This window comes from Helicoverpa zea, chromosome 31 (assembly GCF_022581195.2).
Source record: "Helicoverpa zea isolate HzStark_Cry1AcR chromosome 31, ilHelZeax1.1, whole genome shotgun sequence".
In the NCBI taxonomy this organism is placed as follows: domain Eukaryota; kingdom Metazoa; phylum Arthropoda; class Insecta; order Lepidoptera; family Noctuidae; genus Helicoverpa; species Helicoverpa zea.
In genome coordinates this window covers 852,375-1,073,472 of record NC_061482.1, presented here as the reverse complement: position 1 = coordinate 1,073,472, position 221,098 = coordinate 852,375, and the positions used below count along the sequence as shown (strand labels likewise).

The window sequence follows — 221,098 nt, the reverse complement described above, 5'->3', positions numbered from 1 at the left end:
AAAAAATCCATATCTTATTATAAAAAAAAGTATGACTCACAGTCAATAAATCTGATTATTAATGCCTAATAAACATATCAATAACGATCAATCGATTACTTGTTCTTTTATCGATTATGAATGAGCGAGGGCTTAGTTTATCTTGGTTAGATACTAGTATAGCTTATATCTGCTCACTCACGAAGAATGTATTAGCTGCCGTTATCCTCATATATAATAGATCGAGAGCCAGCGACCGCCAGAACTACGTTATTTTATAAAGGCCGAAACTTTGTGTGTACATCTACCTTACAGTAGGTATGAACGATAGACGGTGAGATGAACTTTCTACCAGGATTTAGTCCAGAACAAGGTTTGACCAGTTTTTTAGCAATTCTTCAAAATTCAAATTTAGAATACACTCTTACGCATGCTTGGCTAACCCTTTTGGTGCTAGCAACACACTAAAGTCATTAAAACCTTTTGAAACATGTATAAAGTCATTAAAACCAAGATTTCCCGCTTTTTTTGCAAAAGAGTATATATTTTCCAAAGCCATAGTCCGTCAAACTTCATAGTATTAGTAAGTAGTAGATGCACTGAAGATACTGGAAGCCGACCCCAACATAGTTGGGAAAAGACTCGGGACATGATGATGAGGTATTTGCATATTGATAAGTTAAGAAATCGATGACAGATCACAAGTTTTTTTATCTCACACAAGTAAAAGCTATCATTGAGGAAAATAGTAACTAATACATTCTTCATGAGTGAGTGGATATTATCAACAGTAGTATCTTATCGAGATAATTCATCCAAATGAGCAAATTCATTCATAATCGATAAAGTAGCGAGTTATCAGTCGATCGATCATTATTAGGCTGTTTATTAGACATTAATAATCAGATGATTAATATCAGGTGTTGGATTAGTCATACTACAATAATTATTGTTGCAATAATCATAGTTAAATAGAGAAATATGCTTGATAATTTCATAGATAAAATAGATCATAGACATATGGTATATGGTCATAGACCCCATATAAAATTGGGATAAGGTCAGGATGATCCAACTATTAAGATTCGATGTGCGAAATCTCAGAAATATAAGTTGCCTATTGTATTCAAGTCTCTATTTTTTTGTAACACTGTTTATAAAATAGGGTTGCCAACATAAAGTTATGAAACAATATGCAACAATATATTATTTACTTAAATATTATAAATTTTTGAAAAAAGCTAAAGCAAAGTGCATGATTTTCGTCGAAAGTTAAGTAATTTAGTGCTGTATAATCTATTTTCTTTAATATAGCCCATAAAATAAGATGTAAGTACAATATTGTATTGTTAAGTTTTTCCGAGTCCACTATAGTACGAGCTATATTGAAGGAAATTTTGTTTTTTAAGACTGAATCTGCTTAAGTTAGTTTATAGCGTAAGATTGGGAGATTCATGAAGTCTGTTGTGTGTTTGTATAAAAATAAGCCATCTCTGTAATATTACTCGAGCCTACACGACTGCACTACACTGCTTGTTTTAAATTTGTAAAACAGTAAACGTGATTTCATAAAATAAGCTTACTCGATTTTATTTACGTATATAGTGGAAAGGACAGCCTCATTCATTCTCAGATTCTTAGCAACAGCTTTTGACGTTTGAAACTATTATTTAAAAAAATATTCAAACCAATATTTATGAGCGAAAAATAATGGTATATTTGTGAAGTACAAATTACCACTTATTATTAGAACATTATTTTCAACCTTGCCAAAAATAAACGGATTTTTATAAAGACTTAACAGTAGAACCTTCCGAATTCCTGATTACAGAACTATGTCCTTTCCACTTGATATTTTTACACTTTTTCCATAAAATAAAGCTGACTTACACCATACTCAAGCTTAGCTAAGACGAAGCCATATAATAATGTTTCACTAGAACCAACTAGTGAGACTTAAACAACACAAGGTTAGTGACATCACTTTTAAATACACATACATTTCTGACTTACATACACCAGTCTAACCAAGAGGTATTGGGTTGCCCGGGTAACTGGGTTGAGGAGGTCAGATAGGGCAGTCGCTCCTTGTAAAGCACTGGTACTCGGTTAGACTGGAAGCCGACCCCAACACAGTTGGGAAAAGGCTCGGAGGATGATGATGACATTTCTGACTTACATTCTGTCGTCTGAACCGATCTTAAGTAATACAGTATATCTACCACCACAAAATAACAAGATCCATAACGAATAAAATAAATTAGTTCGCGAAAATATGGGCGTCATTAATTCAATTTTTATCTCGTTTACAATCCTGCGAAAGTTTATAGTTTGCCTAAGAAATTAATAAACTTGCGATCCTTATTATTTTCCGGTGACGTATCTAATGATAACTATGCCTGGTGCAAGTCAGCAAACCATCCCGTTTATTTTTAAATAAAAGCTTGCTATATACACACATAGACGTAACAACAATTGCAAAATATACAAACTTAACTAACATATTTAAAACTCATAAATAGATATTTAATCCAAACACTAATTTTGCCCAAAATATACAAAATAAATGTTATTTTTTTTACAATTAATTTTGAAATAAATAATCACCAAATATAGAAAATAATTTTTTATAATTTTTTTACAGTTAATTTTGAAATATTTAATTACCAAAAATACATGTTCATTATTTTTTTTTTGTAAATTAATAATTATATTGCAATCTCTTTACTTCAGATCATATTTCCATTGAAATACTACCTAATTAAAAATATAATGTGATAAGCTAGTCTGCCTTTTTGGTATATTAAGCGCCTTAATGTTAAAACTTAAGGATATAATATTATTGCTCGCTAAATATATTTAGTGCAGTCATTGAAGCGAAAAATACGGTCTAACCTCCGAATTTTTTTACTGTGAACCGATTTGCATGAAATTTTGGTATTAGGTTCATCTTACCCTTGACTTCAAAAGTGAATATGATTTGAACTCCGCCACCCCCCCTGGGGGCGGTTGACACCTCTTCTTTGGGGTGAATATTTTTTTTGCAAAATAATCTCGGATATCGATAGAAGACCTAATTTTAAGCTAAAGTTGTCTTTAAAGTTTAAAAAAAAATCCAATACTTTTCAAGTTATTGGCAATTGAAAATTCCCAATTTTTCACGTTTTTCATCGGTTTTTTGCAAATATCTCCAAAAGTATAGGTTTTATCGAAAATTTATAAAGAACAAAATTGTAGCAGGTAAAACAACGAACAATTTGTTTTTTTATAAAAGGTCCTAAGTGCAATACTAAGCTAGATATTAAAGATCAAAGCCGTTTTTTATTTTGTCTGAAATTTAATCGACGTAGTTTATGCCATCTATTATTTTAGTAAGTTGATCAATTTACCAGTTTTATTATTTTCCGGTGACATATATACACATTACAATAGTTGTGACTCTTTATTATACTGCCTACTTTCACATTGCTCCAAATATTGACACTCCGAAGTTTTCAGTTACCAAGTAGAAAAAAATATGACAAGTTTTTGGACCGTAACTCCTTCAATTTTCATGCTATCACAATTTATAAAAAACCACTGTAAAAGTAATTAAGAGAGCTACAACATCCATCATTGCAATATATAGTAAAGAACTTTTTTCTAAAACGGTGAAGGGTTAAAGTGCTTAAGAGAGGCTGTGATTGCGCTGCCACGCGCTCTTTAAACAATCATATCTCCGTCAATTTTTGTTCGACAGAAAAAACAAATAAACCAAATTGTTTGTCAGAAAAATACCTAATTTTTTTATCAGTACACTTTTATACGTATCTGTCGAAATTTTTGAGATATTATGAAAAACAAGTGGGTTTTTCTTTAATTTGAAATTTTGTTCTTTTCGTTAATCGTGACTTTTTTGAAAAATATCTGTCCTGAAGCAGCCAAACTGATACTATCTATCAAACTCTTCATAATAAAGTTAATCCTAGGCGGAATACGATTAATTTTAATTTTGGTGGAAATGGCACTTATGAAACCCATTGATTTAAAAGAAAAAATATAAGATGCTCCCCTTATTTGCAATACAGCTCACTTATTTTACGTGCAAAAGACTTTTAATAGTACTCATCTTAAAGCTTATTTCAAGCACTACAAAACCCATTTGTATTCGAATGCATAAAATGCATCTACTCGCCGCTACATGGCATTGACCACAACGATTAAATTTCAGACAAAATAAAAAACGGCTTTGATCTTTAATATCTAGCTTAATATTGCACTTAGGACCTTTTGTAAAAAAACAAATTGTTCGTTGTTTTACCTGCTACAATTTTGTTCTTTATAAATTTTCGATAAAACCTATATTTTTGGAGATATTTGCAAAAAACCGATGAAAAACGTGAAAAAATTGCGAATTTTCAATTGTCAATAACTTGAAAAGTATTGAATTTTTTTTTAAACTTTAAAGACAACTTTAGCTTAAAATTAGGTCTTCTATCGATATCCGAGGTTATTTTGCAAAAAAAATATTCACCCCAAAGAAGGGGTGTCAACCACCCCCAGGGGGGGGGTGGCGGAGTTCAAATCATATTCACTTTTGAAGTTAAGGGTAAGATGAACCTAATTCCAAAATTTCATGCAAATCGGTTCACAGTAAAAAAAATCGTAGCAATAATGCTTCAATGACTGCACTAATTAGCTAACTACATGCAAAACTCGTTGATGTTAATAATAAAAAAAAAATTGTGGCCTTTTTATACCCATTATTCAATATATATACATATATGTATTTACGTTACGTAAATACATATATGTATTTACGTTACGTAAATACATATATGTATATATCTCGTCGTCGTATATATCGTCTCCCTCTGTAACTAAATATAATACAATATTATGTAATTTAACAACAATTTTGTTGAGGAATATAAATAAAGTATTATGATATAAATCGAACTAAACCCTTGATTTAAATATTATGCTTTACCGTGAAAATTATAATATTGCAACGCGTTTATACAAATTGTAATGTTGTCAATACAATTATATGCATATTAACATTAACATAGAAATACAATAGGCCTAAGATCTTCCAGTATTATAAAGCGTAGTGTTTATAAGCCTACAGGCCTTATTTGTCTTCAAAATGCCTTTTGGTGGACTCATGTGGCCACCAAATGAATACGAGCATATTTTCCGAAATTTCCCAGGAAAGAAAATAAAGTGATATTCTACAAGCTACATTATTTGGGTGATATTTTTATTTATGTTAATATTTATTATGGTCTTTTTTTATTGTTTTGACGAGGTAGCGTGAAGTGATAAACTAATATATAACTAGGTTTATTTGAAAGTTTTTTTATGACGTTGAAATTTTTACCTGAAAATTACATTAGTATTTTCTACGACTTCTTAAACCATAGTAAAATACAAGTCTGTAACTTCCAAAATCAAATTAACCGGTTTTTGGTGCAGAGAGAGTATCATATCGATAGACTATGAAACAAAATTAATAATATGAGAATAATTAGGTTAAAGTTGTTGTAAACGTTGTATCTTATCTCGTTCAAATGCGAGTGCAATCTTTGTGGAATTTTATAAATCTCGTGTCTTTTCCCGTTGCTAACTGAATTCCTTCAATACAAATTTTTCAATTATTTTAACATTATCGTACTTATTTCATTTCCATGTTTTTGATTATGCTTATATTACATTACGCAATAAAAATTGTTGCGTGCACAATTAAGGTGAACACACATGAACGATAAAGGTTTTATATCGGGTGTGTCGTTCACAATCACATTAAATGAAATGCGTTAATATACTGGTTAATATATGTTGATTAACACAAAGAATCGTAAGAGCCTCACTGAATATCAATGTTAAACTTGAAAGGTCCAGTCTGATGAAGTCTACGCTCCGACCTACTCGGTCCCATATTCAAAACCCGGAACGCTTTCAACTCGAGCTCTCTAATCGCTTTGCTTGCCTCGAGAACTTAGTGTCAGTGGACGAGATCAACGACGGGCTAGTGGAAACTGTCCGCACGGTAGGGTCTAAGTTTTTTAGACCCTGCCGTAAAGATAGACCTCATAAACTGACCGACCAAACCTTAAACCTCATGGCTGAACGACGCTTGCTACAGTTGCAGTCTTCCCACGACGCGAAGTCATACAGGCAGCTCAATAGACGCATATCCAAGTCCTTGCGACACGATCTGCGTCTCTTTAATACGAACCGTGTTAAAGAGACCATACAGCGAAACCAAGGCTCCAAAGTGTTCGCAAAGGACAAGTCTATTGGGCAAAGCCAGATGACTAAGCTGAAACGGGAGGATGGCAGCATAGCGTCGACCAAGGCAGAGGTTTTAGGCGAGATCGAGAGGTTCTATGGACAGTTATACACTTCGGTCGCAAAGCCCGTTGACAGCTTGGCAGGAGATCCAAGAGCCAAGCTGTCCCGACATTATACCGAAGATATCCCAGACATCAGTCTGTACGAGATTAGGATGGCCCTGAAGCAGCTTAAGAACAACAAGGCGCCGGGTGAGGACGGAATCACCTCAGAGCTTCTGAGAGCGGGTGGAACACCGGTACTTAAAGTCCTCCAGAAGCTCTTTAACTCCGTCCTGTCCGAGGGCAAAACGCCTGAAGCATGGAGCAGGGGTGGGGTGGTGTTGTTCTTCAAAAAAGGTGACAACTGCCTATTGAAGAACTACAGACCCATCACACTTCTAAGCCATGTTTATAAGCTGTTTTCAAGGGTTATCACGAACCGTCTCGAACACAGGCTTGATGACTTCCAGCCTCCCGAACAAGCCGGTTTCCGAAGAGGCTTTAGTACCATAGACCACATCCATACGCTGCGGCAAGTTATACAGAAGACCGAGGAGTATAACTTGCCATTATGCTTAGCGTTTGTGGATTATGAGAAAGCCTTCGATTCGGTGGAAACATGGGCGGTACTTGAGTCACTCCAGCGATGCCATATTGACTATCGGTACATCGAGGTGTTGAAGTGTTTGTATAATAACGCCACCATGTCGGTCCGAGTACAGGAGCATAGCACGAAGCCGATTCCATTGAGAAGAGGCGTAAGACAGGGGGACGTTATCTCCCCGAAACTGTTTACCGCCGCAATGGAAGACGCCTTCAAGCTCCTGGAATGGCAAAGACTTGGCATCAACATCAACGGCGAATACATCACTCACCTTCGGTTTGCCGACGACATCGTAGTCATGGCAAAGTCGATGGAGGAACTCAGTATGATGCTCGAGGGCCTCGACCGAGTTTCACAACGGGTGGGCCTGAAAATGAACATGGACAAGACGAAAATTATGTCAAATGTCCATGTTCAGCCCACCCCAGTCTCTGTTGGAAGCTCGGTACTCGAAGTTGTTGACTCATATATCTACCTAGGACAAGTAGTCCAATTAGGTAGGTCCAACTTCGAGAAAGAGGTCAACCGCCGAATCCAACTCGGCTGGGCAGCGTTCGGGAAACTACGCAATGTCTTTTCGTCCGACATACCTCAGTGCCTCAAGACGAAAGTCTTCAACCAATGTGTGTTACCAGTGATGACTTACGGCACCGAAACGTGGTCTCTCACTATCGGCCTCATCTCAAAGCTCAAAGTCGCTCAACGAGCTATGGAGAGGGCTATTCTCGGAGTTTCTCTACGTGATCGAATCCGAAACGAGGAGATCTGTAGACGAACCAAAGTCACCGATATAGCCCACCGGATTAGCAAGTTGAAGGCAGGCCATATTGCTCGCAGAGCAGATGGCAGATGGGGCCGAAAAGTGCTGGAGTGGAGACCACGGACTAGCAAGCGCAGCGTAGGACGTCCACCAACGAGGTGGACAGACGACCTTATAAAGGTCGCCGGAAGACGCTGGATGCAGGTCGCTTCCAACAGGTATCTGTGGAGATCAAAGGGGGAGGCCTATGTTCAGCAGTGGACGTCCTATGGCTGAGATGATGATGATGATGATGATGAACACAAAGAAAAAAGAAAAATACGTCATTAGATACAACTGAAATTCTCCTTTGAAAACTGACAGCAGTATACATGATGTTGTAAATAATAAAAACTAAAAATGACTCCTGTGGTTAAACCACTGAATGGATTAGTTTATTTCTTTTACAATTCGCCATAGAATATTATAAAGTATATGCGATCGGATTTAATGTGATTGTAAACGACACGCCCTGTATGAGATGTGATTTAAGGGTCAGATTCAATTGTCCACTCTAAAGACAAGACGAAATGATAATACAAGGTCGGAAAAGATGTCATATTATATGACTAGCTTCTGCCCGCGACTTCGTACGCGGATCCTGTCCCTTATGCCAGCGACTACGGGGTCAGCAAAATCAAAGATCTGAACCGTCTGATATTGAATTTTAAGGGCCCGTTGACTTGAAAACAACGGAATACGGATAAACATTAGAAACGTTCCATATATTTAATTAAATTGGACTAAACAAAACGCTGAGAACTGAACCGCAATAGGCGTGATCATAGGGATAAAAGTAGTGATTCTAATAAGTCTGCATTTAAGTTATGTGGCAAAAATGTTACACGTATTATTACGTAAAAAAACATTAAATAGATGACAAAGTCGTGGTGACTTAGTGGAAGTCGTGGTGGTTTAGTGGGTAGAGAACCAATCTCTCAAGTATGAGCGTGCGTCTTTGATTCCAGGTCTGGCAAGTGCCTGCCAATGCAACTTTTCTAAGTTCGTATGTACTTTCTACGTATATTTTGGATACCAATAACCGTTATTTGGAGGGGATGTTAAACTGTAGGTTCCGGCTGTCATTGAACATTCTTGGCAGTCGTTATGGGTAGTCAGAAGCCAGTAAGTCTTACCAAGGTATGTTGGGTTGAGCGGGTAACCAGGTTGTGGAGGTCAGATAGGCAGTCGCTCCTTGTAAAACACTGGTACTCAGTTGCATCGTGACTGGAAGTCGACCATAACATAATTGGGACAAAGGCTCTTGAGATAATAACGACAATAATAATGAGATATAGGCACCGCAGGACATCTGAGGCTGATGACGGGGAGTAGCAACCCCGCGGGGCTATACTATATGCTGAGTTCTCCAGGGAGAGTATCCCCCATCTCCGGCCGGTCGGAGTGAACCATGACGGGGGTAGGTCTCACGCCTCTGGCTTGGCTTGGCCGTCCAGAGTGGAGTCGCTAGAGCAGGATTAGTAGCCCTGCTCGGAGGGTAGGTGCCTCATGGTAAGCACAGGGAGCGCGTAATCTGTGTTTAAAGTCCGCCGAGGTATCCTCACGCTTCAGGTTCCCGGGGGCCCAGTAAGTGAGGTGGCGAGTCTCCACCTGCCATTTTTACATGTACCATTGACATCCACTAACATCCCATCACAAATAGCCCAAGTAGTTTCCCTCAATAGTTAGCAATAGTTTAGCACAGAACCGGGGATTGTCTTTTTTTTAACGACGTCCACCGGTGAATGTCCTTGGGTTCATTTCTATAGTGTATAAAGGGATAATCGACGGTATTGTGTCACCATTTCATTAAAGTTGTCTCAAAAGGGCTTCAGCGTGTTGGCTTCGGCCCCACGTTTGCCTCCCAAAAATTCGGAACTCTGTAGTCCCGAGGTCTGGAAGAGACATACAAAATAATAATGAGATATAACGCAACAAAGTCGGAGAGTGAGGGCTCGTGACGCCACGTCTAAGTATGTAAAATTTGTACTAAGCAGTGACTTAACGAAGCGTTGTTGTATCTTCGTTATTATTTGTTTGTGAGAGAGAGAGAAAAGAAAAATACGTGTCCATTATTTTAGGATAGGATTCACCATACCTATTTCATAACATTCATTTCTATACATTTCAAGTGTAGTATTGCTCTTGAAGTTTCATATCAGGTGTTCCAGATCTTCGATGTTTATACATCAATAGAGAGTGCTTATCAGATTGAACCACTTTTGCTAAAACGTCATATCTTCATATGCTATAGTCTAGCTGGACTCCTGGAGTTCCACATCAGGTGTTTTACACCTTCAATTTGTATAAGTCAACAGAGAGTGCTTATCAGATTGAACAACTTTTGCTAAAACGTCATACCTCTATATGCTATAGTCTAGCTGGGCACCTGGAGTTCCACATCAGGTGTTTTAGATCTTCAATTTGTATAAGTCAATAGAAAGTGCTTATCAAATTGAACAACTTTTGCTAAAACGCCATACCTGTATATGGTACAGAGAAGCTGGGCTCTTGGGGTTCCACATCAGGTGTTCCAGATCTTCAAATTTATTATCTCAACTAAAAATGCTCATCACATGAAACAATTTTTGCCATGGCACCATTTTTATATCTCTTATAGTTTTGTTGGTCTGTTGGAGTTCTGCATCAGGTCTTCAAGTTTCGAAGATATATTATAGCCTATATGTTGACCAGGCTTAATACTGATACAACAAAGAAAAAATCATTGAAATCCGTTCAGTAGTTCCGAAGATTAGCGTGTACAAACAAACAGACATACAGACATACAGACATACAGACATACAGACAAACAGACAGAATTTTTTTTTTGGATTTGTGCTCCATTACTGTTTCTAAACCCCACCCAATTATTATTTTTTAAATATATTCAATGTACAGACACAGTTTTTTTACAGATTTATTATATGTATAGATGTCTCTTATTTTGTTTTATTATTCATAAATTTTGTTTGACCTTGAAGTAAACAGAATTATGCATTCTTTTTTAATATTGCACAGTTTTGTTCAACTGTATATAAATAAATAAATGTTTTCTTTAGGTTAACAACATAATTATTAATTAAGCATGTAAACTGATCATTTTAATCTATTATTAAGAGTTGTATATGTTAAGTATTTACACTTGAAGAGTAATTTCAGCATTTTTACTTTTTCAGTGCTTGTGTTGCATATATCAATTCTGTTTGAACTGAAACTATTATATGGAAAATATTTACGCTACATACAACTTTTTTTATCACAACGTGCCACAGTGATTACAATATGTAGACAGTTTGACTTTCACAAACTAATCTTGTTTTAATCAATCTTATTAAAGACCTTAGATAAAGGATTTACTTACAAATCCCAGAAGAAAATCTTTCGCTTGATCGCTTATTCTTAAATAATTTATTAATTCTATCTAACATCACACTGTATTTAAACACTATCCGTCTTACCACAAAAACTTTTAAACGTCAGTTTAAGCCTTGTCTAAAAAAATGTCAAATTACGACGTTGACATATGGTTCATTTTGCAGCCAAATTTTTTTTAGACAAGTGTAAAACACGTGTTAAAGTTTTTGTAGTAAGGCCATATATATTCAAGTTTCCTTTTGTTACATGTATTATATAAGTTTAGCTAATTTGTAACGAATTACTATTATAAACAATTACAATAGTTTGCCACTAATATTGCGTAGATTACATAATTGTAAGTTCTTATCATTTTAATGTATTTTCGTGTTCGTTTTGGTCGGAAATTATTTGCAGAAACCCAAACCTGTGATAAACTTATAACTGAGATAAGTCATTTTGTACGTGTTTGTAAATTTTAGTTTTTGCAACAATATTTAACATGCTTAAGCTACAACTGATCTACCGACTGTCTTATAGACATAATCCTATCGAATTAATTTTAATAGTCTTTGAAATAATCAGTTATTTCGAGATCGTTGTTTATTTTAGAATTACTACGTCAACAGTTACTTACATGTTTTTTGTTTGTTCTTGTGTAAAAAAAAAAATACAATTTGGACACTAAATGATAACACCAACACGGTCGAAAAATATATCATTTATCGCTTGTTTTATGCAGGTACTATCTTATATTGTTTTTTTCATAGCAAGGTTTTAATATTAAACTGAACTAAAACGACAAGTTGGCTTCACGTGTTGACCATTAAAAATAAAGTCAAGTTAAAGTCTAACTAAGACATGAATAAAAAAAACATTTCTATATTGTTACTTTGTTCACTAGATACGGTTAAACTTTTAGGGCAGTAACAACGCAACGCGGTTTCATTAAAGTACTAGCGAGGTATCCTCAATATTATGACGACGAGTGTGCAAATCACACATTACGACAGCCCACTCAAAGTTTCATATTTCCTACGATCCCTTATAATATAAGTCTTTGAACCGTTATCAGGAAAAACGCTAGCCATACCTAACCTAGAAGTTTCTTTAAGTAGATTGACGAAATAATCGTACTTAGGGGATGTTATATCGATTTGGTCGACATCAATTCTTAGCGAAGGTTTTTTGTAAGGTGCTGTTTTGGTGTGCCAGACTAAGACCTTGGAGCAGTTTGAAGCTAGGGGTTCAATGTCATTGAGGGTGAGGCCGAGGCTTACCAGGAACCTATCTTCTTCGTGGCCAGCGATGTACGGCATAGAAGCAGAGGGTTTTAGGTACTCTATGTTGATTGCGAAGCCTGCCATGTCAACTGGGTATGTACGGGAGCCGTGCCACGAGTCGAAGAATGCCACAACCTGGAATTTTGAAGAGAAGATCTATTATAACATAGAAAGTAGCACAATAGTACAATTAAATAGTGTTAAAAAGAGAATAGAATAATGAGTGATTGTTCTTCCATTACAATTATAGAGAAATAAAGGAGATTGCCACGGGGCAGGTCCCTTTTGTGGTATCGTGTGCCTGAATGGAATAATAACCTAAAAATATTGTTTATTTTTTTGTTTCCAAATTATTTTTTATACAATTTCTTTCACCCTGGGAATAAAGTTAAAATTAATTAATAGTTAAACATTACGTCGACATCCGTTTGATTGGTAAACAAAAAAAAGTTGCCAGATATCAAATAACTATTGAAAATTACGTATTTTAATCAATAGAGTAATCGATATCAAAACAAAACAGTTATTAAAAATAAAAAAATACAATTATTTTTAATTATTATTCTAACTATATTCATGATAAGTCTATATTGTTGAACAGATAAGATAAGATAGATAAGATAAGAGCGATTTTAAATTAAAATAAAAGCCTTACGTAATTTAAAAACTTAAATCGATTTATTAATGATTAAATATAATTGCTCTGGCAACATTTACTTGCGCATGTCACATCACTTTGACGTTCGTACTTCGTTCGTTGTGTGTTCGTGATTGCTTTGTATAATACGTTGAGTTTTGAATTCCGTATTTACTTAGTTATTATTTACGATACGTGCCTTTCTGCTACCACCGAGTTGAGCTAATAAGTTCCTCGCGTACTTACTTTATGTTTTGTGAGATAATTGACTCCTCTTTGTGAGATATTGACTCTAAGTGCTTGACTCTTGTTTGTGCTGTTCTTTGTGAGATAAAGTGCTATTCTTGGAGAACAATTTGACTCTTAGTGAAATCCTTGTGTGATATTGAACTCCCGAACTGTTTTTGTCAGAACTATGTCTACCCCAGCCAGAAGTCGGGCACACCGCCTGTCTTACCGACGCTGTATTAACTGTTCCCTTTTACTAGCGTCTAATTTACGCCGGTATACAGTTGAGGAGTTGAACGAGCAAATGACAGTTCTTCTACGAACTTGGACAACGCCTACACCTGTAAGTTATCGTGTGCATAAACAATAATAATTATTGTGGACAATATAAATATAGTGGTTAAATGCATTATGCAAACTCAAAATAACATTTGATTAGAGTAAACTTAGCACTGTAAACTTAGTTCTTTATGAGAGTTTATGTATTTACAAGTTTAAGCAGTTATAAATATAGAATAGTATAGAATATAATCTTTTCCAGGTAACGTCAGATGATATCCTATGTATTGAATGTTATTTGCTGTTGCAAGAAAGGATATTGTCAAATATAACTGGATCCCACGAGGATATATCACCTGCATATGGTCACTTAAATGTTTGTTATGGATGTGGTATCTCTGTTGCAAGTCGGAGAACCCACAGAGTTGAGTTAGACTGTCCACAACGTAGCATGATTTTAAGATGGACTTTAGCACATCTGGTGAGTATTATTTAATAACATTCTGTATCATCACGCCTATAATCCCCAATCACAAGCGTGACGACGATTAGGCAGAGGTGTACCTAACAGTACACAATACATTTTGTCAGTTATGTTCTAAGTAATAACGGTGAGACCATGCAATCAACCAGGCACAAACCCAGTATTCCAGGCTCTTCTGGTTACTACTCATGAAATCTTAATGGAAATACCCAGAAACCCAATCCTGGAACTGAACCTGAGATCTCATACCCTGCAATTGTGTTTAACATTTTCTAAATAATGTTTCAGAAAAAATGCTGCATAGTTTATTTCTAATTGATGCTATTTTTATTCATATGCTTGCACAATAACAATATAGGGTTTGGTACCTATTCTGATATTCACTAATACCAACTATTTCATTTTAGGTTCCACATTTACAAAAAGTGTGCATTCCTTGCTGGTTAGCAGCAACTCGGGAGACGAGACGTTTGGAGGTTCAAGATTCAAACAGACCTGCAAGGGTCATGGATGCAGCTCTATCTTCATTAGAAGACCCCGAGATACCTGAACCACCTCCAATGCCAGCTCCAACATCTCAACCACAACAAGCATTACGAGTTCAATCTAAGATTAACTCACAAAAGTATAAACGAGTTGCTGCAGCTTCTCGTCACTGTATGTTTGTAGGCTGTGATAATGATGAACGTCTTTTAGTACCTATGACTATAAAGGAACTGTTGTTATTGCAGTACAATATATATATACCTTTAAATGCTAGAATCTGTCATCACCATTTATATAGCAATCAGTGGGATGAACTGACTACCAACCTAAATGACTTTACTAGCTTTCAAGTTGATGATATATTTTCCATACTGGAAAGAGCTTCTCAAAGAAGTTTAGATTTTAATAATATTGCAGCAATGGATGCACATTTACGCCATTATTGGCTGGGACTTACAGAGATGCAGTTTAATGAAATATTAAATAGCCTTCCTACTTTACATAATAAGGTTAGAAATCCTAGCCTTGCATTAAGCACATTTCTTGTTAAACTTAGGACAGGGGACAGCAACCAAAGACTGGCAACTCTTTTTCAATTGCCACGATCTACATTAGAAAAAAAAATGAACATTGTTAGGGAATGTTTAAAAGAACATTTTGTACCAATGCATTTGGGAGTTAATCACACTAATATACAAAATGTGGCCTCACGTAACAGGACTATTCCTGAAGGTCTATTCGGAGACAGTAGCATGGCTCCAGATTCTAAACCTGCTATTGTCATATGTGATGGTACATATGTTTATGTACAGAGTAGTAGTAACTACAAATATCAGAAACAGACATAAAGTCTACACAAATATAATAATTTGGTTAAACCCTTTTTAATCACATGTTGTGATGGATATATTTTAGAGTGCATTGGACCATATGAAGCAACAAAAAATGACTCGACAATCATGAGTGATCTATTTCGTAATGAAAGTGGTCCAATGCGCTCATTTTTTAGACAGGGGGATGTCTTTATATTGGATAGGGGATTTAGAGACGTGATCCCTGAACTCCAAAGCTATAATTATAAAACATACATGCCTGAGTCATTATTGGAAGGTGAATTTCAATTGACCACTGACCAAGCAAACAAGTCTAGGTGTGTGACTATGTGTAGATGGGTAGTTGAAATTGTAAATGGTCGCATCAAAAGAGACTACAAACTGTTTCGACAAGAATATTTTAACAGAGCATCAACACACCTTATGGATGATTTTAAAATTGTTTGTGCCCTTTTGAATAAATTCCACCCAACAATTGAAGATAGACCTGACGCTGCAGAGTATGTGCAAATTGCTCAGGCGAGATTAAACAGTAGTAATTATTTGGGGGAATTTATTCGAAGGGATAACATCAATAGGAGACGTACGGTTTTCCAAAACATAGACAGCAATGCTCCCCATTTAGATCATTTTCCAAGATTAACTTTAGATGATTTAAGAAGATTTGCATTGGGATCTTACCAATTAAAACAGGCTAGATCCTATTATGGGGAGCACATAAGAAGTAATGGTACTTATAATGTTGAAGTAAGCAATGATGTCTTGGAAGAGGATTTGCCCTTAATATTGGGTCAAAATAATTATTTAATTAGGACTAGAATTAAGTCCCGCCATGTGAGCCATAAAACATATTACTCTTATTTGTTGATAAGTAGAGATGAAGATCGGGCAAATTCTTTAGAAAGTATCATTGCTTACTATTGTAACTGTCTAGTGGGTAACCGTACGGTAGGGTGTTGTGCTCATACTATGACAGTATTGTGGTATTTAAGCTGGGGCCGCTTCAACAATGTGAGTGCTCCAGCTCAATCTTTGGACGAAATATTTTATGAAGAATAAATAGTTTATTCATGTTTTGTTTTTTTTTTATTTCCCTTGATATTACTAAAATAATAATAACTATCAATAACGGTAATTATGAGTCTATACTAATATTATAAAGAGGAAAGATTTGATTAGGTAGGCTATAATTTATCCGGGTATGGAAAGGTGTTCCCGGGGACGCGGGTGTAACCGCGGGAAACACATAATAACAATTCCATTACTTTATGCATAAATAGAGACATAATTCCATGGTACTGCTATTTACAGTACATATTTCTATGCTCATAGTGATCTATAGTCCATGTCAATTTCTAATTATAACCTATATTCTTAAAACAGAAAAATAATGATATCTCTTGAACCAGGGTGAATAAATGAAAAAAGGTTTCTGATTATGAAAATGCAATGTTTTTCCTATTAGTTAAAATAAAAATCTTCAGGGCACAAACATTTTTCACTGGGACCCAACTTCCCTTACAAAACGGGCAATCTCCTTTATAAAGGACACTCGTGTAATTATATTAGGTATTACGTAATTCGCAAAGCAGATAACAATACGACAATTAGCAAAATAATTTAAAAATCGCACAGTTACTATACAGAAGCATTTATCAGTATTCAATAATGTATGAAATTCAAGTCATTCAGAATGATTCCTAAATATTTGTAAGGCTTGTGCTGAATGCTAATTGTAAGTAGATAAAAATTACCTAGAGGTAATTGAAAAGAAAAACCAGTATGTTATACAATAATTATATACTTTTGATAGACGTTTTACGCCACTTCTCAGAAATAACTTAGGATGGTGAGGGGCGGGCGTTTTGGGGATATCATGTAATTTTGACGTTTGAAAAGTGCTATTTTTCAGCCTACTTAAAATAAATGCTTTTTTAATTTGGCTACGTATATTTATAAACACTTCGTTTCTCATAGTTACCTAGTTTTTAATGACTAACTATTAATTGTTAATTACCTGCTATTGATATTAATATAAGCGCTTATACACCTGAAGCAGATTCTGAGACAAACAATAGATCAGCACTTATTTTCAGATAACAAAATTATTTCCAAAGTTGTGTAATAAAAAACATCTTCATACATATGTAAAAATTATTGCCACTTTTCGTTGTAATTTTATAACTCAAGGACGGTCTCATCCGTCCAAACCAAATATTTTGGCTTTGTTTAGACTATTGAGAAGTTGGTTTATGTGTAACTAGCTTTTGCCCGCAACTTCGTTCGCGTGGAATAGTGACTACCAGCGGATTTTTGATTTGACCAATAGATGGCGCTATATGTCCGGAATTTTTTTTTTTTTTTTGTAGTAAAAACTATCCTATGTCCTTTCTCAAGTTTCAAACTATGTCCGTACCAAATTTCACACAAATCGGTTCAGTAGTTTAGGCGTGAAGAAAAGACAGACAGACAGACAGACAGAGAGTTACTTTCGCATTTATAATATTAGTTTGGATTTGCACAAAATCGGTCGAACGGTTCTTTATTTACCAAATTTTTTGTAACAAAATGGTAGCCTTATACGAGCCAATAGTTTAATATGACATATCATACTTTATTATCCAAACTAAATACTTAATTATAGAGACTTATTATAATTATTCTTGTTTACTACCTTATATTATGTGTAATACATATTTTTACACAATAGATTACAACGCCATAAGACATTTGAATTTATAATTTTTCCTCAAGGGTCGACCAACCCACTTGACACACGCAACAATTATAGCAAGTCAAAAACAATGGAGTAGGTCAACTGAATTAAATAACAGCCATGGTGAATGAAAAAAATAATGAGTCCGTCTTTTAGATAAAATAATGGACACGTATTTTTCCTCACAAAAAAACAACGAAGATATAATGCTTACTCTTTTAAAGTACAAATTTTACATAAAAGTGACATTTGCGATGTCACCCACAGTCTTTATATAATGCTTTATTATAGTTCGGCCATTCAGAGAATGCGTTCCTGACACGTCGCGATTGAACTGACGACGTAACTTTGCAATGGCGTTGCAGTTACGATAAAAATATTTTTGCTGGTTGTTTACCGTTTTAACAATTGAGGAGCATTAAAACAACATTATTATATCAATAATCAATGAATGTTATAATTTTGTGCCAAACTGAGTGTCAAATAACTTGGTAAACAATATTTTTCTAAATCTATACTGCGCTATTACAAGGTTATGTCAGCGGTTTATATTTTGTAGTGCTGTGCTAAAAATAACAGGCAAGTATCGTAATCTGTTCTTATACAGTTATAATATAAAATAATACGTTTTGATTTTCTTTTTAAGAATTGGAAAATAATGGACTATAAGACTTAATTATAACTTTTATGAAATATAAAAATAAAACTATGACCAAACCGCATTTTTATACTTAGATTAAAAATGGTAACCCCAAATGGCGTTATGGGCCGCCATTTTGTGACGCTAAAACAGTCGTCCGTTGTCGTTTCGTGCGCATAGACCACGTTTTTCAAGTGTTTTCGATCTGTTTTTATTTGATTACCCGGCTTTTGTTAGACCGAGATATCAGGATTGATTCTGTTATTGATAATAATATAATTATACATGTAGGCGAAGATGATGATGAAGACACCACCTCCTCAAGCAAATCGGAGTCTGATTAATATTCTGTTCGCACATTCAATTCAATGTACTTGTAACAAAGAATAAATAAAACAATTTTATTATATGAATATTACCTTTTTTTGGTTTCCACTTAAATAACTAAAATATAAAACAAATGATTCCGCCAATTTAAAACGAAAATAATCTTAAAATAATGCGGCGGTTCATTTTGAAGGAACGGTAACGAACTCAGTGTTATGTTGTGCCCATCACTAGTCGTGACTAACTGATAGGTGTCAGGAACGCATTCTCTGAACGGCCGAAGTATAATATAAAAAACACGTATACAACATTTTTTGATAACCTAATGACGGACTAATCAGAATCATTATTTTTTAACTCTGTCCTTAAGCCTATTGAATTGAAGTAGCATAGCAGGGGAAGTAATGGCTCGCGGCGATATCTATTTCAGGAGTTTTAAATACAGATACAGATCTATTCTGTTTTAGAGGTCAGGTGCAGATCTATCTCCAAGAATTTATAAGTGGCAGTCGCTCTACAAGAAACGTTGATACTCAGCTGCATGCAGACTGCAAAGCTACATTAACATCGATTAAAAAGGCGAGGCAGATGAAATGATAATAATCATTACAGTGATTGAGCATAGCATGCAGGTATATCATAGGTGCTATATTTAAAGTAGGTAACAAGTTACAACGCGAAATGGGGACGCGTAGGGTCTGCAATCGCATCCCTCTTCTATATTCTATAAATATGACTCAGAAATGTAATATGAATAAAGTCGCAGGTTTTTGCAGCAAAGCTTAGTGAAATCTCCCATTAAATCTAAAGTACAACACAAAATCGCAGATAACTTGCAAAAAAGCTCCGTGAATTTGGACTGTAAAAAATGTTCGAAAATTCTAATACGCAGGCAAAAAACTAAATTGACAAAAATAAGAAAATTTTACCAACCTTTCCATCTTTAACAATAGGCGTAGAAACCCCATAGCTTCCAATCAGGCCGACAGGGAACATAGAAACCTTCTTCGTCTGCCGTATTTCATCAAAGAGTTTGAGGTCAATTGTATTATCATCATCACCGAAGTACAGAACTCCCTCGCGCACATTGTCTCTGAGCCAGCCCAAAGCTGCACGGCGGTTGGACACTCCTCGGGGAAAGTTCTTTTCTTTGTACGCAAAAGGCTTTGGGCTTGAAATGTGGGTGTATGGCAGACCTGAACGCCTAGAATGAGACGTTACATTTATGTTTTCATTATTTAAATAAATAAATAATAAAAGGCAGCAACTGTTTAAAATTCACAAAAACAACAGATACTAACTTGAGTATTTCCAAAACGATGTCAGAGCATATTGGCTGGTCGTCAGCCACGATCCAGTGAATCCTGGGCACATGCATCAAGGTGTGTGCCAATCTGGTGAGCTCCGGCACCTGAGCTGGTCGAGGGTACGTTGGCGTTACGAAGTATATCATCTTCAAGTCCGAAGTCTTGTTCAGGTGGTTCCTCTCATCTTTGAAGTTCTCGTAACATAGTTTGTTTTTTACTTTCAAGGGTATGCCTTGAGCTTCGCCGGAACTGTGCCAAAATAAAAAGACTGGGTTATTTTTTATTTAAATTATAGTTTGAAGCCTTATGTAATGTTATCGAAAATATTTTATGTACAATATTATGGCAGTGCCAACTATGACAAAAATCTAACTACGATTATGTAGACTTGACATGATGTAGCACAAACGCATTGGTAGTAGGTACGTAGATTATAACATGAATAGGTAGGAAAAAGCTATTTTACGCATCAAGTGATAAACATGAGTCATCGTCAGGTAGCAAACATAGTTTACAGGAAAGTTTTCCTCAATGCGATATTTTCGTATTATCCCCTGGGCCATAACATTACGATGAATACAGGCACGTATTACGTGAAAATTCTCTGCTAATGACGCAATATCTAAAGCGGTTAATAGAATTCCATGACAAGAGTCACAATATGCTAACAAGGGCTGGATAAAGGAAAAAATAAAACAAATTGAGTATCGTATCGACAAAGCTGCGCTTCACCGAGCAGGCTGATAAAACCTACAAAAAAGATAGGTGGAATTTTATTAAAACTCCTACTCTTACCTACTATAAAGTACAGCTAATTAATGAAGTTGCATAATTAACGACAGTTTTTAATATATTTTTTGTGAACCATTTATAGACAAAAGATGATTGACAAGATGGTCAGTAGTCACCCATCCGCGGACCGGAAGCGCCATGGTCCATCGACCCGTGTATTGGTTACTTAGCCAGGAGATACTCGATTTAAAAAAAATAGCTGTGAAACTTAATATTTTTCTCGTTATTGGCAACTGCATTTATGTGCAAAAGTGAGTGCATACGACCGCAAAATTATTATCTGGTACGTTCGTACTATCGAACTTTTGACATCGAATTTCCTGTAGTTTCGCTAGATGTGATCTACTTGGTGATGGTCTTTCATTGTTATCTTTCAATCGATTTTGTTGCAAGGTCGATGGAATCGGGCATGATGATTGCTATACCGATTTTGTAGTTTTTTAGGAGTGCAGACTAAACACTAGGCCGTCAGTTTTTTTTTTAATCTTTGATTCAATCCAAGTTAGTCGGTCTGATACCGGGCAAATACTTGATCGTTTATATGTGCATACTCCCATACATCTTCATACTTATCGAGCGCCCGGTCAAGCTGTGAGCCAACTAAAAAGACTGCAATGTGCTCGAACCATAACGCGTCTTTCTTACTTTTTTATTAGTTGCTTCGAAAATAAAACATTTATTATGATAATGCCCATGTTTTTTTTTTTCTTAATGGCCTTATAGCTTTTTCTCGCTATTAAAGCAGAGATCGGCATCGAATTGGACCAGCTCTCGTAGTTGTTCGGTATTTAGGGATCTATCAGACAGGGAGCGGTCAGTTTTGCGTTCGAGCTCTACTACTATTCTACTTGACCGACGCGGTCAGAATGCCTCCTGTATGAGTAGGTATATCTATGTAACGTAATATGACACAAAGAACGCAAAACTCACCGCTTGACCGCGTGACCGCTCCTTGTCTGATAGATCTCTTAGGGAAACACTCAATTTTTTAGCTAAATTGAAGGATGTATTTCAATAACATAGCAGCTTTTGAGAAAAATGGTGAAAAGAGATCAGAGAAGATAACTCACATACTATAAGAGTCAAAGGAAAAAACATTTTGTCACTAAGTCTACTTTTAAGTGTAAGATTCCAAAATATTTTGCACCAGAGTAATATGAGTCAGTAACAAATGATTCACTTTTTTCCCTAATCAAATTAACTTTGTTTAACAATTAATCAGAGCTTATCAGTAGTTAGTAGTTAAATCCTATAAAAATATAATTAAGGCCTACCAGGAAAAAAAACCAAATGCTGTATGTATGTACCATTTTATCTATGTGGTTTTGCACTTGCATTGTATAACTTTCTCAGGGAAAACTGTAAACAATTGTTTTTTTAAGAGTGTCTTGTATGGAGTATCTTGCAGGCTCTGGCTTGATGTTTCGAAAGAGCTGTGATAGGATTTTTTGAAGTAAAAAAAAAATAACTCTGACAAGACAAATAAATAATATTTTATGAGAGTAGTAAAATTTCCAATCCAGCGAAATATCACATCATCTGTCTAGCCTTTCTCTCAATTATGTATGGGTCGGCTTCGGTCTACCAGTAACAACCAGTGTTTCACATGGAGTGGTAGCCTATCTGACCTCCTCAACCCAGCTACCCGGGCAACCCAATAAGTAAGACTAGTTGTCAGACTTTCTGGTTTCTGATTACTCGTAACTGCCAAAAATGATGATAGATGATGATGATTCATATCTAAGAAAATAAGTACAGTACATTATTAAGAGGAAAATAAATTAGCAATAGTTAAGATTTGATTAGTCACTGCCACCTGTGACTAATCGGGCTAGACAACAATCATGTATTTTATAATAAGCTTATTAGATAATAATTGCTAACATAATATGCAATAGGGAAAATTTTATCTTATTTTGGCTATGGAATAACCACTTTTGAAGTAGGTACATGACAATATTGACAATGATGTTTCTTTTTTATGTCCATGATAAGATTAAAGTAGTGTAGTAATTAACAATTACAACTGTTTTAATGTGTTTGGAGTACATCAGACAAAACAGGGTAATAAACAGGAAGAGGCACAAAGACATGATAATAACTATAAGTTTGTTTGTATTTCTGTTTTCATTATGATTTATGTGAAATTACTTAACTCATGTAATCGTGTTCATCCTGTTGGCAATCCTAAATAAATAGATAATCAAATTCAACACTCCATGGAACTACAAAAACTATGAATAGATTGTAAAAAAATGCTTTTGCTTCCAATGGCTCACTGTGCTATGACTCACTATCTGCTCATTATCTAGACAAACTGAAACTATAATTAAAAATTAAACTGTTATATACTAAAATAAAAATAAATAGATAAGAAATAAGCTAAAACAAAAATAAGATTCATGTAATGAAAATTAACAATATTTCTGTTATATGTATAAACTGGATTTTTATCTATTTTAAACAAAAACACTTTTTTTCACTTTGCTTTTATTAGTTGTAAGATGAAAAATCAAAAGAAAATGTGTACCTAATAGAGTACCTATATCTATCTATTTAAAATGAAATACCTACATAAGTATTCTATATTGTATTCTGTACCGCATACAAAATCAATAAACTGGTCTCAAATAAGGAATTTAATATTCAATTTGATACAAAATTTTATAAGATCTCATCAAATACAAATATAAATATTCTTTACTGTGGTACATGGTGGTGTCGTGGTGGCCTAGTGGAGTTGTGGTGGCCTAGTGGAGTCGTGGTGGCCTAGTGGGTAAAGGACCAACCTCTCAAGTATGAGGGCGCGGGTTCGATCCCAGGTCAGGCAAGTACCAATGCAATTTTTCTAAGTTTGTATGTACTTTCTAAGTATATCTTAGACACCATGGACTGTGTTTCGGATGGCACGTTAAACTGTAGGTCCCGACTGTCACTGAACATCCTTGGCAGTCGTTACAGGTAGTCAGAAGCCAGTAAGTCTGACACCAGTCTAACCAAGGGGTATCGGGTTGCCCGGGTAACTGGGTTGAGGAGGTCAGATAGGCAGTCGCTTCTTGTAAAGCACTGGTACTCAGCTGAATCCGGTTAGACTGGAAGCCGACCCCAACATGATTGGGAAAGGGCTCGGAGGATGATGATTGTGGTACATAGGTAAACAATGTAAAATCAAGTACATTCATATTTCATATTCACCAGCATTATGCTCATTAAGCTTAATTTTTATATTTTTCCTCATAGGAATGAATCATTATTTATTTTTGTTACACCTGCAGTGGGAAATTGTATAGGTTTTAATAAAAAAAAAAAAATGAATTTAATGTTAGTCTGTTAGTTACAAGTTTCCATATTTGAGGGATGAATAAAATAAAGGTCTTCCAGTTTATAGCCTAACAATAGAAAATATTTACAAAAATGTTTGTACTGCAGTAAATGTTTAATGAGTTAAGTTAAAGGAGATGGACTTCTAATTTCACTTTGTTTCTTTTTAAGCATACATGGCACATAATTAAAATTTACGATATAATGATTAAAAAGTATATGGAAAATATAATTAATCCATAGCTCTAGTTTGTCCTGAACTTAAGTAATCTATGTGAGATTTGTATGTTATGTAAATTAATTATAGATAGTTCAACTCAGATTTGCGCGCGGCCCTATGTGTGCGTCGGCTTGTAAATATACAACTTTCATTCGTGTGACAGTGACGTCGTCCGAGCATGACGTGTTCTCATCGCTTTTGTTATGGGTACAGTCGTTTACGAAAATGTCTAGTTCTTCACGGAGAAAATGTTTTAAGGAGTCAGGTAGCGTTTCAAAAAAATGAAACAACATTCAAAGCTTTTTATTATTACATTTTACAGTTTATCATTATTTTCTCATACGGCTTTTCAAATTGACATTGACAGTATCTAAGAAATAAATGAAGTGAAATATCTAAGATGAATTAAATACTCCTTACATATTTTCTAGCTCGGGGTACGCGGACAATAAATAAATGTGTGGACTAAGAATGTAAAAGACCTATAATTTAGTATAATAATGGAAACAAAATGTGTGGGGAATTTTAAAAAATTATATTGCTTCGCATAATGTCGACCAAAATAAGACGGAAATAATGAAACTCATAAATGAACGTTTAAGTCAAATTGATGAAGGGATGTTGGGTAATACTTGTCGACATGTACAAAAGAAAAAAGAAGAATACTATAGCCATTTTGACATGGAGTCAGAATTTATAATTAACATTGGTGAAAGTAGCGAATCCGAAAATTCATCATTTGATTTTTCAAGTAGCGATACAGAATCATTATAAATAAATAAACTAAATTACGTAATAACTGTACTTTAAACAGCCGTATACAACCCCTAAATAACTGTATTTGTACCCGACTGTACCTCTTGTCACGCACACAAAGTCACTGTATATGTACAAGGGTTACCCACACATAGGGCCGCGCGCACGACTGAGTTGAACTTACTATAAATATGTGTAATTTAATATATATTTACTGATGCTATACAACAAATATTTATAATTAATGGGGATTTAAACGCGATAATATATATAAAAGAGCGATAACTTTACTAGTCCCGATTATTTATAGATAGGTATGCATACAAATAACGAAAGTTTAAAAAACCTTTACTATTCTTACAACAAACTTTAACTAAACAAAAAAACACTGCCTTGATAATAATGCGCTACTACGTAACATTAAATATCTAATTAATACGGCCTACAGTCCATGACATTAAGTTATTTGAAACTATTATAATAAATACTTACCTCACAATTTCCATGTTGGCCCAGAAGAAAACAAAAACTATTGCACTTAAAATTAACGCCATCGCAAATGTTTTTTTAAACAAATTAACAGATTTCATTATATATTTAAAAGTACCTGTTACAATAAAACAACTTTATTTTAAAATATTTTTCACACTAGCTAAGTTTTTAGAACATTATATGTTTATTTTTAAGCATGATTCCACTAACGTTTTAGACAAAACATGGAAATCCCACGCACGCTCTGCAAATAATAAATGTACTTAGCCATTTATTGTAATTTTAATTTCTGAATTTTCTGAGTCTGATTCTGTCATGACATCTATCAATTGAGGATGTCAATTGCCAACAACAAAAAGTAATTATCGACACATTTGGTTTTTGTAGCTGTGGAGATTATGAAATTATGTTTATTATTTTTGTTTAGGTGTATTTGAAAAGTGAAGGCCAAAATTATGTTCACTATCGATCGACATGAGAAAAGGAGTTATTTATCTAAAGTTCATTTCAGCTATCCAACTCTAAGGAGGACCCTAGACGGTCAATATAATTGCGCAACATTATACAATAAAACTGTTGGTTGCTAAAAATAATTCCACAGTTTTTAATAATACCCATTCAATATATCCCACAAACGTCAATTTTACAAAATATCGAATAAATTGACCGACTAGGAAGTGTCTCATACTAAAATGACCAAGGAGCTTGGGTATGGAGGTTAAGCTCAGAAACATTAACTCCTTTAAAAATGTGTTCTCAAATGTAAATGTGTTTTTTGTATATACGTGACAACACTCGACATTCATTACACTCTCATTTTTAACGCAATGGTTATTTATTGCACTTGTTTATTTAGAACTTGGTATCCAGTTCCAACCAGCATTATGGTATTCTTGGCCACAGTTCCTCTGAGCAACATGAAGTATCTCCAAAATAATTGATTAATTTTGTTCCTTACGTTGGCTGTTTTGATTCGTTGTCAACAACTTCAGTGTGGTGTTCCGATAGTGATTGCGCGTAGTGTTATTGTTTTGTGGAAAAAATTGTGAAACTTAACTAAATCCTATACGATCAGTGAAAATTTTCGGTTTAGTTTTTATCTCTCTTCATCTATATTTATTTTTTTCGGGGAATATGGCATTCTTGAGCGACGTAAGTACAATTTTATGCTACATCAACATCAGTGTATAGGGCGGTACAATCGTGTGGCAATTGACAGCATTTCTTGAATTACAGCATTTTTTATCAATAAAAATGATGATAATTCGTTGACAAACAACATAATAAAGCTATTTGGTGCATAGTACGGGTCCACATTTCGTTTTGAGGGAAGATTTTCGATGGTATCGGATATGCATCCTCCATATTTTACTGCTACGTGCATGGTACCAACTACATAATGATAGTAGCTATAGAGGCTTTTTTTGCTTGTGTGCCCAATATTTTGTACATTTTCTCTTGCATCGGTGAGGAAATAAACATGAATTGGACTTTTCACGTCACGATTACATTATAACTGGCGTATTTTTGTTTTAAAAAATATTTTTTAATTATCATCAATCTGAACTATTATCAGCGTCTATAAAACTACTTCTGAAATTGAAAATTTGTGGTGTATTTGTGTAACAAGGCCAATAACACGACACTTGTCAGAGCTTCAATGAGGTCGACGCCAAAGCACTGCAGCCTCCAGGGGCAATTGTTACAATTTTATTAGCACTAGCACTTAAATGACATAAATACTCCTATAAATCTATACTAATTAATTGATTAAATAACAAACTTATCTGGGCTAATCAATATCAAGGGAAATCTAAATTGGTTAAATTGTCAAAGACATAACATGCCATATTAGGACCTCTTTTGATTTGGGCCACAGCACTCTGACTGAATGGCTAATAATCATAGATGTCTAGGCACAAAAATTACACTTGTTCCTGGCTTGAATCCACACACACATACACATTCTTCAGGTTATGGTCACTAGATGGCGCCACTGGCAACACAAGATACATTTCAGCTGTGATGTCCTTTGTGATGGTGACAAAAGATACCATCTTCTTAATGCATTCATTTTTGACACATCTTATACAAGAATATAATAATTTTGCAATAGAGTCTAATAATAACAGGGAATATAGCACTCAAACTTTAGGGAATGTAATCAGTAGCAAAAGGGAATATTTTTTGTCAAAAAATCTCTAGTTTATATCAGAAAATATCTGAACTACAGTCATATTACAACAAATTCATAAACCCACATACAAAACACCTTAAACATTTGAATTGTAAGCTGCTATTGTTTCTTTTTTTGTGAGAAAATCAATTCTTATCTTGAAAATAACAAGGGAAGATCAGAACAATTCATAAGTAAATAATTTCTGTGTGAATTTCAATTGTAAGGAAATCTGGTGATATTCCATCAATTAAGTAATATAACTGGGTCTTATTTGCTCATAGGCATCAAAATCATAATATTTGAACATTCAGAATTATTACAGAACTATAATCAATTATTGATCTATCATATTCAGTTATAACTGACATAAGTACATACTATTGTAATCGGAAAAACTTGAGTACTAATATTAAGTACATGTAATAATTGTGTCAAGGCTGAATCTCGGCCATGGTGGCTTTTCTTGAGGAAATCTAGCTGCACGAAGACAGATTATAATGTACAAGCATTTATGCAGACACAGATTACAGCACTCTCTTATTCCCTGACTGTTGTACCCTGGGTCTTAGGGTTCATGAGAACAAACAAATGTTTTTTGTTTAACTAGTGTGACGTTTCATATGAGACTGTGAAGGCCTTTTTTAAATAAAAACATTTGATTTTGACACAAACCTCGTTAAACACTCACTCACATAGTATGTTTGGACTATGGAATAGCCATCCAACAGAACTTGAGAAAGATCAGCCGCAGGACAGACATTTAGGCCTCAGATCAGCTGCATGCTGGTCAGACTGAAAACCGGCCACAATATAGTTGGTAAAAAGGCTAGGCAGATCATGATGACCACCGGGGTATAGTTTACAAATCCCAGATTTGTGAAGGATTTTTGTAAACCTACACAGCTATTTCCACCTGACCCTAAAATTGAAACAGAGGTATAGCCGCTGTGATTTCAAACATTTACTAAACTTCAATATTTACCAGATTATCACTTTGTCGGCACTTTCATCTTATATGTATGTAAAAATATATGCCATTTTTCGTTGTATTTTATAAGCAAGAATGAGCTCACCTATCCAAACCAAATATTAGGCTTTGTTTGGACTGTTTGTAGATAGGTTATGTGAAGTTTGCAGAAAATTGGTCGAACAGTGCTTCAGTTATAAGTAGCAAATGCTTACTGGACCACAATTTTTCTAATGAATTTTTGAGTTATGAACTCGGAAAGCTGCAGATACATTAAATAAGGTTAATTACCCCCAATTATAGGATAAATTGTAGTAACTAAAAGCCAAAAGTTTGAGTGAACTGTATAATTATTCAGTTCTCAAAAGCAGATTTTTCATAACCATGTTTTAAATCTTTATAGTATAGTGAATTATGTAGAGACTTCACCCATCACTGTTAGAAAATTCACTTGAATATGTTATTCATAAAATAATTCAGTTGTAGTATACCGCTGGGAAGTTTGATCATTACTGGGACACAACGCTATAAACAACACACAAAAGGGCTTATCTAATAAGCTTAGTTTCAATTAAGCTTTTGAGTTTGCCTTAGCAAAAAAAATAGTAGCTTCTTTCATTAGCCGGGATAGTAAGTAGAGTATAATCTTCCTCAATAAATGGGCTTTCCAATACTGTAAGAATTAAAATGACCCCAATAGTTCCTGAGCTTAGTGTGTACAAGCAAACAAACTCTTCAGCTCTATAGTATTAGTATCATAGATGTGGCTCAAACAATAAAAAAAGATTTGTGGAAGTAATATTGCTTTATTCTGATAGTATCCACATGAAACATGAATTTTTATGCTCCAAACTTACAAAAGTTTAAATATGTTTTCTATATTACTCATTTATATGCTGCTTCTACTTCTTACGCACCTATCATAACTTAAAAGAGTGATCACTTAAGTAACTTGTACTTAGTTAAGCAAACTCTTTCCCAGATCAGAATGTGATTTATATATCAAAAGTAGGTTTAAATTTAATTCCCATATAATTGTCATTGTCTTCCTATTAAATAGGTAATATACAAATTCTTCCCAGCCATAACACTGAAGAAGTGGTGGGAGGTCCTGAAGTTTGTTAATATTGTCGTGAAAAAGTGCTATTTCATTTATGTGCTGTTAATTTTCACATTGATTTTATTATTATTATATAAACTAAACTTCCAGGATTGATATTTAATACTGCTAATATTTGTATCACTGTTCCCAAATAACTGAAATTAAGCATTAAAATTGAAAGTAATGACTGTTAGCTGAATTTCTGTGCAAAATGAACTATGTTTTGTCATCTCTATTCAGGTTGAATGTGTTTCCAATAGTTTTGTTAAGTAAAACATTTATTTTACTTTTAAATGAGAGAGAATACTTCAATGTGGTGATTTTGTGGATAAAGTTAACACTACATATAGCTTACCTACTCAATTCTTTCTCACAATTCTTCTATCTCAATTTACCATACTTCTGTCGTTTTTATTCATAGATAGTATATTCATTATATGTATGTGTACAAGAAACGACTTTCTATTTATAAAGATGTCATAAACAATCATGAATTAATAATTATACTATACCAGTATTTGGACATTTCTAAATATGTTATCATCAGTCTAAAGTTAGAAACGATTAATAGCGTGAGTATGGAAATACTTAATTAGATATTGACAATAGTATGAAAGCAATAATAGTATCCTTTTCCATTGGAAGCTACTTTTAGAAATTGCTACTAAGTTCAAGTTTATTTGTATCTCATAAAATATTTAAGGTTACTTTGGGCATGGAAAGTTCGATGTGGTGGCCTAGAGGGTAAAGAACCGAACCGTGATGTATCCAAGTCAAAAATCGTTTTCGTTCAAAGTAAATAATATTAATAAAACTTTTGTTAAATATACATATCCTGATTGGTGCAAATGAGATGGTCCTCTGAAGCCTAAATAGGAACCATTTTTTTCCTTTCTCTATACTAATATAATAAAGAGGAAAACTTTGTTTGTTTGTTTGGTTTGTAATGGATAAACTCAAAAACTACTGAAACGATTTTAAATATTCTTTTTGTTGTCTTCTACCATTAGAAACCGCGGGAAAACGGCTAGTATTTTATATTACCGGTAAACGATTCTAAAATGATCACATAAATGTACAAAATATTCTTTCGTAAACGTGTGACTAAAAAAGTTAAGCATTACTGTAAAGCTCAATAGATTAGGATTCGTATGGCGTCCGTGTCAATTGTGGTAGATAATACGATCGTAGAGAAATGGACCACGACATATGATAAATGAAACTGACGCCAGTGTCCGTCTATAGGTTAGATTACGCAAATCTAGTTTATCACGATGTGTCCTCGTAGATTTGAGAGCTTAGTTTGTCTCTAACTAGAATTGTCATTGGGGGTTAAGTTGGGGGATAAAGCGTTGGCCACATTTAATGACAGTAGGACTAAAGCGGTAATGTATTATATACCCGATTTCAGATCTTTTTGTATGAAATATTCAATTTACACTAAACCATTAAAAATCTCGCCGATCAGAGACTTCCCAACCACCATAGCTCTTGTTGTCTCTTGTTTCCGGGGAACCCGAGATTACGCTGGGCTGCGCCCGACAGTAAGGCCATATCGTTTTAGTCGTCATCCAAGGATCCCAGCGTTATGTTTAACAACCTTTAAAATAGGGCCATCACATCGGATAATAATTACTGAAATACAGCCTTGGCCAAAAGTATTGAGCACCCATGACATCTTTCAGTTTTATGCGGAGTATCAAATAGAAATAAAAGAAAACGTTTTTTAATTAATTATTTATTGAAAATTAATATTTTGTGGGTCCACCCTTTGCCTTAATTACAGCAAAAAATATTTTTGGTAAACAGCTAACAAGATTTTTACAGTCTTCAGCAGTAATCGCGTTCCATTCTAGGCGCAGGTAGCGTTTCAATTATTCTCTGTTGTTAATTGTGTGGCGCCTAACTCGACGCTTTAATAAACCCCATAAATGTACTATGGGGTTCAGATCTGGCGACTGGGCAGGCCAGTCAAGAAGCTCTATGCTATTTTCCCGAAACCATGTCTTAGTGCGGGCAGATTTGTGGCAAGGCGAGTTATCCTGCTGGAATTTAACACTATCCATGTTCGTGTCACCGAAAAGTTTCATGAATAAAGGTAGCAACGCAGTTTCTAGCACATTTATGTACTTAGAAGAGTCCATGCGGCCCTCACACACGAACAATTCGCCAACTCCAGAATCGGTCAAGCAACCCCAGACCATTATACTGCCGCCGCCGTGTTTTACGGTTGGGACCACACACTCTGGCTTAAATTCTTCACCTACCCCGCGACGCACAAAGGTCACACCAGGTGTACCAAAAATCTGCAATAAAGAGAAAAATATTGAGTTCCGGAAATAAAAAGAACTTCCTCTATGCGTTTAGAATTTAAACCATTTTATACTATTTTGTGAGGGCATTAAATTGACTTACTCACCTCAAAGTTTGATTCGTCTGACCACACAACATTTGACCAATCTTCAGCGGTGAAAGTTCGGTGTTGTAAGGCCCATTTGTACCTAGCTTTTTTGTTGCTCTCGGAGAGCCATAGCTTCTTCCTAGCTTTACAGCCTTTCAGACCAGCTTCCTGAAGCCTTCTACGAGTAGTTCAAGCTGAAATTGTTTTCTTCATTTGTTCTGAAAACTCAGCAGCGAGCTCTGAAGATGTTTTTTTCCTATTTTTTAATAACTCTCTCAGTAACTGACGATCCTGACGGTCTATGGTGATGCGTTTGCGCCCGGTTCTCGGTCTATTTTGATGTGATCTGGTAGCAGAGAATCGCTGAAAATCATATTGCACGGATCGGCGCGAAAATTTCAGAGTTTTGGAAATCTCTATTTGTAATTTCCCTTGCTAATGTAGAAGCTGCATCTGCACTCGTTTTTCTAAAGAAAGTTCGTTTCTTTTTGGCATATCGCAACTATAACACTTAAAACTTTGAAATGAAATACCAAAGGCGCACTAGGTCACTGGATGTTGTCACAATGAGCGATGGTAGCGAACTAAAAAGTAAATACAAAAATTGTAAAAGACACATTTTATTGCACCCAGGTGTTTTATTGCCAGCTGCGGCATAAGTAATTGTTTTAAAATCTTTGTAGATAGCCGACAAAATAATACTTCAACATTAGATTCGGGTTTCTCCCATAATTACCGTGATCGAGCGAAAGAACAATGTCAGACGTCCATAGTAACTTAGGCTCAATAAAAATATTTCATGTACAGTGAAAATTCTTACAGTTTTTTGTGTAGTTTAATGTCAGAAGCTTTTCTATGTTTTCCACTTTTGCATTGAACTTCTCAAAACCAAATTATTCAAACGAAAAACCTGAACTCGATAAACAAAATAATTACTTATTAACATGATATTTTTTTTTTGTAAAAGTTCTAGATAACAGTTAACTATTTTATAAGAAGTTAGTATTTTGTATGTAAATTGTTGTAGTAAAGAACTTTGTGTCCGTGAGAATTCAGTTTTAAAAGTTGATTGGGTGGGCCGAAACCTGACATTGTTCTTTGTAAGGTGCTCAATACTTTTGGCCAAGACTGTACGTCTTGTAGTTAGTTAAGGCGACGAATTGGTCAACAATAATTCCATAACCGGCACGCGCATCTAAGGCGCCAAAAGGGGTCGGAGCGTCTGAGCGGGGCGAGGATAACAATACGCGCGCTAGCTTATAACTAAAAGTCGTAAGCGACAAAATGGTTTTGTAATTTTATTATTTAGAAATGATAATTTGATAAAAATTCCTTCTACAATTTTAAAGAGTATGTATATACTCAACTACTAAAAAAGTTAAGAGGCTTAAATCGGTCCCGTTCGCCCATAATATGTGAATCTCTTTTTAAAAAGAGGTATGTTTGATATATTTTTCTCTGTTACAAAAGTTACCTAATCATGTTTCTACGTCTAACAAAATAAGGTTTATATCATGAACTTTCAGGTAACCAAGTTGTATTTTGATCCGTTTTGTATTTACTGAGAAAAATTGAGATCCTTGGCGCCAAAAATTCCAATTCGTCCTCTTAATTCACATTGCACCGGCCCGTAAAAAAAAACCGCCTTTAAAAGAGTTTCTAACCACCATGGCTCTCGTTGTCTTGTGTTCTCAGGGACTTGAGATTAAGCTTACCAAAGGCCGCTGCGCCCTACCGTCCGGCGATATTGTTTTCGTAGCGTTATGTTAACAACCCTTTAAAGTTTCTCGACAATAGGGCCATAGCCTCGGATAACAATTTTTGCAATCTATGGCTAGTAATTTCAGAGGTGGTTTCGAAACTACCTATAGATTCTAGGCATTCAGTGGTCTAGACTTACTCGTGGAATCAATTTATCAAAGTTCACGGCACATTATAAGATATTGAACGTGTCAGTCACCAGCAAGTGGCATCATCACGTGTCGTGCATCAGGCTGGAGTGCAGTATCATTCTATTATTGCACCCACTTGCAGTCCCCCTGCACTCGACGCCCTGCCTTGAGAGCCAGTTAGAGCAATCATGACACTCAAGGCGTTCACAGCATCAATCCAAGAAATTAAATAATATACTATGAGATGCAAATTATCCTAACACGAGTACTGTCTTCCTGCTCTTGTCATTTAACACTGGACACGTTTTCATAGTCGCAGACACGTGTAATGGTTTTCGGGGTGTTTTGATCGAAATTTAATATAAGGTCATTACGGGGACCCGCTGTAACAATGTTATCTCTAAGAAGCGTGGCAGACAAAATATAAATACGGGGTAACTTCACTATGTTAAGGTATTATTATCATGAAATCTTATACAAGACTAATGTCCCGTTTAAAATATCATAGTTCTGCGATATGACAGTAAAGTTCGTAACTGTCTGACGCGGGATTTGGAAAGAGGCTTCAGAACTTACTTCTGAAGTTTCAAGATGATGTCTGACTACTTCAACCTAGTTGTATTTCTCGGAATTGAAACATAACTTTGTAAATAAGTACCACTGCACAAGTCTGATGAGATGGGAAAATAAATTTTGCAGTTTTTAAATGACGTGTTTAATATATAAGCCTTAATTAGTTAAGTTATACCTGAATGATTTTCAGGATACAGTATAGATCCATTCGATATTGATCAGCGCAGTAGATAAAAAATGAAAAACTCCAATATTTTCCGTTCATTTGTTACTTGACACAGTTACCATTTACTATCTGGTTTCATGAAACTGGTTTAAATGTGTCAATAGACAACCTCGCTTGTCGGAAGCTGAAATGGTTTTAACTTTTAATTGGATAGATTTTGTAGGAACGATCTTCAGATTTATCATTCAACGATGAAAAACTTTTGAGAACACGGCGGCGGCGTTTGGGCTCAATAATTGGCTATTGGCCTACTAAAATATCGTTAACAATCTCGGCGATTTGGGACATTAGCTATTCAGTGGTTGACACAATTGACAAAATACTATTGGAAGGTCTTTTTCCTTTTTGGAAATCTTAAAGAGTATATTCCTTTTCATGCATGAGCAAAACTGACTTAGTGTGATCTGGATACGCACATATTTCAGCACTATGTGTAAGATTTTACAACTTATTTCTATTCGTACTTTTATACACTGTAGTAAAGATATTTGTGGAAATTTAGAAGTAATCTGTGTGTTGTCTGTGAGAGAGGAAGTCGAGTTTTTCCTATAAACATATTGAACAAGGTTAATGGTGCCATAGAACCGGTTGCAACATACTTGTCTTAACTTTGGTGCCATCCATAATGTGGTTTCAATCATCGGCTTGAGGTTGAGTGTGTGGCCTACATTACAGCTTAGGTACTTTGTATGTTGAGTAAAGTTGGTTCTGGCTGTTTCTCGTGTATTCACCTGTGTCCCTGGGAAGTAGTTCCCCTACCTGAAATGATAGAGCCTATAACACTCTCAAATAACGTGGTTTTCTATTGGAAAATCGGTTAACACGCCAACCTAACGCCCAATCAATCAATTTCCAACTATAAGATGTTCTGGACCCTGTTCGTACGTAAACACAGATGTCCGGTTGATACATTTATCTTTTTTAAAGGAATTTAATACCATTTGGGAACTCGCTCGGGGCAAATAAACTATCCGGTGCTGTCAATATGAAAGGCATAATTAGAGCGGAATAAAAATAGAACAAAAATGGCCGCTAGCACCATTCCTCACTAAAACAAAGGCTATGTTGTAGGACAAACAAAAATATTTCAATTTAAGTCGCATCTCGGCAGCTGTACGTCAATTTCGCAGGTCCCGAACTTGTTACTTTCTGTTTTGGAATTCTTTTGAGAGTGGGACGTTTTTGAGCAGGCATAGGCGTCCAACGTAAGTAGGTCGTTGAAATGCATGCATTTTCCTTGATATTGCACTCGCACGATTGATGGATACAATATAGGGACGCTCGCCATGCGACGACAAAGCTTCCACGTTCCAGATTGAGATTTTTAACATATTATTGTTTTACTAGCGTCCGCCGCCGTTTTGGCCCGCGTCCTGTAGACATACTTCGTGTACTCAGATCAAAATTCTATAATACCTTGCTCGTTTTTTTTGTTTGTTTAAATTCGCAGTAGATTCGCACGATAAACAAACTCTTCAGCTTTAAAATACTAGTAAGAAGTATACATTTGTTATTACATGCGTAATTCCGCATGTAGTGTCAAACTAGGAGTATTTCATTCATATAAGTTCTGCATACCCGTCCTACCGTGATCGCAAAGCAAAGTTCCGTCGGGTAACCCAGTTTTTGATAACCACGAACACAAATAAAATCAACTTAAAATCCCAACGAAATGTTAATTGATGAAAGCACATATGACCTAGTTATGTGATATCCGTTTTTATACTCTTCATCACCATACGCGGACCAGCATACACTGCAAGCTCTTGCTGAATACCAAATATGCAGTGAAACGAATTTTAACTGTTAACAAACAAGAGACATAATCAGGGTTTACATGGAAACATGCTCGCCCTACGATAATTTTGTTACGGACAGCCGAGTGCGACCACAATAGTGCAGTAATGCCGCCGAAATTAACGAAATAAAATTTTTTGGACGAACAGTTACATAAATGAATTACTTATGTATATTCCGTTTTGAGTGTGTAAAGAAATCTGTTAAAGCTGTTTTATGTCGGATATCTGAAAACGAACGTGTCTATTAAATTTTTATTGGTGCATTGGAATGATATAATGTATCGGTTGCCACCTAGTTATAGATTAAGAACTTAATAAATGTCGTTTCTATTTCAAACTGCATATTGTGTATCTAATTCTAAAAAAAACAACAAATAGAAAATTAAGTGTTAACTTGATCATAAATCTCGACGCTCTTGCTTTGGTTTTTCTAACAAATGTAGAAAGACATTCCTTGAAACAGGTTTTGAACCCGCGTTTTCGTACTCACCGCCGCGGAAGGGAAAATAAAAGCTTTAATTTGAACCGAATTTACGTCCGTCGCTTGCTGTCAGGAACTTACATCGACTGCACTCAGCCGACGCATACAGTAAAGCGCAAAACAGAGCTTTTTCACAGAGTCAATACTATCGGCATTAGCCCGATTAAACGTACATCCGTAGTAAATTAACTCAACTCGCTTGGTTTTGGGTCTATTTCGTGTAATCATGATATTTGACCATACCACTATCATCATGTACACGATCGTAACTTTGCTTGTACTGTAAATATTGAATTATAGCACTTTCGTGGGTTTTCGATCTTGATTTTTAAACGACTTTTAAAAACTGCGGGTCTGTAATTAAAACTATTTTGATTTAGACACTGTGTAAGAGTCTCCTGGTTGTAGTGGTGGAAAGTGTCTCTAGTAGAAGGATTCACGTTGAAGAAAAACCAGTTTACTATTTACAGTTTATAATTAGCATTTATTTTCTATTATAATATCGCTAACTAAAAAATGCGACCCCCGACCAGCCAAGTCCTGTCTTTTATTCCCTTCTTTTGTTTTTATTTTTTTTAAGAAACCCGCGTTTCGTCTGACGTCAGTTGTCAGTTCTCAAAACCTTTTACAATCGAAAGAGTTTTTAAACACTATTAAATTGTAAAACCTTACATTTGCAAGGATTTTTTTTTATGATATAGCTGCCGTCGGCTGCTAAATACGCGTATTTATATGTTTACGCGAAGTACCTAAACGGAAGTAACAGAATAAGCAAATGTTAGACAAGAATTAAGAAAATATATTCCTGTACTTTAATTTTTACAAAACATTGCGTCAATTGCCACATGATCAATTTATAGTAAGGTTTTTTAAGAGCTCTTGTACACGGCACGTTTTTTGTTAAAGGAACGGCGTATTTGCCGTGCCGTGACACCTTATTAACAGCACTTTTTTAAAGTGACCCATACGAAACTAAACGCCATGCCCATGCGGTGAATTTACCGTAGATTTTCACAGGAAAAACATGCCCTGTACAGAAGAGCTAAAGGTCTACCCAGTGCGTATCAACATCGTTACTCGACTTATCGTCTATCTGCTATACAAACGGCTCGTTTCGCCGTCGGCCGGCGTCGCGACGCGTCGTCCAAGCTGAGCCGATGCAAATGGTATTAGTAACACCCGTATTACGTAGAAAGAAGGCTTTTTTGACCGTATTAGCTGATTCCGCGTCGATATATGAGGGGACACCCTAAAACATAAGTTCATGGCATACTCTTAAAACACGGTAACACCTATCCGTATATCGTGTAATACGTTCCATAACCAGCTACTTAACAACTCCCCTTTGAACAAACCGTAGTGGTTAGGGTAACCGCATGCTTATAGTGGCCTGCCGCGAGCCGCCGGCACTATGCAAGCGAGCCACTCGTAAATGCCATATTATAATGTGTTTTTCGTGATGATAAGATACTTCCACCTCGCGGCCCGTGGATGGACTATAAGCTTGTAACTTTCAGTTGCTTACGGTGAACTTGGACCTTGCAGGCAAAGCATGGTTTCAAAGTCTGTAACGTGCCGTTACAATATAATACGACCTTTAGTGTTCTTTTACGATATCTACAATACTGTGGAAGTGTGGACATCGTTGCGGCGTGTGATGAAAGCACGATGATATTAATGATATTAATGTCAAAAAGCGCATTGCAATCAATCTTTAATTGATGACCATTTGTTTACGGTCTGCGTTCACCTATAATGAGCATAACAAGATAATTTTGTGCAGTCATCAAATTATTCGGACTATTAAACAGGTGTCCCATTGTCATTATTGATTGAGTTAACTGACTCTACCTGTACTACGACGTAGATTTGAAGTACGATGTAATTGCTGCTGATTGCAATATTTTAATGTTGATGGCAGAAGTTTCCTATAATATACAAGCCTGTAAGTGGAGTGTTGGTATCTGTGCTCTTAATCCCGACCCAGCCCAAAGCTTGGTAAACAAAGTATCATGTAGAATGGCTTCATCTAAAGAAGGCATCTAACCGAAATCAGTGCGGAACTGCATTGCCAAGTCCGAGCATGCCGCTGCGTCCCACTATCCCTGCGGTGCAGTTGTATGTTACGAGTTTCGCATCTACACCTCTCCATGAACGTCGAAGATGTTGTGGAGTGCATCGGATAGAAACCAGCTGGACTAGTAGTACTTGTCCCGACTCAGCACGTCGATATGTTCAAGGAACAGTCCTAGCCGAAGGGTGTCGTATTCCGGAGGTTCCGTGGGAGGCTACGTGACACTACAAACCGCAACAAGACCCGTCTCATTGTGTAAACTAATAGTGTATGTAGTTAATACAATTTTATAAAAAATAGAAAAGGAAATATGCACTAAGTGCAATGCTTGTAAAGTTCTCAACATCATAATAAAAATAGTTATAAGAGATTCATGCGACTGTATATAAACAATTTAACTACGTTTAAATAAACCAGTCTAGATATCGAAATACTAAAAATAACATTTTCTCAATCGAAATCTAATATATTGCGTCAAAAAACTCCTCCTGATCGCTGCCAATCAGAAGTGTACCCATTAGGTTGGCGGCATTGCCTCGTTGTAGTCCAATTTTTAGCCATTGGCTGAAATAAAGTCCAGCCTTTGGGACACTGGAAGCGTTACCCTGTCGCTTTGCTATAGCCTTGAAAAGAAGTGTGCACTTAGCCCCACGACCCTAAAGTTTCAACCCCAGATTTCGCAAAAATATAGTTGTCGATAAGGCTATTATATGTATTGTCGCCGCTTGAGGTTCTCTGCAGCAGGGGAACCAGTACAACACACAGTTCTAGGAAATTGGGATGGTGTTAGAGTTTCGAGGTACACTTACCCATCTTCCAGGGAAATAAATGACATACCGTCTGTTGCCATCTCTTGCCAAGTCACTGGGTTCTACTACAGCTGGTACGCCGACGGCAACGAGAGCGCGAAGGCTTATGACATTGAAATTCGCATGCAGTGGTGGCTGGAACTGTTGTGAAAGAATATATTCATAACTTCAAATCTCTTTTGTGCTAGGTTCGCAAACCATTCACATTTTCTTACGATGAGTTGAACCATATAATTGTATCGATATCCGAACCATTTTCAGTTGTTATTTCGCCGGTTTGACCATTGGGCGGCAAGTATACGGTTGGTTTTGTTTTCGTTATGGTTTAATGGTCGTTTACTGAGTCTTACAGCCTTACTTATAAACGTGAGTTAAATAATAAGTAATACTTAAGGGCTGTTTATGAAATATTCTTATTTATAAACGTTGCTTATGCAAGTCTTAAATAATGAACCCAAATATTTAATCACTACTTAAGGCTTTAAGAAGTATTTAGTTAAAATGATGCTTAGAAGATGATAAGATGATTTTTATAAGTAAGGCTGTTAGTGTTTAGAATAAAGCAGACTACGTCGTTTCAACACTGCTTTTGTTGATATTGTGTTTTTTGTAGTAGGAAACCTATATGCACTAACTGTGACGTACCTTTTTACCTGTGCTTTGCTCCCTCTGACCATGTTAAGGCTAGCTTTATTTCTCATCTATTGTGACTGAATCTAACTTTATATTTGTGTTTCACTAGCCAAACAGTTTATTTTTTTAAGCACCTCGAACTATCCCTGTTGCCGTCGTTGTTGATGGAGCATCAAACTGCTTAAAATTAACGGCATATGCTATTTGTGTAGTTTAAATATCATATTTGGTGGCCGTGTATGCTGATTGGAAAGTTTAAACACTTGAAAAATGCTTTATTAATGCTCGATCAAAGTTCATTACACGATTTTTCTAACAAGTCTAAGCACGGCTATGATACGATAGTCTATCATGGAATGCCCATGCCTATTTTCTAGCGTCATAACCAGATCAGTTCGACAGTTCTTGCCGATTCCGGTCGTAGGCTCGTAAGTCTGTGACGACTTTCACGTTAGAGGCTCCCGGTTTCGATTCCTTTCTGTAAAGAAAGGCAAGAAACAGTAGATTAGGTCCAGCTATATTTTTTTCAAATAATAAACCAGTCTATAAATACCGTCCAGGGCAAATTGAATCCTGTCAACATCTAATTTAATCGTCACCTACGACACTTCTCGGAATATTGTTATTATCATAATACAATCGCTTGGAATTAGGATAGTTCTTCTATATTTGGAGCTATATTCTGAATCGGATTAGTTTTAGTTCCAGATATCTTTAACAACAATAACAACCAGCTGTTTATATATAGACCCACTCTGTCTGCCCGGCGAAAGCTTTTTCTCTCACAAGGATTTATTGATTACAACGGTTGTTCTAGAATCATATATCGATGTTATGGACCATGTGATTAATTCGGGCATTATTAATAATGCCCGAGCATTATGAATAATGTCTAGCTTTATCGGGCCAAGTGATTAATAACTATCTTAACTTCATTATTTATCACATTGCACGGGCATTATTATATTGCTACATGACAGTTGGGCAATTTGATAATAAAGCAAAAAATTGAAGTTAGTGACGAAAACGTATCCCACGTAACGGTTGCCCGGGTAACTGGGTTGAGGAGGTCAGATAGGGCAGTCGCTCCTTGTAAAGCACTGGTACTCAGTTACATCCGGTTAGACTGGAAGCCGACCCCAACATAGTTTGGGAAAAAGGCTCGGAGGATGATGTGACGAAAACGTATCGCTGCAAAACCGACTCCACGTAGTCTTGTCTGTCCTACCCCTAGAGTGCAATTCACAACCGCGTAAGTGTGGAGGGGCGAGGCGGCCTGCGAGCTGAGGCGCAGGTAGTTTTAACGCTCGCCGACGCGGCTGAGGCTGGCCGGCTGAGCCGGCCAGCAAGCCGAAGCTGCGGCGGTGAGCGTGAAAACCATCTGCGACGATAAGCTCGCATTCGACCGCCGGAGCCCCGCAGCACCGGAGCCGTGACAGAAGCCATGCTTGCTGCATGTTGCTTGCTTACATTTTAAACGTACTGAGTTAAAAAATTAGAAGCTAAATAAATAAATTTTATGATGTCGTTTAATAGTATTTTAGAAGTTTACTGTTAGAACGCATGCTACAAATTTAGATGCTAAAAAATAACCATCATGCGGAGTTGTATTTAGAGCGGTTTACTTAGAAGATAACGAGTGGCTGAGATAGTATTATTTAGATGCTCGTTAATTGTGGCTGACTTAGTAATTAAGAAGGCAACATACATTATTCGGGGCGAATAATTATATTAAAAAGGAGCCTGTTTAATAAGCACCCTTTAAATATGACTTTCCTTAACTTTTAAATGCAAAAACTAGTGGATTTTTAAGGCAGAAGTCCTTCATAATTAATCCAAATCATGAGGCTGATTATTTAAGTGGTTTAATATTTAGTTTATTTTAAATTAAATGGCAATAACAAGAAAAAAATGAATATAAATATGTTATTACTTTGCTTGTATTACTTTGCCCAAAAGGTCACGGGCAATATGTATAGTGCCCGGTCAATTTGATTATTTGAATAATTATTATCAAATTGCGCTCTCATATTGGGCATTTTTCATAATGACCGGGCATTATGTATACTGCTCAATTTATCACTTGGTCCATAACATCGACATTTCTAAGTTCTAAATACGGGCTAAGTCGACTCCGTAAATTTTGACTCAGCGTATCTGAATTTCTATAGCGAATATGAGTTAACCCTAAGGCCTAAGTTAACATTAGCTTCAGTTTTCTTAAAACTACTGTTCACTATGAATTTTCACGTTCAAGTTTCAAAGTAAACAGCCGTTTTAAGAAAAACAGATGTTTGTACCGTCGGTCAACCTGGGCCTAGGAGTAATTGCATCACAAGATTATGTTCATCTTATTGTAATGTTCATTTGATTAGCCGCCCGTTTTTTACTATCCTTTATCAATATCCTTTTTCGTTAAAAATATTGAGCGATATCCAGTTCAGTGCGGTATTCTGTATTTGCGCCGTAAATGTAAAAACAATAGGTTTTAAATTACGGACGTCTTTATAGATACGCAAAAGTTTATATTATGCGGGATTATATCCTATTTTACATTCGGAAGGTCAGGCGACAGCTAGTTTTTCTATGGCATCTTGTTGTAGATATTTTTTTCTTTTACCAATCGTACAATATAAAAGAAATGTATTATAAGAGTCCAGGATGTGAGTGATTGCACTGATTGCATGATCCCGTCTATAAATATGCACAATTTTGACGTAGGTACAAATCCAATCTGTTATTGCTAAATTGCCTGTGGGGCGTCGGGAGTTTCGTGCAAACTAAAAGTTGGAATAGTCGTAACACGTGTTAGCGTTAATCAACAATGTTTTAAAATCGATCTATTTTATGTCATTTCGTTAAAAAATCGGAATACTTTTGCAAACATTTCGGCAGTCCGGCATGGTGACCATTGCAATAACGAGGTTGTCAATGCGGTCCTAGTAATTAGATTAATTGGCAACACGGCGTGAAGAGTTTATATCAAAAAGGACTCTTAACTTGGTCAGTACACAGTTGCGAATTTATTTAAATGAGATGTCTAAAAATATGCCAACCTTGTAACACATTTCGATTCCTGTAGATTCTTACCGCACCTGAAGTGGTACTTCGTTGTAAATTCTTAGTAATCTCTAACTTAACTTTACGTCTATGAATAGCCTACGTACGTTCGTAGGCTCGCGCTGCGTAGCGGGAAAAGTGTGTATGGCCCGCCGAGGAAATTAATAATGAGGATAGTGAAATTGAAATAATGGCCTAGCATTATCAACAGAGTTTAAGTTGATTCGATTTGTGCAAGTTCGATAAGCTAGTTTGTTTAATTACATGTGTAGCGCGTGCAATCTTGAACTGATTTATGTGTCTCAAACGTTTTCTTTGTCGATGAACCAATGCCATAATATCAAAGCACTATGTGACTATGCTTTAATTATGTGCTCTTGCTTATGGTATTGGTGCTAAAATAGCTAGCTAATATAATGTAACATTTCCATAATGTCTATTAAGAGATTTTGGAACAAAAACTTTTGTTTTGGGTACAGTTAGCTTTACGGATAGAAATGCGGAAAAGATCTAGACTGTAAGAATTATGACTGATCAGATTTAAATCTAACTTTGTCTTCACTGTCTGACTGGTGATGAGCTAATTTGCCTGCGTTGGACGATTGCATAATGAAGTGGTGTTGTTCCAGGTACACCTGAATGCCACGGGCCTGGGGCTCGGTCCCGCCGGCTGCAAGTCTTCGTGCCCGCTGTGAGATCATTCGTAAGGGTTGTTCGCGCATTGGCCACAGCGGGGAGAAGACGCCACGTGTGGGCCTGCGTACTCCCGGGGGCGGGCGCTTTGCGCCGCCCCACAACTGCATCTGTAAGTGCATTGCTTGTATACAACACGCGCACTCACACGCGCATGCCTGTTTCCATGACGATGTTGTTCGCCCAGCCACCCCTACCTGCCATTTGCGATCGCCATTATTCACGTCGCGACTGTGCTCCAAGCAGCACGTTCTCATCATGTTCCGCTTGGTGCGATCTGTGGCAGTGAACATTATACGATTCATACTGTTCCTTTTATTCGTTACTAATTTAAAAGTTTTAAAAAATTCGGGAGGTGTTAACATCGTAGCTACCGAATAATTTGCTTTTTTCTTTTCTTTATTTTAGTTTTTTTTTTAATTTAAGTTTTATTTTATTTTGTATTTGTGGTGAAAGTGATATAAAACGAACAAAATGTGCGGTTTGGATGTATCCAACAGACCTAACTTAGCAGATCTCTTCTCGAGGTTTGTGTTATAATAAGTTGGTGATGAATGCAGATGCGAGTTCTGCCTAAGCTAACAGAATGTGTAGTGCTGAATTTAGTTAGCACACTGCTCGACTTTTCAATGTGTACAAACATTGAGAAGCACGCGTTCAACGCTGCAGCGAGCTGTTCCATGCCGTCTTGTTTGTAAGCAGTAATGGATTAGAGTCAATTGCGAAATAGTCCTGAAATATTAAGGTTGTGAAATCGAGCTAGGAGTTTGTGTCGTCAATTAGTGCGTCTCTTGATAGCGGGGAAATAGGTCAAGTCTGTGGGCGCGGGACCCCGGGGGAGGTGGGTCTCACACCCCGCGCTGCTGCGTTCTGCCCTACATCATTTTAGTTTCTCGTATTTTTAAATCCTAGCTAGTGCAATTTAAGCATATTTATCACTGCGAAAGTTATAGGGCCTTGTTTAATACTCGTAAAGATTTTTTTGGGATGGTGCAGTTTTTTCTATTTACATAATAGGATAAGAAATCTTCGGAATACTAAATGTTTGACTTTTATATCTTTAAGTAAAGCCAATATCGTTGTAAAGTTTGTCAACAATTCATTTGCACTATCTCAATGAAATACTTACGTTAAAATATCCATCAAATCTGTAGGTTAATGTTTTTATTGTACACCTCTGTAACACATGCAGCAATTTTAAATATATTTTTTCCTGTAACATTATTATGCAAAGGGTTACACCAAATTTTTACTCAGTCAGCAATTTAAATTAGCCACTTGAAAAAGAAACTGTTTGAAACTATCGATAGTACTTCGTCTATCTACGGAAAAAACTTAAAGTTTGTAAATAACGTCAGTAAGTCAGTCCGGTATAACAGCTGTCTGTCAAACAGCTGACTCCCGCGTTTTTTCGCGCATAACACCGACAAGTCTCTGAAACCGTATTGTTTTTTTCCTGTTATTCCTACAGCTCTCTCCGTAGGAAATGTTAGAAGATTGGTCCTTCATGGAGCCTTGTAACACGATACCCCTTTGTAGGACTGGCTTTTAGACTTTCTAGGCTTCTTTCTGACTGTACGTAGGTACAACTATGTTTAATTGTAAATGGTGCCTGCCTTATAGAGCTGACCGATCTCTTCATCACAATGTTAAGAACCTACGAACTCCTCAGTTTTACAGAACACGTTTTAATGTATCAATCGCCCTTTTTTACTGTCCCATTGTAGGACACAATCCTTATACAGAGAACGAATTATCGAAAACCACAATGTTCTCTTGGAAAGTTTTGGAAAGACATTTTTGGGTCTTAAGAAAGTCCCTTATGATGTTTTCTTCCATCTAAAATATATATTTAGAAAGCATACCTTGAATTATACATTGGTACTTGCCCAGGTTAGAGCCTCTACAATCGTACTTGAGTAACTATCCAGTTACGTATAACTAGACCTGTGAGAATGGCTAATATACTAAAACTTGTAGGTATCATTCCCTTGAAATTATTTAAAAGCGAATAAACAACTACTTATTAGCGAATAAATTAAGGCTGCCCGCCCCAATCAGCCTTAATTTACTCAAAATTTCAATAGATCATTAAAGTATCGATTAATCGGATAATGTCTCTAAATGATAGTACAATGATACACAAAGCAAGTACTGCCATCAGAGTCCAGCCACTCTGGCTTTTGTTAAATCCATTACACTATATAAAGTTATTTTACACTGACACTACAGTGAATGCAACTGTAAATAAATTTCCATTTAGCTGAACTGTCGGGCTGAGCTTAAATACTGCGCAGAAATGAAGAGTGGGCGTTATTCTCTGTAACCTTTGCCATTTAAACAGTTATAATATCGAGTTCGCTCTCTCTATGACGCGAGTCATCGGTGGACCTTTGCAATACGATATACTAAAAATATTTTAAAAAGTAATGAAAGTTTAAAATCGCTGCAGTGTAGCTTGCGATAATATTAAGCGTTCTTGCGTTCCGATGTCACCAACTGTTGACTTTTGTACTGTATATTAAACAGTGTCAGCCTTACTTATAAATGTGAATTAAATAATAAGTAATACTTAAGGGCTGGTTAGGAAAAATTCTTACTTATAAACGTTGCTTAAGCATGTCTTACCTAATGAACCCAAATGTTTAATCACTACTTAAGTATTTAAGTAGTAATTAGTTAAAATGATGCTTAGAAGATGATTAGATGATTTTTATAAGTAAGGCTGTGTATTTTTTTAGATTTAATACCGAAGTAAACTCGGCTCGAGGATCATCTAAGCATGATGTAGAGCCCGATTTGGAACCTGACGTCTTTGCGCCAGAGCCGTTAAAGCCGTCAGAGCCGCCAAAGCCGTTAGAGCCCCCAAAGCCGCCAGGGCTGCCAAAGCCGTTGGTTATAACCGACGCTGATGAAGGCGCTCCCCAAGAACCGCTGACAAAGTAAGTGCTAGTCTTACACGGTCTAACAATGGTGGCAAATGTTCAACGGGTTCTTAAAAAAGTGAGCTGAAACTACCCTTCAACAGGATAAAGCATCTATTGATAAGAAGGTCGAAGCTCGTATATGATCATTATGACCGTGGAATGTTCACCACTACTTGTTAGACTCCATTTGCACGTAGGGTGCTTCGATACAATCCCTTATCTACCAAACAATAACTTGAATTCCTTACAAAGAAAAGCAACAAGTTACAAACACCCTACGTGACAAAATAATATAAATGTTTTACTGTTTGTTGTACTTTACTGGATTCCGAAGTCTTAAGTTTCATTCACCATTCATGCTTGAAGGAAAATATTCGTTCGTCGGCACGTGTTCTTTCATTCAGCTACAGGTGGCCGACTCGACACAATGTTTTTGTCGTCTTTTAAAATGTAATCGAACTTATAAGGACTTTTTTAACTACATAGTAGCAGTTTAGATGATAGGTACACATTTTACAGGTGCATCACACAATTGAAATAAACTTAAACTTAAAGTTTTTACTGCATTTTTTCTATGAGACATTTTAAAGTAGTTTGAGATTTTTGAGATTGATTTGAGAGAGGACTTAGGGATTTTCAGGGTAGGCACAAAATTATGAATCGCAATTAAAGACAATTTGGTTGCTATCCCATGTTTTTTATTTGTCAAACAATATAACTGTGTGTGTTAACAAGTTACAATAACATTTCTTTACAGCATTTAATTATTTTTCCAACACTATCGTATGGCGTGGTCATATCGGATGGTAAAGCCTGATTTTCGACTAAACAAGGAGCTTTGACAGCTCAAGTTTAGTTTATGGAGACTAAATAAACTCGTTCGATCACGCGTCTTAGAGGAGACATTTTCACCACATCTTCATTTTGCACGAGATAGGGTAAAAGTTTTTCTTTTTTTTCTTTTATTTTTACACGAGGTGGTTGTTTGTTTCCCCTTTTTGAATAGATTGTAAAGATTCATTGTTGAGCGAGTTCGCACGTTGCTTGCCGGCGGGTCAACGTGACGACTTGTAGAGTGCTTCCGTCACTCGTCAATTGCTCACGAATGCACGCGGGTACTACATACTACGCTTCAAATTATATACCTAGCAATAATATTGAAAAGAAAAGTTCTTCCTTAATCTATCAATTAACCGAATATCCAGCAAGCAACGATCGAACTCTTTCATAACAACATTTACTTTTATTTTAGTTTTTTAGTGAATCTACATTTTCTTTTCTCATGTCGGTACAAACTGAATGGTACAACTCATGTTGTTAACAAATTACCAGTCTTTAAGATAAAGAGGTGGACTACCCAGTTTACATCTAGCGTACGTTTTAAAAATTACTTACGAATTTACGAAGCTTATTTAAATCCTACCCTTAACTATGGGTTACGGTCTTAAATTCTACCGGCAAGAATGTAAGGTTAAGCATTGCAGTCAAGCATTACTAATTTTAAAAAAATCTGTTTGGGAAACTTTGTACTCTGATACTCAATACATTTTGTTCTATTGTAAAAGATCTTCCATCTTATTTCTTGAAAGTTCGCTAGTTACGTGTTGTTATTGAATAAAAGTGCAAAAAGCTAGTTACCGTTGTAGAATACTTTAAACTACCAAACAAATATAAAATAAAGTATTCGAATAAATATATTCACAGGAACAAAGCAATATTTCATTTTTCTGATGTAAAGTAAATAAAAGTACAGCGCAGCATAATAATATACATTTTTGATCGATCGTAGTCAATACATTTTGTACTTTGCTTTCTGTTAAAATGTCTAGATTATGAACTTTTAAACTTGTAACTCAAAGTTTTTGAAATCCATTTTTTTGCCAATTCCAGTTAAAATGAACCGTTTGTTATAATTATATCTATTATATTAAGGCATAAACTTCCTGAAAATATTATACGGGACTGCTTAGCAATTTAAGGAGTTAAATAATAGGGATCAAACTACAATTTACTATAATGCGTAATAATTACCACTATTACTTTTAATGAAACTGTATACAAATGACTGAAGAAAGTAATAATTACATGAAACTTTCGTAGCATGTTGTTTGCTACGCCGTAGCGCGTAACGTGAGACTACGCGCGTCGGCTCACTTGATCTGAGTGTTCAAACTTTTAAGTGTTCAACTATGGCATGCAATTTTTACTACTTTAGTAATTCATTATTATTAGGTTTCTTTAGCAATTAATTACTTTTGACCTTTAAGGCGTCGTCCTAATTGGCAGCGATCGCACGATGACGCGATGCGTTTTTCATCTCACGATCTCACTATCTCACTTGCGAGGTTCAAATAGGACACACTGATGAAATCTGTATGTTTGAACTCATCGAACGACGAGAACGCATCGTGTCATCGTACAATCGCTGTCAATTAGGACGACGTCTTAGATGAAAAACGCATCGCGCCATCGCGCGACCGCTGCCAATTAGGACGACGCCTAATGAGACTAGTGTATGAATTCTGCAAAGGATAGTTACAAGCTTTTATTGAACTTTCAATGTAATTTTCAATCACAAATACATGTTATAAGTTCGGCCATTCAGAGAATGCGTTCCTGACACGTCGCGATTGAACTGACGACGTAACTTTGCAATGGCGTTGCAGTTACGATAAAAATATTTTTGCTGGTTGTTTACCGTTTTAACAATTGAGGAGCATTAAAACAACATTATTATATCAATAATCAATGAATGTAGTTACGTCGTCAGTTCAATCGCGACGTGTCAGGAACGCATTCTCTGAATGGCCGAACTATATGATTTTGCTGTTTGCAGTGTATCATAATACACACAAGGTCGGTTACTCCACAAAAAAGCTTAAGACTCACTTCTACCTTACACTCATTATTATCTCGGTTTGATCTAAATGTTTGACTGAAAAATTAAATAAAAACGATACATCACAATGAATTTGTACTTTAGCTACCCAGTTGATATAATGGCTGATATTCATGTATATTATTACGTTATGTATATTAAATATACATCTTGGACACTAATGACTGATTAAATGAGAAGGAAAACATCCCGAGGAACCAGGATTTTAAAGTCTAAAATCACCAACCCGTATTGAGCAAGGGTGGTGATTAACGCTCAATCCTCCGTGTGAGAGGAGGCCTGTACCAGCAGTGGGACGATACAAAGGCTGGTGATGGCTGAAATTCATACTAAAAAGGCTAGAACTAACAGCTTATCATTTATTTAAAGAATCTCTATCGATGGTATAACATTAAACTGTCAATCATATATTGATCAGCCTCGGAAGGTGTAGCAACTTTGATCGATTCGGCCGCTGAGATTGAGCCATATACTGGATGAATGCTACTGTATTGATTTAATTTACATGAAGTTCTAATAACTAACAGCCTTACTTATAAACGTGAATTAAAAATAAGTAATACTTAAGGGCAGTTTAAGAAAATTCTTACTTATAAACGTAGCTTAACCATGTCTTAACTAACATTTAATCATTACTTAAGACTTTAAGTAGTGATTAGTTAAAATGTTGTTTAGAAGGTGATTAGAGATTTTATAAGTAAGGGGGTCAGTTTATAACCCGTAAAACTGACTGACAGAAAATTTCATATCATTTATTTGCATTACACAATTTTTTTGATAAGGTGTTGTAGTAGGCTTACAGCTAAGGACAATTGGACCCTGTTAGGGCACAGCAACATTGGGCATTTAACGCCAGTACATAATACAAATTCTAAAAACTATCTTATTCTATATTAATTATTATTGCGCTATGTTACAAACTCAAAATATTCGAACGTTACTTTACTTGAGTAAGTTGTAAGTTAAGTTCTACTTAAAAGTATATCCGTCGAAATAATTTAAATGAATGTGACCTAGAATGATGTTTGCGCAGTCCTTAAAATTGAGTGGCGGAAAGCCACTCAATTCGTATTTGGAATTGAAAAATTGTACAGATTTAATAACGTCCCCGTTTTAAATTTTCTTGCAAACACAATTATTATATTATATTATATTATTATATCTAGCCTGTAGTGTCCCACTGCTGGGCAAAGGCCTCCCCATCTCGCTTCCACTCTTCCCGATCTTTCGACCGTGTCCACCAGTCTCGACAGTAGGCGTCTAGTTTGTCACGCCATCTCTTCCGGGGCCTACCCCGCCTGCGGTGTCCATCCTGAGGTGTCCACTGGGTGACAATAGTGGCCCATCTCTCCGGATGCATTCGGCTGACGTGTCCGGCCCAGTTCCATTTTAATGTTGCCGCCTTTTGGCCTACATCAGCGACTCCTGTTCTGGAACGTATCACGGTATTCCGTATGCGATCGGTCCGTTTAATGCCTAAAAGGCTACGTTCCATTGCCCTTTGGCAAACCTTGAGCCTGGACTTCTGACACTCGGTGAGAGACCAGGTTTGCGCACCGTAGGTTAGGACGGGCAAGATACACATGTCGACTAACTTTCGCTTGAGTGAAAGGGGAAGGTCCCCTTTCATGTATTGTTTCATGGACCAGTAGCTTTTCCAGGCATTCTCGAGTCGGCGATCTATTTCCTTCTCTTGCCTGTTATCGAAAGAAACTAACTGGCCCAAGTAGATGTACTCGTCGACATAGTGTAGAGCTTGCCCATCTACCTCGACCCTACGTTTCGTGCTGTTGGTCATTGTGTGTGTCTTGCTCATGTTCATTTGAAGTCCAACCTCCAGGCTTGCCCTGCTCAGATCTTGGAGCATTTGTTGGAGCTCTGCTGATGTAGACGCAAAAAGAACGATGTCGTCAGCAAAACGCAAGTTGGTAAGTCTTTTGCTACCGATGACGATGCCTTTAGATGTCCACAGCACAGTGAGTTTTCTGAAGACTTCCTCCAGTGTACAGGTAAACAGATTAGGGGAGAGCGGATCACCCTGTTTTACGCCTTTTTCTATGTAAAATGGTGGGCCAGGGGAAAGTAGTTTAATTGAAGCTGTGCTGGCTCTGTAGATTAACTCCAAAAGCTTTATATAGGTCTCATTTACTTCTTGCAAGCGTAAAGATGTAAAGATCGCTGTGTGTTTGAGACTGTCAAAAGCCTTAGAGTAATCCACAAAAGCCAGGTATAACGGTTTATGGTATTCGTTATATTTTTCTATTATTTGGTTGAGCGTAAACAGATGGTCGGTTGTGGAGAAGGAAGGGCGAAACCCAGCCTGTTCGACTGGCTGATGCTGGTCTAGCTGGCCTCTGATGCGGTTATGTACAATTTTAATAAAGAGTTTATACAGATGGGAAATTAGGCTTATGGGTCGATAGTTATTGATTTCGAACTTGTCACCTTTTTTATGGAGAAGAATTATATTGGAGTGGGCAAATTGCTTTGGTATCTGACCAGAATACAAAATAGAGTTAAAAAGATTAGTGATATGGGGTATTAATGTGATTTTGAATAGTTTAAGTATCTCAGTACTGATGCCATCTTCTCCAGGGCTCTTGTTGTATTTTAAGCTTTTTAAAGCTTAATCAATTTCACCACTAGTGATGGGAGGGATAGCATCAGTGTAGAGGTAATCAATAGGTTCAGAGGGTCGCGATGAATCTGAGTATAAGGTTTTGTAAAAGTCTGTACATATGTGGGTTATTGTATCTCTACTATGCTGTTTAACACCATTTCTGTCGCGCAGACACGTCAACCATGTTTTGTGTCCCGAAATTCCATTTTTTGCCGATCTTAATGATCCACCTCTCTCTAGAGCAGTTTTAATTAATTTTGTGTTGTAGTTTCTTAAGTCTTTCCTGATATGTCTTTTTACTTTCTTATCTAGTTTCTTGTAATCTTTGGTTTGCCAAACAGCGTTGGTTCTTTTATTAATCAGCGATATTGTGTTATTAGTCAGTTGTTGGTTTTTGGTCTATTTGTTTTTATTTTGTTCGTTGCCGTTTTTATGCATTCTTGGATGTTGTCATATTGTGTTTGAGGGTTATTTGTATTATTGTCCAATATACTGAAACTATTTTTGAGTTCTAACTCGAAGTTTTCCCAGTTGCCAAGTAGAATTTGTTTGCTTAAAGGTTTTATTTGTTTGCGGAACAGTTGTTGTCTGTGAATTTTAAAATCAAATACTAATCTAGCTCGAACAGGTCGGTGGTCAGAAGAAAATTGTATTTGGTTTATAATCCCAACATCTTTTACTGCATGCTTACAGGAAGATAATATAAAGTCAATCTCGTTTTTTGTTCTACCGTCTGGAGATATCCATGTCCATCGACGCTGTGGCTTTTTTGTAAAGTAGGTGTTGCTGATGCTCAACATTTGGCCGAAGGCGAACGGAAGAAGACGAATACCCCTCTCATTGCGAATTCCTAAGCCATGTGGGCCGATGATTTTGTCGTCATCTTGACCTTGTCGAACACCAATCTTGGCATTGAAATCGCCTAGGACAATATTAAATGTGCCTCTGTTGTCGTCACAAGCCTTGTTTAACAGGTCGTAGTAATCCTCAACGTCGTCATCGCTGTAGGTAGATGTTGGTGCATATGTCTGGACTAGTGTTAAGGTTTTGGTGTTGTTTAATCTGAACTTGAGAACAGCGATCCTCTCTGAATAGCCTCTGAATTCTATAATATTATTTTTCCACTTTTTGGCAACCAGAAAACCTACTCCATGCAGACCGCTGCCAGTGCCAATGTGAAAAAATATGATATCGTCTCTCTCTTCCGTTACTTCTCCTTCCCTTCTCACTTCAGAAAGACCTACAATGTCCCAACGGATGTTTTTAAGAGAGTGTTCCAACTCTATTAAGCGCTCGTCTTTTAGCAATGTCCGGACATTCTAGGTTAAAACGTCAAGCTTATCGGTATCCAGTAGAACGTTAGCCGCGGTTGTTTGACGGGGTATCGATCTCGCCCGGAGATTGTATACGCCCCGGGTCCCAGCGCCGGGCTGGCTTCCGTCAGAGGCAGCTCGACCACTGGGGCCGCCGGGCACTACGCCGGGCCGAACTGTGGGTGTGCAACTCATGGGGGTTTGGACCATTTTATGAATTTGGACAATTATATGAATAAATAATAATCGATACATTACAAGTACATAAAAGCTAAAAATATTAGCGGTTATCGATTTATTGATTTTTTAGTCTTACGGGTATCAGTGGTTTGAATTAAATATTTAGTTGCAAGTGGTCTTATGTTAAAATATGCATATTTTTTGAGAATTGGTCTTTTACGCCATTGGTATTTATTAGCAGTTGTTGCAATTCGTGATAAGCGGTAATATTAAAAAATATTTTTATAAAAATAAAGTAGTAATCTCCAAAAACTTTTTTAGCCTTTGTACCTGATTAAGAACAGCTTAGTTTGTGAAATCTTGAGATTAGTGCTTTGGATTATATTTGATGCCGCTTTGTATTACCAAGGATTAATTATAGGGAATAATTAATACTGATTCTGCGTTATTAGTTCCACGTAATAATTAATAGTTACAATAGATGGATCAATAGATTAATTGTACCGTCAATATTAGTTGTGTTTAAGGTAGGATCTATTACCTATGCATTTACATTAGTGCTCAAATTGTCACAAAGATAATTGGTATCTAAGCGACAGCCGTGATTACACATTATAATTATGTTGGTATACCATAGGCACACTTCGCCGATAAATCACGCGACACTTGTCAGAGGCAACAAATATGTTGCTGAGTGTCACAGCTTTACGGTGCCTAGTCTACCAAGAACATTTACTTTTAAATAAATGTTATATGACATTAGAAACTTAATTATTTTTTGATAGGGAGGTAAATCAGCAAGTTTTCAAAATAAATGGAAGGCTAAAATTTCACGTGTGAAAGTCCAGCTTCGGGTGTCATTTGAACATCTTTGGCAGTCGTTACTGGTAATCAGAAGCCAGTATGTCGGACAACCAGTCTTACCTTGGGTATTGGGTTGCCCGCGTGGGTTGAGGAGGTCAGATAAGCAGTCGCTCCTTGTAAAACACTGGTACTCAGCTGCATCCGGTTAGACTGGAAGCCGACCGCAACATCGTTAGGAAACGGCTAGGCAGATAATGATGTTGTAGACCCAGTTTGAACATGAGGAACTAATCTGAAATACAGACTGTAATTTTTTCACTAAAGTTTTTCGACATGATTTATCAATGCGGTTTGTACCGAAATGAGAGCTTAAATCATACCTACATTTCACCACATTCTCATATGTTGTAAAAATAAGTTTTAAAGACTCATCCTTGACAGTTTTCTGTGTATGGCCTACTGTTTGGAACTTCCACACAGTTTGACTAGTTGTAAAGCGTCTCACACAAAACGAAGATATTTATTTCGATAAGCGGCACTAACCAAGATGGTGTCAGTCTGGACATTGGAGAAGACTTTCATCATCATGGCACTATTGGCGTGATCCGTGTAACGTAGTTAGAAACTCTTTCATTTGTAAGGTTTTATTCGTTAGATATTTTTGATACTGACCGGGCAATCATTTCAAATGTATTCGATTTGTTCCATAGAATAAGTTTTTTATATTGAAGTGTGTCACTTCACCTCTTGAGCCCAAGCAATAAACGTCGTGATATCGAATCAGTTTTTCATTTTGAGCAAGATAATTGGTCCTGGTATAACAATATACAAGGGTTTTTGCACAGTTGAAGGTGTTAACGAGTCTACGGGTCCACTTCCATAGTTTGAAGGGTAGATTACAAGAAATCCCGAATGTTATTCGGGTTCCTATGGCAGACAATTGAAAGAAATTCAAACACGGAATTTTTACCTAATATTTTTTTTTCTGAGAGATCGCTGCCGCATTAGATAAACAGTTCTAACTTTAAAATGGCTGAGACTTTGATGGAACGTGCCTTAAAGCCACCACTGGAAAACCAGCTTTTAATATAAAAAGCCGCAATTGGATGTGGCTTTTTATATTGTATCGGTTCTAGGGCGACCAATAATAAACAAAAAAGTAATAAACTATGTTATGTTATTGGTCTATGATTATAATTATGTAGGTATCTCGTTTTGTGTGAGAAGTTAGACGCTAGTTGCTGTAGACAAAGACATTATTTAAAAGGCGGATGAAATATTTTATTCAATTGTTTTATTTTGTTTCTTTTTAGTTCTCAAGTCGCTGACATAATGAATTCAAGCGAGGATGAGCCTTTAGTAAATGCTAGACTTCGCCCGCGTCGTTCAACCAACAGCCCGCAGGCTAAATCTACTCGGAAGGTGGAAGGCAGACCCTCGCAGGACAAAGTAAAACGGACTAGTACACCGTCCAAACCTCTGGCCAATAAACCTGAAGATCTCGTTACCAAGTCTGATTCTACTCCTGCCCCGCAATTTCTGTGCCCCTACTGCGATAGGAAATTTGCTTCAAAGCAAACTGGGTCCAAGCATGTGCGCCGAGTGCATATGTCAAGTTCCAAACAAGATGCCTTCTTCGGTTGCATGCATTGCACCCACGTTGAGGCGGAACCCAACGACATCATTCGGCACATGGTGGACAGCCATCCAAATCAATATTTCGCCTGCCTCGACTGCCAAACCAGATTCCTGTCGACTTCTGAACTAGCAGAGCATAAGCTGAACGTTTGCGAAAGACAGAAACCTTATCGTAGTAAACTACGCCAAAAGAGTGCGTCTTTGGCGAAAAAATCGCAAAGAAATGCTAACATCGACAGAAAAGACGACTTCCGAACTGAAAATGAGTACGTTGAAAATCACGGATTTAATGGAATTGTTATCTCGTGTGAACTTAAACCATCTCAGGTGCACGACGGCGCAGATATTGAGGACAATATTACAACGAATTTAATTTTGCCGCCCAGCAAAACTTTAGGTAATAGTACAGTAATAGAAAAGAATGCAGTTATCGTTTTAGACGACATACAATGGAACAAGCGAATTCCTTCTAATTTCTCATTTCACAATACAGACGCCGATCAAATTCTTTCTCGATTGGGTGTCGTGCACCGATCGCCTAGAACTGGTGAGTCGACTAGAAAGGAGTGGTTTAAAACTATCGACGATTCGACCCAGAAATTTGAAAAGTGTTTCGAAACCAGCTTCTATTCTAAAGTGGCCAGCAATGTTGCTGAAAATTTAGCCAAATGCCTAGATGGCTCGTTCAATTTCAATCCAGATTTGGAGAACACTATTAAGACCAGGAAGGCCAAAAATAGCGTCGTCATCAATACTGCAGAAGGCTTTCCAATACTCCTGGCGGGCGAACAATATTCCCGTAATATGTTCGACAGTTACATGCCCAGAACAATTGCTCCTAAACATAAGTGGAAATGGGATAGCCTTGAAGACCGAACTCTGATGAATGCAGATCAGATAAAACGAGACTCACATACAAATAACTGCATTATAACGTTAGTCTCAAGTTTGGATATATGGACCCAGTTGTGTATGCGAAGAAAATATGAATGTAAATTTAATATTTCACACGTTGAAAAGAAGACTGAAAAACAAAATATTATTGACAAAGAACTGAAAGACATACTCGAGAGCAGAGAGATACCGACAACATCGACGCAATTAATCAAATACTCAAACAAACCAGCTCCGGCTAGAGATGGACTAGAGTTTCCTAGTTACTTGGGCCTGGCGCCCACAGCTCCTACATACGACTTGCCACCTGCCGTGCTGAGCGGCGAGTGGGTGCGGCCCAGGTGCTACGTGTGCTGCGCGTGCGGGGCGCAGACTCGCGACTCGAGAGCCCTGTCCTTGCATATCTCCAACCAACATCCCAATGCTCAAGTGCAACATTACGAGATAGTGGGAGAGCCCCTGCTAAACGCTGACATTCTGAAGCATTTATACGTGCCCCCGAGCCAGGTCAGCAACAGAACCCGCCCACCCAGGGGATTCAGGGATTGCACAAAATGCAAGAAATCCATTACTCTGAAAGAATTGCATCAACACATGCTGGATTGCGCCGGAGATACACCAGCGGTGCGCAGGAAGTGTAGATACCGCCCCTTCGGAGTGCGCCGTCGACGTCCACGTCTGCCTGACAACGTCATCCGAAGAAAAATTCGCAAGGATTTACGCAACCGGCACAAGCAAAAGAATCTGATGAGACCAAGACAGAAAATAAGGAGTGAAGTCGGTGATGGTAAGTAATTCTATACCTTTAATAAATAGAAAGTATCCTCGTCAATTCTGTTATCACTAACATTTTTTTTTATTTTGTTTTAGCTGAAACCATTCGCAAAATGATTGCAGACTTACCTGCAAAACGGCATCGCGTTATGATTAATCCGTTGAATCCTTCATTACGACCTCGTCGAAAACTTGATAAACAAAGAAGCAAGCTACTCATCAAACACCGCTCAACTGATGACCCAAAAAGCCGAAAGTTGAGATCTATTAAAGAAATCAATAATGCAACGAATATGCCTCCTAAAAAAGAGGAAGATAGCAAAATATTTACCAATAAAGATGATGATGACAACAAACCTCTTAAGCCTCTAACGAGGAGACCAGTGAGGGAAGATAAGAATAACCGTCATTCAGAGACTATCAAACGAAAGACTGTGCTGAGCAGAGCCAAAAGAAAAATCCAGATGAAAAATTCTAGCATGGGAAAATCACTAGACCCTGATAACGCTAGCACAAACAGCACATCGCCCAACGATGCGTTTCCAAATAATGAGCCTCAAAAAATAAACGTAAATAATAGCTCATTTAGCGCCAGGCAGCATTCTGGCCGGGGTGGCAACTACCAAAAAGGTAATAATAACCAACGTGAGAACTATAACCGAGGCAACAGTAGCCGCGATAACAACCGTGGAAACGGTAGTCGAGGTGGCGGTAATCAAGGAGGCGCCAACCAAGGTAACCACAGCCGAGGTAACAGCCAAGATGGCAGAGACACCAATAATAGAAACAATAACAATAGCAAAAATGATCCATCATCCACGGACGAAAATAATCCGCGAAAAAATGGAAAGACAGATAACAAAACAAATAAGTCCGTTCAATCACTTGAAGGACAACAAGATACCAAGGACACAACGCAACATCAGCCTACAAGGCAAGTTGAACTCATTGAAAATGAAGCAGCAGACTCAAGATTAGATAAACCACCTTTACCTTGTAATCAAAAAGTTCCTATAGACCCTCAAAAAAGTAAATCTAGTAAAACGCGCAAGGGCAAGGGCTTAAACGATTGCATAGCTATGTTAAAGCACAAACTGGACCCTGTTCCAAATAACAATGATCTGACTGAAAACGAAGCAGCCGATACAGCGGCCGAATCAGATATTGGTCCCGTAGCAGATCAGGGTGATCAACTCGAAAGTGCTCCTGCAGATAACGAATCTGATATTCCTGAAGCGGCTCCAAAAGATGCGCAACCAGCCACTGCGGGGGATGCTCAGCCAGCCGCTCCCAAAAATGTTCAACTAGTTCCTCCTAAAGAGGCTCAAGCAGTCCCTCCCAAAGAGGCGCAACCAATCCCTCCCAAAGAGGCTCAACCAGCTGCTAATGCGACTGATCACGAAAGTTCTCTTTCCCAAGAAAATGAAGGTTCTAATAATAAGGCATCGGCTCAACCTGCTATTCAGCCCACTGGTAGTATGGAAGCTCGCCCAGCTTTGGGCGTAACACATTCAATTGCAAATCTGGCTGCTAACCCAGCGCCTGTCCCTTACCCAGTGCTGCATCATGCTGAACAGGCCGCAATGAATTTGGCTACGAATCCAGTGGCACATGTTGCTGCGCACTTGACCTCGCACGCAGTGGTTCATCATGTGTCGAATCCTGTGGCACACCTCGCGGCGAACCTGGTCGCACAACCGATGGTCCACCCGGCTGCTCACTCCGCAGTTTTGTCAGCCGTACAACTGGCAGCTCATTCGGGAGTTCATTTAACACCTCATCAAGCCAAACAAATATCTGCTCAGTATATGAATGAAAATGCAATCGATACAAATCGATATTTCTTGCCAGGAGCCACTTTCGATCGCAAAATAGATCCAAACCCGGCAGAAGTTTTCTCCCGCTCAGTGATACCACGTGAAATGGAGTATCATTACAAAAACAATATAACTCAACAGATGGCTCTCGAGCAAGTTGCTCTCGGCCTAACTATGAATAAAGAACAAGTCATGACGCCATCAAAGGAAGGTAGTTCCAATTATAGCAGAAAACAAAAACAGGCTTCACCTAACAACAACGAACCTAAGAAGACGCCTGCTAAAAGAAAATCAACACGTCTGAAGGCATCAAATGCTCAACGTAATGTTAAAATGTTTGGATTACCACCACAAATTGAAATCATTCCACAAACATCTACAGGAATACCAATACAAAATCCCTCGCACTTGGTGGTTCCATTCCATGATCAATACGCCAATTTAAGAATAAGCCCGGAAATTGAGAAGCAAAAGAAACGAAAACAAGCAGCTTCCGTTCAAAACGAAACAATGAAGCAATCTGAATTTTACAAAGACTCGAAATCGCCCAGAAGAGCGGAATATCACCATACTTATGATATGTCAGGAGGGCGCCTCATTGAAAACAAATCATACCAACCTGCAGCTGCAAGTATCGAGCAGAGTTCGTTGATCGAGCAACGGGCATTTTCTGAACATCGGTCCGCTGTAGAGCAGAGAGCCGCTGCGGAACAACAGAGACTCATTGCTCAACATAGAACACGTTCAGATCAGGCGTTGATGACAGAAATGAGAGCAAACTCTGAACAGAGGGCTGAACAGAGATCATACCAAGAACAAAGGTCACTATCTGAATACAGACCTCACCCTGACCATATAACGCTGCCAGAACCACTGACACTTGCGGAACAAATATCATTATTTGAACAAAGACCCTTCCGAGATCCGAGAGCTTACCCTGACCCGACGTACTCTGAGCGAAGAAACTATCCTGATCAAAGGTCTTACTCTGAACATAGAGCGCTTCACGAACAAAGGCCGTTTTCAGAATTACGATCACATGTAGAGCATAGTCTGTATACTGAACAGCGACCACATCCTGAGTCAAGGTCTTACAATGATCAAATGGCCTACCCCGACTTGAGAGCGCATCCTGACCCGCGACACGTGGAGGCTTTGTCGCTATCCGAACAGATGGCCTACGCAGAACAGAGAGCTTATTCGGAACAAAGGCTATACTCTGGTCAGAGAGCATACGCTGAGCAACGCTCATATCCCGATCAGGCCAAATATCCCGAACAGATAATATGCTCGGAGGTAAGAACATACCCAGAACAGAGGCCATACCCTCAACAGCTTTACCCGGAACAGAGGCAAGTGCCGGAACAATTGTCTTATGCTGAAGGACCCACTCAAGAACAGATAGCATATGCAGAACACAGACTAGTTGCCGGACAAATGGCAGAGCAACCATTATCAAATGAACAAATGTTGCCTCCCGAGCATAGGCCGTTAACTAAGAGGAGATCTTCAAAAGAAAAGAAATCAGCTTCTGAACGAAGGTCTTCAAATGAGCATTGGCCACCTTATGAAATGAGACCATTAAGTGAGAATTTATCCATGCAGGATAAAAAGTTATTGATTGAGCAGCACGCCGCAAGTGACTTAAGATTGTTGAATGAGCAATTGGCTGATCAAACCACATCTATTGAAAGACGTCTTTCTTCTGACCGGCGGCTGTCCAGTGAGCACCGATTATCTACCGAAAGCCGGCACTCTAGCGAACACCGGCTATCTACCGAAAGCCGGCACTCCAATGAACATCGGATGTCTAGTGAACGGCAGCTCGTCAGTGATCTTCGAATGACTGCAGAGCGTCGGCTCTCTGGTGAACCCCACCACCAACCTGAACAACACCTGTCTTGTGAACGCCGCCTCTCAAGCGAGCACACGCTCTCTGCTGAACACCCGCTATCCAGCGAACACCGTCTGTCTAGTGAGCGCCCACTCTCTACTGAACACCGACTGTCTATTGAACGAAGGCCTTCGTTTGATCGGGGACAAACAAATGAATATAAATCAGCATATGAACATAGACCATTAACTGAAAGACGGCTTTCATATGAACGACGACCTTCATATGAACCTGTCCAACCAAGTGATCGAGCACCATCAAATGAACCAAGGCTCTCAAATGAACACAAACTTTCAAATGAAAGCAGACATACTGATGATCCGAGACTTTCAAACGAACAATATCCTATTAATGAACAGATAGTTCCAAATGAAATGGCGCGTTTCAATGAACGCGGTATCGTTAACAGCAACATTAATCAGGAAAATGAAACAAGTGACCTGAGTCGTAATCAAGAACAGTGGTCAAGAAGCCAGCAGTTGATTGATCAGAGAGCAGATAACGAACACAAACAATTCATTATGCGATCTATTGATGAAGAAACATTATTAAATGCAAATAGAGTGTCAGAACATAGGTCGCCTACTGAGCAAAAGCCAATAATTGATCAAGAGCTAAGAGCCCAGAATATATCCGGGAATGAGAACGAGTCATTAATAGATCAGGAAACTTATAGTGAAAGAAATTCAGAGACTGATGCTTACGTGAACGTTGGTAATCATTCAACAAGCATGTATCGCGAAAGTACTTCGACGCCTACTAACTCCGCCCACTCAGATCGTGATCTAACTAAGACACCAAGTGAACCTTATGTTGAGAGTAATTATCGTAATGTTTCATCAGATATACCACCGGCCCATGCCAGCACTAACGTCGGGTCCATGATGGAGACAGGTCCTCTGGATTTGTCTGGGAGGACAGTACCAGTGCAGCGTCCCTCACCGGTACCCGTACCTCAGCCAGAAACTTCCGTAACTAGCAGCAGCTATGGCACGTATTGCACTTTAGATTTATCTAATAAAAATACGGATAGACAAACATTGGTCACTGAAACTGATATGAGAAATGTCGTTGTAGACTTACGTGTCAAAGCGCCTGCCCAGTCGGATATCCAAATACCTGATGAAAGAATTGACATAAATTCAAAATCTATTGTGAAAAAAATTGCAAACGCTACCGACTTGACAGTTAAACGATGTGCAGATGCAGACTCGCCGAAAGATTTGTCGGTGCGGAGATCATTGAGGTCAGATTCTGTGGATAAATATGAAGAAAATATAAGTTATGAGGAGAATGAAGCTACCGACTTGTCTAACAGAGTCGTACCCGAAAATGAAACCGACGATTTTTCAAAAATAATTAGTCCCCGTTCAGATTTACCAACTGATTTATCAAGTCAAAACGATGAAAATTCTGAATTACTTGACGAGCCCGAAGTTAAAGCTATTTGCGTTTCAATAGACTTGACAGCAGATGACGAAAACATTGTTGATAATCTGAATACTGAGGATGTTAAAACCAGTATAGTACCACAAAATAAACAATTTCAATCGAATGATATAAAAAAGATTGAAGCAAGTAGTGATTCATCTAGCGGCGGCTTAGTGAACGATTATTCGAACATACATCAGTTTAATAGAAATGCACCAAATGTAAATAATGGTCCAGACACAAACACTGTACTGGATATTGCGTCACAGGCAAGGAGCTCGCACCTCTATTCTGTGGTAACAACACAGTCTGAAATGAATGTTACAAGAAACGTACTTAGTGACCCATCCTACAGTATACAAAATTCTACAAACATGCTACCGACCACGTTAGGCTCTGCTGTAAGTGATGCAATCAGGAGCCTTCCCGTGTATACCTTACCAAACCCTGTAATGGCTTCAACTATGCATAAACATGAAAGTACGGTGCCTGTTTACACATTGGCAAACGCATGCATATCTGTAACTAAGATAGAGTCGTCTAACTCAGCAACACTAACGAATACTCTTCTCAGTATTGCGGGTACGACAATCGCAAACACTACTTCAGTTTACACACTGGCTGGTACTACTATAGGAGCACCTTTGAATTATGGAGCACCACAAAATAATAGCTCCGCGGTAGGATTGCTCACGGGCAATACCCACATAAACGCAGCTGGTTCAAGAGATCAAAATAGTAAAAACGATACAGATGCACTAAGTCAGGACGCTGCTATTTCAGCTAACAATGAAACCTTGGATCCCGAAATAGCAAGAAAGATAGCAATGTTACCAAAGGAACTTGTAGAAATTTTAGGAACCATGCCCGCTGATCACAGAAACCAACTACTTAATGTCCTACCGCAGTACGTGTCCACTTCAACGGCGACATCAACGAACCAAGGCGAAAGTAATGTAGCGATGTACGCAAATGCCATGTCTAACCAATTCCACCAAGCATCGACTTCGAGTCATATGGTTGCTGCAGAACATGACAGCTTATTAAACATGCAAGGGTTCATGCCAAATTACCAATTACAATCAAATAATCAGCAATGTACAACTCAGTTCTTGAGTTCGTTTAATATTGATAAAAATCTACCCATGTCATATCTTCAACAACTACAAGTGCCGCCTCCTCCGCCGCCGACGCAGCAGGCGCAACAACTGCTGCAGCAGCAATCACAGGCGTTGCTGCAGCCGCAACCACAGCCAATGCTGCAGCCGCAATCACAGGCATTGCTGCAACCGCAACTACAGGCATCGCTGCAACCGCAACTACAGGCATCGCTGCAACCACAACCACAGCCATCACTGCAGTCGCAAACTCAGCAATTGCTGCAGTCGCAAACTCAGCAACTGCTGCAGTCTCAACCGCAGCAACTGTTGCAGTCGCAGTCACAGGCACTGCTGCATTCGCAACCGCAGCAACTGCTGCAGCCGCAAACACAGTCATTACTGCAGTCGCAACCGCAGCCATCACTGCAGCCGCAATCACAGGCATTGCTGCAGGCGCAATCACAGGCGTTGCTGCAGGCGCAATCACAGGCATTGCTGCAGCCGCAAACACAGTCATTGCTACAGTCTCAAACACAGTCATTGCTGCAGTCGCAACAGCAGCAACTTCTGCACTCGCAACAACAGCAACTGCTGCAGTCGCAATCACAGCATCTGCTTCAGTCGCAGTCACAGCCACTGCTGCAGTCGCCGCCACTGCTGCAGTCGCAACAGCAGCCACAACTGCAGTCGCCGCAACTGCAGTCGCCGCCATTGCTGCAGTCGCAACAGCAGCCACAACTGCAGTCGCCACCACTGCTGCAGACGCAATCACAACTGCATCCCCAATTACTTCAGCAGCCTCAGCTGCATCCCCAACTTCAACACCAGCAACATTTACAACCACATCCATGTCTCCAGCCACAGGGACAGTTACAGCCCCAACAGATACAACAGATGTCGCAGTATTCCATGCGGCCTCCCCCTCCACCGCCCCCTCCTCCACCACCCCCACCCTCTAAAAATACCTTTATTCCACCATTGCCGCCAAATCCACCACCGCCATTGTATCCGTCACTCTTACCAGTGATAAAAGTAGACAATAGCACGGACGAAGATGTCAAACCCCCGGTGATGCCCGTGGAAGTAAAAGAAGATATAGATGCGGAAAATAGAGAAAGTGAAACTAAATATCAACCAGGCACATCGACAGAGCCACAAAATGACAATGAAAGCCAAAATTCGAATGAAGATAGAGTCATTGATTTGACGGAAGATGAAAATTCACCTAGAAGTGATGACTCTTCCAACGTTGCGGAAGACCTAACTAAGCCCGTAATTCCTTCGCAACAAATAAATAACTACGTCGCTTTAGTGATAACACCCAAGCAGAAAACTCTTAATGATAAAACAGCCAGCCTAAGAGCAGTACGTATTAAAGCGCCGTCTGAACGTAAAAAATCTTTATCTGAGAACTCAAATCAAAACCAGTCAAATAGTGAATCAGAAGTTACAATAATAAGAAAACCTGCCGTTGGAGAAGCTATTCGACCAACCCCAAAAGTTGCAGAAGAACGAAAAGTAGTAAAGTGCCTAGAATCTCTCGTTGAACGACCATCTTTAACAAATACCTTAACGGAGTCAAGGCCAGTACCTATTATTGATCAAGGTCAGGGTTCAGAAGAGGAAGATAACAAAATTTTGCAGTGGAAAATATCATCAGCTATCCAGCAAGCTGAAATAACCAGCACTCAACAGAACAATAAAAATAAAGCACTACCGTTTAAACCTGTAACTACAGTTCCACCCACAGGATTAAAATTGAGCACCGAAAAAACAGTTAACGACGAATCATCACCACCTTTACCTACCGAACCCGTAGTAATCAAAACAGACAAAGACTCAAATCTCGACAAAACAATTCAGAAGCCAAGCAATGTAACATCGTCAATATCAAGACAAGCTAACCAAGTTGAAAGGTCACAACATACTGAAACTGTAAATACTAAATTAATGGAAGAAACTCGCCGGTTAAAAACCGCAGTTGACAATAAAATCTTGAACATCAGCAATTTAGTCAGAAATAATATAGTTGTAGAAAATATAACTTTAGAACAAATGCCGATACCTAAAATGCGACATGAACCAGTAATAGTTAAACAGGATATTGCACCCGATGATGAAGAGTCTGATGACGACGTCTCGCTTGCAATTATAGTGAAAAACCGTGATCAAAACAAAAATAGTACGCAAACCGCTACAGTACCGGAAACCAGACCAGTTAATAATAACACACTGGATAATAAAATAAAGGAACAAAAAGTATTGAAAGAATCCACAAACAATTTAAGCAAAGAAGGAACTAATGAATCAAGTGCTAATGTTAATAAGCATGAAATTATCTGTCACGACCGTAACAGGACAAACATACTAGGAAAAGATAAATCGACTGCACACATCGAGGAGTGTTCGACAGAAAATGCTCATAAACAGTCTAAGAAAAGTGGTACACATTCTAATTGTGTAATAAATATTGATAAACTTCAAAAGACAATTAGTAATGTGACGAAAGAAAATGATACTGTGGCAGCTGAGAAAATTATTACAGAAAAGACTGCAACCTCGGCCGAGTTGCAGACGAAAGAACCTCAAGCTGTAAACGTGATGACGTGCCAGCAAACTACTTTGTTGAAAACTAGTGACAAAGGCGAAAATAGATCTACTACTAAGTCGTCAGAAACTGATGACCGGCGCGACAATATCACGATGAACAGCCAAAAAGACAAACATAAGAAGAAAACTAGTTTTAGTGCATCATCGATCCAAGTATCCTCTGAACCGGGCAATCAGAAACTCGATGACGTCAAATGTTTGGATAAGACAAAAGTATTAATAGACAATCAAACTGAAAACACAAATATAGACATTAAAACAAGTGGCACTATGGACGGGTCAAATAATTTCAAATCAAATGTAGATGACAGTGTTCAACAAGTAGACCACATTGAAAAGAACAAAAAAGCAAGTGACAGTCTTGCGAGTGATTTGCAACTCTGTACTGAAGTTGACGAAAACAGCTTGACGCCACTGCGGCGCAGTCGGCGAGGAAAATCCATGTTCTTGGACAGCGTTTTGTCTGAGACTGATAAAGTTGAAGTGCTTGAAGTTTCTTTGGAACATAAGGCGCCACTGACTAAAAAACAACTTATATTTTCTAAATTGTTGCTAGATGAAGAAATTCAGAGCGGACCACAAGCTCACTCTACACCTGAAAAAAGCTTAGTCACTGTCAACCGTGCTGAAACGCATGAAAACCTTACACTTACTAGGATTACTCCACCTATAAGCGATGTAGCTGCAGAAGAAACTCAGGAACATGATCTGGGTAAATCTAAACGAACGAAAAGAAAGAAATCGACTCAATTAAAACGTAAAGGCAAAAAAAGGAAATCGTTTGAACTACATAAAAAACAGGATCTCTCTCAGAAAATAAAGAAAAAGTCGAGAGTTAGAGTACAGTCTGAGAGTTTTCTTAGTATTGATCTAGGACAACAAAAGTCTAGTACAGAAAATAAAGAACAAAATCTTCACACTCATAAAACAATAGAAACCAGTCACAGTGATAAAAAGGATTTGGAGGCGACTTTTGATAAATTAAAATCTGTATCTGACATCCCTTCTCCAAATGAAAAATTAATTACTTCAGGAGAAAAAAGAAAAATTGACGATTCGGCCATTAATGATAGTCAAACTCCAAAAACAAAGAGGCTTAAATTCTTAGAAAATAATGAAGAAAACTTGGACGATTACACTTTGAAATCTAAATGTAAGGATAAACTACCTACAACATTAGAAAAGCGCCCCACTTGCTACATGCCGGCAGCGAGACGAACACGGTCCAAGTCTGTCATAGTTAAATCTACGTCAACTGAATTTTATGACCCTTATGATATTGATTTGGACGACATGATAGAAAAACCCGAATCGTTCAGGAGCAAGCTTAATGTTACAGATAAAAGTTTACATAGTTTTAAAATACAAAACCAAAATAAATGTAAAAGTAAAACAGAACCCAGCAAAACCCACAGTCTAGTCAAGAAGCCATCAAAACTTTCTGATTACTCTGCTCATCTTGAGGAGAAACCCGCTGTTTGTAGCAAGGCCAACGTTACTGATTCAGATGATTCCTCTAAGAGTGACGTTCCTTTAAAGAAATATATAGAACAGAAAGAAAGAAAAAGTCTAAATTCTGGTAAAACTGCATCCAGTAAGCGTTTCAATAATAAACAAAATATAAAAGGAAACAAAGATTATAAGAAAACTCGACGAACTCTTACTCACCTGAATGATGTTAATAAATCCAGTACTCCTAATGATGCCGAAGAACTAAGATCTGAAAAGTTTATGGAAAGCTTTGGTTTCTTCTCACAAAGAAAGCCTCGTAAATCTAATTTATTAGCGTCTAAAAAGATATCTGAAACATTCCATATAATTGCCAATGAGAGTGATGACGCTTACTTTGGTTCTAAAAAACGGACGACCAAGCGATCGCTACAAAATGAAAATAAGAGAATTGGTGGGGATGCCAGAACAAGACGACTTATTACAACAAAAAGAAATATCAAGAGAATTACGAAGACCAAAAAGAAGGTGTTCTTGCCCCCCATACCAAGCTTTTGTCGGCTATGTAAAAAAGAATTTGGGAGGCCCGATAACTTTTTACGACATCAAATGACAGTATTACATGTATCAAGATTGTCCGAGTTAGAATTAAAAATGAGGACGATTCCCATAATTGAGAAACCCAATTACCTTATAGAGTACAAGCAACAGCTAGATCGAATTAAAATGCTTACGAAAAAGTTAGCCAACCGCAAAAAGAATTCCAAATATGCCAAAATAAAAATTCCTTCTTTAAATAAAATTTTAGCTAAAGTAAACAAAAAAGTGAGGGAACAACAACTTGCTCAACGACCGCAAGTGCTGAGTCGGGATGAAGCGCTTTTCTTGGACTGCTGTCAGCTGCTGAAGGCCAACAAGAGTGAAGTTAATCCTAGCGATAAGGCAGAGTTTGCTAGTGCGGCCAATCACTTCCCGTGTTCCGAGTCAACAGTCAAAGAATTTGATTTACTGGAAAAACCTATCAAAGGCGATGGCGATGTAGATTCTATAACAGCTAAAAATATTCTTGAAAGTGAAGAAGTTAAAAATTTGGAAAAGGATTTAATCTCGGGTCTCAAAGAGGCTGCTAATGCTAGCTCACTAAAACCAAAAGTTGTACGCAGTGTTAGCGACGTTGGGCTGGATCAGACTGATGACGATCATATAGTTTATCCAAATGCAAAACCTGAGGAACCAAATCCTGAGCAAATTGAGCCTTACCCACCATCAAATCCCACGAAAGCGAAAAAACAAGAACCTAAAGCGAAAATGTATCCTGACATCATAGATCCTATAGACATGTTTGAAGACAAATTCGACAAAATTAAACGAAAATGTAGATCCCAGGCGGCGGCGGCAAAACAAACACAACCTCCTATTGAGAACCGGCCCAGGTAAGTGTATATGACATACAGGAAACTGTTTAACTAGATTAGTAAAATTGGTAATCTAATAATCATCTTGTTTCAGTTACAAATGTCGGAAGAAGTCGGAGAAGAAGAAAGCCAAGAAAAATTCAAAGAAAAGTCATCAAAGCTCACAGGTGCTTACAAAAGGCGCCTTGAAAGGATTCGACGGAATTAAGGTATCTATCCCAACATCAGATATTAACATGTCTGCTATTGTCCCGTCTCTAACGCCGAAGAAGAAGAAAAAGACTAGTTCTAAAAACAAAAGGGAAAAGGTATCCGAGTTCAGCGGAACATATGACAGTCAACGAAATGCTGGAAATGGCACCACCTCGCAAAAAGAAGTAGATGTGTATGAATTTATGGACAATGAAGAAGCTGTTTTTGAATTCAGACCTTCGACGTTAATGGAAAGATTTAAAAGCATAAGTTATAAGGAAACCCCCGGAACATCCAAAACTAAGCAAGCAGCTGATGAAGTGGACGAATCTAGTGACAGTGCTTCGGATGGTGACGATTTCGTTTACATGTCTGATGATTACGTTTGTAGTGACGATGAAACTGAAAACAGCCTGATGTCTTGTGAACTCAGCAATGGCAAGGTCGGAAGTGAATTCAAGAAGAATATATCTCCGTTAAAACGTAAAGACGCGGTAGAGAAAAACGCTGTTATGGGCAAAATATTTAAACACAACGCAGTGCGCACTGATAAGAAGAGTACGAAGATAAAGGAGACTGCTAAACCAAAGGCAAACCTAGACCAATTATTTGACAGCTTACTTGAGGAAGAGCTGAGCACGTCTGCGTTAAATAAGGAAGCAGAATTACCCAAACATGAAGATATTATCCTATCGAAAAAACCAGATCATGTATCCTCTAAACATGACAAGTACAACCATACGCTCTCCACCAGAGATGACACTTCTACGAGAAAATCAAAAAGCCCAACACGTAAACATAGTGTATCGCCCCCGAAAGAATTCGAACGACCATCCCTTATAGATTATGGACCATCAACTTCGAAAGCAGCAGCCCTAGATTTTGGACCTAGCACATCTAAAAAACGTGACATTATTTTGCCAAAAGACTTTAAACCTCACTTACCGAAGAAACACGAGACACCATCATTGAAGAAACACGAATCATCACAAAAGTACACGAGTGTTAGAGATGACGAACCTGAACTGTCCAAAAATCAAGTTATATTTACTAAGAAACGTGAATCGAAAGAAAAAATATTAAAAGAAATGTCACCACCGAGTAAATTAGATGAAGGTATCAGTACTAGCTACGATTACAACGCCGACGTGTTCGAGCAGATACAGTACGATGATATGGGAGTAGCGAGGCAGAGGGCACGCCGGAAATGTACCGTGGGGAAACAGAACGTGCTGGCCGAGACTTGGAGTTCGGAGTCCGAGCCTGACGGCGTGCCGCCGCGGCCCAACAGCGCCGAGTCCGTGGTGATGAGCTCGGCCCGCAGGAAGAAGGGCAGGAAACGAGATGGACATCATGCCAGCACGCGGCGAGTCAACCGGCACATTTCTTTTAAAAAACAAGATTCTGAAGTGAGATCACATCGCAAAACGAGCACTGAAGCTGGTCCCAGTCGAGTGAACGGCGCCTCGGAGGCGGGGGTCAGCGTCGACCCGTACGAGGCGCCGGCGGCATCGACGTCGTCGGCGCGGCCCCGCACCACGGCCTACTACAACTGGTCGTCGGAGGGCGACGAGGAGTCGGAGCGGCTGCAGCAGCACGGCTGGATCGTCGGCGACAGCCACAAGAAGCTCGTCACCATGCTCGCGCACGCCAAGGGCCGCAAGAATAATCATGACGACAAACGACACTTCGTTGAGTAAGAGTTTTAGTTTATTTTACTTTGTAAGGTTAGATTATATTAATCTTGTATATACTGTACATAATATTCTAGGTCTTTAAAAAATGTAAAATTTCGACCAGAAATTTATAAAGCTACATATAATTAAATTCATTTCTGTAAATATGTACATTTATAGAGTATTCAGTTAAATTTCTGATTGAAATGTTTATTTAGCGAATTTGCATTAATTTTAGTATTTGTTGATTTAGTGACAAGGGCATTTTTAGTTTATACGCGTTGTCTGTTGTAGAATTTTATTGTATCAGGTAATTAGTAAGTTTGTCCACACGAGTTGATTTTGGCTCTCGACGACAAGTGCCATTTGGTTTGGGAATCAAGACTAAAGAAATTGATCTCTTGAGCAATTGGTTACTCACTGACGTAGCTAACACTGAAGTGACGGACAGTTGAGCAAATTAGTTTTTGTAGAAAGCTGCGTACCAGGAAATAATCTTGAAAATAACCTGTTGTTAATCCTATAAATGTATATGTAGTCAATTCAATAAGTACATGTACGTGTGTGCCCTTTCAATTAATAAAATAATAATTAAAGCTTCGTCATAAATGTTGCACTTTATTCGCGATTGCAATTTTCACGTGATAACCACTTTTTTAGAAACTTAGTATTTGTACATGTATTCGAATGAAACGATTTCAATTTAAAAGTAGTTAAGTATCGATAAAACATAAGTGTTTACGTGAATATACTAATGTGAAAATTACTAATAACTACATAGATTTGTTCATGATAGTATTGACTAAAAATGCCTCCTGTCCCTATTTAATTATGTAGTCAATAACTAGAAAATCAATGGGGTGTTTGACTTTCATCAAAAATATTTACTAGAGCATATAAATGCTATATTCAATATGTGTTAGAAGTTTCCACTATTGCTTGTCCTTTCCAAAAAGTAGTCAAATACCCTGTTCTCATGAAACACTATAGATTCTTCAAAAAGCATAATAAGTAATATTACTTTAATTACGCATTTGAGTAGAAGAATTCGTTTTGAGAATCTAAATTGCAAGTTTTGTTATTGACTGATCGTCTTGAGTAGTTAGTGATGTTGTACGATTGTCTAGCGACGCTGGTACCGGGGTTCTATGCGTGGTGCGTCACTTTGTGTTCACTTCAGTTTGCTTGACTTTACATGAAATTGTTGCGTCAGTTATTGTTTTATCTAGTCCAATAAGGAAAGACTAAATACCCCGTTATCAGCTTCAGTACATGTGATGTTAATTCCAATATTATGTTAATATAAATGAAGACTTTTTATTTTCGATTATTATGTTCAAATGAAAATGTAATGATTTCAATTTATTTAATAATTCAAATGAATGAATGAATGAATTATTTTTTGTTTATGAATCAGGTGAATTATATTATGTAATAATTCAAATTAATGAATCAATTAATTATTTTTTGTTTATGAATCAGGTGATCATAATTCAATAAAGCTCAATGTTAATTTTTAATTGCATACTGGTTGGTACTTTGCATATTTATATGAAAAAGTTCTTATATTCTTCTTATATTTATATTTTAAAAGAGAGTTATGTTTCTTTTCTTTCGGAAATTATGTTTATTTTCATGGGGTTTATATGTGATTGTGTTCAACATTCTGTTTCGGTCAATATTATGTTTTAAAATGTACTAAAAATAGTTTTCACCAAATTGATGTAAAATAGAAAAATAAATAATCAAATTTTCTATTACCGGGAATAATAAGATATACCTTCACCAAATCAGGTGTGCTTGAAAAGGGCAATGTGTAGAAACATGTCTATTCTCCAACAGACTGAAGCTTTACTCCAGTTAGTTAGGTATTTAAATAAAATTATGATAATCTCCTTATCTTGATATGAATTCTTATTTAAATTAAAATGGAGTATAGTGTCATCGGAAGAGCCTTATTTTTCACAATAGTCAGGTCAGATTTCAATGAAACCCTTTTATATTATGATTGTTCCATTACTCCTCAATCCCATACATTTGGTTAGGTGCCATAGTTACAAGTTTTTTCAAATGAGGTGCTTCCGATGACACTAAATTTAAGGTCTGTTGATGGCAGGCATGTGGTCCTTTTCAAGTCAGATATTGTCTTTTGTGCATACACAGTTTGGCTTAAAATGTGGGGTCGAAATGCAAAATCTAGAGTCCTCATGCTTACAGCAGACAAGGATACCCCATGTAAGTTTCGCAATTTTGTGTAGATTTCCAGTTAAAATTTCGAATATAATTGAAAGCCATTTACAACCAATAATACTGTAGACCGTGGTCACGGCATTGGCGCGAAAATTCTAGTTAAAAAGTGTCACCGCAATTTGGGAAATCCTGAAAAACGCGGAAAATGTGTACATGAGGTATCTTTGCGAGGAATCTAGAATTTGTGGTTCGACATCACCTTTTGGACTACCCTGTAAAATTTACTATTGTAGTAGAAATTAATGTTGTAGTAAAATGACCCAAAAATTGTAAAAGTTGCCCTTAAAGTAATTATTATATTCTCGATGACGTATAATTCTGTTGTATGTTTATTCGTACCCTATTTTCCTTTTCCCGTATTTTTATCTTTGAATCCGGATAGCGACAAACATGCGCACAAATGAATAAACTCAGGCGCAGAAAGAAAGACTTTGTCGTAGTGACCTATTTCATTATGTAAATTATTTTCGTGTCATGTTATATCTTCATGTCTACTCTCACTCAGACTCATCACGTTTCTTTCTTTCGAACCTTTTTTCTAGGCGTATGTTAGATATAAAATTAAATATTTGTAACTATAATCAGTATAATCTCATTTGAACTTGGTATAGTTTAAATAGATTAATTCATAAGTCCTACTAGTCAATCAGTATCATCAAGTGTTGCACTAAACTCACGTTGAATTTTAACAGTTGAAATGAGATAACACTGCTATAGACCGCCAGTGCGGATTCGTCCCACTTATAATTGAGCTACTTTTTGTTTTAAATGTTGTTTGTGTTAATAATAATATAAACAAATAAATGTATACCAAGAAGTGTATATCTTTATTATTTGTACAAAGTGTATATAGAACAATTCATATAAACTCTTGCAAAAGAAACAGGCACTTGAGAAAACTTGGTTTAAAGGCTTCATATTAGTTTTATTAGGTTTTTTGTGGCTGGAATTTATTAATAGTAGGTAAAGGGTTAGGGTAACGTGCGCAAGAGTGAAAATTCAAATTTGGAATACACTCTTGCGCACCCCACTGAACCTTTAGACGCTAGTAATATCTTCCAGTTACTGAAAACTTATTAAAACATATATAAAGTTTTTAAAACCAATTTTCTCTTAAGTCCACGTTTTCATTGCAAAAGAGTGTACTAATACTTTTCACTCTTGAGAGTGAAAAGACATTGACGACCTCGCTGGCGGAATGGTCACAAAGCCGAAATACCGAACCTGAGCTCCCAGGTTCGATTCTCGGTACGGTCAACATTGGTGTGATGAGCATGCTTGTTGGCCGAGGTGTTATAATATTTAGTTTTTCAGTCCAGTATCAGCGCCCATAACACAAGTTAATAATTACAAACCACATGGTATGGACTCTTACATATCAGGACAAACTTCAAAGCAATGATATTGCTTTTGCAAACAAGAAACAAACTAACTCAAGTCTCTATAATATTCATCTACAAACGAAAGGTTCTTATAAAAGTTTGCTCTAACGGCAAATGAATTAGTAAGTTCTTGAAGGCCTTAACGACCTAATTTGTAACTTAGTAAGTTCTTGAAGCCCTTAAAAGTCTAACGTTTACTACTTTTAAACGATTATAATATAATGGTAAGTATAAGTTTCTCTGGATCTGGATCTCTGGAACATCTGCATCATCTCGACCTACGTGCCTCGTGCCACACGCGAATGCAGTCTATAAGCCTGTTGCGTAAGTACCTACCTACTTACGTAAGTAGAAACAGATCTGAGACGGCCTCATTATAATAGGCACCTAAGTCCCGTACCCATGGGAAAGTTTGTTTATACCTAAATACATAAAGCTGGGAACGCTATCTTGCAGAGTTCACCTCACACTCTTGAAATTCTCGTTGTTCATCAACAATATTGATTAACTTAATGCTGAGCATGCATACGAGGTTGCACATGCATTTGTGCAGATACACTACCGACTGCACTGCACTGTAGCACTAAGGCCCAGTTGCACCATTTATGTATACCTAATCATAACCAGCCGTATACTTGCCGCCCATTGATCAAATTGGCGATTTGTCAATTGAAAATGGTTCGGTTATCGTTATATCTAGCTAAATGGTACAACGAGCGTTAGCAACAAGTATTTTACCCAAATCTATGCTTACCTGGTAATTCAAAAGATATTGATGTTCTACGAAAGCACTACCTAGTGCTATTTTTGTTTATTTTACCTACCACTTCACGCGCCTAATATAAAGTAACTAGAGCACCAGTAGTTGGGTACTACGTTTGAGTAGGCACCTAATACCCATTTTCGCTAACAAATACCTAAATTTAGGGATCCCCTAAGAGTATTTACGGAACACTTAATAAGAATTTTGTTTTCACCAAAGTTTAGGTGTCCCTTATACCTAGTTGTTTATGTCAAAATTGGGAGAGCCCTTATTCTAAGTGGCACTTAGATTAAGATTATTGGTGAAAACGGGCATTAGTATCTTAAGGTAAATAATCTCATCTTAAGGTCCGATAAATTAATTGATTGGTCTCGGCTGCCATTTAAAATTATAGTCGTTAAGGGTAGTCAGAAGCTAGAAAGTCTGACAGCCGGTCTTACCAAGGAGTATCAGGTTGCCGGGTAACTGGGTTGAGGACTTCAGATCGGCAGTCGCTCCATGTGACACATTGGCACTCAACTGAATCCGGTTAGGCTGGAAGTTGAGTAGGGCTAAAGGCTAGGCAGATGATGAGTAGGTACCCGTAGCAGTACGTACCATCTGCCTTTGCTACTCTGCAAACGGCGAAGTTTGCCGCAGTCGAAGGGCCTTACATTTTTTAGGCACCTTAAACCATAGAATTACTTATCCAATCCTATTGTCTTATACGTTTAGAAGGCTTAAAAATAAAACAACACCATCAGCACAACCATCGTTTTATTTCCTATAAGTTATTTTAGTTAACATCACTTCCTGTAAAGCCTAGCTCTGGCCGTGAGCGCGACGCCCACCACCAGCACCATGACGCACGCCGCTATGAGGACTGGTATGAAGATGTCCACCAGCTGTAAGCTGCTCAGCAGTCGCTCTGTCAGCTCGTCTACGAACTCGTGGGGCAGATCTATAGCCTGGAAAAAAGAAATAATACGTTAGTAAGTATGTACGTGTTTAAGCCTAATGACTACATGTGTCATCATCCTCCGAGCCTTTTTCCCAAACTGTGTTGGGGTCGGCTTCCAGTCTAACCGGATTCAGCTGAGTACCAGTGCTTTACAAGAAGCGACTGCCTATCTGACCTCCTCAACCCAGTTACCCAGGCAACCCGATACCCCTTGGTTAGACTGGTGTCAGACTTACTGGCTTCTGACTACCCGTAACGACTGCCAAGGATGTTTAATGACAGCCGGGACCTACAGTTTAACGTGCCATCCGAAACACAGTCATTGGTGTCTAAGATATACTTAGAAAGTACATACAAACTTAGAAAAGTTGCATTGGTACTTGCCTGACCTGGGATCGAACCCTCGCCCTCATACTCGAGAGGTTGGTTCTTTGCCCACTAGGCCACCACGACTACATGTGTGTGTAATGACTACATGTGTAAGTATAATGAAATCGTAGGAAAGTCAAAACTTTACATTGAATATCAAAAAAAGATTTTTAGTATGACTACAATCTACACAGAACCCCAAAATATACGTATTTTATGTCTGTATCTATGTCCGTAAATAACATAGCTAGGTTCACAGCTCAACATCAAAATTATTTATTCAAACTAGGGCTGCAAAACAGAACATTTTGAACATCAAAATTTACAAAAGCTGTTATGCTTGATTTCTAATTAACTTCGTTTAAATTCAAAATTAAATCAATGATTTTGTAAATTACTAAAACAGACTAAACCTATGAATTCGAATAGCAGTAACAAACAATTTACACAGCTGCGTAATGCTATAGATTATTCACTAGGCGTCCAATTAGCAAACATTCATTATTCATCGACAACAGTTCCCCATATTGTAAATAACATCATTAACACAAGTTCAAAGAATTCTTTTTATAAATAAGACATCTACAAATTCAATTACATTATCAGCGCATCAATTTAGTTCCTATATACAACAGTCATGCAAGAGTTTTAGTATGAAGCAATCAATATATATAATAGTTCGTAATTTTCCTTTCATTGAATGGAGTCTCATAAAATGTTTAAGAATGGCTTTCAAATATTCACGCGGAGCAACAAGTAGCTTGCCGCTAGCGACATACTAACCTACAATGTAAATCAGGGACGAATACTACGTAGAAAGGGATGTTATTTTGAAGCTCAAGGGGTGGCAATCCATGTTTTTGTCGTTTGTTTTCCTAACTTCGATAGCCTGTGGGAAATTGGATGATGTATTTTATTGGATTGCGTTTGTTACATTGTGCATTGAAGCCTGTCTGAGTGTGGTTAGGGTTATTTTAAAAGATTTTACAGTAAAACAACTGTATTTTGTACTTAGTACTATTTAATCTAAGGAATTATAATAGGAATACAAATAAAATCTATGGTTTATAGGATTATTCTCATAACATTGTTTTATTACCTACTTAAGAATCAATTTGTCCTAGACACAAAAGAAAGTCTAACAACCTAATCTACTTTTCCAAGGGATATTGTGTTCCCCGAGTTACTGGCTTAAGGTTTTCTTGTACATATAATAAACTTAATGTTAGAAACTGGAGAATTTCCTCAAACCTTAAAAAAAGCTCTTATAAAGCCTCTATATAAGAAGGGATCGCGGCATGACATAAATAACTTCAGACCAATTGCACTATTACCAAGTTTTTCAAAAATATTTGAAAAAGTAATATATAACAGAATTACCGTTTTTTTGGAAAAATATAAAATATTAAGCGTTAACCAATTTGGATTTCAGAAAAATAAAACAACATCTTTGGCAATATATAAATTATTCAACACTATCTGGGAAAAAATAAATGTTAAAAAACAATGTGCTGCCCTTTTCATTGATATGTCCAAAGCTTTTGACTGTGTAAAATATGACATCCTTTTAAATAAATTAGAAAGCATAGGAATACGAGGTATAGCTCTAAAACTGGTAGAAAATTATTTAAGTAACAGAATGCAGGCAACAATTATCGAAGTATATAATGAAAATACTAAAATGGTTGAGGTAATTAAATCTGAATTTGAAAATGTATTACTGGGTGTGCCCCAAGGCAGTATATTGGGTCCTCAACTATTTCTTATCTACATAAATGAGCTACCGAATATAATAAACCACCTTTGTGTAATGTATGCCGATGATGCAACTATATTTATCTCAAATGATGATGCAAATGTTACAAACTACGAAATTGAAATAAATAGAACATTAACGACAATAACTGATTGGTTGCAGTCACTAAATTTAAAAGTAAATCTCTCAAAAACCAAATTAGTCCAACTAAGAAATTACAAGAGTAAACCTATGAAACTAAATGTAAACGTGGCCAACAGAACTATTGAAGAAGTAAATCATATTAATTTTCTTGGTGTGACGATAGATCAACATTTGAATTGGAAAGAGCATATCGCGAAAATAAATAAAAAAATATCTAGTGCTTGTTATGCATTATCCATCTTGTCAGAAACTACAAATGTGGACATCACTAGAAATGCCTACTATGGACATGTTTATCCCATTTTAACGTATGGTATTATTTACTGGGGGAACTCGACAAATGTACAATCTACTTTCATTCTCCAAAAAAAATGTATAAAGACAATATATAACATGTATAGTACTGAATCTTTAAGAGATACATTTAAGACAAAGGGTTTCCTAACACTGACTGGAATCTATATACTGGAACTGTGTTTGTTTGTTAAAAATAATATGCAATATTTTAATTTTAAAAGTGACTCCATTAAAAATGTTCGTACACAATATAAGTATAATATTAATTTGCCTTGTATAAACAATATGATTTATTATAAAAGTACATATATTACTGCTATTCGTGTATACAACAAACTGCCATCAGCAATTAAGCAATTAAATGGAAATATGTTTAAAGCAAAGTTAAAGAAATTTTTAATTGATAATGTTTTTTATAATTTAAATGAATATTTTGGAAAAGTAATTTAGAAGTGTCACTTTTGTATTGTCAGTGAATCTTTTTATCTTTTTTTTTCTCTACTTTATTTTAATATTGCATGTCCGACTTGGATAAACTGTTGATCTAATTTATTGTATTTAATGAACATCAATATGTACACAGTTATGCAATAAATGAATCTTTATCTTTATCTTTATCTTTCAGATAGGTAATCGCCTTATGTAAGTAATGCACGGGTTTTAGCTGCACCCAGTTGTACTGAAAACCGATCTAAGTTTGATACTTAGATATGTGATATGGAGTCTGAATAAAAGATAATCTAGAATTCTGGACGAGAAAATAAATGAATAGGATGCTACTCAAGCAAAAACTAACTAAGCAGATAATGGTAAAGTACTTAAGTAAATAAAACTTACTTCTTCAATCCATAGGATGGGAACAATCGCGGTGCGTAGGTTCTGTGTGACGGGTATGTTTCTAACCGGCCGCGAGAAGATGTTGAACTGCGCTCTCTTTGCACCCCTGATCGGAGTACCGGTATTCTGGAAGTAGAAAACATGTTATATAAGCTTATTTGAAAGTATTTCTAATGCATATGCTTAGAGTACCTGCACACTGCAGACTAATATGTCGGCAAACATTTGACCCGATTTATGGCATTTATTTTAAAGAAAATATTGATTCCAATCAAAGTTTTCAGTTGCTCTGATACCGACTAAATACATGACCTTATAATGTGGGTACTACCATTCATTTCCGTGCTTATCATGCGCCCGGTAAAACTGTAGGCCGACTAAAATCTTCAGGGTACTTGGGGTGGGTTGCACTATGGAGCAATAACGTTGATTAAATTTATAGAGCGGCGGCAATTTAAGGTCTGTCCTAGGTTTGGTTACCGTTATAGCTGCATGGTGGAACTTACCCTTAAACTAAGTGGATCATACCTAAACATATGACAGTTAATCATTCATAACACTGTTCTTGTAAGATTCACAAAAAAATATGAATCTATTTACACGACGGAAAGTTCCAATAAGCTACTAATTGGCTATGTCATGCCAATTAATGTACCTATTTATGTTTTTTTGTTATTGAAAATGGCCATAAGCGAACGATCGGCGAAAATATGATAGTCATAACACATCGACACTATTAATAATTTGTGATATGGATAATCACTTAATCTGGAATATTTTAGAAAATCCTCCTTCAAATTATTATTAAAGACTGTTAAGAAACTCGCTATCTTATAGATTAGACACTACGGGACTCGCTATATGCCATTTTAAATTAGGTACTTACTCAGTCGCATAGTCCATTTGCTGACCACCAGGCTAGTCTAAAGACAATTTTTTGCTCAGACAAGCTGCCAACTACAGGATGAATTAATCACGCTTGCTTACGGTGAAGGGCGTTTTCAGGCTGCTTTTTATAAAACCAATCTCCTGATGTTAGTAGCGAAAAAAGCTACACAAAAATGCAGTTCCAAGAAGTATATTTTTATTTGGGTATATTTTTAGCGCTCAAAAGAATCGATCTGTTAAATAAAAATAGCTTTGAAAGAGCTCCTACCGTAAATAAACACAAAGGCTGTGAAAGTCTAAGTACTACTTATCTACGTAACAGACAGAAGACAGCCTGTCTTCTATAAATACTAACAAAGGCAACAACATGCAATTGGAATAAAAGAAAAACTAAATAATTAAGCACTAAAAGTCCAGACGTAAATAGAAAGACGGTAAAGCAACGATTACCAACCAAATTATTCAAAGCGAACTCGATAAAGTACTTTTAAGTTATTTAAAGGCGATCGATGGCTATTTATCAAGAACCCCCCAGCTGCATAACAACACTTGCAAGGACACATGCAGCTAAATAAATGAGAAGCTAGTGTTATTTTTCTAAGCCCTGAACCCTTCATTAGACGGCTGCGGCTGAAATATTAATGAACTATAATGAAGACTGAGCCAGCCCTTTTGTTCCTGTCAACTTGTAAATTGCTCGTCGGCGGTAATTTGTAAAGGTCTGGTCACACTGCAGCGTTGCAAGGAAACATTCAGTGCAACAGTTTTTATGAGGCAAGCAATGTTTTTCATGCTATTCATGTCCTTTGATAAATGAGGACCTTTTAGCATAAGGTAGACAAGTTCAAGTTTATTAAAAGTCAGGTAAATAGACAAAATGGTTTTAAAAATTAAAAGTAATGGCAAATATTTGTATCTGTCACCCTGTCGTCACTAGGTCATTAATTATCTCGTGATCAAACGGTGGCAGATCTACCGTAGTAGGCGCTGTTGGTACGTATGCCTACAACCCTAATACACTTGTGACGTCATACCTATTACACTTATTTCTTCTTTTTGTGTACTCTCTATAAACTTCCTTATGTAGGTACTTCCTCAATATACTCTCTCATGAATTTTAATTTAAAGTGAATGTGAATTCAAGCATATCGGATGGATGTGTCCACAAACTTTTTTGAGAGCTAGATCTGGCACTGTGGCCATAAACCTGACAGTCTTAAAATCAGATTAACCAATAAAAAAAATGACACTTCATATGGAACAGCGAGCATTGTCCGCCCCGGGGCGACATTCAATCTTATCATATCATGTAATGGCTGAAATTAAACTATATCTTCACAAATACTTCTGTATTTCTCACAAAGTACGTTTTCTTTATCCTCTTTACGCATTTGTTCTCGCAGTGTGTTTGCATCCCACGTGCACCTGCATGCAGACAATAATGGGTATCGATCAGTAACTGAAAGCTGGACTACACTCTGGTATTTACGTCCATCACCGTCACAGGCTGCTGAAGTCGCGTGCTCATTGATTTAGACATTCATTAAGCATTTCATTTTAAATTATTCTTAACTAGTCTTTCTTGTCTAGAATTCAAAGCTTAAATTTTAGTTTTAATTGATTTTTCAGTGTAAAGGTTTGAGAAATGGCAAGGACGGGTTTCTATACAAAACAAAAGTATTTTAATACAACCTACTTGAAGAAAAAATTTTTATTTTTCAAGTAGTTTTACTGACGGCCCAATTTACAAATAATGTCAGAATCCTTTCTTCAATCAGCTACCAAATATACTTACACCTACAGCCGATATATTCCACATAATATGTATATACTTTCAGGAATACACAGTTAATCCCTATATGCAGGAATATACACAGTCTATTCGTCTAAGACACATCTCAAATTCAACACAGCTCAAATATAATAGACAGTCTATTAGTTTTCGGCGTAACCGTACCTCTAGCGTTTGAATACAAAATGATCAAGTGACTATCAACTGACTATCAAGTGTAAAGTCCAGACTCTCAGATAGTGTTTCGTCAAGCCGTCGATATTGTAAGGCGTACAGCCGACGGCCACGTATTGTGCACACAGTTTCCGTTATTAACCAACGTGCAAGATCAATCAAAACTCACAATTGTTAGGCTGGAGACCAGATTACTTGGTAGATAAAGACTTCTGGCCTGAGCTAGCTCTAGAACTAAGTGTATAAAGATACCTACTGTGTTATGTAAGGACCAGTTCGCCAACAGATGAGGTAAAATTAAATTGAGCATAATGCATAGATGATGATATTAAATATCATGTTTATGTCCTCATCATCCTCCGAGCCTTTTTCCCAACTATGTTGGGGTCGGCTTCCAGTTTCACCGGGTGTAGCTGAGTACCAATGTTTTACAAGGAGCGACTGCCCTATCTGACCTCCTCAACCCAGTTACCCGGGCAACACAATACCCCCTGGTTAGACTGGTGTCAGCATTACTGACTTACTACGTACATCATGTGTATGTCTAAGTGAAGTAATAAAGTTCCAAAAGCTGATAAAAAGCGGTTGCAACTAGCAAGTAAAAATGTAAGCTGGACTAATAAAACATTTCATTCCATTTCCTATAGGGCTTTGGTCACAAAACAAACTAGCCAGCAGCGACCCGCTTTACAAAAACATAATGGCCGTCTATCTTTATACTTGCCTCACTAATTAAAACCCAAAACATCAGTCACAGGAATGCGCGGCAGACATTATTGAAAACTTAATTAATCCTGTACGTAGTCCTGCGGATAGCTATCAGTTGAGGGGTTCGTAAAGGGTGTATATTATTGCATATTCGGCGACCATCGCCCAAGGCCCTCAGGCTCGTAAAAACATTGAGTAAAACATGATTCGACATCGATATTTTGTGCGGGGTGTCGGACTCATTACATCCCTATGTAGGTGCCGATGGCGTCAGTCCGACAGCCATATTGATGGGAGAATTAATATTGTATCCACCTAAGTGACATGACAAACAGCTTATATACTTCGGCCGTTCAGAGAATGCGTTCCTGACACCTATCAGTTAGTCACGACTAGTGATGGGCACAACATAACACTGAGTTCGTTACCGTTCCTTCAAAATGAACCGCCGCATTATTTTAAGATTATTTTCGTTTTAAATTGGCGGAATCATTTGTTTTATTAAATATTTTAGTTATTTAAGTGGAAACCAAAAAAAGGTAATATTCATATAATAAAATTGTTTTATTTATTCTTTGTTACAAGTACATTGAATTGAATGTGCGAACAGAATATTAATCAGACTCCGATTTGCTTGAGGAGGTGGTGTCTTCATCATCATCTTCGCCTACATGTATAATTATATTATTATCAATAACAGAATCAATCCTGATATCTCGGTCTAACAAAAGCCGGGTAATCAAATAAAAACAGATCGAAAACACTTGAAAAACGTGGTCTATGCGCACGAAACGACAACGGACGACTGTTTTAGCGTCACAAAATGGCGGCCCATAACGCCATTTGGGGTTACCATTTTTAATCTAAGTATAAAAATGCGGTTTGGTCATAGTTTTATTTTTATATTTCATAAAAGTTATAATTAAGTCTTATAGTCCATTATTTTCCAATTCTTAAAAAGAAAATCAAAACGTATTATTTTATATTATAACTGTATAAGAACAGATTACGATACTTGCCTGTTATTTTTAGCACAGCACTACAAAATATAAACCGCTGACATAACCTTGTAATAGCGCAGTATAGATTTAGAAAAATATTGTTTACCAAGTTATTTGACACTCAGTTTGGCACAAAATTATAACATTCATTGATTATTGATATAATAATGTTGTTTTAATGCTCCTCAATTGTTAAAACGGTAAACAACCAGCAAAAATATTTTTATCGTAACTGCAACGCCATTGCAAAGTTACGTCGTCAGTTCAATCGCGACGTGTCAGGAACGCATTCTCTGAATGGCCGAACTATAGTTGTAATAATGTCTTATAAAAGTTATTTATCTATGGTGCTAAAAGCACATCCCAAGAGGAGCGGATGGGATTGACTCTATACTTTACTTCCTCACATTTAATATTTAGTAAGTAACAAATGGGGAACAATAATAATATTATCGTACATCGCAAGCCCGATAAATTTCAGGCGTACCTAAGGTATTTTCAATGCAAGTAGCTATCAGACAATACACGAATCCACTTCAGTGTGCAGGGTACAAGTAAATGGGCACGTGCTCCCGCACAAACACGTGCGAATGAAACCGACGATTCAATCGGATTTTGTTCACAATTTTATGGATTTGCATATTTTTTGCTCGGCGCTGCGCCGCGGAGAGCGGCCTGCATTGTTGGTAGCGAGCGAGTGTTGCAACTGGCATTTGTTACACTTTGAAAAGCGTTCCAAGCACACGTCTGGTAACAGATTTAGAAAGGGTTTATTGTCTACAGATACGAATGCGGCTTCTAAACGAATAAATGTCTGTTTAAGTTCTTTTTCTGATAAATTGTGTAAACTATTCTAAAATTAGGTGAAATGTCAGTTGCAACATAAAACATACTTGCAAGTAACGTCATCATGCTTTATCAAAGTCAAAACCACCCCACCACGTGTATTTTGACGCCTAATCTCCCTACATGCCTATATAATGATTTCAAAACACCGACGACCTTGGCCCTGAAAACCTACTGTAGGGTGAAAGGGGCTCGTCTCGGAGTAAGTTGTCAGACGCCGGGGTCGTGGAGGCCCACCCCCTAATCCCCTAATCACCCCCTAAACGATTGAATGACTCCCTAACTGGCTTCACGTTGTCCCAGACAATGTTTTGGCGAACCTTGAGACTGTTGGTAGGTAGGTTGTCAAGTAGATACTAATCAAATAGAATTTGAGCAGCAATTATTGACCAGTTTACCTAGTTTATTTATTTAAGCATAAAGCTTATTATCGGCAATTATATTTTTGAGCCGTTTGCGAGCGCGAAATTTTAATTATTTTTTAAGACTCAAAACCAAAATTATGTAAAATGTAGCCCAAACACACATTTTTTTTCTGCTGGACAAGTAAGATGGATATTACGTAAGATGGATAGCAACGTCGCGAAGCAAACCTTCGCGGACCACTTGGAATACGTCCAGGGACCACCAGTGGTCCGCGGACCACCGGTTAAGAACCACTGATTTATATACTTGTGAACTTAAATGATACAAAATCTATCACTAAGTACTTACCTATAAATTATATCCAACCTCATTGTAATACGACCTCCACATTGACCTCGCATCACCAACACATGGGTAAAAGGCAAAGAAATAATATAAATATTTTACGTACCGGTTCTAATTCAATGAAAATCTTATGGTTTTCCTCGTTCGGGTGCATCCCAAGCACGCTATCTCGATACCTGACGTCCGCGAACAGGAAGTGTGGGTACGACATTATGAGAAAGGCACCTGCGTAAAAACAAAAATAAAAAACAATTAAATAAAAATAAAAAAAACTAAATCGAAGACCGGGAAGTAGGTCAGATTAATGTTCCTAGATTTTCTTACAAACATACATAGTTACAAGTGAAGCTAATAAAAGCATGTCAAAAAAATATTATTTAAAAAAAATTAGTAATAAAAGTCTGTCACATCCTTCGTTTTAAAACACATGAATAAAGTGTCATTTAGTTATCAGATAGTTAATGCTATCTGCCAGATAAAGTCTGCTTATAATTTCTGTCTGATAAGTTCCTGATCGGGTATCAGTGACTTTATCAGTAACCTGTGAAACTGGCCATTAGAATTTTTGCTTCCTAATGGTTTCGATGGACGTGATGGACGTATGTATTATGAAAACCACAATAAATTGCCACAAAACGATATTTGAACAAATAAATTGATACTGTTATAGGGGGCGTTACCAAAACACCCACCCTTTCCCCCTCACACACACACATAGAAATATCACTAATACTTCGATACAAACACCCGTTATTTTTCAATAACCGTATTACTATATTTGTGTTATTTCCAAATGTAATTAAAAATCATTCGTTCGGATGAAGTTCAAAGAGTGTATTACTATTATAAATTGCAAAAACACGTGTATCGATTTCAATAAAAGCTATCGATATTGGCCACGTATAAAAGTTTCGTAATTAAAATAATTAACTCCTGTAAGTACCCAGTGAAACAATACGGGTCGGATGCACTGAAAACCGTTCGACCAATTTTAATATGACTCCAAAGTAATTGACGGCTGGCTAATTAGTTTGTTAGGGTTTATAGGCGGTGTCGAAACGGTTTGTTCAAAACTTTTGAATGCTGTACCTTTACTATAGAGTAAATGTAGTATTCACATGTAAATATTGAATCTGTAAGTAAACGAAAATGTAGCCTAATTAGCCTTTTCCAACTATGTTGGTGTCGGCTTCCAGTCAAACCGGACGCAGCTGAGTACCTACTAGTGTTTACATGTAACGACTGCCTATCTGACATCCTCAACCAAATTACCTTAGCAACTCGATAGCCGTTTGTAAGAATGGTTGTCAGAATTTCTGGCTTCGGACTAATCGTAACGACTGCCAAACATGTTCAAATGATCAATAATTGTGTTCTATGATGATATTCTTAAGACAGGGACGAACATGAGAAAAGTTAGTTTCATGATATCAAGTACCTAAGCATTACTGAATGTCTCCATAAAATACAGTGACATACAGACAAGCAGGCACCGCGAGGCTGACTGGTCGACACATCATATGCTTAATAAGTTAATTAGCAACCATCATTAACCTGCCCTATCATATAGCACTTCCTATCAACCACTGTGACATGATCACAAATTATGATATTAATTCCTATAATATGATAATTTCATACGTGTTTACTCAGGGCTGGTCAATGTAAGGCTGTATTCATACGGCGACGTGGTATGATACTTTGAATAGTGTAGTAAGGTTCTTTATGTAACTAAACATTAGGGTTTTATTTATTAAATACTTTTTGCACAATTCTGCACAATGGCGTACTTAACGCCTTAGGTTTTTCCCAGTCGTTTTCTCCCAGTCTACCTTTTAAAGGATCTTGATATTACTTATTATCATGTAGAAACTCAGATGAGAATAAAATGCGGCTCAATAACAATTACTTAATCAATTGAGTCATTATTTTAAGCTTTAGTTTATTGATACATGTATAAAAAGTCCTATCAAGTGAAGTAATAGGTACTTAATTTGTTATTAGACAGAATTTTTGAATAAAGTTTGATTGATCCGCAAAGGTGCAATTGTTTGAAGCACTAGGTATAGTATATCATGTAGACTTTAATGAACTCCATTCAGTTATGAACAAACTTTCAGCAGTAGGTGAGCTCGTTATAGTTTGGTGATGAAATGAGTTCAGATCTCGGAGGAAGAAAAGATGAGCGGAGACGCCAAGGTCAGGCGCCTTCTTTTACGTCAAGCGACGCGCGGTAGGCGTGATCAGTTTCTAGAATGAACGATGCGTTCGGGTTCGTTGTCAAATCAAAAGTAATCTGTCAAAGATTGGTCTTGATTGAATATAAAAAAATGGGCGAGTTCCAAAAAAGGAGTATGAAGGCAGAGTTAATAATGTTCTCCGTCGCTCGAACACCTGCATTTTAGCGCGGTGCATGGTTTTTTAGAGATTTTGCGATATGACAACTCCGCTTGTCATTTTGTTCGCAATGTTTCAGATCATAGGAGTACCTATGCTTGTTTAAAGTTCCTTCAACATTATTATAGTAATAGATATTCGTAGAATTCTGCAGCCTGGCTTGTTATATTGTGAAAAGGTAGTGAATATAATTTAGTATGGGGCAGGGAGACACGTTATTTACTTACCTGTCTTGATTTTGTTCTTACATTAATTGTGATTGACAAAGTTATAAACACCTTTTCTATTAGTTCCTTATGCTAAAAGCATGAACAAATGTGGTCTAATGAAAATAGTAATAAATATTTAATCGTCATTGCCAAACTACAAAATATTCACACATATATCACAAAATCATATGAGTAGCCTTTTTCTGACAATGTTGGGGTCGGCTTTCACTCTTATAAGATGCAGCTCAGTACCAGTCTTTACATGAAGCGACTGCCTATCTGACCTCCATAACACCGTTAACTGGGCAACCCGATACTCGTAGTTAATACCTTCTTACTGATTACCCGTAACGATACGTACCGATTAAATCTCTGCTAATTAAGAGCACTTGTGATAAATACTTAGTTAAAAATATATCGTTTATTGCGAATAGTTGCATCAAATTGCAGGGGTAGCCCACTCGTGTTATCAAGGGCTCTTTAGCTGATTTCGTCTGTCAGTCTGTTAGCTTAATTGATCGAAAACATTTTAGAGTGCAGTCAAATATTTATTCAATTCAGGTTAGGTAAACATGTGTTTGTACTTATGTGATAGTCGAATATAGCTGCAGTACTTTCAGTAATAGGAATGAGATTATGGGAAAAAAGTATGTTATGTACCTAAACGGAAAAACTAAAACGAAAGCCGACTGTTGGCCGGATGTATTTTTTTTTGTTTTAGAAAATCGTGAATTCAATCAAAGTTTTAGTCCCTCATCATCATCATCATCGTTTTTTTTTTAAGTGTGTACTTACATTCATCTTCATACTGATTTATGAACCCAAATCTATGGGCCGACTAAAAGTTTGTAGTCTCTTAGGTACTGGAAATCTCTTTTTGCTAGAGAATTATTATATAGCTATATTTTCCATGAAACTAAATGTGGACCACAATATAAATATAAATCGGATCCAAGTAATACTAATTATCTTCCTCTGCGAATGCGGCTTTTCGACTTATTTAATTATATTTTCATTAAACCGTTCTTTTTACTTTTTATAGGAAATGCAAGGTTTTAGTGGAAAATAATATTAATATGTGCGGTAATCTTTCGTTGAAATGGTTTAACAAGAAATGTTAATAAGTATTACTTTGTGAAAGTGGAAAGGAAACAATATTTATTTTATAACAATAAATACCCAGCCATAGCTCTCGGACAAAAGAAACTAAAAGAGGTTAAAAACCGGCTTCGCATAACTATTAGATAAAACAAAAAAACTCACACATTAGCAATAGTTAGTAAAATATTAACACACATATTGGAAGCATTCATACAACACACACAAGCATACATATACACAAGTTCCTACACAGAACATACAGGGACCTGCCTAATAAGATCAGCCTCAGTTGATAACTGGAATCCCATCCCGTAATCGTAGGAACAGCTAAGAGCCCTGCAGTCAGACAGACCAACGTGACAGTGCTGGTTATCGAATTAGCCACTCTAACGCCCGTGCATAACAAAAACCTATGTGTTTCTCGCGTATCAACCCAGTTCCCAATTTAATACATTTTTTGTAGGTAAGCTTTACAAAAATATAGTTAAACAAACGACGTTAAATAAGACCTTATTCTTAACTATTCCGGACAAAACCAGTTTTCTTAGAGCAACTCGGAAAATATTTTCTTGAAAACATTTACAAAACGAAATAATCCTTTGAAAGTGCTCTTAACTTAAGTACATATTATATCCTATTAGTTGTTTCTCAAAATATTAAATTTTATTTAGTGTACCTACGATAGAAAATGTTTTGACAAAAGCTCCTTGTAGGTGCTCAAAAGTTTATATTTTATAAGTATTTCTTCAATATACTGTCACTGAAGAAGGAAAGTGTGAGTACCTAGGGAAGTAACATTTGTCGGCTTAAGTTTTAGACAGAATTTTCAACATGTAGAATTATTTCTCCTTCAATTTGAGTATAAGTATTTCTGTTCTTAATGTTGTTTATAAAAAGTAGGACATTCGGCACCGCCGAATGAAAGATTTGAATGAAAATCATAGATTAAAGCTGAAATCAGCTTCACCACCTACCTTGCCGGTGAACTACTTATCAATCTTCAGCATCAGTACTAACGGCCTACAAATTATATCTACAGCAGCGACAAAGAGTGTTTTATATCATAACTGCTTACATGATGGTTGTACACAGTTGGTCGTCTGCGAGGAGACCAACACATTGATCTGTTCAAAGGATCAGCAAGGGTGAATGGCCACTCACAAAAGGTAAGTAGCGCATTACGTGGGAGTACAATGCCTGAATGTGTCGATGCAATCTCTGCGCTTATTTCTTCTTGTAGGTACTTATATTTGTCCAAGTTCATTGTTAAGTTTTTTTTATAATATGGAGACAGTTATTGACCTACAGGAGGTATGACGAACACTCTTATTTGTGGACCTTAATGTGTATTTAAGTTTTACATAAAGTCTTTGATTAGTAAGCCAGCTTCTGGAAATACATTAATCTCCATACTTTATCACCTCTCTTAATTTTAAATAATATACATTGTTTGTTTTGTAGTTTCAGCAACATAACGATAAAACGCAGGTAAGAATGTAGTAATTTAGAGTCAAACATGACAATCTCAAAACTAGAGGCAACAAATGTCAAAGTCATCTGGCCCCCCGTTCTGGAAAGCCGAATTCGAATGTCGGCACCCCATAACATGCCATAGCAGTTTCGTATAATATGGGAACTTGTAGAGGTTCTCAAAATTTTTCATTGGCGAGGTGTGTAAGACACAACAGATTATGTTACTTTGAAATAATGTATAAGTAGATGAAGATACCTGATAGATTCGACTTCCTAAAACCTGGTTGGGTTTTGATTCCAAATCAAGGGACATCGATTAACGGATGTTTATCAGTATTACATAAACAGTCGAGTTGAAGTAATTTGCGATTCGGAATCAATTTGTTTGTGCTGCTACTCGGGACGGATTTGATTCAGTTTTGTTTGCACACCGATATTACTGAAACTTCCGACCAGATTGAACTCGATTCGTGACATACATTTTACTTAGTTTGCCTATATTAAGTCTAGCTTTGTGGCTGACCTGATTTGTGATCTACCTAGGTGTTGGTATCTTCATTGAGATTTCAATAAAATGTCAAAGTTGGAAGGTTTTTTATTAAATGAAATGGTCAGCAGGTATTTAAGAATGTCACGTTTGGTAATATTGATTAATACCACGCATGTCTAAGGGCTGATTTTCAATGGCCAAAAACTTATAGCTGAAGAATGACGTTTTGACTGCTTTTGTGTAGAAAATGTGTCAAACCGTCATATTTATTCCTCAGATAGAATTATGATAATTAAAAACGCGGTCCTAAATAAAATAAGAAGTTAATCGCTTGATTTCACGTTAACTAGCACCACTTTCACGGTAACACCATTTCCAATTGTCAAGTTTGCGATTTGACCAATGGCCGGCAAATATACGGTTGGTCATAGTTTGGTTATCATTAGGGTCAATCCCCACTGAAAGAGCAGCGGCCGGCAGCGGCCGGCAGCGACCGTAAGTGCAAGTGATTGAGCGCGAGCGCGGCGGGCCGCGCGGCGCCGCGCTGGGCCGCGCCGCGCCGCGCTCTTACATTGTCCGTGCTCTTACGGCCGCTGCCGACCGCTGCTCTTTCAGTGGGAATTGACCCTTATAGTTAAATAGTGCAAAGGACTCTCACTAAAGGGCTCTTGAAGCTGCCTGAATCTGGAGCGCTGAAAACCCCCTGAATGCAAAAAGGCCGATAATAAAATGAGTTCACGTAATTGCTGTAACCTGTAACCACGAGAGGCGGGAGAGGGGTGACACACTTTCATTGCACTAGTGTTTCCCGCGGTAACAGTTGCGTCCTGAGAGAAATAGTTTAGCTTGAATTTCGATAAAAACACCCCTATGTCCTTTCCATGTGGTTTTATTTCAAAATTGGTCGGTTTAGTTTTTATAAAGGGAAGTTGTCATTAGGAAACCCAGTCTAATACAATTTCCTCTGTCGAAACGAAATTTTTATTGCATGATTTTTTATTTATAAATAGGTAAGATATAATACGTGTATATATTAACCATAAAAATGACATTATTTCAATTAAATAAAAATCTATGATTAAAAAATGTTTTTTTTATGAGAACTTTACAGCTTACAAGAAGGAAATATTGTTATCACATTAGGTACAAAGGAAACTTTATTTAATACACTTAAAATGTATTGTATCTTCCACCTGTAGTCGCATTAGATCTTACATTTATCTGTTTTCACGAGAATACATTATAAGACTTATGACAACTGCAGCTTGCATTTTTCACTCCCACTTAGCAAAACATACTTTATCTCAAGAACATTTTGTTAAGAGCACACTACAAACTTTTAGTCGGCCGATAGTTTGTTTGGGGCTTATAAATCTGTTTGAAGATGAATGTCGGTAAGCACGTTACCTACAAATATCAGTTACTTAGCCAGTATCAGGCTGACTGAAAACTTAATTTAGAATCAAATTTCGTAAAAAAAAATTGCCAACCATCGCGTCAACTGTTGCCCGACTGTTGAGTTTGCAGTGTGTAGGTACTTTAAAGGTTGATTACAATTCCACTTACACACTTTCCATATTTTTGAAATATTTGTTTGAAGACATATTGTAAAAGGTTTGAATGTGGCGAGAAGGAAGCTCATGGTAAGAATAATTCTTCAGTGCCATTTTGCGGTTGTAGGTAAATCCAACGAAACATTTCTCAGAAATCATTTCTGGGAATATATTTAAGGTGCAGGTGGCCATCAAACCATGAATATTAATTAGCTATATGTGGTTTATTATGTCAGAGATTTACCTATAATTATAGGAAAAAGAATATACTAGAAGCTGCTCCATTTATTTACTTCAAAACTCAGCTCATTAACATAAATCAATTAATACAAAACGTGTGAAGGAGTTAACTAGTAATAAAAGCGTTTTTTCTAAACATCACGTTTGACATATAACCTCGAGAGATGAGATTCGAGTAAAAAAACTTGTATGACGGTTTGTTTGTCCATCTTTACGTAAAAAATAACAGGTTTTGGTGGGATAGTTCCAAGAAGTGTATGGTCACCAATGTTTGCGGTCACAAATTCATTTGGACGACACTTATTAACTTCTATAAATAAAAGTTGTAAATTAAAATAAAAAATATATAGTTTACTTAAATATATTTTACCTTTTGAACTTTGACATAAGTGATCGGTTTTTTTGAGATACTAAAATGCAACACATTTTTTATTTAAGTTTATTTAGCTGTTAGCGTAATCAAGTTAATATTTTTATGTCAAAATATTGCATAACAGTTTAGTGCAAACTTCTATAAAACCCTTTTTCACGCCTTTATCGTAGTAACCAAGTAATACAGTAAATAAGTATATATATTTAGGTATATACATAGTTGGTTTATACTTATGTGAAAATTCACACTTCATTAAAGAACTTTGATTGCGGTGTTCGCAAATTACAGAAGGTAGATAATTACAGGTATACCTGTGCACTCCCATTAAATAACATAAATACTACCTATTCAACCATGAAATAAACAGCACTAGCAGTAGTTTGAACACACGTTTCAATTATGGACATTCATCATAATCCTCAGTTCAAAGAGAAAAGCCTAAATGAAAATTTTGGCTCTACACTATGGAGTATATTTGTTGCATGAATAGTTGCAATATTAGAGAGAGAGCACACTACAAACTTTTAGTCGGCCGACTGTAAACCCGGTGGTTGGTAAATTTTTTCAATCGAATTTTTAATCGGTCTGATACCGGACAAATACTTGATCGTTATTACGTGTGTAGGACTTCCATTCATCTTCATACTGATTTATGAGCCGAAAACTATCGGTCGACTAAAAGTTTTAGTGTGCACGCATACTGTTTTTCAAAAGGCAGGTATTAATTAATATGAAATTGGTGGCCACAGATTATGCGAGCCTGAATGGAAGCTCGTTTGATTGACGTGTTCATTACTCTGTGCCTCTATAGGATAAAATATGCACCGTTGGGTAGCCACAAAAGTCTTTAGGACAGCCTCATACTGCCGCAATTCAGAATCTCTATTAGGAAAGTATGGACAAATTCACCTCGTATTTTTTAGGTCTTTTTAGAATTAAATTCCAATTCGTCTGTTCCTTAAAAAGATTTCTATGCGTTTCTAATAAATGTTTTCAGATCAGAATTTTATCAGTGGCGCTGTGTGTCAAGAAAAAAGGGTGAGATTTTTTTAATATGTACAAGTATGGCACCAGTGTCCGGAATTCAGTCTGTTTAATAAAGAATCTGAATGCTATCCCCGCTGTATACGGTCAGCTTTAGATTGAAATTGACAGGACACACATAGGCAGTTTATTAAAACCTGGAATCCAGCTTTTAATAAAGTTACATTGATACCGCGCGTATCTGACGACACGACGCGGTACAACGCAAACGAACTTATTGAAATCTAATATCGACGATATTGCATACTCGATGTGTAGCATCACATTATCGATAGATAGCATGTATGTAGGTGCAATATGTGCATCTCAAAATACGTGTAGATGCTGTGTGCACGTTTAGGGAATTAATGAAAATAATCTATACCTAGGATAGGATGTGTGTGTAAAGCTGAAGAGTATCTTTGCTTGAATGCGCTAATTACCTAAACTATTGGTTCGATTTGAAAATTATTTTCAGTGTTACGTAGCCTTGCCGGCTCTTCTCCATGACACTAACTTTTAGGAACCGTGCCAATAGAGTTGTGACGTTTCATAGGTGCCTGCAAAGGCCTGCAAATTTTGATTTTTAGCCAAATAAAATAAAATAAAATTATGATAAGGGCAGGAGGATGATGATGTTTATAGCCCATTTATCGAGGACGGCAGTAGGCTACCTTTGTATGGAAAGAAGAAGAACTAAAGAATTTACATTAACGTACATTTTTACTTGATTTCGTCGTAATAATGTAAACAAGGTCTCAGAAATTATGCAACTCTGTCTCGTAGTTTTTGTGTCAGATTTAAACCACACTTTGTAGTAAATTAGTCATCAGCCGAGAATGCTATTTGGTCAATGTTGGCATAATATCTTTAAGTACTTAGGTATTGCTTGAATCAATATTACATTTGAGATGTCTAGCTCTTAAAGATCATCTTTGCGTTGTTTTTATCTACAAAGATCATCGTCATTTATTTTACTTTATGTATAGGTAAAAAAATTATATATGTATTAATATGTGTTCATTTAATTAATAACAAAATATATAATATATATATATAACCTATTTACAATGTAATAAAAAAATATATTAAAAAAAATAAAAAAAGAGATTGGCAGCAATGCTTATCCTTCACCAGCCGTTTTTAAAAATCATTGAAAAGAGAGTCAGCTGGACTTTATAATCCTAGATATTCAACCTTAAAAACGGTTGGAAACCATAGTTGCCGAAGAACTCAGTTTAGATAAATAAAAATAAAACCTTCATAAATGGTCAAATAAGTCCGTTGGTACTTATACAATACGTTTACGGTAAGACGGTAAACGAATGCTGTTAAAGGATATGAACGAACAATTTTTATATTATAACGTGACCTAATTCTCTTAGGTTGGTAATAAAATTACAAGCTAAACTACAAAACTTTAAAAAATCCTGTCTTAAGCTTCATTAACTCAACAACACCATTTTATACTAGCAGTTTTCCCGCGGTTTCTACCGCGTCCCGTAGGAACTACTGCCCGTACCAGGATAAAATAAAGCCTATATTACTTGGGAAGAGTGTATCTTTCCAAGAGTCTAAGAATTTTTCAAATCGTCCCATTCAATTATGAGTTTGTCCATTACAAACAAAAACACAAAGTTTTCCTCTTCATAATATTAAGTATAGACCAATTAATTAACAAATAACAGACTGGACTGACCAAAAAACACGTTCACTAACTGCAAACCAGTGTAACCGGAGAATTTAAAATGGCAAAGGGTAACTAATTAGCTAATTAACATGGCTATGGATGTGGTGAGGCGCGGAACTATGGTATCCTGACAACGCTTACAAATAATGCTGACCATTATATGTACATAGTTATTTTTCAGACGGTCAATTAGGTATTAAATGAGGGTGTTTAAAATTTACCTAGAAGTGTAAGTCATCATCATCATCATTTCTGCCTAGCCTTTTTCGTAACTATGTTGGGGCCGGCTTCCAGTCTAATAGGATGCAGCTGAGTATCATTTTTACAAGTAGCTACTGCTGCTGCCTATCTGACCTCTTCAACACAGTTATTTGAGGGTAAGACTGATTGTTAGATTTACTGGCTTCTGACTTTCCATAACGACTGCCAAAGATGTTCAATGACATCCAAGACCTACAGATTAACGTGCCCTCAGAAATACAATTTGGATTTAACATGCATAGAGCTGCTATGGTGATAAGAGAAAAAATATCTTAAGCAACGATACTCTAGTCTTTGTATGTACGTAAAAATGGTTAATTTTAGATATGGAAGTATTGACCTAAGCATGCGTGAGTTCATCAGAAAAGTTCTTATTGGCAATTATACTTGGTAAGTAGATTAAGTAGGTAGATGCTTTGGTCATTTTGAAATAAAAAACCCACGGTAATTTTTCATTAATTTATTGAGCAAGCACTTATGGATAACTTAAAAATCTACTAAAATCGTAGCATTTGTTCATGTCGGGTAGATACCTCCATATAAAATATACAACTTACAAACATTAGCTCAGGCTTTCGCTAAAGCATAATAATAATTTTATATTAACATCAATCGCATAAACTTATAAAACTAGTTAATTTATTAATAAACATTTTTCCTGGTTATTGATTTATCTTGGAAACTGGATGATCTTTGAAAGCGATACCGGCATTTATAATGATGAATCAATTTGAATAATATTGTTGTGACAGCCCTCGAGAACCGACCGGCTGTCGCGGTCATAAATACACTTTTCATGGATATTATGACTCGATCTGATCAGTTCATTTACGTCCGTTACCATATTTTATCTATCTCTTGTTTTGATTTCTAGAGATACACTTCTGATAGTACGGGGCTAAATATCGAGATTCCATCTCTAGTGAGTAATACAACGAATACCTAGATAAGGATTAGGAACGGCTGTAAATGAGCACTATTTTATGATACATCTGTAAGTGTTATAGTGCACATCTCGATACGTTACGATGATGAATATAAACGATTCAGTAGCGTGTATAACTGTCCTTCAGTACATTCGCACCTTCAGATGATTTCCGCATTAGAAACATGTTATTTTAAATGTTAATTACAAAAATAACAAACCATTGATGATGTTATACATTATTTTTAGATATTAATTCATTATAATACGAGTATATGCGCAGATTATTAGGACACGCAATAAAATAGACTAAAACTACAGTTATCATAAAAAAACTTATGTTTAATGTAGATAAATGCTTTTTGGTCTAATACTAAAATAAACATTCGCTTTATTCGCAATATATTTACATAGAGGAATCTCCGCCGCGTCTCGCAATAGATATGCGTTTGCGCAAAACTGCCATTTCAATACAAAAGCAGTTATTTTTCCTGCACAGGTGATATAATGACAACATCTTACTTTGTGTACTGAGTGCCACGTGCTTAATCACTAGGAAAAAAGTAATTAGGAACGGAGATCACAAATACATTATTTAACCTACGAGTTTGTTATAGAGGAAAGTAATTGCCTTTTGATCTGATTCCTGGCGGCTCCATTATTATTGAGAGAGCGTCGTGTCGAGAGTACCGGCGCGGGAGTTGTGCCGCCGCCAAATATCTTCAACCTGGATTGACCCCAGTTATACTTGTAACTCGGAATCGCAGGCGCTTTTGTTGGATTCAAGTACAGATCGAATATAGACTGAGTCGTTCGAGGCTTTGGTGTTGTCGCTTGAGTTTTCAAACTCGAAAATGCTGGGGGATTTGTTTTCAACTGTGTGTTAGTATTTGTGTACAAAGATGTTTGTGTGGGTCGGCTTTGTGATAGAGTTTGCTTAGTCAATGGCGAAGGAGTCGTTGTTCGAGACGTGAAAGTGAACCACGAGGTCTGAGGCTGTGGTTTTCTCGTCGTTTTAGCTGGAGTCGTGAAGTCCGCAGTCGATGACCTCCTTGATTGACTAACAGCTGTAGTTGGAGTCTTACTAACTGTTGCAGTACTCGGACTTAGAGATGTCTTACTTGTAATCGGTGTTAACGAAGTCTTGAATGTAAAGTTCGGTTTCGGTGTAGTTATGCTGATCCACGGTCTTGTTGAGAAGATTGTTGATACTTGTGGCTTGAATGTAGTTGTCGAAGGAGGTTTATAAGTAGTTGTTGAAGATGGTCTATAAGTCGTTGTTGAAGGCGGCCTATACGTTGTTGTTGTAGTAGGCGGTTTATATGTGGTCGTTGTAGGCGGTTTGTACGTAGTTGTAGAAATACGTGAACTGTATGAGATCGCAGAAGTAGGCGGTCTGTAAGTCGTAGTGGATAGCGGAGGTTTGTACGTAGCCGTAGTGACTGTCGTCGTTGTTGTCGGCCGTAATGTTGTAGTTGTTAGATTCACGAGTGATGGAGCCGTTGCAAATGATTGTGGAGCGACAATTAAACTTGGCTGTATGCTTGCTGTTGATATCGAGTTTATTGATTGAGGGGAGTATTCCTTCTTACTGATTTCACTTGGGGTACTTGTTCCAGTGTACACTTTTTTCTTTCTGAATTGATTTGTCTCTATCGTCCTCCATGGCACCACGCGCGGTATATACGGAGTACTCGTTGTGGTCGTGGTCTGTGTGACGCGCGGTGCACTGGTCGGCGGCATGCTAATGTGCTGAGACGGTTGGTTGAACACCGGTAGACGCAGCTCATCGATGTTATCAATCTTATAGTTATACCAATCAAATCTATTCTTATGTTGATCAAGCACCTTACCGTAATTATCTCTGACGATAGATCCAATCGTCAGGTAGGGCGGCAACAAACTTTCTACGTTCTGTCTTCCAGTGGTGGTTACATTTGGCTGGTTGAAACTGTTAGCGTAACTGTAGTTGCGGGATCTTGTTATGGGCACTGAACTCTTCACGGTAGTATCACAGTCAACGAGGTATTTCTTGGTGTTGTGTTTGCAATGTTGGGGGTAGACTACCCAGGCGAGGAAGCCATTGCCTTGTAAGCGCGTGTGTTCTTCGTGGACGAGGAGGGCACACTCGAGATCGTTGGAGATGTCCTCGTCCCTGAGCGCGGAGCAAGGCAGGCCGCACGCCTTGCCGGGGCCGCACCAATACAGCTCGCTGATCTGGAAGATGCCGTGGTCGCCGCTGTGGGGGTTGTTGGCGGCGGTGTCGAAGCGCGACTCGTGGTAGGCGATGCACACCCAGGTGGAGATGTGGTCGGGGTGGACTCCCAGGGCTCGAAGCTCGCGCGCCAGCTCGCAGCGCTCGTACACCCGCGCGCCGGCGAGCGCGACCAGAGCACACGTCAGCCACGCGACGCGGATCATCGTAACGTGCGTTTGGCCGTCGAGCGCGAGCGCACTCTTTTTTACGTGTGTACTGATGACCTCCCGCCGCGCGCGCCTATCTGTGTCGCGCCCGTATTTTTACTATAATCTTAATTGTTCAGGTCGAAATGCCGGGCATTTTGGAGCGCGGATGGCGGTCACTGTTTTCAGATTACAAGTCTTGAATGTAAAGAATTCGGGAGCAGGAGGACCGTCGAGGCCGGTGTATAACCTTGCAATGGCGCGGCATCGTATCATCGCACTCGACGTGCACACAATTATACATCTCGCAACTTGCAATCCGCAGCCATCATGAATAGAATATAACGTAGATATTTATTCCATTCACGCACATTTAGCGATTCGTAAATACGTGTGTAAAATGAGATATTTTCTTTTGTTTCGCTTTGTTTAATGTAATATAATTCGAGACATCTGATGACGTTCTGGCTTTGACCGGTTTTTTTAAAAACAACATGGGTCTCGGTAGTTTAAAGGTTAATGTTTAAAATGAACAACCTGTTCTTATAATGAGAAAGAGTGGTTATGAACGAGCGAGATCTGCGCCATAGGGTTCCGTGGTTTTATAAATCAAAGTATTATATGACAAAAAGATTTCCAAAATCAGGTATGATTTAGGCTTCAAAAGCACTTCATCAAAAACAAGCAACCCAAGGGATTGGCAATATAATTTAAATTCAAGTAAAGCGTGTTTGGAAAGAAAAGCCACAATAAAAATATGAGTTTATTGTCGGTTACCCCAGCTTAAAATGTTGGCAACTTAACCCATGATAAATATCGGATCTTGTTTATCATTTTGACATATCTTGGGGAAAATGGGGATACGAGGATTCAAATTATTTTTTTGGAATTTTTATAGTATGAAAATGAATCTTTTCTATTTGATTTTTTTTGTGAAATTGAAGTCCTATTTTCACGGAACTTCAAAATCCCATGTAAAGCTCCAATTTCATATTTTTAGCATATCATCAAAAACCGGCAAGTGTGAGCGTCGTGCCACAAGGTTGTACGTACAGCCTGCGCGGCCGCCGCTAGTATAAACATACGTTCGATTTCCGCAGCGGGTCAGAGGTGAGGCGGTGGCCTCTTGCCTAATTATACGCTTGAACTTAAACATTATCGTAACTTCTGACTAGTTCTGACACGTCACTTTTAGAGTACATACTACAAACTTTTAGTCGGCCGATAGTTTGTTTTTTCTCATAAGTCAGTATGAGGATCAATGGTTGTACGTACATTAACAGCCAATTTCTTCATCAAAAGTAAAATCCAAAGTAAAAATCAAAGTAATGTCTAAAGTAAAAGTAACGGTCAAATTCGCTTTTTCTATCAGTTTTGCTGTCACTTTAGCCTTGAAAAAACGAATTTGACCGTTACTTTTACTTTAGACATTACTTTGACTTTTATGTTTGATGAAGAAACTGGCCGCAAAAGTGTCTATGGAGTTTCTAGCTAGTTTTTCTTCGTAAAACGTCGTGCAACTAGCTCGATGTTTCTTAAGCACCTGTAATTGGTCTATCTTACTAGTATTCTACTTAATAATATAATAAATGTGAAGGTTTGTAATGGGGTATCGGGTTGCCCGGGTAACTGGGTTGAGGAGGTTAGATAGGCAGTCGCTTCTTGTAAAGCACTGGTACTCAGCTGAATCCGGTTAGACTGGAAGCCGACCCCAACATGATTGGGAAAAGGCTCGGAGGATGATGAAATGTGAAGGTTTGTGAGATTTTATGGATGTATGTTTGTTTTTATTTCACGCAAAAACGGCTGGACCGATTCGGTTGAAATTTGGTATGTAGATAGGTGATACCCTGGATTAACACATAGGCTACTTTTTATCAACACACCACGCGGGCGAAGCTGAGAGCGGAAGCTAGTCAGAAATAAACGTTGACATATAGCCGGTAGCAGACCGACTGAAAACTTTGATCGGAATAACATATTTTTTTTATGTCTTAACCATCGGGTCAACTGTCGGCCGACTTTTTAATCTTCCGTGTGCGGATAAAAAGTGTATTCTTAACATAAATAAACGTGCCTATCAATCAATATAAAGGACTATTTGTTATTAGAGTTACGATATGGATAACTACCGTTTATTTTCACAAAAAAGTTGGCGTTTTTTTAATTGAGCCAATGAGTAATTGTAGCTTGTGTGTATTTAATTGGCTGCAAATAATTTTTAATTGCAGTAATCATTTTACTTTTTATTCTATTGATCGTTATATAAGAGAAATGTTCAATGCTCTATAAATTATTACCTCATGCTTAGATTTGACTAGCTGTTGCCCGCAACTTCGTTTGCGTGGGCAATATAGAATCGTCAAAATACTACTTATCCCGTAGGTGCATTCTTTCACGTGACAGTATAATTAGGATTAGCACTTAGCAGTCGCATAGATTCAATGATCAAGGTTGTGTTGTGGATGTGACCATTTATCTAAACAAAAGAAGTAAAGTTTGTGACGTTGTGAATATCTCTGGATCTAGTCAGCCAATTTGGAAAATTATTACGTATGATGCGTAAGTAATTTTCACAGGAAACAGCTATAATCTATGTCTATATGCTTTGAGTCTGACAAAGCTGTCATTTGTACATTTTCTGCAGCTGCTGTGACTAATCAGAAGCCAGAAAGTCTGTCAGTCTTACCATGGATAATGTCTTGTAATGTGACTGGATTGAAGAGATCAGATAGGTAGTCGCTCCAAGCAAAATATTGGTACTCGAACAGATTCGGCGACTGGAAGCCAACACCAACATAGTTGGGGAATAGCTGGATGGATGATGAAATGAGTCATCATCATCAGCAGGCGCATAGGGTAGGATAGTTTCACTTACTCACTATGGTAAGGCTGACCCCACATTAGGCGTGCGCGATCCTCGGGCGTGTGAGTAGCGCGGGCGTCGCGAGCGCGCTGCGTGAACATCGCGTTTTGCTGCCCTGCGGCATGTGTGAAGAGTGCAAGCGACGCGCTCGAGGCGAGCACGCGGCGCTCGAGTTGCGTTCTTACCCCTTCGCCCGCTATCCCCGCCGCCCGCTAAACGCCTTAGCAGTTAAACGTCAAGGAGAGCGGCGCGTGCGCGCCGCGAGCGCGCTGCAAGTGCCGCAGGGCAGCAAAACGCGACGCTCACGCGGCGCGCTCGCGACGCACGCGCGGCGCCCGCGCTACTCACACGCCCGAGGATCGCGCACGCCTAATGTGGTGGCCTAAGCTGGGACTCCACCGAAATGTTTGCATTAGTTCACGAATAGGCAAAATGTACGTATCTGAGAGAGTCCACTTCATGTGTTCGTACTTGAAACCTGCAGTTTTGCCAAGATTTTCAAAATGTACGCTCGCAATTTGTCATTTCTTGGTGGAGCCAGCAAATCAAAAGAAACATAAGTGTTGTATACTGTGCGTCACTATCGCACACTGGGAAAATTTCGCTCTTGCGGAGGACGTTTATATAGCATATTTTGTGTCACACGTAAACAGGACGTAAGTATCCACCGAAACACTTTCAAAGATCTGATGAACGAACAAATCAGACCTGACTTGGTCACCTGGGGCCAATCAGAGCTCTATGAAGCGATAATACGCTTTGGCTCCTACTGTTATTGTGGTTTCTGAAAATTTATTCACCTCATTCAACGATGAATGTAATTCTGATGGTACTATTAAGAACACTTGCTTAGCGCAGAAGCTGACGTTGGCAGGTCAACTCTTTTGACTTCTCGAATAGGATACCATTGGTTTTTGTGCAATGCACACCTGCAATGCATTCTGGATTAGGATAGGATATAGGTGGATAGGATTTGCAACAGAGAACAATTCTGTCTTTGTAATTGAATGATATCAAACGTAGTTTTATATAAAAGGTTTTTTTTTAGACTTGGCTCGGGTCTAACTGAGACTGTTCGTAATCGTGAACAGTGTATTAATTGCGATCGGAAGTTGAAAGTAAGCATGTCTCTGGTATGCGACGCGTATTTTGTACGTTTTCAGACGCGATAAGGCAGCTCCCATTTCTTATCTGCACTTTGTATCTGGGCTGGTTTTTAAAGCTACAGAAGCCTACATTATCTCACGCTTAGCAGCGCTTGCGAGAGATAGATCCTGATTTCTTCTAGGATTAAGTTTTCATATTTTGCATCAGAAAAAATAATACTACTCACTCAAAGTAATTTGTTGGCCACCACATTAGTGGAAGATAAGCTAAACTATGTTTATGAAAAAATCCTGATATGAACTCCATCTGTAACTTTAAATTATAATTAATTGTTCCACTATAGTCGTCATTTTTGACATAATGTTCAAAAAATAATTTAGATGGCACCGTTTTAAATTTGGCTGAGATCTATTAATTTTCCTTTCATCAAGGTAATAATTATAGTTGGATTTTGATGTGGCACGGCAAACTGACAAACACTATTGAAATGTCTATCGAAAAATTACACTACGTGTTAAAATATGGTGAATTACGGAAAATACACAACTCCATCTATTGAAATAATAGTATATAAAGAATGTAAATGGTAATTCATTGTTATTTACCACCTCGCTTCTTGATGTATTTTATTTACCATAGATGGAGCTACTTTAACCTGTACTGTTTTGTCAAACAGATTGCGTGTCGTAATATTTTACATCTTGAATTCACTAAATTAATCATATCTTTTGATAGAGTGAACCGATTTCGATGAAACAAAGCCTAAGTAATACCCCAAGTTACGTAGAACTTTTGTATATAAGCATTGTCTGCATTAAATTCGTAGATTTTACGTGAATCCCGAACAAACAATCACTTTCTACAGATTTATTATATGTATAGATATGTTTTTTCACAAACTGAGTTCGACGTCAAAACTTATAAAGAGATACCTTCATGTAGAATTTTAGAGACTACAGAACCTCAGTACGTCATTTCGATTCACTCTTTTCCGGATTTAACAAAAACAGTGTTATTGACTCAAAATCCGAAAGTCATAATTTTAAGTCCACCTGTGACGTTTTGGGTGTCCGTGGTACAAACAAACAGAGATTGTCACTTATTTTTATCAAAAGGGCTTCACAAGAAATTATGATATTATGTTCGTTTAAGCCCTTTATTCTTAAAGGGTTTAACTTAAAGGTATTTTTACCTACGTAGGTAAGTTATATTGTTTTATTTTATTTGATGACAAAACTATAACAATAACTTAAACCATAAGGATTTTGACACTGTTTTGATTCCAGAGAGTTGGAATTTATTTTCGTTCACCTTATTTTATGTTGGTGTAGAAAGGAAATTCGTGTTAGTTGCACTACTTATAACTTAAGAACGACTTATCCAATGTGGTTGAAAATTAATGGGGAGGTAGCTAAGATCTAGGGGAAGGACATAGGATACATTTTTGCCCATCCGGGTACAAGAAGTAGTTCCCTCGGGCCTCGGGATGCGGGTGAAACCGATAGCGGAAGCTAGTATCAATGACGTCACTCTTTTAAATAGCTCTTACATCACTAATGAGATGTTCTTGATGATTTATCTTTAGTTAAAGATCATCGAAAATATTAATTATATGACAGAAAAACTTATTTGCATACTATAATATTTAATCAGTGAATTGTTATCAATCAACTGTTTTTAACAAATGATATTGCCCCTGGATTGCTCACTAGATATTTATAAACCAGCTTAGTGTTGCCGCGGGGTTTTACTCGCGTCATATAAGATGTTAGAACTTAGAAGAATAGTTTACTACTCGGCAGAACTGTGAGAATTTGATAGTATTTACAGCAAAAATGCCAATAGTGACTTTATTGCTAGTGGTGTTTTCAAATTAAATACATACCCAGTGAAATAGTACCTACTAAAGTAGTAAATTTAACATGAGTGCATTTTTTACGGGCATAAGTAACATGCGGTTGTACTTATATCCTGATTTAATCTTAGGAAACAAGCGCGCAACGTTATAGATTACTTACTGATGATTATATTATTTTTTTCTTAGTCGGTATTGTCCCACTGCTGGGCAAAGGCCTCCCCATATTGTCTCCACACTTCTCGATCTTTTGACTCTTTCCGCCAATCAGGGTTGACGATTATGTCTTAAATTCATAAAACTGACAAGATTATTTTCATTTCAGGATAAGTCAAAAGGACTACACGAGCCTAGAAAAAAGCTGGTTTCGCAAGAAAATCTCGAGCAAGGTCGACTTTACCTGTAGATCTAGTTAAACGTAGACATATCTGGCCATCTCATTCGACTCGTCTAATTAGCCCGATAGCTTGCATAGCAGTCATTTGAATGCCTTTGTTGCATAGCTCTGATAATATCCAAGTGCTATGGGTAATTGTCATATGTTAATTACACCTAATCAAGGCTGTGAATGTACTGTCTACATCCCTATTACAGATTATTGCAAATAGGTTACCAAAACTAAAAAACCGGCCAAGTGCGAGTCGGACTCGCGAACGAAGGGTTCCGTACCAGAGTAAAAAAATCACGTTTGTTGTATGGGAGCCCCCAAAAATATTTATTTTATTCTAGTTTTATTATATTTAGCAGTATTTGTTGTTACTTAAACCGCAACAGAAATAAATCATCTGTGAAAATTTCAACTCTCTAACTATCACGGTTCATGAGATACAGCCTGGTGACAGACGGATGGATGGACAGAGGAGCGAAAACAATAGGGTCCCGTTTTACCCTCTGGGTACGGAACCCTAAAAATCATTGTTTGTCTAGCCGCTTCCGTGCCATGTTGGTGTCGGCGTCCAGTGTATCCGGATGCAGTGGAGTACCTAGGTACCAGTCGTTCAATGGCCCGACAGCCTATTTAACTTCCTCATCCTGATTATTACCAAATACTTACTTACCGCATAAAAATCCTACAATATACCTCTATATCAGATATAGTATATCTTACTATCCGTTTTATTTTCTACGCTTTCATGCAAAAACGATTTGGTTGAAGTTTGGTATGTGGTACCCTAGATTAAAATATAGGCTACTTTTTATCAACACACAACGCCAGAGAAGCCGCGGGCAGAAGCTAGTACTTGTAAAATACAGATATAACCGTTATCGTCTATCTTTTAAGAAGAAAACCGACCTTAGAATAATTATAATCCATTTATTTTAAATCCCCGTCATGAAAGTTAGGAGCCTGCACAAAGGCTCTAGTTCTCAATAATAGTGTTCCATCAGCGCGCCTGTCAACTGATCGCCGCAAACCAATTTCCTCTCAGATCAAAGGATTATAATATTTTCCGAGAGCATAAGAAAATGATTTGATGCTTGCGCTTTACGAAAACTAGCTGTTCCACACAGTTCTGCCTGTGTCCTGGGTAAAGAACTTCCTATAGCCGGATAAAATGTAGTCTTTGTCCTGTTTTAAGCTTTAGAAAATATCTGTGTGTAAACAAAATTTTATTTATAATTATCGGTTGACAGTTTTAGTAGTAGTCGTGGTGGTCTAGTGGGCAAAGCCCTAACTAAGCAAGTATGAGTTCGATACCACGTCAGGCAAATGATAATGAAACTTAAGAAAAGTTTGTATATACTTTCTATGTAAAAAGACACCAGTGACTAATTAAACAAAAGGTGAAGAAACATCTCGAGGAAATCTGGGCTAGAAAGTCTGAAATCATCAACCCGCATTGAGCAAGCGTGGTGATTAACGCTGAATTCTTCTCTTCGTGAGAGGAGGCCGCAGCCCAGTAGGTAATGGGACGATATAAAGTCTTATGATGATGATGTAGCGCTTTTTAGTAAAAATGCAACGGACAGACAGAGTTAGTTAAGCATATATATAGGTACGATGTTTGTAAGAATAGTATCGGCGAACCATGTGATTAATATTCTAGATCGAAAATGAGTTGTATAATGAAATGAGAAAAGCAAAGCCAATTAGTTCTCAGCTGTAAGTTTATCATAAAAGAACGCTTATTAAATGAGTTATTTAATAATAACGATATGAGCTATAAGATTGGCTTTTTCGTTATTACGATGTCTTTAAACTAAGCCGGAGCAATTAGTTGATATTAATATGATACACTCTTATTAAATGGAAATGTGCTTTGAAGGTTTCTTAAACAAATTTTAATTTTAATTATTTTAATTGTCCATTGCACGGTTTATAGCGCAAATATTAGGTTGATATTTTGTATGGATGGAAAAAAGGGTGAGAGCAGTTTAGTAATAGTTTTGATTAATTAAAACAAAATATTGTTCTAGCCAATCAATTGAAAAGCGTTCGTTTTGTACATTTATAAAATTGGAAGTACGTTTGTTTGTTTGTTCGACTGCTGATGAAACTGCGGTTAGTGCTGGGTGCCGTAGGATTCAATAAAAATAGAATAATATTGCAAACAAGGTATATTGCAGTGTTCTCAAGAGTAACTTGTACAACACATAAAGTTTGTGCTATTTCTGTATTGAAAACTGTAGTAGGAAACAGCAATAGTGTTTATAGTAACTTTATTGCTTATAAATATACTTTTGCTGCACCAATAAGTACGTAGATTTGATACCATAATCGCCCTTCTTTTTTGCCATAGTCGAGTTGCTATCGCTATCGCTTTTAGAAATTGGAAATGAGTTCCATATGAATTACATATGTAAAATTGAAATATATAATGCAAATAACGTAAATATAGGTTGTAGCTATCCGCAGTTAAAAGCGTTCGATCATGCTTCAAATATCAATTTCATAGCGCCTCATTGTAATAAATAACATATTTCGGAGGTGACAATCAAAAATATGACTTCTTATTATTAAAATTGGAATACCTGCATACTGTATAATAAAGTTATAATTAGGTAATAATCAGGCACCAGAAAGGTCAGCCTAAACTAACTTGACACCAGGAAACAAAAGCATTTTGTTATCGGAGACTCATCGAACCAGTTATGTCGAACTAGGAAGAAATATTCTATTATAATTATGATGAACATGTAAAGGTCTTCACATCACTTTCAGTACGAACTTAAGCTAATAGACTGCATTCAAATATTCTGCATGCTGAATAGTAAGCGGCAGGGTGACATCGATGAAGACTTTCGACGCCTAAATTTAACTTTATACTTTGTGTACTAGTTTACTTTAAAGTAATGTAAAGTCTAATTTATCTATTTATTCTTAGAATAATTAATAAAATAGACAAAAGTAAGAAATTATTGAATGGAGGCAAAGATTACAGGCATGCGATGAACACAAGCTGCTTACAGCCGGTCCTTTTACAAAGCAAAGGGGAAACCTATGTTCAGCAATGGACGTTTTAGATTTTAGATCCCAGTCATGTAAGGTTTCGATGTTAAAAAAATACGGCCAACTCACCTTCATATTGTCAACCTATACAAAGATAAAAAAAGTATATATTGTGGTCCTCCATGGATTATTCCATAGGTATATGAAATCAGCAAAGGACTCCCTTTTGTGGTTGGAACGGCACAGAGATTTTCCGATGCTAAAATACTTTTTTTAATCCATCTATGTTCATTTCTTTGTGTTCGAACCTTTTTCGAAAAATCCCACAAAGGCTGTTGGGCACGTTTGGTATATACATACATACACACATAGTATAAAACAAAGTCGCTTTTTCTGTCCACTATCCCTACTCCCCGAGTCCCTTTGTACGCTTAAATCTTCAAAACTACGCCACCGATTTTCATGTGGTTTTTTTTAATACATAGAGTGATTAAAGAGGAAGATTTAAATGTATAATAACATACATTAAATAGTGGGGAAATAGTGTTATCCCGTGCGACAGGGTCGCTAGTATATAGTATAGAATGTGATAACTTACCCACACATGTATACAACTCCATTGCTCCTCGGAGCAGACAGCCGTCATCCCTGTTGATTCCTGCAATCAATAGCATTATGATCAAATCTTATATAATATAAAAGAAAAAGTCGTGTTAGTTACTCCACTTAAAACTCAAGAGCGGCTATTCACTGTTCGGCCATTCAGAGAATGCGTTCCTGACACGTCGCGATTGAACTGACGACGTAATAACATTCATTGATTATTGATATAATAATGTTGTTTTAATGCTCCTCAATTGTTAAAACGGTAAACAACCAGCAAAAATATTTTTATCGTAACTGCAACGCCATTGCAAAGTTACGTCGTCAGTTCAATCGCGACGTGTCAGGAACGCATTCTCTGAATGGCCGAACTATAATAGCAAAAAATTACTATAATAGTCACAGTTTCATCATGCCCTCTATAAAATAGCGTGCAAATATATTAAATGAAGGTGCGAGTACATATTGACTATTTGTATTCCTGCGGTTTCACTCGCGATCCGTTTGAACAATTTCTCACACCTTCATTTCCCCATGGTAACCAAATTCCAGGAAAATTGTAACAAACGGACTCCAAGTTTTAACCATACCTAGTACTAAAACAAGCATTTAATAAAACGAACTAGGTCTCACCTCTGGTGACGTTCAGACAGAAGCATCCGTCATCATTATCCAACAGCCACTCGTTTGCGGCGAACCTCACCGTCGGTATTCCCTCGTACTCCGAGTCTCTCTCGTACCGCAGCTCCACTGATCTAAAATAAAAATAGGCTGTCATTGAACATCTTTGGCAGTCGTTACGGGTAGTCAGAAGTCAGTATGTCTGACAACCAGTCTACTACTAACCCAGGGGTATTTGGTTGCCCGGGTAACTGGGTTGAGGAGGTAAGTCGCTCCTTGTATAAGTCTAAGGGGGCCCTGGTACATAAAAGGCCTACGACGGAACACGACGGTTTTTAGTCAGTAAGAGTCTGGCACTCCCTCACCACTGCTAACCCACAGCGGAAGGGGTCAATTTATGATTTTTGCGACGTTAAAAAAGGCCAGCCGCATCGGGTTAGACTGGTAACCGACCCCAACATAGTTGGGAAAAGGTTCGGAAGATGAATTAAAATAGGCATTTGACAAGTGGACTAGCACATGTTACTTCGGCTTTTGGAAGTGGCAGTTTTCAGGAAATTCGTGGGAATCTATTATAAATCCGCCGGTTCCCGACTCCCCGCGGCTATGGATGGTCGGACCGACAGTTTTGGGATGTGTATAGATTTTGTTTATTTAAAACTTGTAGGTGAGTATACTTTTTGTAAGTTTTCGTAGCAAAGCTAATGACGGACTTTTATTTCCATTTACATAGAAGAAAGTTCCTCAGATTCATCTTAAAGAGTGCAATCAGTACATAAATCCAATGGTTATAACAGTTTTATTTTGTCACTTTTATCGTAGAATCCATTTTATTATTGAACTATTGTGTCAGTGCAGCGAACGACTTGTTTTGCTCACGTTATAAAATGGCTGTTACAAAAGGATGAAAATTGTTTTCTCCTTTTAAAATCACCTTTTACCACTATTATAACGAGAACTGTAAGGCTAGGAAAATTAACATTTCCATTAGTGTGAAATCAGAAATTAAATGTATTAACTCGGCTTCTCGAAACCAATATTATAATTAATGCATCATATAAAACATCCGAAAGGAGAATGAAGAATAAGTTTCCCATAAAAAAAACTGTTAATTCTTCAATAACAATGTTTTTAAACTTATTGTTTTATTAATGTTATGTAATATTTACGTACCTGTATTTCGCAAGTTGTGTGCATACCTATAACATTGTTTACGATAGTAATTAACTTCATCTTATCGCGGTATTACGGACAGTGACGAGTTTGGCCGATTTTGGGATTAAATAATATCTTAAGTCATTATTACGTATTTGCATATCTATTACATATGTATTTTCTTTGGAAATACCCAGTTTCGATACCTACATTAACAATGTTATCTATTTCATTCAAATATCAAAATGTATTTACATATTGGTAAGCAATTCACGCACAATACCTAATTAGGACACTTTTCTACAAATATATGTTAGTTAAGTTACCTTTATATAATTCACTAGCTCATACGAAATTTAAAGTTTAGGCACACAATGTAGTGCCAAATAAATGCACAAATGCAATTGTGTTTCGAGTGCAAATGTATTCTCTATTCCCATACTCCCATATTCCAATGGGAGCCAGTCTGACACCAGCAGAAATTAGGCACAGGACCGACAGCTTTACGTGTTCCCTGAGGCACAGAGAACGTTAAAATGGCGTAAGGAAATGGTCACCCATCAAAAGGTTAACCGTAGAAAGTGCTGCGTTTGTAATAACTATTTTACAAGCACTCAAATTCAGGTTAAGAAGAAAAATATTTTTGTTTGTTTGCTCAAAAACGACTGCACTAATTTAATATTTTATTTTATGATATGGGAAAGTTCTGTTAAACTATCCCAGGGTGACATCGGCTGTATTTTTACCCGACTGCCAAAGAAGGAGGGTAATGTTTTTCGAGTGTATGTAAGTATGTATGTATGTCTGTTCCTTTGTGACCTCCTGTAGCCTAAACGGCTTGATGGATTTTGATGTATGAGGTATCGTTAGATTTGTCTTGATTACGGGAGTGTCATAGGATACATTTTATCCTAAAAGTCCCACGGGATATTTTTTCAAAATTCCCTTTAAAAAAATATGTATGCGGTATCATTAGATTCATTTCAATCACGGGAGTAATAATTAATATAGGATACGTTTTTTCTCAAAATTCCCACGGGAACATGTTAATTCTGCGTCAACGCAAAGCAACTCATGCGTTAGCAAGCAAAAAGATAGGGCGTGGCCTGGCATGCGGCGCGCGGCGCGGTGCGGAGGGGGATATGCTCAAGTATACAGCCCGAATGCGGGCACACGCATAAGGGCACACGTCGTTGACGGTCTTCAGCAGTAATGACTCACCTAATTCTTTTTCTTCTTCACTACCAACAGTCCAGATTGGCGGTAAAGAAGACGGATCACAATCCATACAAAATTGCCCCACGTCCTATAACAATGTGACGTATCTCAAAAAAAAGATAAAAATGTTTAAAAAAATATGGCATACTCTCTAATTCATTTTTTTTACACCTTCATACGAAAAAAATGCTTTAAAAATTGTTCAGGCGCTGCTATGAAAACATCGTTCATAGTAGTATGAATGGACTATTTTATTAAATTATTTTTTTGTTTGATAGGGTATACCTCACAGGTGGTCCCATAATCATCAGGTTAGGATCTGATGATGGAAACCCTGAGAAATTCAGGGCAACTTTTGAAAGTTGTAGGCATGCGCAGGATAAATACTTGACTATAAGATGTATGTCTTATAACACTATGCAACAGTGAAGATTCGGAGCTAACCTGATGATGGAGACGAAAGAAGGTCGAGGGAACTCGACAACTGAATATGTAAACTACCTCGTGTTTGGGCTTGTATTATTTGTATTGAATAGACCTTTGCAACAGTGAAGGTTTGGAGCTGATCTGATGATGAAGACCAGAGAAGGTCGGGAGGACTCGACAACAAAATATGTAAACTACCTCAGAAGTCGGTGTCTAATGGATGTACTTAAGTTTATATCCCCACCGACTTCTAGGCCGATGCTCCTAAGAATAGTTTTTTTCGGGAGTCTGTTTTATTTTATTGTAAAAAGTTTTTTTTTTTTTTTTTGGCTTTTCAGTGTCACTATCCGCATAAGTGGAAAGTTCTCATCAATACGAATAATATAAGCCCAAACACGAGGTAGTTCACATATTCAGTTGTCGAGTTCCCTCGCCCTTCTCTGGTCTCCATCATCAGATCAGCTCCAAACCTCCACTGTTGCAAAGGTCTATTCAATACAAATAATACAAGCCCAAACACGAGGTAGTTCACATATTCAGTTGTCGAGTTCCCTCGACCTTCTTTCGTTTCCATCATCAGGTCAGCTCCAAATCCTCACTGTTGCATATTGTTATAAGACATACACCTTATAGTCAAGTTTTTATTCTGCGCATGCCTACAACTTTCAAAAGTTGCCCTGAATTTCTCAGGGTTTCCATTATCAGATCCTGACCTGATGATTATGGGACCACCTGTGAAGTATACTCTATCAAACAAAAAAAAAAACAATTTAATAAAATAGTCCATTAATAGTTCTATGAACGACGTTTTCATAACAGCGCCTGAACAATTTTTAAAGCATTTTTTTCGTATGAAGGTGTAAAAAAAATGAATTAGAGAGTATGCCATATTTTTTTAAACATTTTTATCTTTTTTTTGAGATACGTCACATTGTTATAGGACGTGGGGCAATTTTGATCCATCTTCTTTATGTTGCGGAGTAACATCACTCGTAATCTAAAGCCAAATGTCGTCGAAATAATTTAAAATGGTACTTACATATACATAGTCTTCTACATCTACAACATTTTCGTTAAATAAAAACAGCTAAAAAGTTATAAATAAAAGAATTATTATTAAAAAAACAAAATACCCGACTGCACACTAAAAAAAGAGTAAAACAAGCCCCACAATAATATTTAATTTATAAATATTGATGGAAAGCATCGCAGGCGGGGACCACCGTGACCGCCACCAACGAAAATTCTGCTAAATGGTGCACAACCGAAATGGCTATAAATAAGCCTCTGTTGGTCCCCGCCTGCGATGCTTTCCATCAATATTTATAAATTAAATATTATTGTGGGGCTTGTTTTACTCTTTTTTTAGTGTGCAGTCGGGTATTTTTAACTATGTATGGATACAAACTCGCGTGGGAAGCGGGTGAATACGCGAGAAACGGCTAGTCATCGATATTCGGTTGACCTGTCCTATGATTGGTACTCAATAACAATACACTGATTTCTGATACCTGCTACTGGGATTAATATCTTAGTGCCTATCAGTCGTGTTATTGTGCTAGGCGCCATATTGATTCTACCGACCCGTGTTGCAACCTACCTAGCTACCTAGAACAAGCCGAGTGATATATTGAAACGGTAGCGAACATTTGATGCGGGTCTGAAAACCGTGATTTTTAGAATTCAATTTATGGTACCTAGGTACGGTAAAAAACTTGTTTTTTTTTTTTTGTGTTGCAGTAGGCACAGAGATTTGGTTTTTTGGAATATGCACGTAGGTTGGTCTGTAACCAAAGTGTACGGTATTGAACTGGAATTTTGTTAGTTGCATTTTCTGAATCTGTAGCTTTGAGTGAGGACGGAAATTCTTCGATATTTTTTTACGAAAGGTCTTTTTGAAGACTTCGCCGAATAATAAAAGTAGCCATGTTTCAATCTGGTATGACAAAGGAAATACATTTCTCGCTGAAAAAGGAATTACGGAAATACCAATTCTTTGTACGAGAAGGGGAGGGAAATACACAGTATTTTAGTTACTATTTCACTTTAAAATTACTCAGTTGATGATTTTTAATTTTTAATGCAACTTTGAAAGTTAATACCTTACTTATAAACGCACAAAGGAACGCTCATTAGGTGCACAAAGCAGCCTGTTTCCATACTTTAATGAAAACACAAGAAAACAAAACTAATAAACTTCTAATAAGCACATATGGAAGTTCTTTCAAAGAACTTCTCGGTACATTACCGCAAGATTTGTCATAAACACAGGAGTCAGAGGTGAAATTACTCAGATTGGATTTTAATTGCTATAAAGTAAGTACTATAGACGTCAGAGGGGGCGGGGTGAAGGGTGAGGCGGGGGGGTAGCGTTTCATTCAACCCACACAGCTCGAAGGAGATGCATGGAGTATGCAGATGTAAGATAGAGACATTCCAGGCATTAAAGTAATTAAACTGTGTCAAGTACAGGTACGAACTTGGGTAGGATATTATTTAGATAAAATCATTTATGGGGAAAAATTATGAGAATAAGTAGCGATTTTGATGTCTTGTAATTTGGAACCAAATATCGTTCACATTGATTTATTTCGAAAAGATTATAAGGTAATGCGGAACGTTAAACTGTCTTAAACGCAGGTCCGGAGTAAGTTACCCTAGATATTATTTAAGTAAAATAAGTCATGGTGAAAGATTAAGTAGCGATGTTATGTCTTGTAATGATAACCAATAGCATGGTTTTTTATTTATTTTGAAAATATTAAGCCTATTGGGAATTTAGGATAAAGCTGTAGGCTATGTCCATTTGATCTAGGTATCTCCATTTTCAGCAACCGTCAATGTGCCAATTCTCTAACTGGCTCGAAACGCACCATATTTCAGACAGATTACAAAGAGATGGAATACTAATATGTACATATTCAGAATTACCTTTGAGCGGCACATACAATGCGGTTATTCGGATTACGGACAGTCTGACAGACAGACAGGCCTACAGATCTACTGTTACACGTAATAATATATTGGAGAATTTCACGTACCTATCAAACATTTTCACTTCAAAATTCATTTCGAAACAATTCAAGCTGGTTTACTTATTTAGCTGTAAGGGCATTTGGTTTCAGAAATAATTTTAAGCAACCGTTTGAAATATTCGTTCAATGAGATGACTTCTATCCTTCCTTGCTTCCGAGTTACCCGGGCAACCCGATTCCCCTTGGTAAGACTGCTTGTCAGACTGTCTGGCTTCTGACTACCGGTAACGACTGCTAAAGATGTTCAACAAATGACACCCGGACCCACCCGTTTATCGTTCTTCCCGACAAGATGGTCACCAATCCACGGATCGACAACGGCAAGCGTTGCTTTACCTTATGATTGACCTCTCTTTGATGACTGATTTGACTCTATACAAGCTTTTCAAATAAAATCCCCCGCTCAATCGCAAAAAATCCCAATTAAATGAAAACAATTTTCTCCCTCGGCAGTACAACAAATCTAGTACCATTTATATAGATCTAGAATTTATCGATTAACCGGGCATAGGGCGGTGAAAAGCGAAGCGAGAGCTTTCCACCCTCGGCGAAGGGTGAAACGGGACAAAAATTAGGGAACCCGGTAACCCCAATTTGAGAAATGTAGTCCACGCTGAATTGAATAGGGTTTGCGTATCAGACTAACTGGGCCTACGGTTTTATTTGCAGCTCGAATTTTTATGGGCCGAAATTAGGAGAAAAAATAAAGTGTTGGATGGAAAATGATATTGTTATTGAGAATTAAATAGGAATGCATACAAATGCACTTAAACTGTAATAACAATGTTGTCTGAGTATCAATAATTTTAAGATTGTCACGTTTTATTTCGCTTTTTTTCATAGAACTTATAGTTTTAAGCCGTCCTTTTATGAGCCTTGGCCAAATGACTAAGATGTAGATTACCGGCTAGTACCAAAAGTATTAAAACCTTTCTCACGAGTCAACCACCACTATACAGTCACTCTCCCGTGCCTTAATAACATTCAATTGATTTCAATAACGCCTATCAAAGAGCAGCTTGATTTACACTCAAACGAACAGATATACCTACATACAAATAGAATAATAATATGTAGGAACTTGCAATAACAGGACAAAAAGGGTTTCTGGACTTTGCCACCAGTACTTGAATGCATACATTGTAAAGTCATCAAGTGATGCATTTTTCAATTGCAATCATATTGTATTCGCAATTGGCAATGCATGTGATCTGCGTAGAATCAAACGTCACGTGCATGGACGGAAAAGGAAAAATACTGGTAGGTACTAGAGTGCCTAGTATAAGTTTTACAAGTTCACTTTCTTGGTGCGCAAATTAACTTACAACTAAATTACCTAGCATTAGCTTTAGAAGTATTTATTTACTATAGGTTGACATCGGCAATTGGTCGTATTATAAACGGGCATGAGAGAATCATGAAATAGTAAACGTTATTATCCGGCAAAATAAATGAAGGTGTAGTATTCCTATCATGCTATGAAGTATGCAACTCTTTATGAGTACATGAAATTCATCAGAAAAGGAAGAAATTACGACAAAATATATAAGAAAAATAAATTACATGAAATCTGAGGTCGGGGTCAGGGAGGGTATAAAAACAGTTAATTACAATTTCCAGCAAAACTACAAGTCTTATAAGTTGTCATAAGTTGCATGGCAAAGTTGTATTACATAGAAATATATTTTTCAAAGGCTTCGGCACTGTTACAAGAGCTAGCTATATGCAGTCTCTATCGAGTCGTTAGGGAGTTACTTTACAAAGCCATTGAAAAAAGCTTACAGTAACTTTTTTACTTTCTATCTTTGTACTGAATTTAACTTAAGTCGGTCAAAATGTTAGTGTAGTTTAGAGCACACTTTTTATTCGACCGATAGTGTGTTTGGGTACATTAATCTGTGTGAAGATGAATGAGAGTACATTCTAAGGATCAGTCATTTATCAGATCGGCTGAAAACTTTGATTGCAATTATGATTTTCTCTAAAAAACACCAAAAGTTTGCAGTGTGTGGGTGCATTAAGGGATTGTTCACACCAAACGTATTGTCCGCCGCTGACTGTGAGTATACTCACTGTCTGCCCCAGTGTGAACGTCGACTCAATCTGCAGTACGCGTACACACCAAGCCGACAATAGGCTATAGCGTACGATGCGCTACACGTGTGAACAAAAGAATAGGCTCTTGTAGGTTCACACTAGATGCGTACGCTGAGCGGCTGACTATTCTACACATAAAATGGCTCAGTATTTGAAGTTGCTCGTAGTATTTTATAAACGATAAAACTAGCGTAATTTATTTTTTCAAATCAGACGTTTTACTGATATTTCAATTAAATGATGCGCATTCAGATAGTTGCCATTTGCGAAGCTCTAGACTAGAGGAAGACGAAAATAATAAAAAGAAGAGATTGTGGGTACATCCCTTAAATTTGAAGAGATGTTTTCTTGGTCAATTTCATACTTTATATTTCGAATATAGACTTTATCTAAATAAGTTCAAGAAATATTTTCGTATGACAGTAAAACATTCAATGAGTTACTATCTTTAATACGTTTAAGTTTATATAAAAGGGACACTAATTATCGACGTGCTGTACCGAGGCGCGGCGGTGCGTACGCGGCGGAGCGGCGCTATTCGGCAACTGCGTCCGCGTAGCCAATCCGCGTCCGCCGTGCATAGTCGCGTAGTAAAATAATCGGCCACTGAGAGTCAGCTACAATAGACGACGTAACAGCGTATAGTCGGTTCGGTGTGAACGACAATTTCAATATATATGGAAAAGCAATAAACTGCGTAACGCGCGCTCACAGTCAGCGGCCGACAATACGTTTGGTCTGAACGATGCCTAAAAGTGCAACAAACAAACTTATTTCCTTTTAAATCCAAATCTTATAACACTTTGAAAAGTTTAACTTTTTTAACTTAGACGTTAAATAAAATTATGTTTATTCATAGATACGAATAAATAACATTCTTAAGTCTGTGTATCTAGTCTAATTATAATGCCATGTATATACTGCGGCAAGCTTACGAATCTTGACTCAAAAAACCTGTTGGAAATATTTTTTCCAAAACAATCGTAATGCAATTCCAAAGCATTTATGTAATTAATTATGTTGTGTATAAGTAAGTAGACACTTTTGAAAAAAAAGTCCTTTTCATACTTCCAAAAAGTTGCACCTTTTTGTTTAATACGTTATGAAAATTGTCATAATATCAGCATAACAATTTGACCAAACAATAATGATGGTAGACCATTGATGATGACAAAATCAATCAAATTAAAATCAAATAAAAGCTTGCCCACCTCAAAGGCAATATAAAATATTTTCCATTGAAAAGCTATATACTATCTATGTATTAGTGCCTATGTACGTGTGCCCTACATTTACCTAAGTGTGTGTATGTATCACTGTGTCTATGTATAAATGGGCCGGCAGTCACCCACACACACGTAATCACTTTACTGTTTACATAGCGATCCTGTAAACTGTAGTTGCATAAGAGCGACGGAGATAAAATAATTGTTGCAGTATATGCCTTTGACTTGCTTGTGTGAGTAATGTATTTCAACGTGGACATATTGAAAGGACGAAGCCCCGCCCTAATATTCTAGGAAATTAACTCACACAGACACGGCGAAGGTTCCATTTTATGTACTGGCTCTTGCAGTTGCCATGGCAACGGGATTTTTATTACAAACTTTTATATAGTGTTAAAATATGAAATAGCGAGTGTCAAGGGAGTTGAGCACAGTGACAATATCTTCTCGAATACGTAAGGTACCGGGTTCGAGACTCGTGCCGTCGGAAATTTCACGTCTGCGAAAATGGGAAGCTTAAGATGTTTTCGTGTCGGCATAGCTCAGCCCGTCTGGCAGCTGAAATTATTTCAGACTTTCCTTTACAGAGAAATATTTTTATGAAGGTGCTAATCTAGTGTAGAAAATAGCTTCTACATTGAAAAGCTTGTTTTAAAGGAAGTTATTAAATTTTAAGGAAAGCTTGCTGATACAACATTGCAACATTGCATGACAATATTGCATTGCATATTTTATTAAAACTACATAATATTTTAAAGAGACAAAATTTTTCAGGAATAGCGATTCAAATATTTGTCCTTTTTTTATTTATCAAATAAATGGCTTTGAAATTCGGATGAAGCTGTGAATTTCAGTTATTCAGGTCAGCAGGTACACATAGGTATTAAAAAAATTGATTATTTGAGTTTGATGTTTCCGAGAATTTTTTATTAAATTCAGTTTCATTTATATTTCTGTTTGAAACATATATTTCAGTAAAAACTGGAGTTTTTACCGAAAGCTATTCTTTTTGAGAGTTCTGAAAACGGTAAGAGACTGACAAAAATAATTAACTTTCAGAATCGAATTCACAAAATTCTAGTGAGTCATTTTATACGATTTCTTGTTCGTATGTTCCATTACTTGTTAAAAAATAATATTTTAGTAATCCAACTTATAGAGCAACTGCTCTATAAGTTGGATTACTAAAATATTATTTTCAAAAAGTAATAAATTTTCAAAAAGTAGTAAGTTGGATTACTAAAATATTATAATCAGATGCTTAATAACTATAAAGCATCTGATTATAGACTATTGAAACTTAGATATAGAAAATGGAAACTCTTTGTGCAATCCATGTCAATTCTTACCGTACCCACACGACGTAAATTGAAAAAAATGCTAGTAAAATTCGTGAATCTTTACTAAAAGTTTTTTTCTCTGTCTGATACCGGAAAATTCCTGATTGTTATGTGAATATACCTATTGATTTCCATACTGATTTAAGAGCCCAAACAAGTCTGCCGATTAAAAGTTTGCAGTGGCAAGCTGTAAACTCTATAACATCACTTAAAAAAAAAACATGAAACCTATAACTGGAAGCCCAATTTGGTTGAAGCCAGACCAATTAATCGATATTGCAGCACTCACCGGCAAATATCAGTGTTTATAGCGTAAATACTCCTCTCAGTTTCCACGAACGGAGCGAAAATTCCGGCGTCCGTGCCGTTGACCTCCATACACACGTTCGGTTCCCGGGTGGTGAGGTTCAGCCATTGGGGGAAGAATGGGGAACCGGCGTAGCTTAGGATCCTCCCTAAGTCTGCGGGGTCGTTTAACCCTCTTTGTACTCTGTACTCTTGGCTTGGAAGCTGTTGTTTCTGTAAAAAAAAGTAATACGTAGGTATGAGATATAAAATTACAGGTACCTACACTTATGATAAAGACGTATATATGTGTGAAGTCACGTCGTGGTTATGCAAATATTGTATACCTATGTAAGTACCTCAAACTCAACATATTTATTTGCTTATATACTTAATGTAGGTACAAAAGTTACAGCATAACGGTCTTTTTCAGGCGTTGGCAAAACCAACGTAGGCCTATGTCCATCTAAAGTTATTGGTTGTCTAATAAGTGTCAATGCAGTCATCCTACGCATTTCTTTACTGGACACGCGCACCTTCTTATTAAAAAGTACCCGCGCACGACAGACTCAACAGTCGGTTTTTTTTAGAAATTAATGAGAATTGTTATGCGCGTACTAACATTCATTCCTATACCGATCTATGATCCCGAACAAACAGTCGGCAGACCAAAAGTTTGCAGACAGCCTGTACTCTAACTCGCAGTATCAGCGAAACAGCCTTCAAACTGCAGGCATTGAAATAAGCTCATTTTGCACATTTCATAGTTGAAACCTAAGCTTCAACACTCAACTTAGCAGTTAGGGTGCGTCTACACGGTGCATGTAGCTGGAGCAAGTCAACATGCGCAAGTGACAAGAGCACGCGGGTGGGTGTTTTGCTTTGGTACATGCGCGAGTCGCTGGACACGCACGTTTTTGAAATGCATGTAACCACATGTGACGCAACATGCGCAAGCTACTTGTATCATGTAGACGCACCCTAAACTAACAAAGCCACAGGTACAAGATTCGTAGCCACTCGGCGGGGCAAGACATGTGTTGTAAGTAAGTAGTTAAGTAGGGCCGAACTTAGCACAACTTGTATGTTCGTACTTACTGCCTGCATGGAATATTGTAGATGTGCATAGCGTGCACTTGACGAAGCAGAAAACGTATTGCGAAATCAAATATGAATTTCCTAGTATGTATTAACACTCGTGTCGGTTCTAACTTCGGCTGTAATGCTTGCTATTAATATTTTAGATGTGAGTTCGTTTGTTGTGTTTTCAAAGTAAAATTTATAGGTCTTCGATTGAGATAAATCTTAGCGTGCAGATGGGCTTGAATAGGTAGTTATTGGTGATCTGCCTGCCTGGTGGTTTGGTTTTAAAAACCTTTCCTTTTTTCATGATTGTTTTTGACCATACCTACTCAATACTGTATCATTTGGTCACAACATTTTTACGTTATTTTGATACAATATGTTGGAACTGCATGCAAAATTTTTCCTCCAAAAAATATCAAATGATTTTGAGTTTTCATCGACGAGGTAAAGATGGTCGTTAAGATCTGTTGTACTTTTATAAGATTTAGAAGTAGAAAGGCACTATTCTTTAAGCATATGAATCAAAACAGTTTGACAAAAGATACACAATAACACAGAGCTACCCTTCAGGAGCACACGACCACATACAATAGCAAAATTCAATTCTACAATCATTTCCTTTCCCATTTTCTCTTCAACAATAGTCAATAAACATCGAGTGCAACCAAACTAGTGCAACGCTGCATAACACTAAGAAAAATAAGTTCAATAAAAACTACAAGAACTCATCGTATTGCAAACGTCGAACAGTTTTTCAGCCGTCAAAGAATTTACATTTACCGTACAATGAAGACTAAACAGTCGGCCTACAGTCGACGATTGTCAATTTTTTTCAAGAAATTCAGATTTCAATTTATGTTTTTAGTCCGTCTGATAACGACCAAAAACCTGATCGTTGTTACGTATACTTCCTTTCAGCTTCATACTGATTTAAGAGCCCAAAGACACAATCGGCCGACTAAAAGTTTTCAGTATGCTGCTTTTAAAAGTAAATAAGTAAACGGGAGATTTCTGTCGCGGCCAACAGACAATAGAAACTTGAATACATTTCCGACGCAGTCCTTACATATATCGTTTCGATTGCAACGACATAAAGGAAATAGGAACAACGTTTTGCCTCGTAATTGGATTGAAGTTTATTCAGATCTGATACCTTGTTACAAGTTGGACAAAATGCACGTCGGAACAAGTTCGCATGTGATCCTGTCTCCAGCGTGGCGTACTAATGGTTGCAACACCTCGTCAGGACTCGTCAAAATGTTCCAAGTAACATTTCTATGCGGATTTGACTTTAGTTTTCAGACAGAATATCAGGCAATTAGCATTAGTTAGGAACGAGAATAATAGATTTCTAAGTAAATAGGTAAGTTGTTTGTTTATGTTGTGGATGTACGAGTAACAACTAGAAAACAAGCAAAGTGTCTTTTCAAGGGAATAGGGGGGAAAGAAGTTGTAGAGCATAGCGCTAAAGCCTTTACTGCGGTTTTTAGAGATCCGTTTCTCCGTAAAAAAGGATCATTACATTATCAGCCATTATTTATCGAATCTGTCTTTGATATTTCATTATTCACTTAAAACCTGTGGACCAGTAGTGTTAAATTGAAGCCATTATTATATCTGGCCCATGAAGGCAGACCGAAGAGTAATATCAAAACTTAATACGGTATGAGTAATTTTCATGTTCAAGATTTTTCATACGAAACATATTTATTTTTTACAAACCCACCGATACGATATTTTTATAAAGACATGTTTGGTCAAGAAAAAACCCATGGCCAAGTCTAATAGTCCCACTTGACCAGTTTTTCAAACTTCATCCGGCTTCCCTTGATGCGTAATCAGAGGCTTTAACTTGTCTATTTTCAGACTAGGACATCTGCCAGGGGGCGTGGCGTACCGGAGTGGGGGAAAAGGGGGGTTACTCCCGACCTTTTCTAGGAATTAAGATCAATACGCGCAGTTTGTCATACCGGCCAGCTTGCGTTAATGTAGGATTGTCGAAGATCTATGTGTACTGTGCAACAGGTTCTGACGTCAGAATATGGCTTGTTTTGGGGTGAATGTAAGGAGCTCGCTTTTGGTGGGTGAATGTTGATTTAATGAAGTTTGTATAGCTGTTTGTATTTGTAAATGCATATGTTTAAATATATATTATATGCGGTATTAGCGGTATGTCTTTAACAACTGAACAACCTTAACATGCAAATAAATATTTTGAGCTTTGAGTTTTAGTTTTGAGCAGTTTATTGCAGAACCAAAGGCATAGTGCAAGATCTCAGATTTTCTGAATCATTTAAATAAATAATTAACTTATTTTCAAGATGGTCTTTTCTTGTGGGTGGATTCTACACGCCTGATACAATGACCCATATTTGCAAACACTATTTAACAAGTCCACTGCTCCATCCCCTATTGAAATTAAGTTTGTCTCTCTAGTTTTAATTTAATTTGTAATCCTATCTTCGAAAGGCACTCCTATCTAGCTAGCCTAGTAATACAAAGTTTGTAGGTCAACCTGACCGACAGCCCCGTTACTGTGTCCGTACATATATCATTATATATAGGACTTCAGGTTTTGCGGTATGCAATGAGAAATCTTGCAAAGGCGATCTGGATCACATTCAGTGACCCTCGTGAAGTTGTATGTTCTTGTACACTGAATTAAATACCTTTGCTAAGTTAAATCTTGAGCTCGAACTAAGTAATAGACATTGGTCGACTGGTCAAAGTAAGAAGATGTAGTTGGTCCGTGGATGGGTCAACCAGCTTGTCATGGCATGTACCTCCATGGTTTGGAAGGTTAAACTGGGGCTTTTATTTGTACTTTTAGAAGTCGTTTAAAGGCAATACAACTAAACTGGGGTGTAGGTTGTCATAAGTCTTTGGCAGTCCTTAAAGGTATTAAAAGTAAGAGTTGCCCAATGCCTAGGCAACTGGGTTAAGGAGATCAGATAGAACGTTTCGTATAAAGCAATTGAAACAGCAACTGCTTAGACTGCAAATTGACACCAAGATATTTGGGAAAAAAATGCAGATGATTTCTAACAGTGGATTGCAATAACCTGTTCGTCTGTTGCTTTGGTTACTAGAAATAAAGTATCACCGGAACTACATAAGTATGTAAACTACATAAGTAGTATAAGTGATGTCAAATCCCTGTTCAAATCGACGGATAGATAGGTTACTGAAATCCGCCTTTGGTTAAAAAAAAAATTACTTCAAAAGTTAAAATTACTTACATAATTTAAGATCGAGAACACAAGAGACCCATCAGGTTTCTCTTCAATGTTCTGCGCGTTGTCAGCAATATCCCTGATGATGGAGCAGGCAATGATGCCCAGACCCGTAGGATTCTTGCACATGGTGATACCATCAAACAGTAAGTCCCTCACTCTGATTGTAGTTATAGGCGTGTTAAATTCTTTGAACACCTCGTCCATAGCCATTTGTAGCAACGACATTAGGTATGGGAATAGACTTTCTGCTACTTGGATTACAGCCTGAAACAAAAAAGGTATCGTTATATACTACAGAATAAATAAATCTGTTTTGTTATATAAAACAAAGTCGTGTTAGTTATAATACATACAAGAATGATTGAACCGTTTAAGCCAAAAAATAAGAAGGGAAGTGGCTTAGAACAGGGAGAAGGACATAGGATAGTTTTTGTCACCATCCAGATACGAGAAGCAGTTATTTCGAGATGCGGGTGAAACTACGTGTGGAAGCCAGTTATCAATATTCTATAATGGCAGATATAATTTATTGATTCGATTTACACGGCTTTAAAAGCCAAGTACATAAATTGTAAAAGTAAATTGTACAAGTACACAAATGAAAGCTTCAAAATGTAGTGTCATTCTTAAAAAATGTACACATAATATTTGTCATATTTGAAAGGTATATAATCAAGTATATTTGACATATTTTTGCATGGAAATATCGATGATATTATGAGTTGTAAAGCCAGCGATCATTGTGTCTGGCACGTGAAGGCTTTGAGCGCTGACGGCACACGTATTTCACGTGATATTCAACTACCAAACAATGAAAAATAAACGTAAATAAATTAATAAAGAAGTGAAAAATGTAAGTGAAAAATATTTGTACATACTAAAATGTTGAGTGGAATTTTTATTTTGTTGTTTGTACCCTACAAGCTTCGAAACTACTGAACCGAATAGAATAATTATTTCACCGTTTTAATGCTACACTTTTACCGAATAACATAGGCTATATTTTTATCTCAGTGCGAGCAATAGTTCTATCAGGACGTGAGAGAAATCGCTGGTAAACGGTTTGTAATACTTAAATGAAATGAGCTTGTTAATTCGAACAGTTAATAAATAATCTGGAGAAAAACACAAGTATTGTATTTCCCTGTCTGTCCTACATTTCCTAATGCCTGAAACGTGCAGAAAACGAGTCCTATAAAATAGGGCTTACATTGTGCAAACTGCAGGCACTCGTCAAACCAATTAAGCGCAGGACGGAACAATCCTGGACTTCAATTTTTTTTTCTTTCTAAATACTGTTGCAATTGCTCTATGTTTATTTTTTGTTAGTTCTAAAATCCTAAAGGTAGCTCAAAACATGATTATTTTTTGCTATGAATAGAACTGGACATTTTCTGTATAAGCTAATAATAGACAGACATGTGTTGCTGGGGAGTTCGTTGCGCCACTTCTTCTTCCCAGCAAAAACATGTAGAAAGTTGTGATGGGCGTTTTAGAGGCTGTCTTTTGTTTTTGACGTTCGAAAAGTGCTGTATTTTCAGCTTAATTTGAATAAAAAGTTTTGAGTTTGAGTACTATATTTTTTTTAGTGTCAGTTCGCCTTTATTCCGTTTTTAGACATTTCAGTAGTTTTAACAATGAGACAATATCTTTTCGCAATATAATTATTTTCACAATATACAATTTTTAAAGCACCTATTTAAAAACATACGTCTTAATATAAAATATCCACTCTGTATATTAGTTTAATTAAAATAAATCCCCATTAAGCTGAAGGTGTTAGCTAGCTGATCTGACTCTCGACAGACTTTACACTAATTAACTGCTCCAACGCCGATTCCATCTAGAATTCTAGATATTTCTATTTACTACTCGTATCTGTCACCAACAAATCTACAGCTAGTAGAAATCTCTGAGTATATTTACCAAGTTGTACTAACAAACTTATGCACCAAAACGTGAAAATGAATTTGTATAAAGTTTCTCAGTCGGTTCGTCTCCAAGACTTGTAATCTTGAAACCGAGCTACTAGTTTCTGGACTTTCATGAGAGCTCGCAAAGATCCTTACGAATATATACAAGTTACAGTAATCTGTATTCAGTACTAAGTAATTACGGAATTAAATAGCGCTAATCTTTGCTAATGAGTTAATGTAAATGTTAATCCATTAGGTGCCATTGGAGTGCAAGCTAAAAACTTATTTACTTACATATAAAGAGGATACATTTTAAGTTTGTTTCTAGCCTGAAGAATCTAACCTTTTTTATGGGAAATCATCAAATGACCCCTCCCACTGAGGGTTAGATGCTTACTGACTAAAACCCATCATGTTCCTCCTTAAGCCCTTTATATATCTACCAGGGCAGCGGTAACTCTTTCGAACAATTCCGCAGCCCCGGCAGGTCTTGGCCCTGGTGAGGCCCACTAGGGTTTGCTGAACCCTACATAAAAATAGGTGTTATTTAAAATATGGATGTCATACCATCAAAAGGCGATTAAAGCAAATAATAAAATCTTTTGACGCAGTTTGAAGTTTGCAGACGTAAATAGAGCCATAACGTTCGAAATCAATACATAAAATATTAGTTTTAAGGTCAAAGATCTCGGTATTATTGACCTGTTTTGGTTGCAAAATAATCCTGACATGATATTTACGTCGAACGCATTTCTTACAAGTAAGTAAACAGTTTATATAGGTATTTGGTGGTTCTCAATACGGTAGGCTATCTATTATATCTTATCCTAGCTAAGTTTAAAGGTTTGCTCAAGGATAAGTCAGGTATTATTGTTTCTTTTTCATTTCATTTGATGATGATGATGATGATCATACATTATGACGGTAATATACTTAGAATTCACAAGATCGTTACAACCTGCTTTGTATCATAAAACAAAATCGCGTTCCAAAATCTACTAAAAATGATATAATGCACTATATTCATAAGCGCACTTTTACCTAGATTTTCCTGGAAAAAGATATTGCCACGTTCCCAAAGAGTTAAAGCTTCTTATAGGGAGGGGGGGGCGGTCACCCCACCCCCCACAAACTAACTGAATTGTTTTAATACTAGATTTTATGCATATGATGCAATATTATTATATTATGTTACCTAACCTTTCATTGCTTCTTGGAACTTCCCTTTAGAGACGTGTTCACATAATATTTTCCTATAAGACTGACATGGATGCCTTTGTAAGTTTATTTAATAGAAAACTAGGTTGTAAAGGACTTAGTTAAGTATTTGTTCTTTGAGATGTAAAGCAAATTATTATTGAGGGTAGAAATTGCATTTTTCAATATTATTCATGTTGACGGATAAGGCAGAATAGTAAGTAATTGGAAAGCTAGATTAAAATTCTTGTTACTAGGGGGATGATTCTTGCAAAATTTACTGAATTGAAGTTTCTATGTCTGTACAATTTTGTCTTGAAAAGTTATTATTTTTATCTTAGTAGTTTCAGCCTTTTTTCACAGAGTTAGTAATTAATACGTAATTATGATTGATAGTCTATTAAGAGCGATATGAGCTATTTACTCGAGCGATGTGAAGAACGCAAATTATCCCCACGTGCAGTACAAAAAACAAGGAAAAAAGCGTCACAATAGAATGTCACTAAGTTGCTGTAATTGTCTTAATTAGTGCACGAGTACAAAACTAGATTAATTACGTTTTATTCTAACTTTTACAAAGGTGTAAACAACATAGAAAAAAGGTTGTAAATAAAGTTGTTAACGATGTCTTTTATTATATAAAAGGTTTGGTATTATACTTAATATAAAAGGTTAAAGCTGCTACATTTTTTAATATTATAGGTACCTAAATCCTTTTTGATATCATTAGTACGAAATATATTCTCTCACAGTTGGTCTTTAATTGTTGAACCATATTGAACCGAAATCCGGGGTAGTATTTATTAGGTAAGCATAAAACAACTTGAAACTTGTACGAAAGGGCATAAAACGTCAGTTCTAAGTATTTACAACCTCATCATCACTCCTTAATATTTTAACAGAACTCTTAACTCGCAATATATTTCATACAATAAGGTACATTTTCTTAACAATAATATTCCCTAAGTAGTACACCCCATATCTATAGGACAGTTGTCTCGTCTGGCCCAGTGGCCCACTGCCCGCCTTATCCCGACACAGTTGGGAAAGCTTTCGCGAAACGCCAGACAAACGCTTCCCCTCGACATAATATTATATGTATATATTTCTATAGATTTGTCTGGATTTCCCCCTTATCTTGTTGCTATTGGCGATGCGACGGGGTTGTTCTATAAGTGCTTATAAGTTGTGTAAATACTTTTAATGTTTAATATCTAATATATTTTATATCTAATATTGTATTGATCAACAAATATAAAGTGTTTTATAATGTTACATCACCCTGTCTTTGTTTGAAGGTAGGGACTTAGAGGTTGTGTTAATAACACTTGTTCAGATTACTGAATATACGAAGATGATATATGTTCTAGTAGTCCTAGTTCTAACTGAAGATAAGAGGATACAACTTCAGTTAGCCGCATATGGCCGGTTACACCTACACTGTAATATCCCTCCCGGCTAAACATAAGTGTACTTCGAACTTTAGCCGCAACATACACACGAATGTCTTCAATAAAAAATTACCTTCAATTATCTTCAATTAGAATTCAAATATTTGCTTTCCAATTAATATTCTATATTAGAGGTCTTAGAGAGAATTTAAACTATCATTATCTGTTCGGAATTCACGCAAGTGACGCGCATATACGCACTGCCAATACGCTACTTGAGCTTTATTCCTAGATTGACCCAAACAATCTAGATTCTAGATCGCTGTAAACTGAGCGGAATTGCGCTTCGAATTCCACCAGTGTAAACCGCATGCAGTTTATACAAGTAATTGTAACAGCCAATACTGTCTTAGTCTATCTCATCTATTGTTTCTTAGAAGTCCTTTGATGCAGCCTTTAGAGAGCAGCCGTGGAAGTCACAAAGCAACCATTGCAATGTTGCTTAGTTTCTCTCTAACTAGAACAAACATTTACAATATTGGTAGAATGTTCCAAATTACTAGAAATGCCTGTAGATCGTTATTGCAGTTCGACTGTAATATTGTATGGAATCCTTCCGATATCAAAGTCAAAGGCTGGCCTAAGTTTAAGCAATAATTGAAGACGCTTTGAGCTGTGCTCTTCAAAATATGGTATGGTATCCTGGCTCCCGTTGCGGTTGCAGCGAGAGTGTCAGACTTTTACTGACTTAGGTCTATTTACACCGACCACATAAACGTGCATCTTTCTTAAAATAACTTTGAAAATTAAACCTGAAGATCTTTTTAAACAGTAGTTTTAAGAAAACTGATGTTCACGTCGTCAGTGAACTAAACACCGACTGCCCCGTTTTCATTGGGAACACACCGCAGCGACAGGAAATCTAAATAGACTAGCTACTAATACACTAAAATACTCGAATTTCAGACGGATTATCGTGTAATTCTATCGCGGTTATGTTTTAAACTGAAACCGCCTCAGTTTCCCTTGTTCAAAGTGTTTGGACAGCATTTAAATTGAAATGCAAGAGCGGATAATTTTCGAGTTGGAAGCTCAAAACAGTGGTCAGAACCTGTTAAAATAGTTCTGAATTCAGTATTTGACTAGAACCACATTTTACTAGAAATCTATTAACAAAAGCTAGAGGAGGGAAATTATGAACATTATTTTTGTGTGTATAGTTATCGGCACGGATAATGAGCTGTCGGCAGAAGAGTGGGGATCGCTTTGCGCACTGTACACTTAAGGCAATAAACCAATAAATCACTTCTGCGCAGGTGAAGGTCAAGGCTCCATATCCTTGCCGATGATTATATGAATGTATGTGGATGGAGAGGAAGACCTAAGAAAATTTGGATGGATTGCCTAAAAAATGAAATGAATAAGAAGGGAGTAAGAGTCAGTATGACGAGTGACAGGAAGGAATGGAAGCGCAAGACTTATTGCACCGACCCGAAAATTGGTAATAGGGTAGGAAGAGTTTGTTAAATGTCCTTTTTATAATGTTGGTAGTATGTATTGTCCACTTGTACCATTCGTCTAACTAAAGAATTATTTTTTTGGAATAGATTAAAAAAATATGATAAAGTTAGTTTTAACGCATAACCAAAAATACGAAATTCAGGCAGTAGGCATGTGATGGGTTTAGAGTTAGAAAATTCATAACAGGTTTTGTTACGCCAGGGAATACCTAGAACAATTCGCAATTTGTGGAAATTTTAGTTACAAAAGTTCGTCTAGTTGGATGGGAAACAACGCATCGATGGTTTTGGGTTACAAAATTCCGGTTTTGGTCGGTTTCATATAACTTCGTACAGCCTATTTTTTAGCTTTTAGGTGCCTACATTCTAACTATTCCACTATACGGAGAATAAATCGAAAAAAAAACAAGCTCTTTTTTACAAACATATGAAGTGAAAATGTGTGCATAAAATGTTTTACAGAACACCATTAATAACTCAGAAACATCAAAGAAAACTCTTCATACAAAACACAAGTAATTTTATTTCCTAGTCAAACGACAAAAGCATGACAAGAACAGACAGTGTAAAAAGCGAGCAAGCAAAAAGTCTTCCTAAGTTGCTACCTGGGTAATTATTTTGTACGTACAAATGCATCGTGAATAAGTAGAGCTTGAAAGAGACCACTACTTAATAAAACGGACAAGTCTGACAACTGTAGGGTTCCGTACCATCCTTTGCGTCTCTTCTGAACTTAAATAGCAGACTTCTTATTTATCTTCGGCGCAAAAGTACTACTTTATAAATAGAAATGGTAAATATAACTGTCAGGTGGTGCGGAACGTTGATTTTACTTTTTTTATATTTCAGCTATAAGGTTGCGTTCAAACTAAAGTGACTGTCAACTGCCGAATGTCAGCGTCTATGCATAACGTACCATCGGTTAGATGTGAACGAAAAAGTGAATATGTGTGGAAATGCAAAAAACTGCTTAACGGTCGCTCATGTTCAGCGGCTGACAGTCAGTTTGTTTTGAACCCAGCCAATTATTATCTGCGTCTACCTATCTTGATACATAATTTTCCCAGCTGTACAGTAGATTTACATGCGCCTTTCATACGCAATTTAAGTAGGTACTTTATTATATTTTATATACTTTAGAAGAAACCTGTTGGGAAAAAGGCTCGGAGGATGATGACTTTAGAAGAAATCTTAAATTCCTATTCTCGCTGCTACTCATTTTCTTATATCAAAGGTTCGCATGACAATTACTGACAATTACACATACGGAACCCTAAGAAATCTAATACAATATGCTTTGAAAACCCTCACATGTTTGACTTTGTACTGTACTTAGACTTTTGAAATTAATTAATTAAACGCGACAAGGCTTTGTCTTGCTGGACACTACAGCCCAGGAATATGACGGAATAATACATTATATAGGTTTTCTAACATTAATTAAGATGAATACACCTCAGGCAAACTCCTTTGTGTTCTCTTGTGTTTTTGTCCTCTCTAGAAATCTTTATACTGTACTTAGGCACTTCTTTTGTTTTTAGCACGTTGCATAAAACACAGTTATACACACACCTTCTGGTCCTAATTACAATAACGTTGAAGAGGTTTTCTAATGTTAACTAAAATGAAGACGCCTTAGGCCAACTCCTTTGCGTCGGTTGTCAAGAAATATTCACACTGTATTTAGGTGTTTTATTAATTTTTCAGCAGGTTGCAGAAAACACAGTTATTACCTTCTACCACCTTCTTTTAATTAATTATGTTGTGCACACCTTGAGGCGAAGTTTAGTTATTTTTTACAAAATGCGGTCGTCCGTCTTGACTATTTCATTAGCCTCTCAAACGAGAAACATCTTATTTCTCTTTACAGAAACTCGTAATGACGGCTGCAAACTTGAATAATATTCATTTCCTTCAAACAGTTTCAGGGTTCTGTTTTCAGAAAGGAAAAATTAAATCCTTTAAGGTTCGTTCCGTAGTATCTATGAATGTCTGGTTCGAAGGAATTTAAAAGGAAAAAAGATTCAAATCGAGTCGTCAATAAATTTTTCTAGGTATGATCAGGTTTCAATTCACGTTATAGGAAAATTGCATTTTCAGTTTGTCAACATATTTTTTAAGCGAAACATTTTGAAGGTTTTGGGAAATGCTCACAGGTCAATTAATGCAACGTCATATCATTGGGTCAGATAATATATTACTGCGGAATAAATATTTCAGAGTATTTCCATACTATTTTGGGAATTGTAACCTTATCAATTTTATTCGTCTGAGAGAGTGGGCGGACTCATTTCGTTCAGATACTATAAATAAATGAAGAATCTTCACGTTATAGGCCAAATAAAGGCTAAAATTGTCTTAAGCTCTTAGTAACCTGAAGAACTAATTAGCATTATATTCGTACTAAGAATTTAAGGCAACAAATCAATGTATCTCTACAAGTAGATAGACAGTTATATTATTAAAAAAACCGACCGTAACATAGTTGTTAAAATCTAACTAGATGAACTTAAAAGATAATACAGCACCTTAAAATTTGGACTTATGGGTGAAACTTATTTTTACCTATGAGTTCCCATAAGTTCCCTATATAATCTTATGTATGTGGGGATCAGGGTTCGTGGAGTACTTGCGTAATTCAATAATAACCGTTGAATTTCAATCTAAACTATTTATTACTATTTTTTTACATAAAATCGTTAGGTACATCGTCTAATCTCTTAACTCTTCCATCTTTTAAATCCAAATTCCCAAAACCAATCTCTCACTCTCATTCATTCATTCCCTCTTACTCCCACTCATTCGTTTAGAAACGTCCATCATCTTACACACATCTCAATCGTTCAGAAACATTCAATCCCACATGTACATCTGTGTGATGTTAACTACTATATAATTAGGTATAACTTGTGGCGGACTAAAACCTGTATATAGTCGGAACTTTTTGTGTGTGTGTTTTGTTTTATATTTTATTAATTTTTCTCCTTCAAAAAACAAAACAACACAAAGCATTGTTATTACCAAAACTACGTATATCCTGAACGCTTCATTGCAATGGGCACATCAATGTACAAAATGCACGTTGGCAGTCTATGAGCAGAGTTATCCGTGGCATGCAACCATTGATTATAGAGGTATCCGTATTACCCATATAGGCCGGTATGGGCGCCCTCACAAATATACGGACCCACGATCCTTTCATATTGCTAAATACCTATTTCAGGCGGTATTAATTGCAGATGGAAAGAAATTTTTCAATGCACACCAATTAATATATTCTATGACATTATTATAAAGGTTATTAATAAATCACAGTCAGTTTGTATATGTTACGGGTAATGCTAGAAGGTGGAGTAAACCTAGGTTTACCCGGGTTGACTTAGTATTACCCAAGCTTCTTGGGTAAAGTCCGAATAATAAGTAAAATAAATTTTAATTCGGGGTTTACCCATGCTCACCTAGGTCTACCCAACTCTGACTGGGTAATGTCGAAAATTTGTCTAATTAATTAGTGAAAATCGATCTCAGTGGCGTGCACTTGGAGAGGCCTATGTCCAGCAGTGGACTGCTATAGGTTGATGATGATGATGATGATGATGAATTAGTGAAATGAAAATTCAAGGTCATTTTAAACATTTATTATTTAAAAAACATACCAAGGCAATCGTAATTGCTTGAAGAGCATGAACTTAATAACTTTAATAGAAAAAAAAAAACTAATTTAATAACGGTCGTTGTTGTTCAAGTTGAAATTATTTATTTGAGCATGATAAACTGCTGTGACATTTAGAATTGCACAATTTTCCTGCAGCTTTGCATGAACACTTCTTTGTGGCACATTTTGTTTTGCAATTACACCTTTTATGACCCTGGCTTCCTGAAAGCGACTGCTCAATTGCAAGCTCTCGTAAGCTTTTTTTTCTGGTGATATATTTTCAATATCAAGTTTATCATGACACACAGAAAACTGATTCCTTGAGAACATTTCCTCAATAGTACCACGTTCCTTTCCTAGCCTATACAGATCATCACCTTTTCTTTAACTGCCTCTATCGACATCTGGTATTTGGACTCTTACCGTATCTCCAACAGAACATGAAGGAAATTTTAAATTAGGGAATGCGGGCTCCCTAGAATTACGCCACGGGCTCGAAAATTACGCAACACCTAACATTACCCAGTCAGAGTTGGGTAGACCTAGGTGAGCATGGGTAAACACCGAATTAAAAAGGTATTTTACTATTTGTTCGGACTTTACCCAAGAAGCTTGGGTAATACTAAGTCAACCCGGGTAAACCTAGGTTTACTTCACCTTCTAGCATTACCCGTAACATATATATGTATGGACGACGCGCTCATAAATCACTTTGTTTGAAAATAACTTCCGTTTTAGTTTAGAGTTTACATTGAGGAAGGCTAGCGTGGTGCGAGAACTATTTTCCACGGTACGAGGATGAATCCGCAGGCATAAACTGGTCTTGCTATAAAAATACAATTTTTCTTCTTCAACATTTTTAATTATACTTGAAGCAAAATTACTTCATGCTATGGTCTTGCGAATCAAATTAACAGTGAGATACTGTTTCTCTAACTATTTAAATAAATAAAATACCGGAACAATGAGGAATCGTAATTATAAAAATACCTAGCTCTTCAGTTAATTAGACATTTCTACCTGAGAACCGGATTTGTATCGTGTTTCGTTGCAAAGCTCGAAGCTATATACCTAGATATTCCAGGATTCATTAGTATTATTTACATAGAACTGACATCAGATATTATCTTAGTGAAGGAATTTCTCGGAACTCGTCTTTAGAATTATTCCTGAAGCTTGATATAAATCTGTGATGAAACAAATGACTGCTGTGTAATAATAAAGGTAGTGTCAGATATCTACGTTAAAATTGCGCAGTCATAAATTGAATATTTATTTATATTTCCTGCTGAAAATGGGTCTGTCTGTAAAAATTATTCTTCAGTTTTTTTTGTAGAAGGAGTGTCGCAGAGAATTTAGAGAAATACTTACATTTTTTTCTTTTTTGTTAAAAGGCAATCATTTCTCACTCCTAAATATGTATTACCTAGATGTAGGCTAGCGGCTTTCTAAAGTGTGTCCTTTGAAAACTAATCATATATAAAATCAGTTCATTTTCGGAGCTTCTCGAATACAAACAAACAAATAAAAATATCCTCTTTATAATAATCGTACAGCATGTAATTCGAAGCACAGGTTTGTTGGGGAGACCCGCTTAAAAAGCTCTTTAACTCACCCCACTCTTTTATCGAGAGGAGGGTAAGTAATGAAGATCAAATAATCATCACTGTTGTTTATTTCACTTCATGCACCACCACAGATAACCTCATGCACATAATATCCAGGGGCGCGATTCTACTAATTTTACTTAAGCGACATACGATTCACATCCGACTGAGATCCAATCACGATTAAAGCGTACTAATGTGGCATTCCGCTATTGTTTCTTTTAAATAAACGTTTTTATCTGTTTCTGGGATGTAATAATGAACCAATATTGTCTGAAAATTATTTACGATTGCAATATGATTGTAGCACAAACTATGGTATAGACCAAATGGCAGAACAATCGCAAACCCATCGAATGTCATTGGAATACGATTGGTCTTATATTAGTAGCAGAATGCCCGCTAAGGTTAAAACTGCTATTGCGATTCAATTTCTATTCAATTTTAACATGTTTAACTTAGCAGAATCGGGCCCCAGCTTATGATGCAATGACCTTTGAACAAATACAACCTCTTTTTTACTTGCTTTTTTTTTGAAAACTTAGCACTGTAAATAGCTGAAATAAATTACACGGTCGGGTAATTTATTCTGAGTAAACTGTGGGAATTACTCGTGGGAAGATAAAACTATGTAGACCACGGAACCGCCATGTTTTTTTTTATTCATGTCATCGACGGTAGGGAATCAAAGTAATAAATAAAATTTTGAGGTTTCGTAACAAATTCATACGTAGTTCAATATTTGGACCAATACAGGTCATCAATTTGGATGAAAAGTTTGAAAAATAAGAATCTGGTTTACCTAGTTTTCAGCGCTTTTTTTGTTAACAGTTGCATGAAAATTTTTAAAAGTATCGCTTTGTAAAATTCCGGTTTCAGTTGCTGAGTACTCTTGAAAACTGTAATCCTGACACTCGACAGATTCAGTATTAATGAAAACATGTAGGTACTCAATAACACTTAACATTTCAACAAAAAACTATCGGAAAACTAATAACGCTTTATAGGATTCCGTACCTGAAACGAAATAATGGAACCCTTATAAAATCACTTTGTTGTCCATCTGTCATGACTTTTTATTTCAAGAATAAAAAATGTTAATAAACTCTTTCTTTTTATAATAATTTTCTGCCTAACCTTTTCTCAATTCTGTAGTGGTTGATTTACAGTCTAACCCGGGCATCCAATCCCTTGTTAAGAGTGAAAATTAGACTTTTGGTATTGGACTACTAGCTACCCGTAATGACTGCCAAAGCTATTCAAACAGCAACCCACTGATTTCACGTGCATTCCGAAACCCACAGGAACTTAATATGAGAACCATGCAGGTAAAACCTGATTAATTAGAACCAGAAGGTGCTAGTAACTGTGCTTTATGCGACGTGGTTAAAAACTAAAAAAAACTTAGAAGTATAGCATAAAGATTCCTTGAGAACTTGAGAAGAGATATAAAGGAATTGGCCTGAGGTGTTGTCATTTTAATTAGTATTAAAAAAACCTCTATAATGTAGGTATATTAATTAGAACCAGAAGGTGCTTGTAACTGTGTTTTATGCGACGTGCTAAAAATAAAAGAAATACCTCACTACAGTATAAAGATGTCTTTAGAAAAGACATAAAAGAGTTTGCCTGAGGTGTCCTCACTTTAATTAATATTAAAGAAAACCTCTATAATGTATTATTCCGCCATATACCTGAGCCGTAGTGTCCGGCAAGACAAAGCTTTGTCGTTTCTAATTAATTAATTTCAAAAGTCTAAGTACAGTACAAAGTCAAACATTTATGAGGTAACCCATCCATTGAGAGAACGCACCAAGAGTTGCTTAACCTTTAGGGCTAGCGCACTGGTGACTTTTGTTAGCGTGTCAATTTTGTCACTCTTATCAAGTCCGTGGATATGTATGGAGATGCGCGCATGCTATGACGTGATAACCGGGTCACATCCATACATATCCACGGACTGGATAAGGGTGCATCTACAAGCTGCAAGTAGCTTGTAGTTATATGCATTTTAAAAATGTGCGAGTCCAGCGACTCGCGCATGTACCAAAGCAAGATATCAGCCCACGTGCTCTTGTCACTTGTCACTTGCGCATGTTAACTTCTACCAGCTACATGCATCGTGTAGATGCACCCTAAGAATGACAAAAGTGACCAGTGCGCACTAGCTCTTATGTGATGATTAAATTCACTTTTCTAAGTTAGTCGGTTGATTGGAATCAGTGTTAGCTGAAATTGAACAAGGTCGTATGTGGTGTTACTTATAGCTGCATATATACGTGTACGTATTATTGAAATGTAATATTCGAGGTTTCGAGAGACTGGCGTGTTCTCCAGTAATTGAATTAATATAGGCGATGCAACTTTATTGCGCCGATATTGAGAGCGGATACAAATATCGAACCCTTGTATATATTAAAGCTCTGTGTTTTTTTTTTGTATTTTAGTAGTCATTAAGTAAACTACATAATTATGAACTGCATTAGCTGTTTTTGTGTGGGTGCACTTTGTTTGTACGTTTTTCTACCGCCAGTTGTCGCTTAAGTAAAGTATTTAAAGCGTTCCGCGGTGTGATTACATAACAAGATAATTATGTGTTAATTTTCGAAACCGTAATGGTTTCAGTTTGGCAGTTAAATAATTAACATAGCTTATTTGAAAGTTTCAGTAAATTACACGTTAAAATGTGTATGTAAAGAAGGTATGTGTTATAATTTGTGTAGCAGTAGACATATCATTTTCACATCAAAGAAATGATACATATAGATTAAAAATTGCTTGAAAAAGGCTACGCAAAAGAAGTTGTAAAGATCTAGTAACTATCACTAAAGACTAACAAATGTTTTTTTCTTAGTCCAAAAAAAAGTTAATTATTGTAACATCTCAAAGTGTTTACTTTTAAATCCATGAAAGAAAACAAGGTGAAGTTGTGTTCAAGTACAATTTTTTTTTTATCAGGCTTCACAATTCATCAAGATTTTGTTAAAAAAATATTTTAAAGAAAGTTAATAAAATATTGCATCATAGTTTTCAGGGGACACAATAATCTGAGAGTTTATGGACCCAAGGAATGTTTATAGCTTAGAATTATCAATAACGACTTAGCCTACTAAAACAGTACAGATATGAGATTATCATATCTTCTGAAATTGATTGTTCTAATATTAAGTAGCTTGACATTAGTGTCGCCAGGTCGTACACTTTTTGTGGGATATTCCCACGGAGGAAAGAAAGATGAACGGAGATGCCAAAAGGCAAGTAAGTCAGGTTGAAGGTCAAATTCGCAAGGTAGGCGTAACTAAAACGATCAGCACCGACGTTCTGTAAGACTTCATTCTTAACTTCGCATCTGAATCCGCCGTGAGTTTCGTGATTGGCATTCTCAAGCTACACTAGCGCTACTCTTGCGGGCGTGTTTGCGAGTAGAACTAAATAAAATGAAACTCGAGATTTTGACAGATAAAGTATGAGATGATTTTTAGAACGTTTTGAACCGAATGCGAAGAGGGAGTGAATAGCGAAGTGAAATGCGAGTTGTTGTCTGAATTTTATAGAATCGACGTACAGTTACTACTAAAGCAACGAGGCGTTAGAGTTCCTTGACGCATCTATCTAAGATTTTTAAAAGATATATTTAAAAGAAATGGGCTGGTTCCAAAGAAGGCGTAGCCAGTAACGTTCCTCGTCCCGAACGCTCGCATTTTGGCTTGCTACTTTCTTAGGAGATTTTCCATTATGACATCTCCGCTCATCATTTTGTTGTCCATATATATTCCGTTTTAAACTTCATCAAAACGTGCACCGCGATTGTGATGGACATTTGAACTCGCAGTTTTTGCTTGCTGTAGGTAAAGTGAATAAAAATATCAAGCGTCAAACTGAGGAGCGCATGGAACAATACATTTATTTTAAACTACGACAGGTTAGTTTGGTGACTGTTGAAGCAGAGCTTTTTTAACCGTGTTACATACCTATTGTTGGCACTTTGTTTAGGTATTTTATTTAGAATGTATTTTTGAAAAAGTGAATGTTGTGACTAGGGCATGCAATTTCGGTAAAACAAAAATTACCGGTAAAAATTCGGTAATAAAAATATTTTTACCGGTAAACCGGTAAAACGGTAATTTTTGTAATTTTTTTAAAATGTGATATTATAACAATAAGATTGGGTAGTCTTAAAGCAAAAACTAAATAAATATGCAAAGTATAAGGTGGTAAACGTTTTTTGTGTCGTGGGCCGTAACAAAAAACATGTCAGTACCATCCGTACGCGATGTCGCCGACAAAATGCAAGAGAAACGGCTGCGATGGTACGGACATGTAAAAAGGAGTGACACCTGAGGACATCGGCAGTGTGAATGTGATACTCAATCTCAATATACCCGGTCAAAGGCGCAAAGGCAAACCGTGGTGGTTGAGTGTCGTAATGAATGACATGAAAATCTGCGAACTCGAAGAGGAAGATGTCTATTCAGGAGGATAGAGCGAAGTGGAAGAAGGAAGATACGGAAAGCCGACCCCGTCACAAGACGGGATAAACGCTAAGAATTACCGTAAAAAATATATTTTTCATTGAAGGGAAAGCCCTTTTTTATGGTAAATCATCAAATGACAGACTCTTTCTGTCTAAAACCCATGTTTTTAGTAGGTGTTTTATGGACCAGGGTAGCGGTAACTCTTTCGAACAATCCCGCGGCAGCGGCAGGCCTTGGCCCTGCTGGGCCCCACTGGGTTTGCTGACATCTCCCTGAGGAGCCCGTGGAACAACGCGCGCCGCTGACACGGGTCTGTTGTCTATGCAGACGGTGGAACGATGAGCCACCCGAACTCGCCGCCCACAGACCGACGCCTACGGTGGCCGGGCTTGGCGCCCGTGGTGTCTTCCTGGTCCACTACAGCGGCTGGGATGAGAGGTGCTACTCGCAGTCGCTCCGCCGTCTCCTTCTCGAGCATGACTGCTTCGCAGAAGGGGCGACGGCTTCCCATTCCCTCTAGCTCCGGACCATGGCTTGAACCAGGGAAGAACGCGAAAGGTCGCCGCTGCCTATTGCCTCGACGACAACACGGCGGTACCCTTCCCAGGCAGTGCACACCTGGACTGTGTGCTCCACCGTGTCCTCAGAGCTGTCCGCATGGTGGTGAAGTAAAAGCCCTTGCTCAGTAAGGTCATAGAGTAGGTAAAATAAGCATTAGCTACATTTGTACCTAGTATGAGCTGACAGCTATGAGGAAAAACAGAATAACCGAATGAATACAATTTGTTTAGATTTTATAAATTAAGATGAGAAAGAAGATTTGTATCTAACCTAGAGATAGTTAAGGACACACAAGTTTACTTTTCTAAAAAACAGCAACTTTAACACTCTTACAATACGTAATGTATGCAACATTACATTATATTCAGGCTACATAACAAAGATTTGACGTTAAATGAACAATTGCTATATTTTATCAGAAAAACGTAAAAACCGGTAAATTACCGGTTTCATATTATTTTTACCGGTAATTTAAAACTCGCAAAAATGGGCGATTTACCGGTAAAAACGAAACCGGTTAACCGGTATTGCATGCCCTAGTTGTGACGTATAAGGAAGTTCAGGAGTTGGCGCTAGATAGGCGTAAATGGAAGGAGCTGCACTGACAAGAGCTTGGCTCTTAATTGATGATAATGTATTTTTGAAAATTGATATGATCTTTGCTGTGTAGAACAAATGATGGATGTATACGCAGCTGGAATGACTACTACGACTTTTGCAAGTTAACTTTCTCGATGCGAAAATTATCGTACAACTTTATCACGTAGCACTAATCTTAGAATTGTTTATTTAATAAAAACAGTCATCGGTATTTGGTCTTACTACAGACGTGCTCACTTGCGAAATAATAAACATTATTATCCGGTAAAATGAATGAAGATGTAATATCTAAATAATGTGATGTAGCATACGGCTCTTTATTTCAATAGAATAATTACGTATCGAGCGCGTTAGTAAAACTCGGAATCAGCACTGTGGTTAATTTACATTAACGCTTTTTTTATTCGGTACTATTTGTTTAATGATATTTAAAGACAATAAGAAACTACTTATAATATTATACAAACTATATACCTTTACTGCTACCATCTAATATTAACTAAATTTTAATTAAAAATATTATTATAAATAGTGTCAAAAAACTTTTCATCATTTATATTGACGCTTAGTAACGTGGGAGTAAGTCTTAGCTTTCTTCAAAAGCCTGCTCACTGATTTTCCACTTATCAACAATATTTTGTGTAATCCCTTTATCAGAAATTGTTTAAATATTCCTCGGTGTGGAAGCCATGCGTGTGATAGCACAGATTAATGTAAGCAGGGCGTTCTTTATCATATAAATGATTATAACTATTATCAAAACCGGCTTTTGATTGTTTTTATCGAAATGGGTTTACGTAAACATTGTTTACTGTGTACTTAGGTATTTATTTGTACTTGCTTCTTGTTCTTACCTATAGAATTTAGGTATTTTTATTACCTAGTTGTTTTATGGATTTTATCTTTGATTGAAGATTGTGAGTTTGTTAGCTTGCATGGGGGGTAATCTCTGAATCATTGAAGTTATTTTAAATATTGTTCTAGTAATAGAAAACCGCGATAAGTGTGACTGCTCGGGCATTACTTACCTACCTGTTTAGTTCCTAGTTCGTTTCCGGGATGTGGGAAACAGTGAGTAAATAATGTAGAAAAGTGAGCACTAAGTATATCACACAACAGGGGATGTGCAACAGTTGATTAACAATAAATAATTACGCTGATTATCATTATACGCGCTTACGTTATTAGTTAAAATAGTGAGCTATTATAATCTACAGACTACAGACACGCGCGCTATCTCTCGAGTAGAGTGACGCATAATTTTTGGAAAATTTCATAAAAAGACAAGTAAATACGAAATAAAATAATATAATATTGAAAAATATTATTTTATGACAAAATATAGATATAGAATTAATTAGTGTCTTATCTCATAAGGGTATAACAGGATAAGATAACCTGATTTTACTAAAATTATTACAATCTGATTTACCTTTTAATGAATTAGTATTTTGTTGTTTCGAAGCCATTTTGGACAATACGGATGAACAACAAAATATTTAGGTAGGACTTGAAATCGTGTCAGAATTTTTGGAGCCTTGAAATACAAACAAAAAAAATCCTTTACAAAATATTAGTTTGGAAACATGTAGCAGATTCAATGTTACAGTTTTTCACTAAGCTTTGAGTGTCGAATTTCACGTGAAACTGCCAAAATTGTTCTTATTGTTAACGTTTAGAGTGACATTTTACGACAAAGAGTTATTTTTGAAACGTACTCTACGAATTGAAAGTCTGTAAAATAAAAACTAGGTAGGTACGGTGGTACTTTGAACAGAAAATTCTGGAAATAGCTAACTGAAAGCAGTTTCATTTTGACTCCATATTTGAATAGAGTAATTCACGTATGTTTTACGAGCTGAACTAGCAACGTTTTCCCAAAACTGTTAAATGAGCTAATTTATATTTTATATTCCTGTAAAATATGGAAGGTATTTCTGGTTCAAAATGGACTTTTGAGAACATTTAGTGGAACAGTTTAGCAAACAATTAAACTAGGAAATGATGTTATTGCAAAGAGCAGTACCTAGTGGTACACATAAAATATGTATTTACCGTAAAATGTGTATGTTTGTATGTGTTTTTCAAGCAAAATTATTTGAACACAACATTTCACGCAAAATTTCCTATTCTAGCTTTATTTAAAGTAGGTTCCTATATTTTGTGGTACCTAATGACCAAAATATGAACGAAACTGTAAAAATGGTTCTTTGGGGTTTAATATAAAGATTACAAACGATGTATTTTGCAAGGCTTGTGGCATCATCTTATATTTTAAGTCTGTATCAAAGCCTATTACTGTGTAGATAGCAATGACAAACTTTATTTTTAACCGACTCCCGAAAAAGCAGCAGGTTCTTAATTCGAAGGTTAGTATTTTTGTACTACCTACTACATAAAAATACAATTACCTAAAATATCGAACTAATTATAGTAAAAATAATCCCAAGCAAATTCAAACAGGAAATCACAAGCATATTTCAATATGGCCGCTTCTGAAGTGCAGTCAATTGAGAATCGGACTCAACGAATCGAGAATCAAATGCGATGGACGAGAGGACAAGATGCTCGTCCTTTGACTGCATTTCCCGTCTCTCAACATTTAACATATATTCTACAGGTACCAGCTTCCGCCCGCGGCTTTGCCCGCGTAGAGTTCGGTTATATCGCGTTTCCAAGAGAATTCTTCAAAATTCCGGGATAAAAACTATCTTAAGTTCTTTCTCAAGGTCAACTCTATCTCTGTACCAAATTTTATTAAAATCAGTTCAGTGGTTTAGACGTGATAGCGTAACAGACAGACAGAGTTACTTTCGCATTTATAATATTAGTAGGGATAAAGCTTGTATTTAGATAAACAGTATCAAAAGGACCACTATGTCAGAATTACCTGAAATTTTCTTCTATTCAGAAATACAGTATACATATGTACAAAGTTAGTATTTGTTTAGAAATACACGCTGTATTTCTAAATACGGGGTATTCGATAATTGTAACTGGAAATGATACAATATTATTGCATGCATACTATTCTAAGGGTTCTCTGTCTGCTTGTGAAAACCAGAATGTATGTTATATATGTATGAATATAGGTTATAGAATATTTAAACAAAAACTTTGTCAAACCCGGGAAAACAGTTTCAAAAGAACCATTGTATCGGGAATTCCTTGAATCCCTTCTATCTGTTTAGAAATACAAGCTGTATTAGAAATACAGTATGAAGTATGGGTATTCGATAATTGTAACTGGAATACGTACAATAAATACTATTGCATACTATTTTATGTACGCTTTATGCAAGTGATAATCAGAATAGATGTTTGTTGTATAAAGCTTAGATAGTTCAATCAAAAAAAAGATTGTCAGACCCGGGCAAACCGATTATACCTGTATCCCATACTATTATATGTATTTTACATGCTTGTACTAATCAAAATGGATATTTGCTGTATCAAGCTTAGATAGTTGAAGAAAAAAACTTTCAGACCTAGGCAAGCCGATACCCACTAGTAGCACTCATTGCCAGACTTTCCAGTTTCTACAGAGTTACGACTACCAAAGATATCAAATGACAGCCGTAACCACAGTAGTCGGCTATTAATACTCAATACTCAATAACTAAATTAATTAAATCAGAGTTCAATGTTACCAAACCAATCTATTATGTAGTGAGAGTGTATAATCTAGAAATTATATCAGCACTCTCACAGCTCATTAGGCTAACCGCTGCACGCCAGGCGACTAATTAACGTGTGACTATCACGCATTAATTATGTCCAATCATCACCTTCCCTGACTCATATGCGAGAGTAACTCTGTCTGTCCGACTTTTTGGCCAAAACTACTTAGTGAACTGGTTTAGGCTATCACCAACAACATTAACGACAGTTGTTTTTTTTTTAAACTCTTTACTTTTAATGGAATATAATAGAATAATAGTTTATTTGCAACGGAATGTAGGTACAATATAAATACAGATGTTACAAAAATACACTTTTACCTTAAAATTAGGCATGCAAAAAAATATGATACGATTAAGTTAATTACAAAAATTGGAATTGGATGTTATGTCATGTCTATTTTATCATTTATAAGTTCAGAGATGGAATAATAACATTTATCTGAAAATTGCACTTAAACAGGTCATAGCTGATAGTTGCTTTAAGAAACCTGACGTTTTATTGTCGGTGTACTTGGGTCTTAATTGAATACACAGTACACCTACCTATGCCTACTTTGTATAGGACCTAAGAAAGGACAAATTTACTTTTTTTATCCGGATGTGGGAAGTGACCTCGAGACGTAGGTGGATGGATGGTGGATATGACGACCTCGATGGCGCAATGGTCACCATGCCGGACCGCCGAACCTGAGGTCCCGGGTTCGATTCCCGGTTCGGTCGACATTTGTGTGATGAGCATGCTTGTTGGCCGTGGTCTGGGTGTTACAATATGTATTTATAAATATGTATATATGTAGCTATACGTAGTCTATCAGTTGTGTTAGCACCCATAACACAAGTTAATTAATAACTTACCATGGGGCTAACCGACCGTGTGTGAAAAGGTGTCCCGACATTATTTATTTATTTATTTATTTGTAGGTGGACTCTATGAATCTATATTAAGTTTTTCGAGGACATCTATATAAACCTACTCGTATAGCTTGAATTTATTTGTACTTAGGTATTATTAATAAAACATACTGTGTGTTGGCATCATTATGAAATAAAGCTGCTTTCGCGTTCCTCTTTTCAGAGAAGATTCTCTTCAATAGAGCAGGCAATTTGTGTCCAATTAAGTAGGATTTAAAATATAACTAGTCAACTAGCGATACCGTATTGTAAAACCGTTTATTTCTGAAATAGAAATTTTCCAATACAATTTCTCTTGCCGAGCTTAACCACAATATAGATAATTTGCAGTGAGGCCCATTAATGAATATTATTAATTTATTACAGAACGTGATATTATATTCAAATAATGGAATAATTAATTAATTTTCCAATAAGCCCATTGAGAGATTTTGACTGTCGGTAAAATATTATTTTACGTTGCAAGTTTCGTCAAAGTGCACTATGCCGTGCGCAGTAGGTAAAGTGGAACAAAAGATAATAATAGGGTTTAAAATTTCCAAATTGACGAGACATTTTTAAAATTTCATAGAGTCATTAAGCTTCATTTTGCTTTGTACGTTAGTATTCTCTTTTCTGAGAGTAGGTATTACTTTAAGCCTATTATATTTGCAAAGATATGAGTGCAGTTGCATAGTGCTTATGGAGGTGACTTTAGGGTCGAGTTTTGAAGTTTTTAGTGATGTTATAGTTTGTCTAAATCATGAAAGTTTACGTGTAAGGTATAGAGTGGTGTCTATTGTCGTGTCTCGCCGAAGCATTATGGGGTGTTCACAATTTACACAGGGGGGGGTATTAGGTGCAGTCACTGCACGAAGTTTCGACTACAAAATAATCGGATCACATGTGTTTGAAAATTGCAGTATTTTTAAAAGCTTTTTCAAGCGGATTTTATGCCTCGTTTCTGGTACTATTTTTATGAAAACTTAAAGATTAGAGAAGAACAACTTGTTCTCTGAAGTCTCTTTGTATACTTATATAATAGCTGGTAATGTAAAAGACTTAGCAAATGGTATATATAGGAATTCTAGGAACAGTTAGATATATTTATACCTTACTGCATACCTATGTACCTAGATATATTATGTGTAACTATTCTAAACCATAATAACAATGTTGCTGTAAAATACGCAAGCTTGGTTTAGATCATTCGCATTGATATTAACATCCATCAAATCATTGTCATATCTAATTAATTAGCGCAGGAATAATTCGCAATCGCACAGTTATGTCACGTCATTATATTATCAATTCGCCGGGCGTTTTGTATGGTACCATTGTGACCTCATCATTGCCAGAATAATGGTTATTTAGGGTCGGTTCAGACAGACCGGCTCGGAGAGGAGAGCAGATTTTTCTCACGTTGAAAACTGAGTTTTTAGTATTTGTAGAAAGGTTAACTTTTGCATGTGCAACGCTTTTGTCATTAAGAATGCTCGAAGGCGCTTGGTGTGAAATAATAAGAGGAGCCGATGCTCTCCGAGCCGGTCTGTATGAACGGATCCGTTGACCAGTCATAGTTTAAATATCTGATCTTTGTAATGTGAGCTCAAACAAACTATCAGAAGAAAGTTTACAGTGTTCTCTTGGATATGATATCTTTCAAACTATACGAATATACTATACGTATCTCCTCTCTATCCGTGATAGGCGATAGTAAGGAATTCTCTTAATGAATGGACTGTTATTTGTTTCCACTATATTTTCAAGGACAATGACATAATCATCACTCAAACAATCGACGGCCGATTTCGAGTTTTGGCAATTCGCAGAGCAGCATGATTTTACTTACGTTAGCATATGTTTATATAGTTTCGCAGAGCATCCACGGTGCAAGGTACCAACAGGCTCTCAAAAACCAATTAATATCACACTTATAGGATAAATGAAAATCATTACATGCTGTAATTGGGTTTATCGATACCTATCACGGTGCAATAACCAGGGAATGTTGGTGAAATTTTCATGCCGCGATTTCAGTATGTTACTGCATATAACTTGAATAATTTTAATGGATTAACTGCATAATCCTAAAATGTTATTTGTATTTGGTATTAGTACATTCCGTTGCACACATCATCATTTCAAAATATACACAGTTAAAATAACTTTGACAGGCCAGTTTTACGCACACAGTTGCATTAAATCCGCAAATATGAAATCCGTGTGAACAGAAATAGTAGAGTGTACATAACGTTTGTATAAATATTACATGACTGTAGTTTTTCACAAAGAGGAACAGTTCAAATAGAGTCTTTTAACAAACATACAAGCGTCACAGATAAAAAGGCAAGCAAGGTGCACGTCCTTGTTTATTTTTCAACAGGTAAACTCGTGTATACATATACATATATATACAAAGATATTTTTTCCAATTTTATAAGCTAAGTATTAATAAAATAATAGTTTTAAAAACTAAAAAACACGCTAGTCATGTATTGTCATCAGAACTCAGAGCGTGTGCAAAATTTCATCCTAATCGAAGACCGGAAAATGGGTCAAATTAAGATTCCACGATTTTCTTACATACATAGTTAGTTACAAATGAAGCTAATATAAAAGCGTGTTAATATGGGTACTCACATGAAACGGGACGTTGATGATAGTGACCAAATCATCTTCTTGGTACGGATACGACAGATCGGCGTCAAACTCGAAGTGTTCGTGCATTTTGTACACCACCACGTCACCATCTTTCTCCAGAATTTCACGAGTCTGGTACAGTCTGAAACATAGACTCATGCAAACAGTCTGTTTGGGCACCACATCGCTTTGAAATCCTCTAGCTAAGAGGCTAATGATAAATACTAGAAGATATAAATAAGAGGAAAATAAAAACAGATTTTTCTGTAGTATTTATTTTTAAAGTTTAAATCTATAATATCAAAGGATTTACAAGATTTTCTATTAATCCTTTATACGGAAAAGCGTGGGTCGAAGTTAATAAGAGTCGGAGATGCATAAAGGCTGGGCTGCCTCCCTGCACCACCCGTCACCCTCCGCACATTTTTTCCTATTTTTCATGTAAAAGCGACGGAAAATATGGCTCTTACTACAAGTTATGTAATAAACAGCCAACGACGGAATTTTCCTTTGGAATTTTTAGAAGCTTCATCAGTCTACCTTCCTAAGGAGTCCGTCGAAAAACGTCCACATTGCAAGGTCGGGGGGACAAATAAATTGTTTGGGAAAGTAAGTCTTGCTTGGAAACAGTTTTCCTTAAACATGCAAAAGGCTTCATCTCGGGGTTTTTAAACCTATCCTGCTAGTGTGACTTTAAAATGTGACTGTGAACGTGACGGTGGTTTTGTTTATATTTATATTATTCTAGGTTGAACCCACGGTTTCGGAAACAAAGGGCGCTTACGTCACATGTTTGATTCATAAAGTTATGCTGCGTTTTTCACACCGTATACGTCTATTTTCCAGTGAAAAACAGATTTAACGCAATCCATGCAGTTCATTTCAAATTATTTAAAAAATTCAAAGTATAACTTAATAATTATCGATACAACAAGTATGAAAGGATCATTGTAATAACATAGATGGATTTTTTTTTATGACCAACATATGTCATGTATGTAGGTATGATATCAATACTATTAAAAATCTATCCGGTGAAAAATCGTTGACTTGCTGAAAAATTAACTATTGAACGACATCCCCCATCGATTTCCACTTACTCACGTGAAAATCAACAAAATAGACCTCTATCTTACGTGTTCCCGAAACACCATGGTTCCATACTGACCTATACACATAGGGTCCGATTTCCTGCATGACGGGCACTCCGCCAGTCAACACCTGGGCCGGGTTGGTCATGTTGAAGACCCTGACGGTGAAGTTCATGGGAAACGGCACCTCCTTGAACCGCTCCATCTGAATCGTGTCATCTAGTAGTGTTACCTCCTGAGAAAAGAGAAGACAAGAGATTTGAGTATTCTGCTGGGATGTAATGATGCCTCACCTTGTTGGGTCGTCACTTTTTGGCGGTAAGTTTGACAGTTCTAAAAATGTTTTGCGTCAAACTGACCGCAAAATTCGCCGAGCTTATATGATGTATGACGAGATTATATTATAATTAAGTACCCGGCGAGTGATAGTTATTTGGAAGGCTAACATACGCGTAGAAGTGGACCTGTTTTCCAAAATATCATTGTGTTTTTTGAGAAACAATAGTAGTATTATCGTTATAATTTTTGATGTTAATGTTCCTATATATACTTCAACTAGCCAAAAAATTCGCGAAAGTGTCAATATTGATAAAAAAAAGCATTAGCAAAAACAATAAAAACTGAAGCGTCTCATTTCAATTTATTCTCTGTTTGTTTAATTAATAAATTGAATTTACATTTCAGTAATACCTCACCCCAACCGTGTCACCAGACAATAGAGTGGACATCCTACAATGGATTCCTGTCTACAATATTATAACGCCTACGCACTGCGGTATGCAATGCATTTCATCACATTGAGCCGCCGGGGGAATCAAACCAGTGCAAAATCACACGTCACTCAATAATTGGATGTACAAGTTTTTTCCATTGTTTGGTCGGAATGAGAGGTGCACAATGCACTGAACACTGAACACCCGGATTGCTTTTGTCAGTTTGAGCCTTATCCGGCCGTGTAAACGAAATATTATATTCGTGTTCCGACGAATGCCTCGGGCTCCACTCTTTGTGCCTGATAACCATACCTGGTTCTGTGTTTTGTACATTTTTGAGTGTGGCAAACGAATCTTTTGGTGCATCAGCTAAAAGGTTCTGTGGAAATTGATGTCTTTTGAGATGTTTTTTTGAGATTTGGATTAAATGAACGGTGTATAAAATTGCATAAACTAGCTTCCAGGACTTAGAAAAACATTCCCGATAAATCGTTGGAACATTTTTAGCCCTGAAGATACATACGCTTCGATGATTTTTATTTATTTTACAGACGAAAGCATCGAGGAAATTACCTACATATTTCGTGCCAGCTTTCAAGTTATTCAAATCCGTTTTATTAAGTCGCTCCTTCGTTAAGCATTTTCTAAGAATATTGCAAATATCCGGCATCCTTCGAAACTATTTAATACTTGCTAGCAGTCGCTATCAAAGTACGAGACTTATTTTGAAAAAATGGTAATATTCCACTTTTTGAAATTGCAATATCGGCTTCCGCGTGCCAGACGAGGTATGAAAAGCGATATAACCTAACAACATTATTTTAAGTCTTTCAGTGAGGATAATTTGTAAATTGCTCGATGGAGATTGAAAAGACCTTTGGTATTTTCCTCATTCTATAATCCTACTTATACAAATAAACAAGAATAAACTACAGGCACTAATACCGCAGTGCAATTATGATTAGCTTTCCTTCAGTAATAAATGAAGCTGGTTAAACGCATCGTACGATAAGGGATAAGAGGTAATCAGTTCATGTATGAGTGCACTTATTACTTGCCTACATGCTATCGGTGCATTCGTACGTAAACTACGTCAATTACGAGTCGTAGTAAAAGGGTTGAAAAGTAAGCTGAAGAGTACCTACGCTACTAACTTTTAGTAGGCCGATAGTTTGTTTGAGTTCATAAATCAGTATGAAGGTGAATGGAAGAACATACATAACAACGATCAGGTATTTAGTCACTATCAAACCGACTGAAAACTTTGATTGGAATCAAGATTTTCTTAAGAATATTTTTTGAAAAACCATGGGGTCATCTGTCGGGCCACTTTTTAGTCTGTAGTGTACTCTTAAATGCTGTCGGTGCATGTGTATACGTAAAGTACGTCAAATACGAGTCGCAGGAAAAAGGTGAAAAAGTTAGGATACTCGTATCTTCAACAAAAATAAAACTGGAAGTTTGTTTGTAACAAAAAAAAACAGTTGACTTGACAACGAACGCTGAGCGACAACGAAGTGATGATGCGGGCCGAGAGCGAGTGCAACCGCAGGAATAGTCCTAGATAAAATTATATGTCAACTGTTGCTTTTTTAGGTTTTGTATACTTTACTAGCTTTTGCCCGCGAGTTCGTTCGCGTGCAATAGTGACCTCCGGCAGATTTTTGGTTTGACCAATAGATGGAACTTTATGTCCGGTACAAATGTTATTTTTTGTAATAAAAACTAGCCTATGTCCTTTCTCAAGTTCCAAACTATGTCTGTACCAAATTTCAGACAGACAGAGTTACTTTCGCATTTATAATATTAGTAGGGATTTAGTATCTTGCAAACTGCCAGGGACACTGATCACGAAAATATAAGCTTACCTACATGGAAAAAAAAACTCGTGGCTAAGTCAAAGCCGCGCGGATCGATCGATGATAAAGTCGAGCAACGCTTCTCGCGGTCGGTCCATCGATGTGTTTTCATGACCAGTCCTTCCGTTTTCGGAAGGCACGTTAACGGGTAGGTCCCGGCTGTCATTTCAACATATTACGCAATCGTTACGGGAAGTCAGAAATCTGACAACCAGGGGCCCGATTCTCCTAAGTTAAAAATGTCAAAATTTAATAGAAATCGAATCGCAATAGCAGTTTTAACCATATCGGGCATTCTGCTACTAATATAAGACCAATCGTATTCCAACGACATTCGATTGGTTTGCGATTGGTCTGCTATTTTGGTGATTTTGGTCAATACGGTAGTTTGCTCTACAATCATATTGCAATCGTAAATCATTTGCAGACAAAATGATCCATTATTGAATAACATAGAAGGATAAATCGTTTATTTCAAAGAAAAAATAGCGGAATGCCACATACGCTTCAATCGTAATCGAGTCGGGATTGGATCGCAGTCGAATGTGAATCGTATGTTGCTTAAGTAAAATTAGGAGAATCGGGCCCCAGTCTTGGGTTTGCGCGGTCAGATAGCCAGTTGCTCCACTGATACTCGACTGCATCCGTTAAGAGTAGAAGCTAACCACAACATAGTTGGGAAAGGGCTAGTCAGATGATGAAAAAAACATTCGAATGTATATTGCAATTTGCAGTCAATATAGGTGTACCGCAATTTTTTTCAGCGCCGCTAGCTACCTACAACTTTATTGCCTCGCTAACTTTATTGCGCGACTTTTTTTGAAGCCGATATGGAATCATGGATCCAATCGTACCTGCATCGCAAATATTAAATATCGCCGTTTGGTACCGGGTACAACTTCATGAAAACTTTATTGGCCTCACTTTATTAAATTTACGCAATATCCAGCTAAAGCGAAAAGCTGAAATAGAATATTAAATTCTATTTCGAACGATTCCTGATATTTTAAATTTGATATCGCCAGTAGATCGCAAGCAATGCTTTTTATATGCATATCAGTTTATACTTCTGCCTGTATTCGGGCGATATAATATCTATATTCAAATTAATTTCCACTCAAACGCAATATAACTACAATACATTGAAGACTAATTTGTAGATTATAATCTACCCCAGTGAAAACACTTTCCTACATCCTTAAAGAAGAATAATTTCATCACTAAGGCTTGTACTTACGCCTGCAATAATATTCCTGATGATATTAGGCACAAACACGAAGCTTATCACTGAGCTAGCGACCACTAGTACAGAACCCACGACGAGGGTCGACACGCCACCAATTATACCGCACATCTTCACAAAACTACACTAGGCTTACAAAATCAGATAAATTATTAAAAAAGTGACGCTAATTACAGGCCGCGGTCATCGACTACGAGGCACTGTTCATTATTACTATTGACATTGTGCACAACAACATATTTTCTTTTGATAACGATAAACAAGATTTATTTAGTTCTCCAATGATAAAGCTATCAATAAAAATACCACGCCACAGGTATTTAATTGATTCGCGTTTGTTAAACACTGATTTTAACGTGAACACCGGTATCTTTATTTACGTTTACTGCCAGAACAATCAAATGGAGAAGAATAGATAGGTATTCAAATTTCTCGAGTTTCGCACGGTTTACGTGAGTTTACAGATCGGAAAATAAACAACAATTCTTATTTATTGCAAGCCGGAGGTCCTGAATTCAACAAGACACAACATTGATGATATATGTTTATGTTTATATCTATTGTAACTCGGGGCTTGCTGTCTTTACTGCGTTTTTTTTTCTAAAATTATTCCAACATAAACAGAACTAAACATAAAAACAAGGTAGTTATAATGATCAAGAAGTGTTTTCTAACGGTTTTACCCAGGAGAAAAACAAAAAGGTAGTTCCCTAGGAAAGCAAATAAAACCATTTCTTTTAATATTTAACTTCATACATAGTTAAATCGCAAAACAGAAATATATCAGACCGGACTTACGAAAATATTCAGTAATCGGAAAGTGGGACTACAACTCTTATTTTAATGATCGCCGGTGACTGAAAGTCTCGCCCTCATTACGTTATGAGAAGTCCGGTATTAAAAATACAATTAAAATAATGGTCTCGACACTCACTGCACGATCTCACTCCGATGCACGGATGTTTCACCACCAACTTCCAGATTCTGGCCTGATTTATGAAAAACAATTTAGCTGTCTTCCCGCAGTGTCACTCGTGTAATGTAGGTAGAACTGCCTGCACCCGGATAAAATACAGTCTGTGCTACATTTGAATAATGTAGCTTTCCAACAGATAATAATGTTCAAAACTTTTCAGTAGTTTCGGGTACAAAACAAACAAAAAAATATATAAGTATAATAGTAATCCTAACTGCCTACCATATAATCTTTTCCTTCTCGTCTCAATCCATCCTAAGGTTGTCTGGAAGAGATCGCTCTTAGCGATAAGACCGCCCATTATGTCACCTACTTTAACTAGTTTAAGATCAAAAATGTAAAATTGGTGTACCGAATAAAGAATATCTATCTATCTATATAGTAGTAGATAATAATTATTACGTTCTGACAATAACAAACCTTACGAAGGAAGTTTGCTCCAAATGGCGTCCTCATTAATTTGTCCATCCTTGTTACTTCCCAATATAGATATAATGTTTATTATGTCGTAAACATATCTTCGATTTATTTACTTTATGAAGTGCTCTGTAATTTCGCTCATAAGTGGTGAGTGGCTTAAATCCGATGTCAATTATTTTCGCATAAAATCGTAAAGAATTCACATAGTTCATGGACCTTGAATACTGCATTTAATCTAAATTAGCTTTCTGTACATGAAGGATTAACGATAATAAACAAAAAAAATAAAGGACAACAACATCACCTTTCCTATAAAAATTCCATTGTAAGAAGGCGTTTGAATGTTATCTTAAATCTTGCTTAGGTTAGTTATAAAAGTGCAACGTTCAAGGATGACAAACAGTAGACAAGCAAGAATAAGTTTCCATTAAATTATAAGCCTCAGCACATAAACAAAGCCCTGCTTGTTGCTACGGCTGGCTGCTTCGCAAACGGATGCTAAACCTTCCTCAACCTATCAGCTACCCTGACATTTAAGTTTGCAGCACTTAGTGGCTTTCACCAGACTTGACTCTCACCGTAAGTTGACAATTTCGTATGAAATTGTTTTAGCTCCTTGGTCAAGTCAGGATTGCTCTTTTAAAGTTGGAAAGCCTGTTTATTTGATGCGTTTCCGCATGTAAAAGTGAAGATTAAGAGCTCTTGCAGACTGGAAACTTTTAGTCAGCCGACAGTTTGTATGGGCTCGTATATCAGTATGGAAATGAATGGTACCTAGTAAAAACGTGACAACGATTAGGTATTTGACCGGTACCAGATTGACTAAAATCTTTGATTGAATTCACAAAATAATCAACTGTTTAGTCTGCTGTGTATCGGTAGGTATCGTTTTTCGGAAGGTATCTTTTTCCCGTTAAGTAACTACTGTGTGAAATACATAATTATAAAGAACTACAGTAACACGTACATAAACACTGTAAGTAAATATATTTTTACTTATTTCCTGTCGTTAATTAAATATGACAATACACAATGATTCTGAGTATTACAGCTTACAAGTAATAAGAAACATTCCTGAAAAAAGCAAGCTCTTTCGTACGATCGAAATAATATGCAACGCATATTTTTTTCCTTCCAATAAACAAAATAAAAATTCACCTGGCTACTCTTGCAATATTTTTTTGTTTGTACTTTAAAATATTTTCTTTAAAAGAGCTTAAGCAGAAATAAATAAAATTATTCCCTGTAAGATTCCTGGAACATCGCAACTCAGTCTATCCTGCCTTTTAACAGCATTTCTGCCTCGTTTATTTTCCACTAAGTGAACCGTCGGATGTGACGTACCTAAAATATTCGAGTTAGGTAACTAACTAAGTTTGAGCATATAATGCAGCAACTCCACTTTTTAGGAAACTAACATGGAGAGCATAAACCTATTTTCTATATAACCCTCGTGTTCCTACCTAACCTTATTAAAGTACTCTTAAAACTCAATACAAGTTTGAAACAATGCATTCAAAGTTTCATAATGAATTGTGGGGAAACCGCTTTTCAAGTAGACTTGTACCTATACTTGTAATAGCAGGCTGCAGCAAGAAAGTCATAACTTTGGCACTTGTAGTTTTCAGATTATTTTTTATCTCTCAAATTGCGGAATAAATAAAGCAGTATATTTACGTGAATTTCTTATTATATTATTACATATATTAATAGAAATACTCAACCTAGTCCATGCTACAATAACAAGAACCAACTACTTTTAGAACCTACAAAACAAACCGTAGGCAGTAAGCACCCAGGCTCGTGCAAGGTTGTCTCCTATAAATAGCTTGAGGAATCATACAAGCTTATATAACATAGCTTTTTCCCGTGGTTTCACTCGCGTCCTGTAAAGGTGCGTTTTGACTACTATCGACTGCCGACCGCACTTGCAGCGACTGCAGAAACTCTTACTAATTCTCTATAACTACTTCCTAAGGTTACGGTTATAAAATATAGCCTGCCTATATCATATCAAGATAGAGCAGCTGGCTAAAATGAAAGAATTTTTCATATCAGTTCTGCAAGGTGTTGATTTGCATTTGTGCCATACTTCAGGAGGACATAAAATACGTAAATAATCAATTGGAATTACAGTAGACGGGAAATAGCTTATATGCACTGCTTTTTTTGTCATTGTAATGTCGTAGTATTTCAGAAGTAATCCAATTTTATGAATGAAATTTATGAATAATCGTTGCGTATGCTTTGTGTTTGCGTTTGTGTGAGGGCGCAGCACGGTTTTAGGCTCAATTCACACCAAAAGCGCGGCGAAGGGCAGCGAAGCGCAGCGACCCGCTCGGTAGAGAACGCGCGTGGATTCCCGCGACTGCTCGAGAATTCGCTGGAATGCTCGAGAAGTCGCGGGACTGCGCGCGCCTTTTCGAGCCCGCCCGCGATGAATTCACGGGCCGCGCTTTTCGAGCGCGCGAGCGAGTGGGTTTTTTCTTTTTAATCTTTTCTTTTTTCTCATTATCTCTTCGGCTTCTTCCTCTTCAATTATATGTGCAATAATGATTAAATCCAAAACACCCATATTACTGCTTAAACACAAGTTTCCTCTTGTTTTGTTGAAAGTCAACTGCGCTAGAAGAGCCGCGGCCCGTGAATTCATCGCGACTTCTCGAGCATTCCAGCGAATTCTCGAGCAGTCGCGGGAATCCACGCGCGTTCTCTACCGAGCGGGTCGCTGCGCTTCGCTGCCCTTCGCCGCGCTTTTGGTGTGAATTGAGCCTTAAGGCCACTAACACACGCGCCAAGTTTAAATACGGCTAGATGACATTGACGGAATTCCGAAAAAAAAAATACGTACCAATTTTTTTGTTGATTTGGGTCGAGAATCATTAGCATAATTACGTCCTTGAATATGGCACGGATGTAAATCAACAGCTTGTATAGTTTTCAGTGCCCTTACGGTACTAACAAAACAACAACAAAAAAATCCTCCTTATAATAGTAGTTTCCACCCGTTGCTATTCCTTATTTCTTTGCGAACGTCACTGGGTATCTAGCTGTCTATTCCTGCTTCCTTTGAAGCTATGTTTAGACAAGTAAGTGCGTCACATAAGTCATAGATAAACTCTCAGAGTGCACGCTCGTGTGAGCTACAGATTCTTGCCTACACGAGTTGCAAATCGCGACAATTTCAAATCACGTCGTACATGTATTTGTATTTATAGTACATTTGTATTTTTAACACAAAAGAAGAAGATGCACGAGTGGGTTTTAAGTCTTACTTCTAACACCTACATTGCTTGATACTTGACTCCGTCGTTTATAGGCACTTTGGTTAGAACATCTTTTAAGCTAGCGCTCACTGGTGACTTTTGTCAGCGTGACAATTTTGTCACTAGGTGTTATTAATTCCGTGTATGTGTATGGAGATGCGCGAATGTTACGGCGTGACAACTGACTGACGAAATTGTCACGCTGACAAAAGTCACCAGTGCGCCGTAGATCTTAAACCCTTCTTGGTGAAAAATAATCCGATGATACGGAATCATTGTGAAACCTCATTTTCTATCACCAAAACATTCTGTTTGGTCATAGACTTTTCCTTTTCGCATAACAAACAGTGCTCAGCCAGCCACATGGTGATTTGCAGCCAAATTGGAATTTATTACTTTGATTTACTGTTGACTGGTTTGCTTTCCGCGGCCGCATTGTGGAGGCTGCGGTACTGACGCTGCCCGCTTTGAACAATGGGACGGAAATAGAGCGGTAATGTAATCCGACGCACGTCAATACCTATTGTGGTTTTGCCTCTCTGAGGCAAAGGTGAGGGAAACTAGTGTTTGTATGTAACGTTATAGTCTTAGTGTTAGGTATATGGTTTATAAATGATGGGTATTGGTTTTCAAAGAGAAATGATAAGCTTTATTGAATAAAATGTATATTTTGCTTTGATTCGTTTGGATTGTACAGAAAGATTGCCAGTTTAAAGTAAGGTAGGTACTTTTTCTTGCTAATATTTGGTGCAGTTTAGATTCCCTAGACTTGAATTTGGCTTAAAGTCTTCTCAAAGACAAAGCTAAAAGAAGAAGAGGTACCATATTACGTAGCTTTGATATGAAACGATTATTTTTGACTTCTATATTTTCCCTACTTAAAGTCTCAGCTGGTTTTTTTTTTCATTATAACATGTCATGTGCCATGCTAAGCCAAGAATTTGACGAAGCCTGGGAACATTTTAAACAAAACCGCTAGACTCGAGCTACACACTGTCTGCTCACACTTTGTTACAACATGTTTGAAGTTATTCAACTTAATACAGAAACCTTAAGAAACTTAACAAACCGTCAGTTGCACAAAGCTCCATTAGAATTAAAGCTTCATTAAATCTATTGCTGACACTTTTTATGCTGTTGACAAAGTAAGAGTCAGCAATATATTTAATGAAGCTTTAACTTTAATGGAGCTTTGTGCAATTAACGGAAAGTGGACAAGCCTTTTCTTTGTTTGAATATAAACTAAGATATGATTGAATGTATTTTCCAAGTTATCTAGTGCCGCTCATCTTCCATCTAAGCAAAAAAGTAGGTAAATAACCACAAAAACTAGAATAGTTATCGGATCCGTCATTGCCATTTTCCATCGCGAGGCAGTAATTAACTTTAATCATGTCACCGTCGTCCAGTGGAGTCATTACTACCTATGCAGCTACAAAGCCACCGTAAGCCACTTGCAGTCCGACCAATTTGGGCGTCGCTGATAAAATGTGGCATAAAGCTCTCAGGGCTCAGGGTAACAAGCTAACAGCCCCCGTCACCTGTCTCGCTACAGATTAACACTTACATTTCATTTTATTGTGGATAGTTTCAGTAAGTCAAATATTGTTAACGCTTCTTTTAAATAAAACTACTTTTACGGATTTTATCGCGGTTATATTAATATTATTTAATCCTTTACACTACGTTATAGCCTCCATGGTAAGGGGCAGACTAAGTAACACACAGACGTAAATGACAGAAATCATGTTAAACACTTCTTTTCTTGAAAAGAGTGTCTATGGAGTTTCTTGCCGGTTCTTTTTCATTGGTAGTCTGGTACCATGTACCTAGCTTGATGTTTCGTAGACAACTTTTATATGGGAAATCATCAAATGGCCTCTCCCGCTGTGGGTGCCCGAGGGAGTGTCAGACTCTTACTTACTCAAACCCACCATGTTTCTTCTTAAGCCCTTTACTTATGTACCAAGACCCCGGTAACTCTTTCAACGATCCGTTAGCCTGTAGGCTTTAACCCTTCGTAAACACCTGTCTATATGAGATAAAAACCTTTAGTTTTTGACTGTTATTCTTTGAATAAACTGGCAGTTAATGCATACCGAATTTTACACGTCTGATGTGTGCGCCGGTATGTGAACGATGCACTCCTGTGTGCTTCTGTTTCACTGGATACAATTACATGCCCTTACAGTAGATGGTAACTGTATATGTCTATTCTAGTCTACCGGATCTGTATACAGGATACCAATTTGTAAGCCGGATCTGATTTTACAGGATACAGTTTCGTCACAATATAAATTGTAAATAAATATGTAAACACGTGCATTGGCTTGAAGTTCCGGCTATTAATATCTTTATCTTATCAATTAAACTGATGGCGCCTTGTGAACGTAATGCATTTATGTTTTGATCAAATTTAAAAGCTTCGGGCTCAAGCATCCTTCCGTTTTCATTGTTGTCATCAGTATTGTCAGTTGTTGTCATCAGTATTCATCAATAGACATAGGTAACTGATTAGCAAATCTGTGACGTATCAAAAGTCCAAACTCCAAAGTTTAACTTATAACGTATTTTCCATATAGGTACTAACAAAGGTTAATAAATGAACGAAAGTAGATATGGATTCACGCTGAATAATATTTTCTACCTACCGTCATAATTACTCTGTAGGTGCTTTTATATTTCGAGCTTGCATGGTTTTTACTCGATATTACTGCAATGGGATTAAGTTTCATGAAAACAGGATATTCGTGTTGTTATTTTAATTAATATCTGATGTGTGAGCTGACCAAAATTAAATGAAAAGGATATTATATTCGATGTAGTGGTTGCTATGCTCGTTACGGACAAAGACTCGAACAATAGGCTAATTAGGCTTTAAATAATGCGTTAGATAAATAATTATTAAATTATTAAGTACATGACTATCACAAAGTAATAGAATGGATGAACGTATAAGATAAAAGTGTTTATTTCATAATTAATCTAATACCCATAATCAGTTGATGATAACCAATTTAAATACTGATAAATGGCGTTGGGCTACTTTTTAGATATAAGTTAATCTTTATGAAGAATGTTTATTGGCCTAGTCTGATACGTAATCAATCATCTAGAATCTAGCTCCAAGGAGAGATAAGCGAGTGACGGCCGGTCATTAGTGCCAGTGCATTGAAGAACATAGATAGTTACTCTAAACTTTAACCATTAGTTCTAATATATTGACGAATTGACTTACCAAAGATGGTTTCCTTGTACCTGAGATGGTCAATGATGAAATGTTTTTAATGATTTTTGAGATAAAGTAACTATATGGGTTTAGCTATAGAAGTTTAGTGGATACCTATGTATAGACCTACAGAGTCACCTATGTTGTTCTTCAAAATAAGGACTATAAGTTTGGTCAGACGTTTTAGCCAGTAATATGTGGGATATTCAATCACCTATAATTAAAGAAAGTTTTTATTCTACAAATAATTTAAAATCAAGTTATACGTTGCTGCTATGCATAAATTATATTTTATAGTGTTTGCTGCTACGTCGGGTATTATTATCGTGTTGCATTACAAATAGTTACATAACTGTGGATCCGCTACTATGTAATTTGAGGTCTGCCTATGGGAAATTCATTTGAAAGGCAGTCACCTGATATTTAACTACGGTTATTCTTGATTAAAACAACTTTTGACACGATTTACGACTAAAAAGCTGATTCACTAGGACGTTTTCCACTTTTTAGTTTCCATCTGAGAAAAATAATTGTCATTAAATAGGTATTATCTAGGTAGGTTGGTACTTACGCCATGCAACAGCGCGTGTAAACTAAAAATAACGAATTATCATTTCGTTATCGTTATTATAATTGAGATAAGCCTAGACATGTAGTTCAGGTACCCTAATTGGGGTACTTACATAATTTATAGAACCCAACTAGGTATGATTCGCGTTTTTTTGAATCACAAAACCGGCCAAGTGCGAGTTGAAATAGCGTACGTACACTAAGTACCTATATGAATAAAACAGCCAAAAAATCACGTTTTTTTGTATCTCTCATTCGAAATCCTCCATTATTTTTATTCTAGTAATCGGTATTTGTTTTTATGGTGTCAACAATCATACTTGCATCATCCAATACAGCGATCACGGTTCTGATACACACTGAAGTCTCAATAATCGTCGATACGGAACCCTGAAAGTAGCTCACCTAGAACTTAGAACATGTAGCTACTGTACTGACTTAGAGATTTAGCACGGATCTTACAAATGTGTGAGTGGTCGGCAGTGCAGTCTGAAAGCTCCTTAGAGAATGCTCATGCGCCTGTGTAACGTGCTTACCTTAGCTTCTATACTTTATCTGAACCATAGAAAACTTGAACATGGAATAAAATTAAAAGCGGAGATGCCATACCGGAAAATCTCCTAAGAAAGCAGCGTCACCAAAATGCTGGTGTTAGTGAGACGAGGAATGTTACTGTCTCCACCCTTATACCCTTATACGCCTTCTTTAGAACCCGCCAGTATTTTGTATCTAATTGGAACACGTCCGTTTTTTTGTATTAGAAGTAAAATCGTTGACAAAAGTCTCAAAAACCCGATCGCCATATTAGTTCACTCGTAACTGATTGTTGTGGTCATGCCTACCGTATATTTTTCCGTATGACCAAGAAGAAGGCGCCTGACCTTATGGCATCTCCGTTCATGTTTCCTTATTCTGTGATCCAAACAAAGATGGATGGCTCAGAAGTAATCCGAATCTCTCAATACGTATGTTTCGTATATATATTTTAAAATAAACCTGCGCTATATCTATCTATATAAATAAAAATGAATTGTTGTTCGTTAGTCTGATTTAAACTCGAGAACGGCTGGGCTGATTGAGCTGATTTTGGTTTTAAAATGTTTGTAGAGGTCCAGGGAAGGTTTGAACGATACGAAGTTCGCGGGATCAGCTAGTAGGTAATATATAAACCTACCTAACAGTTTTCATGTGAATAATAAAATTTAAACACGAGTACCTACTTACCTGAAATTTAAGCACATTTCCGATATAATTAATGCAGTGTTCATTAAGTACACTTAATTATTTCAATGCTTTACAAACAGGTGTAGGTATAATATTTTTGGTTATGTTCGTAATTGAAAGGATTTTACGGCGGAACAATAATAGCACTTCATTTGTGTAACAGATTTATAAGTACCTACATATTCGGTACGTATATTTATGGTAGGCATGTTCTTTCGCAAGGTTTTCTGTTTCTGTCTTCAAAGTATCTGCTTGTTTTGTAAGTAATAAGCTCCTTTAATTTAGAGTCAGTTACCTTTGAAGCTCGTCACATCTCTCACTAATCTACCTTTCACTTCGTCCATGTACCCAGATAAAAGGAAGAACAAAATGCAACTCGCTTCGTAGCAAAGTCCGATGCTACGCGGCTACGAGCTGTAGCAAAGTACTTACACTGCGTAGCCATGTCGAAACTTCCCCAAAAATAATATAAAGTGTTCTCAAAAACACAAAATTAATCTCAGTTTTGAGCGTACATGTATTTGTATAAGCTTCTTATAAAACAAAACGAGGATTTATCTGAAACATGTTTTCCGCGGTTGTATTTATTAAATCCGCCATTAATGTTGACCGAAACTCGGTTGCGGCGTATTAAAAAATGTTTGTGTATTGCAAAAGCGAATCTTTGAAATAACAGTTACGACCAATACCGAACTAATTGCCACCTACCACCCGCGCCCACCTGCATCCCACCCCTACTCTCACCCCCATCCCCACCCGCCTGCGTGCACCCAGCTCCGACCATAATGAGAGTTTTTGCTGGTACAGCAACAGGCAAATATCATATACTGACCTCAATATACAAATAAATAATTCCACATGAATTATGGAGTAATCTCGAGAGATAAACGACGTAATAATCTGTTTGATTAAAATATAATTAATTAAAGATAGGGTAATCGTAAGTAATTCACAGCACGGTACAAATCTCTCAATTACGTAAAATCAGCCCATAGCCGGCCAAATGCAAGTCATTAGGACGCGCGCACGGTTCCGTACCCTTATTAATATCGAGTGATTATAGGTCTTTAAAAAAAAAAAAAAAAAAAAACATTTTATTATTTTTTACTACCCATATGTTATCAACTCTCCGGCCCCAACATAGTTGGGAAAATTCTCAAGAGGAGATGATGATTTGTTTTCAACTATCTAGGTCCATCACGGTTCATGAAACAGCCAGGGGCCCGATTCTTCTAAGTTAATAATGTCAAAATCGAATAGAAATCGAATCGCAATATGACCGCAATAGCAGTTTTAACCATATCGGGCATTCTGCTACGAATAAAAGACCAATCGTATTCGATTGACATTTGATTGGTGTGCGATTGGTCTGCTATTTTGGTGATTTTGGTCTATACGGTAGTTTGCTGTACAATCATTTTGCAATCGTAAATCATTTCCAGACAAAATGTTTCATTATTGAATGACAGAAAAGGATAAAAACGTTTATTTCAAAGAAAAATAGCGGAATGCCACATACGCTTCAATCGTAATCGAGTCGGGATTGGATCGCAGGCGAATCGAGTCGAACGTGAATCGTAAGAAAAATTAGGAGGATCGGGCCCCTGATAACAGCCGGTTGTACGGACGGGACGGAGAGTAGTTTGTATCCAATGTGGATGGATTTACGGAACCAAGAATTTAAGTATGTAATTAAATGCCATTTGAAATACAGATTCCACGTTGTGGATTTGGTATCCAAATTAATATCCGCGTGGAAGGTGACATATGACTATCTACTGAAAGGATAATAAAAGTCTTGCACAAAATTAAAAGTGTCATGGTGGGCAATGTCTGGTTAACCATTTACTAATTCAATAAATGTAGCTTAACTAATTATTGTAAATAGTGTGTTTCCGATTTAAACCAATAAACAACCATAAAAGCAAAATAATTAAGGCACTTCCTAATTAAATACCAAAAAATGTGGGTTACTACTGGAATAAGGTCAGCGTAGGTATATGAAATAGAGTGCAGTACATTTTGTTTACGGTGGCGCCATCTATCTCACCAGAGTGTAACTTGCTTTTTCAGGAAACGGGATATTACTACTTTGTGCCCATATTTCCTTTATTGAAGATACGATTAATTATATTGTAAGCGAAAATTACCACTCAATGGATCAATGAGGATGGATGGCACTATAATTATAGTGCCTTCCGTGAGTGGGTACCAATTCTTATATGACTTTTTACACAAATAGGTACTTTTATAACAAATAAACTATTGCTAAAAATAACGATTCAATTGATCAACTAATTGTAATTATTACATTTTCATAGATATCTAGCCACATTTTATGATTCATAAGCTGAGAAATAATCACGATTGTCCATCTTTACTTAGTATCAAAATAAGTATAAGTAAGCACAGAATACCTTAATAGTTGCTTCGTAAGTATGTATTAAGCAGTCCGACGGAGTGCTGGCAAGAAAAGCTGGATACTTTCTTCGACGATTGGTCACAGTACGCTCCCGACAGAGAAAGATGGAAGAGTGTGAGTAAGGCCTTTGCCCAGCATACAGCATAGGCTAACAAATTAATGAAATTAAAAAATGATGTAGGGTAACTGGTAATTAGAAACCGATACTAGAATAAGTGATTCTACCCACGATTACAATTTTAGAGATACTATTTTTTAATTTTCATTAGTTTTATCACATTAATAAAGCTGATTCAAATTTGTTAACCGACTTACCGTAAAGGAGGAGGTTCTCAATGAGTGTTTTCTAAAATGGCGTCCACCAGGTGGCAGCACCGAGTCGTCAGGTCCAGGTAACTGTCAAAGTGCTTATCTTTACTATGAATAGTGAACGATTTTAGTGTTTTTTTTTTATTTTATAATTAAAGCACTGCATTATTGTTTTACTATTGAGGTTGACTAAATAAAAAAAACTAAATCATATTGTGTTAACAAAATTTTCAACAAGCTTTTCCTTAGTGCCAGTGACTTTTGCACCCTCTCTCTTAGCTCAATTTTTAGTTCGGAAACCTTATTCTGACCGTAGTCCATAATAAAATCAATAACACTTCCAATATAACAGAATTTCAATAAACAATAAGTTCGGACCCTACAATTCCATACTATTTGACAGCTGTTTGGACCTGACGCATACGAAGCGCCGCCTGGCGGCAGAAAAAGTATCGAAAACCCTCATTCGGCCGGTGTTTCTTTTTTTTCTATGTACCTATGTACATCGATTACGCCGAGGTTTATTGACCGATTTATGTGATTCTTTTTTTGTTCGATGCGGAATAGCTGCCAGTTGGTCCCATAGTCATCATACATATAGTCATCAGGTCAGGATGTGATGATGGAAACCCTGAGAAAGCGAGGGCAACCTTCGAAAATTGTAGGCATATATAGGGTAAAAACTTGACACTCAGGTGTATGCATGAAAGTACTATTCGACAGTGAAGGTTTGAAGCTGACCTGATGATGGAGACCAGAGGGTCGAGGGAACTCGACAACTGGATATGTAAACTACCTCGTATTTGGGCTTAAATTATTTGTATTGATGAGAACTTTCCACTTATACGGATAGTGACACCGATTCGTATCACTGAAAAGCTGTAAATAAAAAACTTTTTTTTGCTGTTGTGATTAAAGAGAATGAAAAATAAAATCATGAGCTCAGGCTCTCAGCTGTGTCCCGTTATGTAAAACATGTAGCAAATATGTTAAACTGGTGCAATAGTTGAGTTTATTCGTTACCTACAATACTTACACAAGTCCTTGCACACTTTCATCATGAGCGGAGTTTCGAAGTTTGATGCTTCGATAATTCATTTGTGCGTTGATAGGTCACCAATTCTCACTTTCTATTAAAAGTGAATATCAAACCTAGTGTTCTTTTTCAAAGATTATGATAGGATAAATAAATATTGTGCTTAAGTTTGATTACATCATATTATCAAGTATTGCTATAATTCTTGTGCTCTTTTTGTATGGAATTATCATCGGCATGAAATCACCTTTTCGACTAGCTGTGGGTTCTAATCGTTTGAGAAACAGGTAATGGTAATATTATCAAATGAAACAATAGTTTGTAGTGATTTCGTTTAATCAAGGTAGTTGTGTTACATTTGGTAATTGACTGGAGTTGATAGATCCAATAAATGCAATCAAATGTAATCACCAGAGTTCTCTAACTTAACTTTAACTATATACGGAACCAAATAAATGATTAAAACTAATTATAAACAATCAGTCATAATTTTCCTTTACGATTCCCTCTAATACGAGATCATATTTTTACTGTGTTATAATCGAATAATTTGAATCAAGATTTAAGTATAGGATATTTTTTAACATGTTTGGTACACAGTAAGAATATGAAATCGTGAACAATCAGTACAATTGACTGAGATCACTTCGAATGAAGTTTACAATGGTCTAAGCACACTAACCTATTCAAAAATATTTCACCAATTCCGTTGCGAAAGATTCAGTCCAGATAGACACTATTATGAACTGTCGCAAATTGGTTAAAAAACGAGACACTTAAAACAACTTAAAGATTATATATAATAAGGTAATTTTCAACAAAACATATTTCTTTGTTTGGAAACGAAGCGTAAGATTACACTGCTGCACCGAAACGTTTCATCTACATTAAACTTTGTTTAAACTCAGACTTGAATGTCTCAAACATTTCAAGTTATTTTCAATAGATACTATTTTACCCTCACGTTAAGTTTAAATAAAAAAACAAAGGTTTATATATAACACAACGAAAGATCTGACGATCTTTTTTAGATAGAAAAAATGTAGCTTCCTATTTGAGGTGAGCCTGAACAAGGAACTTAGCAGATAAAAAAAACGACGCTGCATTGAGACGTCTATACAAAAAAATGTTTACTTTAAAATAAAGTAAACACAAAAAAAATAGAAAAAATAAGTTCAAAATAAAAAAAGTAAGTTCAAAATAAGAAAAAAAGGGTAAACGTCGCAATTTTATGCGAGATTGATTTTAGCAATCAATTATGCATTTTGAGATTGAAGTCAGTATGTAATAGTGTTAGTTTCCTGGGAGATACGTATCAGGAGTCGATCTAGTGAGTGTCGTGAGGCTAGGTTATAACTACTGTAAAAAAAAACATGGGAAAGTATAGGACTGCCTCAGACAAGTGCAGTGGGATCATTACTACCATCCCAGGGATTAACATCAGTGAACATCTTAATTACTGACACTACATCTTGCGCAGACAGACACACGTTTACTAAGTACTACTTTCAACATCTCACCTTAGTATCCTGACACAGTTAAAAAACTCATGTCAACAATATTCAGGATGAACAGATTACTGAAAATAGCAGCTAGAACGCAACGATGTCTGCTTGCGCAAGTATTAATACGGACTTAAATTCTCTATTAGGTTCATCTACTATTTTAAACCTGGATTAAATGGCCTGGGACAACACAGAAAGCTCTGAACTTCGAGAGTATGCTAACAGACGGCCACAGCAATTGACTGGCCCGGCTAAAGAATACACAATGAAACATTCAATATTGATGTAGTGAAACGAACATGAACCACGAAACATTTAACACCGATATATAGATGTACATCGATCGACAATATTGAACTTACTATATAATGTTTAACGATACAATTACGTAAAGTTCGGCTACATAATAAGTATTTGCTGGTGCTGGACTCGCTAAAATGTTGCTGTAAAAGCTCTGTGTTAGTTAATCTGAGGATTTGCCTCAATGATAGTGTTTTAGGTGTATGATATCTGGTAGACTACTGCCCAACAGTTGGTTTTGTATTGGTTCTTATTCTGTTGTGTAATGGCTTAGTGATTTCAAATTCAAAATGAACAATGATTACAAAAGTGTTAGTGTTCGGGCTTTTAGCTTAACATATAAAACAGTCAGTTTCCTCGTGTTGCGTATACATGCTACACAAGGCCACCCGACCCCCGCAAGCCCGCACCGCTTTCGACAACACATATCTATATCTGATGTAAACACCTATATGAAAAATGCCTCTCAATTACAAGTGTGCGGGTTGGATTCCAGGTTAAAGAACGTATCTTTATGTACTTTCTATATTCGACACTTTGGACTGAATGATGGTGAATAGAACCATCTTGAAAAAACCTGGAGTTTAATTTCTGAAATCGCCCATCCGCCTTGTGAACACATGGTTTTTGACGCTCAGTCCTTCTCTGTATGAGAAGGGGCCTGTGTCCCGTCGTGGGACAAAAAAGGCTGATGAAGAAACACCTATACACAATCTTAAAGGAACGTAATCTATTATAATACTGAATGTGTGCTCGTAAACTATTACGAAATAATCAGCTAGGGCCGCGTCCTATCTAAACACCGGGCTATAGAAGTTACTCTCTGAGTACAATTATAACTATTGTTATTACCTAACACATATTATATTTACGGTACATCCATGAACAACACATAGTTTATATTGTTACAGAAATCTGCTACGTGAATGTTCTCAAGTTTACAAAAAAGTTAATGAATGGAAAATTCCTAGTGAATGAATGAAAACATTTATTTATGTTCAATGAATGTATGTAACAAATATGACATGAACAATTCTAGCGAATGATGATGAATTGTGACACTGTGTTTAGGTGTAAAATTGTATAAATTTAGTCCCAGTTCGTAACAATATTTACTTAATCGGTACACTAATCCTTATTATAATTGTGAAATATATCGACGGCGACCTATAGAATAGAACAGCAGTGAGACGCGACCCCACTCCTACGTCATGAAGAACAACTATTACCAAGCTGTGTGCCGGTCATCAATTGAAATACTGCAAGTACAATTATTAATTTACAATTAACAACTAACACACAAGTAACATTTATGAGTAAATAATCAAATCATGCATCGTCATGTAATGATTTGCAACGTTCCTTGATTATGTGTCCAGGCCAACAACTCCAATATATGCAATCAATAAGTTCGCGATCCCGACATACGTATGATTCGAGTCACATTCGAACATCATAAAATGTTCCGTACCCCCAGTCTACAAGTTTCAATACCTTTGGACCTTAGTAAAGGAATATTTTCCTGCATTTGGAACATTAATTTAATGACTGGTGGAAAGTTTACTTCCCACATCGCCACATGTTTTCGTACCTAGCTAAATACATTTAGTACGAAATCTTAATACTAAACATTTAATCGCTTGCGTCGTTCAAAAGAACGGCCGCATCGATCAGGAGTACAATGTTGTTGATCCAGTCGAATTTATAACACTTATAGAATATACCACACTTCGCGTAATCTACTCAGTCGGTGGTGCCGTGATCTGCGACCTGCGCCGAAGCGGCAACCGACGTATCGCGTACCTACACTATGTCACTAACAGACAGACATAATGTTACGCGATAGAGACGTTGCCAACTTTGGTCCGAAAGGGACGCCTATTCTATGTAGGCACAAAAAGTTGACAACAGAAACAATATCATTAATGCTTAATAGTTTACTCTTATAAATACTCGTCAGATACAAAGTGCTGAAGAAAGCATCGGTTGCGCTTCGGCAGTAGATCAGCAGCATTCAAGATATCAACCTCGACACGACGTAAAACGCTGAAACCGCCCAAAAATACAACGCACAGTGCGTTAATCTAGGATAACATTTAGAAGTTAATAACTAGGATAGTGTCGGAGTCACACAGATCGTTTGTAGCCGACGGGTGTCGAGCTGAGTCCTTTAGGTGGCAACGTGATGGAGCCGCGCAACGACTCACAGACGTCAACAACGCAGACACTGATTTCGTACAAATTCCGCCACTTGATCATTGTTTACTTCTTAAAGTTTAACTTGTGTACAATGACAGTTTCGTAACTAACGCTGTGGAGGTTGTAATGTTTTGTATATGTTGTCTATCGTGAAGAGTCTCGTCACTAGTGCTTTGGAGTAGCAAAGTTTAACTGTACGCTATATGTGGGTGTGTTATGTGAATTACTAAAGAGGTTTGGGGAATGTGACTGTCATGTCCAAGTTAAATTTTAAGTGGTAGGTGTATGTGGTTTAATTGTCGAACTTGAGTATGGAGTCGATGGAGAAGTCGGCCCTGCGTCGTTGCTCTAGCATGATGAAGGTCTGGACGGTGCGCAGCGCCGCCGGGCTGGCCGCCGACGGGCCCGGGACGGCGACGTCGCCGCCTCCGCCGCCACCCGCTTCCTTTCAGCTGGGCTTCTGCTGCACCTCGCGCATTATCAGCTATAACAACACAAATATATGTATTCGCGTGTCGTGGTGGTGTGCAATGTACTAGTACGCTTAGAGATCAGTGCGTTGTGTTCGTTTCAAAGTAATTTATAGTGTAATGCGGCTTGTGACCACGACACTAAGTGTCACTATTCTAGTAATAATCTAGATTTTTAGACACAAGACCACCTCTAAATGTACGGCGTACAAACGACACAACACATTCGCAAATAATAAAACAAAATAATATCAATGGCAAGCCAGTAAACTTGACCATTGAAGCGAATAAACCATAGAAATAAACGTATCTAATGCTCGAAATAAATGGGAAGCGTCTGGGTTCCATGGCACGCAAAGCACTAACAAAACAAAACGAAATTATGTTGAGAAAAATAATATTATACCGTATTCGTGACGAGGGCTAACTCAGCTAGGAGCGTGGGGGGACGCAAGCTATGATTTTCGTAATTAAGCCAAAAGTAACGTCCTTTTAAAATTTGGAAAAAAGGGCCAAGTTTAGTCGTCAGTCCGTCAAGTTTGTCACTGAAATCTGTAATTTTAAACTGTCAAATTTATCAAAAGACACTGTTAAACTGAACGAGAGGATCCTAGAGTTCAAAGAGTGAAATAACTACAGATAGTAGGGTAATAACCACGGATTTTCGTTCTTGATCTTCTCGTGTATCGTCGTAGACATGTGCCTGTAAATGCACACACATGTGTCATATTTGTGAAGTTAGGAGGTACCGCAGATGGAGCACTGCTAGATGGTGCCTAGCGCCTGGGGCCTGGGTAGGCAGCAAGCTGAGCGTAGCTGGGCTATACAGAGCAGGCGATGTTAGCGAGCTCGGTTAAGGATCTAAGTGTGACGGTTCCAGGCGCTAAGTATTTGACCACAGATACAGAGAAAGGTAAATTGGCAAAAGGTGCACGCAGATGTGTGCAACTATTGGTAAAAGCCAACTATCTATCGCGAAGCAGGATCACAGAGATTGCCAGAATCCGGTCGTAATGCTACTCAGAACCAAAAGTATTAAAAAATCATGATTCAATTAAAACATTAAAAATTAAGTAAATTGTAACAATTAAATAAGAAAATGTTAAAATGGAAAGTTCTACATTTCTAATGACAATCGCTAGAAACAGTCAAATCTATAGTGCAAGAATTTAAAGATGTGAATGAAATTGCATCTAAGGAAAGAAATCTAATGAAGCTAAGAGACAGACTATTTGTTTAGTTAGATCAATGGAGCTAAAAATATATGTACTGTAATATTATAAGTGATTAAAGAATTTATTGATTTTATTTTCAAAATTCCCTCGGGCCCAGAACGCTTTGATGTTATTGCAAAAATTTAATTTCTGAGGTCATCAAGACCGTTCATTTCTGGCAAGCTCCTTTGTAATATCGATTTAAATTGATGCAAGCCACGAGGGAAATTAATCGATTGAATGAAACTAATAATGGGCACCATGTTTGCAGCCTTTCTCTACAAGTGAATTTTTAACAGTAAGTACTAAGTACTGATTTTAATTGTTTTTGTTATGTAATCACTTTCTAAAATATGGAATGACAATGGATAGAATCTGGCACGACTTTTTGTGCAAATAACAGATATTACTATTAGGCCAATCAAATCCAATTGAATTTATTAATTTATACGTGCGGGGGAACCAAAACGGATTCACAGAAAATGATTTACCTTTCAAAAAAAAAATACTATGTACATTTGAGCATCACGTATTACTGACGGACAACTATTAAAAATTTTGCAATTTTCACACGAAAACTCGTACCAAACCCTATATTTACCAGACAAAACTATAGGATTCTCATTTAAAAATTCACCATAAGCATCTGTTCTACCAGTGCATATAAACTACACGACACATACCTGATGGGGCCGATCGGAGGTGACAGTCTCAGCACGCGGCGGCGGCGGAGCCCGCACTGGGACCATCGGAGGCCCGTTCTCGCGGGGACATCGCGACGGCTCCGGCGGCCCTGTAGTCACTGTGTAAAGTTGGCAGGTATATTTAGTACACGCATTTGACTTTTGGAAAATGGTGTTGGTGAATAGAATTACCGTCTTACCACAAAAACTTTTAAACGTCAGTTTAACGCCTGTCTAAAGAAATGTCAAATTATGACGTTGAAATAAGGTCCATTTTGCAGCCACACTTTTTTTAGACAAGTGTTTGACACATGTTTAAGTTTTTGTAGTAAGAGCATTAGTGTTTAGAATTTGTGTTGTGTTATTGAATACAGTTCTCATCAAATAAGTTTGGTTACCCGAAGATAGGTGTTTGAAACCTCGTATATATGCAGTATTGTTTTAACTAGAAGGCATTAATAATACAGACAAGAAAATCTTGACGAAAACTGTGAGTGAGATAATTAGAAAATATGTGTGTAAAAAGTGTTAAAGACGCATAATTGTGGTGTTATATACCTGGGTTTCGTAATTTTTGTTTGAATGATTAATATATTTAATAGTTATAATTAAAAATATGAAAAGTCTAGACATATTTTGTCATGCAATGTTCAGTTACCACAGATTTTATAACAACAAGACACTATAACATTTAAAATATTTTTTTATTTTGATTACCATACTAGACACGACCACATAGTACCACAAATATATGTTACTAGCGACACTAATCCTTGGAGCAGGACGTCCAAAACCGTAGAATCGCTACGTGTAATCTGTAACTGAACTGCGTAAGATAAATACGGAAAAACTAGGGGGTCACAACCACCACATAGAGCATGCAGGGTTAACAGTATGAGTTCAATAAAACAAAATAGTTTTCTAACATTCAGCAGACAATGTATCTATCGAGGGAAATGGAAACTTTTGAACAATTTTTTAACATATCTCTGTCCCAATTTTTGATCCAATAACAAGAAAATTACGACCTCAAATTCGGTGTTTTAAGAAACTTTGAACTTTGAACTTTTAGGGAATGATTTGTTAGAAAGTTGTCAAGTTTCGATACAACGTTCCGTTCCACGTACCAGTTGTGAGGGGTATAGCTAGGCGGGCGTTAACGGCTAGAAGGTGATCGCGCCGCTGTAGTAGACTTCCTACGTGTTCCTCCAGACGAACATTCTCTGTGCGCAGTTGGTGGAGGCATGATAACAGCGAAGCGACTGTGCACACGTATCTTATGTTAGCCATACATACAGATAATAAACTACTAGAGTCATTCAGTACTTTACGTTGAAACATCGCGCTTTAGAAAGAGACAGATCGGTTCGTCGTGATGATGTCGAGGAGAAACGAAAGATGAGCGGAGATGCCATAAGGCAGGTAGGTCAGGCGCCTACTTTTAGGTCAAATACGTGCCTAAACAGTATTATCAAAACGATAAGATACGAGTGAAACTAATGAGGTGTTCGGGTTTTATAGGCGGGTTCCAAAGAAGGCATATTAAGGCGGATACAGTAACTTTACTCTTCCCCCGAACACCCGCATTTTGGCGCGCTACTTTTTAAGAGATTATCCGTTATGGCATCTCCGTTCATCATTCCGTTCTCCAAGTACCATATACGTACCAGCGGCCTCCGTAAGTAATGCTTCGCGTCTCAAATATGGGTGGTAACTCGATGCACCTGCATACAAAATACTATTGATAATATCTCATACAAACGCCTACTGTGTAAGATATACCTTTCGTTCTGTATTCGGCAGATAATATGAACATTCATTGCACACCGTAATGGGTTAGCTGGATGTCTGTAGTGCAGTACACCTTAGGCCTGCAAGTAGATGGTGCATGCGAGTTTGTAGCGATGGAGGAAACCACTTTAGATTAGATTATTTTTGTATGTTAAGATGATAACGAGGGCATCCCCATAGTTTTAAGACATGGAAAGCTTAATTTTAGAGTGTAAGGGTCAATTCCCACTGAAAGAGCAGCGGCCGGCAGCGGCCGTAAGAGCACGGAAAATGTAAGAGCGCGGCGCGGTGCGGCGCCGCGCGGCGCCGCGCGGCCCGCCGCGCTCGCGCTCAATCCCTTGCAATTACGGCCGCTGCCGGCCGCTGCCGGCCGCTGCTCTTTCAGTGGGAATTGACCCTAATACACCAGCGTGAAAGATACATATGTTTTAACCGAATTTCCAAAAAAGAAGGGGATTATCCATTGTAATGTTAATTTTCTTTTTTTATTGTTCTTTTCGGGAGATGCTCTCGTTTCTAATCCACATTGATAATGTTTGTAAGTAAGCCCTAGAAATGTATGTTTTGAATGAAATAGCTGTCTCTAAACGGACTGACATAATAAGCGATTGCTTTTATATTAGGTTTATGTCATAAAAGTCCATTTTTCAATGAAACAGCTACCAATTCACATGTATGTATAAGTATGTTATGAGACTGAACCATGGTATTTTGTATGAAACACAGAACATTTAAGTTTAAGGTGTATGCTTAAGTTGATATATTTTTAAGATTTAAGTGAAGAAGTCTTGAGAACACTCTCAATAAATATTTTTGGGCTAAAAATATGATAAGCATTCACCTTACATATAGGTAATGGATTTAATGAGATGTAACAGTAAGCCGAGAATAAGCTAGTTTGTAACATTTGTTTATATTTCATGATTGTTCAGTATTATATAGGTACAGTCTACAAGAGGCAAGCGTTTTTTTTTTCGCAGGGAACAGTTATCTAATAATTAGAAACAGTAAATGAAAATATTAAAATTAAAAATAGCGAAATAATTTAGTAGTTAGAATGCTAACATTATTTTTTATCATTTTACTTATGTTATTGTTTTTAGAATATTATTCCCAATGATCCATATGAATGGTTACTGAAACACGTGAATACTTTCGCAAAGGCCGGCCTCGATTTAAAATTATATTTCGTGTCAACATCTCAAGGATTTTGCTAACAAAAACACAATTGATTTGCAAATCGTTCTTTCGACATACAATAACACTCGATTATACACAAGACGAACTTGTTTTTTCCTTTATTATTAATTTGTAGATATGATATACTGCGGTTTACAATGACCGATCCATACGTTATTTTTCGATTGGAAATTGAAATTTGAGATTAGCTTCATATTATGTAAAATTTTGTGAAAAACGATGGATTGGTTATTGAATGCAGATAGAGAAGATAGCACAATTAATGTACTGAAACTTACTTACCACTAACAGAAATATGGCCATTCTGAGGTGGTGCACAGCGATCAGTCTCAAGGGATGTTACAGCACTATTCCACTACTGTTATCAAAGCGATGTAGGGGTGAATTATTCCGACGACAAACATGTACGTCTCTTTCTTAAGCTCAATGTTTCATGTCGTAAAGTACTGGCTAATTTCAAGGGTAAAAAGGGTAGAAAAATAAAACATTTATCATACACACTTATGAAAAATGAAAATACTGTAAAACTACGACGGATAAAGATAAGTTCATGCGCAAATGTACGCACACAGATTGTTTCATGCCATGTGGTATACATGTTACTGAAAGCCCGAACTGCGGTAAATCTTTAGGTTATAGTAAAACCTAAGATTTACCAACTCATGGTAAAGTCCGAAGCGTTTTTTAATTCTCTTTTATTTCGAACTCTCATTTGGTAAATCTTAGGACTTACCTTAATTACACAATTAATGTGGAAGTCATATTTACGTCACTGTTGAAACTGACTAATTTCTACTGTTAGTAAATCCCAAGATTGACCAATATTCGGGCTTTGTAAAGAGTAACATACACATGCCGTCTCGAGTGTCGGTATGAGGGTACATAGATCGAGTGAGTGCTCTAGTGAGTGGGTACTTACTGTCGAAATGCTGGGCCTGTTCCATGAGGAATTGGGAGCCTTGTTCCCATTGGCGTTCTAGCAGCTGGTCGAGGCTTTGGGCGCTAGAGGAACGACCCGAGCTGATGCTTCCACCCTGTGTATATTGTTGAAGTTAATATATTATTTTATGTGAAGAAGGATTTTTTTTTATTATTTTTATTTCTTTATGTATATTTTATAAGACTTCATTTGAGTGTACGTTTGGTATTCTGATGTGTTCGTTTTTGGCATACTTTTGGAACTTTAGTTGGTTAAAGATACTTTAACTAAAGGGTCAAAGACAACAATATTTGAATGATTTGATGAAATGCACTGAAAGTATTTGATAACGTTGCTTGAGAAACTGTCTTATGTTGAGTGGACAATACTATGTTGTTGTTAAATTATTGATCTACAGATGAATAGTACTTGTTTCTTAGGAATACTTATACCCTTTTGGACAACTTTTTGTTAAGTTAAAACTACAGGTTGCAAAAACTACTACTATACTGTTATTGTACTAAAAATTGTCAATATGAAGATAGTATATGACGGCGCCACCATCGATGTGTCAGCGGTGAACCTTATATAAAGCAGCGCGCGCGCACGACTCGGGGTGATCCAGCCTGTCCCTTTGCTGCCTCCCCAGCGACGCCCTAAGCCGAGGTCCGACCCCACAGGGGGTACCCTTAGCGCAGTCGCTTAGTTTATAAGTTGTTTACGCCCCTGGCTGGAGGCCTTAAATTCTAGGCATCCACAGGGAAAAGTCCGGTTAAGCAGTACACGGCCTCCTAGGCTGAACTGCGAGATGTCATACCAAAAAAAGCAACTTGGGATATCTATTCACCGTTTATTTCTTTAGAATTAATTGTAGTGACTAATATTGTGTTAATTGGAATAAACCAAGTGATAGTGCGAAGACCCCTTTGTTTTATTTAACGATGTCAAAGCCTGACGCGACATATTATCACTTTTATGTCCATTTATACTATTTGTTTTGTTTAAGAAGATGGATCAAAATTACCCCACGTCCTATAAGAGATTTCTCATGATATAAGATGTGCCTATGTACCTACTATGTGTTATATTTTACTTCGAATCTGTATTCTGTGTACGTGAACTATTAAATAAATAAAAAAGGAAGGCTAATAACACCCCCACGGTATGAAAAACAAAGAAACTCACAGAAGCAGCCTTATTAATAAGCGGCGGCGGTACGAGAGCGTCTCCGACGGAAGTACCCGCGGCATGGGCTGCCAACTCGGCAGTCAACTGCTCCTGAAGACAGGCCGCAGCCCCGCTTTCAGGGTTCAGCTCGTTGCCCAGCATGTGTGGGGCTGTGCACGAAGTCAGTCTGTAAAGAAATGTGAGATATTGATTAATAAATTTAAAAAAAAAAACGTTTTATTTCAGACCCACACGAGTCCATAAAATGTTAGTATTACAGCATCAATTAAGTAATATCAGTTGAGAATGCTTAATAAATTCGAATTTAAAAAATAATAAGATTTCATTGGCTAAAAACAAAGTCTCAGTTAGTTATTTGATAATTAATGCTATCTGCTGGATAAGAACTGCTTATGATTTCTGCCAGACATTAAAACACATGAATATATTCATCAACTAGCCGCTTTCCCGCGGTTTCACCCGCGTACCGTGGTAACTACTGCCCGTACCGGGATAAAATATAGCCTATGTTACTCGTGGATAATGTAGCTTTCGAATGGTGAAAGAATTTTTTAAAACTGTCCAGTAGTTTTTGAGCCTATTCATTACAAACAAACAAACAAAGTTTTCCTTTTTATAATATTAGTATAGATAAAATATAATCCAAAAAATTTAACCCAGGCTACTTCGCTAAATAAAATCTAATCAAAAATCGTTAATATATTAACGAGTTTAATAAAATATTACCTAAGATCAAAAACTAATCATTTATACAATATAAATAAAATTTCAAAATGAAACAAAAATCTACCCTCAAAATAAAAATATAACAAAACACTACTTACTTTGAATCCATCTTAGGCTTCAATGGTCTTTCAGAGCCTGTAACACACAAGATATTTTATTCATAATAGATTATAAGACCACTTCATAAATAAACTAAACAAGCAGTGATTTGCCAAGTGTACACACAAACGGACAAACGTTCATAAATATTGTAATAGCAGAAAAATGCCGAAGGTTGTTTGTCACTTCCCACTTATGCCAAGGTTCTGATTATATTATAAGAGGAATAGATTTATTGTTTAGCCAATTTTGGTGGAAAAAGTAGGAGTCATGTTTAACCTACTATTGTATAATAATATTATAAAGAAAATTTTGTGTTCTATAGCAGCTTTAAAAGTATTGAAATAAAAAAGAATATATCACTATAGAGAAGTAACACTATGCCCGGGTGACATGGGATATACTTTAGCCGGGTACGGGCAGCAATCTCTACGAAACGAGGCTGCAACCGCAGGCAAGAGTTTGATGTTGTTACCTGTTAATTTACTGAAATACTAACAGGTTTTTAAATGTTTCACCCTTATTCTGGAAACTTCCATGAAACCCCATGTAAATACACAAAGTATTTCTTTGCCCTTTGTTTGAAATGTACACTTTTCCATCTATTTCTATCCTTGTAGAAACTTTACAGGCCAAGTTGTTTCGTATTCATAACGTTTGTATGGTTTGTTAGGACTTGTTTCCAAGCCTTATTCAATTTACTTTTTACTCATTTTTTTATAATGAGAAATTGTAACATTTTAGGTCATCTGTTTTATACACAGTGCACTATTGTTTTATATATTTCTATGCATAAAAAAGATATTGAATACTGTCTATTTCTCGCAGTTTCTACCACGCCCTGGGGACCTTCTCATATCCGAATATGTCATCTTATGACGTTCAGAAAAGTGGTAATCCTCCTACTATTAAAAATACCTCCTAATATTTAAATGCGAAGTTGATTGTTTTCTGTTGTTACAGTTTCAAATAGACGTATATACATACGTTTTTATCAGGATTTAGGTCCCTCAGAAGGTAGTCGAAATCCACTCTAATATTAGAACGTACTTATGTATTAATTGTTTACTTACCAGGCGAACTCGGAGGAGTGGTCTCCGAATATATGGGCGGCGGCGTCGGCTGCGGCTGACGACGCACGCTGGCCAGGCTCTGAGTCGTCATGGTCTCTGCAAAACATTGACAAACTTATTATATACTCAGTATACTACTAATATAAGAATAGTAATAGCATGCATGCAAGGCGGACAGACGACCTTATAAAGGTTGCCGGAAGACGCTGGATGCTGGTGGCCTCCATCTGTGGAGATCTAAGGGGGAGGCCTATGTTCAGCAGTGGACGTCCTATGGCTGAGATGATGATGATGATGCATGGAAAACATAAACAATGGAATATCTAGAAGTGGCCATACGCTTTTTCCTTTCTCAGGCTTCAATAACGAATAGGGAGAAGGTGAAGGGTAGGTGTTTTGGGGCTCTGATCTTTTCGAAAAAGTGCATTTTGATCAGCCTCATTTGAATAACCGTTTTTAAGTTTGAGTTTCTATGCTGTCGGTGAGTTTCACAAGTTAACTACATAATGTATAACCGAGCTATTTTCAATTATCTCGTCGCCGATTTGACCAACTAATTTCTGCGGCAAGTATATGGTGGATTATGATATATTAATTAATGGGTGCAACTGGGCCTTTATTCATCTGTATTGGTACAAATATTTTGCAGTCCTATACAACCAATACAGTAAGCAGATACTCACGTATAGCGGAAGCTGTATTAGCCATGGCGACGACGGAGGTAGCCATTGCAGCACGTTTCTTGTTCCTAACTGTGGTAGGAGGCATAGGCACCATGCCCACCGGCCCCATTTCCTGCTTGCTGGGCCCGGCCATCCCACTCATACTGCACATACAAACATGAAACTTGTAGTCGAAGTCAAAGTCAAAAAGAGGTGTTACATATAGACAAAGTCAAAGTCAAAACATGGGCACATGTACAGGTGTTACATTTAAAAGATCTACTATATTCTACCGTCGCATGTATAGCACTTATATTTGAAATGATGTAGTTTAAACTATACATGGTATTAAATATCAGTGTGGAAAATAACGCTCAAGCCTTCTCACTATAAGAGGAACTCTGCGTTCAGCAGTGGGACAATAAAAAGGCTGATGTGAAGATGAAAAGTGGAGAAATGCTTTGGTAATAACAACTAATTGTTAGTTACTTTGAAATTAAATTGTATATATTATTGATAATATAAGTTTTTGCAACATATTCAATATCAATTTATATAATGGGAACGCAACAGCTGTTTTTGCAAGCAGATAATTAATTCAAGAAGAATATTTTATCCTTTATTCATTGTTCAACTAGAAATTCACAATATTGATTAAAGTAGTCATTTGCTAAGCAAAAATGTATTAGAAAATGCTAAGCATTATACATACGACGCAGCTTTGGAAGAATCTCAGATAAAAATTGCCGTTACTAACCGACAATAATTTTTATTATGTACAAACCAATAATAATAAATAATAATATGCATATATCAATATGGGACTATTTTACAGCCAGCTGTGAGCAAAGGGCTCTTCGTCATACACAATATTTTTTTAGTCTTTAGTCTAGATATATCTTTCACATCGCAATGCTAGCAAAATAAAATAAATAATTTTTTGTATTCGCTATAGACACAACACGGCAGCATTGTAATATTTTACATGATAGACTGAAAGCAAGGCTATCCTGGCCATAGATTATGGTTCAAGATAAATATCTTTTAATAATTACTGCTAATTTGTAATAACTAATAAACATTGTACTTGTGTTAAGCTGATCGATTTTTACTATAATCTCATACATAAAAGCCATCATCGTCATCGAATCATTAAATCATTTCTCATATTTTTTTATATCTAAACAATATTTCAATATTAAAATTAAATTATATTGCAAGAAGGTTAAAATTGAAGGAAAACATCTCGAGGAAACCTGGACTATAACGTCTGAAATCACCAACCCGCATTGAGCAAGCGTGGTGATTGACGCTCAATCTTTCTATGTGTGAGGGGAGGCTTAAGCAGAGCAGTGAAAGACTGATGATGATTATAATGATGACATTGCAAAATATTAATAGGTGACTATTTCAACGCTAAGCACACAGCATCAATGATTTAATTTACAGATTCTAATTTCTTTCCAACTCTTACCAATAACAATTTACATAGCAAAAATAATAGAAATCTTAGCAAGGCAGGACAAAATATAAACTTAATCATATGCAGCGGCAGACTTACATACAACGCGTATTACTTTAATATCTAAAACATATAGTCTTTCTCTTATATGAGACACCAGAAAATTTAGTTATAGGGTGACTGGTAATTAGTGACCGGTACTTGATCACTTGATTTTACCCATGATTACAAAAACTTTCTCAAATAGACCTTTTTTAATGACCAGTCACCCTATATTTAGATACAATTTTAAAGATGTACCAATCTTATCAAGCAACTTTGCTTATCCGAAGCTGGCCATTTTAACTCCCTATTTTCTAACAACTACTGCGAATATTAACGGTAGGTTGCAACATTTAACCCATTATGGTTAACTTGTCAAATTGCCGATTTGACCATTGGGTGGCAAAAATAAGGCTGGTTATGGTTGTCGTTGTAGTAGTCTTAACATTTAATAACAAGCTTCGGATTGGCAAAGTATTTGAAGATATACATACCCAGGTTTGTTAGGATCTTGCTGCATTTCATAGGCAACGTTGAGTCCACCCCAGGAACGCCCGGAGAGTGCATGCGGTGAATGCCCTGTCATGCCAGTATCCATGGCAGCCTGAAACGACAATATTTATAATAAGAACTAGGAATATATGTATAAATAATAGGGAAAAGGGTCGGGAGATGATGATGGACTAGCTGGTTCACCCAAGGCTAGTGGGAACTACTGCTCGAATCCGGATAAAATCTAGCCTTTGTTACCCGGGAATAGTTAAAGATAAAGATAAATTTATTTGTTAAAAAACATATGTTATAAATGTGTTACAATATTATTTACAGTTTCAATATGTTTTGCCATGTCAGGCGTATACATTTACATTTATGAAACTTAAAATCTATATTTAAACAAATACTTACTTTAAAATCTTTTAAGAAATCACCTATCTTATAGTACGCTCTTTTACATAAAAGTTTTTTTAGTTTATTTTTAAATAGGTTAATATTTAATATCTTATATCTAACTGGTACTTTATTATTTATTTTTTTTAGCCATACAGAATAAACTTCTCCACATGAGGGTAGTTTTGGCGCTGTGCAAGCATAGTCTATTATTATTACGTCTATTACGTTGAGATATACTTGACTGAAGAGGAAATAGTGTAGCTAAATATTTTTTTTATATCGGTTCATTAGTGTCGGAGCCTTTTTTTCATTTGTTTCTACCCTACAAACAAAACAAAAAAAAAATACCTCTTTATTAAATTAGTACAGAAGTATAGATAACTTTTAAATATTTAAATGTATAAATTGGTATTAAAAAACTGTTTTTGCTAAGTGATTTTGAGTCTTAATTTTTTATACGCATTGCGAAACGTCATTTCAATTCATTAATAAACTAGTTTAGATTATTTAAGTTTCTGCTCTTTTTATATGTATATCTCAGAATTGCAAAAATTACATACGTAATTGAGCATGCAAAACACAGTTTTTTTTCATGTATCTAAACTTCGATTATCTTGAGGAACTGAGACAAAATTACTACTCAAAAACAATTGTAAGAACAGATAGGCAAATGAACATACACTTACAAAGTTGTTCATAAACTCTGAATGATACCTACCTCGCTACAAAACAAATCGTTTGCAGCCCAATATAAAAACGTTAGTGAAATAGGTCACATGAATTTGTTATCACATTACAACGAATTGTGGTACATTTGACAACTGTAACGAGACTTAAATAGCCCCAATGATATTTGAATATGAATTCGAAGATCTGCCGTCATCTGGTTTCAATTAAACCTTAGATGGGACGACGGGCTTTTTATTATTAAGAGAGTGTACGGAGCTTGCTTGTATGAAATATTTTCGCTTGTTATCAATGTCGCCAAGTGTTTGGTGGTATTTTTTAAAAATTATGAACATGTATTTAAAAACGAGGGGAATATTACGCTTTGAATGTAAAGAAATAAGTAGGTAGTACAAATTAAACTTATAAAACACTGTGGCCAGAACTACAGCTGAATAGAACATGTCACAAACACCATACCTACATATTGACATCCTGATACAATTCAGATGCAACAAACACAGGGAAAAAAACAATTACAATCACGCAACTTGTTGAACAAACACAAAATATACAACACGAACTGAGCGAATTCACTGAACCGCGGGAGTCCAACACGTGCATACAGGGCGAAGAGAAACAAACATTATAACACTCACCATTATAATACGTTATTGTCACTTTAATTTAAATGAGCCGGCATGGTACCATTAGATTACGCGGGCAGATGTGACTCCCTCGAGCGTCGAGTAGCAACTGAATGAGCGAACACATGTTGGTCGGACGCAGGTAGCGAGGGGTGCGCAGGTACGAAATTGCAATACTTATCTATGCTAGGGTGTTAGACACGGACCCTTTCTAAGAAGTTATTGTCTAGCGATTTTTGTTTCACGAGAAATAGCGTGTTATCTTAAGTGGTGTTGAATTTCGTTGCTGTGGAATGGGAAAGTAAATGCTTTCGCGGTAAACCGTCTGAACTGATGTGGGTACCTACACTGTGGTAACTCAAAGCTCAACAACTTATGCTATGTACAGCATTGTAATATTACTGATACTGTGGGAAACAGCTTATACGACAAAAATAGGCGTCTACTCAGTCCACTAAGTAGCGAATCGAACGACTTATTTTACTAACCGTATTTTCTATAGAATACCTCTCACCTGTCCTAGCAATACAAAAATCAATGTACTATTCTAGAAACTGGTTTAACTGTTAAACTTTCCTAGCCGAACCAGGGGCTATTTTTCTCTGAGGCAACCCTTGTCTGTGTACATTGTATAGACAAACTATTTGTCTGGGATGCTTTACATTTTTTATTCACACCCCTGTTTTAAAGAAAGTTTCAAGTCTGGCAGTATGTCAAATGGTATTTTACTAGCCTTTTGTGCGTTTATTATAGTTTAACAGACCCCTTTTGGAAAGTATACTTTCTTGGGAATGAGCACTTCTTATTGGGGTTTAATTAAACAGTAAATAGCGTTAGACCGTTGCTGGTGTAGTTACTAAGCAGTGACTTCTGAAATCATTATTTTTTAGGGTTCCTTGGTCAACTAGGAGCTCTTATAGTTTCACAATGTCTGTCTGTAAATCCGTACCTATATACACGTAAAGTATAAAATGATTTCTTTTCATTCCAACCCTAACGTTTGAAATTATAGATTCTTTAAAATGAATACGCGTCACTACTCTAACTTTTGAACGCTAAGTTTCAAAAATATGAAAAAATCTCTAAAGAAGAACCAAATACTTCCACCATAAAAAGTACCACGCTGCCAAGGGCAAGACTGCCAGTTCAACTTGCAATTTCCTATTAAACTCAATTGCTTTAACTTGACGCATTGGACAGGAACAGTGGAGGAAAATTGCAGGTCACATCACAAATTACGCTTTAACCATGCCATTACGATAATTTGCGGTGACAAACGCGTATCATAGGCATAGCTACGCTAACAAGACTGCTCAATGCATCGCGATGCAATTTTGTCAGTGAATAGCGCGTGACTGGGAATTCTACAACTGTAGTCAGAAAGACGAGGGATTGTTCGAAAGAGTTACCGCGGCCCTGGCACATAAAGAAGGAACATGATGAGTTTTAGTCTGTAAGTCTGACACTCCCTCACGCTGCTGACCCACAGCGGGAGAGGTTTTTGGTGGTTTCCCATAAAAAAGGGGGAAAATGGGAGGTTTCATTCAATCCAATAAAAAAATCATAGATAAGTATTGTCTGCCTGTCCTTTTCCCATATGTATATATGCAGTTTTACTGTTAAAAGCGCAGCAGATAGAAACATTATGATCTTAATAAAGACATAGTAGTGTTCAATAGCTATTGTTTTGACAGAAAATGATCGACGTAGGTTATTATTATGTGTTTCGAAATAACTACAGTGTCATGTTATCACAACAAATCCTTTAGCGAGGGATGAAATACGAACATATCAAATGAATGACCTCAATTAACCTGAGAAAAGTCATCTCGAACAGAGTTTCGAGTTTCGTTTCAAAGAAATTTTCCATTGTTTATCTTCAAGAGCTTTTAAAAATAAAAGAACTTATTTTCTAGAAATAGCTGTCGTTTCATACAATATCTTTACTATTATGATGAAGAGGAAAAAAAATGTTTGTTTGTGTGTACCTTAAAGGCTCCGAAACTAGTGATTGAAAACTGATTAAAAAAAATAATCTTTCACTGTTGGAAAGCTTCACTCTTCCCGCGTAACATAGGCTATATTTTATCCCGGTACGAGCAGTAGGTTAGGTCCCAAGAGACAAGGGTGAAACCGCGGGAAATCGGCTAGTTTCCTATACGTTTAAGTTAATTATTGTCCGTCTTACCACAAAAACTTTTAAACGTCAGTTTATGCCTTGTCTAAAAAAATGTCAAATTATGACGTTGACATATGGTTCATTTTGCAGCCAAAATTTTATTAGACAAGTGTAAAACAGGGTTTAAAGTTTTTGTAGTAAGGCCCTGTGTGTTTACTCACTTGTTTTTGCGGTTGATGAAAAATATGCGGCGATGGTCCTGGCATGTCATTTACCTATTGGAACAGAAAAAACAATTAATTCCACCATCCTCGTTACTGACTTCATGCAGATCACATAGAACTAACCGTCACCAACTATTGTTGTGTTATTAATAAAATGAGACATCACAGTGTTACTGAAGTTTTTTCTTGAACAAAAGGGGGAATGCGTACCATCTCCAATAATGCGCACAAGCTAAGCCCTCGGTTTTGCTCGAGACCATGCATCTCTGCGAAATGGACCTAGACCAAGCGGCCAAGCGGTTATTGTTAATTGTTTGTAAAGCATGTTTCACTGGACACACGACTGTCTTGAGAGACTTTTTTATATTTTATACCATTTAAAAACGTCTCATTTATGTTCTCAATGCGGGTTGGTGATATCAGACTTTATAGTCCAGGTTTCCTCGAGATGTTTTCCTTCATCTTTCTATGAGTCATTGGTGTCCAAGATTTACTTAGAAAGTACATACAAAGTTTGAAAAGTTGCATTGGTACTTGAATCGAACTCACACCCTCTTACTCTACAGGTTGGTTCTTTACCCACTAGGCCACCACGTCCTGTGCCCAGCAGTGGGACGATAAAAAGGTTGTAACATTTATGTACCATGGAGAACAAAATGACTAGCGGAGATGTCATAACGCAAAATCTAAGAAAGTAGTGCGACAAAATGTGTTCGGGAGCCGAAGAACGTTACTAGGTCCACATCATGCGCCTATTTTGGAACCCATTCATTTTTTTTAAATAAAATCACCAATCAATCAAGACCAATATTTGACAATGGGTCTTGATTTGACAAGAAACATATAAGAGTTACAAGAAAGCGCCTGACATGCCTGTCTTACGGCATCTCCCCTCATCTTTCCGTCACCAGTGGTACTAACACATACAAGGACAACGTCACATTATTATTGTAAAAGGTAATTACCACAGTTTTGTTATGAAACAAGGCGGAACGAAGTAACTCCGCCTCGTCCAATCACATGATACCAAATACTGTCGTTAGCAAAGAGGTGAGGTATGATATTAAAACAGTGCAACAAGGAATAAGGATGAAATAAAACCAAGTTGGATTAATGAAGAACAATGAAATAAACAAAATATATAAATTTTTAATGCAGTAACAACAAGCAAACGTTTGAAAAAAAAAATGATAGACAAACTTTTCAGTGATTCCAAACGAAATACTGTGTAGTAGTCAAAAAGAGTAGTAATCAAAATGATGCAAAAAGAAGACAAACAAAACATACGCTTCAAAACAACATTTTAAGCTTCGACACCTCGAAACAAAGGTAAGAAAAAACGAAAAAAAAAAGACAATAAGCTAAATCTCATAAAACTGAGATATTTTTAAGGGTATTTTTTATGACTAATCATCAAGTGTAAAATCTTGTAGGAAATATGGACTCATTATTATAGTGAATGTTCCTGATATCTCGACATCATATGTGTCCAGTTCGTCATCAACGTGAGTAACCTGTGAGTGCGCGGTGAGGTTGAGCCCGTGGCTGGTGGAGGGGAGCGGCACCGACACCAGCAGCGAAGCCGGTCCCTCGCGATCCTTGCCGCCCTACACAACCCACGCATTAGTCACTGCGGCTACCGCTAGCCGGGCTCACTACGACACTTCAATATGTAAAATTATAGCACGTTTTAGCTATGGCCAAAAATTTGAAAATTATATTAATCAGCCTATTAAAATTCAGAAAAGTTTAGCAGTTTCTTACTGCAGTTACTTTAATTTTCAAAAAGTATGTAATATGTACCTGCCGAATTATTTGTTACCACTAAGTATCAGAATCAAATCTAAATGAGGCAAGATAATAACTACAGTACACTGCGATCACTATGGTTTCTGCCATCATCATTACTTATGAATTCGTGCTTTAATCTACTCTAATTAAACTGTTCTAAGATCTAAACATGACGTAACTAAAATTGATTACACATTGGCTATCAGAAGATGTTTGTCCGACATTTTTTAGCAATTTATGTCGTAGTCTTCATGCATGGTTAACTCACAAATGGAGTGCTAGAAGCGACATGACTACAGTCTGATTGCTACACGTCTCTTCAGGTTAACACTTCTATGTGCTCAATACTCCGTGGTCACATGCAGTAATGGATGAACCACGCCTAATTCTAAGTAAATGTTCGCTTCAGGCAGATTGCTTTAAGCTTAAGACATTCTTGTTTACATTTTAATCATGCTTTGGGTTGAAGCGCTGATGATAATTTAAAGATAAAATGATTATATTTATGAATGAATTTTCATGGTATATAATATCATGGTTTAATGTGATACCATGAGTTATAAGCATTAAAGCACACATAGGATATACATGATAAAGCAAAGCTAGTTTAGTTACTTAAACACAAAATATTTAAAATAACATAATATGACTGTGATATCAAAAATTTACCCATAATTAACAGGGCATGTAACTAATGACTTTTTTTTTGAAAGTTTTATATTTGTTTAGTAATAAAGTGATGTTGTACTAACCTGTGGCGTTGAAGGAGAACGAATATTGGACACTTGATTGATTCCGCTCGGGCCCGGCATTGGGCTAGCAAGGTGCCTACAGAAACATATTTAATATGTAATATACCTTTTCACACACGGTCGGTTAGCCCCATGCTAAGTTATTAATTAACTTGTGTTATGGGTGCTAACACAACTGATAAATTACATATAGCTACAATATAACACCCAGACCACGGCCAACAAGCATGCTCATCACACAAATGTCGACCGAACCGGGAATCGAACCCGAGACCTCAGGTACGGCAGTCCGGCATGGTGACCATTACGCCATCGAGGTCGTCAAATTTTATAACAAACAATATCAGTACCAAAGTGTATATTACAACGATAATGAACACAAGTGTTTAGTACAAAAGCAAGTTTCGTTTTTTTTTTTTTTGTAATATTAGGTCTATCAAATGACCCCCTGAATTGGCAGAAAAATGTTATCAAGTAGTGATTAAGTTACATACACTCTTTTCAAAAGGGAGCCGACAACAGACTCGATACAAATGTATGTGATACTCATGTCAATGGTATATTTAGAAGTAAAACAATATACTGTTTCTTTTTTAACTACAATATTGTAAGTAATCATAAAAGTATGCATGCACAGAAACAGAAACTGTAAGCCGTCATTTCATACGCGTCTTAAAAATTTCAAAACGAAAACTCAAAAAACTTTTTTACAAAAAAATTAAACCGACTTCCCAAAACACTAAAAAGCAAAAAAAAAAACTATTTTTAGGTGCATCGGCCTAGAAGTCGGTGTCTAATGGATGTTACTAAGTTAATTTTGCCACCGACTTCTAGGCCGATGCACCTAAAAATAGTTTTTTTTTTTGCTTTTTAGTGTTTTGGGAAGTCGGTTTAATTTTTTTGTAAAAAAGTTTTTTATTTAAAGCTTTTCAGTGATACGTATAGTTGTCACTATCCATACAAGTGGGAAGTTCTCATCAATACAAAGAATATAAGTCCAAATACGAGGTATTTTACATATTCAGTTGTCGAGTTCCCTCGACTTACTTTCTCTGGTCTCCATCATCAGGTCAGCTCCAAACCTTCACTGTTGCAAAGGTCTTGTCAATACAAATAATTTAAGCCCAAACACGAGGTAGTTTACATATTCAGTTGTCGAGTTCCCTCGACCCTCTCTGGTTTCCATCATCAGATCAGCTCCAAATCTTCACAGTTGAATAGTGCTTTTAGGCGTACACCTGAGTGTCAAGTTTTTACCCTATGTATGCCTACAACTTTCGAAGGTTGCCCTCGATTTCTCAGGGTTTCCATCATCAGATCCTGACCTGATGACTATGGGACCAACTGGCAGCTATTCCGAGTCGAACAAAAAAAGAATCACGTAAATCGGTCTATAAACCTCGGAGTAATCGATGTACATACATAGAAAAAAAAAAAAAAAAAAAAAAACATACTGGCCGAATTGATAACCTCCTCCTTTTTGGGAAGTCGGTTAATAAAACGTGGCACGACTGCGCCGGGAGTCGAACCCAGAGCCTCGAATTCGGCAGTCTGGCATGGTGACTATTGTGCCATCGAGGTCGTAATACACACATCTCCCGAGCCTTTTCCCAACTATGTTGGAGTCGGCTTCCAGTCCCACCGGATGCAGCTGAGTACCTGTGTTCAGCAAGGAGCGACTGCCCTGTCTGACCTCCTCAACCCAGTTACCCGGGCAACCCGATACCCTTTGGTAAGAATGTAACGTAATAATGCGGCGTAAATAAAAAAACGTGATCAAAGTACTAACATCTCTAACACCCGCATTCAAGAGACATTTAATGATTACTAAAGCCATTCTTTAGTGAAGGATTTCTTTGACAATCCGTCGTTAAGGAGTGATTTAGGTAATCATTAAATGTCTCTGAGTGCGGGGGTAAGTATTAAAAGTTGTAAGGGTAGGTATATCAAAATATCTAAAACTTACCTAGGACTAGGATTGGAGGCCGGGCTGTGTGCCGGCGGAGGCGGCGGCGGCGGAGCTGCCGGGCTCACGCTAGCGAAGTGCGAAGTCGGCACCGGTATAGCTTCCAGACAGTCTGTCTTTGCCTGATGTACATAAATAGTAAATACATGTACATTACATGATGCTAGTACACTATGTTAGATTGTCAGCCTATATTACAGAACAATAAATTGTGCATTCTGAACTGTAATACGGACCGAACTAACCGGATAAAAGAATAGTGTGATTTATATGATGATATAGGCCTTACGCAGACGGAGAGCCAAAACGGAGACGATTTCTATTATACACTAGCAAATTAACTTTTAACTTTAACATTACTGAAATAAAGCGCAATTAAGCTTGAACTTGACAAAAAATTATCCCCCGTTCTAGATACATGCAACGCATACAATGGAAGTCTTTTCCACGGCTTTATTTTAATTTAAAGTTGATTTTCAAGTGCTTTATAAAAATCTTCACTACGCTCTTTTCCCGTCTTCGATGAGCCATAGTTTTTAAATGAAACTTAATTTCAAATTAACAGAATTTAACAACAATAAAAAAATACATACAACGACCATCTAATCTAGTGCAATTACTATGAAACCTACAAAGATGAAAAAAACAATGAAAATGGGCTGATTGCGAGAGATGAATTGAAGAGAACAAGAGGTACCTTTTTAATAATTTTGTCAATGGGTTCCAGCGGCACGTCGGGTTGTACGTGGGTGGCTTCCCACACGCCGCCCTGAGTGCCCGCCTCACCCGCCTAGATCATTAACATTGGGTTACTATCCACAAATCACCTAACACATGATAACATTGATAACTGCCTAAATTAACTAAACCTACATATAAAACATTTTAACAAAACTAAATCCTTTTGTGTTCATGGGCAGTGGTGTGTTTTTAAGTTAATATTCTTTTCATTATTAAATAAAATCATAAGTTATTACAGAGGAACAAAATTGCTGTACCAATTCTGTGACAAAAATCAAAATGTTCGCTCGCTTGGATTTGACACTATCCAAAAGTAGGTACAACCGTCCAAAATTCATCGATAAATGGACTGTAAGACAATGTTGGTCAAGTTCCAGTCTAATCGGATGCAGCTGAGTACAAGGAGCGACTGCCTATCTGACCTCCTCAACCCAGTGACACGGGCAGTTACAACCCAGTTTCGGTTTAATACCCTTGGCAAGAATAGTTGTCCGACTTACTGGCTTCTGACTACCCGTAACGACTGCTAAAGATGTTCAATGACAGCCGGGACCTACAGTTCAACGTGCCCTCCGAAACATAAGTATAGATTGTAAAAATTACAGTGTATTATGAAACTTACCGTAGAAGGAGGAGTGTTAGAAGTATAATCTACGGGCGCATTCATATTATTCGCCGCGGCAATGGCCTTGCGTTTCTTGGTCTGTTTGGTTTCTACCAGATCTGTGTTAGTGATCACAGACTCTTGGTAAGTCGGCTTTGAAGTCGGGACTTGGACCACCGAGGCCGTGATTGGGGCACTGGTGGAAGAAAATACATAAATTATTAGTTATCTTTATACATATACTTAACAATAAAAAAATATTTGGCTATTCATTCACATACACCATCTATTAAATAGTCCGCACAAAGCATAAACATTTGGTTTGGATCCGTGAGAACGTTCTTTAGTTATAAAATTACAAAGAAAAGTTGCATTAATTTTTATAAATAGGACTGTTAAGACTGTTACTGTTACAGCCTTTTTATCGTCCCACTGCTGGGCTGCGGCCTCCTCTCACACGGAGAAGGATTGAGCATTAATCACTACGCTTGCTCAATGCGGGTTGGTCATTTCAGACTATATAGTTCAGGTTTCCTGAAGATGTTTTCCTTCACCTTTTTATCAGCCATCAGTGTCCAAGATATACTTAAAAAATTGCTTTGGTACTTGCCTGAACTGGGATCGAACCCACACCCTCATACTCGAGAGGTTGGTTCTTTACCCACTAGCCCACCACGACTTAGAGGAGATAGATAAGACGGTGTAGTACTTACCTGGTCGGATTGGTAGTGATGGTGGATACAGAGGCAGCGGCCTGCGCCACCGAGCTGATCACCCCCACTGCCTCGGCCGGCTTGCTGGGAGACGCTGACGGCGGAGCCACCTTTGACGGACCAGCCGGGGTGGAACTGCCAGATGCTGCAACAAGATTGGATCATGATAATTATGTATGTACAAGTGTTGATGTCCAAAATAAATGTCAGTTTCTTTAAAACAACTGTTAACTTTAATAATAAAACGTGAAAAACATAATAAACAGACATTTTATGAAACGTTTATGCTGTTAGTGAAAATAGTGATATGATTTAGCCAATTTGTGACAACATCAACAAGAAAACAGTTAGTTTTTGATACTAATTCTATGAAACATATAAAAAGAACTATGAAGTTGGTTAAAATGTAAGCAAAACGATCCATTTCGGTTTAATAACTATTGGAAACCAAAAACATACTTTTTAATAAGTACATCAGTCAGGATGTGAGTAAAAGTACTAAACAAGATTGGTAGCAGCCTACTGCATGAACACAAGACTGAGCCTTGGGACTTATTATTACACACCCACAAACAAGTAATTAAGATAGCAATGTAATACTATAGGGCATGATAACTTAAATATGAGAGGTATCACTTAACACTTTCTTAGCACAAACTCATCACAATATATGTCACACAGCAAATTCTACTTAAAACTGCACTAATAAAATATTTATGCCATTAAAAATTTGCATCCATTTTTAAACGCCTAAGATCAGTCACAATAAAAACTTATTCACCTAGGGCACTTATGTTTACATTTGTTCTGATTCTAACAAAACACTCACAATATTTAATAAAAAAGTTTACGAATTTCCCAACCAAAACAAAATAAATCAAAAGCGATGCCTTTTTTTAAACGTCTACTATAAAGACCTATGAAAAAGACAATATGAAAAGTACCAATTATTTCAGAAAAAAAATCTCCTTGAGGCCTATTTCAGTAGAAATCAAATCGTTTATTTTGTGTTTATTTTTATTTTACAGTGCAACTTACCTTTCCCAGTCTGAGTATTGGAGGCCTCAGTGGTATGCTGGGGCGAAGGCGCCGGGGTGCTGCTTTTGCTCCCGGAGCCCCCGTCGGCCGAGGAGCCACGGCGTGACGGAGACGGCTTCTTCTTGTCCGAGGAGTGGTGCAGTTTACCACCTAATTCAGGGTACAACGTCACTATTTAGTCAAACGTGTCAAACTTTGGAACGCCAAAAACATCAAAATAATTATAGAAAAAAAATATATTTCAATGTAAAACATTACTCATATTAACTAGTATGTCTCTTTAAAAATAAATTTGCATGCAGCTACGAAGTCATTTAACATATATTTCCGTTATAAGTTAATTAAACATGGACAGAATTGTGAACAAAGTTTGGTGGTCTCTCTGACCCAAATGAGGCTTGAGATTGCAACGCATTTTTTCATATTACGTATATTCATATAGCACTTATAAAAAAATAAACACGACTTTCTCCATATTCTACTACAGTACTCAATCTAATTACCATCACAGACATAAAATCATGCAAAACGTATACAAACAAATACCCAAAACAAAAGACAACACAAATAAACTAAACTTTTAGTACGAACACTTGCATACTGTTACAGTTACAGCCTTTTTATCGTCCCACTGCTGGGCACAGGCCTCCTCTCACACGGAGAAGGAAGGAAGGAACACTTGCATATCACCATTAAAAAAAGTCTACACGGAAAATTTACTTAAAAATAGAACCGTCGATGAAGTGGCTTGTCAAACTACTAGTTCGACAAGTAACTAGGAGTACTAGACTAGACCTATAAACTGGGTCTTGCACTTACCAATGCGGAGTTAACATTGTTATTTCTAGCATACAAGCACCTTTTCTGCGGTCGATATCGAATTTGCCTCACAAAATGTCAGATATAATACACTTGACATGGAAAGCATGATCATTTTAAAATGCACTGTTTATGGTGAATGACAGGTAATTTCCCCAAGACATTACCGCATACAATATTTATACTGTAATTGTCTACGCATAGAACTGTTTAAGTAGTTAAACGATTATTAGTGTTTCGATTCTCTTAAATTTTACTTTTTTAACAGATGTCAATGGCTATGTGGGTAGATTTTTTCTCACAATACGATCGTCACGAACTGAGCTCTGCTGCTTGTAATTTGTCTTTTGTCTTAAATTCATAATTACACGTAATTTCAAGATATTCAGAGTTTTACTTAAGAAGCTCCAAGTCTTGTACGTAAACAGTAATTTTACTGTATACTTTCCTATTATGAAAGACTATATGCATAAATAACGTAAACTATTAAAAAATACACAAAAAAGTATCAAGTATTCATTCATTATTAGGGCCGGTTGCATCAAATTACACGCAACTCAAAATGAATTATTAAAAAAAAATAGACAGAAACGTAATCCATAAAGGTATCATATTTAGACATGAAAATATTTTGAAAAGTTTTGATAGCCATCCACAAATTGACTTACAGTGTAAAAGAATGTTGATGCAACTGGCCCATAAGGAACAAGACACACCACAGAACATGCGACAAGGATGTACGACAAAACAAACGCACTTTTGTCCGACGCCTTATGTTTGCGCGTCACGGGACCACAGTCAGTCGCGTCTTGAGACATGTCTGCCGACGCGGGGGAAAACAAAACAACAATTTTATACATATATGTACTAGTTTTGACAACAACAGGAAAGAAAGGGTAGATAAAAATGATAGTTCAATGGTCATACAAAAAAAGGTTTAATATCCATGTTAGAAAGGCGCAAGCTTAAGTTGGTTTTGCCTTAGTCTAGAATCTAGATCCAAATGTATTGTAGTACGGATCACAATGCAAGCTTTGGATTTCAGACAGGGTAACATTAGCCAACTGATTAAAAGTGAGTGATATCAAAGTGTACTTGGATATATAGTAGCTGTAACTGTGAAAAGGCTTGGTCATAATTATTATTATTTAAATGTTATAATACTCTTTTCCTCTAAAATAATAATAAAATCGATATACTTCATTAAACTAACTATTGACCTACTTAATTATGAGGTCGTGTATTATAACTGTAGACGGGGAAAACTGTTCAGTTATTGTTATTAACCATCGGAACATAATCCCAAAAAATTTGCATACAAATTATATAAATATAGCGTTTTAAATAAAATATTTCGTTTCTAAAAAAATAGGTACGTGATATAGTGTATAGGTACATTACACAAAATGTATAGGTTAAACAAGGACGCCTGAGTTAAGCGGCATTCTTCCTGATGAAACAATCTCGTAAGTAAACTGACATCCTTGATGACCTTACATAGTAATAACCAAAATAAAATATAAAAGTAATAAAATGTATTATTCCACTCACCCATAGGCTGACTAGGATTGGGAGTCTTGGACGAGTTCGGAGTACTCTTGCCCGACACGACGGTGCTCGTAGCGTGAGACGACTTGCGACCCGGCTGCCAACGAGAACAAACTGATATAACTATCCACTAACAGCCAACAAAACACGACACCTTACACAAACTATATGCACATACTCAACTATCAGTTAATGCGACTAACCGCCCTTACAAGTATGCTATACTAATACATAATAAAATAATAACATAAACACCAATAAAATACACCCTGTTATTAACGGACGTCAAATTGGGTTGATTAGGATACGAGTATTATTCAATCTGTTCCAATATTCGTATTTATATTTGTCATTCACTTAGTCATTTCATTTCATTTATTGATAATCGAGGAACAAGGTAAAGCGTATATCTGAACGCCGGTGTAGGACGGTGAACTAGAAGCAAAAGCATACAAAATATACTGTTACTGATGGATTGGATGGCAGATGTGGGCAGCTAACATATATCGGAGGCCCAATACTCTACGATAACCTGGTATCGAGTGAGAGACCAAGCTATAACAGTACTGGAATAAAATACGAAAAAAATCCATGTCTAACCACAACAGCTATGTTTTAAAACATTTTGAATAATAAAAAATCGTACTATACAAGAAATGAACACGGTAAAATACAGATAATTGAAACGTGACGTCCGTTATTTCACTTCGTCAATCATGAAGAATATTTTAGATATTTGTTCCAGCACAGTTATAGGTCGGCCTGTCACCAGGTCAGAGTGGAGTGTTGGGCGACCGTGTATAGACAGTCGGGTACGTACCCCTTTCGACTTGGCGGCGTGCGTGGGCGTCGCGGCGCCGCTAGCCTTGGGCGAGCTGGAGGCTTCGCCCTCCTTCTCGCAGCTGGAGTCGCTCGACTGACTGTCGTGCGACACCGGCTTGTACGGCGGGATGGTCTTTACATTACCGCCCTTTTTCTGCACAGTCAACGATCCACCGTATCACACAACGCTCATTCCCGCGCCAGTACTCTCAGTGTCAAATTACAACGAGTTCGCGCTACGAAACAGGATATTTTTATTCAATAATTGATAAAACCTCTACGTGTGACGTATGGCCAGTTAAACATGTACTACTCTACACTAAACTAAAATTATGATAAATCCAATTTGTGTATAAAATGAAATGGTTTTAGTACCTTGGCGATGATGGTGACATCATGATTGGTGAACTAAAAAAATGATAATGAATGAATAAATCAATTTCCATGCACAAGTATGGCGACGTAACGCAATAGTTAGGTGCAGTAGCCGACATGATAACAAAATGACAAAGTGAAAATGTTAAACACTAAACGCGTACTCAACACAATAATCAGCTCATGATCGGTCGATGATCGACTAAATGCTGGCGCGCATTACTTACTGCATTCTCAATAGCAACTATACAAAGTGATACATTAGTAAAGACTGCATAAAACAAGTAAACTCGTGTTAAGTCCATATGGTTCGGGGTAGGCGCGTCCTGTAATAAGCGCCAGTCTTTAGAAGCTTACACTCACAGAGTGAACATACAGTATGTCTAAGATGGCAGTAACTTGTGAACACAGACGTCAAACAACACAAAGACGGACATTCCAAATGATCATGTGCGCTCGACATGTAAGTACACAGGGACATGTAAAGTAGGAGTTGGAGTATACGCTTAGGGGTACTATGAAAAGCAAGGAAAACCGAAAAAAAAAAAATTTTGGGACTTGGTAAATTTTTCAAACTTTTTTTTTTTAATCTTGCCGGTTTTTTTCAGAATTGGTTTGACCATGGTTGCTGCAGGCAAGGTCAAACCGATTCTGAAAAAGGCAAGATTAAAAAAAAAAAAAAAAAACTTCGAAAAATTTACTAAGTTCCAAAGTCCTCGCTCCATAGCGCCCCTAAGGCAACCCTTTGTGAAAGTTATTCTAATTTAATTAATAAGTAGTTTCATTAAAGATTTTAAATATAAATGTCAATAAACCCTTAGAAACACAAACAGACATACACACACCCATCATAAAGACAAACATAGGTACAAAATAATGCTTAGGTAGGTATATGACAAAATATATGTATCACACGTAATAAGAATAACACAGGAGCTTATATGTATATGTCATTGTCATGATAAGTATACTGATCTAAATCCCAGTAGAAAAAGTAATCATATCATCACAGTCCCAGAACACAGTTAACTGCGAACCCAGTATTCACATTGTAAGGTAAATATCAGAAGAAAAAAAAACTATTATACCCATAATAGTTATCATATCATCATTAACTATACATAATATTATATTATAGGAAATAAATTCTACATTAACATTAACTTCATCTCATATTAAAAAAACAAATGAAACATCATAATAGAACAACGTTCAAAACTTGAAAGTTGTTCTATTACTATGCTGGTACACCGATACACAACTAAGACATTAAGTATGTACTTACCAGTTTACCGTAATGATGTTGGCAATATCCGCAGTACTTGACATTGTCCAGGTAGTTCCCGGCTTCCTCGCAGAGAAGGCCTAGACCTTGAGCACATGTCACATGGAATTGTTGCTTGCAACCTTGAGGCAGTATATGAAATACATTAGTAGGTCAAACACAGCATAAAGAAGCTACTGCTGAGAAGAAAATAACAATATTATTATGAAAAATCTGAATAATGATCATGTAGGTCATCCGTTTAGCCGTTGCCAAACTATGTTGAGGTGCAGCAAAGTGTCAGCGTATTACATAGAGCGACTGCCTCTCTGATCTGATAAATACAGTAATTGTGCTTACTGGATACTTTTTAGTATATAGACACAAGCCCTTGACACCAAATATTGTTATATACATTACATCTGTCCGGTCTAACCACATGCAGTGTTTTTTCAAGAAGCAACATATATCTGCCGTCCTGAACCCAGTAACCGACACCATAATAAGACTATTTATCAGACTAACTGGCTTCTAACTATGGGTAGTTATGAGTATATCTACATGCTATATTCATTCAATGCCGGGCATACATCCATATAAGCTACATGTATCAAATTATGTTAAAAAAAATAATTAGCAGTATGACACAGGTCATATATGGGATAAAAGTATAGCTTTAACATAAAACTAATGTACAAAACTGACCAGATTTGTTGCACTGCATGCATGCACCAGCAGTGGCGCGATGCGTCTTGCCCACATCTTGGCAGATGTAGCATGTCTGAAAATATTCCGTTCATTTTTACATTTGTACTTACCACTATATCGTTTTGAGATAAAATAACGACAGAAATAACATAAGAAGTATGGATTAAGTAAAATAAGAATTATAACACAAATAGTAATAGTACAAAAAGGAAGATAAAACTTTGTAAGCACGCCATTTTTTTGTCTAAGCACTCGGTATTTGAATACATTTTTAGAGTACATAATGCGTTAAAAACTGTAATTATCTAAAACCAAACCTTTTCTTTCTTAATAGTACAGGACCTTTTCTTAGTAATTTTCATTTTATTAAACTTTAGAAAAGAAAACAAACTGAAGAAAAGAAAATAACGAAGCACACGTTGTTACTTTCATGAACGTAAAACGAGAACTAGTTGGGCAAGATTTCGGGCCTTAAGGTGACTTAAAAACAGAAAAGTTGAAAATATTAAAAACATGTGGGTAGATGAGTTTCTAAAGTATGAAATAGTACAGTCAACTTCAGGTCAGTGGTAACAGTTTTATAAGAAAATCTTACTTATTACTATTGTGTTAAGGTGTATGTCAGTTCCCACTAATGTGCAGTTCATTGTAGGTACATACACGTAACTTTTTATCGCATCTCATCGAGGAAATCAAAAACTCGTTAGGAAATGAATTAAAGTTGAAAAAATCTATCTAAAAACATTAATAAAAATTACTTTATTAGTTGGACGGTTATTATAAGCATTATTGTTGTTCTATATTTATTTTTGTTGTTTATTTGTTTAATATGCATTTGTTTAAAAAGTCTTAGCAAGATACCTGTAAAATTTTGAGAAAACTTTATTTAATACTTTTATTTTGGTAGGTTTGACCTTCTCGACTTTATATCGGTTTTAATAGACGGCGGAAAAAAAATACCTATGTCCCCCAGGCTTTTTATTTAGATTTTCCATAAGTATTTTGGATGTATTATTTATTACATTATGTGTATGTATTATGTAATTGATGTGTTTGTTTGCGTTGTTCTTATCCTTCTTCTACCTCTTCTAGTATGTGGGCTTGTTTAATTCGTATTAAATTAATAAGGTCTTTGTCATCGGAAGCCAATGGCTGGTAGTTGGTAAATCAGAAGTGTGGTGTCCATGGGGCGCTGAGATTTTGTCATGACGACTTCCTCTGTGTTACGGTTGACTCGGTATACATAGTTAACATTGGTATGTTTTGGCTGTCGTTTAATTTGCATAGACTATTTAAGAATTGTAACAAATTCGTTTTACAGATGCACAGCTTTTAATGAATTAATGAAAATCTTTATTTACAGACATGGTAAAATACAAAAGGTGGTAAAATGAAATTACAAACAATACTAATATACTACTAATATATTTATAACATACAAATGCAGTAAAAACTATTGAAAAAATAAAAACAACACATAAAATATTTTTACAATTAAAGAAATCTTTTGTTATTATGGGTTTCTTACCTGAAATAAATGAATTTAATTTTTTATTTATGTTTTAAAGGGTATAAAAGAAATAAATCATTTTTCGTACCTTATTATATCTCTCTGGTGGTATGAGTCGCAACACAATAGGTTCCATGGAGGTGACATTGCCGAACCTGACCTCTGGTATGTACAGGGCACACACCACGTGAGCCCATCCTCCTGTATCAGACCTCTTCAGTGCACCAGACTTAGACGGACATAGTTCACAGCGCTGAAACATCACATCATCAATATTAGTACAAGCTTCAAAGCAAAATGTATGGACATTGGTGATTCTAGACAAACTTACAACTTTAGTCTTGGTGTCCGGACTCTCACACTTTCGACAATACCACGGTCCTGTGGGTACTGTAACTATTCCATAACACGCTGAAAATACAAGCCATATGTTGGTTAACATCAGATTTAATTAGAATTTACTAAGTCAATTTGAATAAATATACAAAATAGTGTTCAGATGCTGATGCCCTAATGATCAAGGCTTCAGCTAGCAAACTGCACCTTGCACCAGGCAGCTGAACACTTCAGGCAAATACCTTGGTGGACAGCCACCGTGCATCCATTTCCATCACAGTAGACAAGCGGGTTGTCTGGCCAACCGCGCTCGTCTGAGCACACGCAGCAGCCTCCTACCATCTCCTTCATTGTGTACTCCTCATTATTGACTTAAAACCTACAACACCACGACACATTGCTTACAAAGAACTCCAATAACTGACAATTGCAGTGAAAAGAATATGAAATAGCTATTTATTTGCATATAAATGTGCGTGATACGAATAGATCACCAGGTAATTTGACCCTATGGAAGCTTAAGATGATTTGGATGACAATCACAAATGAACTTCATGTGTGTGAAAATAGTGCAGCAGCAATGGATGTCGCTAAACACTTCATATTGAATTAAGCTCTTGCAGAAGTGATGCAACTCGAATCCTTTTTAAATTGAGTCAATCAATAGATTTTTTTAACATAACCTGTATTTAATAAACAGATTTAATGATAAATTCTTTTCATAGTATGTTTTCTTTTTATAAGTATTCAGCCAAAGTATCAGCTGGATTGAATGACTCAAATTAAAGCAGTTGAGTTGAGAATTACATCACTGTCAGTTTGTCAAATAACAATTGTATTACTTATATTAATTATATTACAGTTTAGTTATAAATAATTGCAGGAATTAATAAAATAGATATAATACAAACAATACTGTTTTATTTGCAAAAAAATATATATACAAAATGGATTAAAATAATAGGTGATTTGTCTGTGTGTAAGGCAACATAAGTTTTAGCAAGTATAAAGAAAAACTTAAAATACCTTAAAGAACAATGTCAGACGTCCATAGTAACTTAGGCTCAATAAAAATATTTCATGTACAGTGAAAATTCTTACAGTTTTTTGTGTAGTTTAATATCAGAAGCTTTTCTATGTTTTCCACTTTTGCATTGAACTTCTCAAAACCAAATTATTCCAAATTATTCAAACGAAAAACCTGAACTCGATAAACAAAATAATTACTTATTAACATGATATTTTTTTTTTGGAAAAGTTCTAGATAACAATTAAATATTTTATAAGAAGTTAGTATTTTGTATGTAAATTGTTGTAGTAAAGAACTTTGTGTCCGTGAGAATTCAGTTTTAAAAGTTGATTGGGTGGGCCGAAACCTGACATTGTTCTTTAACCCTGAGCATGGATAATAACAGCAATGTTAGAACTATTAGTTAATGGTATTGTTACAGCAATGTGAATACTGGGTCGCGGTTCTCCTAATTTTACTTAAGCGTCATACGATTCACGTTCGACTCGATTCGACTGAGATCCGATCCCGACTCGATTACGATTGAAGGGTATGTGGCATTCCGCTATTTTTTCTTTGAAATAAACGTTTTTATCCTTTTCTGTCATTCAATAATGAATCATTTTGTCTGCAAATGATTTACGATTGCAAAATGATTGTACAGCAAACTACCGTATGGACCAAAACACCAAAATAGCAGACCAATCGCACACCAATCAAATGTCAATCGAATACGATTGGTCTTTTATTAGTAGCAGAATAGCCGATATGGTTAAAACTGCTATTGCGATTCGATTTCTACTCGATTTTGACATTATTAACTTAGGAGAATCGGGCCCCTGATAAGGAATTAAGAAGTGTTATTGTGTATCATAATATGTAGTTATCCATAGACATGGCAAACTGGCTTCTGCAATTGGTTTCACCTGATTCACACGGGAAATAATTTACATATGGATAAATAGTAGCCTATGTAATTCTGTAATTAATTGGCTGTATTACTACCAAGTTTCATCGCAATTCATTCAGTTGTTTTTGGAAAAGGTTTAAAGATTCCTTCTAATAAACTTTCGTGTTTATAATATCAGTAGCATAATAGGCTCATAAAAACCAAAGTAATAATGTTATTACACATAATGCCACTGTTCAGTTGTTCAAAATCAATAATAGGTGTTCTGATTTCACAGAATTACAAATGTTGGTCCGAATAACACATTGAATACCGAGTACCGGCCGACCCAGTGCTTCTCACCAACTATGAATATTTGATGCAAATTGATTCTCTGTGCAACAATCACACTTGATGCAAGGACTTTATCATGAGTTCAGGAACTAATTTATCAAAACCAGGTCTATACTGTTTGTACAAGTAGTACATGAGACTGTAATACCTACTGGCTAGCTATAATATTTAGATGAGTGTTGAACCATAAAACTGTCGGAAGCCGAATAATAGGCCGGAAAGATGAAATTATATACAAAGGCGTTTGTTGTAGCACAATTTTGAGCAAAATAAATAATATTCTCACAAGAGTGTCACTGAATAAGACTATAATATACGTAAGTAAGGGTATGAGAAGCATTGATTACGAGTCTAAAGCAAGAGCTAATACAATTTGAAGTGTAAAACTGATGGATAATGCTGTGAATATTAAATGACAATGAATAACTTACAGCTTCCATCTAGTTATATTTACCAAAAGTAAAATTATCCGTTCATTGATGAAGAAATTCCCGGCAACAATTGTTTAATTCATCTTTAATTTATAACTGATAACTTTTATCACCTCACCTGCGCCTAGCAAGAACGATAAAATGAAGTCTAATTACACAGAATCAAAACTCGTCGAGTAATAATTAGGTAATAAATGCTTAAACAAGATAAGAACTTTGGTTGAAACTCAAATTGTAACTTAAATTATCCCTGATGTCAGGTAATATTATTATAACACAAAACTCGTCAAAATTACTCTCGCTTGCTGCTACTAGCTACAAGCTGTGCTACAAGCAAAAGCCATGTTGAATTTTGTTTGGAGTGCATTACAATAAAGATTTGTAATTTATGTAGCATTCACGTGTTAGAGCAGGATAGCAGCATTCTTAATTAAGTAAGAGTAACCGAGATGACTAAATGTTCCACCATTCTACATCGAGGTACTGGAACGCGCTATTTATCAATGTTAGTTTCAAGGGGGTTTATTTTATTTCCTAGAGAGTAGATTGAGGTAGAATTCTAGTTAGATTCGCTGTGTTGGTAGGATGTGGTAGGATGGTAAAAAATACAACAAAACGTCGCGTCACATGCGCGCGCAGTGTTTTGTTGCAGCATGTAATGTGTATTGATTGATTGCTATTCCAGTTCCAGCAAAACTGGCCGGGCAACGCATATTTAATAAATAAATAGTCAATGACAAGTCTAGTACCTACTAGATATATTATCTAGAATTTTTACCCTATATAAAAAATGAACAATGTACCTGAACTATCTAATTAGCATCTAAATCTCTTTTTAAGCTTTAAACAAAAAATATGTTCCCACTAGGTACTCATACAAGTAAACACTAAAATAATGCACCTGCGATGATCAAATGGATGTTTGTACAAATGGACAAATGGTTTTAGCTTGAATTGGGAATGAGATCCCTCCGCGACCCCACACTCCATATTTTGGACACAAAGGTTTGAGTTGGCAACTCTCAAAGATCCTTAAGCTTTTGGGTTGCTAGCATACAAATATTTCAAGCAAATTGAAGTAGATAGTTAAGTTTAAAAACAAATTCACAGTTCATTAATTTAAAAATACGTAGTTCCTTCGAATACAACACAAATAGTAAATTCTTAAAAACATCTTTATGTACTCAGTTCAAAGAAATATTATGATGCCTTCAACCGCGATGCCGGTAGGTAGTTATTTTTGACGTAGGTACCTAAGTATCTAATTCAAAATACTGGAGATTAAATATCAATAGTTATTTATATTATAGTACCTACTCATTAGTATCTGGATCGGATACGCTTTTTTAAGATTAACAATAGAAGGCAGATCTAATAATACAAAGTGTAGCCTGATTAGATACTACCACTACGGATCCTAAGAAGGCCCTTAATCTGCACCTATTGTCATAATGTAAAATCATAATTATTTTTATCTGGGACACAAAATGTGTGTATTTACAGTTCCATACCGGCCGGGATAGCAACAAGCCCGTTCGAGCTCAGTTCCTAGAATTTCAATGTAGGTGACCTAAGTATTACAGCAGTGGTATGAGTGCAGCGGATCAATACATGTTGCATCTCCCCCCAGAACCCGGCTGTTACCAACCGAGAGCACTGAGCTATCTCCATTTTGTTTCGCTGACGCCTGCGTAGTTTTAATACTGCTAACGTTCGTTAGAGGGCGTTGTCCTACTTTCTACTAATTGCCCCGGATAAAAATACTTCATATAATTTTTGGTACATGATAACATTAAATTTTGGATTGGAATACACATAAAACTTTGAAACACAATAATAAGAATGAATACTTAAAATAAAAAGTTTGTCATTATGTTTCATGACATGGCGGCTGGGGCTGCCAGAAGACATAAAGGTTTGTTTAGAATTTTTGATCACGATGAAAACAACCTGTTACTTGATTCAACAAGTTGAAAGTCAAAAGGAGATGTTTCAAAATGTAGGTATAGAGCCCCGGCCCACTCTTTGTACACCACTGTACAAAATGGGGAAAAATATTTAAAACACTTTTCAATCATCCAATTAATTTAATTTGGCTTTGTTTGGCTATAAAACACAAAAATATACCCTTGAAATTGCAACACAAACACCAGAAAAAAACATCATGGCGCTAAAGTTACTATTATACATTGACATATATTCTAGCGATAGACAAGAACATCCATACAAATCATTTACCCGCTATGTCGTCTGTTGACATTTCGTTGACGTATTGTGAGATGTAGTCATCCTCATTGATGTTAATTGCAGAAGTGTCGCTCGTATTTTGCCTACATTTTTCATTACTCAAAAAGTTTATATCTAAGTGAATTCAAAATCATGTAATATATCAAAAAGTTTATTTATATCTAATTGAATGCAAAATCATGTAATATATTAAAACCAGGAACTTATTTTTAGGGTTTTTAATATTAATTACGATGTTTTTTTTCTTAAGAGGGCTATCACAAATTTTCGCGAATTTAATTATTTTTTCTTGAAAGTAAGAACATACCATGACAAAGTGAAGTCTGTTTTTATTGATATTTTACCTACTGCTAGTTTTATGGCACATCTGTTTCTGCACGATTTTCTTAATCCATAATTCAAGATGGCGGGCGGGAACAAATTAATGCATATTTGTAAAATTGAATTGTAAATGAAAAGTATGATAAACAAGCGTTGTAATAGCATGAACAGCGTGTAATTTTACTAACTTGACTCTCGAATAGTTTATATGTGTAAGTTTATACCTTGATATGTATTTTCTATTTTATAATTGTAGTTTCATAGACATCCATCTGACGCAGGTGTCAAAATCGCTCTGATTTGCCATTTTGGGCACTGCATAGTCTGCAGTGCAGTTCAGTGTGGTAAGCTTTTTGTTCGGAACGTTCTATCTAGTACGTAGTACATATATATCGATGCTATTATACGTAGACAGAGATAGTTTTCTCTGTCTACGCTATTATACGTGGGCAGTTCGGCTGTTAGGCAGTTCGTCTCGTAAGCTGTCATCATGGTGATTGATTAATGACATTTGGCATATTTATTTGTCTTAATTGTCAAAACGATAGTTTACTGTCATTTTTTTGACAAGTGAGTATCTACGATCTAAATAAATTATTGTGACGCCCGCCATGCTGAAAGTCAATTAAACTTTTCTTATAATAAATAAATAAAAAGAAAAGTAGGTACGCATTTTTGCAATGTATATTCTTGAACATCGAGATAGGAATTATAATCTTGAATAACATCTAAAAGTACGTAGGTTAATTAGGCCCTTACATTATTGTAACAGTAAACAGTAATGTAAGTTTGTGCTAGGATTGGGCTAGTATTCGGTTAGCAAATTAAGCCGGTACTAATGCTATTGGTAACAACTTTTAAAACATTAGATCGGTATCGTCAGCAAACTTCATGGCTTCGCGATAGCGATTTATTTAACTGTGGTTAGTTAAAATAATCGCTAATAACGTTTTACCTATTTAACACGCTTATTTCCATTAATTTCGCTGTAAAAAAATATGTTTGCAGATGGCTTCCGTATCCGATGGTTCCGATGGTATCCTTAGTGAAAAGGTGTAGGTAGGTACATACCTTATCCTATAAAACTTAGGTGTAATTTGGAGAACCATGCAACAAAATAATTAAAAAAATATTCATCAGTTTATACAACATAAAAAATTTTTGGTATCATGTGATTGATTAGTTTTACCGTAGTAACTATTAAGTAATCTGTGGTTTTACTTCGTTAATTATAATCACCTGTTTGTTTCACATTACCTCGCATTGTGGCACTTTCTTGCTTATATCGGAGTTCTTCGCTCGATTCGCGCTTCGCGGGTATTTTCGAAGTTTTCGGCGGGAATCCTAGAACATTGACCATTGCCATTGACCAAACAGTCTTCATGTTGGTCTTCATAAACCGAATTAAAAAAATATGGCTGTGTAATGTTGGCAGTTGCTTAATTTGATCTCTTTGAGTTCAATAGTTCAAGGAAGCAATTAAAATGTTGTCTTTGGTAACAACAGCGAACACAGGTAAACTCTATTCCTTCTCTCTCCTAGTCCGATGGCATCACAATCCTAAATGAAATGAGTGAGAACATGCGCAGGACCGACATTAACGTGCCCTCCGATGCGCGGGTGTATCAATCACCAACTTCCAGGCTCTGGGATGCTTTGTGAAAGTTTCTGAAGCCTACAAAGCGATTTCGGCACGACCTGGGAATCGAATCCGCGATAGCAGGAGCGCTTGCAACGGCTAGACCAACGTGACAAAGCTGGTGTGTTTGTATACTGACCAGAGGAGGTTTCTGCCATGGTTTCCTGATCCTCAATGTTCTTTTGGGCGGGTCCATGATGAAGGCTCTCTGTTTAATTGAAAGGCTATTTTAGTTTGGATCTAAAACCCATATTGAGTCTAACTGAAGGCTCGTTAGAACCATATTTTACAAAGAATGACTGCCTATCTGACTTATTCAACTTAATTTCCCGGGTAAACTTATAAACCCCTTTGTTTGAGGTTAGTATACCTACAATATGAATCTTGTTATTTATTAATATTCAGATGAAATGGGAAATGAATTTTCCTGGAAGTTGTTAGCAGCAGCTTTTTGGCTGTTTCAAAAATATTTAAATAATACTGTTAGCTTTCGTCGTTCGCCGAATTCACTAGCGGACTAACAGTTTCTGAATAAAACAAAAATATCAGGGCCTTACTACAAAAACTTTAAACCCTGTTTTACACTTGTCTAATAAAATTTTGGCTGCAAAATGAACCATATGTCAACGTCATAATTTGACATTTTTTTAGACAAGGCATAAACTGACGCTTAAAAGTTTTTGTGGTAAGACGGTAAATGTTTTATCAGTTGCAACAAAAGCTTTATTTACGGTACACAAAAGAATCCTTTTTTGACAATAAATTGATTCCTGAAATTTCATTGTATCTATTTCAATGAACGTAGGTAGCGTGTGTATTTAATCCTCAAAAAATATTATTTATGTTGATACTTACCTTGCTTCTTGATTCACTAAGGAGACGAGAAGATTTAACTCAATCACACAGTTATCCTAATTCTAACAAAAAACAACGTTATTATGACACTTTATTCATCCGTCTTGTTGTGATTAGCCAGTGACTAATTGGCGCCACGTTTACTGTACCGAAAAAAATATAATAAACAGAGTTATACCAAACTATCGATATTGTTTTGGCAATTAGAGAACATCTCTTATCGAGATTACAAGGAGAAATGATCTTTACTCGGACACATTTTGCTTAAATACATTTTCGTGTTAAATATACAGGGGGTCTGATTAGGAGGTACGAAGAAATGAAGAGAAGGATCTGATCGACAAGAAATAATAAGCTACTTAATGTAGTCGCTGCTAGAGCTTTTTTCCGGCATTTGTTTACAAGTTTTATCAAAATTCATTCGGTAGTTTTAGCGTGGAAAAGTTTCAGAGATACTCCAACATCCTTACAAACTTTCACATTTCACTAAATTAGTAGTAGTATTCAAATAATAGTAGCAGACAGCGTAAAAGACTCGAGAGTTTTTAAATTCAGTATGAACGAACAGTTCATGTTTTTCATGAAGCAATAATTATTTACAAGAAAACTCACAGGTCTATATTTTCGTTCCTTTTTTTTCTTGCCTAGAAAATAACTTGAGAAATTTCACAAAATTGATTAAAATTAGCATTCAATTAATATTGCCATATCCATTTTCTGTTTACTTCATGAAAATTTCTTAACATCGAAACCTTATCAAATGTTTTCAACCCTATTTCCTTAGTTTCGCAACGTCAAAGATGAATGATTTAACAGTTTACAGTTAGAAGTAAAAGTTAACAGGGGCCCGATTCTCCAAATTTTACCTAAGTGACGTACGATTCACATTCAACTGAGATCCAATCCCGAATCAATTACAATTGAAGCGTATGTGGCATTCCGCTATTTTTTCTTTGAAATAAACGTTTTTATTCTTTTCTGTTATTCAATATTGAATTATTTTGTCTACAAATGACTTAAGATTGCAATATGATTGTAGACCAAACTACCGTATAGACCAAAATCACCAAAATAGCATACCAATAGCAAACCAATCGAACGTCGTTGGAATACGATTGGTCTTATATTAGTGGCAGAATGCGCGATATGGTTAAAACTGCTATTGCGATCATATTGCGATTCAATTTCTATTCGATTTCGACATTATTAACTTAGGAGAATCGGGCCCAGGATGTCCTACGACCGTAAGGGTAACTTACTATAAAGATCTCCCTACCAAGTGGGGTCAGGTTCAAATAAAAATGTTGCTTCTATAAATAAATACCTTTAGGTACCTGCATACTACAGACTTTTAGTCGGTCGAGTTTGTTTGGGCCGATAAATCAGTATGAAGATGGATCATGGTATTTAATTGGTCTCAGACTGACTGAAAGTTTGATTTTAAATTTGGGGGACTCTGTCCCGTCGAGTCTGCAATTTGCGGGTACTGTCATATTATTGGTTCTTTATTATGAAGAAACAAAGCAAATCATCACATTCTTTTAATGAAAAAAAAAAGATTCAATTCATCCATTCGAATAACTGTAAAACAATGATAAAATATAAACACTCTCGTATAAGTTATTTGTTGACTATGTTTTTCTTTCTGTACTATCTATACTTACGTAAGTATGTAAAGAAGATGGAACGTTTTTGATTGTTTCACCCTAAAAGCTATAAAACTATTGAATTGAAAACGGAAAATTCTTCACTGTTGGAAAGGTTAAGGTACACCATTCCCATATGTAATATGGCCAAAGGCAGACCACGCCATTCCCAGGTAACATAGGCTATGATTTATCCGGGTACTCGAAGACGTTTCGCCTGGATGCGGGCGAATCCACAGGAAGACTGCTAGTGTGTACAAAATAGGCATTTATAATCTCCAATGACGCGTATTTAGAGGTAAAGCGCACACTTTATCTGACTAAAATGGCACAATGGCATATTATTACTTACTTACGTGTTTCATAGGTCGGTGTTGGCTCCAGTGCTATTAAATACAATAGGTGCTTTGCGGTAGGTCGGCAAGGAAGCTACAATGACGTCGCGTCGGCGATATGCTTTCGTTTTGAACGGTTATGTTAGCTCAGGACTGATTCATTATATCAAAATATACCTACATATGTATAGGTATATTTTATTTGAACATCTTGGAGTCGTCTTCCAGTGTAATCGATGAAGCTGAATACCAGTACTTTACAAGAAGCGACTGCCTATCTGGAACCTGATCAACCCAGTCACCCGGGCAAGCCGATAGCCCCTGGTAAAAGACTGATTGTCATCTGACTGCACGCAACGTCTCAGTAAGATGTTCCAATGACTGCCAGGATTCACCATTCACGGACCAAGCTAAACTTTACTTTTCGCGACTAGAAAGTCATTTTAATTAAATAGGATTTCATTATTCACGTATATTGAACATATATGTGTACACATATATTTTGTAAATCTATTGTCTGTTAATATAAATATGCTTACTTATTATAATTCAATTTCCCTATCTCAAGATTGTCATTGTATGATGATCGATCAATGAAGCTTTTTATTAGGTATTAGGAAAAGAGAAAGAGGCGTAAGTAATATCAAGACTGGTGATGGAAAAAGCCTTATAGATATACAATCAGTATTGAAGGATATAATTCCATCTTTGCTTAGAACAACAACTTTGCTTTTCAAACAGATTTAGCCATATAATTAGAATCCTACTCTTGACCATAACATACCGTCCAATATTACCAATTGTAGCAAAAGGGATTGTATTTAATGAAACAAAGGAACCCCTGTACTGAAGCGACATTGATTTGAACAGAATTACATACATTGTGGGAATCTAATTACATAAGTATTCCTATTTCAAGGAATACTACTAATTGGGAAAGGTACATCTAACTAGGTTTTGGAATTGATACTATACCTACTATTTAATGATTGCTTAAATTACATACCGTCAGTTGCACAAAGCTACATTAAAGTTAAAGCTTCTTTAAATCTATTGGTGACTCTTTCTTTGTCAACAAGATCAAAAATGATAGGTATGAAGAATAATAAATAATGAAGCTTTAATTTTAATGGTCCAAAAAGTCACTAAGTAATTAATAAGATTTTTATAAATTTTATTATTATTCTGACGTCCTATACCGTAATCATTTGTTTATAAGTAAGACAAAAACCTAGTATATTTTGAGCGTATTACGTAAAGCCCCAAACTATATCAGGGCCTAGGTTGCCTCACCCCCGACGAGTAGTACTTTCTCCCATGACGTCAGACACGGGAGTCAGACATAGCGTCGCCACCGCCATCGATTGCCAAGCTCCATTCAATGCCAGAAGCTGGAAGGAGGACGCCCACTTTCACACCGCATAGGTTTCCGTCACCAGCTGACCTTACTCTGAGGCCTTAGAAATGAATGAACGGCAATGAGGCCAGGAGGTATTTTTGATGCGTTTGTCAGCGTGAGAAAATCAGTTTTCAGCTCTAGTTTCCAGCCAAGAAAATTTGTATTCATGATTGTAGTTTCAAGTATTTTCTCTGTATTTATACAATGTTGCTTGAAAATGTCACCCATCAGTGAATGTAGTTAGAAGAATCAGTGACAGAAACACATCGTCAGAGATTGGTAATGAATGACGTCACAGATATAACGTAGGCCGATATTTTGCTGCAGTTGAAAGTATATAGGAAGCCAAGAATATTTGTTATACGACTACTTACATATAATAATGTTAACGTTGTATAAAAATAAAATCCGTCTCTGGGAATGTAGCGTTATTGACTGGGAAACCTGAAACTCGTGTTTATGCACGACTCCATTCATTTACAAAGTTGGTCGCTATGATTAACTAAAATTTTTCTTGAAATACTTCCTTGAAAGGGTGTACGATTCGAGGGAAACCTTAAATTGCCTCACGAGGGGGTTGATGATAAAGGTTCAAGAGAGTAACTTGGAGTTTTTACGTAATACAAAAATAAAACTAAGTAAGTATACCTATCAAGTTATTAATTCTTAGCGGAGCAACTAAAGTTGATAGATACATTTTGGTCAAATTAGAGAGCCCATCAAAAAGGACGAATTATAGGTAGACATAATTACGTGTAGCACTTCCAGTGATTCAAAAGAAGGCTTATTATCTTGACACAGCACACGTTACAGCCTTTGGTTAACTCCTAGTCAATATTGGCTAATGGTCATTCCCAATATTTTATCATCTATGGCAGAGAGACTTTTCTTGTGAGTGGCTAATACTTATCAACATTCCGTCTCTAATAAGCAAACCACCGTATAGAAAGAATATTGAAAAAGGAAGTAAGAAAATTTCAGACATATTTTTGTGAATGTATCACCTAATGTTTTTGTAGACTACCCCAAGAAATCGGTCTCTATAACAAAGCATAAACAATACCCATTACCAATAGGTATGTACTAATTTACTATTAGATGTCATGATACAGCATAATGCTTGCAAAGCTCATTAATCAAATTACATTAAATACTGTGGGTCGGTATTACAAACCATTCATTGATATACCTGATTCTTTGTTTAATAAGAAAAAGGTGCTCAGTTACATATTATAGGCATAGATATTATGTTTATCAAGATCAGATTTGTAGTCCATTAATGTAAACACTGGTACTAAGCCGCATCTGATATGACTGGAAGCCGACTCCATCACAGTTTTGAAAAGATTTGTCAGATGATGAAGATATTCTTTTTATTACAGCTTCTTTGCGGTCTATCTCTTTACTTAAATAAGTAGTTAAATATAACAACAAGTTTTCAGGAAATGTAACTTGAGGGGAAAGGGGGAGGTTATCTTGTGAAGGCAAGTCATTTTCGATTCGACTCATCCCTTGTTCAGTTCTGCGATACACAAATAAATGTTCCAGGAAAACAAACACTTTCTGTTGTTTGTTTGTCAAAACTAACAAGTTATGTGAAAAACCAAGTGAGAATTTTTGTCTTTAGTGTTTTTACTAAAGGCTAAAAATCCTACCTAGTTAGGTATATAGTTTGTATATTATGTATTTCTTATGCCTCTATGTATTTCACTACCTCATGAAATTATTTATTAGCATCATTCTTTATGCGGTTATTGTCAATTTGCATTATTTTGGTGATGAAAAAATCATTTTTCTTTCTTTCTTTTGTTTCCATTCACTAGTACCACACTTTTATTCATAACAAAATAATTTGGCTGGATTCTGCCTGCAAATAATAATTATGTATTGGTCGACCTACGGCTTTGGTGGTTTCAGTACAAAGCCACGAAGCTTTGATTGCGCTTTTTCATTTATTTTATATTCAACAAGCATCCCGTCCCGAGAGAATAATTTCCCGCATATATTATAAAAAAGCTATAGGTATGTTCTTTTGACATTCGACCTATATTATATAGGTACTAGCCGTTTTCCCGCGGTTTCACCCGCGTGCCTTGGCAACTACTGCCCGTACCGGGATAAAATATATATTCTCAAAAGACAGATCTCAGAAGATCTTAAAAGACAGATCAGAAGGGGTAGACAAACATTAAAAACACATAATTCATAGACATACAACCGTGCAAGTTTTATTGCTTACGAACATTACTTTTATAAATGATTTAACGATATCAAAACGAAGTTATTAAAAATACAGTATTCAAGATAATTTGGAAATCATGTCAATTCTGAAGGTCTGTCATCGCAGTCGACGTCTTAACTTCTTCTTCTTGCCAGCCTGCTCGGTGCAGGATGGGCGCAAGGAGGATTGACATCTAAAACGGCCGTTCCTGACGGCGTGGCGTCCTCGACCGCATCTTCATCCACGTCGTTGACTGCACCTTCATCCACGCTTTCACCATCATTCGCGTCATTAGCCTCAGGTCTATCTTCCCCAAGGGAACCAGCATGAGGTTGCTCGTATTCTGAAACATATGTGGGAAACATATCAATATTCTGCCCGGCGTCGTGAATAAGACTGAAGCATACATCTTGAAGAAAATAAAATAAAACTTCCTTTTACTTTTATTTGTTACTCGTACGTACCATGGGCGCATGTGTGCACTTCAAGCGCCCACAGACAAAAATGTATAAAAAATATTAAAACAAAAAGAAAAAGTAGCTTCAGACTTATCACGGATGGAAAAATGTGATTCAGTGCATAGTGAATGACAGAATCCGGATTTCCATCACTCCCCATACACTGCCGGGTGACAGAGGCTCAACCAACGTTTGCATATCATTGATGACAGAGGCTCAACCAAGGTTTGCGTGCCATTGGAGACAGAGGCTCAACCAAAGTTTGCGTGTCATTGGAGACAGAGGCTCAACCAAAGTTTGCGTGTCATTGGAGACAGAGGCTCAACAAAGGTTTGCGTGTCATTCGTGATAGAGGCTCAACGTCATAAAGGTTTGCATGTCATTTGACGCCTTCATAGCATAGGCGCGCAATTAAGCCGTGTAGGTTGCATACTATGACGACGTGAAACAGAGACCCATACCGTCGTATGTTCTCTCAGCGGCCTCCAGGGTAACACCGCCACGGTATAAACAGAGACCCGTACATTCATACGTTCTCAAAGTGGTCTAGACAACTAGCACCACCAGTGTGTCAAAGTCAAAATCAAAGAAAAGACCATTTCCAAGCTAAAATCACAGTCTAGGTCAAAATCAGTCATTGAAAGTAGGCCAATTAGATCAACACATCAATATTCATGCACCCTTTCATGGCACGCACACAGAGACTCACGCATGTACATTCGAACGTCCTCAAAGTCCTTGTCCTTGTCAAATTGCCTCGCAGCTCTCAAAGAAAGCTGAGGAGGTGTCCACTTGCTTCGCCACAGCGGAAGCAGTGGCGTTCTAACAAACTTTTATGAGAGGTGCATTTCGCTCGGCCACTGCTGACCATTCATTTGAACGATTTAAGTTTTCAAAGAAATAAATCCATGACTTAATTATAACTTTGACATCATCATCATCATCATTGGCCACAGAGCATCTTGGTCAGATGATTGTGGCTGTGCTTGTCTATGCGGTTATTAGTGCCGCAAGCACTTTCTTTTATGGCTAAATAAGCCAATAGCTGCACGACACACATAACTTTGACACATAAAATCAAAATAGTAATCCAAAATATCATCGTTACTCATCGTTAATCACGTACCAACAAACATAAGTGATCAACGGTTAAAATTGACACGTATGTAGTTTTAATCATTTTTTTATAAAATAATGGTAAAAGGTCATGATGGGACCAACAAATTGAAAGTATATAAGATCAGACTTCCCTTAAGACTCCATATAAGGTTATTTCAATTGACGTTGCCACCTTACAACACCATGACGACCACCAACAAGGAATTAGCCAGCAATAGGTATTGGGCCGCGCCGACACGGCCATTCTGCGCTCTACACGTCCTCGTGTAAGTGCTCTGTAACAGAAATAATACCAAGGAAAATCTTTTCGTTCGGTCACTTCTGACCATAAAAAAATATCGATTGGTTGATAGTCCCCAACAGTTCCCCATTCTGTGGACACACTAGAACAAACAAACGAGTACGTTTCCAGTTGTTCGAAAGAACCGTAAACACACGGTGTTCACTAAGTAGTCAGCAAAAACGTAACTCTAAAGGTCGGACGTAGCGAGATATATCTTTAAAGCCACACAGGCACTCTTCGTCGCTTAACTACTAGTAACACTTGCAACTAACAGTAGTTTTCGCATGGGTACTTGCTGCTGAGCATTGATCCAATGTAACGCACAATATTTACCAGTGCCAGTACGAGCCACACGAGGAATTACGAGGACTTAACTACCAGGCTTAACTTAGTCTGTTCCATAATTGAGCTCGGCTCAATAAGTCTTATTCGTAAATGCATTATTATGTGACGTCATCTCACGGGTATCACAATTGAAATACTTATTTCAGCTAAGAGAAAAATTGTCTCGGATGTATGACTGAATAGCGTCTAAACCAGTTGCTGGTCATAACAGCGATTCTCTCTAAGGAGATCAGCCAGCCGCGCAGGGCACACTATAGCTCACAAGCATTTGGGCAGACACAGATGCACTGTTACTCTCACATTTCGTTGAGACGGTAAACCAATACAACCGGAGAGATATCAAGCGCATGATCAACATTTATAAACTCACTGATGGATAGATGTCTATCACGAACTTATAGATTTCGGGCTACTTTTGGGAGTTTTTCTCCCCACAAAGTGATTTCCGCCCGACCCGGGGATCGAACCCGAAACTGGACAGCAGTCGTGCTGTGCGTCTGCCAGACCAATGAGGCCAATGCGAACTCAACTTGAGAACCACATGGAAAATAAAACAGATCACCTGATCGCCTGAATGCATGATATACCAGGCATACTATCCACTCGCTCTCATCATTCGAGCAATGTCGTGCGATGTGTTGACCGTCGGCACTCCGTACAGCATGCAGGAATAAAGCAAGCGCAAGAAGTGTGAAACTGCAGCACATACGTCGTCAAATTATGTGCTTCTCACGTAGTTAATCTCATTGTGTTTTTAGGTTTCAGTTTGTCTCCGATATCTGTAGACAGAAGGTTAAAGAAGTAGGCTTTGGGCTAGATTCAGACATCTGAGTACTTAAACATTAATTGACGAACTCTCATGCATTATTAGTAAGGATTATAAGTGAACATAATCATTTTAATAAGAAAGCGAAAACTAAGCTGTCATTGTTAGTCAGGCTTCCAGATTGTTAAGAATCATTGCCATTTACTAGGAGTAGTCATTTCAATTAATGCCTTCCTCTAAACAAATCTTACATTAATGCTGTCTTCCATGCCTCAGCTATCAGTCCTCCAAACCTTAC

General features: G+C 36.8%; 5 protein-coding genes and 1 long non-coding RNA gene across 17 annotated transcripts; 2 read left to right on the top strand and 4 right to left on the bottom strand.

Annotated features, from left to right (window-relative positions):
• Positions 1–10,632: 10,632 nt before the first annotated feature.
• On the bottom strand, positions 10,633–26,188 carry LOC124645184 (galactosylgalactosylxylosylprotein 3-beta-glucuronosyltransferase S-like). Its single transcript, XM_047184957.1, has 4 exons — positions 25,855–26,188; positions 20,268–20,522; positions 19,900–20,170; positions 10,633–12,471 (listed from the first exon to the last, which is right to left on the bottom strand). The coding sequence occupies exons 1-4, from the start codon at positions 25,950–25,952 to the stop codon at positions 12,058–12,060; spliced, it is 1,038 nt and encodes a 345-aa protein (XP_047040913.1). The 5' UTR covers positions 25,953–26,188; the 3' UTR covers positions 10,633–12,057.
• On the top strand, positions 13,094–14,718 carry LOC124645187. The gene is made up of 2 exons (XR_006986173.1): positions 13,094–13,544; positions 13,743–14,718. It is a non-coding gene; the product is annotated as an uncharacterized LOC124645187 (long non-coding RNA).
• A 663-nt stretch (positions 26,189–26,851) lies between the features above and the next one.
• LOC124645178 lies at positions 26,852–75,443 on the top strand. 2 transcript variants are annotated; one of them, XM_047184944.1, is made up of 7 exons: positions 26,852–27,006; positions 44,680–44,855; positions 47,485–47,685; positions 48,428–48,608; positions 56,800–58,805; positions 58,889–70,526; positions 70,603–75,443. In XM_047184944.1, exons 5-7 carry the CDS (start codon positions 56,819–56,821, stop codon positions 72,398–72,400), a joined length of 15,423 nt encoding a protein of 5,140 aa, XP_047040900.1. In that variant the 5' UTR covers positions 26,852–27,006; positions 44,680–44,855; positions 47,485–47,685; positions 48,428–48,608; positions 56,800–56,818; the 3' UTR covers positions 72,401–75,443. The 2 variants fall into 2 exon arrangements, with proteins under 2 accessions (XP_047040900.1, XP_047040899.1); XM_047184943.1 differs by lacking the exon at positions 48,428–48,608.
• Positions 75,444–77,510: 2,067 nt separating this feature from the next.
• On the bottom strand, positions 77,511–156,181 carry LOC124644915 (sensory neuron membrane protein 2). Its single transcript, XM_047184589.1, has 10 exons — positions 155,959–156,181; positions 152,227–152,384; positions 151,059–151,200; positions 126,923–127,183; positions 122,602–122,831; positions 111,828–111,949; positions 111,190–111,249; positions 87,341–87,459; positions 81,115–81,240; positions 77,511–77,718 (listed from the first exon to the last, which is right to left on the bottom strand). The coding sequence occupies exons 1-10, from the start codon at positions 156,073–156,075 to the stop codon at positions 77,557–77,559; spliced, it is 1,497 nt and encodes a 498-aa protein (XP_047040545.1). The 5' UTR covers positions 156,076–156,181; the 3' UTR covers positions 77,511–77,556.
• LOC124644914 (mucin-5AC-like) lies at positions 98,490–101,615 on the bottom strand. Its single transcript, XM_047184588.1, has one exon. The coding sequence runs from the start codon at positions 101,388–101,390 to the stop codon at positions 99,570–99,572; it is 1,821 nt and encodes a 606-aa protein (XP_047040544.1). The 5' UTR covers positions 101,391–101,615; the 3' UTR covers positions 98,490–99,569.
• Positions 156,182–169,734: 13,553 nt separating the features above from the next.
• On the bottom strand, positions 169,735–207,518 carry LOC124644889 (protein AF-10-like). 11 transcript variants are annotated; one of them, XM_047184539.1, is made up of 27 exons: positions 207,167–207,518; positions 204,726–204,862; positions 204,479–204,558; positions 204,236–204,400; positions 202,635–202,710; positions 201,951–202,072; positions 200,289–200,444; positions 199,472–199,565; positions 198,678–198,740; positions 197,102–197,251; positions 196,064–196,208; positions 195,369–195,546; positions 194,703–194,795; positions 194,006–194,127; positions 192,040–192,115; positions 191,011–191,103; positions 189,494–189,547; positions 185,444–185,553; positions 183,467–183,609; positions 182,784–182,879; positions 181,710–181,746; positions 180,883–181,051; positions 179,698–179,812; positions 177,455–177,511; positions 176,915–177,049; positions 175,788–175,906; positions 169,735–173,904 (listed from the first exon to the last, which is right to left on the bottom strand). In XM_047184539.1, the coding sequence occupies exons 2-27, from the start codon at positions 204,832–204,834 to the stop codon at positions 173,869–173,871; spliced, it is 2,793 nt and encodes a 930-aa protein (XP_047040495.1). In that variant the 5' UTR covers positions 204,835–204,862; positions 207,167–207,518; the 3' UTR covers positions 169,735–173,868. The 11 variants fall into 11 exon arrangements, 10 of the variants coding, with proteins under 10 accessions (XP_047040495.1, XP_047040493.1, XP_047040494.1 ...); XM_047184537.1 differs by having other exon boundaries at positions 207,190–207,518; XM_047184538.1 differs by having other exon boundaries at positions 207,285–207,518.
• Between the last annotated feature and the right edge of the window lie 13,580 nt (positions 207,519–221,098).

Bases quoted from the DNA above. Each gene is read 5' to 3' on its own strand.
- LOC124645184 (XM_047184957.1), bottom strand. From the start codon at position 25,952: ATGAAATCTGTTAATTTGTTTAAAAAAACATTTGCGATGGCGTTAATT. The intron at 20,523-25,854 runs GTAAGTATTTAT...ATTTTGGCACAG, and splicing joins GCCAACATGGAAATTGTGAG to TTCCGGCGAAGCTCAAGGCA. The intron at 20,171-20,267 runs GTTAGTATCTGT...GTCTCATTCTAG, and splicing joins ATCGTTTTGGAAATACTCAA to GCGTTCAGGTCTGCCATACA.
- LOC124645178 (XM_047184943.1), top strand. From the start codon at position 56,819: ATGAATTCAAGCGAGGATGAGCCTTTAGTAAATGCTAGACTTCGCCCG. The intron at 58,806-58,888 runs GTAAGTAATTCT...ATTTTGTTTTAG, and splicing joins AAGGAGTGAAGTCGGTGATG to CTGAAACCATTCGCAAAATG. The intron at 70,527-70,602 runs GTAAGTGTATAT...ATCTTGTTTCAG, and splicing joins CCTATTGAGAACCGGCCCAG to TTACAAATGTCGGAAGAAGT.
- LOC124644914 (XM_047184588.1), bottom strand. From the start codon at position 101,390: ATGATCCGCGTCGCGTGGCTGACGTGTGCTCTGGTCGCGCTCGCCGGC.
- LOC124644915 (XM_047184589.1), bottom strand. From the start codon at position 156,075: ATGTGCGGTATAATTGGTGGCGTGTCGACCCTCGTCGTGGGTTCTGTA. The intron at 111,950-122,601 runs GTGAGTGCTGCA...TTTTTATTTTAG, and splicing joins ATAAACACTGATATTTGCCG to ATCAGTGGAGCTGCGGTACG. The intron at 77,719-81,114 runs GTAAGTTTTATT...TCTTTTTTCCAG, and splicing joins CCATCCTATGGATTGAAGAA to GCTATAGATCTGCCCCACGA.
- LOC124644889 (XM_047184539.1), bottom strand. From the start codon at position 204,834: ATGAAGGAGATGGTAGGAGGCTGCTGCGTGTGCTCAGACGAGCGCGGT. The intron at 204,401-204,478 runs GTAAGTTTGTCT...GTGATGTTTCAG, and splicing joins CGGACACCAAGACTAAAGTT to CGCTGTGAACTATGTCCGTC. The intron at 202,711-204,235 runs GTACGAAAAATG...GAATATTTTCAG, and splicing joins CACCAGAGAGATATAATAAG to ACATGCTACATCTGCCAAGA.